Raw genomic sequence first — 288,358 nt, 5'->3', positions numbered from 1 at the left:
AATAGCTAGAAATGTGTGGCATATGTTTCCAAACACTGTCTGAAATTGTCTACCTACAGTAACGTTACCTTTGAGACCTGATGAAACACCTTTACAAATTACCGTACAGCAGAATTTGTGCAAAAAAAGAAAATTATCAAATTTCAAGAATGGAAAAGAGCTGTGAGCTTGCAGCTCTATAAGCATGCAAAGTATATATAAATCATACTTTAACAAACAGCATGCATTTTCGTTAAAAAATAAAATAAAATGGGTGATAAAAAATATCCAATATTAAGCATAAACTAACAAATGCAAAGAGTAAGGATCAAATATATGTTAAACCATATTGTAATAACAGCTGGTGAAAATGCAAGTTATGTGTAAAAAAAACAAAAACATGAAAAAAGTGATGGTGGCTTTTAGTGAAAAAGCTTAGTGTGCTAGAGTTACAGCAGAGGGAGCATTCCTCCTGTCCTCTCATGGGCTTCCCTTCTCTCCACGGTCCTTTACTCTTCCGGTGTTCGCCCTGGACCTGCCAGCAGCATCTCACAAATATCGCACTCACTTCCACAGCTTCCCGTCAAAGTCTGAACAAGGAGGTGACAGGAGACACCACATCAATAAAATGTAATGTTTTTCATCTGTAACTGTACGGATGTTACTGCTGGATGTTTATTGACTGAAATAAAACTCTTTTGCTCACCCCTATTGCAGTCTTTGGCCATATCTCTCTCTTTGAGTAGGTTGTTTTTGTAGTCTGTGGATTGTAATAGACATACAGGTTATGAGAATTGGGGTTTTCTTTTAAGATAGAAAATGTGTGTTTACCGCATGTGTGTGGATGAGGGTTACTGTACCTGAATTCAGAGGCTCTTGGTTATAAGTCCTCAGCTCTGTGGAGTCTAATGACATTTCCACTCCACTCATCACACTGCCCCTGCACAGAAAAAAATATTATTTTGCTTAGAATTTGATCTAATTTAAAGGGAAAATTGTGCATAATTTATTGCACAGTAATCTTACCGTTCAGATCTATGGAAGTCATACTCCAGCCCTGAAAAAAAAAAAAAAAAATTAACAAAAAATCTCAAACACCTTGTATCCATTCAACGTGTTCTCTATGAATATGTTTTCAATAATTATAAAGTGAAAGTGGGTTGTCAGATACAACAAGGGCCGAGTTTATGGGTTATGGGTTCTACATCTTAAGTTATAAGAGTAAAAAGATTTAACACATATGCAGGTGCTGGGCAAGCAGCCCCTCTCTGACATGCCAAACAGTGTAGGAGAAATGCTGATTTGTAACACGAAACTGCTTAATTCTGTATTTTTACTGGTTTTAATTGTCTGGTCTGTTTGTTCAGGAGAGGAAGGAACATCTGTGGATAATGTAGCTCCCGGTAAACATTTCCTGAACAATAAAAACTGAAAGAATTCTAACTTGGAGAAATTTCAGCTGGTTGCAATCTGCAATCCTCACCACTAGATGGCTCTAAATCCCCCTAAGACCAACACACTGCTTCTTTAAACAACACACACAGTACCTCTCTTTTTGCGCCGAGTCAGCACAATGACAGCGACAACGATGAGCGCCAGCAGTAAGAAAGTTGCCAGGAAGTAGCCCAGATGTTGCACAAAATAACCTCGATGCTCTGGGAGAATGACATTCACCACACGAGGACCTTCCACCTCGTCAGTCCCTAAAGGCAGAACGTAGACAAGATCAATTTTCTCACAAACAGACAGAGCTTACAGGAGGTGTAGTAAATACTCACATGGTAAACATCAAGAGAACAATGGGATATACTGTAGAGGATTTATTGTAATATTCTAAATGTAATATATTGGATTGTTATTGGATTCACGTAATGGCAATAAAAGCAGATTCAAATGTATTTTGACATAATTAAATATTTTTATTCCTCCCGCGAGACTTCTTCTTTCTCATTTGTTTCCGAAAAAGCCAGAGAGGGAGAGCAGGAGTTAAATGTCTGTTCGGCTGTAATGACTTCCAGACCTGATGTCATGCAGCTGTTATTTTTTTTTCCTCAGAAAAACACAGGCTGACCAGAAACGAGGAGAAGTGTGAGGGAAAGAGAGACAGATTCTGTTATGTGGTCTGTCTGCATGTCTCTATTAGTTTTCCATTTAGGCCTTTTTTCACGTCTTCTCACAAACACAGAAGTTTAGTTTCTGCATGGATGGAAAATAAATCTGTGACACCTTTGACAGAAGTAAACTTGACATCCTAAACACATATCTGACAACACTGCAGGGAGCTCCCACTTTCACTGTAACCCTGACAGTTTGTGTACACTCTGTAGATAGCCTAGTTGATAGTAATTACTTAAAATGTCAAGCACAGAAAATACTGGGCTTGGAGATGCAAGACCATAATAACAAATGTCTAATATAAACACTGATACAGTACAGTGTTCTGTACTATGGATACATTCACCAAATAACCCTTCAATGCATGTTTACAGAGCTTTTGTAGGGTAACAAGAACAAAACCTAGTATGTGGTAGGACTGTATGTGGTGCTAGGAAGCTTTTAGTTTGAAACTATGGCTTTTAATTTGAAACAGGAAGTGGCAGTATTCACTTAGTCATGGACTTCTGACAGGCTTTCACAGTGGTGAGAAAAAGATTATGGTAAATAAATGTTAAAATGAAGAACAGTACACAAAAACAATACTATGCTCTCACACAGCAGAGGGGACCTCTTCTCTGTGGAGCTGTACTTGATCAAAATGCTTTTTACTTAATGTAACATGACCCACGACATTTTACATTGTATAATTATGCTTGGCAACGTTAACGTTAACAGTCTTTTCCGCTGTTCATATGAAGCTTAGAACAATGCCAACATTTAGGCTAACAAAAGTTACATTTCAAATGCAGCTCCATTATAATTCACAAAGTTCACTGATAAAACAATTGTCTACAACTAGACAAGTTTTTCGCACTTATACAACCCGCTAACATTATTAGCATAATGCTATGACATTTCCCATTGCATAAATTAGCCAAGCTGCTAGCTGAGTTTTCCTCTACCCATATGAAGCCAGGATACACCACACACAAGACTCAAAATGCTACTTTGTTCGGGCTTTGCAATTAATTTTTTTCTTATCTGTGAAACAGAAGAAAATAAAAGCCTTGTTGCCTCTGAATTTCACATTTCTTTCTATGACATAAAATACATCAGTAGTAAATACCCCAGTGTGAATTTTTAAACTTTTATGTGTCCTTAAGCAACATTATGCAACTTTTAGTTGATTGCTGAGTCTCAATTCCAAGTCGTCAAATACCAACGTTTTTGGTTGGTGCTTCAGTCTGACCATCAACCAAACACAGTTTTTGACATCCTGGAAATGACAGTTAACAATCAACTAAAAGTTGTATAATGTTGCTTTAAAAAAGGCGAAGATGTTAAATCATGTGGCCATAGTTTGTTTATAGCCTGACGTTAGCTTTTTACCTCTTGTGATTGCATCTAGGCTCCTAAAGTCATAAAAGTGGTTTTCATTTGTGAAGATTTTTTTTTTGCTGAACAAAACATGCAAGTGTCATTAACATTTCTTTACCACAGAGCTTATTTTCTGTAATAATCAAAAAATCTGATCGAAAAATCCCACAAGCTTTTTGACAAGGGAACCAAGGCAACACTAAATTTCGTGTCGCCCTACAGAAATACATCATCCCTGGAGCACTTAATTCATTTTGAAAGAGCAACGGCCAATGGAGAAACACCCACATTCTGCAGTCCAGCCAAGAAATGCTTCTTATTGTTGTCTTTCAATTTCTAAATCTCGCCTAAATTCAAATGCAGCCCGATCACAGAAGCCAGATCACAGGAAAAACGGATCATGAAAGATATGAAATCTTTTCCTCTCAAGGATAGCATTACTCTATGGTCTCTCATTAAAGCAGCTATGTTGGATGCTTGTAAAAGGCCCAAATGAGGGAATGAGGAAAACATGCAAAGTACCATTCCTTGCTCATGCTTTCAAAACCAGCCAATCATGAAAAAAAAGCTTATTCTGACTTAATCACCCATCTCCTAAGTGGGAGCTTGGTTGGCAATTATCACCTGTCACTATTTAATTTAGCTAATCTGCATTAAACTGCAGAGAGATGTCCAAGGTCATTGTCTCTAGAGCTCCCCTGTCACACCCCGAGCTGCAGCCACGTCCCAGCAGCAGCAGCCCATTTCCATTTTCTAGACAGATCTGACAAGTGTGTACGTGTTAACGGCTATTTCACATATGCTGCACAGAGGTTAGCCTGTGTTTTTGTTCCTGTGGGATATGCGTCATTTGCAAGTCAATGAACTGAAGGAAAGCGTCTTCAATTTCAGAGATAGAGATTTCAGATGAGCTGCTGACAGTTCATGTAACGCCTCCTTATTTGTCATGAAGAAATAATGTTCTATTTACCGGAAATAATTACAGCATTAAAGTGAAAAGCTTTCGTGGCATTTGTAATCTAAGATGATTGCTGGCGCCTGCGTGAGCACAAACAGCTTACTTTTAATCTAACAGAGAAGAGCAGCAGTGTATAAAGAAGAATTCGTAGCTGAGGTTTACTCAAAGGCAGGATGTTGTCTATTCACGTGTGCATTTGTTCAACATGGAGCTTATACGGGATTTCTTTACAGGAGAGGATGATCTATAGTCCAACACATACCTACGTCCCCTCCCCTTACTGTGCTCTTTCATGTCACAGCTGGCCCAGATGTTGAGCAGATGTATCAGACTTCCTCTAACTGCTGGTAAACACGCCTCAACCAGAGGCCGATACACATCAGCATGATAAACAGAGCAGATCGGGAGCAAAGAAGAATAAACAAAACTGTAGATACAGAGTAACCAGTCTAGACATGTGGTTGGGACTTTTGGAAAATGGGGTCAAATGGAGGAAAAAACACAAGATAGACCCAATCCACGCCCAAAATTACTGGCTGTTGGAGCCTGCTCCTCTGCTCAGCCCAGTTAAAATGTCTCCAGCAGTAAATGAAAAAAGCTGTAAAAATGAGAAAAAGAGTCAGCACGGAAAATGAGACAACTTCCGTTGCAGCCAATTTAAAGCTGTTTACTGTAGCGAGCTTTTCAAGCCAGAACTGCATACAGTTGACTCAAAAAACCCACTTTTTTAATTTGGAGTGCTGAATTAACACAAGAAAAAAATAAAAGAAAGATTTCTGTCTTTCCACCTCTTTCTTTCTTGCTCAACTAGCTTCAACATTCCTTCGATTTCCTCCCTCCCTCTTAAGCTCAAACACAAAAACAGAGAGGTCAGAGAAGAGATTTGGCAGAGGAGGAGAGGAACTGACTTAACTGACCAACTATGTCTATAATTATAACAAAAAGTCCAGGAGCAGCGTTGTCACTGTATGCACAATTCAGCCGAGAAACCCTATGGGGAAAAACATTTACCATTCGTCTGGAAAAACACAGTTCTATTGACTAATCACTAATTTTGAGTGACTTACTTGGCTCTGGAGCATCGTTCTGGAAAATTTTTGGTGCTGTTGTGGGGGCGGACGGAAGTGGAGGTCCCACAGTGAGCCTGAAGATGCGTCTCTCGTGTAGGCCGCAGTAGTGGTGGTGCAGGTGGCAGGAGTACAAGCCTTTATCGACAGGCCTCAAATCAGAAATGGACAGTGAGAAGTCGCCTAACGTGAAAGCATCCTCCTCCACGCTCATCTTGTTCTGTCCAAAGCGTGGTCCATAATCCCGACGCTCTCCGGAGGCGTAGAGGTCCACCAGGCGGTCAGCCCGATCAGGACGCACACCAGGGGGCTGGAAGTCCCAGTGGGCCACCTGCTGCTGGTCCTCCTGGAGGCCCTCTCTCCACAGGGAGCGCCGGTTCACACAAGGCAAGACCACGGACTTGCCCAGCAAGACCACGAACACAGTCTTCTCTCCATCCCAGTAGCGTTTCTCTTTCCGAGCTGGAAACATAAAGGTGTGAAATACATTAGATCCATGCATCATAACTCATGGAATAACTTGGCTGTATGATTCGAAAGCCTTACCTGATTTCGTGACATTTAGCTGGATTTGAATGGACTGGTGAATCTGGCAGTAGTGATGGTGCAGATTACAAGTATAAAGTCCTTTGTCAGTTGTGACCACATCTGGAAAGAATTAGCATCCAAAGAACTGTAAATAAATTAAAAAACAAAGAGTGTGATGTTCATGGCGCTACTTAAAGAATATGGAAAGACTCACTGTTGATGATCAGGGAGAAGTTGCCATCATTGAAAGCAGAGTCTTGGATGGAAATGCGTCCCTTGTTGAAGCCGTTGTAGACCCTCTGCCGCGCCCCGGGGGACATGTCCAGGACTCGCTCCACAGAATACTCTGGGCTGCTGTGCTTTAGGTCCCAGTGTACCACCCTCTGACGGTCCTTCAGCGTGTCCTGGGTCCACACCATGCGGGGACTGTGGCACGGCAGGACGGCCTTAGACCCTTCAGGGAGGGTGATGTTCTTGGCCTCCACCACCACGCCAAGAGTGCTGCTGCTGCCGCCGCTCTGACCCCACGCTACAACAAAAAAGTAAATGCATGTTGAGAGGATCAATGTCAAAAAGAGAAGCACCAAACTTGAGCTACTATAGATTAACCCTTTGAAACCTGGATCAATATCACTTTTCTTGCGCTGCATTCAGACACCTGCACAGATATTTTAACCTTTGAACCCTGACAAAATTGGTTTGCCTTCTTTTGAAAACACATTATTTTTATTTTTTAAGTACCTTTTCCCAGGTCAATTCCTTCTTTTACTGTTGTTGTTTTTTGTTTGTTGTTGTTGTTTTGCTTTGTTCTTCTAATTTTCATGTAATTTTCTTGTACTTTTTACAATTATTTTCTGAATTTTAATAGAATTTCTTCTTCAGTTTCTAATTGACCTTACCCCATAATTTTGAAAGAAATCAAGCTCAGATTGCAAAGGGTTAAAGGGACACTTCACCCACAACATAATCACTTATACATCAAATATTCAATACGTTATGTTGAATTTATGAAAAACATTGTTTTTCTTGGATGGCTTCACCGTGAACAAAGAATCCAAAAACAGAAAAAATTCTCGATGAATTAAAGTTAATGGGGTCCATCTGTTTCCAAACTGTTGCAAAACATCCATTTACAGATTCTCGCACAACTCGAGCAGCATAATCTAGGTCTCATAACAAATACATTCTTGCTAAAACCTCACTATTTAAAACACGTCATCAGTCTCATGCATGGATGAATAGCGTGCCTGGGAAGCATGTGCTTTTGATCTCTGCTCACTTAAATACTGTAAAGAAGTATAATTACTTCTTGTCTTTACACCACTGGTGAAAATGCGTGTGTTTGGGGAGTACTGAGCATATGACTGGGTAAATGAGACTTGGATTATACTGCACGAGTTGTGTGAGAGTTTGTAAACGGCTGTTTTGATAAAGTTTTGCTGTTGCTAAATGTTGCCCACTTTTGCTTAAATTCATCAAAAATCTTTATTCATCGTGGAGGCATGCACGAAAAAGAACATTTTCTTCAGACATGCAGTGTAACACGGGTAATAAACTGATCAACAAATGGTCGTTCTGTGGTTGAAGTATTCCTTTAAGGTAGTGTGTGGAGAAAAAAATCTTACCTCCTGGCAGCAAGAGCACAGCAAGAACTGAAACAGAAACACAAGTGGTTAGAGTTGCATCCTACTGAGGTGCTTCATTTAAATTTGCAGCTAAATTACAGATTATCAGCCTGTTCACGAATGAACTCTTAAAAATGCTTCTAAGACTCAGCAAAATGTTGCAGTGGCTCGAGAGTTAAAGTTTGACCTGGGCTGACCGAACAGTGAAAGATCTCAGAGCTGGAACAGATGTGGGTTCAGTGAGAGGACTGTTTAAACTAACAGAGGAAAACTGAAGCAACAAGGACACGGTAAAAGGCAAGACTTTAAAAGCTCCACACGGGAATACAACAGCAGAAAAAATACACCAGATGTCAACAGTATTTTCGGTGAATATATTTTGCTGTTTGCATTTTCTCACTTTAGAGATAGGAAATTTTCCTACTGAGCACTTGCTATTTCTAATGTACTTTCCTCTACAGTGCTATTTCATCCTGTGTTTGCTGAAGGTCCAGCGGAGACGCTTGTGGCCAAATAATACAGAGCCTCTATTCATACTGGCTGCTGCTGGCTTGTTGCAGGGCCATGATCCTGAGGGGACGGAGAACCAGGCTGCTTTTCAGCTCACTTCAGTCACCCTGTCACACACCTGTGTATTTTCACTGTATCAGTATTGGGTACCGTGAACTGTAGAGGCTAGAGGTGCAGAGCCTTCAGCATGGTGTAATGCATGGATAAATTCCCAATGCTCATAAATATAGAGATGATTAATTAGCACTTTCAAAACACTTTGCTTCACAAATGGCAGAAAATTAAAAACAAATTGTAAAATACTTTAAAAGGAGTAACAAACTAATTTCAGTAGTGTAAGGTAAAATAAATAAAAACAAGTAAAATCAGCATTAGCACTCAGATAAAAATGTGATTTAAAACCTGGGCAAACATAAGCACAGTCACTAGGCTGTAGCTGCATTTAGAGACGAATCCTCAAGAAGGGATATACTTAACTATTTTGCACATTTATGGGGTGAAAGGGGCCTCAGAGAGCCTATTGATTTATACAAAGTTCAGTCTTTCAACCAATATTTATTCAGACAATTGTTATTTAGTTATGATACTAATATGTTCTAAAAAACAAAACAAAACTCTTCATTCCAGGCTTTTGGAGGGCCCCACTCTTATTGGGGCCCTGGGTAATCAGTCCCACTTTTCCCCCCTACTACGGTGGCCGTGCATTTTACTAGTAATCTTTCTATTTTTAATTGGGGGACATTTTCAGGACTTGCAGTAGAATATTTTTGTATTGTGTTAACTGCTGCCTTTCCTTAAGTTAAGGATAGACACGTGTTGAGATTTGAGGCTATTTTGCTTCCATAACAAGTCTTCTTTCAGACTAGTGAAAACGGAAATGTCCAACATACACGTTAATTTTGATCACGGATGGCCTAAAAGCAAGCTGCACAAAATCAGTTTGATACAGTTCGCAAGGCCTAAAATAATCTTCTCCATCCAGGTGTTTTGCTCATCATGGCTGCATGTGGTAATTCACTTCACATGTGAGCGCAGGCAACAGATTCATGAAGACGGTGTTCATTTCACCACAACCAAACAATACTTCATCGGGGCACTGCTACTGTGCTTTCATGCAGTGATTTGAGTCCAGCTCAGCATGCAGTAATTTTGTAAGTATAGACCAGTATAATAGTACTTCAAGCTGAGCGAAATGATTTGAGCACACACACTGGCATCAGAGGAGAGACCTCATGCTGGAAAACTTCTAATGAAGGCTATAAACTTTCCTGCAGAAGGTAAAACAAAGTGTCCCAACCCCTGTAATTTTCTCTCATCTCTCCTCCAGACACACGCAGGCTGATGACTCACGAGGCTGCTTTAACAGTTAAGACTTCACAATGCGCTATTGGCTCCACCAGCTTTAATAACAGGCATTATCCAAATGATCTGCCAAATCACTGTTGTCACTTGTAACCCCACGAATCACACTGAGAATCACTTAGCAGAATGTCGATCCAAATGTGAAACAAAAAAAGGTTTCGACTCAAACATAAAGCATGCGTTTACGCTGCAATATTTCTGTGATTCATGGCTGATGTGTGTGTGCGGAGTTTACTCACAGCCCCGTCACAGGTTGAGAATAAATCAAACAAATGTGTCCAGCTGCAGATTCAGCTAAACGGACAAAGATACATTCAGACATCTGGAGAAAGACACTGTTGACTCTACTGTGAGTACATCCAAGTGGACGTTAGATGGCAGCCAAGATTTTCTGGTATTTTTAGTTACGTTTATTTGCATATGATATGCAAATCTTTACAATTGGTTAGTATTTTCCTTTGTGTTGGCCTTCATATTATTTTTTTGCTGAATACATTGTTTTTTCTTATATGTACAGCTTTTTTTTATTATAGATTTATTTTTGATGTTTATGCATAACTTTACTGAGTCCATTATTGTAAATGTATATATATCTTCATATAACTGATGGTGGCACTAAATAGGAACAGAGCTGTGCAGGATCCTGTGTGTTACATATTCTTGGTAACGGTGTAAGAAGTACTCAGATCTATGTAAATAAGAGTAATATTACCAAAGTGTAGAAATATTCTGTTACAGGTAAAAAGTCTTGCATTTGAGATTTGGGGTAGATAAAAGTGCAGGTTGTTAGTCCGCCTACAGATAGTTCAGAGTATTTGTAATATTTCAACAGCTTATCAGTTGGCATTTATATTTTAATTGTTTTGTTTTTTTTCTATAGATATTTAACAGATTCACTATAAAATAGAAATGCAGCATAGGTTGAGTAAATACTTCCAGGTTTAACTAGATTATTCTGAGAATATGTAAGGAACTGTCACATATGCTCTATAGATAAACATCTTCAGACAAAGTGAAGCTTTATACATGCTGTACATGAAAATACATGAAAAGCAAAGTGAAGATTTATACATGGTTAATGTTAATGCATAACTTCACTAAGGACATTATTGTAAATGTATATTTATTTAACTGATGGCAGAGCTAAGTTTGGGGCCACACATGCAGAATGAGCTGATGTCTATATGTGCTTAACCCTTTTGGCAGTGTTGAAATAAGTACTTATATCAAAGTAAAAATAGCAATACCTCAGTGCAATAAACACTGTTACAAATAAGTCATGCATTTAGAAGTTTTTCCTAGGTTAAAGTACAAAGGTTTTAGCATAATAGTGTCAAAATAATGTACAAAAAGTAAAAGTACTTATTCTGCATAACAATAAGCATTACATTATGTTATTGAATAGTGATTATTGATGCATTCATGTGTTGATCACTTCAGTGTTGTAGCTTGTAAATATGTTTTTACTGCTGGGTAACTGTGAATTGCATCAATATGTTAAAAGGATCAATGGGGTCTTATATTTATCGATAATTGCACAACATACTTGATTTGTTGATTATATTTTGTATTATCTAAACTGCAAAGTAACTAGTAACCATAGATGGATTATGGCACAATGGGCCCCTTGGCCCCGACCCATAAAAAGGCCCCCTTACCCCGCCCCAGGTACAACATGCACATTTCTCCCAACAGAGATGAGGGGCCCATATTGCACAAAACTGAGAGGATAGAAATACTCACTTACAATGTATCATGGTGTTTTTTTTCTTTTGAATATTAAGGCTATTCCTCAAATTTTGCTTTGATTTTAGGAGTTTTGGGGCTCTGTTACTGACATGATGATAAGCCATTTGACAAGAAAAGCAAACTTAACAACAGTGATGCAGAGGCTCTGGCTCAGGGGCCCCTGATCAAAAATAAATATACTGGAGTAAAAAGTACAATATTTCAATCTGAAATGTAGTGGAGTAACAAATACAAAGCAACAGATAATGGAAATACTAAAGTAAAGCACATGTACCTTAAAAACTGTACCTGAGTTACTTTCTACCACCACTTCTTAGTTAGATAAAACCCAAATGTCTAAGCTGTGAAGGTAAAACATACTGCGAGCATCATCTGCGTGTGGGCACCTTTTACTATTGAACTCCCATTCTGCTGAACAAAATCTAGGTATTGCCTCCGCGAGCTGCACAACTCAGACAAGTAACCTCACTGTGACCTTGTCATTTTCTGCCTTGAATTAGTAGCTCCATGTTTATAATCTTATTTTGTTCAAAACAGCAGTTCTAATCTTTTCCATGCCCTGCTGTCTGTCGATGGCCGGTAATTAAGACAAAACTCATCATAAACATGCTGCAGTGGTAATCCCCCTCCTCCACGTCGTCCGGACTCAAAGCAGCCCACTCGTGGTGAAACACTCATTACTGACACATATAATGACTGGCTGCCGGATTGTGCTGACTCCTGCACTCACACCGCAGTTAACTAGAAACACATTGGGATCAAGCCACAAAAAACCCCACATACACACTATCAACAGGCCGATGCGAAGCCATGCAGCGTTACTGTTTAATGCAATGATCCGTTTCACCTTCAAGTCCACGAAGCTCCACGCACTCATTTGCAGAACTCGGAATATTTCAAAATAAAAACTGGGTAGAAAAATTATAATCTGTAATCGTGAGAAACATCTCTAATACAGGAATATATATCCCAGATATACAGATAAATAAGGGCAATAAAAATAGCCCAATAAAATATGGGTAGGCTATATGTACTTTAATAAAGTACACATATGCTACAAATAGCCTCAATAAATAAATAAATAAATAAACCTAAATAACGTAGAAAAAACTTTCTAGGTCTTCAAAACTATAGACATCCCGTCACTAAAACTGGTTTTAAAAGATCATCACACAGATTATTTTGTTTATAATATTAAATAGGAAACCAAACGAAAAAGTTGTTTTTAAAAATATAAAACGCAGCTAATATCAGTTTTTTTTTAAAAAAAAACTTGATAATGCAGGCTGTTATTGGGTCAATCTTGTAGTTCACATGGCAAAAACATTTTGGTTACTAAGATTTTTACGGTGCAGCTGCAGCAAAACAGACCTGAGAACTGACTGGCTTTTGGCTTTTGTTCCCGACGGGCAACTTCTAACCTGGATCCAATTATGGAACAAAGAAAGTTTCCCCAAGTTAGTTTTTTTCCCTCAAAAAGGCAAGAAAAGTGGAAAAACCTACTCTGAAGGAGAGTCATGTCGAGGTGCATCTCTTTCACGGTGCTGTCAGCGGAGGTAAAAGCCTGTCAGGAGTCTGTGTGCGCATCAATTGATAAGACACAAGAAAGCTTCAAGTTGCGCATCGAGCTGCGGCTCAGCTGGATTCTGTTGTATTCCTGCAGACTGGAGGCTTCACACGCTCCGCCTCCACCAGAGAGGAAACCAGACACTCTGCTGCTGCAAGCAAAACATGTTGTAGTGGGCCACAATAATACACTTTTAAAGGTTTTTTAGAAAACAAATAAATACTCGACAAATCAAAAATGCACTAAAGGTTAAGTCCTTTAAATGTGCATAAAAGGGTAGCAATAGCAACATATAACTATCTATCTATCTGGGGGGGTCTTATAATGTACTAGTACTACACAACTACCAAAACATTATGGGCTGATTTTTATAAATTTCTTGGGGTAGGAGTCACCTGAGGCCCACCATACAATACTTTAGAACAATACTTCAGTCACATTACAATATTATTGTAATTTTAACTGTTTTGCAATATGCTGAGTATTGCGATAACATATGTTGGAAAATATTGCCATTTATTACCGTCTTCCAACTGCAAAGTGTGTCCCCAATGGATAACTTTTTCAATATCTGTTTTATAAGTTTTCTATCTGTTTTTCTCAATTAAATCATTTTTGTTGCAGCCGAACATCTGCTGAAATGAAAAATCTATTAATTTCATCATTCTAGTAGGGTAAAAAAAAAAAGTATAATGTATAATCATTTATAGCAGTGGCTCCAAACTGGTTCAGGAACAGGGTCCAGATGTCTCATTAGTTTAAGGTCCACACCTAAGATGAATTACCACTTTTTTCCACAAAATGTGAACATGTGGACTTGGAACACAATGAAATGAAACATAATGCAAGAATAAAGTGTAAATAATAAAAACTTAGTACATAAACAGCACTGCAAAAAGTGCATATTGCTTCAAAATCAGTGACACTGCAAAGTGCATGTTAATAAGCCAAATAAGAGGAACAGAGCAATAAAAGAGTTGCTGTACTGGAAATAACAGGATGATATAATAAATGCCGCCTGTAACAATGTCTTCAAAAAAAAAAATGTGGCTTTTACAAACATGACACATTCATGAGTCACTTGCAAAAAATCTACACACTTTTGATCCACAACCACCAGTTGGGAAACACTGATTCATAGAATTTAAAAAAACAACAACAAAAAACAAACTATACTTGGTCTCAGTTTATCTACTCGATATTGCCACACAAAAATAGAGCAATTTTATGCTGTATCGATTCCCCACCAGCACCCCTAATATTTCTTTACCTTAGTTACACAGAAAAGACTTTTTCATCAGTAGAAAAACAAATGCTTTTTCGACATCAGTCTCCTCAGTTACACATGTGAGGATATCAGCAATTTATATGGTTGTTAAACAAGTCCTTGGGAGATCTTTCACATAAGGAAGGGATTAAACTAGATCCTCCCTCATTTCCCCTCTTTTTGATCTTAGAAACGCTGGTTTTGGAATTAAATCCCTCAAAGGAAGTAATTTTACTTCAAGGCCTATTAGTAAAGGTTTTAATGTACAAGCTAATTTCACTTAAATAATCACAGTCGACTGAGATATTGATGCTCTTATTTGTTGTGCTATAAAGATAAGTACATTTAAAGACCACTGAGATTGATAGTCCCATAGTGAATGCATTTTTTCACATTTTGCACAATACTGCCATCAACTGTAGGAAAAGGAAAAATGTAAGTGTTTCAATTATCTATTTAAGGCAATCTAGATTTTTTAAAAGAAAAGTTTTCTGTAAAAATCACCAAATATAACAGCATTTATCACAGCCAGAAACTGTAAAAAAAAAACAAAAAAAAAAAACAGAAATTATCACTGGATTAATTATCAAATTTCCAATGGTCCTTGAACACATCATGTGTTATTATACAGCTTTGTGGGGTAAAATTCAATGACTTTCCAAAACTTTCAGTCAGTCAGTCAGTCAGTCAGTCAGTCAGTCAGTCAGTCAAGTCATTTTCTGTAACTACTTGTCCTCGTAAGGGTCACGGGGGGCTGGAGCCAATCCCAGCTGTCATCGGGCGATAGGCGGGGTACAGACTACCGCAGGGCCGACACATATAGACAACCATACACACTCACAGTCACACCTAAGGGCAATTTGGAGTCACCAATCAACCTGAGCTGCATGTCTTTGGACTGTGGGACGAAGCCAGAGACCCCGGAGAGAACCAACGCAGACACGGGGAGAATATGCAAACTCTGCACAGAAGGGCCCTCGCCCAGACCGAACCCCATTCCAACCGGGATTTGAACCAGGGACCCTCTTGCTGTGAGGCAATAGTGCTAACCACAAAGCCGCCATGCCACCCCCAAAACTTTCAGAGTATATTTAATTTTCCAAAACTTTTCCATGCCTTGAAATGACTTTTTCAGGTTTTTCTTGACCGTATGAACGCTGATGAAGTAAATGGAGTCTCAAACGCATTGCCTTGGACCCGTTAAAGCCATACTACCAGCATCTAGGCTGGAAACAAAATATCTTGAATCGGATGATGGTCATGCAAGAGGCATTTGGTAATATTTTTTATATGATGTTACCAATCATTTTGTGACTTTAGAACGCAACATCAGAGAAAAAAAAATCCTACCTCAAATGCCTTAGCATTTTTAAGACTTTTGAAAGGCTGATTTAAGATATTTTAATATCAATAAAGGCCTATTTTTGGATTAATGAACTCAATGCCTTTCAAGACCTTTTTAAGGATCTGTGTGAACCCTTGTATAATTCTACTACCAGCCTAAAACGTGGCCTACAGAAAATGACAGCACGACATGCCTTTGGCTCAACAGAGAAAGATCTTTATTAGATTATGTACACTTTGTTAAAAATAATTGTACACATATCAGTATGGAGTACGTCCTCATCACTGAGACATGCCTGAGTAGGCTGATTGTTTTAACTGCAGTGTGTGAAGTGTGACGTGCAGAACCAGTGTCTAATGTGAGAGATCATGTGACACAAAATTTAATCACAATCGGTGTTTCTCAGTCTCATTTGTTTCCATACTGTTTAATGAAGATCTTAGGTGGGTGCCATCCCTCAGGAGCCTTCTTCAGTCCAGCTCGTGTCCAAATCCTCTTTAGATCCTCCTCGAATCGTTTCTGCAAACACACCGTTGGCAGTTGAGGAAAATTTGGTTGTATTGGAGCACATCAAGCACACAAAATTTACAACAATCCTACACAAAATAATTTTCTTTCAAGTTATGTTAAGACTTTATAATATATTTAACGATAAAATACACTGATTAAGACGATAACATTTCAAAAATAGCTTAAGTGTTCATTTTCTTAACAAGTTATTACACATCCTACTATTAATTTGCTAAAAGTTACGATAACATTTGTACCAAATATAAAAGTAAACAGTTCCATCTGTCTCATTAGTATGATAAGATCCTTATTTGAAAACAGAAACTTTTTTTTAATCACCAAAAAAAGTAGAGTCTCACCTGCTTCTTTTTCCCCCTGCTCTCCAGCACTCTCCTCCGCAAAAATTTAGTCCGTTTTCGCAGCTTCCTGTATTTATGCCGGTTCATCATCCGCCGTCGGATCTTCAGAACATTCTTACAACTAAGAGGTGTTGCTGCGCCCTCCCCATCCTCCAAAACGGGGACAGAGAAGGGAGGCAGCACCTTTTCCTCCAGCAGCCCTAAATCCTCCTGCGGCTGAGCAGTTTCCAGCAGGGGAGGAAGGGAGTAACGCAGGGAGAGCCAGCTCTCTAGAGGACTTACAGATAGTTTACGTGGCACCAGAGCCTCCTCCAGTTCAGGCTCCAGTTGTACCCATCGAGGAGGAGGTGTGTTGTCTGCAGCTGTTGAGTAGTTTCTTAGTTTTTCTTGTAGCGAAGAGCAGTAAGCAGGGAGAACCGGTCGTACAGATCCATTTAAAAATTCTCCATGGGCTTGAAGTGCACCTAGTAATTTAGGAACAACAAATTATGAGTGACATTAAACATAAAATATAGTTTGAGATGAGAGTGAATGGATAAATAGATGATTGATACTACTTACAAGTTGCTCTACGTAATAGACGAGGGACAATCTTTGAAGTAAACATTGTGAATGATCATCCAAGTCAAGTCATCAGGAACCGGTTGGCTGGTCACTGGTCCTGTGGGCATGAGCAAAGCACTGTGTGTTGGTCAAAGCTCTTCAATGGAGCTTTCAACTCAGTAATAAAACAATTAAGTGATAATGAGGATTAACTGAACAACAGAAAATAAATGTGCTGAGCTGGGTCATTTCTTTTTGCAGCAACATTTTGGGCTCGTAAATTGGGAAAAAAAAGATAGATTTTCTTGTTTTTAGTAGTTAATTATAATATTGACATGTTAAACTGTCAGAAAAAAATTCAGGCCACTCTCAGTCACTCAAAATCCTTATGGGAAGACTGTTTATACTGGTCTGTAGACCTAACAGGGCTAAAAATTTCAGCAAAGTTTTCTATAGCACACTGAGTAAACCAAGTTTAGCTTTTATGACTACAACTCTTTTTTGTTTATTTCAAATCACTCCAACTGTCCTCATAATTTAAGAATTTGTGACTTTAAGATTGCGACAAACAGATTAACATCATGAAACATGGAGGGAAAAAAAGGACAACTGAGAGTTTATGCTCACATATTTTCCTCCTTTGAGTTCTCGTCCTCCATGAGTTGTTCTTTTTTCTTTTTAACTAACTAACAAGGTGAAAAATAATTTCAAGGACACAGTAAATGATGAAAATAGTTTTTAACAATAATAATAATAAAATTAAAAAATATTATTTGCACTGGGTACATGGTTAAATCGAGCACATAAAAAACGTCAGTAAAGTAATATATGTATAAGTTTAAAATCTTTTTTGGTATAATTTAAACTACACACACACAAAACATACACACTGTGTGTGAGTGTGTGTGCAGTTTAATGTGTATTGTTATTTCTTTATGTATTAAAGAAGACCTATATCTGTGATTTAAAACATTTGTTATAAATATTTAACAGAGTTTATTGAAAATATGAAATAATAAAGAAGGACACAAATGTTGCTGCAAGACAGGAATGCCTCGGCTCCTTAACTATGATGGTTAAAGTAACATAATTGGGACAAAATGTGTGAATTTTGAGAAACTGTCCTCGTTACTTTTTACTAAACAATAAAATAATGAAAATAACGGCCAGATGCCGCTAACGTTACATCGTTATGACCGGATTAGCGTTAAACCGGCCGACAGGAAAGGGACGGACGCTCACTAATATCCTCAACGAAAATAAAAAAATCTGTGAATGCACTTACGTTACAGAGCTAATACAAAATAACTACATAAACACAAAAAAACAGAAATAAAATGATTTTCTGATTGCCGGGTGGCCCCTTCGCTGCGGGCTGTTGCTAATGCTAACTAGCACTGTAGGTCCGTTTTGGACGTGAAATCCGCGAAATAAACACAAAGAAAACGGCAGCTAAGACACTTTGGTCATACACCTTCTGGCAGCGTGAACAAATTATTTAACTTTTTTTAAAAAGCAGTTTTACATTACCTTAAAATCGTTTGACCGGGATTTCGTCTTCAATGTGACTCCAGAAGCCTACTTCCGGTTTAAGCAACAGAAATGTAAAGCGTTTCCTGTTTCTCATGCCGTACAAGGGTTCCGCCGGAACCATTAGCCGCTAAAGGCAGTCTGAGAATTATTATCATTATTATTATTATTATTATTATTATTATTATTATGATTATTATTATTGTTGTTGTTGTTGTTGTTGTTGTTGTTGTTGTTGTTGTTGTTGTTGTTGTTGTTAGTGTATAACTTGTTTTTTTTTTTGCCCTGATGCATAGAGCATTGCTAGAATTTTGCATGCACTTACTATTACTTAACATTTATGAAATTAAATAAATAAATCCTAATTATAGACCGTTTTTTTTTTTTTTTAAATCAAATACAATACCTTGTGGTGTGCACCTAAGCTTTGACACATACAGTAGATAAATTCAAGGGTTGAATGGATCCACTGGAGGGCACTAACAATCTAAGCACCAATGGTTGCTGCAACTGAGCCATTAACTCCTCAGTTTTCCTGAACAGTTTGCAGAGCAGTGATGGGCTAACTCATTGAGAACAATTGAAAGAAAATGAACTGTGCAAAAAGAAATCATGACTGAATGTTTGAGCCAAGTGATCAATGGATACAACACAGGTAAACATGTCCGTCGTCATTTAAGTCTGAGTTAGACTACTCTCTTTTCGTGACTCATAAGATACCTGTAATTTATTAATTTATCAATTTTGATATTTTCTGTTATCTTTTTAAGCTCACGTTGGAGACTGAATAACAAGCAATTTGAGCTTGACAGAGCTCTCTGTTATCTTTAATCATAATCATCGATCATTATTCCCAATTGGCCTCCATGTTTTGGTGTTTACAAAAGACCACATACCTGTAGAACAACAGGGGTCATCAGTATTTATCTAAGTAAACATTTGAAAATAAATATTTAAACCTGCAGCCGAGAGGAAATAAATGAGACAGAAAATTTGGCTTGTGGCAAGTGGTGTTCCTCCTAATGGGGTCACATGGTTTGTGTAAACACTGGATGAGTAAAGGAGGGTGTGGACTTTTAACAGTTTTATAGAAAATAGAAAAAAAAGGAAAGAAATGACAGCTCTGACATAGAGTTTGCACTGATGCTGTGTAGCACAAATAACTGCAGCTGTAAGAGCAAAAATTTTTATACTAATAAATTCTAAAATTATTGTTTTCATAAAGGGTACCACCAGTTTAACTTGCTTGGTATTTGCTGTTTTTTTTATTTATTTTTTCATTGTATTTCAAATATTTGCTGCAGGCTAAGAACCCTGCATGGTCCGGCGGGTCTCTCCTCGCACACAAAACTGACCTTTACTTTGCAGGCTGATCTTTTTTTTCCTTTACAGTATGAATGTTTTTGCAACAAAAGTCCAAAGTATTCAGAACACAGTAGAAAAAGAGAGTGTTTACTTCATCTTTTTCCCACTGTAAAATGGCATATTTTTCCAACTTATATAATTATATTAACATATTATGATCATCCCCTTCAGATACATCTGGAAAGCCCGTTTCAGCCATAATTCAGTTTTATTTCCTTTTGACTCATTAAAGGCACATGTCTCTTTCTTCCATGTGGTACTGTTGTATAAGAAGGGAAGCCTCCACTTTTAGATTGCTCTAGTTTTACATACTTGTGGGCAGCCACATCAAATCATTTATTCATGGGGCTTTCTCTCTCAGCTTTCATTAAGACAGTGGGAAATGAAACATCTACAGTTTGTAGTCATTTCACAGCAGGGATTTTGACTATGTGGCATTCAGAATATTGTGTGAGATATGAGATGCAGGGCAATATAATGCACAAGAGACTATAAAGTTCTTAGGGCATTTATTTACAATTAAAACAACAACAACAAAACATTCATTTCATTGTAAATCCTGCTGGCTGTTAACTGTTTGCTCCACTGTCTATACGCACACCGTCAGTTTGTGATGATAAGGCAACTGAAATGATCAGCAGGATATACTGTGAGATTTCCCTTTTACGGAACAGTCTGAAAAGCTTTTAAAATATTTATCTACTACAAAACGCTCCTCTCAAAATAATATTCAAAAGAAATAAAACAATTAATTGTTAACTTGGCAGTTTTTGAGATGTTCCTCAATCCCATTTTAAATCCATGGCCTCCCTCTACATTATACACTATGTACTCCAACTAAATATTTATTTACAAAATCAGTAGTTGTATTTATTTTTTGAACTTTAAAAGCAAATAAATATTCACTGTTTTATTATAATTGCATTGCAAATTCACTGCACTGAAAGAGATTCGACCCTTGTAATAGACAGAGCTTCACAGATGATGTTTTATAATTTACTCCAAAGCAATACTTACAGTAAAAGCACATGGCAGGATGCTGAATGTAGTCACCGTAGAGGTACATGTATGCTATAAATGCCACTTCAACAGGAACCAAATCAATAAATAAAAACGTATATTAGAGCCAAAAACCCCCCAAAACTGGCTGGTTTTCTCACAGACAGACAAGACAGACAAAGCAGTTAGATCAGTCATTGATGGATATGTCCATTACATTTGCAGACTATACAGACAGTGCTGGAGTATAACATTTTTTAACAAAATGTTTTAATAAAAATGATTCTGAATATATTAGTTCTATTAATCTGTTAATGCAATCCCAGTTTTGGGTGCAGAACATGTCAAAAAAGTGAGGTAAAGTAAATCTGAGGGACGAAGAAATTGCATGTTTAAAGGGACAGTTCACCTCAAAATACATATTTTTCCTCATACCTGTATTGCTATTCATCGATCTATATTATTTTGGTGTGAGCTGCCCAGTGTTTGAGATGTCCACTGTAGAGATGTCTACTTTCTCTCCAATATAATGGAACTAGATTGTATTCAACTTGTGGAGCTCAAAGAGACAAAGAAAACACACATTTGAAAAACTCAACAGCAATGTCTCTTTCCAAAAATCATGTCCTAATCACTCAAGATAATCCACAGACCTTTCTGTGAGCACTTTCATGTAGGAACTATTTTCTTTCTACCGAACTACACATGCAGACCGTATCATCACGCAGAATAATGAATAAGATGACAGGTAAGAGGACAATTTTTTTTTTTTTTTTTTTTAAGATGAGGTGAGCTGTCTCTTCAGGTTTTAAGGCCATTTCATGTTATCTATGATTCATTGCTGTCTTCACTGTGATCTGTGGTGTTAAATTCTAAGCTAACCATGTGGAGATTTAGGTAGTAAAGGAAAAAGTAATACAGTTGTTTTGCTGCAGCTATACAGTTCTCCTGTTTAGATCTGAACCAGAAAATAATCCCCTTTTAAGGCCCAGACACATCAAACCGACATCAAAGAACTAGTTGGAAGAAATGCAGATTGTTGCATTGCCTCATGTCGCCCGTGTTTTCGGCCAAAAAAGTCGCATTGAACACACCACAAAGACTACAGCCGACGGCCAACCGGCACGGAAGTTCTGCGCGTGCTTGAGAAAAATATCTCCATAGTGGTAGTCTGTTTTTGTCATTCAAAACGAGGACAGATTCAAGATGCTATTTCGCCAGTTAGCACATTAACAACACAACCCGATGTTGAGAGAACAAAAGATATTCACCGTGCACTAGTCAAAAAATAGTTAACAATTATGAATCGCTTCTGTTAAAGAGCTAAACGGCTAAAACAATATTCTTACCTAATATTACAAGTTTGTTTCAATCTCTCTTAAAATGAGCTGTTTGCTTACTTTACTCACTTTGTTTCTCCTCTCCTTGAACTCACAATCAGAGTGATTTCTTTCAATGACGGGCAACATCACCACTTCAACATGCTGAATTGGCTGAAAAAACAATAACAAACACTCATTGACAACAGCCTGACATTAACAGACTGTCAGCTTGGTGTGTCAGGGCGCTAACGGCGTCCAACGGAACATTTCTATATCATATTACATGGATTATTAGAAAATACCCACCTTTGATGCTTAAAATTTGGTATTACGTATACATTAGAGATCGTTATTGAGCCAAAACATTGGTTGAGTTGGTAAAAACCATCTAGGCAATTGTCTTCTCTCTGTTGCAGCATAAGTCCTTCTCACCATCTCTACAAAGAGCTTAATGGCACTATCTTCACCCTGTTAGCCAGCACACCTGGGCTTCAACAACACACTAAACCAAAGTGTCGTCTTTTACAAATAAAACTATTAAATTTGTTGATAAAAATGTGCACTTTAGAAACAAAAGGTGTGATAAAAAAACATACAATAGGCAACAGATGTGTGAACAGGCAAAGAAACGAGTGGAAGGAAACAACACTGTGCAAAAGCTGGCGACTCTTTGAGCGTCACTCTCTCTCCAGTGTCCTCCAGGTTTCTGGATTTGCTGCACGCTGCCCCTCACTGAGCAGCAGACTGGCCAGGCTCCACCTGCCTCATCTCTTCTTTCTCATCTTCCTCATCTTTGTCCTTCTCATGATTGGTCATGGCGAACACCTGCACTTGTCTCACCTCCCAGAGGGATTGTGACTTATGGGAATGCTTTGGGAATAAAAGAGACGTTTGGTCAAAATTTCTGGCACTAATTAAGAATGCACTCTAACCATACCATCATCTAAATGTCTTGGTTTTGTTTATTCCTCATAATCTTGACAAGCATCACAATTAAAAAAGTTAACACAGATAACACCTACAATATACAGTACAAAATAAATAATGCATATTGCGGTTCCTTTGTCCATAGTTTAAGTCCAAGTGATGGCGGACTGTGAGAGGGCACAGAGGAAACTCTAACCTGAAGATGGAGATCCAGGATACAACCAGGTGGGTGGAGCTAACAGTTCTGCACACAGAGACGCACAAACAGCAATAAAAACAAAGAATCACACATGAGCAACAACACATGAAAAATAAAATCCAAAGTAAAAAAAAAACATGCCAAGCAACAAAGGTGATTTAAAGGTGCTGTGCCAAGGGACTACAAATGAAAAATAGCCTCCTGGCTAATTCTGGCATGTTTATACTTTGTGTATTTTTCATTTGCACTGTCCATTTTAAATAAACTAGAAAAAAAGAAGTAAGGTTTCAGTTTAGTTCAGATTGGGTTTGACTCACCGATGAGGACTGATGATCGTGTGGTCGTTCCAGTTTGATACGGACGTCTGTCCCCTTCCCTCGCTCAGGTTTACTGGGCCCTGAGGAATAAGTCAACAGTGTATTAAACTGTATGTCCATTGCAGTTTGGGATATCTATAAATAGTAAGATGGAAAATTGAGCTGTTAGCATCATTTTGGGTATTGCTTTAGTTTCTGTTATAGTCTCTTGTTTGAGGTTGGGAGAGTGAGGGGAGAAAACATTATGAAAAAATTTGATTTGTATGCTTTATATTGTTCTTTCAAAGTTCTTAAGAAGTACTAATATACTGTTCATTCTATGATGATTGCTCAAGGGGGACTTGATGTATAGGATAACATTCATTCATTGTTTTTTTTTTAATCTCATACATTTAAAATGGCCTAATTATTTCTTCATAGTGAGCAACAGGAATTCACGATGCATCCTGCATTCATACATGCATGATGAACGATAATGAGTCACTGCTTTTAATAATGCTTTTTCTCCCCTTGAAATATTTATGTGAGTAATTAAATAAATTAACAAATATACAAATGAGCAAAAAAACTAACTAACTAATTAACTCTTATAAGCTCTACATTTTGAATATTTTTTCTAATATCTTGGACCTGCTTCTACAATTATTTCACCTCTCTCACCTGGAGAGCTGCCCCGACTGGTGGTACTGGTGCTGCTGGCGCTGTCCTCCAGCCAGGTGCTGTAGGTGAAGGAATCTCGCTTGTGTGGCGTCCCGGCAGATGACAGACTCTCCTGGAGAATGTGTGAAGGAGTCACGCAGCAAAACAAACATGCATATTAGACCTGCAGACAAACAGAACACTTATTTGCACTCGTCTTGTTTTTTACGGGCTGAATTCAGCACTCACCATGCCTGTGTCGTAGTCCTCCGTGGCCTCTGTCTCGTTCTCCTCCACCACACTGGCGAAGCTGCTAGCGTTGGAGGAGGAGCGGGAAAGGTCATGACCCTCAGGGATGGATGGGGCCCTGCCACCAAGATAAGAACTACACCCTGGGTTATCACCCTCCAGCACAGCCAAACCTGATTTTATCTTATGTATAGGACACATTCATTTAACGTGCTGCCCAGCTGAGGGCTGCCCAGCAGCTACACAAACACAACGTGTAAATTCTGTGATTTATAACCCATCTCTTATGGCTGTAATCTATTATACGCACCTGTTCTTGGTGGTTGTGAGCACCTCAGGAGAGCTCTGATTGGACGAGTTGTCAGATTTGGGGTCTTGAGAGACATGACCGCTGTCAGGGGTCTTCTGTGTATTTGGGGAACTCTCTCTACTACTGCAAGACACGTGGTACAAAGCATGAGGAAAAGTAAATGCGGTGTAACAGAGACAAAATCAGTAATTGTGGATACACAGATAACAAGTAGGAGATTGTTCTTTACTTACGAGAGAGAAGGAAGTATTAGTAGTGCTTTATGAGAAGTAAAATGGGGGAGCATGTCAGGTTACTTTTTTAAGCACTGAGGAGGGACTTTTTTTCTAAGCTTAAGGGTGGGACATGAAAAAAAAAAAAACAACCTCTAAAGCCCAAAACCTGCCAGGTATGAAAGGCATGTAGTTTTTTTTTTTTTTTACACCAAAATTACACCATTTATCATAGCCAGAAAATGTCAAATTTCTGATGGTTTTTAAACATGTGATGTGCAACCGAGTGTGCACCCCATAGAGGCTGAGTCCTTTGCAGTGGCCCTGGTATGAATTTGACCCCTGGTATTTTGCATACCACTCCCTCCCTCTCTGCCCCCTTTCCTGTCATTCTTCAGCTGCTCTTGCAGAAAGCCCCCAAATATATTTTTAAAATTAGTATTTCATCAAAATCTCTTTACTGTACATATCCAATTTAAAATTTTGCCAAAAATATACCCTTTGCACTAAGAATCCAACAAAAAAACATGAAATTCTGTGCTCCTGCATGTATGACAGTAGTGAAAATCATCTTTTCCACTCCAGGATTTCAACTTTTAACTATTGATCATCAAAAGGCAAACTTTAAAAGCTAATGGCTGCTGTGCTAAGTTAACAAAATACTGTGGCCACTGCTGCCCAGCTACAGTTTATGTGGAAAAACGGTCATTATATTGCTTTGTCTGACGATAATTGATATATGAATGGTTTTTGCATGGTAGGACGTGTGGCTGTCATGCATCCATATTCTGATGTGTGCAAACATGGCTTACACGATAATATGATTTGTAATGAGGATTTGCATTTTGCTAAAGAAATTAGTTGTTTGTTGTGGTGATAACTATCACTCTGTGCTGTTTGCTTGTTACGTTAGCTCTAATATCTACATTAGTTGTGAATATGTCAAAAGCATTGTTATTTAACCCCTCTTTTCTAATAAACAACAAACAGTCCCCAAACTGTAGTAAATTATGGACAATAGTGTGGCTTTAGATACATGAGAGCTAGAAAATACACAACTCAAGATGTGTACACACAAAAATAAATACAGCAAGAATGTGCAGGGTGTTTTTTCTCACCTCTTCTCGTGGACTTCTTGAATGTTTTCGATACCGATGGCACTGCTTCTCCTGGAGCTGAAAGGACCAGACTTTTTCCTTGTCGGGCTTTTCCCCGGGATTATCAAAGACTGCCAGTGAGAGAAGAAAGACAGTCAGAGTCAAAGTACTTCTAATATCTTAAATATCTTTGAGTAATTTTCAATCTGTGTATTTATCACTAAGGGAGTTTTTGACTATTCAAATGTCTCTCTTATTGAAATAATTTGGAAAAAAGGCTGATCAGTAACATCGCTCTCTTTTGAGATGTTACTGTGATGAAAAAAAGTAAAATATGCACTTAGAGGCTTAATGTCAAGCCCTGGTGCCAGTCTTTCAGCCAGCATGGGGCACACTAAGGCGGGAGATGAAAAGATGGATTTAGAGGCTCCAGGGCCTACCACAAAATATGCTTTCTCAGCGACTGCTTTGTTCGTTCAATCTCCCTTTTAAAGCTCTTCAAATAAGAAGCCTTTTAACTCAATGTGGCTTCAAAGAGTAGGAGGAGGATTCTTTTTTTTCATAATTTCTCTGCAAGGACGTCATTAAACCATTAATATTCATCATTTTAAACAAATAGCGAATGAAGCACGCTTGGATTAAAATACAGAATAGCCATATAAGTCTACAGAGGGCAAACATATATTGCAGTAGAGCAGATAGGACAGTGAGAATAGAAGAAAATCTACAATATTGTTAAGTAAAGAGCCAAAGGTGGCTTTTTACTGTCTATGTGCTACAGTCATATGACAGAGCTGCTTATCTCTAACTACTTTAAAGGTCCAGTGTGTAGGATATAGGGGGAATATTGGCAGAAACTGAATACAATATAGTAATATAGTACGTTTTCTTTAGTGTATAATCCCCTTAGCATAAGAATCCTTGTGTTGAATTCGTTACTTCAGAATGGGGTATCTACATAGGGAGCATGTCCTCGATTAAAGAAATTGCCATGTTGCAACGCCATGTTTCTGCAGTAGCTCAAAACTGACAAATGAAACACCAGCTGTAGATGAAGAAATTTGCATTTTTTCATCTGCCATCATAGTGAGCTGCCCCTCACTGCCAATAGAGGATCAGATTTTTTTGTTTATTCAGTGTTTTTACTGGTTTAAATCACAAGGTCAGTTCTCTACGCTCCTGGTAAAAACCTCTTGAATGCCATGTTCTTAAAATATCAGAGAAAATACACACACATATTAGCAGGTGCTGGGCTACCAGTCCCTCTCCATGAAACTTCTTTTTTCAGAGTTTTGGGCAGTTTAAATCACCGGGTCAGTTTGTTTTGGAGAGGAGGAAACCTCTGCAAATAATTTGACTCAAGGTAAAAACATCCAGAACGTGTGGATCAGAAAAAAAGGTGAGCTCACATTAAGTTATCAGAGAAAATAAGTGGGTACATCGACAGATTCTGGGCTATAGTGGCCTATCTGTGATGTGCCAAACAGCATAGGAAAAACACTAATTTGTAACTTGAGACAATTTGATTTCGTGTTTTTACTGGTTTTATCACCTGGTCTGTTTGTTTAGGAGAGGAAGACACCTCTGCGGACAATACAGCTCCCAGTAAAAACCTCCTGAACAATTAACACTGAAGGAATTCTAACTGGGAGAAGTTTCAGGTGGTTGCAATTCGCCATTCTTCCCACAAGATGCCACTAAATCTCCCTAAATCGTACACACTGTTTCTTTATATGATTTTCAGATGGTAGTCTATGTAAAATCACAAAGATTGGAAATGATTAACGGATCAATTAATGAGAAAATGTGGAGGAGAATATCTATATCTATGTTTGTTCTATCACAGATTGAGATTATGCTCTTTATGCAATTAAATCCTGTCTGTAACACACAATGCATACTATGCTGAATACAGAAATGTACAGAGAAAAGTGTTTGGCAATGATGCAGTGGAGCCATGCAGACAAAAAAAAGGAGCAAAGAGGAGAAACGAGTCGTTAGAGAGTAGTTAGAATTAGACATGAACCTCTTCTACTGTTCCTATCCCTATGGCACTGCCTCGGCGTCCATATTTACTGGGACTTTTGCCTGGGACAAGCAATGACTGAGCCACACAGGAAGAGGAGATACAGAGAAAGAGAGGGAGAGACAGAGAGAGATGTGATGAGGACAGATGACAAAAGAAGAGAGGAGGGTAAAAAGGGAGGGGAGGAAGAGAGAACATGAGATATATACAAATATATATGAGATTCCATGCAGTCAGTCATAAAGAAAATACAAAGCATGTGTTAACTGGAGAATACAAAGAGGGACATTTTTGGCTCCATGGATGCAACACAGGCAGCTGAATGGGAGAGAGAAGTGATGAGTCAGTTATGTGAGCCATATGCCTGCGAAAAAGAGGATGGAGAGGAGATAAAAACAGCAGAGGAGGACATACAGCATGTTATACATTAGGTTTCCACAACAAGACAGAGTTATGGGCAAAAAGCAAGCTTGTGTTATATTCATTAATATAGAGTGTTGGTTAATAAGAATGGTTAGTTATTTTGAAAGGCAATCTTAAATGTGATATGGAAATACAGTTTTAATGTTGGTGTCTGTTTAATTTTGATTTTTACTTTCCATACAAATGGGAGAAGTTCCATAAAAAATACCATACCCTCAGCCGCCCCAAATATACAGTATATATTAGACAAGCAACCATATGCATAGTCACTGTTAAAGGAATACTTCAACCCCCAAATAACTATTTGTATATCAGTTACTCAACTCGTGTTATGTTGAATTTATGAAGAAAAGTTTGCTTTTCTTGCATGCCTCCATGGTGAAAGGAGGGTCCAAATTCTTGTTTAATTCAAGTCATAGGGGTCTGTGTTTAACAATGGCAAAACAATATCAAAATATCCATACAACACATTTCCACTCCGAACTTGTCACATGGTGCCGCTCTGTCAAAGACCTTTAGCATCTACCTATGACATTTTAGGTATTCTTCTGCATCGACCAGGATGCCGTTATGATGATGTCAACAAATGCGTGTGGTTCAGCAGGATCCTTATGTTTATACAACAGGGCAGACTGTCATGGTGATTTGGATTAGGCAACAAAGTCACGGATGGTTAGGTTTAGGCAAAACAGGCACATGGTGAGGTGCAGAAAAAAAAACACACACACATCCACACAGGAAGCAAACTCTATACTCCTGCATGAAAATCGGTTGTTTGTGGGACCCACCCGCCTGCCCTATAAGCGCACTCCCACTCCTTATGTTACGTGGTTACCGGCAGTGTTATTACCTGACACTGTCCTTTGGCGTTTCATGCGTATGCAACCGGTTCCGTCGGTGGTGTTTGTCAAGTGATGCCACCCATGCACATTGCATGTGGATGCAGAAGGTGGCTTTTGGCATGACATCTGTACGCCAAGAGCGCTGACAGAGCAATGCTATTTTACGAGTTTAGAATAAGAATGGGCTAAACTCTTACACAACTCATCTCCTTATCCAGTCGTATGCTCAGTGCTTCCCAAACTTTCCCAAATTTTCGCTACAACCTTAAAACTGAACTGAAAATAAAATTCAATCTATGGTCTCTTCAAACCCATACTCAAAAACAATGATTTTACCTCACTGAACACAGGAGCTACTGCTCTACCGTTGCCTCGAGTTAGTTGTTTTTTTTTGTTACTTTGTGACTGTAGTGTTTTAAAGGGTTTAAGATTCACCAGAGTCACACAATAACACCAACAAACAACCAATCAAGACTGTTACAAACAGCAGCTTCGGTGTTAAGTGATGTAAAATTTCAGATTTTGTCAGTGGAGTCTGGCTTTGAAGATAGCATAGAAAATTCACTTTCAGTTTAGTTTAAGGGTTTTTAGCCAAAAAATGCATGTGTTAAGGAAATACTGCGCATGCAACTTGAAAAATTAAACTCTCAGTGGCTATCCTAGACTGTGGGGGGCCCCCAGGTAAAGAGGCCCAATGAGGCCCTGTCCTAACAGGGTCCAGCTGTCATATGGTAGCAAGAAGGGACCCCACTTAGGGGTCTTTTGGGACAGTGGCATTGCACTGTATGGTGCATTTATGGTAAGTTTAAGGGGTTTCTAGTTGTCAATTCAAAATGTGCTAATATGAGTGGCCATTGGGGGGCCCAAAACATTTGGGTATTGGTATCTGACTGGGTATTGGGTATATCTGAATGGTCATTTGGTGGTTGAAGTATTCCTTTAAGTGAAGACCTTGTAGCAACAATTTAAATGCATGTTGTTGTTTGGTAAGCATCTCTCTGAAGTAAAACATTGTTGTTTAATATTCAACTTTTTGCAGCGTTTACAGAGCCAATTAAATACTAGAATACTTAAGAACAAAATGCAGAGAGTTTCCCTTTGGAGATACAAGGTTTTCACCTGATGACACAAATATTTGTTCATAATCAACATTAAAAAATAAAATTCACACTCTTTCTCTGGCCCCAATGTGCACACATATACACATACACATACACACACACACACACAGGGCTCATCCCACATTCATTAGAATTCAAGTGAGCACTTGTGAACATTGCAGATGCACGGGGATTTAAACAATGAGAACACAGGTAAAACAGCAAGTATTAGAAGCAGCTTTAACCCCGGGGAGAAATTCACCATGTGTCCTTGAAGCATTCAAGTCTATGGGTGTCCAGTCAGTCCATTTTGTGTGCCAGACAAAGTGAAACCGATGCAATGTGAGAGTCAGGTTTAAGACCCGTGGCATAAATGCTTCACTCAAGTCTTCCTCTGTGAGAAATTAGTGCAGCAGGCAAGTGAGGGAGGAGGGCGCATGAACTCTAGTCGAACTGCTGGGGGGAGTTAAAGGGAGCGAGACTCGCCTCACCCGAGAGTGGGTCTGTACTTACTATCCCTGGGAATTTGGGGCTCTCTGCGGGCTCGTGGTTAAAGCTGCTGCTAGTGGAGAATGTGTGTGGCTTCTTGAGAGTAACACCCATGGCATCCATAGACTGGCTCCTGCTGCGGATCACCCGCTACAGAGAGAGACGAGGAGGAGGAGATACATTCAGATGGCGCTGACCCCCTTGACCCCCTCGGCATCGCTGTGCAGCGTTACAGGCTGAGAGGAGCCTCAGGGCTGTCTCTGAACACTGACCACTACAGGCAGAGCGCTGTCCTGATGCTAATCCTGACAGACAAGGAAGCGACAGAGAACACTGCTAAGCTTTAATGCCTGGAGGGGCGTTCAGATGAGTCATTATGCTAGATAGGTGGTAAGACAGGAGAGGGGAAGTAGAAGCACCAAGTGGCTCGCAGATGTCCGACCACACTCAGTTTAAACGCAGCCAGGAGAGGTTTAAGGCCCAGTACCACTCTTTGCAGGCAGAGTGGAGAAGCAAAGGCATCTGATGATGAAAGAAATCTACCCATTCGCTCTCCTGTCATGACTGGCAGGATCATATAAAAAAAGGGACTAGTGAGTGAACGCTGGAGCATGCAGAGAGCACAGCAGCACAAAACAGCAAGGAGGCATGAGGAAGAAAAGCTGGGAAGCCAAGAGTGGTGTGTTCCTGCAGGACAGAGCAGCAGAGCTTCCCTTCTTTCAAATTAACAGAGATTGAAGGAGACTGATAAACCATTACAGCCCCACAGCTTACATTTAGATAAGAATGATCCTGAGAGAGAAGACAGCCTCTTTTACATCCACACAAGGCACATCTGACAGCTGATACAAAAACTGGCTACTATAGATGCCAATTTTATACTGTTACTGTGCACTAACAATGATGCTATAGTCTAATAATAAGGCTTAAAGGTATAATTTGACATTTTGAGAAATTAGCTTGTTTGCTTTCCGGCTGAAAAATAGATGAGAAGATCAAAAGCGCGTTTTCAAATGTGTCTGCTGCAGGTTCTCTTAGCTTAGCATAAAGCTCAGGGGAGAAAGTAAGCCTAACTGTTTGAAAACAACAAAATTTAGGTAATGGGACCACTAATGGTCAATTATAGCCCTGCAGTGTGTGAAACATTTTTTTGCTTTTTTACTTCTTACTTTATCTTTGGTTCGGGACCTGCTCCAAGTTTGGATTGGATGTGCGTGCATATTTTTGCTTCTGAAGTGTGAAAATAAAATTTGTGGTTTTACCGGAAGTAATGTGCATTCTTCTTTCTGAGGAAATAGTCTGGCTCTGAGCTAGGCTAGCTGTTTTCCCCTGTTTTAAGTCTTTATGCTAAGCAAAGCTAACCGCTTCAACAAAGAAGCAAATTGACATACTTCACAAAGTGTCAAACTACTTCTGTAAAGGAAATAAGTCTAAGCTTGTGGCGTCTAAGTGTCTAATTTTCAACCTCAATTGTCTTGGTGTGAGTTGCTGAGTGTTAAAGATGTAAAGTTGTAGAGATGTCTGCCCTCTCCCCTGTATAATGGAACGACATGGCGCTCGACTTATGGTATGCCATGAAATTACACTGACAAACTCAAAAGAATCATGACCTGGTTCCTCAAAATAATCAAAAAACCTCGGTGTGACTAGTTTTCATTAAGGAACTATTTTCTTTCTACTGAACTCCACCTGCCAACCAGCTCCTGCTCATGACAGCCGGATATGTAACATTAAAAGCGTCCTCCTAAGCTGAGCTTTGACATTTTTTAGCTTGGTGAGCTAGCAGTTGATACACATGCTTTCATCTGCGCAGTGATACAGCTGGCGGATGAAGTTTTGTAGAAAGAAAATAGTTTCTACATGAAACTGCTCACAACAAGGTTTGTGGATTATCTTGAGTAACCGAGTCATGATTTCTAGAAAGAGACATTACTGTTGAGTTTTTCAAATGAATCATTGTGGTGCTTTGAGCACCGCAAGCTAAGTGCCATCTAGTTCCACTATATTGGTGAGAAGGAAGACACCTTATAAGCTGATATCTCCAACAGTCAGCAACTCACCAAAACAATGTTGATTATAAAATAGCACTACAGGTATGAGGAAAAATCTGTATTTTGATTTAGGGGCGAATGGTGCCTTTAAAACTGCTGTCAGTTTAAATAACAGCGTTCCTGTCTTAGTATTATAACTGAAATATAGAATTTATAAAATAACAAGTAAGACTTGACTTTGTTCATTTAAACCTGTTTTAGCTTATTGGGTATTTTTTCACTTTTTTTTTTTTTTGAAGCAGAGAGTTGCAGAAAGTGAAGCTGTCACTTTGAAGCTCCGACCTCTGCTGCTGCCTCTCCAGTTACCTTAAAGGACTCAAAGAAGCCCCCTCCTCCTGCACTCCCGTTTTCCAGTTTGTCGTCATCTCCTCCGACACCCATCATGGCCTGACTGTTCACATGGAGCTCCTCATAAAGGGTCTCTAACAAGGCCGACCTTGTTCGTTCCTTATACACACACATACATAGACAAAGAAGGACATGAAACAAAGGATATTTTCAACATGCCAGAAATGTTTTAATTGCTTTTCTACAACTCACCTCTAGTTTGGCAAATTTCTCAGCTTTGTAGCAGGCGTACTCTGCATTGATGAGTTTAGTAAAAAGGAATTCATGGAATTCAGGGCCCTGGGAAGAGAGGAGCAAAGAGAAAAGTCATCATGTTGGAAACTAACTGATGATAAACTGGCCAGAGCATTTGGTATTCCAAGTCTACAAATTGTCTCTTACTTTTTTAAAGACAGCAGGGTTTGGGAGGGCCGGGCCAAAGAAAGGTACATCATCCCGAGCCGTCACTGACACCTTAGAATTAGAAGTAAGATAAAGTTTAATAAAGTGTTAATCACAGAAGGCAAAGTCATCTTACACAGTGAGGGGGATAAATTACCTTGTAGAGAACATTGTCAGTGCAGGTGTTGACCACTTGGACCACAATGTAGGCATGGAGAAAGTTGGAGGCAATCATGTCCGGTACAAAGGGAGTGTTTTCCTCTTGAAATAAGATGGCCACAATGTCGTTTCCTATGTGCCTCTTTCTCTGCAACTGCAACACACCAGCCACATATATTGCAACATATAGGGTGACTTTGGTATTTTTCAGTCTGGACCTTATTTTCTCATGTTTTTGTGTCTAGGTGACCAATGGGAACAACAATTTTTGAAAGTGGCACAGTACTGAGCAAAAGTGCTGCAGCCAGCAGCGGCGAAACCTTTTTGTCACAAAGATCCTTTTTGTTTAACCACAGACAGCCACGAAATCAATTTTGTAAAACCCACCAAACTACATATAAATATCAGTAATTTAACACAGTAAAGCACACTGCACTCAAAGTCAACAGAAAGAAAATAAAACTCAATAAAATTGTCTTAGTTTAACTGTGCACTGTTTTAACTATCGCCAACTCTGGTTAAGTTTAAATACACCCTTAATTCACCCAGTTAGATATGCTGGAAATATACTCACTTTAATTAATGTTTCTTAGTGGGTTTGATTATTGTGTATTCAGGGCAGTTTCTGGTTAAAATCAGATGTTTGACCTTAGACCATCAAAATCTTATTAGTTCTTTATTGAGTCTGAGTGAACGTTTGTGCCAAAATTGAAGAAAATCCCTCAAGGAGTTCTGAAAACCTGAAAACATATTGCCTCCGGAGATTGCATCAAAAACAATTAAAAATGTACATCAAAAAAGGCATGTAAACGAACTAAATGACCAAGGAATCAACAAGAAAATGACATAAGGACTTTTTCGGTAATTTTTGCTAAACATTGTAATGTTCATGATTGTTCAAAATTAAGCTGTTCATAAGAATGAGCGCACCCTCCTAACCCACTATCTAACCCCTAACTAACCTATACTGGACAGTGTCTCACTTGGACACAAAAACCTGAGACAATAGGGTCCAGGTTGGAAAATACCAAAGTTTCTTTTAAATGACAAATTAATTGAGAGGTAAATTAATGCAAGCTATGCAAGACAATTATTTTAGGATGAAAGAATGCTGATGCCAGGCACTGGATGATGAGTAAATGCCATTTGTTATCTGCAGGTTTCAGGAGAGCCGAAATTATGAAGACACATTTATTGTATTGCTCCCTGGAATTGAATTTGGAAGACAATAAGTAACAAAAAACCCTTTGCTGTGGTTCCTACTAATTGTTGATAAAGCCCAGTCTGATTCAAAGAAGACTTCTTTTTTTTTTAACAATAATGACAACACAAAGCTGGCAAGTCCAGCATATTTCCAAATGAACAGCTAATAAATTATGTGAAACTACTGACTGGCAGTGTAGGAAAGGATTTGATTTTAATAAAGCCAATTAAATGACTATTAGTTTTCTTATTGAATAATTTAGCCCTTATTTGTGCAGTTAATAGACTGTAGAAAGCACACATAATTACAAATAAGCTCTCACTCTTAATTCTTCTTTCCCCATCTCACAACAGACTATATTTACGTTTGTGAACCACCACCAGGGACTGCTGTTTCTCCTCATGACAACCTGAACAAGCACCGATGCCCAACACCCACTACTGCTGGGGAGACTGAGCATATAGACCTCGCCTCATCTGTGTTTGTACAAACCACGACAGCAAATGGTGTGAGAACTTGTGCTAATTAATCAGTGTTTGTGTGAAATATGTGAGGCGTAGAGGGAGGCGGACTCAGCCGTGTGACCAATGTGCTTTAAATCACAGTGAGGGAGGAGTGCAGCTCACATATGCAGACGCTAAAGCATAAATTTAAAGTGATTCATGTTTACTAGCAGTGGGTTCTTGCAAATATATGCTGCGGGTGTTTGGCACAACAGTGAGGTACATGAAAAATATGGTACTACAATCACCAGAGGTAACCTGTCTGACTGCTTGCAGTGAATCATGGAAGGTGTGTTAGCCTGGTATTGGATTACAGTACCTGCTGGGTGTCCCCATCTGTGTAAGGCAGTTTTGTGGACACATGGAACATGACCTCTTTGTTGCGGTAGTTGCAGTAGACGGATTCAGTGCCAGTCTGCCCATGAGTCACGTCTAACCCTCCACGGAAACTGCGAGCACACAGAAGCATGTCTAACAAGATATTCACTGCAGTGCCATGACCATCATTTATGTAGCAAGCTTAATACACTGTAAATTGTGCTTGGACTGTAGAGTATATATATAAATATTGACTTCAAGCCAGAGTTAGATCCTTACCCTTTAAAGTTGTGCAGCTCAATTTTCTCTCCTAGAAATTCCAGGAATTCTACAAAGGCAGGACTCTCTTCACTGTTGCCAAACAGCTCTTCCTCTGAAGTCTGTACCCAATAAAAAAAACTCTCATAAACATCAAGGCTTGGAGGAAAAGCTGATTTCAGCAGCAGTACTGAGGATGATTTGTATTGTGGACTGTGTATTTTACACTACAACGTTAGTGTCCAGTAATAGCAGCACTTATGTCTGCATTAGAAAAAAAGGACAATTTCTGAGAAGCAAAATGAAAAATGATCACAAGAGGTAAGATTTGCATGGTTGAGTGCCTTTGAGTATTTCATATAAGGTGTTTTTACTGCAGCAACTCATTAGGGTCAATAACAGGATGTGGGGAAGTGAAGTGTATCCAGGAAGTGTTTGCATTTGCATTTCAGATCAATTGCAAGGGTTTTTATAACAAAAGGTTTATAGACAGGCTGGTGTGATAACGATCAGCTGTGACGGACAGTTGATTAACTACTGACAGCAAGTGGAGCAGTGATGTGAGCAAGCTTTTCTCAACTACACACTGAAACACACTTGACAAGAAGTTTTTGTTGTTCATTGAGTATTTATCTTTTGTTTCCTGCATGCAGTATGCCTACTTAAGCATTATGTCCTTCTCCACTTAGCACGCGGATAGTGTGTCCAGAGACTAAGAGGGCCTTCATTGCCTTTGTGTTACAATGTATTCAACAACATATTTAAACAGGCTGTTCTCATTCACTGTTTGTTCTTACACCTACAAAACATAATGCAGAATAATTCATATATAATCGTGAGCCAGGAGGCTGTGGTCATGTGACCTGTGCATTTGCAGGCTGCCCTCCCTCATATGAAGAGAGCAAAGGAAAACATAAGGTCATGCAGTACAAAGAGTGACAAAGAAGACATAGGGAGAACAAGAAGCTCAGCAATAGCTCTGGGCTTTGAAATCAACATAAGGGGCCAAATCATGGAATTACAACATCCATCATGTGATGTCATTGGGCAAAATGACCTATTTCTTAATTGGGATTTGATCTATACAGTCTGGTTACAATTCTAAAATCTACCAGAGCCACAAGATTAAAATCATTTCAAGTTAGTGAAGAGCTTTTGCATAAGTTTGACATTGGCAGGCGAAAGTCTCTCGCGTACTTGCTCTACGAGTCTAACGATGCCAAAACTTGTGGAAGGTTTACACAAAAAGTCAAACTTTTTTGGCTTCATGCACCACTGAGCATTTTTCATAGAAATGAGCGAGACCCCACCTCCAATGCTGTATAGAGTTCTCTTTATATATCCATGTGGGAGAAAGATAGCAGGGCAGATGGGTCAAACAAACACAGGATTTTGACCCAGGAGAGAGGGGTTTGTGCCCCGTGTGATACCAAAAGTTAACGTTATATTATTTTTAAGTTATCTATGTTTTATTATCATGTCATATCGTCAAATCACATCTTCACATCTAAATGTAATGTGAGGCAGTGAAGCATCACATAACATCATGCGGTGTAATGTCACACAGCGTAACATAATGTTGAGTCACATCATACAATGCAGCATAATGTAACGGAGCGTAACATAACATGGTGTAAAGTACCGTAACACAGCGTAATGTAACATATTGTGAAGCCTATACCCATGCTCAACTTTTTTCATATAGGCATTAATTCTCAAGATATCATGGCAGGTCTTTGTAAGATATTATACAAATGTTTGATATCTTATCTTGTATGAGGAAATGTTTGATTTTAACAACGGCAAGGCTTTAAGGAATCACCAATGCAGATCTCTACGTACTGAGGTCTCCACTCAAAGGTACAAGTGCCCTCAGCAGATCATTCAATAGCTCCTCTGCCCCCAACATAATAAACAAGAGGGCTGTGATTGCCTCAGACAATGAGAAGACAGCCACAGTAACTGGGCTGAAAGCCATAATCGGGACCGAGGAGGACCGAGCATAATCAGCATCCTTGAGGAAATCACAAATTACAATGTATTGTACATTCTCAATGTTCATGCACTGAATACAATGAATATAAATAATGCATGCAATTCCACACAACCACCTATAACTAAAAAAAGGCATTTTTCTTTAGTTAGTTTAAATTCAGACTTCACAACTCACCTGTCCAAACTTTTGATAAATGACCCCAAACTTGAAATTGTTGCTTATCACATGTTCATCGAAGGTGACAATAAGTCTTGAAGCCTGTTGAAAAATAAAAAACAGATAAGTTCAGGTCAGGTTTTGTTTGCTGTTATGAGCCCTCCTGTTTTTACTGGCTGGTAAGAGATCTCCTGTCAACAATGTCGGTGATGGGACACTAAATCCACAATCTCCCTCTTGTGCAACTAGAATTACCACCTCGTGGTTGTATGTTTACACTCACCAGTTAGTTTGCACTTACAGTTTACATCCATGTCTGTGAAAACATGGATGCTTCATGAAAATCTCAAAAAATTTCAAGTTGGGCCCCCACGATTAGTGTCACAAATTCTGTATATGACCAAATGTCTCCCCTTTTATTCCTGAGTTAAGCTGTATTTTTGCATAACATTAAGATCTCTCAATAAAGATGGCCTTTGACAATTTAAATAGAAAATGTCAGCACTTCATCATTTTGTCCTATGAGACATTGTGAGATGTTATAATTAACGTATGAATTCTTGTATTATGATCAAAAACATGTTTTGTTAGGGCACAGTGACCTTTGACCTTCATCCACTTAATTCTTATGAGTTCATTCTTGTGTCAGTGTGGACATTGTGCCAAATTTGAGGAAATTTTCTCAAAGTGTTATTGAGATGATGTGCTCACAAGAAAAGGATGGATGCAAAGACACAAACTCCTTGACTTTTGACCACCAAAATAAAATCAGGTTATCATTGAGTCTAAGTGGACATTTATGCCAAATCTGAAGAAATTCAAGTGTTCCTGAGCTATAGCATTCATAAGAATGGAAGGGATGAACAGAAGGACAAATTGAGAACATAATGCCTCCTGCCACAGCTGGTGCGGAGGCATACAAATGTAAAAGTTAATCTGAAGCTAATATGAAGCTTCAACAGTCTGAGTAAGACAAATTGCAGCCCAATCCTTTAATTCATCAAATGTCTGTGACTGGAAAAGACACATACAGCAGCTGCAACAAAACAAATCAAACCAGATCTTACTTTTGGATAAAGGACAGGAAAAAAACGATCCACGTTGACCTCTTCACAGACAAGCTTTAAATTAGGAAAAAAGAAAAAGGAAAAATGTTAGATCATAGTCGGGCAGTTTCACAGCAGATAATTCTCTGCACAAACAACTCTTCTTACTTTGGCCATTTGGACCACATTGGGAAACTCCGTCAGACAGGAAATGGGGATCACATCATGGTAGGTTTTCAGCTTGGTCCTGGTGATGTCAGAAAACAACCAGTAAAGCCATATACCATGATGCAACATTTCTCAGAAGAACCTATCAGATGGGAAAGAGATGATCCGGTATGGACTATCATCAAACTTGCTCACTCTCGCCTCTCTCTGCCGTCTCTCCCTCCCTCCATCCCCACCCACTCGCTGGCCTAAATAGTCCATCTGTTACTCTGCTGTGGAAATGACAGCACTGTTGACGCTCTCTCCGGCTTTATGACTCTAACGATAACACCCGTGCTGGTAGGATGTGTTTATCCCGTCAATACTGGACATTTAGGAATAAAAGAAAGTGGATTATTCAGCACAGACCTTTACTTGATCATGAAAGTGCAAATGCTATCATTGCTTCAGAAGTGCTGATTTATTCTCCTCTCTAAATAAACCAACATTGTACAGCACCATGTATGCATAATGAGCATTACCTGAGCATTAGACGGAGATGTTCCTGGTCACCAATCACATCGTACTTTAGCGAGAACACCAGATGTCCAAGAGCACTGTCCACTGAATAGTAATTAAAGTGTTCCTGAGGGCACAGAAAAAGGATACGGCCATTTGTATCTGTCATAATCACAAGCTCGTGCGTGACACGTGTATATGCACTCCAGCATTACCAACATCCCTCCAATCTGAGCACCTTTTCTCCTGCTGTTGTTCTTCTACTACAGGCTGATCGCATTTGCTCATATTATGCATGCATAAGAACAGGTGGCAAAGCCTAATGCATCTTCATTAGCAACAGTGTATGAGGTGTCAAACAGGGAGGCTGGTCGCTGTTAGTGGTTTATTCTACCGGGATACGCTTACTGCTTATTCATTTCATTACTGTAATGAGCAAGAAGTGAAATTGATTGTGAAATCTTCCATGAGAGTAATGAGGCTCATTTGAGATGGAAGGAAGCTGTTATGATAAAGGCCTTCATGAGGATGACTTGAATCTGAAGGCAGTCTCCGATCACGTCTTTTAAAGAATGTGTAAAACTGTCCTTACTGCTAAATAAATTAGACTCTCTGATGTTCCTTTCATTATGTTTAATTGCATGATTGCGAACACAGAAACTGAACAAGGGAAAAACTATCAGCTAACTAATCTGAAAAATCTAATTAAAAGGAGGAAAAAGATGAAGACGCACAGCCTCAGCTTAGATGGGAAAGAGATCTAATATGCTTAACTAATCAGCAATGGAGAGCGAACAACACACACGATGACTGCATGCAGATTCTGGGGAGAAAACACACATTTTTGCCAGTGTGATTAACCCTTTGAAATTTGGACATATTATTAAGATGCCTTTCACAAGCATTTAAATCTTTGAGCAAATTGGTCTGATTTCTTTCAAAAACATGAAAACATTTTTAAAAGAGAGAGAATTATTACGAAATATGAAAAAAAACAAAAAAACGCAGTTTTCTTGTAACTTTTCACCCTTTTTTTGGGGGGGGCAAATGCTGAGTTTCTCAGAATACTGACATAATATCTTGAAATGAAAATTCTACTAAGTTGTTACTCTCATAAAGTTTCAAATTATTTTGATTATGATTTACAGGATTATATTTTTATCACGATGGTGGTATATGGGCTTCCATATTTTCACTCCGATCTATCAAGCAGTGACATACATCATACACACACACACACACACACACACACACACACACACACACACACACACACATATATATATACATATATATGTATATATGTATATACACATATATATATATATATATATATATAATTTAAAAAGGATTTTTTTTGTTGTAGCTAACCTTGCCCAGGAAGTGTTTCCGGAAGAGCGTAGCTGTCGTGTTACATTCCAGCTTGGTGCGGGTGTTCGGGGACAGAGGTGGCGGCTGTTCTGTGTCCGCTGTGTCACCTAACTCATGGTTTGTCCCTTCAATCCAGTAACCCCCAAACTGCGGCAGGAGGATGAGAGGAAAAGGACTTTTTCTGCCCAACACCTGCCACAAAATGCGAAAGAACAAGGATTGAGAAACAGAACAGCACAACTATAAAAGCCATTTTAGGACAAGAATGAAACTGAGGTGACGTCTCAGTGATACACAAGCACTAATAGTGAGAAGTGCTTCTGTGGCATATCAATATCTCACCTCATGGACACTTGGGTAAGGAATGTAGTCCTCCTCAGTCTGAAAAATAAAGGGAAAAAAGGCTTTGTTTTCTCATCAAAGAATAAAAATAACCATGCTGTCCAACTCTGTAATCCAGAAGGACACTGATTCAGAGTAATTGCATAACTGTTATGCAATGAAAATCAGTTACATAGGAATCAATGCATTGCTTGATCAAAGCATTGTCATTATTTGGCACATTTATGATTTAAAGTACTTAATTACATATCCTGTTAGATTCTTTGTTGCTAACATTTCACAATTTCTTTCTGCAGGTCTGAGTATTAGAACTGAATATTATATGATTCTGAATCCAAACCAGCTCTGTTGGTATAAAAATGATGGCAAGGCTTGAGAGCATTTGACTGCATTATGAATAATATTGTGCTACCGTGTACTGAAGTGATCAGCCTGTCTGGCAGAGCAAGATATGGTGGAGGAAGTCGCTAGACAATGACCGCGTCATGTGAATAACACCGTGTCTCTACACTGAGAGTCATACCTTGAGTGGGGGAGGAAAGGTGCATCTCTGCTCATCCATCCTGTTGCCCTACAAAAGGAGAGAGTGCGATAAGAAAACCAGAGAGAGAAAACGCCCAGTCATCAACACACACAGGCTGCTTTTTAAAAAAGTCAACACAAATATCTACATTCAAACATTGTTGTTGCTTATACATACAGAACAGTTTACATAATAATCATGTCCTGAAAGAGCACAATAAAACAAACTAAGAGAATATCAACCCTGTTACATAATGGCACAGTTTTCCCAAGAGATATGCAGCAGGCAACCAAGCAAAGTCAGTGAGGGACAGATGGAAAGATACAGAAAGAGATACGTTACACACACACACACACATATACACACACTGACACACAAAGAGCAGATACCGAAACACAATTAAAGGATGCTAAAGAGCAGACATTTGGGAGTGACTGAAACGTCTGTTAGCACACAGAGGAAGTGTGGTAATAAGACCTCAGGGATTAAAAAGATGCAGAGCTGAGTGACACTTCTACACTTAAAAAACACCCACTGGACCTGAGGTGTGTGAAAGAGAGGACGCACAAACGCAGAGAAAGAGATGCAGTGATGCTAAATATGGGCTAGGTGATGGCGCCTGGAGTAACAGAAGACGATACATCACATCTATATATTGTCTGACTGTGGATAAAAAAGCACAGTTCTGCATCACAATACCTGCTAAAGAGGAATATTTAGTTTTAAAATATTCAGTTCTCCACAGACAAAGCCACTGAAAGCTATTATGACTGTAATTTATTTCATGATTTTGAAAACAGTGACCACACATACACAAAGACCTGATAAGCTCTATCATGAAACTCCTCGCCCATAATGTGCAGGATTGTATGATTAAAGTGTAACTTCTGTATTTTTAACCTGGAAGCTATTTTTTCATATTTTTGTTTTTAAGTGACTAATGGGAACAACAAATTTTACAAATGTGTCCAGTAATGAGTGAGAGTGAGTGATCTGCAGCTGCCGCTTGCAGCCCTGTTACTCAACACTGCAAAAATTGTTGTTCCCATAATTCATGCACACACAAAAACATGAGGTCCAGGATGAAAAATACTGAAGTTACCCTTTAAAATAAACATCCCCTCAAAGCTGTCAGAAACCAGGAGACATTTTTCAAGGTGAGATAATGAGCTTACAGAGCTGTCAGCCGGTGTTACAACCAGAATGTTAACAGCTGAGAAACACATATAATGCTCTGACAAATCTCCTCTCAAACCACCAGACTCAGTCCCCTTATCATGTACAGAAGTATTGTAGCCGAGGAGACGGCCAAAGTGCTGCAGTATTAGAAAGAGACACGCTCACTGGTTAGTTGCTTTGTGAGTAGAGTTTAGAAAGCCGAGACAGAACACGAAAATCGACGTGACGTCTTACCTGCATTTTTTCAAGCATTTCAAATAAATCTGGGGTCTGGAGAGAGGAGAGTGAGATGACATGTTTTAAGTTCATTTGTTGGCTGCTACTGAGGTTTAATTGGTTTTTACAGCAGTGAGTCTGACAGTTTGAATTCAGCTCAGTTTATTACTTATAATGTGGAGCTTGTTCGTCCAGTATAGAGGCTCTGAGAGGCAAGTAGGAAAAAAAATCTGGTGATCCATTCCCCTAAGCCTGATTCAAATTTTATTTTCTTTTGTTTATGGTTCAAAACAGATGAGAAAAAGGTTTGGCCAGGATAAGATTTTTGTTTGTTTGTTTGCTTTCATCTGCAAAACAGGAGAATAAACAAGTTCTGCAATGATCATTTTTCTAAGTTCCTTTTTTTTCATCTGTGAAAAAAAAAGGTTCTGGCAGTGTTTTTTGTTGTAATACTCATTTCGCCCACAAGAGGCTGAGGTCCACCTGTTCTGAACAGAGTTTAAAGTTAACTTCCAGGTGAGTTTTAATATCTATAAACACAAGATAGACGACATATATTGCATGTTAGCAAATTATGTAACATAACTGTCACCTGTCATGTAAATGTGATGCACATGTTCCTATGTGAAAATACATCTCTGTATTTGTATTTGAATATATAAGAATAGTAACCTACCTTTTCTCCTATATCACAGTGCTTGAAGTTTGTGCAAAGACACTTGCAAAGTGCAAATATTTTTATATATTTATTGATCTTTTTGTAATTTTTCCTTATTTCGGACAAACTGATTTGGAATTTGGAATTAATAGTGCAGCATTAAAAGTCAAACAAACCACAGATAAACAGCATAATTGAAATTGTCTGTATTCAATCAGGTTTTACAGCTGGGGGTCTCTATGATCTTTTGTAGTGCATCTCTGAAACAATTAATTCATCAGCAATTTGCATAAAATTAGGAACCTTCATGACATACTAAGGTGATAGACAGGATTAACTAAAGGTGTGTATTGGAAAGAATCTGGCAATATGACACATATAATGACACAGCGGTTATTATTCAAAATTTTGCTATATATATTGTGATTTTATAAATCTAATTTTAGGATAACTATCAATGCTAGCAGTGCACCCTTTATCACTCTGCCTTCTTTATAGGTCAGTGTTCCTTATGTTTATGCTAGTGATGTGTTGATGGACCGGAGGAGTCAAATGGCAGAAGATAAAATGCAACACTGAAGGATTCAGCAGTCTAGGCTTTAAACACAACATAAAATGAGCCACTACCATAAACCTGCATGTAAACTATCAATAAAAAAATTACAAAAAGTGTTTTTTGTCAGTGTGTTATCACAAATCACAATGTTTTCTCACACCTCTTGTAATAACTATTTTTAAGCTGTTAAAGAGTGCACGGGCCTCCAAGACCCCAAACAGAACATTATGGTTAATTGCTTGGAACATCTCTGAAATATTGAACATTCATTCACTGAAACTGGCCCATTACTCAGTGCTACAATGGGCGTTATAGAGTTAATAAAGCACAAATTTTCTATCAGCTGTTGCAGCACTGCCCGAGTTTAGGCTTATAATTATAATAATGATTATTATTAATTTACCTGATTGAAGCGTGTGATGTCTCGCCTCTCCCTTGTGGTTTCTCACACTATTACACAGCCATGAGTGACAAACCGGCTTTTCCACATTAAACACATGCCTAACTCTTTAGGTTCCAACCATAGCTGCTGGTATTGTTCTTTAAATCTTCACATAAGAAACACGAATCGGTTGAGCGTGATGACTGTAACTCCTGCAAAAAAACGCTGAATAACAACAGTCCATGGAAACGTCTGTGCGGAGTACTAAAGTGAAGGCTGAAAGGTTCAGCCAGTAAAGCCTGACATAGTCAACCCGTTTGTGTACAGAGCAATCCCATCTTAGCTTTCAGTGTGAGTATGAGTAAAGTCCTCCACCATGTGCAAACAATAGTCTGCCACAAACCCTGAAAGTAAATAACCCCAGCCTCTACAATGTTAACTAGAGATTAGAACAAGAGAAGCTGTAGTGGTGAGCTACATATCATCTTTGGACTTAAAAAAGTGAAATACAGCCCAAAAAAAAAAGCATGGTCATTTAATGCTATCTGCCCGTTTACACTAAGAGAAACACCTGATAAAAAAAAATAGAAACTTTCCCTTACAAATATGTTTTTTTAGCTCTTAACTTCAAAAAACACCCAACATAAACTGTCAAGCTTTTGTATTTGCAGCCTTAATCTCAGTTTGGAGATGCAATTGTCCAAGCCTCTGCTGAAAATCCTGGCAAACTCCCTCTACATGCCATTATGTTTCCAATCCAGCATGTTTCTAAAGTAAAGCTACTTACATGGCTGGGTTTCTTCCAGTGTGCCTTTGTCACCATTGAAGCACTGAAGTGGATGTTATTATTTTTAGCCATTTTTGACTTTCTTCAAACCAGAGTCCCGCAGCTTCAAAAGATGTTTCTCGACTGACTTCAACAGGTTCGGATTAAACTCGCTCTCTGGCTGCTGTGCCTTTGTCAAATCGTAGACAGCTGACTGAGTCCCACCGTGACACCCAAAGTAAAGCTGCATCCCTGCAGACCGCAGCCATGACTGACAGAGAGGTGGATCACACCAAGGTGAAGACGAGATCCATGGGCTCTCCCAACTGTGTGCTCTAAACATACAACATCATCGACCAGTGTGTGTCTAAGGTTGCATGCAAAGGCTGCTGCTCAAAGTTTAGAGCAGTAATCCTCTGACTGACACTAGAGGTGTCTTGTCCTCTGCTGATCCTTCTCTGTCACTGTGTGATGGTGCAGTGTTGGAAATATCATCCACCTCTTTCCTTATCACCCTTATCATGACTCAGAATGACAGGTGGCTTAAGGTGGAATCCATCTCTTCATGTCAGAAAAAAAACTATTCAAAGAGAAACCATTCCACTACACTCCCAAAAATATAAAATAATGTTACAAAAATAACAATAATAAATAACAGAATATAAAATAAAAAAATCATCAGCTGTGAATAAAATAATGTGTAAAATAAAATGTAAAGGAAACAAAAGTTTTAAAAGAATCTAAATGAACAAAGTGGAGACAAAAAGCAACCAGATATGTAATTTTAGCAGAAAAAAACATTTTGCAGAGATGACCAGAGCGGAGGAGGTGTTGGATCCACAGGGAGCCAGGCTGGCATACAGCGCAGGTGTTAGTGCCGAGATCCTTCATAATGAGAGCTAATAGGCTTGTCATTATGACAAGAGGCAAATTAAATGTGAAAAGACCTCCTCTCTGTTCCAGACTTTTCAGGTGCAACTTTTTCCACCTTTACTGAGCTCAATGTAACTTTGACCTGCTCCAAAATTGTAAAGAATATCAGAGTTATGTAGGGTCTTGTAACTGATGCACAATATGTCTGGTTCTAAATTCTAGTTAATTACAGTTGTTTAGGATCTTATTGTCATCACAAGTCGATGGAGGGTTGTAGGACTTTGGTCTCATTGGTATAACTTCTAAGTAAAATGCGTCGTATGGTTAAACAACAGAAAAAATATCTGCATTAAATTTACCATTAACAGTGTTGGGGAGATGTAAACGAAATGTAATTAAAGTAATAGTTTAACTACATATTGCAGGAGCTTGCTGGCAGTTGGACTACATTCATACAGTATTTGCATTGTAATTCATGTAGTTTAATAACTGTTTTGACCATTTTTTGTGTAGTTCACTACTGAAACCGCAACCAATTTTGGGCTGTAAAAGGAAAGAACTGCTTGCTTATTTATTTTTTATTTGTTGATTGATTTATTTAATGGTTTATGCATGCATGGGCACTTAGATGCAACAGACTCAGTTTGGTACCTTTTTTTTTGCCACTGCCTGTTACATTATTGTACATTTTTTAAATAATTTAGAATCACATTTACATTGTCAGTTTAATACATAAAAAAGGTTTTATCATTTTTTTTACATAGTAGATCTACTTTTCTACGTAGCTTTAGTTAACTAAACTAGGCTCCTCCCTGGGGCTGTTTTGCTGTTCAAATTCTTTACAATATACAAATAATCGGTAGCTTGCAAAGCTACACTGTCCAAGAGCATTGGACAGTATGGACATGTGTGTGTCCTGGAGCTGTTGTTTTAAGTGTGTTGTTTTAAACCTATTTGGTTAAGCTTGGGGAATATCTCAGGACTGTCTTGTTTTGATACTCTGTTACAAGTAAAAGTCTTTAACAGTACAAGGCACCCTTTAGCGGCAGTATGAGACATCCCAGGCAACGGCATTTGCTGATGTCCGGAGGAACTTCTGTAGTACTTTTACACGAGAGCCCGTTGTTTATTTCACATGTGAAACCAGAAGTCAGTCAGTTTAGTGATGCATTAATATGTAAGCTACTAACAACTATCCAGTAATAAGTAGTAAAAAGTGCAATATTGGCTTCCAAAATTTAATTGAGGTATAAAGTCACATAAAATGGAAACACTTAAGTAAAGTACAAGTGCCTTTTGGAATAAATGTACTTGGTCACATTCCACCTCTGAATATAGCAGTGTACTTTGAATTAGGCAGTGACCATAAGACCTGGTGGGGTTAATTGCAGATTGACCTGGTTTTCACAGGGCTCTGATTAAAGTGATACACTCCTCTGAGTCTTGCCCCACTAAGCCCTTATTATACTACAGTGCATCACACTACCATGCCATCCCTTAATGTCCTAAAAAATATACTTTCCTTCTCCTGAATACAAAATCAGAGATGGTTACAGAAAATGGGGTTACAGAGATCAAATATGAAATATAACTGCAGCAACTACAGCTGCCACCCTTTAGAGTGTATGAAAACAAGGTTATTCTTTCTATCCAGTTACAAACCCACATGTGATGCATTTCTTTGTCTGTTTTTCCTCCTAATATGAAGTAAAAATTGAGGAAATACTATAAGTCAGGTCTGGAATACCTTCACTGGTGCCTTCAGTGGCTGCATGCAAATCTATAGACACCCAAAGGCTCAAAAAATCCTCTCCTCATGTCTGACTAATTGTAACTAGTAAGTCTGCAGCACCTACAGATGGCGTGTGCTGCAGGGATCAGGAGTGACTGTTAAACACCAAACCTCCAAATTCTTCTTTAATCCCTTTCTCTTCCCACTCCCGCTGCTCTACTCAGATCAAGTCAGATTGCGAGAAGCGTAAGCCCCATCCAAAGTGTGAGAGACCTCATGAAACCAATCCGACGGGAGCGAGACTGTATCCACTTTTAATCACCACTGAGCTCAGCTTTGTTCACTTCCCAAAATATCCCTGGCAGGTTTATCACGTCAGTCAGTCGTGTCTAAGATGTGCCAAGAGGTGGGCATGAAGATTCTGACAGGAAGATGGATATGATAGGTACTGTGACGATCTAAATAGATATAGTGAGATGATTTCTTCACTTTCTGCCCTTTATACTCTGCTGTTGCAATCACAGAAATTTAGGCCCAATCTCAAAACAACTCTCGCCTCTACTCCTCTGTTTTGCACATTTATGTCTGGGGTAGGGTGACCCGATTCTTCTTGGGATAGAGGGGTAGAGAGAAGTCTCAGAGCTACATGTCTCTACAAACTGAGGTTTTTCAAAGGCTCACTTCAAACTGAGTGTAATGCAAAATTATCGGTAAGATGGCCACACAGGCAACAAAAAACCTATGGATGTATTTTCTCTGTTTATAAAGATTTAAAATTCTGATAACTATTCTGTAATCTTTGTTTAATGTTGTTGCAATGTGTTATGGTCTTTTTTATAAAAAGCATAACAAAAGAAATCACCAGCAGCCTCTGCCAATGTCTGAGTAGCTAATTAAGTAGCTATCAAGCATTATATTGTTATTGCTAATTTGTAGGCTACATGACAGCCCTGCATTTTTAAATAATTCTATGTCACATTTTCCCCCTTTGATGGCATATGATGCCTGAAATTTAACTACAGTCACACTACAGTGAAGTTGCTGCACCTCATCTGTGCACACTTGCAAGGTATGAGCTCAGGCTGCTAACATTATGTTAGCCTACAGAGTGCTGCTAGTGGCTTTGTATTAAAGCAGAATTCTTTGTCATTCTTGTTTGATCAATTCTTAAACTCAAGTTTAAGAATTGCAAAATTGTTCTCCAGGGGTGACATTTTTCTGTTGGCTTATGTGGAGGTTAGCATTGCCTTGGTTACCTTGTCAAAGACAACAGGATTTTTCCATTGCATTTTGCATTGCTGCAGGAAAATTAGCTCTGTGGCAAACAAATGTTTATGATATTTACACATTTTATTCAGCAAGATAATCTTTATTACTTTTATAATTTTTGAAGCGTAAATGCAATCGCCAGAGATAAAAACCTAAAGTTTTATAAACAAACTACACCATAGTCACATTACTTTATTGTCGCCACCACAACAAGGCTGTAAAGCCATGTTTGGCGTGATGACGTTCTGTTGTCTCATGTGCCACTTGTTAGCCACTGCCCATTATAGACACAGAAACGATTCAAAATTCAGGAGGGGCATATACTGATGTAGTTTATGTTGTAGAACAAAACATGAAAGTCTCTTGAGATTAAGTTAACCACAGACCTTATTTCAGGCATCTAACCAAAAACCCAATTCAAAAAACTCATTGTCTTTGAGATGAGGGAACCAGGAGTGGTAAAATGCTCACTCATTTTCCGGCTTTTAGGACTCATTCCTAAGGCAGTCTACAGCCAACTCAAGAAGAATCACCACAGCAGAGGTGGCATACTAACAATATCTGGCAATACTCATGGTGTTTGTTTGTGTAAACGCCCGCATCAACAACTACTAATAACATATCACGGTCGAAGGATTTTTCTATTTTATAAGGGAAGATTTCAACCCCTACATCTTATAATTTTGTTCCATAGGGAAGAGTGGCACTCGAAAACAACGGGTAGGGGTAAAAATAAGAAATGGGGTCAGGCCTTAGTCTTTTTTCCTCTGAATGGAAGAACATTCGGTCAACCTAAGATGATTCATAAATGCTAAACAATTGTTAAGTGAACCGGAGAGAAACTGAATGAGACCCTCTTGCAGTAAAGCTTGCAATGAATGTGGCAGACAATGTATTGCATGTTTCGAAAAAAAGAGCAGAAATCAGCACATTTTTAGCTTCCTGTTATAAAAAAAAAATCTATCAAAAATTGATGATTACTTTTAAATGATACTGAAGTAAAACTGGCCTTGCTTAGAATGGCATAAACACCACTGGATGACAATTGAACCTCACACGACACAACATTAAACATCAATAACTGTCCAATTCGGTGACACATCCCCCACGATGGTGGGGGCGAGGAGGTTTGACTTTTGATTTAAAAAATGACAATTGCTCAGACAGCTGTACTCTGTTTTCTTTGATGGCATCAGACTTGTTAGGCTTGGATTGAGAAATTGTCGTCATCGAGCTGACAAATTCCTTCTATAAATAGATTTGTATTAACTGAATGAGGCGAGGATATTCATCCCATACGCGGAGCTCTGTACTCTCTAATTACACAAGTTAAACAAAAGAAGACAAGAATAAAAAGCAAAGTGACACTGCAAGCAGAAAGTCTAATACAGTCCCGACAGATTTATTACAGACAGAAGCACCAAGCGAGTGTATCCAGACAGAAGCAGGTGTAGAGACAAGATGAGCAGAGACACCTAACAAAGATCATAGATAAAAAGGTCACCCAGAGGTCCACCAGATAAGGTCAGGGGTCAAAGTGTAAACTCAGCCCCGCCCCCTTTGTTTTCCTCCTACCTTGTGGAATGGCGAGCTGGTGTACGGGAGTGACGGCTGGAACAGCTGGGGCTCTAGTGTTGCAGAAATCCGGGGGTCACTCCCATCTTGCTTCCTACAATCAGACAGATGCATGAGTGCATTCAGTCAGAAAAGGTCACTCAGTTTGAGATCAAGAAAAGAGGACAACAAAAGGGAATGCCTCAGGAGATGTTGCTGGTTTAATTTAGCAGCAGATGTAGTTGGACTGGTGGTCTGAGGTGCTGCATTGGCCTTAAGCCCAGACTGATGTTTTCTTGTTATCAAGGTTAGGATTTATTAATCCTAATCATTTTCTGTGTTGCTGATCTGTTGTTTTTTTCTTTATATCTCTAGAAAGTGAATCACACAAAGTGGTAAATTTTGACGTGCTTTAAAGAAATTGCATCATTTTGAGACACACAAGATAGGACCGCAAATTTTTAACAACCAGTAGCACGTCTTCCAATCAGCGACATTGTTACATCCGGCACTGATAACAGTGTAAAAAGTAAAGAACATAATTGAGGTCAAGACTTCTATGAATTACTTCAAGAATTATAGCCATTCTTTATTTTCTCACTGGGAATCATCTGTTTTGTCGAATCTGCAGTGTCCTGGTCATCAAAGGTTGAATCTGGTGTCCAGATGCTTTCCTCAACCCTAAATTAATTTATTTCAAGTCTAAAATTTTACTCCATTAACTGTCTAAGACGCCATACTCATTTCCAAGTCATCAAATACCCTGGACTTGACATTCCCTTTGGTGTCTGATGCCTCACACAAGGCACCCTTTAGTGTCCGTTTGGCTTGGGCAATATCATGTTTTTAGTGTTGTACCAGGGTATTTGGCAGTCCGAAGGTATGATTTTCAATGCCGTCCCAAAAAAAAAAACCAACAAAAAAAAACAAACATTTGCTTCAATTCAGGATTGACTGTGACAGGAGTGACACCACTCAGGGGGGTGACTGCAATGTCTTTTCCCCATGAAACTCCAGCAGTCTTCTGTGGCTTTATAAAACTTCGCCTGACTTTCCATCAGTATGAGCATAAGTAGATAATGACTAAATTTTCACTTTTGAGTGATCTATCCCTTTAAATAGACATGAAGATGCTGTATTAAGGCAATGTATCGTAGTGCACAGCAGGCGCCACTAGAGTTCAGTATGTACTCATGGAGCAGACAGCTGCGCCAATGAAGATGCCGACTGCCATTGGTGGGAATACCGTTATAAGACAAATAAACAGTTAGCCAGCAGAGAGAGATCATGGGGAAAAAAACGTATTTTCATGTCTACGTTGGTGAATTAAGGGCACTCGCCGGTTGTCAGGGTGATGGCAGTTAGAAAATGTTCATATATTCCCCAACCCTACTTTACAGTGTCATACATGTTACAATAAATTCTATTAACAGCAGCTCAGCTTTTATGTTTTGTTTTTTTTTTCAAACAAATAGTCATATACCATTTATCATGGTGAAATATGAGGAAGGTAGGTATCTGTATTAGATGCACCAGGCTTCAGCTGGCTTTAAATAATCTGTCAGAAGTAATATTAGATTCTCAGAGCAACTGACATAGTAAGAAAAGGTCTGCAAAGGAGCCAATCGCACAGAGACGCATCGCTAGAGAGGCTTATTCTGGCAGTTTTTGGGCGCTTAAAAGTTCAAATATTTTCAGCAAGAGACGGTGTTTCACCACTCATCAGTGTCACTTTTGGCCATGCACACGCAGCCCTGCTCCTCAAGCACACCCAGCTGTTTTTTCAGATGCGCTTCCTGTGCGTTTCTGGAGCATTTTCATCTGGCATGATGCGTCTTAGTGTGATCGCCCCTAAGGGAGTATGTCAGGTGGATGAATGGGTCAAATAATCGCAGAACTTTCACCCAGGAGAACACTGTTTGTGTCCTGTGTGAAATTTAAAGTCAGCTATTTTAACCCAAACCATGATCGTTTTGTAAGCCAAGTAGTTTTGGTGATATACCTAAGTTTCTTGTGAATTTGTACGATTATTTAGAAATGGCACTGCATGCATTTGACACAAAACTGATGTCCAAAACTAATAATTGGGGGGGGTACAGAGAGCATCGTAGTTTGAAGCATAGCGCCGCTGACCAAGCTGCCGTATTTGATGAGTTGTGAGTAAGAACTTGTCAGTCTAGGATCTTACAAGTTATATCTGAAACTTGCTGTAAATCAATATATAATTTCATCTCTGTTCCTAAAGCATATTCCTCTGTGCAGGTTCTTCATTTGTTTTAGAGCCTCAGCTGCTATTCACAAACACTTCAGGGATCTTGGGACATGATACCCAGAGTTTCACAATAATTCAAACAGCGCCTCTTTGCTCAAACCCAGGAGAGAAACACACTGCAAAACCGACTACTATGTCACACATCCTGTGCTCTAAACTCAATATCTGTGCTAGGACGGCTTTATCCCCACAGGATCGCTGGTCGATACCCCAGCTGGTTCTGGTGCCCTATTGACACCGACAACTGGCCAGTTTGCACAGCAGGTATTCAATTTGTTTGATTAATTCAATCTATTTCAAACACACAGTGATCGATTGGTATGGAAGTGGAAGTAAAGTTCTCTTATAGCTTTGTAAAGTGAAAAATGTGTATCACCATCTGTGGTGATCACAGAAAGCTCCAGCAGCCACAATGAAATATGCATCATATCTGTATCTACACAAGGTGACGAGTTCTCCAGCAGCCGAAAGGCACCAACAGGCAGAGGAATATCATTCAGCAACTCAATAAGAAAACAGTATCTTGAACAAAAAAGCCTAATCATGTTTATAGTAGATAGTGTGGCTGTCTGTGCTGACACAATTATAAGTTATATATAAGTTAATGTAAGGAGCTGTGTTGGATATAGATAAGACAAACAGCTGCTCAAAAGGGACAGAAACCGAGATCAAAATCTGCTTTCACTTTAGAGTCAGAATCAAATATAGGTGAAGAAATTAGAGTGTAAATCATTAACACACACACTCTGCCTGCTATTACACAATTAGTCAAGTGACTCTTCAATCAAAGAAAGTCCTGCATAACCCAAATAAAATGTGCACAACTGTGAACCTTATTTCAGCAGAATCAAATAAACATGAAGAAGGCAAGGAGCCCCAGCAGCGGCTCTCCCAGGGGAGAACGGGAAACGATGGGGCATCAGCTGCCCTGAACTCTTAATTAGAGCTGATGCACAATAGATGGATGCAGGACACACACACACACACACACACAGAGAGAGAGACCTTGTGTGAAAGAAAATGCTTTCATTTCTAACAGTTGGTTTGAAATAATGCAAAAAATTGAGGTAATACTTGAATTTGTCTTTCTAAAGTGTGTTGTGTATACAAACACACACTACATAATAACTACAACCTGAAATTACCATCTATATTCCACTCTAACAGCACCAAAACACACATCAGAGTTAAAGTGATGGCTGAAATGTCCACTACAAACTCATCTTTCATCCCAAGCATGATCTGCTGCACAAATGACACCCTGCTGTTCACACACACACACACCTGCCCGTTCTGCGCGGCATTACCACGCAAGCCTTACTGTAGATCAGTTTGCATCACTAAGCCACAGCTTCATCCCAACAACAACACAACAAATTACATAACACACCCCAGCTGGTTAGCGACGCACCACAGAAATGAGCCGTGTGAAGAAGTCACAGCGTGTCATCCGGGCGAACCTGATGTCCTGCGTGGAGCCGAGCAGCAAACTTAACTCACACAGTGGCAGCCGGGCGCTCCCTGGGAAGTCCGGACAGTGACCAGCGCTCAGATGACTCACTGTCTACACTTTCTCCTCTAGTTAAGCTCCCCGCTCTCCCTCCCTCCCAGTTATCCTCTCTCTCTCTGTCTCTCTCTCTCTCTCTCTCCAGCTTCAGTCACTTGCTGCTTCCCATCAGTCGCTCACCTGCTGGCCTCACTCTCAGCTCTTAAGAGTGTTGCACGCTCCCAGCGAGCATCCTCATCTGCTGCTGATTCTCCTCCCTCACTCTCTCCTCCCACTCAGTCTCACACACACACACACATGTGCTTTCTAGTCACTTCCTCCATCTCCACCCTCTTTGTGTGCTCTCAAGCTCACACACGCATCATGTCCGAAATCCCATACTCCAAGCACCCACCCCCAACCACCACCACCACCCTCATCCCCTTCAAAGCAGACCCTCCCCCTCCTCATCCATGCAGGGGACGACTGAAGTCTGCCGCTCAGAAAGAGAAAGCAGGGCTGCTCAGGGTAACAGGGGTTGCCTTAAATCCCCACACTGCCTCACAGCGAGCCAGCTAGGGCTGTTGCTGTGGCAACCACATCAGCCACACATGATAAATAAATAAATAACACCCACATTCAAATTCATATTCATTATGTTATGACTTGAACAAGGTGATTATGTCCAACTCTGAGCTCCCAAAGGTGAGCAGGCACTGCAGCATCCATACTGCTCATTGTGCAGCATGAAAAAGCATGTGAGGGAAGGTTTTTAATTACTGTAATGAGACTCATTCAGTCCCAAGTGAACATGTGCATTTCCTCCGCTAAGCTACTACCCGCAGCTCCCAGCAGCCCTCTGACTAATGTCACCAATACCGCCTTTTCCTGCTCAATCCCTGCCACACAATATTCCACACAGCAGGAGTGCCAACTCATCTGTCCAGCCTCTCAGCAGTGGTGGAATATACATTTACTCAAGTACTGTACTTAACTACAAATTTGAGGTACTTCACTTTTCTTTTCACTTTATACTTCCACTTCACTACATTTCAGAGGGAAATATTGGACTTTTTACTTCACAACATTTATCTGAAAGCTTCAGTTACTAGCTGTTTTAAAAAAATTTGTTACAAATTAAAATACCCAATACTTCATGCAAGTACAACTGAAATGATTAGTTGATGTTGTTTTCTGTCTCTCTCTATCTATCTCTCTACCTCACTCTTTTTTCTTCTCTTTTTTTTATAATTTTGAGGGTTTTTTTCTGAATAGGGTACTTTTACTTTTACTTATTATACTTAATGTAGCTTATGCTCTCCTGATTAAACTTACTTTTACTAAATTAACATTTTTAACATTTAACACAGTTTTTTCCCGGTGTGTGTGTGTGTGTGTGTGTGTGTGTGTGTGTACATGCACGCACACGCGCATGTGCATGTGTCAGACATGAGGAGATAACAAGGGATTACAGTACAGTCCTCACACTGTGCACTATTGTGATAAACAAAAGAAATAATCCTCTCACTGTGTCCAAAGCTTGAAGAGAAAACATATAATATCATTGGAACAAATTTTAATATTGCTCAGATTAGCAGAAACTTGTGAAGATGTCCCACTGTAGTGGGACAATAATCTCTTTTAACCATGTGAAACCTGGAATGACATCACTTGCCTTGTGCTGCTTTCAGCCGCCTTTCACAAGTATTTGAACCTTTGAACCCTGAGAAAACGAGTGTGATTTCTTTCAAAAACATGGGAAAAAGGCTGTGAGCAAATTGGTAAGAAAATGTTTCACAAATTCCAAGAGATTAGTAGATTTAAAAAAAAAATGTAAAGCTAGGGGGGAAAAAATCCAGGAAAAAAACAATATTTATAATAATAATTTATAATTGAATATTTTGAAATATGTTGAAAAATTATTACATTTTTTCCAGATAATTTCTGTTTTGTTTTTTTCTTCTACTTTTTTATGGTAATTTTCTAGTATTTTGGACTAATTTCTTGCTAATTCTGGGTCAGTTCTTCTTTAATTGCTTATCACCTTTTCTCATATTTTTGAAAGACATAAAGCAAAATTGCTCAGGTTTCAAAGGATTAAATCCTTGAGCAAAGACTGCAGATGTTTTATATGATTCATTTTTTTCTGAATTGCTCAAGAGCAGTGGGTAAAAAAAGTGAAATATCTCTAGAGCTTTTGACAATATAGATAAAAACACATTATCGGATAAGAGCCGGCAGATTTGGTGTGTTGAGTGGTGTTTTAACACGGATCATTGCAGCTGGTTTCTATCAAATCAAAGCCACATGTGTTCAGACTGGCAGCCGCACTGAGGACTCAACACTCCTGTATGCTGACGAAATAATAATTACATCAGCGCAAGAAAATCCTGAGCCATGTGGAGTGTTATTTTTGATCTCCTATGAGGGAAGATAGTTGGTTTTAAATTGAGAGTATCCTCCCTGCAGAATCCCACAGTAAATCCCTGCCGTCCGGCCCCCGCTGCCAGGGATTCCCATCCCATTATCCTGGTGAAATGGCCTGTGGTCACTCCCCTCTCCCGCCCCCACACCTTATCCTTTGATCATTTCTGCTCCCCATTAAATCTCCTACCCTCACTTCACCTCTTCCATTTTCAGCTTTTTATTTCTCAACCAAGACAAGTTAGATAATAACAAAAGACAAAAGCTGAAATAATGGCTAAAGTAGCTGGGTCCTATAATTCCCAAAGGATTAGCCAGATCAAAAGTTAGCAACTGTGTGTTCATTGTTCATTAAGTTTATATTTAAATTCACACAATTAAAAAATTAAAGTTCTATCTGATTCAAACTCATGTTGTTATGCAGAACAAAATAAGCCCAGCGAGAAACCAGTCAGGTCAGTCTTTTTTCCCAACCTTAACATCATCAGCGCTTTCTTATCCCAAGTTGTCTCATATTGCAGCTTTGCAGTGGACTTCCACATCTACATACTATGCTCAAGGTATCATTTTGCATCTGCTGTTGATATTCTGGGATGCCGCTACCATGATGGCGCTACTGTGATGTAAACAAAAGCAGAAAGTGAGATCTCGCTATATGTGGTTAAATTTAGGCAACTACAGCACATGGCAACCAATGCTGGGATGTCAACAAATCCACATGCTGGCACCTATTGTTAGAATCAGGCAGCGAGACGGGAAGCAAACACCAGACTCCCACACGAAAGTCCCAGGTTTGTTGTTGAAAGTCCCACCCCTCCTCCCTGCCCTACAGGGACCTTGGTGCTTCTTATATTACTTTGTTACCGGCCGCATTTCAACCTGACACCGTCCAGCGCTGTATTCATGTTGAATATGTCAGACATGAGGAGATAACAAGGGATTACAGCACAGTCCTCACACTGTGCACTACTGTGATTAACAAAACAAATTATCCTCTCACTGTGTCCAAAGCTTGAAGAGAAAAACATATAATATCATTGGAAGAAATTTTAAATTTCAACCTGACACCGTCCAGCGCTGTATTCATGCTGCCGTGACATGCGTCCGCCCGTCCTGCCACATATAATAACACCATGAAAGGTTCTGTCCAGCCACGTTATCAGCTGACGACGTCCAGCGGTGTATCATGTCACCAAAGGTGGCTTTGGGCGTTGGGATTTTACGCCAAAAGCACTGAAAAAGCAGCGATCTTTGATGACTTTGGAATGTAAACAGGCTGGAATTATATCAGTTAACACCTTATTTTGAAAATCAGATGTATTCACATGTGTATCCTTCTGCTAACCTTTCCACGTCTGTTGCTACCTCTCTCCCTCAGCTCAGTCTGGGACATTTTAATGTATTTATAATGATTCTGAGGTGGGACCAAGTCATTGTTTTGCATGTCCTAAGTTAGTCTCAAGTCTTTGCACTCAAAGTCCCAAGTTAAGACTAACAAGTCAAATCCCATGTCCTACACTTTGAGTTTAAAGTCCTGAACAAATCATAATGTGCTTTTCACCAAATCTAGGCGTAATACCAGCATTGAATTGACAAAATTCACGAGTATTTTTTTTTTAATTTGCATATATTTGTTAAAACAACTTTGTCAAAAAGTTACTTACAGTAGCTGTTTAGCTAACATTAGCTAAGCGGTAGGCTACCTTGTTAACTATGTTAATGTCGGCCTTGACTTACTGTTCTTTGTGTAACTTTATTTGTAAAACAAAGTTGGAAGTTGTTGAGTCTTCGTCTTTAAATTTTCGATCTGCACATCATTTTCTGTTGACCACCGCATATTTTTTGTACATGAATGAAATTGATCTTTGGTATCACTTTTCCAACTGCCACTCAGTAACTAACGTTAGTTCCTTGTGGTTTTCTCCTGCAATATGATTGGATGTTTCAGATTGATTAAAACAAAGTGGATCTGGAGAATTAAGTGTCAGCTTGCTGGGAATCAATGGCATTAATGTTTGTTGATTTGGCTAGACCAAAGTTATTTTTAGAAAGTGCCCTGTGGGCGACTCATTATCTCCCTGCGGGTGACCAGGCGCTCGTGGGCGTCGTGTTGGCTACCACTACGGAATAATATTTTTGATAACCAGACCAGCAATATAAATGATTTGTTCAAGAGTCAGTGTAAATATAATGTGCTCCTGCGCATACAGTCTGGTGGTTCCAATTTAATTCTGTGTTTAAACATTTTTGACTGTTTTGCAATATTTTAAACAATTCTGAATTCTGAAGTCAATTTTGGTGTCAGGTGACCATTGCAGTATTTCAACTTTGAACTTCTGCTTTATGTACATACAATGTTTTACATTTTAATGCAAACAATACAAATTAACAGATTTTTTCCTTTAAATGAATAATTTGTTAATTGACAGTCATGTTGTGTCAGTTCAAATCTGGTGTATTAACTTGGGGCCACTTGACAGCAAGGTCCCCAGCTGGTTTTTGTCGCCACTCCACTTCTGAGAGCAGCTAATAATGGACTCTGTATGGTGTGTGTGTGACCAGCCAGTGACCTCGAAGGGCAGTTAAAGGTTTCGGACTCCAATCACAGACACGTTATACAGCAGCAACATGTCAGAGGTCTCAAGCAGACAAGATGGCCACTGTTGCTGAAATATGTATGAATGGTTATTTATGCATGACCATTGACTGTCTCCCACAGGTTGAGATGTAATTAGCAGTGGTCGACCTCTGGGGGGACAAAGGGGATGAAGCAGAGGGGAAATGCAAACAACACTGAGCTGCAGGAGCTACTATAAAACAGCACTGAATTTATGATGTAGAGATGACTGAACATGGATGTATCATTCCGGCAGAGTACAAAATATATAAGGTTTTTTCATTTTTACAAATGTCACAGACCATGCCATTCAATTTGTTTATGATGAAAATGTACCATGGTAAATCATTTTATCTTATCACATGCATGACCTAGATATAAATAATCTGTGAATGAACTCTGAGTCAATCAAAGCTTTCCATCGTTCCTGTAGCAACATGTTTGGTGTAGGAGGTCTCACGCTTCTCCTGCTGTTTCTGGATTTGTTAAAACCCGCCCCCAGTTGATCCTAAACAAATTCTCTGTGTTAATCAAGCCCATAGTGTGTTTGCAAGGCAAAGTAGGAGTGCCGACTGCTTCCTAACTTTTGAAGAAACTTTACATTCCCACCATGATTTCTCTGCAGAGCACCTGAACCCCACTGAGGCTGTGATTGTGACTTGTTTGATAATCATGCATAATCATGCTCCTGTTTAAACAGCCCAGCTGGGTCAGGTACTGACAACAGAGGCACAAAGTAAACATAAAATAATGTCAGTGCTTGTTAAACCAGCCCGGCGTATTTATTCTAGTTCTTCTTAAACTAATTAAAATAAAATTACCAATGTGTTGATATAGTGAAACCACAGCAGTTTCACATATACAATGAGAGCTGATTGTTTATGAAAAATAAATAAGTCTACAGCCGTGCAGCAACTCTGTGAGGCTGAAATTAGGCAGAGCAGTCCAATGGCTACATGCTAACTTTAGCATTAGTCCCTTTTGCCTCTTCCTAACGTTTGTACCATTTATACTGCAAAGTCGGAATTTCCAAATTTCAGAAAGTATCAGAAATTTCAACAGAAATTTCAAGCTTCAACTGATTTTTGCTTCTGAAAGACCAACACGTTCTAATCTCATTTTGTCAAATAACCCCGCTTTGCCAGAGGACACACACTATGAGCTGGGTACTGCCTGTTTTGGACGTTCATGGCTGGCGTGTCTAGTTTTGCTTGTTACATACACTATGTCTTTTCAATATGCACTTCCTTTTTTAGAGGAAATGTACAGTTTCTGCTCATTAAATGCAAAAAGTCATATTCAAAATAAACTATGAACATAGGTAAAATAGTTATAATAGTTGATTTTCTCATCCTGATACGTGACTCACAGCCATACGCCTCCACAGACCAATGCCAGCCACATAAAGCAACACCAAAACTCTCTAAATAGACTGAAGAGTATAAATTTAACCCAAATTTAGCCATGCTGATAAAGAGGCAACTGGAAATGTCTGCACCTTGCTAGAGTTTAGCAGGTATATATTATGTATATTTCTATGAAAAGTTCAGGGATAACTACTGCTATTTATTCATATGAATGTCCGTGCCAAATTTCATAGCAATTAGTGCAAAAATTGTGGACATATTTCACAAAATAAGCAAAAATGCCAACATGTTGGTGGAGTAAAAGTCAAGCGATAACCAAAGTCAGCAGGAACCATCTCAATTGATCAATCAATTGATCCACGATGCTAAAGCAATTAAAGAGAAGAGGTTAAATTCGGTATTGGAATACATTAAAATGGATATCATTCATACTCTCGGAGTAATATGACCCTAATCCCTCGTCTTTATGTCAGCATCCACCTACAGAACCCGTGGTCTGACCTCAATTACTTTATAAGCACTGTCGACAATCCCCCAACACAAATCATTTAATAAGCAAGCTGTTTATAATGTGTGTGAAAACGCACTTCAGAGGTCAGACATGTTCAGCTGTGCCGCTCAGTGATCTTGTTTCCCCTGTGTCATTATATATTACAGAGATGACAGTGAAGAGCTCCGATATTAGGCATCTACCTCCCAGTTAGATTCTTTTAAATTCGTCATAAAATAGCAACACCTGCTGCCTCGCCTACCATCAGTCCTCCAACAGCCAGCAATATGAGGAGCACATGTGCAATAAATTACCACACAGATAGACCCTGTGGAATTGCCCTGTTTCAGGGTCATCCTCCCAACCCCCTCAGGCTGACCTGAAGCACTCAAACAAATGGAGGGATGATTGTCTGTGGTGTGAAACCATTTCTCTGAGCGGTGCTTATACAAGTTACTTGTCTTGTTTGTATGTGGCAGCAATATGAGCCTCAAAGGCAATCTTTCCTCATGAAAAGATCAGATTTTCACTCAAAAAAAAAAGATATAAATAGATTGGCAGAAGTTCAGCTACATAAATACACTGTAAGTACTGTGTTGGGGAGTAGTGAACTGCCTGCAACTAATTAACAGGTTCAGCGATACTTTGCAGTAGTTTGCTGGTAGTTCAACTACATTAAAGGTCCAGTGTGTAGAATTTAGTGGGATACATTGGCAGCAATGGAATATTGTATCATAGGTATGTTTTCTTTTTTGTATAATCACCTGAAAATAAGAAATCGTCTTTTCATTACTTTTTAATGAGCCTTTTATATCTATATCCACCATGTTGAACCTCTATATTCCTACAGTCAAGAACAAACAAAACCAAGCACTGTAGAGTCACCATGGATAGCATCCCCTCCACTACAACCCAAACAGCACCAGAAAAACACAGATTTTTAACTTAAAACTGCTTGATTCCGTGTTTTTACTGGTTTAAATCACCTTGACCATTTGTTTTGGAGAGGAGGAGAAGTATGTGGATAATTCGGCTAATGGTAAAAACCTCCTGAACATCTGGATCTCAAGTTATTAGAAAAAAAAGTGAGCACACAATAGCAGAGACTAGGCTAGCGGCCTGTCTGCAACAATCCAAACAGCATTGCAGAAACACTGATTTGTAACATGAAAGCAGTTTATTTAGTGTTTTTACCAGGTTTCATGTTTCATCTGGTTGCGTATCTTAAAGCCATACTTGTAGTAAAAGTTAAAGTCTCCTATTAGAATATTACTTGAGTAAATGAGGTAGTCAGGAGTCCTGAGGCATCTGATATTTACCGTACTTACTTGTATCAAAAGTAATTTTCTGATATTAAATGTAATTGAATACTGAAAGTGAAAGTAAATGTTGTTAATAAACATCAAGCAGTCAGAATTTTGATTTTAAATTAATTTCTTTGTAACGTACGCCACCTCAAAAAGGGTAGCTTTGCTGTAGTTCAACTTTCAGTGTGACGTACCTGGTTGCTTTCAAAACAAGCTTTCCCACAGGTATTCTGTGTGTGTGACAGAGAGGTAACAAAAAAAACGAGTCCAGGAATTTCAGTCAGTCTGTTTTGGAAAATGCAAAAACACCCTGTGCCTTTTTGTCCGATAGCTATAGAAGTCACCGCTGCCACAATCAGAGGAAAGCAAATATTCGAAAAAAATCAAAAAGCAGATAAGTCTGAGAAGCTGTTTGTTCCCCTGGGAACTGCACCTCTAAAAGTCCTTTAAGACAAACAAGATATGGAAATCCTTTTCACTAGATCTTATCAAGACACCAGAACAAACTGTTTTTACTTAAAGGTATGGACACATTTTTCCGATACACCACTGTTTTCATGGGAAGAATAGAAAAATCCCCAAACAAGAAACTGTACAACTAAATGCTGCATTCTAGGAATAATGAATAATAAAACATCTGTGAGATCTGGTGTGTGAGGAGACTCCTTGATGGGTTCTCTTGAGCCCACACCTCCTCTGACAGCTGGCCATATTCAGTATGCATTAAAAGGCCAGGTACAGCAGGTGTTTCTGAATAAAGCATGCTCACTCCACCAATAGGTCCTGATTTCCAGCTTGCTTGTCTCTCTCAATGTCACTGTCCTGATTTCCTTGGAAACACGACCCCTGGGGAAATCACACCCATGCAGATGTGCCTTTTCAACAACAGAGGGGTCACTGTGTGCTCTTTTGTGCTACATATTAAAGTTGCTAGTGTAGCCAGTGGTTTTAAACTTCATACAGATTGATCCATGAAGTGTACATCGCTCCTGTCAATCAAGACAAGAACAACCACAATGAGATCATACAAGAGTCCCATGAGAGAAAAAAACAGAAGGAAAGTGGTGGATAAAAAGTCCTTTTCTTCCCATTGTTTTACCATACCACCCTCAGCAAGACATGTGTCAGTAAATATATATACATGCTCAAATGTATACTCACTGACATGGAAGGATTATTGAACAGGACTACCAGCCACAGGCCCAGGAGACCAGTGTCAGCCCCCTCTGGACCTTCACCTGCCAAATGTCATTTGAAGTGACATGTACCAATCAGGAAGAAACTAAAAATGGCCACAAAGATGGAAAGCAACTGCAAAGAGACTCAAAATGACTACAGAGAGAGGTAAAATGACTAGAAAGAGATGGAAACAGCAACAAAGAGATTCAAAAGGACCACAGACAGACACAAAATGGCTACAAAGAGATTGAAACCCACTGCAAAGAGACTCAAAATGACCAGAGAGACAAGAAACTAATACAAAGAGATGCAAAATGCAAAATAGCTGTAGAGTCCCAAAGTGACTACAGAGACTTAAATGACTACAAAGTGACTAAAAGTGACTACAAAAAGAAACAAAATAACTACAAAGACATACACATCAGCTGTAAGGGCACTCAAAAATACAAAAAGATGCACAAAGCAAATAGAGACTCAAAATGACACAGAAGAAACACAAAATTAATACAAAGACATTCAAAACTGCTGCATCAAAACTTAAAATGCACATAAAGAGACTTATAGTGACTAAAAGAGGCATAAATCAAATATAAAGTAATAAAAATGATGACAGAAGTACACAAAACCACAGAAAGGTGTGGAATGACTACAGAGATGCAAAACAAACAAACAAACAAACAAGCACTGAACAACTATGCCTATAAAGTCTGCATCCACAAACACACTGAATAAAGACCCTGGCCGCCTCTGCAGCACCTGAAGCCCTGTCCTCTGAAGACACTGCAGCTGTAAGAGACTGTCTGTGGGCAAATAAGTGAACTTTAAACAAGCTGGCACAACAATTCTGCTGCTGAAAAGCTTCAAGAATCAGATAAAGTAAAAGGGAATGTCCTGTCAAAGTTGCCTGGCGCTCGTCTCAGCCTTCAACAGCCTGCTGTCATCGGAGCTTTATGTTTTTTAAGACATCTTGAACTGGTGCTGGATGGTGCATGACATGTTAGGATTTGGATTATTGAGACGGATAGAACCAGGGGCGACCTTGTCACTTTGGTGCTATATTTGGTCAGACAGCAGGAGACTCACAGAGAGACAGTGTAGTCTGATCTGGCTTGACAGTTTGCTCTCCCACTATGTCCGCTCCTCCAGACAACTCAGCCTGACACACACAGATGAGCGTGCACAAGCAAACTGACACCCCGCTCCACGGTGCGGCGCATGTGCAGAGGAGACAGACAGATGATGATGCAGAGAGACATCTCATGGGAAATCAGTGAACACAAACAGAGGAGTGTGTACAGTGACACCTCTTAAGTGTTTATGGGCAGAAACGAGACACAGAGGATGAAATAGTCCCAGAATTTAGAAAGCATCATAAAAATAGAATGAAGTATTGCATCACACAATTCGGAATAAATAGAAAGGTGATTCAAAAGTATTAAAATAAACTATTTTCGGAAGGCAACTACACACTGAGCAAAACAATGCATATTTGATCACTCTTTTTTGACACTTTGTTCCCGTCAAAAGTGGCACTTGAGGAAAAGTCACTTTAGTTTAGCTAAATAGAGGTCTATATCATCTGCCATCATTTATCATTAATATAATTTTTATAATTTAAAATACACCTATTGCAGATTGCACCTGCACTATGCATGTTCTAAACTTTTTTACCACTAGAGGGCAGAGGTTAGGGCAACTAAAACCAACACATCCATCCAACACTACAGTACTCTGCTCAAATTTAAACATCTCCTCGAGACAGGTTTTTCAAAACGTGAAAATAAGCTGCTCTACTCTACCTCTTTAAATAATGAGTAATGTCTAATGTGGGTTTTCCCACAAAACAAGTTGTTACATGGTGAACAAAAATCCCAAACATGATTTCTGTTTCTTGTAATGATGCTCAGACAGAGCCAGACAGTATTTTGTAGTGGCTCATCGTTGCATAGCATCTACCCAGGAGTCCTTTTTCCATTAATGCCTCAAAACAACAAAAAAAGGAGGCTAAATAACAAGAAAGTCTGTGTGTTTTGTTATCACGGAGGAAAGGTGGTGGGGCCTTCTGCATATCTGTGCCCAGAGGCTCATTGTCTCATAATTCGCCCATGCAAGATGTTCACAAGAAAACTGTCCCCCTTCATTAGGTAAAGGTAAAATAGCCTTCTAGCATCAAACTCTGCACATAAATTATTCTTCACGGTAAAGCTCAAATATCCAAAAGAAGTAACAATAAAGCAAAATACTCTTTTGAGTGGAGAGGGATGTTTGCTGCAAGATAAAAATAAAAAATAAAAACTGGAAGAGGTTTGAGAAAAGATTCTTTTACTGCATTTAAAGCAAAAGCTTGTATCTCGGCTGAAAGTCTTTAACATTTATTCCGAATTCTTCTTTGCTAGCAAAAGTATTGCCTGCAGGTGGTTCAAAAGTGCAGACCTCCCCTGCATGAAGGGGATCTGAAGCATGAATAAGACAATGTGATTGGTGGTCAAGTTGTTTTAAAGAACAGACAGGAAGTTATACAATGGACAACCTGCCACAGTAATCCATCATGCTGCAGGGACGGAGAGGCAGAGTGCACTTTGATTCTGCATGTATGTTCATATGCATGTAGGAGAGAGAGGACGAGAGAGTGAGACTCTTATACAACATCTCACTACTGCCATTATCCACACTAACCCTGCTCTCCCATTTCCTCCCATCAGGGGAGCTTAGCAAGACAGGATTACAACCAATTACAGGCCTCCCCCGGAGAGCGCGGACTCGGGGCTCGAGGATCATCTGTTTATTGTGTATGACCAGATGGATGATGGTCATTTAACATTTAATCAACTGCGAGAGTCAACGGATCAAAACCAAACAATTCAGAACATTAGATACATGCATAAGATTAGGCGTCATTGCTCATTGAGTACACATACATTATTGTAAGGACTTATTGTGGACAGAATCAATGTCAGAATGAAATAATATAGGCTAAAACTAACATTTTAGATATATATAGGGAGAAATTGACCACAAAATGAAATTTGGAGGCAGCAGGTAAGAAATCTTGGTGTTGCCTTTAAGTGGGAATATAACTGAACTGGGGCCATTTCTCTTTCTGAGCAACATGTAGAGACTAATGCACACATTAAGATCCGGCAGTTTTGACTCTTGTAATGCGCTCCAGCCTGTAAGAAGTTATAAATCAGTTACAATTGATTCAGAAGGCTGCTGCGCAAGTGCTCAAAGTACACATCACATTGCCTTCAGTTTATGTATTGATTTTGAAATCAATTCTAAATCCCCTCATGGTTTTACACCAACTTACTTGTTGGACATGAACCACTTCATGAACCAGGAGGGCCCGTCAGGTTCTATGATAAGCACATTATAGCAAATGGACCTGCGCTTCTGTGGCGCTCTTCTAGTCCCCTAATGACTCAAAGCGCCTTTGCACTACATGTCACATTCACCCATTGACACACTGCTGGCCGAGGCTACCATACAAGGTGGCACCTGCATCTTGGAAACCATTGACGCACACACTCACACACCAACAGGGCAACCATCAGGAGCCTCTGAGGTTCGGTATTTTGTCGGAGGATAATTGGACTTTTGGATTGAAACCACCAATCTTCCAATGAGTGGAGGACCAGCTCTACCTCCCGAGCCACAGCCACCTCTGTACACCCAATGTCAGTACCCCAAGTGGAGTGGAGATGCATCATCCATCTTTATATACAGTCATTGTGCAGGACAAAGATTTTTGGTGAAGCCACCTTTAGTTTTTATGCTCCGGGCCGTGAGAGGATCTGAGAGCATCTACTGCTAGATCACCAAGCACCAGTGAGCTAGCCAGTGTTACAGTTCAGCAAAAGGGTGACGCCATTAATGTTTATATATCGCGCTGTCAAGAGCATGAGCCTGTTGTTGTGTGATATGGTTAGTGGGTGTAGTTTGGTAGACAGAAAATTGTTCCTAAATGAAACTGCTGTGTGGATAATCTTGAGTGACCAGGTCAAAAAAAAGCATTGCTGTTGAGTTTGTTTTTTGTTCTTTTTTTTTTTGTAATTTGAGCGCCACAAACTGAGTGCCATCTAGTTCCATTATTTTGGAGAGACGGCAGACATTTCTACGGCTGATACCTCCAACACTCGCCAACTCAGACCAAAACAATATGAGAAAAAGCACTACAGTTAAGAGGAAAAATATGTATTTTTGATTTTGGGGTGAACTGTCCAATTAACTGAAACTTAAAACCCACATCTCTAGCTTCTGGCTAGTACTTTGAATTGCATTTACCAGAAATGTTCGTCAGTGTTTGGATATTACAATTTTAGACATAAGCATGCATCAGGCAGATAAATTGAATTCTCGTGTAGCACTTAGTCAAGGAGTCATGCTGTTATCATCAGAACTACCGTCTGGCAGGTTAAAAACAAACTCACCAGAACTTTCTTGGCCTTCCAATTCTGAAAGGTGAGCAGGGCATTTTGCTCGGTTGTGTTGTTACAGTTTTGCTGTATGAGGATTTCAGCTCACTAGTCTAATGTCCACTCACATCTTGTCCAACATTCAGAACCTGGAGGAAGATTTGGACTTTTGCTCCTGCGGTTATTTTTCTTTTTAAATCTAACTTTTGTCCTCTGGCTCTACAGAGCGAAGAAATCTTTCTAAAAGCAGCTGTTTGCAAAAAAATCTGAAGCCACTGTCACTGATTCTTCATCCTAGCACCACAGGTTCTGTTGTTAGAAATTGGTCTGTCCTGCTGAGTATGAACACTGATGATTATTTAATATAATTCAAGTTCCATTAACACAGCGGGAAGGGATCCTCCAAATTCATTCAGCAGTGTTTGTCCTTCCTTGCTTTAAAGGACTCTGTTGAACTGTTTTGTTTTGCAGACGTCACACTGTTCTCTTCTTCCTCTTCCTGTCAAGTCACCTCATCCACTCTCTTCCTTTGTCCTTCTTGCTCCTCTTCACACCCACATTTCTTTTATCTCCTGTGTTGTTTTGTATCCTCTTTTAGACTCTCCAGTGCTCTCTCCTCTTCCTTTGTCCGTGAGGTGCAGTCGTTCTGTTACAGTCTGATGCAGCGTTTGCCTGACGGTCAGACTGCAGTCCCTGCAAACAAGCCACTGCTGAGTGATGCAGGCCTCGCTGAGAGAGATCCTCCCGTATCTGTATTCCAGAGGGAAGGAGTGATGACACTACGGAGAGGCACTGTTTAACCTACAGAAGGTTCAGGGCCAGACACTCGTGCCACCACACCTAAAGCATTCAGGCATGGAGTGGTGTATCCGCAGTGGCAAGAGGCGTGCATGCTCAGCTCCCTGCCTGCCTCCACGTGCCACTCACAGCAGCACTCAGACCTTGCCAGCACTGCAGAGATAGCAGCACGGGCTGGATATCTGTTTCCTTGTTTCCTCTCTGCTGCCCATCTGCTCTACCTTTCCCTGGCTCATTCATCTTACTTTCATTCGACTCGGAGGACTGATTCACGCATTTAAAACTTGCAAGGCCAGGCTGAGTCAGTGACATTGAAATCCACTCAAGAAAGCTACAAACTTCAAAAACACTGTAATCCATTCTCCGTTCTTTTATCAAAATGAAACTGATATTTTTAAGAGAAATGAAATTATAAACAGCAAATCATCAGTGTCTAAAAGTGCATGTCATAATTAACCACATTTATTGACAAAAATAAAAAACAGGAGGAACTCACCATAAGCTTCTGGCCTTGGAGAAGGTCTTGTCCACTCTAAAAAAAACCCCAAAAAAAACAAGATTCATTTCATGGTATTCTGGTTGTCTTTGTTTGGTATTAATCTGCATCAAAAACAACTAAAATTGACTCAAATTTGCTTGGCAAGTCTATAAAATAACAAGGTTCAACATTTAAAGCCAGATAAAAGCTTATATCTCCACAAAAAGACACAATAATTCAAATGTAGATACAAATCAGAATACTTCAGCACCAGGAGAAATATAACACTTATGATTTCCATGTTCTTATCTGTTTGCATCTAAATCTAAATCCTCTAGACTTAATTTAAATAAAGTTATTTTGTCATCATAAAACACACGTAATTTAAAGTCAACAGAAATTGAACTCACAAAAACACTGTTCAAACAATCACCAACTGAAATTTGGGTGAAATAAACCCTTGATGCTCTATACACTCTAAAATTACTGTTAATTTAAATGGAGTCTGGCGTGTTTGGCGGTAGTAATTTTGGGGCTGCTTGTAGTTAAACAAAAAGGATCTTAGTTGTTAACAAAAAGGTCTGTCTCTGTAGGGTCCTCTCCATCATGTTGGCAGACACTTAATAATAACAATCTAAGCCTGTCAGTGGCAAAAACTAAGCCCTTTTTGATAATAAATAAATGGTGCTAACATGCCCAGAATGGTTTTGCAGCCAGTTTCGCAGCTGACAGTGTTGCAAGAAATTCTGTGACACTTTAGCAAAAGGAGTCTTACCAGGGATATTTATTTTTGGGCAGCGGTAGTTAAGTCTACAGGGACTTTGTTGGGGAACTATAAGGTTCTGGTTCAAGTCCCTGTACAGATCAAGCATTGAGTGTGGACTGGTAGCAGAGGTGCCAGTTCACCTTCAGGGCACTGCCGAGGTGCCCCTGAGTAAGGCACTGAACCCCCAACTGCCTGGGGCGCTTGTCCATGGGCCCTCTCGCTCTGACATCTCTCCATTTAATGTGTGTAGGTCCTCTGTACATGTGTGTATTTCAGGCCTGTGTGTTTATAATGTAAATAACAGGGTGAAAAAAATTGAATTTCCCCTTGATTAACTAAGTATATGATTTTCTTCTGGTTCCCTCTTCTTATCAATCTTTATTTTTTAAATATTAATTGTTTTTAAACCATCAAAATATTGTGTAATATGTGTGCATTTGTCATGATGATGCAGATGGGCATGTGCAATTGTTTGTGCATTTATTGTTTCTATTGTTGTATTTTACTGTGTTTGGATGTATCTATTGTTGTCTGATAGTTTTCATACTGCAGACACCGAAGTCTGAGGAAAATTTCCTAATTGGACAATAATGTCTATCTCATCGAAAATTGTGCAAACCATAAGTCACAATTGACCACAGCCCAAAGAGAACATCTTCATACAAATTATTTTGTCCAACCAGACTGTCCAAACAAAAAGGATATAAAACAGAGCTAAATACTACATGTACCTAAAATAAAGTGTATGATTAAGCATGATGAAAAAATATAGCTGAAATTCATATTTGGGTCTCACAAGAGAACAGGAAAATAGGGTCTAACTGAAAAACAAAAGGTACTCTTAAGTGGAAAGCACAGTGGGAAAGTGGACCATGCTTTCAACATATAAGTCCAGTGAACTGAGAGAGGCTGGTTATGCAGTGTGCTGGGTTACCCTGAAATAACTCCTGCCATCTGTTGAAGCATCTCTGAGGATGAAAGGATGATTACTAGTCTGGTGTTTCTTGAGACAAAATGAGTCTTGTCCTGGTTTGAAATCGCACTATGATGCTCATTACTGTCTGAACAAACTATCGCCTGTCCTTAAGTCACTCTGGGTAAACAGATCTGAGCAGTAATCACTGGAAACAATAAGCAGACGATGCTGCGCGGGAAACTCAGAAAGATGCAGAGTACTGTTTCTGCCAACAGATGGCACTGTGTGTGCAGGAGAAAACCTGTGTCTGACAAGTGAAATTCATGAAAAACTAGGCTTTGCCTCTGCTCATCAGCCAGAAAGCCATTTATCATGATATCAAAGTCCATGAGGCATTTTAACAACCTGACACTCAAAAAGGGCCGAAAACATCACAATCATAAACACACACTATAACTTCTCCTGGGATGCAGCACTTAAATTTACTGGCAACAACAAAGAGGATATTTGATGCTGATAACTGTTGCACTACGGACCAGTGAATGACTCACGGCTGCAGGCCCGTCTCTTGTGATAGCTGGTGGTGGTGACACAGAGAAAAGGGAATGTTTAGTATGTGTCTCAGGGCTCCTGCAGCTGCCTCCGAGGCCGCATATCAACCCCTCAGAAATTCTCACGATGACACACCAAACAGCACAAAAGCAAAGCATAATACATATAAATTATGTTGTTTTCTCCCCTTGCTGTTGACCCTGTTTCCTATGACTCCTGTGTTTGGATTTATTCCTCAAGTCAAAGCTGCAGACAGCTGTCCACCCCGTACAGCCACCAGAGTTCAGACCTCTTACTCATCTTTCCCTGGACATGATTAGTTTGCATGACACAGCAGCACCCACAGGATCAAACAACCACTTCTGGAAAGAGAAGTGACTCTTGCTGTATCAGAAATTAGGGTAAAAACAGAACTTAAGAGTCTACAGGCATGCCTTAGCTCTGTGAGACTGCACTCAGGCTCAGTGGTGCCTCAAGCTAAATGCTGAAAATACACGTAATTTATGCTGGTTTGCTTGCAATCACATGACTCTTTTAATTCAAATTCACATGGAGGTCATGAGGTAATTAATCCATATATTGCAAGAAAAATATAGAAACGTGACTACATCAGGGTTGGATGAACCTGACAGCAACCATTTCATTTTCATCTCAAGTTGTCACATGTCAGTGGACCTCATCTTCTACATATTACGTTCTAGGATGCCGCTACCATGATGTCAACACAAGCACATGGTGGGATTACACTGCAGGTGGTTATGTTTAGGCTATAACAGCACATGGCAACCAACGCCGGGATATCAACAAATGCACACTGGCACGGATGGTTAGGATTAGAGAAAGGGTGCACGTGGTAAGGTGTAGAAAAAACCCATCCCTTTCAGACATGAACACCAGAGTCCTGCACGAAAGTCCAGGGTTTGTTGAACCAATCCAACACCCCTCCTGCTCATACCAGGTGCCCTTGCACTCCTTGTATTTCTTCATTACTGTCAATTTGGTCATCGAAGGTCACTGTGACCATATATTTTTTTGGCCATTACTCAAGAATTCAATTGCTAATTATGACAAAATTTCACACAAACGTCTAATAGGATAAGATGATGAAGCGATAACATTAAATACTCAAAAGGTCTGAGGTAAACTTTACTGTGACATCATAAGCTTCTGCAAAAACACTTTTTGGCCATTATGCCATAACTCAAGGCCAAGGTCATAACTCAGGAACAGAAAGGGAGACATTTGGAGACACATTTGGTCAGATATTGAATTGATGACACTAATCTTGAAACTGTGCTGATTGTAAAGATCCTCTGTGCTGTGAGGGGAAGATGTGTGTGAAGCATACTCATGATTAGAAACTGTGACTGAAACTTGACTGGTGGCGGTAATTCTAGTTTTTGTTTACCTCTACCCTTTATATCCTGCTATTTTCAGGACTTAAGTGGCCCCTGCTTTCTCCTAATTTGATCGATTTGAACAGCCATAAACAGCACAAATCATAGCCATTTGTGCAGTGTTGGTAGTCTTGCCTCTAGTTACCTGTCCTCCATCTGCACAACCAATGACATCATATGCAAAGCAGCAATTTCAAAAATGATAGAAGTTTTCAAAATGAATAAAGATTAATGATATAAAAATGTGAAGTCATATTTACACATTTGTGGATCATATTTACATGCAAAAAAAGTTTCTATCGCAGCATATCTGCAGAAATTTTTTTAAAAATGTGAAGTGCAGTTACGCAGCAGATCAGGCCACAAAGGGACTTCTTGTTTACATTCATAAAAATAAGGCCAATAAAAAAAAAATTCACTGATGGCAAGAAAAGAAGTAACTTTAGGACCAAAAGTAAAGGTTTGCACTTCTTCTTTTTGTGTGAGAAATTCTCAAAAGATAAATGAAAGCCCAAAGCTTCCTCCTTCTTGGAAAACAGTGTTAGTGAGGGGAAACAGGCCCTGGGAGGTTTGTTTGCTCACTGCGCTGCGGAGTCACGAATCAACAGACTTGTGTTGTTACAGTAGGACGTCGGCTGATTCCCCTCAGTGCAAAAGATGGCTCATCATTTTCAACCCCAGGTCTCCACGTGACACACACTGACACCCAGATGGATTTAGTGGTGCTGTCCTATCTCAAATCTACCACCAGTGTTGATTTCACTGCGCCTGACAGACACGTGTGTGCAGATAAATCAGAGCTCCATCTTAAGTGGAATGCATACTGGCCCTTGGGAGAGAGCCAACATACTTATGGGCTGTCGGCTCTGCTCTTGGGAAGTTGAGTGTGAGGAGAGAAAAGCTGTTTTCATATGTACTGCATCACTAAGAATAACATTTTCTAAACCTCATCCTGCGCTGCTCACCCATTCTCAGGTTTCATGGAATTCCCATAAAATGAAATCAACTAGGGTGTGTCGAGATTATTGGATAAAGGCTCCAAACTGAAAACCAATGCAGGAAATTTGCAATAAAACACGCCCTTAGCTACAAAACAGAACATGAAACCCAAGAGCTGAGACCTCACATAAACGTACTTGGGTAGATAAAGACACATTTGTCCAAGATGATGACATGAACATGCTCTCCTTTGTGTTTGAGTTAAGCTGATAAAACATTTTCCTGCTCACACATACAAATATTGTACTTGTCTAAAATGTGGCTACAAGCTAAACAGTTACATAAACTGTCTGAAGACAGAAAAAAAGGTGTTTGAAGTACAGAAATCGTCTAGTAATTATTACAATATTATTAGGGTAAATGTCAGGTAATTTGGGACACCATGTAAAATGAGACAAATAAGGTTTTACATCTTTAACCCCTTAACACCTAAACTGACATCAGGTTTCTTGCATATAAACCTCTGAAACCTGAGAAAAATCGACTTGATTTCTTGTGAAAAAACATTAAAAAAGGCTACAAGCAACTTGTCAAAAAGTCAAAAATTAAATGACCTGAAAGTTAGAAAGTATTTATTTATTATACTTATTGTTTATTATTATCTATATTATAGTCTTTATTATACATTATATTTATGTATATATTTTTTAATTATTATGTTTTTAACTACTTTAATCTTGTTTTTACCATATTTTCAGGTAATTTTCTTGTAACTTTTTACAGTTTTTTCCTAACATTTGGGCCATTTCTTTTGGTCATTGCCTTCTTTCGATGTTTTTAAAAATTAAGCCAATCTGTTCAGGATTAAAGGGTTAGATATTAGCAGCCAATCACCAAACATCTTATGTATGCACTTCCTCCCACTTCTTATCTGACATGTCTGTATGTGTGTATGTTTAAATTTCAATTTCAATTGCATTGTTGCAACAAATGTGCTTTATATGAAACAATCTTTTTTTATTGGTCTAAGATAACCAGTCTGGTCAGGGCAAAGAGTCAACACATCAAGTCATGTGGCATATTTTGAGTGCTGCAGCTAAAACAAGAGTATAACAACACCAATGGCTGTGAGGCATTGCTTTTTATCAGCTGTTTGACTTATAATCAAAATATTTTCACATTACACTTAATTTTTTATGGGAAAGGGATTTAAGGAAGTGTTTTACATTACGGTAAAATGAGATAAGAAATGAAGCTAAAATGGGATGTTTTACTGGAGTGACAACAGCACATTTTTAGGCCACCAGGTACCATGACACACTGTCATACAACAGACATATTTAGTGTTTTTGATACTTTAAATTATTAAAGATGATTTAGTGAGTCCACGGCAACAATAGCCGTGTTAGCCAACATTGTTTCGCAAACATAAGCACACACACACACACACGCTAAGTGTAGACAATACGGCACCAAGGAAACAGACAGCAAAGGAAAATGGCAGAAAAGTTGGATGAATGAATAAATAATGATGACTTTTATGAATAGTTAGGTTAAAACAAACGGGACTGTCCCATTTTAACTTGCTGTCACGTTACCTAAACATGTCCTCAGACTGAAGGGGTTCTTGATATGTCTGAATGTCCAAAGTTTCTTAAATAAATATGTTAATTGGCAACACATTTTCTTTAAAGAAACACAGCACAGATTTTTTAAAGGTAACACTTTAGGTAGTCCTCAGAATTTTAGGTGTTTTTTTTGTTTGTTTTGGTAATCTATTAAAAAGAGTCAAAAGAATTGTTGAATAAATCTGTCATACACCCAACAATCATTAAATAACAACTTTTCTTATCCAAAAAAAATTAACCAATTCCTAAAAGACATAAGAAAAAAAGCAATCCTGGACTGCAAAAGGCAGCTCACATAAAGAGGCAGCAGCAGACGCAAAAATAAACTCTCAGCGTGTCAGAAAAAAACAAAGAATACTGTGTCCCTCTGCGAGAGAACAACGGTTGGGGCGGACAAAAGTGGGCTATAACAAATTTGCCTGTGCTAATGCATTTGTGGGCTCTGAGTCATATTTGCACATTCAAATCTCAGAGTGAAAACAGTTTGTGGAGCTTAGTTTTTATTTAAAAGACCACAGGAAGCAGCGCATAAAAACGCACAGCAGAAATAGGAAGTAAACCTCAGGAGGTGGTAGCCATACACTGACAATTTAATTCTGACGCTTATTCTACGCTCTCAGCTAGGTATCAACCAACAGCTGGTTTCCATGGAAACACATATCACCGAGGGATAAGTAGGCTCAAGGCTGGTCCTTGAAATTTGTGGCCATCACCGTGTCAGCAGGCGTGACAATGAATTCATTTAACTTAATCTGACTTTAAGCGCAACTTTCCTAATTTCTTTCCTGCTAAACTTTTTAAACATTTTTCTCCACTTGAGGAATTAGCCGAGGCGTGCGGCATACATCAAGTCAGCAACACTGCTAGTGACAAGTAGGTCAGCAGACAGGGCTGAGGAGTCAGCCAGAGGAAATCCAGCTTAAAGCAAACAAGTTTGTTGTCCAGCTACTAAATCTGCTGCAGTAACAAGTCCTATTCTATATCTGAAATATAAGAAGCACTCGAAATGTAGAATAATTCAGATGGAGACAAACATGCGTCTAATTAAATGATCCTAAAAGGTCTGGAACTATAACTGAACAGTCACAGCTATTCAATACAGCCTTTCAGTATTTCACTTTTCAGATGCTCACTGTTTATTTAGCTGAATTTTGTCTCCAATAAGCAGTGACATTTGTCTGACGTAAACTGATGTTGTGATACTGAAGCTAAGAACATGATCCCAGTAAACTGAGCTCGCACAGAAATTGTTCCTCTTCCTTGCAGCTACAACAAATTCTGGTGGAGTCACGATCGGTGTTACACCCAGTTCACTCAGCACGAGCTCAGAGCATGCTGGCTGAATGCAATTGTAGGCGTCCAGTTTTGGGTTTAATACTCCGAAACAAAAACAGAAGGGAAAAGGTCACATACGATACCTTTGGCCAAACCCAAAATGAATACACCTCTGATTGCAAATGTCCCCACTGTGCGATTAATAAAGGCTTAACTGATCTTATTTCGTTTTTGCATACTGACATAGCAAAATAACCACTACAGAACCACTCGGGTTCTGCTAGACTATGAGATGCCTCAGCAGCTCTGTGAGGCTGCACTCATATTCAGCACTGCACTCATGCATGTTAACATGTTCACAACGACAATGTTAACATGTTGTTTTGTAATGTTTACCATGTTCACTATCTTAGTTTAGCATTAAGTAATAAGCATCAAACACGAAGTACAATACATGGAGATGTCATTAGTTTTGCAAGAATTTGGCCATAAACCAGAGTATTGCACAAATTGCAGTTTTGACCTGATGACTGTGCTGGCTGGAAGAGTTAAGGGACCACCAAAGTAATTACAATTTATCCTCCGGGGCCATAACTGTGTGTAAAAAATGTAGGATAAGATAAGATAAAACTTAATCCCACAATGGGGAATTTCACTTATTACAGCAGCTCAAGAGACAAAAGCAAAGCACAGAAAAAAATGGCGTGATTAATAAAAATGAAACAAGATAAAAGCATTAAAAAAATGCAAATGAGATTTTAAGAAATAATATAAAATGTCATAAAAGCTAAATAGGCTTAGACAAATTATTGTACCAGAGAATTGGAATATGCACATGTAGAAGTAGGAAAACTGCACATGATATTTGCATATTGTGAATATAAAGGATATTTATACGAATATGTAAACAAAGCAGTATATTATATTGCTATGCTATGCTATGCTACGTTACATTACATTATATATACATAAACATACTGTCCAACTATCCTTTATATCTATCATGATATAATTAAGCTATATCATTATATAGTCTTGCATACACATTGCACATACTATATGTGTAACATGTAAATAACAAAAACAATATAATAGGTAGGTATTAAATACATATTCCCTAGACATATACATCATAATGTTACAATATTATAATATAGTATGTATAAAATATATTATATGAATAAATTAGGTGATGTATAACCTCAGGTCAATAATGTAAAATAGCAGTCCATCCAATAGTTCTAGATATTTTACTAACGGCCAAAAATGGCAACCTGACTGTGGTGCTAAAAGAAAAGTCAGGGGGTCACTAAAGTCTGTAGGATTCATCCTGTGGGGATCATGAATGTCTGGACAAAATTTCATAATAGTCCTTAAAAGACTGATTGAGATAACTGACCAACTCTTTCTCACATTAACACCTATGATATATCTACTAAACACATAGCCTATTCTGTTATCTGACTCTGCAGTCAGTCATTTACTATGCTGCAAGGTACAGGAACTGGATCCTGTCAAAATACAGACAGAGCGAGAGCGAGCGCGAGAGAGAGAGAAGGCCCGGGGCAATGCTGAGCAATATCTTTAACACTCACGGCAGGAATAAGAAACATTGTCAAACATCACGCGACCAGATCAAGACTGTATACTGTATCTCCACTCAGCGTGGACTGAATGAGCCCATTGACAGAGAAATGAGTGTAAAGTGGTTCAATGTCCTCATTTAGCTACAGTACAGTAGGATACAGTGTGTATGAAAACACACACACACACACACTGGTACCACAGCTACGTTGACTGCCAGTAGGCACTGCCATATATACCCCATACAAAAACAAACAAAAATCATGTGTTTTGTTTTGTCAGTGTTTTGCTGAGTGTTCCTTTCTTTTGTAATGGAGATGTATTTTGATTTCAGTTTAGTTTCATTATAACGATATGTTCTTATGTTCACGCAATGGTGTAAGTTTCCATTCAACAGTAGGGTGGGGGCATATGAAATGGTAAATCTGGGCGTCCTCTGCCAGAAAAATCTGAGCATCAAACACTTGATTTCCTGCATTCTGGGGATTTTTATATGCACCAATTTATGGTGGAAATATCTTCAATGAAAAAGCAAACTATTCAGCTGCTTCATGTGACAAGCTTTTCATCAGTGAGCTCCTGGAGGGCTTTTACTGCAGCTAAAGGAATTGTTGACATACTTAGGTTGGTGTTACCGGCTTCTCTGATAGAAAGCAGTGTACATCAAGATAAAGAGATATTTTTTTGCCAAATTGTTTCTGAGGAGAGAATGAAACAAAAGAGACGCTGCCACAGATGCAACCAGTGAACTAGTTAGATGAGGAACAGCAGGTAAAAGGAATTTAATTCCATTTGAAAAACAAAACCTTCAGTTAAAACACACATGCATGCTGTAACGACTCCATTTACCGCTGGGGATATAATAGGATATCATAGGATATAGTTTGCTCTTTTGTTGGTTTTATTTTTCCAATCAGAACTACATCATTTGTTGAATTCTCACTGCGTCAAGAAGCATAAAGTTGTGGTAAAACCGTCTGACATGACTGCGGCAACACACCTGTTTGAAATGCGGTGGCACAAAGGGATTTACAAAGTACGAGATTACAATAAAAATCATTTTTCATTCTTATCAGAGCAAATATAATTAAATAATCGTCAGCCCTGTGAGCATTAGATAATTACCTGCAGCTCACCCAGTGCCCTCCCACCCCATTCTTCTCGGTTGATGGCTCGCCTTTGTGAATGTGAATGTCAAAGTACACATGCAAGGTGGACCGACTGAGTAGGCAATGAAGAGCACTCCGGTCGCCCTACATCTCCTGTTTGTTTTGCCTCCGCCTTTGAAAAGGTACTTGAGCAGCGCCCTGTTCTCAAGGAGCCCTGCCTCACGGACTAATCATCTTTTGTCATGTAAACATTTGCTTTTGTCAAGCAAAAAGCCCTCTCTGTGTTGTCTTCCTGTTGTCCACAGCACAATATTCAAAACAATATGTCTCAAACACAAGATAATCACAAAGCAAACAAGGATAGAAGCCTCTATTTTGTAAATACACAAAGGTTTTCATCCAATACAACCTTAAAGTTCTTGCCTTTTTACCTGCGCCACAAACATCTTATAACTGAGATGAATCTTAAACGTTCAAAAATGCTATCATGAATCAAGCACTCTGTTTAACACCAGGAAACACCTTTTCCCTGAAGAGCCTGTTGTCTTGTTTACTTGAAGAAATGGCATTTCTAATTCAGCTGACCAGACAATGTTGACTACAATTCAGGGCTGCTCAGGTTTCAAAACAATGTGGCTCTTTTTCTCTCAGTTGTATTTGAACAGGATTGATGTGCATTCCTCCAATGTTTCAGTGCAACACTACAACATACAGGATCATTGTTCATGTAGCCTGAATGTCCTGACACTGCGGTAAGCTCTCTACAGACACGAGCAATAGGTCTGTGTTTATTTCATAATTTAATAGTTCACGAGGAGACAGACACTGTGAGCTGCAGGATATATCATGTGACATACAAGCATGTAAGAGCAGATCCAAAGAAAAGAAAATAAAGGGATATGAAAGTGTTGCAACATCATGGTCACACTTGATTTAGGAACATTAGGAACAATGAAAAAAAACTATTTTGCTTGTAATAAAAAAAAAGGATCATAACCAGCACAAACTGAAACAATAATCTAACATAACTACTCAAATTAAGTGGCAGCTCCATTAAAACTTGATGCCAAAATTACAGAGCATGCTGCGTCAAAGAAAAACCGTTCTGCAGAGAACAGAGGGGCTGCGTTCCCTTCAGTGAATGCCAACGGGATGCAGGGGGCACCGTGTATTACAGATCATTCACTGATGTAAGCAATCACACTGACCTATCCAAATGCCAAGTGCAGTGGCATTCAAGGCCGGTGCTAAACAGAAAACAGAAAAGTAAGTATTTAGCTTTAATTTGTGCTCTGGCTGAAGGACTCTCAAGGGTGCACAAGCAAATGATTTGTGTTAATTGATTAGAAGTGTAACAATTGGGCTGCTAAGAGGCATTTAATGAAATAGATAAGTCTATCATGATGTCCTAACATTAAATGGTAAATCCAGTACAGTCCTAAAGTTTTATACCTTAATTGGAGTTATACTTGGGCTTTAAAGTCTTTTCTCTTGAAAAACCAGAAATACACTTGGAAAACACTTCAGGTTAAGCACAAATCTCAGCATTGGATCCGTTATTCAAAAAAGTTTTCGAGTGCTGCATCTTCTTTGTCTCATTGTGGTGCAGCAGCCATACTGCTGTAAAGCCCTCTAGGCAAACTGTGATTTGTGATAATGGGCTTTATAAATAAAATTGACTTGACTATTGCCCCTAAAGCCCTGTGGCAGTATCCGTTTGGTACTTTACAGTTACCTTTTATTGGATGTTTCAGGCGCCAATTGCCAAGGCCGTGTTCCCTTTTAAAAAAATCGGAGAAAATGGGGGACCATAGTGTAGATGTGAGTTTTCAATACACTATCCTCCAAAGTTTGGGAGAATATCTGTTCACCTTGAGCAGAAACCCGAGACTATAAAAGATCCAAATGTTTCCTCATCAAGACTCCTTGTCAACTCACGTCCATACGACCAGTGTGTTAGGATTTGAAGCCAATTTTCATAGTAACAAATAATGGAATTACAACGTCATGTAATGCAACTGGGCAAAAAAAGACTTTTTCCCATTCACTAAGATGGTGAAAGAGATGTCTATAAATCAGTTAATACGTTTTTTGATCAACACAACTTCACAATCAGAATTTGATCCATTTAGTCTGCTTGCATTTGGAAAGTCCAGAGGATTACATGATTATTGAATCATTTTATCCATAATAACGTTAGACTGGAGGTAGCCGCCTGTGGAAGTCTCTGGTGTTCTTGGGCCACACATTGCGGATGTAGTGCCGATCATCCGGGTAATTTTGTATGCGGCAGTCGAAGGTTTTTGGCTTCATGCACCACTGAGCAACCTCCACAGCAATGAATGTGCTACCACCAATGCTGTATCCAGTTCTCTGTATGCATTCATGCATCACACAGCCCTCTCCGACCAAACTGAAACTGAAACCTATCTGTGCTCACCCCAAAGCCAGACTCCATTGACAAAACCAGTAATTTTACCTCGCAGAACACAGGAGTTGGTGGTCAACTAGTTAGTTAGTTAGTTAGTAAGTTAGTTAGTGTTATTGTGTGAATTTAGTTTTTTGAAGACTGGTCCAAATTCACCCAAGTGAGGCAGCAAACTATTCCTTCAACAAGCTGAAAGACATCCACAAAATTGTAACGAGCACAGCTGGTAATCACAGTGGTCACATGTAGACAGCTCAGAGCTCTTAAGCCGTTCAAGTTAACTCTTTGAAAGCTGCTGCACTCAGCTAGCTAGAGACAATTGCTAATAAAGTGCATCAACTAAACATCATAAGATTAGTATCAACTTATTAAGCTGTTTCCAGGAAACTTCATATAAAATAATTACAAAACTATGAACTAGTCAAATGTTCCCTACTGTCACTACCCATAATGCATGTGTATTAGTGTCTTCTTGGCCAACAGCCCACACACACTGTCAGCAATTATGACTGATCACTATGCCAGAATCACCATACAAAGAGCCCAGCCCTACTGTCGCCACTATTTGTCAGCAAATGCTATATTTTTACTTCAACACACAAAAATATAGATATACACAAAACTTAACTAAAGGCAGTCAGGCATGCAGTTGCGGTGGGGCACCTGTTCACCTCTGACTCTGCGTCTACCCTTCAGGACCCTGTAAAGTCTGAAGTGGGCTTTATAAAAACACTGGGACATGAGTGTCTCCTCCCGACAGCACTGATCTGCTGTAGCACATGTTTACTATTATAAGAATACATGTATATGTGTGTAGTCATACCTTCAGCTGTCAGGGCCTCAGTGAGACTTTTACAGTAACCTGAATCGTACATATTTGTTGTTTTTGTCACCTTATCTTGTTTATGCTTCTATATCTGACACCTCACCAAAACTGTAAAAAAAAATCAACCTTTAATGACTGATTACCAAGCAGAAACCACTGTACTATCAAGTCTGATTTAGGATAAAAAAAAGGCAAAAAAAATGACAACAGAGACGTTTAAAACCAAAGCTGTCATCATAAATATGATGGCATCCCAGTGCAAACACGCAGACACAAATCCAGACACAGAATCTGCCCAGTCATCAAACAGGGAGACAGACACAGATACACACATAAACACACATTCGCACAATCACACAAATGAGAACTGTGTGTTGTGAAGAGGATTAGTTATTCTACAAATTATTAGGATATCAATTCTTACCCTCCGTAGGCTCCAAAAGTGAAACTCCTCTTTCTCTGCGGCATGCCGGCTAATGGATAGCAGTGAGTCAGTCAACTCAGTGCTGAATGGCACCAGCACTTGTGTCACTTACGCTGACTGAGCATGTGTGTGTGTGAATGTGTGTGTTTGTATGCTTTGCCTGCCGTCTGAGTTCCACTCCCGCAGCCTCGGCTAACGTGCCCTGCCTCTTCTTTGCTCACACGCCTCCTTCACAAGCAGAGGGGGAGAAACGGCAAGAGGGTGAGGGAGGAGAAGAGGGGGAGGGGGGGCTGCTGACCATGCCAGTCTCCCAGGGAACCAGGAGCGTAGTGGCTACATCCTCTCTCTTTTATGCAGCAGAAAACACAATGGCAGGTGTTTTTTTGTTGTTGTTGTTGCAATTCAAAATAAACTGCAACACCTGAAATGACATGACGCTGACACAAGTCGTAAGACGACTCGTTACTTGATCATTTGGAAATGGCTACAGGCAAAACAGGGGAGTTCTTGGCATCACTTAGAACAAGTCTTGCAACAGTCCTTATCTGTCACTGGAAGACAACTGGTTAACCCTTTGAAACCTGAGCAAATTGATTTCCTTCAAAAACATGGGAAGAAGACAATGAGCAGCAAAAAAAGAAATGACATGAAATGGCAAGGAATTTGTTAAAAAATAAATTAAAAAGTACAGGCAAATGACCTTAAAAACAATACAAAAAAAGGAGAAACAAGACTTTGAAGAAGTACTTAAAAATTATGATAATACTGTAAAATAATTTTAAAATGTAATTTAACAATTGTTAGTATAGTTTTTGCCTAGCGTTTTTCTTTTTTTCACTAGCTTTTTTAAAAATATATTCTGAATGTACTCATGTCTTGCAGTTTGTGAAACATTTCTTACCAAGTTGCTGATTGCATCTTTCCCATGTTTTTGAAAGAAATCACACCAATTTGCTTAGATTTTTTTAAGGTTTAAATACTTATGAAAGGCATATGAGCGCAGTACAAGAAAAGTGATGTCCCTTCAGGTTTCAAAGGGTTAAACAAGCTAGAGACAGTCAGACAAACAGCAATCATTCTTCACAAACCGTCCTAATCACAGGGCTGTGCCCCAGCTTCACTGCGGCACAATGTAGGTGATGATCTCTGAACAAGTTTTTAATCGGTGCATTCATCTCCCTCCTAATTCTTTCTTTTGTAAGCCCATCACCTCTGGTATGCACATAAAAGGAGAGTTAATGTAGCGCAGAGTTATCCCACATTAGTCTTAGCCGCATTGATCAAACTGAGTCTGGACACAGAGTCTCTCTTTTTAGCAGGCTGTTGAATTTGATAAACTGGCAGCGGTGGCAACGTTAATGCCTCCATGGATTATTGTATAAAGAGGGATTGCAGTCTAGCGCATCAGCCAGCTATCTGATAGACATTCACCTCCAAAGCATTTGCAGTATGTCGGCTGAAACATGCTCAGTGTTATCCAGCACAGAGTCAGCTGAGTCCCATGGGAAAATGGAAGTATTGAGTTAATTTGACTCTAAATCATGAATAAATAAAAAAGCTCACCAATAAAGGACCTTAATCTCCCTGCAGACGAATGATGTATTCATTGCATTAACTGCACTCGTAGTAACTGGCAACTTAATTAATCAATGTGGCCACCAAACAAGCACAATAACGCTGATAGACAATTACATCATCTCGCCAACATTACATCACCGCTTTGCCCTGAGACTGCAATTTTCTAAAAACATTTCACCACAGCATCGCAGTCCTTGGCTGACTTTGTTGATAATGGACTTCACTTTGTCTCACGGCCATGTGATCATTTATCTGACCGGACAGATCTTTGGCTGAAAGAGGCCTCATTGATTATAGCCATTATTGATTTGACATCCTCAATGATTTGTTATCAGTCATGCAAGAAGCTCAGCTCCGGGCCTGTCTGTCTGTCTGTTAATCAGTCAATACACCATTTTTTTATAGACCTCAGGCACTACTGAGTGGATCAGGTTTTGTGTAGATGTTCACGGTCCTCAGAGGATGAAGCCCTCTAATTTTGGTGATCCCCGACTTTTCGTCAATTGATGCTTTGAAGTCGACATTTGTAGAGTTTTGAGGTAAATGTCTCAGCAACTCCTGCCAACATCCGTTGCCCGCTTGGGATGAATTATAACAACTTTAATGGTCCCTTAACCCTTTAAACCGGAATAAACAAGCTTGATTTCTTTCAAAAACATGGGAAGAAGGCAAAGATTGACAAAAGAACAAATTACAAAAAAAACCCAACAATAAATTAGTAAAAAAAAAAAAACAACAGGAAAATTAACTAAAAAATAAGTTTTTAATGAAAAAAGAAAATTACGAAACAAACAAGGACATTACCTGAAATAGTATTAATAATTAAATTAGTTTTGAAACATCATTTCGTTAGTATGATAATTATATAGTTTTTCCCTCACCTTTTTACCCTAGACATTTTACATAGATCATTTTAGATTATTTTTTAAATAATTAATTAAAAAACGAATTTATTGCAATCTCTGGAGCATTTTTTACCAAGTTACTACTTGCCTTTTTTCCCATGTTTTTGAAAGAATTTCCACCAATTTGTTCAGGTTTCAAAGGTTTATACACTTTTTAAAGGCACCTGAAAGCAGCACAAGAAAAGTGATGTCAGGTTAAAAGGGTTAACCCTCCTAAGGTCAGAATTCTAATTTGTTCAGTCTGCATTTTGGGCTCAAAGCTAAATAGCAAATGTTAGTGCTCTTACATGCTAAACTAAGGATGGAAACTACAGTATCACCAGAGACCCCTAATAAACAAGACAGCTCACTTTGAAGTCTTGTTTCTGTTTTACATGGGTTTCACCACAGCCCCGCACCTTCAGCAGCTAGCAGCGATCCTGAGTCTATTCACTCTATTAGGAGAGGTGAACGTCATGCAGATTATTACCGTTTCTTTCCCCCTAAAGTCACTAAAGTAAATATTACACCCATTTTTCACAAGCCACGCATATTTCAAACATTCTGACATTAAAATTGCATTTTTCAGACAAACAAATCAGCAGGTCTCTGTCTCAGCAACACACAGATCCGGCAACAACTCCTATAATCATGTTCTGAGTTCAATATCAGATTGACACAGATGACACTAAGGGGAAATTAAGACATTATTTCAATGTTCACAATACTTCAAAAGAAAGACCTTCGTGCTAAAATGCCTGACTTCACAGCAGAAATAAACATGTTTACAGCCTGGTACAAAAGACAGTTTTGGTCTCTATAGCTTATTTCAACCTCCATGTACTGGGTTGGATTTTTTTTTTTTTTTTTTTTTGTAACTCACTCGTTAACATTTCATAAGGTCCAAAGTTATGCCGTTTTAAGGGCGGGGCAGCTTGAGTGACAGGCTGTCTGTGAGTCGTACAGCATGCGAGCCAGATCCACCCATCACTCTTTTACAGCTTCAACCTCTCATCCAAATATGCTCACTTCTGTCTCCCCAAAAAAATTATTAAAACATCATAGTGAAGTGTGTCGTCAAAAAAGTTTATAAAAACGTCACAGTATATTATGTCTTTATAAAAACCATAATTTCATCCAAAAGAAACATTAAAATGTGATAGTACAGTATGTCAACCCAAAAATATAATGAAAACATCATTATATGGTATGTCTTTAAAATAATTATAAAACACCATAATACAGAGTAAAAAAAAAATCATAAAAATGTGATAAAATAGTATGTCATCAAAAAAATCATAAAAACATGGTATATTATATCGGCTCAAGGCTCACTGATTCTCCTCATGTGCTTTTCTTGATAATGACAAAAATAACTGATCAGCAGGAAAAATGCCAAATGAGGTAGCCATCATCCTGACTCTAAAAATAGAGTGAAACAACATATCTTTTAAAATCAATATAAACAACATAAGTATAAAGATAGCACTGCACATATCCAACAATAGAATATATACATATAAAGTATAAAGCTAGTCAGGTAAAACCCAGTAGGCTGAAATAAATGCATGCAAAGGAGCTGCGGCTGACCGATTAAGAATCTGAACACAACTGTTGTTTGCAATGGTGAACATTTTTTAAATAGTACAAATCTAATCCAACATGAAAAGATGGTTTTATCCAAAGCGCCTCTCTTTAATCAGCCGAAACGATAAACCACTTTCTTGATTCCTACAAACAGCCAGCTGTTCATTTCATCCTTAGCACAACTGCTGCCCAACTTTATTTAAGTGCCACTCTATTGATTCGGTGCTTCGGTGGTGTTACCTTCAGTCCTGTCTGCTTTCCTGACAATTCAATTAACTAAAGCAGCTGCTGTGTGTGCGGGGCATCTGAATGGCTGCAGCCCAGACAGAGAGAGGCCTTTAATCACATCACCTCTGAAACAAAGCCCAGTCCTCCGAGCTCGCAGCTCTGGCTCCTCTTTTGTCTTAGAGGAAGTGGACGGACAGGAAGACTCTCAAGAGGACAAAAGAAATGGAGATATCCATGTTGTCAGCCTCACAGAAACTACTGTTACTGCAACAACAGCAAAACATTGGACCACATGCAGCAACATTCTCTTAAATTTCTCTTACATTTTCCCTTAATTTAGAGAAAATATAGGAGAAGTCAACTCCAGATGCACCAAACATTCTTAAGCATCCAAATCCACTCATACTCAGGTGTGCACAATGATGAATCCCACTTGATCATAAGTCACCTTTATGCATGCAACTCCACCTAAACACTATATAAGAGCAGGTTTTGTGCCATGTGCAGAGACTCTGGCACATTCCCAAGACTGGAGACATGACGTCAAAAAGCTTGTAAGAGGAAGAAGAACTTCTGCAGTAGTGAATCTAATGTACTGTTAAATAAACTTAAAAAAAAAAAAAGTAAAAGTGATTTTTGGAAAATGCACTGAAGTATGAAAGGTGAAAGTATGCAAAAAAAAAAATTTCGTAAATCAAAATAATTAAATAATTAAAAGGAAAAGCAGCAAGTTTTCATACATACAGTATATATGAGAATCTGGAAAAATGACAATTATAACAATAGTTGCCAATAAATTTATGAATTTTAATCGACTAATTGTTTTAGCTGCACTTGTATGCTTTCATATGGTTTGTGCATAAAATCTTAATTTGTAACGTAGTTATCTTATAATAGTAATGGAGTAAAAAGTTCAATATTTCCCTCTGAAGTGTAGAGAAGTAGAAATAGGAAGTGGTATGAGCTTCAAATACTCATGGAAAGTAAAAGTACCTCTAATTTGTACTTAAATACAGTACTAAGGGAAACGTACTTAGTTACATTCCAGCTCTGGTCAGCAGAGGGATACACAGGGACTGAAATAACAGTAATTGGAATAAATGCACCAGGTATAGTAGTGTAGTGTTCATTTAGTTGTGAAATTTAATAACCCAGTCATTATAATCACTCTGAACATGATATTCATGTATTTTTTTAAAATGTTCCTCAAATATAAAACTTATATTTCCTCACACATGGGCAACAATTTGTGGCCTGTGAAAACACACGTTTTTACTTTTATCTTGCTACGAGTGCTCTGAACCACTCGTGAAAATTGAAGAGCAAAAATAAGAAAACACAGGTGAATCCTAACAAAGTAAGGACAAATCGTGGATACAAGTAAAAATTAGAGAACATGTGTTCGTATATAGTTTCTTGCATGAGGCCCATTGACCCAGACAAAACCAAAACACACTACATTGTTATTCCCATCATTTATACATGCTATCATTTCTACAGGTGTAAACAGACGTGGGATATCTGCTCTACTTGAATCTGTGAATGGAAGCTACTGAAGCTATGAGATCAATAATTTATTTCCAGGACAGCAGCAGCAGCAGAGGGGCAGATGTGGAGGCAGAGTTGGTGCCTGATATACGAGGAGTGAGGAGTGGACAGAGCAGAGGCAAAGATCATTCATTCACCCTCAGCTCTGCTTTCACGGGACAGGAAATTTGCTCCTGTGGAATAAATGGCTGTTGTGCCTGTCTGAGGAGAAGCTGATTAAACAGGCAACTTGTGCAGAGGCCTTTGTTAGGGAGCTGCATCGTAATTCATCATTTGGTCGTTTTAAGAAGACTTCTCTGTGTGGAGGAGGTTTAATGTGTTTGAGGCTGGGCAAACATCATGAATCAATCCTGATACAAAGCAAAGTGAGGCTGAGGGCAAAGTATGCTGCCTCAACAAAAGCATTATTCCAATAGAGCAGAATAAAACAATTCAGCTCTATGTTTATTCTCATTAATATTTAATTTTTCACAGTAATGTAGGAGCGGTTTATTCTCCTGGCCTTTCTCTGGTTTCAAAGCAGGGAAAGTCATTTTAATACGGTTTTATTTATTTAGCACTTTTCAAGGAGGTGTGCAAAGTGCTTTCCAGAGGAAAGAAAAAAATCACTAAGCTATAATTTGTAGTTTTTAAACAACCTGGAGGCTGGAGCTGACCTCAAATCATATTTATAAAAAAGCAACAGTTCACCCTTAAGAAGGGCAAAGACCTTTGTTTGGGGGGTGCACCGAAATTTATCATTCAGTTCTTTTAAGAAGAATTGTGTGTGTGGGAGGTTTAATGTGTTTGAGGCTTGGCAAAAATCAGGACTCATCAGTGAGGTTCAGGGCAAAAAACACCAAATACACATTTTTCTTGTGACCTGTAATGCTATTTATCAATTTAGATTGTTTTGGTGTGAGATGCAGAGTTTCCAGAGACATCGACCGAAGAGATGTCTGCCTTCTTTCCAGTTTGGTCCGATATAATGGAAGTAGATGTCAACTAGTTTGTGGTGCCAAAAATCAACATAGCTGTTGGCAGCGATGTTGATTTTTGGCACTTTCCAACCATATCACAGTGCAGAAGGAGACGTGTGTCTTGCAATGGACGAGAAGCTTGTGCTTATAACAGCATGAGATGTAAACATTAATGACGTCCCTCTTGGCTGAGCTGTGATTTTAGGTAGCTCGGCGGTGCAAGGTGAGCTAACAATAGATGCATGCTTCCTTTTGTACGATGATACAATCGGCACGTGTAGTTCAGAAAATACAAGAAACTGCTCACAAAAAGGTCTGTGGATTATCTTGAGTAAACGGGTCATGATTTCTGGAGAGATACATTTTTATTGTGTTTTTTAATATATTTTTTGGCACTTTGAGCACTAAAAGCCAAGTGCCATTTATTTGAGTTATACTGGAGAGGAGGCAGACATCTACAGCTGATATCTCCAACACATCACTGCATCACTGCAACTCACACCAAAACAATCTAGATTAATAGATGGTACAGGTAAGAGGGAAAATATGGATTTTGGAGGAAATCTGTCCTTTTAAAGGCCCTTAAAAAACATTTGTGCTTGCTAGCATTTGAGGGAAATCACAACATCGCTTTACATAAGTTCGTCACATTTTGTTGAGAATATTTCCCTTGAATCAAAATATTGTTTTCATCCTGATTCGTGTATATCTGAAGATTCTGAGCTTCGTCTCAGATAAGAAGGGCTTCACTAACATTTAAGAGAAATTGCAATTTAGGGCTTGTTTATGAGACAACAAAAACATTTCAAAAAACAGTGGAACAGAGTCGGTAATACGTCCATGGGTAATATGGTAAAAATAATTCTTTGTTCACATGTTGTGATGTATTTAACTGCCGTCTACAACAGACACATCTAATTTTGTAAGTAAAGGGAGTATAAATGAGACCTTAATTCTGCAAGGTTTCAGGATGGTGAATCATAGTGGTTCTGTTTTTTGGGGGTCTTAATGTGCTCCCTGCTGATACTTATTAAGCAGGGAGAAATAACTTAGTTTCGGGGGGATTTGCTCTCTCAGCGGAGGCCTCGTTGGATTCACTGAGAGCTTCCCAAAACAGCAGAGTCAGATCTGATGTGTAACAATTTGCTATAAATGGTCAATTTTATCGACGAAAAGCGTCTCTGGCTGAACTAATTTCTTTGTAAGTGCCTCCAGGCTTAAAAAGCTATCAGAAATAATGTCTTAAAGGCACACTTGCTTTAAATGACCATTTCTTTTGACGCAGAGCAATGATATTCAACTTGCAGCCCACAGGCCAGATTTGGCCCCTGATAGGCTGCTGGGTGGCCCCCAACCATTTTCTAATTCACAATAAAAATAAAGTGATTTACACTGGGAATGGTTTATGTACTTCTAGTAAACATAAGGTGCCAGAGTGCACAAAACAGCATCAACATCGAGCCTGTTTATCAAAAAAGTGCCAATGGGAGATCCCCCGCACCCCCCGACAGAGGTCCTAGCTAAGCCCCTAATGTCCTAAAATCCTAGAAACATCCTAAAATCCTATGTCCCTAAATCCTGAAAATATCCCCAAATCACAGAAATGTCCTAAAATCTTAGAACTATCCAAAAATCCAAGAAATGTCCTAAAAGCATAGAAACATCCTAAAATCACAGACAAGTCTTAAAATAGCAGTTATGACCTAAAATCTGAGAAAAGTCCTTAAATCCAAAAAATTTCCAAAAATCCTAGAAACTTCCTAAAATCTTAGAAATGTCCAAAAAATTTGACAAAATGTCCTAAAATCCTAGAGCCGTCCTTTAAAGCCAGAAATGTCAAAATTAAATCCTAGAAACATCCTAAATCCTAGAAACATGTATGGGGCTGCTGCGACTGGCCCCTGACCTCCTGTCTTTTGCAAAAGTGGCCCCTGGCAAACGTTGAGGTTGATTATCCCTGAGGTCGAGGTAATTATTAATATTCGGGGTCAGGGGGCCGGTCAGTCGATGTTTTTATTTGTAGAGAGCCTCTACTATGAAAAGGTAGACGCTGCGCTAGTGAACAGCCCCTTAAGGAACGACGTTAATCATTGCACAATATTTATTCTGTAGCGTCATGAACACACTGCCTATAGCCAGTATATGTACTCTAAATATTTTCCAGATACTCAGTTGAACAAGGACTGCACATACACTTGGATATTTGGAGAGGGTGAGTTTGCGGAAGAAGGGGTGCCATACAAATATTTGAAGGGGGGGGTATTCAAAGGGCAATTGTGCTTTGAAGCATGAGGAAATAAGCTGAGCCTTATCTCTGCGAGCATTTTATTTTCATTACACTTTCAAAATTTCAGTAGCCGGCTGAGCGTAAGAGACTGAAGCCACGGCAGATGTAATTATTTAAAGCTGGAGCTGTTTGTTTGTTTTGGATGGTTCAAATTGCCTGTCAACTCACAGTGAACAGAGGAAGGTCTATTACTTCACATGACTTCACTTTATTGTCACTTCAAAGGAAGTGAAGGGACATGTAATATTAGATGTGCTTGTAATTCAGCCATCTTTTTCACTGCTTCTTTAATTTATGTAAAACTCACATCAGTTTTTCATCCTCTGCTGGATTTGTACGCAGACTTGGGGAGTAGTTGCTCGAGCAGACGGCTGAAAATAACACAGCTGAAAAGAAGGTACAGTGCGGGTTGTTGACTGTCTGACTGGGAGGAGTGGAGCGAGCCCACTGAACCATCCTCTCCCCAATGACGTCACGTGCCCCTCAGGCCCCTGGGAGCCGCTACAAACAGCCTAACACACACACTGCCGCCTTTCATAGCCTCTCATTAAAGAGCTGGGGCCATTATGGCGGACACGGCTGAAGAAAAGAGGTGTTGTTGCACTGTCTTTGAGTTGAATGAGCCCCATCCCAATTTACGCTCCACTCTGTTGAGATTTGAATGCAATTATCAATTCCCTATATTGTTCCCATTCTTCTCATTTAATTGGTGAGAGATGGGCTTTAATGTATGGAAGTCCATATTCATCCACTGTGATGAAAAACAAGATACTGGAAGTCCTTATAATGAGAGACTTTCTCAGAGCAATGAGTCAGTATCTCAAAATAATAAAAAACTTTCCGAAAACAAATGGTTATTTCAAAATAATGGGAAGATTTCTTAAAATAATGACTTTGTATAATGACAAACTTTCTCAAAATAGTGATTTAATATCTAAAACAATGAGAAACAATGCTAAGTCAGTATTTTGAGATACTTACTGTAATTTTGAGACACTTTCTCATTATTTTGAAAAAGTTCCTCATTACTAAAGTATTGAATCATATTTTAAGACACTTGGCTATTATTTTGACATCAGTCATTGCTTTGAGATACTAAGTCATTACTGTAAGATACTAAGTCATAATTTTGAGATACTAAGTCATAATTTTGGGATACTAAGTCATTATTTCGAAATAGGTAAGTGAGGTAAGTCATCATTATTATTTTGAGATACTAAGTCATTATTTAAGTCATTATTCTGTGTTAAGTCATGATTTTAAGATACTAACTCAGTATTTTTGACATACTAAGCCATTAATTATCATTATGAGCTGTCAATATTTTTGAATTACTAACTCACTAACTCAGATACTCAGTAAATAATTACTTTGAGATTCTAAGTCATTATTCTGAAATACTAACTCACTATTTTGAGATACCAAGTCATTATTTAAGAAATTATTTTGAGTTAAGTGAGTCGGAAAGCCATCATTATTACAAAAGAAGTCATTATTTTTCAATGAAAAGTCAATATTTGGAAATAAATTAGTCACTCTGAGAACATTATTTTGAGATACTAAGATATTATTTTGAGAGACTTAGTCATTATTTCAAAATAGTCCATTATTAAATAGAGAAATAGAAAGTTCCTCTTAATTTTGAGATTGTAATTATTTTAAGAAGGTTTTGCATTATAATGATGAACAAGATCTTTATTTTCATCACACTGACAGTAATGGGCTAAATATTGGCTGACCTGAGAGTGATAATGTGTGTTTTTGTTTTCATAAATCCACCTCATTTCCAAATTACAAATCATTTTGAATTCATTTTACCAATGACTTAATAACGGAGGAGCTTCTTTAAAGTGTCAGAATCAATGACTCATCACTGTTCATCTTTTTCAGACAATAATGATCTGATGCAGGATGAGGGGAACGGCCACAGGGACATGTTGTTCATTGATCTTTGTTGCAGTAAAATATCTATTTCAGTTATAATGGATCCTCAGTGATGTGCTATCTCTCCACTGAATCTGCGGCAGCTCCCTGATGGATGTTTCTCTGCTACTGAGAGGGACTTTGTCTTCATGCCAGGTGATCAATAGATGACTCGCCACAGCACAGACGGACTCAACTTTAAAACCTCTCGGCTGGTGGAGAAATGCCAAAAAGCTAAAGGGCAAGTTTTAATCCCTTTGCTTTCAACTCAAGGTGGGAATAATAAATCTGATAGCTTTTCATTTCCTCTGCCACTACTTCAGTATTGACCTATCCAATGTTAGCAGCTTGTGGATTCCAGAGATGTTTGCACTGGAAATGTCAATAAGAAAGTTGGAGAAGAAAGTGGGATTTTTTTGTTGTAAAGAGGTCTGCATGAGAGTGCATTTATGACTGAATTGGAAGTGATGCTTATAACAATGAAGAGTAACGGTGCCCTCTCCTGGACACTGAAGTAAATCATGTTATACTGACATCAGGTACAAATTTCTACTGTCTTAAAATTAGCTGAACAACTAAAGATCAACTTCTACATAAATGAGAAAAGTGAGGAAAATCTGAAATTCACGTCAAGATAGTATTTGTAAACTTTTGGTATATTTTTCAGATGTTTTCCTTCCAAAAAAAAGACAAACAATTAGTAGGGATTTGAGAACAAAATGATAAATTTGGTACATTATTCTTTGCAATAAGCCTCTGCTGCAAATGTTTCAAAGTAGTACTTTTTTAAAATATTGTATTGTTAAAATTTGATAATATTTCATCAGTGAGTTCATCTGGCTCCTGGACTGCATAAGGGGTATTTTTTAACTTACTGTTTATTGTTTGTTTGTTTTTTACTCTTTTTATTTACTGATTTTTCACTTCTTAAATTTCCCTCAGGATTGATAAAGTAGATCTATCTATCTATCTATCTTTATATTTTTTATTCTAAATGATACTGCTCATAGCGGCTCCTGGCAGATGAAATGCGTCTATGTCTTCGAACATAGTAATTTAAATTATTTAACATGCATTTTTGCTCTTTCCATGCATGATTCAATTGCGGTTTGTAGGTTAGGGCCCATCTGAGGGTTCTCAGAGACCAGGAGGCGATTGCAAGATTGTGGATAATCTTTAAAAAGACATAATGTAAGTGCATTAAAAGGCCTTCAGAGAAGATCATAAAACTTCTTCTAATGCATTAGACAGGCTGAATAAAACTATGTTATCTAAACTCTAGCAGTGGGCTCGTGTCTGCTGTCAGGTTTAACATCTTCTTTTTCTGCTCAGCTAGATATAGACCTAATGGAGAGAAGTGTGTGAGAGGTCAGAGGCTCTGCATGGAAACAGCAGGTCTGTCTCAAAATAGAGAGGAAGTTCGGCATGTGTTAGTTACCTAGAGAACAGTAGAGTGTGGAGACGGAGAGGACATGCTTAGTGTCCTGTAATAGAGACGATCTATGAGTCATACAAGCTAATGCTTATCTGCAGTATAGAATATTACAAGTCACCTTGCATCATGGAAGTTTCAAAGCCATCTTTTTACAGAAAACTCATCCTAACTGAGACCAGATTGTGTGTGGTCTCCTCCCTAGTATCTGTCTCCATCTATCTGTCACACAGCTCAGTGGTGCACAGAAGAAACGATATGAAATCATTATGAAGAGGAAGAGCGCATAGTGGTTGCAATTTATATTGGCTTCATGCTTTATTGAGAATAACCTTTTCGTCTTATCTGTCGGAAGCATTTGTTCCAGATGATACCTGCATGTTAAAGACAAACTAGGCAGAAGTTTTATAAAAAGACAAATGTATTGCCTCATACAGAAGTATTATCATGTAAAAGTGTGTTGTGTTGTGTTTTTTGGCAAAGAATCTGCCCTCTGCCTGTATTTTCTGTGTTTGGGACATTTAAGGGCTCGTACCCCCACAGCTCGCACATGAGGTCAGGGTTTTATAAAAAGGTAGCTACCAGGTGCCAGACCGGTGAGCATCAGGCATCCAAATACCGAAAAACTCAAATATAGTGAGGTGAAACACCAAATGAGCGGAAATCTAGGGCTGACTTTTACTTTTACTGGCGAGTGTGTTTACAAACAGTAGGTCAGTTGTAAAACTCCCAACATATCATGCCTCAAAAGAACAGTGTGTACAATTTAGGGGGATTTAGTGGCACCTAGTGGTGAGGATTGCTCAATGCAACCAGCTAAAACTTCCTCTGTTAAGAATTCCTTCAGTGCTCATTGTTCGTAGGTTTTCACCAGAAGCCAAACTGTCGGCAGAGGTCTCTTTCTCGCCAAAATAAATGGTGATAAAAAAAAATACCAAATAAAGCCATTTAACGCAACAAATCAGTGCTTCTCCAACACTATTCGGCTTGTCGGAAATTGGCCACTAGCCCAGCACCTGCTACTGTGCCCTCATGTTTTTTCTCTTAAACTTAAGATCCAAATGTCCAAACCAAAAGTTTTTAACGGGAGCTAAATTATCCACAGAGGTCTCTTCTTCTCCTAAACAAATGTACCAAGTGATTTAACAGGTAAAAACACTGAATCTGTTATGGCACCTCAAGGCATCCAGACCTCTCATACTGCATGCCTAAGCTGCCGAACAGGACAGGTTAATAAAAAAAAATTAAATAAATAAATAAATTTTAAAAATTAAAAAAATAAAACTTTTTTTTTTTTTTTATTTAAAAAAAAAAAATTAAAAAATAAATAAAAAATAAAAACTCTGAATAAAGCAGTTTCCATACTCTCGGACCGAGCACTGAGTGTACTGTTGTCACCGGCGTGCTGTCACTGCAAAACACCAGTGAAAGTGAAAGTTATCCATTGTTTGTGCTGGGTCTGAAAGTTTGCATTCACTCCCTCTGCACTCTGCTTCTCCTCTCATCCATCGAGCTGATCAGTTTTGACAGGACCAATTAATCAGTTATCCACACTGTGACTCAAACTACTGCTGACAGATATAAATGACTCATGATGAGTTTCACCTGTGCTGCTTTCACAGCTCTACAAAAACACCCAAATTTAGAGAGGGGACACAAAATGATAATAAAAGAAGGGGGGACAAACATGCACATCAAAATATGGGATGTGATTGTGGTTTTGGAAATCCACTTTAGTTTGCAACCGTAAATTATGTCCTGTGTTTAAAAGAGATGGCGATATTCATAGTTTGGTGCCTGATGAAAGGCTGAAACCTAATACCTTTCATTCCAGCAAAAAGATTAAAAAAAGGTAATCCAATCTAATATTTTCTTTGAAACCAGGGAGCACAGACAAAGACTCACGGAGCCAGTGGGGAGCATAAATCGATGGTCGGATATCATGTCAGCCCTGTTCATACAAACCCTGTACTGCAGCAACACTGCAGCCCCGTATGCCTAATTTCACAATATTCAGCTACATGCTCTGCATTTTAAAATTTGGCCTTTATGAATGTTAATAAGGTTGACATCAAAGAGTGCGGATGAGAGGTATAGCACTGAGTAAATTCAAATAAAACTCTGTATTTAAGCCTGTACACTCTGGTAGGTAATGAAACTACTGAATGGGCGCCGGTACAAAGGCAGCTTGTGATGAAATCAAGAATAAATATAGAAGCCTCGCAGATACAGAGGCAGAGAGTGGGTGACTCATTCAAAGCCCATCAAAGAGACAGTACACTTTCGCTCTAATAAGCTGTTTGCAGCGGTCGAGCTGGCATCCTCTGAGCGGAGAATGCACACAAATGCAGTTTGCAGATGAATAATTCAACAGGGAGGAAAATGATGCATCCAATTTCTAAAAAAAGACTTTTAAATAGCAATGTTAGGCTTTAAATTTTGTTTGTTTGCTTGTACCCGGGACAGCTTGACAATTAAGTTGTCAACTAAGAAAAAAAAACACAGTGACTTTTAATATCAAACAAGGGGAGAAATCTATGATTAAAATATCACAGCTGTCCAATCACATTAACCATTCTCTCTCCATGTCTGCAGCTTCACAATGACACGCCTTCATTGAACGCAGCTTCTCATCCCTTGCCCACTGACTATACTAATTACAGCACAGTCTTGTATTTCAGACATCGCAGACAGGGCTGTAATTTACAAAAGGGTTCGATAACATATTATATATCAAAGTACAGCACGAGAGGGCAAGAGCTCAGGAGAGAGGAAAGTGCACAAGCGAAAGAGTGCATCTTTACAGACTTGCATGTTTGATACGGTGCCAAAGGGGCATCCTACATGTATGATGATGAAAGAGCGGCTGAGTGCCTCTGGAGGAGCGAATGGCCTCACATAAACCAGAATATAAATAATCCATGTGAAATCTGGCAAAAGTTGTGTGGAAACTGGCTGCGTGAAGCTCTGAGGCTTCCCTTGGTTTCTTTAATATACAGCAGAGGCTCATAAGTGGAGAAACTGCACCGTACTTCACACCTTTAAGAGGCTATTCAGGGACATAAGACAGATAAAAGTCAGCTAGAGGTCTGAGACATAAAACAAGTGGAAGAAACAGTGGTAGAAATATGACTATGACTATTGAAGACAAAGACTATACAAATAAAGTGACATTAAACAGGGATATTGTCTTGTCTGTTAAATCACCAGCCTTGTTGCAGCATTTCAGCAAAGTGAAACCATCATAATAACTGGAGGATAACAGCAGCAGTGAAGGTGAGAAAAGGTTTTACTAAATGAATACGCCACAGCGCTGAAGCTCTAGTCAACCATGATTGGTTTTTGTTTGTTTTGAACTGGCTTGAAGGGGAACTGTACCGATTTTACACGTTAATGTCTGTTTACAGGTTTTAAGAAGTTACTGCATATTTGTAAAAAGTTGCATAAAGACTTTTGTAGCTCCAGAGGGAATTGTGAGAAGCCTTAAGCGGACAAACAGATTTATTTGAAGTTGGGTTGTATGAGGTACTTAACCATAGTGTATTAGGCTACTTACAGTAGATGTCAGTTGGCATGCCCCCAGGAGTACCACCACAGACGCTGAGCGATGTACCGCTGTGGAGGGAGTTAGCAACAAAATGTTATTTCAAACACCTGAAGAAATCAGTTCAAGTGTACACTATATTTAAAGTATTAGCACTGCTTTACCTTATCATCAGACAGGGATTTCCTACAGGGAACTGTGTCGCTCTCTTCATAGCCAGACTCCACTGAGAAAAACAGTGATTTAACGTTGCTGAGTACAGGAGCTGCTGGTCTGCTGCTGCCTTGAAAAGTTGGTTTGTTTGTGTCGTTGTGTGACTTTGGAGCTCAAAAGGGTGAAACAGATTCACCAAAGACAGAAAATAACACCAACTAACTAACTGCCTGAAGCAGTGTTAAACCAGCAGCTCCTGTGTTCAGTAAGTTTAAATTACTGTTTTTGTCAATGGAGTCTGGTGGCATTAATGAGAGCACAGAGGCCCCAACTAACAGGGCTGTCTGACATTAAGGTAAGCAGTGAAAACATCCTCAACACTGCATTCATCTACACTGTTGTTTTTTGACTGTTTTTTAGGTGGCTAAAACACATTGTGCGTTCTGCAGCCTCTGCAGCAGTACACTGCTTAGCTTCCTTGGAAAAACTCTTGCCTGCTTCTCCAAACTAAGTGCATGCCAACTGCAACATGCTGTAGACCATTATCCTGACTATGGAAAAGTACCTCATACAACCTCACTTTAAAGGATCCAGACTCTTTAAGTTCCTCAGTTGGTGCTGAATACTACAAGTCTGAAATGAAATCAATCAAAGAGTGAGCAGTTGCAAAGAAGTGAGCTCACCAGATCTCTGCAGCTTGTTCCTCATGACTGCTTGAAGCAGGCAGTTCAAGGCTACTAGCTACTAGCATAAAACACTTGAATGACTGATCTGTCAGGGGCCAAGTGGCATTGTGGGTAATGTAGGCACTGGGTTTTGACAAGAAGGACAAAATGCATGGAATAAGGAAAGGTGATATCTCTGGTTCTACTGCGGCATTTTTTGTGAGTCTATCAATGTAACAGGTGTGTGATGCTAAATGTTTACTCTGAAATAATTTTATATGCACATTAGGAGAGTTTTTTGTGTTTGTTTTTTACCAGTTGTCATCACACACTTAATTAAGAAAGCCAAAGGTATTCACTTGAAAAGTAAAATTGCCGTGTTTTTTTTTTAATTAATGAAATCATTGTCTCAGGATTTTGAGAAAGGTTTTCATGGAGACAAATGTTGCATGTTTTTCTGAATCAACTAAATAATAATCTTGACAGTCTTGACATTTTTTCCCCTATGAAAACTTTTCTCAGAATTCTGAGATATTATCAATAATTTAGAAACGGGGCTTTTTTTCTCAGGTGAATGCATTTGGCTTCCATACTTTATTAATATTATATTAGTAAAACCATTTAGTGCAGTGTTTCCCAACTGGTCCAGCCACAGGGTTCAGATTTTGTCCTTAGTCATTAGTTGAAGGTCCACACATAAGAAAAATGTATCACATTTCATTTCACAAAATGTATACAGCATGTGAGCTATGAACATAATAAAAAACAGCATATTACACAGAAAAAGTGCAATTACTTGAAACATAGTCAATATATAATCCTGCAACCCAAGCACAGCGCTTCAAAATAAAATCCCAGTGCCAGAAATTTGAATTTTTTTTTTTTTTTAATGAATTTATTTATTTTTTACAAACTTGACATGTTCGGGAGTTTCTTGTGGTCCTTTCAGAATGGACCCACTTTTGGGCTGCGACCCACCAGTTAGGAACCACTGACTTAGGTTTTTTTGTTTTTGCTCATGTGCTTTAAGTCTTTACATAAACAATAGATGGAAAGTTTGGGATATGGTGCAAATATAATCTAAAATGTACAGATAAGATTTTCTTGCAGTTTTCGTTGTTGCAATATTTAACCTTCCAATGTGAAATTCATACTGTATATATTATAACTCTACATTCAGCTGTGACAACCGCATTCACTACCAGTCTTGTCAATCAGTTATCAGTTATCCTTGCAGGTATGACAAATTATTAATTTAACTTTACCCTGAAGACATAATGGCAACAAAAACAATTTGGGCTTATGGTGATTTATCCTTTTTCATTACAGACTAATTGCTTATCGTGTGAGATCTGATTAATGATTACACAACAGTGAATTCAAACGTCCCCACTCCAGGGCATCGGCAAGGGCCAATTAGCTTGTACCTTGAGGCCCTCCTATCCCTCTCCACTGCTCTGCGTGTTACAGCCGAAACTAAAATCTCCAATCCTGCCAAGCTGAGCCCATCTGTTTTTTCTCTGTTGCTTTGGCCAAAAGGAATACAAACCTAATGAATTAAAAAAGATGTTGTTTTATCATAACTTAGCAGAAGAGCAGGAATGATAATACATTAAAACAAACCATGTAAGTCTGTGTTTTATCTGTGGGGCTTGTATTGTTTTTGTTTCAAGGCTGGTGAAGGATCGACGGCAGGAAAATCTTGCAACACGGAGCAGAGAACGTCGCTCAGCTGTAAAAGTAAAGGTCCCGTTACATTAAATAATGGAAGAGGCTGCCGTGTGGAGGGACTGGCTGCCAGAGCAGAGCTGTGAGTGCAGCGCAGCCTCCCACAGCAGCACAGTGACAGACATGGAGGCACTCAACTGGAAGCTGGAAGATATGAAGGAAGGGAGGGTCGTACATGCAGAGGAGCTGAGAGATTTAGAGGTGAGGGAATGAGGGAGTGAGGATGAAAAGGGGAGAAGTGGAGGGATGGAGAGATAACACAAAAAGGATGAAGGAGTGGAACTGTGAATGGACAGAGAGCTGCAGAGAGAATCCAGGGCGGAGGCACTGAAGGATGAAGGGTTACCAGGACAAGCTGGGTGAAGCTCATTGGAAAAGACGGGACTGATTGTAGAAAACTAAAATCTGTGTCATTTTGGGACCATCCTTTCCCTTTCAAAGTCGTCACCAAGAAAAAAAAAGCAATGGAAATTTTTTTTCTTTGTTTTTTTCATGTCCATGGGGTTATAATAACAAAAATCAGTGTTCATGTTCATGTTCAATGTTTGGGATGGCTATTCATTCAGAAAAAAATTGTGCCTGTATTGAAGGTTTTATGTGTCTTTCAAAAGGTGGTTTTTAACAATTGGCTAAATGAAACTACAGAACGTTACTACACCAAACACAGCTTTGCAGCCTCGCTGTGGTCGCAACATGAGTCATGCGACTGCGATGTAGTTTGTTTAAAGCCGAACATTAGCTTTTTACTTGTCATTTCATTTAAGCTTCAAACATCTTAAAAGTGGCAGTCATTTGTGGAGATTACCTTGCTAAACAAAACATGTAAGTAACATAAGCATTTGCTTGCTACAGAGCTTTTTTTTTCAATGATCCTAAGTCAAATGGAAAAATCCATTGTATTTTTATGGATAACCAGGGCGAAGAAAAACATTATGCCTGGGACACTCTATATGACAGCTGCCTCAAGTGTTGGCCTCTGTTTGGGTGCAATGCACTGAAAATCACCTTATCATTAAAAAAAAAAAACTTCTCAATATCTAGAAAAATGCAGATATTTAATTAAAACAAAGCCAAGTCCCTTCGAGTCATCTCTCCTTGATCTAAGTCAAGTCTCAAGTCATGAATATCAAGTAACAAGTCAAGTCATTTATCAGTGTTAGTCGAGCAAGTCTGAGTCCTTGCATTTTTTGACTGGAGTCTGGCTCCAGCCAAGGCATGTGACTCAAGTCATCCACCTCAGCACAGATGCTCCACTAAAATAAAATAGGAAAAGCAGCTCTCTTAGCACTTGTCTTTAAGTTGTTTTCAAATTCAAAACCATGTTCAATGATCACCAGCCATCAGAGATGAAAACAGCCTGAAACCAGTACTGGCACCGGGTACCAAAGAGTTGAGGATGCTGCTGTCAGAGCGAAACATATTCATCCAGAACTAAAAATAAATTCAAAGAGATAAACAGCACTGAGCTAATGCCGTCTCTCTCTCTCTCTGTTTCGGACTTCAGAATGACATTATCTCACTCGTAAACACAATGAATCATCTACATCAACTACCTCAAACAAATATTCAGTATGGTCAGTAAATAAGATATATAAGATACTCCAAGTTTAGGAAAGAAAACTGGTATCAGATCATCACTTAGAGACATAAATCTTCTTTTTTTCATTTTGTACAACCTAAAATACTCTTTCTTGTTTCATGCCTTTGTGGGCCTGTTATTGCAACCCAATGCTTTTTAGAAACTTTTCTCATTGTCTTTTTTTTGTTAGTCCACAATGGAACAAAAATAATAATAAAATAAAATAAAAAAACTGCATTGTCAGATCTACTGAAGAGGGAAATTAAAAATACAAACTCTGTGAGGATTGAGTTTCATCCAAAAAAAAAATATATCCAAAGAGATTTTGACCCTGGATGCAAAATGCCGCCAACAAGCAGTGTGCCAAAGGAGGTTTTGATGTGCAAAAAGAGTCTAAGAGAATCAAACTAAACACACTCAGAGCTCTGCTGAGAAAACAGGAAGTCTTGCAGCTCCTCACTGGACAATGTGGTCTCATTTAATGACAGATGGATCAATAGCCTTCATGACTGAGATTGAGAGAAAATGTCAATCTGTCATCAGATGTCATGTTAATCTATGAACCTTGAACGGGGATGTTGAGGTGCAATTAATCACTGAATGTCAAACGGTGACATAAGGTGTTAAAATGTTTTTAAATCAATCTAAATAAAATAAAAAATGAAAATAATGAAATTAGATTTAATGTAACATTTTCTTATTTCAATATTAACATTTTGGGTAAATAATATAATTTTCAGATAATAGAGCAGACCTATTTAAAATTTTGAGTTCGGTCATTTGGACATATCTGAATGAGAACTATGGCTGCAGCTGAATATATTTTTGATTAATTGAGATTTAAATAAAGGTTGAATGAGTTAATGAATATTTTGGATCGACAAAGTTATAAATAGCCACATGTGACAGCAAGGCCAAAGGTTTCATTTCATCAGTGGAGGGGACACACATGAAACTGAGGGGTTTTGGGGGTCCGTCACCACATCATTTTGAGCATCAAACACTTAATTTCCTGCATTTTGGGTGATTTTTTTTTGCACCAAATTGTGGCCTTTCTGCATCAAATTATGATGTAAATGTTTTTTGTTAAAAAAAAAAGGACCTTTCATGTTTTTATAACAAATACACATCCCCCTGAAATCTACACCCATGTGTGACACATCAGAAAGCACAAGCTGAGTATTTTGCTTTCAGACCACCAAATAAATCAAGTTATTACAGCAAACTGAAAATGTTTTACTCATACATGTTAGAAAATGTCCTATAAAAAGTAAAATAAAATAAAATAAAACGACGAGGCTAAAGCCAACTTCACATGCAACGATGATGTCAGCGTGCAAACAATGCGCGAGAAGTCTATGTCTTTTCTGTTTTTTTAACCAAACTTTGGGCTCATACAGTCTGCTACTCGGGCAAAAAAAGTCATAAAACAGAAAATGCAACAAAGACTTCTGCCACGTAACAACCAACACAAATTACCGAGCAGCGATATTGCCCCGTACAGCAACGCTTCGTTACCAACCGGCCACACCAATAACTCCTGCTCGGGACAGCTCTGCAAAACTTAACCATGACCGTTTTACTTTCTCCCCCAGACATCTGAATTCAGCTCCAGCTCTCCTGCACACTCAGCACCACTTAAACATCCGTCAAAGCCCCGTGTGATCACAGCATGCAGAGAGTACAGTACCTTTGCTGTCTTCGCGCCTGTAAGTGAATGAGTTTGAGATGCTGAGTACAGTGAGGATGAATGGAGGCTGCGCTGCCTGGCAACCAGACAACCAATCAAATAATAGAAGACAAGAGATTTGACAACATGCACAACTCACCTGATGTAGGATCATTAATTTAGTCCCAGTGGTAAGCTGGGAGGTCTACAAGTATCGCCTAAATTTAATGCTTTTTAAAAATTTTAATTTTTATTTCTAAACAAAAACAATATTTCTAACTACTGTAGGTACTGCAGTGTAGTGGTTAGTAGGCTCATATATATGTGGCCCAGTGCAGAGTTTTTGTTTTTTGTAAGCTTGAGTTAGGTTAGTCTACATTTTTGCCAAAATGTTAAGTGCAATTCTAAAGTAAAAAAGAAAGTATTAAGATATCGTCAAGATCTGTAACATCAAAAATGTGGACTTCATGCAAAAACGCATGAAGCGTGACTCATTGTTACAAAAAGAGATTAAAACATAAAATGAAATTAAATAAAATATTTGTGGTTAAGACCTCACAAATTCAATATTAAGACCATACATAAGACTTTTAAGGCCTAATATGTATGAAATCGCAGGTTCTAAAAATGTCTTAAATTCAGACACCCTGTGCTAGGGTTGTACTCATTCTGTTCATAATAATTTTGTGGCAACTTTCTCCTCTTCAATTTTCCAAGTATTATATTAAAATGTGAAGAGTACAGTATAAGATGGTTAATAAGAAAATAAACACATAATTATGTTGCATTTTATTTATTTATTTGTTGTAATTGTGCGTTGGTAGCTCTATATTGACCTGTATTTTCAAATCCCTTTGATTCAGGCATCAACCAAAGTGTCTGTCAGTCTTTGATGGCATGCATTGTGAACAGCAGCTACATCTACAGCACCCTCTAGTGAATTCATTTAGGAAGTGGGTCACTGTGTAGAACAGGAATGCTTCGCCCCGTGGACGAAGTTGTGCGGCATCTTCTTGACTAAAAAGAATCCTTAGCTATTAAAAAAAATGTTTTCAAGGTCTAAAACATTACACAGTCACTGAGGAGAGCCCAGATCTCATCGTATGTGAGACATCTCCTCCAGAAAAGGAGTCTTCATGCAGCCTGTGCAGAGCTGGTCCATCCATAGAGGAGCCTCGTGCTGCAGAGGGGTACGGCGCGGGTAGAAAGTGTACGAGAGGTCGTAGTTTAAAAGACAGCTGAGGGAGGCCATGTAGATGTCTGAGAAACGAGACAGACGTCTGGAGAAGTAAGTGGGGTTGTGACACGTTCTGAAGATGCTGCCGAACTGAGGGTTGAACAAGTTCTTTGTCATCACCCTGCGACATGAAAGGATAAAGTATATGATGGTATGATTTTCAGCATGTAAGGATTCATATGTGTAGCAGTGGAAGTGGAGAATTTGAATTTATTAGCACACAAGATGTGATAAAAACAAGTAGATAATAACTAACATAGCAGGAATTGTGCAAAGACACCAACGACAACATAACAAACAAGCAAGTGGTTATAAAAATCATAAGTGGAACAGACACATACATATAAACACAGCTAATACATTAACTACACACATGTTTTTCATGTTAGACCTACATGAAAATAATGATGGAAAAGTTTTAATAAAGTGCATTTTAAAGCATTTTGTCCGTAATTATTCAGATAATTACCCGAGTAAAAGTCTTTATGCAACAAAGATAGCCAATTTCAAGTGAAAGTCTTACACAAATGTCCTTTAAGTTATATTAAATAAAAGTAATCATCATGTAGGCAGTTATGGTCTTTGTTAGTCTGATATTGTCATATTAGTTCTACACATTCATGAACATGTACGCAGCATTTTGTTGTGTACATGTTAATGTGGGGATGGGCAGCTTAATTATGGCATCATTCGGAAAAAATCTGATAATAAACTTTTAGTATATTATAATTTGATTGGACTGAGGGAACATTAGACTTCTGCATCTCCTCTTTGCTCTGTTTATCCAAAAGAGAACAAAAAAGAAAGTCTGACAATAAACAAAATATAACATCTACCAAAATCTGTTATTTTTTCCAGGTTTATGCCGACCCCAGATTTAATTATGTAGCTGCTCAATTTTAACTTCTAATATACAGTTAGGGAGTTTAATTTATAGTATAAAAGCATTATATGTTATATGCTCATTACGGGCTCTTAAAATCTTAACCTACAAAGTGACTATAGCTGTAAAGTAAATCTAGAGGAGCACAAGCATCGTATACTTGTACCACAAATCTAAAACACTCCAGTACAACAGTCTCAGAACTGTACTTGAGTTTGTTGCTTTTCATAAATATACCTAATATCAGCAGGGTCATTGGGTTCATTGGAGGTGCATGAGCTCGAGTAATGGACTGAGATAACAACACCCACCTGAGCTCTTCTCTCTCCTTCTGCCATTCCTGAAAAACCAGTTTACACTCTGGTTCCCGGTGTGTCTAAGATAATGACAAAACATAATTAGGAGATCAAGGTCTAAAAACTTGCCGAAGAAAGATCTGATTCTCTATTAAAACGTGAGAACAGAAACAGTTGGTATTCTTTGGTCTGAGCCACAGTGATAAAGTTGTTTTTACTTCTTTCAGTTTCCCACTGCTTAATTACAAGACAATCGTACCAGTTCAATTTAGAACCAATACGACAAACAGCTGGAAATAAATGTCAGTGCAGATTGTGGTTTGCTATCAGTTAATTCAGCAATTTGAGGCGCACCAAACACGAGTAACTGCTGGCTGTGAAATGTCAACATCTGTCTCTTTTACCCCTTAACACATTTTGGATTTAAATTGAGAAAGACTGAGATGTGTCAATGCTGTTATGTTGCGATCCCCTGCGTAAAAATGAAAGCTGCAATCCACCCCTGGAATTCATTTCTCACCTGCAGGCGTTCCATCAGGCCGGTCAAAGCTTGCAGCCAGGTGAGGCTCAGAGCATACCGGTCTGTGCTCACCACTTTGGTTTCCTGCTCCAGCTCAGGCACGATGGCGGCTGTACGCCAGCCGTGTCGTAACATCAGATCCTGCCACAAGTGAGATTGCTTTGGTCAAACTCCAGCTTGTACAGTGATGAATTGTAATATCCTGCACAGACCCATCGAGAATCTGTATCTCGAGCATTATGTGGTGTTTCTCCGTCAGTCTTTCAGAGCAGAAACACCAAATATACTCAACGGGAACATTTTTAGTCTCCAGGCGTCTTTAGTTTCACCCGTCCTACATGTCTTCATTTTATGAGAGAATCAGTGGCTTTTAGCTGGTTACAGCTGGGATGCTGCTGGTTTATAAATCACTTAATGACTTTGGGCCATCTGTTTGAAGAATATAAACCCAGCAGACTCCTTAGATCTGTAGGAAGTAGTCAGGTGATGGTGCCTGAAGTTAAAAGTAAATGGTTTTAGATGCTGCACACAGATGGAACCAAATAGCTCCCGAACATAAGCCATTTCAAAATCTAATTCAACAATTCGCTGCTTTCCTGTTCCTTTGACGGATCGGTTTTTCTATTGCACTTTTATTTCCCTTTACTGAATTTGGGGCATCACATATTCTTACCACACTGTATTTGTATTTCTACTCTATAAAATATATGAATTTGTCTGTTTGTTTTTTTAAATCTCACTTTATTCTGTTACATTTGATTTTATTTTGCTTTTGTTGTGTTTTAAATGCATCTTTAATGCATTTCTTCCCCTTGTGTAAAGCACTTTGAATTGTCTGTTAAAAGTGCAACAAAAATAAAATAAAATAAAAATTAGATTGTGTCTCATCGGCAAGTACTTCAAAATGATACATTAACAATAAACATGGAATACCTTCTGCACAGTAATCCATGCCATATCAGGAAGTCCACACTGACATCTAGTGATTGAAGTTTGCACTGTGCAGCCCCCTTTTAGTCCCACCCAAATTATTCACTGGAAATTTCAGAATTGTGCAATACAAGGAGAAAGTGGACATCTTGCTGTGTGGGAATCTCTGTCTGTGTTTCTTTGTGTTTGACAGGATCTGGACAATAATGATTACTGCTTAAAAATTATTATTATTATTATAAGAATTACTTCAAATCAAATTTACAGTTTAAAACTTTTAAGTTAATGTCATATAATCGTAATAATAATATAATAGATGAGGTGCATTAAATACAAATAAAAATCAACCCAATCACAGTACCAAGAGTTAGTCACAATGTGAATACTTAAAGTAATACTTCACCAAGAAAATCACCATTTTATGATGAAAAACTTTTTTCTTGCATGTTTCCATGGAATACGTTGAACATATTGATTGATTAGGGAAACAACAGCAAAACTATATCAAAACATGTTTACAAACTCTCACACTCATGCAGTACAACCCGAGTCTCATTTATGTCATGTATTTAGTACTTCCCAAAAACACGCATTTTCACTACAAAAGGTGTTAAATGTGGTCCCCCCCAATCTATCAATAAATTGATATGTTTGCTGTTTAATGTGGAGGAATGCAAGAAAATAGTTTTCTTTACAAATTCAAGGTAACATGGCATGACTAACTGATAAATAAATGGTCATTTTGTGGGTGAAGTATTCCTTTAACACAATAATTATCAGCGCTGGCATCGCAATGCTCTGACACTCACAGCCAAGTCACTGTAAAGATGGTCTCCGAAGTAAAGAACCTTTGAGCCTCTCCAGCCTGTCAGTCGGAGAAAGTCAAATAAGTTTCCCTGAAACAAAGAACACCACAAAAGGCCAGTCTGTTTATTTCATAGAGTCGCACAGACTTTAACAAGCAACAACGTGTCACATTTACAACGTGTAAGATCGAAGATGAAGTAGAGAAATAAACGTGTGGGGCAGTTCAAACACAAGGAAACATTTCTGAAAACTCAGACAGTAGCCTGAAGTAACACAGACCTGTTTGTAGATCTGTCCTTTATCCAAACTCTTTATCTTTTCCCAACGAAGATCCCCGTTACCATCCAAGCGCCTGAAGGGTCTGTAAAGCACCACACTTTTTATGACACTTCTGAACCAGATGATCAATGCTCTGTTCACCACTTTCTAAAAAACATTTACTTACTTGATACAATCAGTGAAGAAGTGAGGTTTGTCTGCCTGCACAATGACAACATCAAAGAAATCCCTCCAGTTTTTTCCCACCATGTGTGTCATTCCTTTATCCCTGCACACAAGAGAGAAAAAAATTGGAATAACAGACTGCAACAGAGCAGTTTACCGTCACTATGAGTCAGAGTGGCCTCATAGCGGACAGAGCCAACACTTACACGAAGCTGAAGGGACTGTTGGTAATGAGGAATAGTTTTTTCCCATCACTGACCAATCGATGCAAAACAGCATCAGTCTCTTCTCCTCTCAGAATGAACTTATCTGTGAAGAGAAGGGAGACAGCTCAGTGGCACAGACTGTAATCTTAGTGTTATTTTATGTGCTGTAATGTGCTGACTTTATGCAAAAATAGGGAAAGGATCTCTTACCAAGATCTTCCATGACCCATTTGTACATGAAGCCTTTGAGGTGGACCATGCCAATGGCCTCCTGTGGATTAAACAAGTGTTACACAGGATACGTTCACATCACAAGCAAATATGGCCCAAATCTTTGCTCTCATTTGGCATAAAGCTGATTTTTTCAGAGTACAGTGGGCACAAAAGTCAGATTTTTTTTTCAATCAGATGTGGGCCACTTCCATATATGGGCCTAAACATTCATATCAGATTAATGTGAGTTTTTTCATTAAGTTCATGGGTGTTTTTGGATCATACTTAAAAATGGTTCCAACAAATTTTTATGGACAAAATTTTCAAACCTTTCCATGACTTTTGAAGGACCCATAATAAAATATCCATGACCATTCACAGTGTGTAAAACGAGCATTGCTCCACCTCAGAAAAGCAGTTCCATATAAAGGAGTAGGGGGCCACGGCATAGGTTTGGAAACTTTAGGATTCATGACTGTACATGTTAATCGTATTATTTCAACATTATTTTTTTCTTATTCAAACACATCAGTTTCAAACACTATTGAAACATAATTATCGGTAGCTGGCATACATTGAGGCAGAGAGGAAACATGGGGAGAGAATGAAGAAATGCATGTCACTTAAGGCTACGTTACATCAACAACTAGCCTGCAGAAAATACATTTGTTGTTGTTACATTAAATGGAAAATTACATACAAATGATTACCATAGCAATTAATTTCATTACGCATTTAAAAAAAACCCTTCCCAAGGCATGGAGAACAATATTGTGAAATTCCATCACTTATCCAAGCTTTCCATGACTGTGGGAGCCCTGTGTCCTGTGCCGAAGCTGTTTGTGGGCACTACAGAAGGCTGCCATAGCTGCACCACTGCTGCGGTGGGCTGCCCCAGTTTCCAGACGCTTTCTTATGAGGATAACTTGCCAACATGCCTAACCGCCTTGTTGTGAGGCACCGACAGAAATATTGGAATGGAGCTCTGGAACAAAAACAGTTTTGGAGCAACTGTACTGCTGTGAAATCTTTCAAACTGTGGCCTCTCAACTGCTGACTACTCCTGCACCCACTGCACAGAACTACCAATAAGCTGCTAATAGAGCTTTAACTATGGCTGTGCCTTCTCACCTTCATGCCACTGTTCTAACGCAGGCATGTCCGACGTTTGGCTGGAGGCCAATCATGGCAAACAGACCGATTTTATCCCACAGCTTGTCTTTGAAAATGTACTCTGTGACCCATAATACAATATTGGTTAATCAAGCAACTTCACTTGGAATTTGTTGTTATTTACCTCACAACAGCAGTTCGATCATACAGTTTGGAGACATGCAGCAAGCAGGAACTACACAGACAGAGCTAATCTGTTTTTTTGGAAAGAGACTGTAAACAAGTAAACAGTTATCTAGTAGCAGACATTTCCTGTTAGGTAGCAGACAAGGCCACAGGAAAGAGGCCTAAAGTCGACAGTAAGGGCTGCCACTTTTAGGAGCGGTAGAAAAATAAATACTTTTCACTGAAAAAGTATTTGTAATTTGTATTATTACTTTTTTTAATGACTCATATGATGTGAGAACCAGCTGGCCGCCAAATATTTCCACATTATCTAATCTGGCGCCCATTCAAAAAAGATTGGACACGCTCGTTCTAACGGCTCATAATCTCGAAGCCTGAACAGTCTACAGCCTGTTATCCCAAAAACAAAGGCGCATTGCTCCGAAAATAGCTGCACACTCTCCCCAACAGAAGCACATGGTTAATCATTATGCAAATGAAGTAGCTCTGATGAAGTAATTCTGCATAATAACTGGCCACGTGCTTCTGTTTGGGAGAATGCTGGGCCCATCTGAACAATGGGCCGTCGCTGCCTCGACACATGATGAACTGTCACCCAACTTCCACCGCAAATCATTTGGAAGATGAACATTTGTGCTGCTGGGTCATTCATTTTTCCCCCCAAATGCCTGTGTCTCACAAAAGTGACATTTTTTGTTATTGTTCTAACGTGCATGTGTGTGATGTTATTGGTTGCATGTGAGGCATTTCAGGGTTGAGATCTTTTCCCGTTGATGTCATTTCAAACATAAATGTGAAAAAATCTCAATTGAGCATTAAGCTGTGCAATGTGAACGTAGAAATTTACACCAGATCTACAGATTTCATGGTAGGATCCAGCTAACTAACTGCTGAGGAATAGCTGTGAACTTGGGTATTTTTTTATTGTGTTTTGTAAGTGATGTTTTTTTGTGTAGTTTTGTGTTGTATTGTCTGTCTTGTGTCTTCCTTGTAACACTTTATATGATGTGCTACTGTGTGTATTATTCTGTCTTGTGTGTGTCTTTTCTTTTTCTCTTCTTCTTGTACAACTTTGTATTACGATGTCATTGTGCTGTGTATTTGTTCTGAGCTGCCGAGGGACTGCAAATTCGAATTAGCTCACAACTATAAATCTGGTAGGGTGCATTAAATGGTGACATTTATGTTTTAAACTGTACATGGTCCCCTTTCAATTTGATTAAATAAATAGAATAAATAGAAATGACCTGTTATATGTCATTGCTTAAGAATGTCATATGATTTTTTTATTATTATTTTTAATCCAAGCTGATATTGTACAGCAACCCTCTGTAACTGGAAACCCTGGCATCTCAGGACCAACAGGAAAAGCTGCCATTGTTCTTTGTTCTACCCATGAGAGACTATTGCAAACTTCTGCTGAGCTCAGCAGATTCCTGACGCTCCAGCTGAAGAACCGCAGTGAGTGAAAACAGTCAAACACACTGGGTCAGTATGCTTCTCAGTGTGAGCTGCAGGGTTAGGCTTCAGCTCTAAACAGAGAGTTATACTTAATACCGCAAAAGCCAGGGGCCGTACTCACCGAGACGTCCTTGAAAAGGTGAACTGGATCGTATTCAATGTCGTTGGTGATGAAGAAATCATTTGCAGCAGCCAAGAGAGTCATCTCAGGGATGGAGAAGATGTCCATGAACTGCTTCACCCTGGGTCCCTGTGAAAGAAAACACACTTAAAAGTGGTCAACAGATTATCAGCCTGGACGATTATAGGGTCCAATATTTGGCATTTCGTTGATTATCTGTATCAGCGTTTTTTTTTAATGATCAATGATAAAATTAGTTCACTAAAAAGTGCAAAGAAAGTGAACTTTTACTTTGCAAAACCTCAGGGAGATATTTTTATTTATTCATTTTTATTTTAATTTTTACTTGACTTTCTAAAAAACCTTGCTGGGAACTTTCTGTGCATGATGCTGGAAGTTTCAGTTTTGATTAAAGATTTGCTAAAGGCATTTGAATAAAGTTTTGTGTTGGAGTTTTCTTTATTCCAAGTTCTAAATATTGACAGAAAGGTCTTTATTGTAAATGCATATTGGTTACACATATTGGCAGTCAGTCTCACTAACTACTAATAATCAGTATCGGTATCGGCCCTGAAAAACCAATATCAGTCGACCCCTAATACTTAATGCTTGTAGTTTGGATGCAGTAAATGTAAATTTAACACTTCCTAATCACATTAGAAACTTTTTTTCCAACAACCACTGTGGTCACCCTGAAAACAAGAGTCCCCAAATGAGATTAGGCCCAACTATTTTGGAAAGGACTGTTTCAAGGAGATTTACAAGATGGAGAGGCATACTTTCTGCTGCAGGAAGCACTTAAAAGACCCGATGGACCGAAAACTATTTGAGCCTGATTCAAAACATCAAGAGTCCAAATTGCTCCTAATTAGCACACAAGTCAGGTTAAACTGTGTGACTGTCAGACTCAATAGAGATTTCTACTTTTCATGCTGGTTGAGTGCAGCTTCGAAAACTAAAAACAAATTATTTTGTTGGACACAAAGTTCTTGTGGTCAGCTTTTCAGGGACTGGAACACAGCCTTCCAGCTGATGCATGACGACAATGGAACAAATGAGATTACAAAATTCAGCATCAGAGACTTATGTAATGGTAAAGCCATGCAAAGCCAGACACTTGGAATATCTGCTCAGAATAACAGATGTAATCCTGGACTACATCCCTGTCTGAGAGTGGCCGGATGAGATTATACCAGATGTGTTGAGCCCACAAAGTTAAGAGGAGCTTTCACATCTGTACCAAACCAAACACGTGTTTCACAGAGAGCGAAATATCTGAACACGAAATGCAAAAACTGTTATATATGTGAGGTAGCTCTGTCCACACAACTGTTTCAAGTTAAAACATTTATCCAATGACTGGGCCTTGGTCACGAGATGTATCTGCATTGTTTAGTAACTCTGGGTTTGATGAGGTATTTCTTAATAATGAAAAAACATTTGTATGTTCAGAGATTCTGTACTTATTCAGTATAAAGAGCAGTGGGCTGGTGATATATGGACTAAACCAAAACTGGGAACATTTAGGATGACAGAATATGAATATGGTAATGAGAAATATGTTTTATACAATTCAACTAAAAAAACAAAGATCCTTATGTGTTTAGCTGAAATCTGGTATTTTACCATTGATGGTAAAAGAGATATTGATTTAGTATATATGAATGATGCACAAAGATTGAGGTGGTTATTGACCTATGAAACATATAGATTAGCTCATTATCTGGAGAAAGTATGAACAATGAGAAAATAAGGTCTTTATCAAGATAAATTGTATATTTGTAAAAAAAAAAAAAAAAAAATTCAATTATATACAATTCATTTATTGCAAGAGTATTGGTCATATGCTATTTTGTAACTTAATTTATTTTATGTACCTACTTTTCTTTTTTTGCTGATATCTGTAAAACCGGAAAATGAGACATGCTTTGAATTGTGATGATGTCTTGTAATCCCAAAATCTAACTAATTTACTACTGTACTATAACTAAAAGAAGAAATAAATCCTCTTACTTTTCCATAGAAGCCACTGTCCTGCTGCAGAGGGACATGGTAAGTCCCCCCATACAGCTGAAGGACCTCCTCATCTGGCACTGGGCTCAGTCCCCTGGGAACATCAAACATAAATAATTACACTAGAGTTAAAACACACAAACAACATTATCGGACAAAACAAACAGATGATGTTGCCTTCAGCAGCACGGATGTGAAAAAATAAACTAAAAGAAACAAATTGCTACTAGAAGGGTAAGTTCTGTGTTTTTCAAACTCGACCCTATTTTCCCATGTTTTTGTGTCTAAGTGGTTAATGGGATCGACACTTTCTGCAGTTTTAGTATTGAGCGAGAGGGCTTCTGGTTAACCAGACTGCAATGTTACCAGGCAGGGATTATTTGCATAGTCAGTTTATGTCCCCTAAAAGTGCTTATTTTTGTCACCAACAGGCTCAGATTGTTATTCAAAGTGTCTGACAATTTATGGAAAATATCCCAACAGATCTTTTTTTTCTTTTTTAAAGAGTAAGATCATTTTTTGTTAAACCAGACACAGTGTAGAAATCACCAATCACTCCATTGAAATTACCTATAATTTTAGCATGTATAGAGTCAGCATAGTTTCACATCTAACTCAGGCTCAGATTATTATTCTAGGCATTTGACAGTATTATGGAAAATATCCCTGCAGAGATACCCTTTTTTGTTAAAGAGTAAGATCATTTTCTATTTAATTAAAAACAGCCCTAAAACGCCACCACTAAACGCGCCAGACTCCATTTAAACTCCATTTAAGCAGAGCTATCAGTTTTTCACATCTAACTGGATAAATTAAGTGTTTATTTTAACAGAACCAGAGTTGGTAATTGATGGAAAAGTGGAGAGACAAACCAAAAGGTTTTTTGTGTGGTTTCTTTTGTTTTTAACTGTCTTTGGATGAGGTGTGTTTCATGATGATAAAATTACATTCTATTTAAATATAGTGTGGTGTGTTTGGTGATAGTGATTTCCAGGCTGTTTCTGGTTAAACGATAATGATTGTTCTACTTCTATCTCTGTAGGGATCTTTTCTTTAATATTGTCTGACACTTTAACTAATTATCTGAGCCTGGCAGTGGCCAAAAAAAAAAAAACTTTTACTTGATGTAAATTGATGATGCAAACATGCCCCGAATGGACACACTGCAGCCATTTCCTTTTTCAACACTGGACCAAAATATTTGTTCCCATTAGCTAAGAAGAAAAAAACATGAGAAAAATGGGGTCCAGGCTGAAAAATACAGAGCTTATTCTTTAAGAATCACTCAAAACAGCATCATCCTCTCACCGATACACTGTTCCCGGCTGAATGTAATGGAAGGCATCTATCTTCATCAGAAGACCCTACAGAGGAGGGAAAGAGTTTCAAATAATTATCTGTATGGGAAAATATAAATATTCTGCAATGGGAAATTTGTGATTTAAAAGAGTTTACCTTTTGAATGTCATAGTGTAGACCCCGAGCAGCGAAGTTGGGGATGTAATCATATTTGTGGATGCCTTCAGGGTACTGTAAAGCAGGAAGTAAAAAATGAATAAATGGAGCTGATTCTAAAAGCAGAAGTAATACCAATATACTGATGCAACAGCGGAAAAACACACTTTAAAGTGTTCTATTAGGAAGTCTCGCGCTGTGTTGTAGATCATTGTGTTGAGCGCATCTGAGTACAGAGCCAGCGTGTAGTCATAGTCAAAGCCGTAAATGTCCACTTCGGCCAGGTTGACCTCGTTGTTGGCGTAGATGGTGGAGGAGTTGAGGAGGTTACACGCACCAGGTGGGATCAGGTCTGAGAGCAGACGGGAAAGATTTCGTTCTGATTAAATGGGTCAAATGCAGTTTAAATCAGACAGAAATCAATGACTGAGCGAGATAAGATAACAAAATGCAGGTCACTGTTTTTATTTGAAATGGGGTGGGATTAGACCAAAACATAAAAACAAAATGCGTGGTATTCTCTTGGATTATACAACCTGCTGATTACACACTTCTGCAGAGAGAGAAGCAGTAATTCCACCGCTGATTTCAATCTAGTGATGTTGGCAAGCTCATCGGACATTGCGTAATGTGTGCTTCAAGGATGTCAACTGACTCTTCACAGAGCTAAGTCCATCCCAAAAAAGAAAACATTTAACCCTTATAAAATAAAGAGTATTTCGTTTAATTTATCGCTGAATTGGTCTATAACATTTATTCATTAAAGTTTAAAGTAAAGGTTCATTTCTATATCAGTTTCGTTTTGTTATCCACTCACTGTTGCTTACTTTGATAACAGTCACGCTGCTAACACATGGGCACAGATTAAACAAACAGTTTACAATCTGAGACAGCCTCTCATGCCCTGGCAGGAAAATGAGCACAGCACTATAAGAGAAAGTGGGCCATGACCTTATGTCCTGGGATAGTTCAATAAGGGCTGCAGCTGTGCAGCAAAAGATGTATACAACTACCCAGGAGCTACTTTGCCTCCAGCCATCTTGCTCAGCCACATTAAAAAAAAATAGACCTAAGAAAGTACTGAAGAAATGTACATTGATAATATAAAAAAAAATGTTACATGCAGGATTCCTGCAGCTTAATGCAAGGTAGATTTAAGATTTTTTAAGATTGTTTTAATGCCACTCAGAATTAAATTTAAGACCAATTTTCCAATAACGAAAATTGAAGACGGATAATTCTATTTTGCCCAAATTTTATTGTAACATAAAACATAACTTTTTTTGTCAGTGAAAACTTTAGACTATCTACATCAAATGTTGGGAAAACAGTCCTTTTTGAGAGTGAATAGTGGGGCCAAAAAAGTTTTTTAAGTGCACTAACTGACTTTAAAAAATATCAGTAATGTCTGTCAAATACTGTCATCTATATATTTATGTATTTTTTAAATATTTTTTATATAAAGAAATAAAATTAGTAAACAAAGCCAGACAAAATGTGGTCAATTTTTTCTTTTGACTGTCCTGTGATGTTGGTCAGTGGTCACTAAAGCCCCTCTGGTTCTAACACAGAAAAATTGCATCTTATTCTGTACATACAGAATCATCTTACAGCTAGATTTTATCAAAAATACTGATCAGTTTATAAATTAAGATGCATTATTATAAATCAAACAACCCAACAGCATAAACTGAAGTGTTGTTTGCATGTTGATGCAACAGTAATAAAAAAATCATTATAGCAAATAAACAAATGAAACTTGACTGCTTTTACTGTTAATATATTAAGTACATTTTGCTTGTTCAATTTTACTTAAGTAAGCCTTTAAAGGCAGTACATTTAGTTGTAATTGAATGTTTTTACAAAGTTTTGTTACTTTTCTTTGCATTTGCTTGAATGATATCAATATATATCTTAATATGTTTTTCCAACTGTAATAACACACTATAAGTAGGACTGGGACACTCAGACAGAATAACAAACACAATGAAAAGTACAATATTTTGATAAGTTTGCAATAGTATGGAAAATAAACAAACAATTTAGCACAGAGTTTGATCACATTTTAGCATTTTATATTTAGCATGCTACATTTTGCTCTATTTTGATCAACATTACTGGACTCTAATAGTTAGTTGTTATGCAAATAAAGCTGTCCTCAAATAAAGGTCAAATGTAGATTACATAATACTAAATTAGTGGTCTCCCATACCCTACAAAAAACAGTAGAGCTGGGACACTTGGACGGAATAACAAACACTATGAAAAGTTAAATATTTTGATAATTTTTAAATAATATATGGAAAATAAACAAAGCAAATAAACAAAAGATCTACAAATCATAAATTTATATGTTTTAAAGCTCAAAATATTCTACTACATCAAAATAACACCAAAAGTAGTGCTGGGACACTTGGACAGAATCACAAGCACAATGAAAAGTACAATATTTTGATAATTTTGCAATAGTATATGAAAAAACAAACAAACTGAAATTAAACAAATGGTCTGCCATACCATAAATAAGAATTTGACTGTTTAAAATCCTCTACTACATCAAAATAACATGACATTTTAAGCTAGTTAGCTTTTCTTTTTCTTTTTCTTTTTTTGTTGTTATTAGGACCAAAAAGAGGAACTTTGGAAGCCTGTTTGGAAACTTTTGTTTGTTTGTTTGTTTTATTTAAAGCAGCATACAGTTATTTAAACGGTTTCCTAAAATGTTTGGCATTATTAAGCAGCATTATCGTGCCATCTGTCTACTTTGACAGAGGATGAAAAACAATCCCCGAGTGAACAAACTGTCCTAACGGCTGACCGCTGGGGGTTAACCGCTGATATTTTAGGGTTAAACTGAGGACAAATTTGGGGAAACCTGTGCATACTTACCGTGGACCAGCCGCTTGGTGTCATTGTACCGAGCCCACAGGTAGGACGTCTGGTTTACCGGAGCTGCCGTGGAGGTGTAAGACCGTCTCCTGACACCGGTCACACCGGGAGCACCCACGGGCTCCTTGGGTCGCTTCTTCTCCCCGGTGGCGCATCTGTGAGGGGGGTCGTCGGCTGATGGTTGCACGTACGACACGTCTCCATTAGCGTCAGAGCTGCAACTTTGTTTTTCTGTGTTTTCGCTGCCCCGCTTTGTTCCTGCAGACAGCCTGCATGTTGTAGAAAGTCTGTTCACTTTCGGGGATCGTGCAAGAGGAGGAATCCCTTGTCCCCTTGTCCACAGTGTGCGTGTCAATGCTGTACCTGCCGCCTTGAAAGACATTGTTTACTGTGCAAATGTAAACGCGTCTAAAAATACAAAACTGCTACCGATGCAAGCTGGCACAAGCAGGCAGATGAAAACAATCCCTTTGCCCTCAGTGCAGCGCCATGCCCCGGAAACACGCCTCTGTTTAAAGGGGAGGAGCGGGAGTCCCTGCAGCAGATCTGTCTGATCATAGCAAACAAATTCACATGGGACAACATCTTTTTATGTAACTTTTGAAAAGAGGGCATTCCTTTGTGCACAGAGGAATAATATCTTATCCCATATTAGTTTTATTTTATTTAGTAGAGCTAAAGAAGAGGAAGTATTGTGATCCTCAAGTAAAAGTAAAGTGTTGAAATAATTACAAGCAAAATTTTAAAAATGTAATTTAATAGTGTGTAAGGGACTTTCTAATTTTCCTTGAGCCTTCCTGAGTGACTGGGGAAAAATGCACAACCCTTCCTCCACCATGAATAACAATATTTCACAGTTGATATTTAAAATAAATACAAAACACAATTATTTAAAGTCGAAAATCTCTCCCCAAACCTAATAAAAAACATAATGCCCTCCCCAGTGACTAAAAAATAGAAAGGACTTTAACACCAGTGACATGTTTAGGACTTGAAACTTAAAGTTTAGGACTTTGGACTTGACTCAGGACTTGTCTTGATTTGACATGGGACTTGAATGCAGAGTTTACTTACTTGTGACTTACATGACAATGACTTGGTTCCACATCTGGTATTAGTCTCTGAAAGTTAAGTAAAATGTGGCATGAAATAAAGTAGAAATACTCAAGTAAAAATGAAAGTACTTAAATTCAGTATTTGAGTAAATGCACTTAATTACCTTCCATGACTGTGAAAGACGACTATAGGTGAACTAGATTAAAAAAATGGCCTTAGACCGAGGCTCCAACAGTTAAGAGTCTGCTGTAAATTGAATATGTTGCTCCATGTTCACAGAAATAATCCACCACAGATTAAGGATTTTGATGGTCTGTCTCCAAATCGTTTTGAAGAACTCAGAACTCATTATGGGCTTTAATCTGTGTTGTACACGTCCTAGATTAGAGGTTCAGTATCTACGTAAAACAGTTGGTAAATTTTTTTGAATTTTGAATTTTTTTGTTTCGATTAGCACTGGTGCCTGTGTTTTTCAACAGATTAGATCATCTACAGTGGATTTTTTTTAATTTCTCAAGTCACAAAGGAACATTTACGCAAGGTTGATCATGTCTGGACAACCCCAGGTTGTTGGGTCAATCAAGGGCTGTCTTTGCACGTTACAGTCGGCCTGAGACGGAAACTCTGATATTAGTCAAGCTGCTCAGCTGAGTCACCTCTTTGACTCCTGACTCAACGGAAGTTTATTTAAAATGTAGAGCAAAACTGATTATGCAGCTTGGATGACTGGTGATGTTGACTTTCTCTCATTTCATTCCCTGATAGTTTAAAAAAAAATCTTTTAAACGAGTGCTTTTACCGTCACAGACCATATGCTCTATTTAGCAGAAACTTTACCAGAAAACAATAGTAACCTGCTGTATAACCCCAGAAAATAAACTATAAGCATGTCAATATTCCAAAAGTGTTGAACTGAAAAGGCCACAATTCACATACAGTGTTGGCTTGTTTTTATTCTTCATGACAAAAGTGGTTCACAGGTCATTTAAAGGAAACTGCATACACAAAAAAAAGTTGAGGACCATCAAATGTGTTATGCAGAGTGTCGTCCTCAATTTACACAGAACGCAGACCACATAAATACAGTTAAAATATTATACAACAATGGTAATTAAATTATACACACATCTGCGGAGTGAATTAAATAGATTAAGAAATCCATTTACAACCTTCGAAGCAACTGGACACAATGGCAAAGAATTTTCACTTTTTAGCTAACGAATTCAACCTTCTATCTATGATGTTTTTGACATTATGCCCTTGATTTTCTGCATTCATTATTCATTAGTATTACTAATGTGTTCATACAAGGCATGCCGGCTAAAAAGTGAAAATATTTTGACCAAAATGAGACATAGCTTTATTCAGTGCGAACACTGCTCGATGAGTTTCCTCAAAAGTAAATAAAACATACCTTCAAAAAAAAAAAAAAAAAAATCACAACTACAGTGTTGAGTAGTAGCCTCTATTTAGAAAATGTGATGTAGTCTAAAAACAACATACAAGATCAAAACCAAGGCACTAAAAATAAAATCAGCAGGACGTGGCCTCTTCTACTAAACCACAGGACAGTTGAGTTTAAAAAAAAAAGAAAGATGTCAACATTTTGTTTGCATTCAGTTCTCATTTTTTCAAACAGCCGTTTCCAAATGTGGTCTTAGAGATCATGATTGGTCTCATCGGGTCGATTCAATTTAAATTTAAACTGCATTCAGTGAGACAAGTGTTGTTTCAGTGCCAGTGTTTACATACAGTATGTGCTGCTGTCGTCAGATCACAGCTCTGGCCTCAAACTAATCTAAAAGCAGCCTGTGTTGGGTAATAAGCAGATACATGTACATTTACATGTTTTTCTCACTTTGCATTTTTGCAAGAAAAAGGAGCTCCGCTTAGCAAAGCGATGTCACATTGGAGTTAAGTCTCTCTTTGAAATATTTTTGCTTTTCAAAATGTATTTATTCTTTGTTTTTAGTCACAAACTAGATTTAAAGCACAGTGATGTGCTTTTAAAATTAAGGGACGATGTTATTATTTAACTTTTCTACAAGCAGCGACTCTAACAGCAGCCTGCTAGCACTATCAGCATTCCTAAGTGAAAACGATGGCTGCTGCAGCCACAGGAGACGAAAACCAGCTTCTTGTGGGTAATACTAGCTCGTAACAACATGCTTATTTTGGAAGCAGACAAAAGCATGGTGACACTGAATGATGGAAACATGAGCATTGTTGCTTAGCTTTTTGAAGCAGTGAGAAAAAGCAGAAGCTGGATGGAAACTGTTATTATGATTATGTAATCAATAGAAATGTGCATGGCCCATGTTAGTATTAATTTTAGGTAAACCAAGCCACTTTAAGTGATGTGAAACAGTGAGTTTTAAAGCCTACAGGCAAACAAGCAGGAAATTACATTATCAGCCAATAGGATGCTTGCATCTCTGCCGCTTAGCACCCCCGCATGACCTCCAAAAGCTGCTTATTAAGAGCCACCCTGACCCTAAAGAACAGCGGGAAATGTACAGGCACTGTCCTGACTTGGTCTGCATAGTTTGCAAAGTAAGATGCACGTTAAAAGTTGCCCAAATCATGTGTTTGATTACTCTTTTTGACCTGAGGTGGTGAACTTATGGCTGATTTGTTTCCATTAATGAAATGTTTACTGACCTCGAGTTAAAGGGTGTGGCTGAAGCCAAAGAGCCAGACATGTAACAGGATTAAAAAAAAGGGGCTTTTACTGTAACCGTACCACCGGTCGAAGGGGGGAAATTCAAGACAATAGCAAGCTCTCTACACGTGGGATAGCAGTTATGTTAAGGCTGCTTGTTCTACAAAAACATCTACCTGGGAGAGCTATCACAGATGATCTAATGGCTTACAGACACTAAAAGACGCCAGACAGGCCTGACCGGGACGCCAGACTAAAGGCAAGAGTGTAAAGACTTAAAACAGATCGTAGCCTTGATTCAGAGTCTGAGGACAGTAAATACTGCACACCAAAAGTCTCTCGTTCTGGGATAAATACTGTCAATGGTTCACCACAACACACAGCAGCCTTGAACAAGACCAGATGGAAGTTGGATCCACTCAGGGACAAAGACAGTCAATGACTTCACAGAGCAATGAGCAGCACATTTTGTCTCTTCATCCTTCTCCAGGCTGCATGCAGGTTTCTCCGCTCCGAGCAGAGAAAACCAAGAGGGCGGGATGAGAGATTTTTTTTTTTTTAATTTTTTTTTTAAATCCATGGTTCTGGTGGGTAGATTGGGGAATGTTGCATCATATCTGGGATGGACAGGATGTCTTGAGTCAGGAAAGGAGGAGGGAGCCTGGGGAGTCAACATGGAGACAGGTCCTTATGGAGAAGAAGGGGTTTGGAGTAATGGAAGGAGTGTTTCAGCGCTACAGAGACAGGGTGAGACAGAGACAAAAAAACATGTTTAGTTCAAAATAAATAAAATAAATTATGTGGAAAAAGTGAGGGTAATCAATAAGGATAAATGGATTGATAAACATATAAAGGATCAGCAAATAAGGGTGTTTAACAGCTACATGAGATGTATAAAACCAATTCTTTACCCCGATAAATTCTAAACAAATTCTATGCAAAAACACACAAATATTAACAACAGCTTATTTCATGTTTTGTAGGATTAACATTAGAATTATAAAATTCTATCTGTCTGCAGTTTTGAGATATTATGCTTCAAAGTTTTTGCATTCCAAATATCAACAAAAATATGTGAACCTTTTTGTTTTCTCAATAAAAAATTATAAGAATATATGAATAACTCAGATTCAACAAGAACTGCAGGTAGAGCATTATAATTCTAATTGCTATGGCTAAAGTAGTTTAGTTTAGAGTATTAATCTGCAGGCTGCTTATCTCATCGCCTGCGAGATGATTTGGAGTGTGCGCTGCGGGGCCTGGCAGGTGTGCCCTGAGCTTTATTACCGGAGCTCTTACTAACATTAATGAGCGATTCCTCGGTGGTTCTGCTCGTGGAGGTGGATAATCTACGCCTCGACTCTCTGCAGATCCCTGCCATCCTGTTCCTAACAGGTGGATTGTGAACCGGTTGGGCTGCGGCTGTCAGCGCCGCTGAAGATTTAGCGCTGGACTGAGAAGAGGCTGCGTCTGACTGGTACGTGTTTCGGCATGCAGCTGCTGCTTGCACAGAATTAGACCTATAACTCAGCTGTTTTCTTCTCACAGAAGGATCTACGCTGGGCTTTAGATCAGGCTTTTGTTTACTTTCACCACATGCTTCAGATGTGTTAGGATACACACGCAAAGTTTTAGTAGAGGTTAGATTCTCTGTGGAGGAGGAAAACAAGGAAGACTTTAGCCTGGAGGACGAGGCGGGTACAACACGAGTTGTAATGAAGGTGTCCTGACGTACAGGGACCGAAGCTCTCCGACCTTTTCTTGTATCACTAACTTGTGTTTTTTTAACCATTAACTCGCTGTTCACAGAGCTGGTGGAGCTTTTACGTGTTGGAGAGGAGCCGGGACTCAAATCTGTGTTAAAAACATCACTGACACTATGACTTCTAACGAAGGTGGCGTCCCGTGGGAGACCTTTGCCTCTGGAAGATCGGCTGCTTGTCTGGATTTGGTTGTCGGGACAAAGAGAGAGAGAGGTTCTTACAGGGCTTGTGTGGAGGCTTCGGGTTAAGCTTCGCAGGTGGTGTGTGGCCATAGCAGAAACGCTGCCGCCGAGAACAGGGCTAGCTCGTGGACTGCTTCTCAGTGGAGGGCGAGCAGGACTGCTCCGGGGGCTCCGTGGAGCCCGGCCTGACTTGGTGGCGAGCTCTTTGGCCCGGGAGCGGCGGGGGCTGCTGTTCAAGCTGTGGGGAGACAGAGGGGCTTCCAGGTCCTCCAGACGCTGAGTGAGAGCCAGCTTCTGCTGGATGGCCATACGCAGCAGAGAATTCAGTGTCTTCTTCTCGTCTTCGGCTGCTGCCAGCTGCCTCTGCATCTCATCCAACTGGGTGACATACTGGTCACACCTGAGAGATCGTGCACAATGAGAAGATGCAACATGCACAAGCAGGCAAAAACACATTAAAGCGTAAATCCGAAAACACACGACACACATGCTAAACATGACTTATAGTGTTGTAGACACACATTTTGAATACCAGCTGTGATCTTTCTGTTTTTATACACCCAAATTACTGAATTTACAATGATATAAAACAAACAAACAAAACAAATCTGCAAATCCTTAACATTAACTAAGATGGTGTAAAAGCAAATCTTCTTAGAAACAGTTGTATGAGCACTTCATTAGTTTTATGTTGATTGCCTACAAAATATAACTTTAAGAGAAAGAAAAGAGGGGTGCATGTGAAAATGACAACTCTAAGAAAATACTTTAGCTGGATTAAGAGGACACTTCCTCTTCCTAAACTACTGTAGAAATGCAGTCACTCGAGTCATCCACATGATGGCACCACAAAACTTGATTATAAATAAGAGGATCTTTGAAGCTGTAATCTTTAGCTTGTTACACAGAGTAGTCCTTGACCACTGTCTGTTCTCCAATCCTTCTTAGGGATAATCAAATACCAGCTCATAACTGTCTGGAGCGACCCAGACAGGTAATGCATGACTAAGAGGCTTCTCTGGCAATTAACAACAAAAGTTTTATTGTCAATTATAAAAACAATGACAAGGCAAGGGGGGAGAGAAAAGAACAATTAGTTCACTCAAACCAACACAGAAACACTCCTCCAAACAATTACCCATGCCAACTGATTCATGGAAGAGGTTAGTGATTAGTGAATGTAAGTTTTAGGGCTGTACCAAATGTTTGTTTTTTGCATCTATCAATGATTGCATCTATCTTATATTCAATAATTTTGGGCTTTTGGACTTTACAACACTCTCTGGAGTTATTTATAGGAAATGTTTGGATCACACAAGTTGCAGACAATCCTACAACGCTACCACTGAAATCTTTTATACAAATACTGATAATTATAGTGTATCCTAATCTGTATCTCCAACTGTGCAGAGATACTGGGTTTAAACAGAATAAACAGACAGAAAAAAAGGAAAAAAACTGCACAGCATTCAAATCTTGATTTAGAATGTGAATGGCAATGTCGTGAGTGAAGCTTCAAATTATTCGGTACAGCCCAAGTAAGTTTAGCCCTTGACAGCACCTTCCCACCCTATCTAATGCCCCACCCATATGCAGCCAACATAAGGCCTCTCCTTTCCTAAGGTGACCTGGCTTGATGGGACAAATCTGTCCTCGCCTCCTCCCCCATCGGCACAGGGCTGAGCATGTGGTTCATAATCTTCATGTGAACCAGTGGATTGTCCACAGGCGTAATAAGCATGGTAAGCTTATTACATGAGTGGTAGCAGAAGCTGTACCACAACAAGAGCACCGTTACTAAGCATGAAAAACACTAGCAAAGAGCGCAAAATCAGAACTAATTAACATGTTTCATCTTAAAAAAATTATAAAGGAATTAAAGATCTACTCTCTCAGTGTACAAACTAAATACAGGGATTTTTATTTTGTATCTGCTGAATAAATGTTTATTTTCTTCTTGTGCATAAAAAGGCAAACTTACCGACTGGCAAACATGACTCGCAGTGAAGAGAAGGTGGCGGCGTCCTCCTTCAAGGCTTTGAGCTCGTTCCGCAGTTTCATCATGGTCTCTGACACCATGCTCTTCTCTGTCTCGTACTTGGTTTTCAAATTGGACAGGGCCAACTCTGCAGTCTGCATCGACGAGAAAGACAATCACACCATCACATGCTATTGTAGCACCATCATTCCGCTTAACCACGATTATGAGTAACCAAGGAGACTGATAGCTAGCATTTGACGCCAAAATTATTTGCAGTAAATATTAAAATCTTAAGCGTCAAAAAAAATAGAAAACCACACACTCCATCACTACACTTTATTTCAGTGCCTTTATTTATTTGCTTAAGTAAATGCTGCAAAAGAGGACTTTTAAACGTTATCTTGAAAAGAGATATTGCTTGTGTTAGTTGAGAGCAATACTCCAATACTGCAATTTTAGGCCTTTACTTTAGTCTGTGTGTTTTTATATATATATGTATCTTGTGTCTGAAATGTCTGTATCCTCACAGTGCTGCATTTTTATATTAACTACTAAATCTAGTCATGGGTCACATCTCCCTCTCGTGTTGTCTTGGAAAAGTCCAGGCGCCGTCTCACTCCTTCTTCTTCTCCTTGCAGTTTTTGTACTCTCAGAACAGGAGTTAACACACATCCAGTAGCTACCATTTTTCTCTTAATATTTTTTCTGCCCTGGCAGATTGTCACCAAAGAAACCACTGCGTGTTTTTGCAACTTCAGTAAACAGGACTGTGTTTATCGCAACTTCAGTAATATCTGTTGCTTAATGTTTGACCCACAGCTCTGCTCGCTCACCGGAGCAGCTCCAGTCTGCGTTCAACTTTGCCCGTCTGTGACTCAGTAATGTATGTAACAAATCAGTTGGTGCCGTGGGCGGGACTCTTAGTAAAACTACTGAGTGGTGACTACAGAAAGAGAGAGTGGTGGCTGCATCAGAGCCAGAGAATTGAATTGTTTAATTGTATTAGCAATCAGATTAAAAACAAAAACCCCAATATGATTCTGATAATTTCAAAAAAGAAGAATACAGCAGCCGCTGATGATAATCTGTTGAACCCTTGTCAAAATCCATATTATCATGAATGATTTACAATAGACTCATATGTTAATGATGCACTTACTTCAAACTGATGGTACCATCAAACCCAAGAATTCTACGGAAACCATAGTCCTCGTTTGTGCTTCTCATGTATGTATAAGCATCAACTTGGGTCACGGAAGTAACTATCAAGTTAGAAGAGTCTTTCATATGTCTGGAAATACCTTCAGAACAATAGTGAGTGTTTTTAAACAACCTCTTGTGTTTCTTTAACATTGCTGGATAATTATCTTTTTAAGAAACTGAGGATTACTTCTCCTACCCAGATATTAACTGATACATGTATACACTAGAGACGAAACGGTGCAAAATTTTTTTTAGATCATGATTATGGTGACAGAAATTAATAAAGTTGTCAGAACTATCACTGTTTTTAAAATAAGCAGAAATTGTCCAAAAAACACTGATACACACCGAGTTTTATATTAACAATCAAAAATAAAATTAGCAGCACTTTTTGTTTGCATTAATTAAAAATAATAACATAGCCAATACATTGTGTAAACATGACAACCACATCAAAAATGCAACATGACAAATGCTTGCTTTAGTGTCTGTGTCTCTGTAGACGAGGACAAAGGACAAGTAGCATCACTGGGTTTGCCTGCTTCACACCCGCTCTGTAAACAATGGAACAGCAAAGCAAACCCACACCTACATTTGGGAGACGGTTGCTAACTTGTTGGTTGATGCTGGACATTACCTGCCATGAGTTTTTCAAAGTGTGATGGGTAATCAAGCATGGTTTTAATGATAATTTGAAAAGGGTATTTATCTCTTGTATGCATGTACTGAGGCAAGGGAGGCCTCTACTGCAGGGTGGGGAACACCGTTCAAAAATAAAGATTTAAATTTGTAGTTTTTTATTAAATGTAATCAGACATCAAAGTTATAATGGTCACCGTGTCACAGCATAACCTCTGTTAAAGAGCAGTTTGTATCAGCGTTAGGAAAGTAAACAAAAACATCTGATAATGGAGACGGACAGAAAACAGTACCTCTTGAGTGATCATCTTATGTCTTGTATACCTAACGCAGCATATCACCAGGTCTATGACTTAAATCCAAAAAACAATGCAAAAAATGCGTTAAAACCTTGATTACATCAGAAGAAGAAATGGATGGCCATCATTGTCCTGTAAATGGCTTCTAAGAAGCCTCAGTGTACAAAGGACAAACACTGAATGTAACAGGAGTGATTCATTTTTTCCACTGCATTCAGCGTTTGTAGTCTCATGTGATTGGTAGTGCTTGTTGTAGGGGTTTCTCTTTTTGGGAAATGCTTGTTTTGTATTTTTGCATTCATGTGTATTTATGTGAAACATTTAATGTCCTGAGACACAAGACAAATTTCAGATTCTTTCCTGACAGTGAAGTTAAATCAAATCAGACTTGAGAAGGTAAACTGCTGTATGCGAGCACGGATCAGCCAAACCGATTACCTCGAGTGTTTGTGTGCGTGTGTGTGTGTGTGTGTGTGTGTGTGAGAAAGGGAGAGTGACAGCTAAGGAACGACAGAAGCAGGTCACGCAGTGCTTGAGCCACAGGAAAGGGGACGAGGAGGAGCAGAGTTCAATCTCTGAGGAGTGCAACATCACACTGTAGTCCAGGTGCAGCACCATGTGAGCACAATAGACTGTCTAGACAAGACACTGATAATACAGATCATCCATACTGCTTATGACAAGATTACGTGTGGATGATCATTAAGACCTGGTTTCTTTGCTCTGGTCCTTATCCAGAGAGGGTAATGAATATTTACAACAAAAGTAAGACTACATTTCATGAAAATCCCTCTGTACCAAAGAGCCTGTCTTCTTATGTACAAACAAAGAAAAAGATGAGGCATCGAAAGCCAAAACAGACAAATGTCAGATAGCTTATGTTTGATGACTGGATTCCAATATTGGCCTTGGACATTAGAGAATTTGGGTTTTAGGGAATGTCCCTGACAGGTTGAGTGGATTTAAAGCAATACCCCAAAATGAGACATTTTCCTGCTACTAGACTAAAGCTGGGCATACACTGTATGATTTTAGATATGTTGTCAATTCCAACTCATACTGTATGAGTAAATGTCTGCGATTAGTGTGCTCACACTGTGCGATCAGTGTATACTGGGCTTTAAAAGGTTCTAAAACAGTGCAAAGATATCGAAAGGGAACACCGAGGTGTAATCGGTGTTTTCTGCGACCTACCTGTTTGTTAGCCTTCAGGACAGTCCTGAGGGTTGCAATCTGTTCTCTCTTGGTGCTGAGAAGTGACTTGAGTTTGAGTACTTCTTCCATGAGGCTCTCAGCATCCCGCTCCGACTCTCCGCTGCTGAACCCTGAGTAAGGCATCGCGCCCCTCTGACGACAGAGGTCCACCGCCACCTGAGAGAGCACAAAATGAGTTCAATGTGTTTGTTTCAGTGAACATTTTGTGAAAATCTTTGTACGGAAAAACTCTATATTATGGTATTGATTTTTAAAAAAATACATAATATATCCATATATCAGATTATCAACAATGGCTCAAACCAAACAATCCGTTTAAAATGTGTAAAATTAATCTTAGTTTTCTTAACAATACTATACTAGAGATGTTCCCAACAAATAATAACCCTGATGTTTCAACCAAAGTTAAACTTAAGAGTAGTTTACTGACCTAAAAGTATGGAAATACTCAAAAACAGTTAAAAGAGCACAATTTTGCACATCATAAGAGCTATTTAAAATAATTAATCACATTTTTCGAAAACCTGATAGTATTGAAAATGACGCTGAAATGTGTAGCTTTGCAACATGCATAGAAAAATTGCTCATTATCCTACAAAAGAAACTCTGTCATAGTGAGCATGCACGCAAAGTGACACGTGTCCAGGCATCTTAGGATCCTCCGTACATTAAGCACCTCTCTTGTTGTTCAGCCTAGCAAGAAGACATTCATCCCGCACAAATGCGTGAGGCACTGACATCACTTCTGCCTTGAATGTGCGTGGACAGCACATGCTGCTCTATCCATGAGAAAGCACATGTGTGTGTGTTTGTGCATGTGTGAAAGAAAGAGAGAGGGAGAGCCATTGATAATCAGAGCCGCTGGTTAGTCTCGCATACCGATCCAAACCCCGCCCATTTTCCTCTATTTATTAAAGTCTAACTGACAAGTATTTCTTGTGCCGATTAGCAAGGTGGCAATATTTAGCCTCATCAATTAGTTGACCAATCACGTATATACATGTATTATAAACCTGTGAAATATATTTTCAGAAATAAAAGAAGTAAAAGACCAACAGCATGTGTTTCAAACTGTGTTTCACAAGTTCCCCGTGTTGCAGACGCTGCTGTTTTCTGAAAGGATTCTCTGTAGAGAAAGCCACAATTCAACTTTGACCCCTGATAATCCAATCCATTCAAACCCACACACACAAGCACACGTGTCAACAAGTCCCACACCAGGCGTTGGATTTAAACTGACATGGGAACTACTCAACTACATCCAACAGTCTGAGCTGAGCTTTAGGCTCAGTGAGAAATTTGTGAAGGAGGGAAGGCCTCACTCAGAACAAAAGCCTCACTTTCAGTGATCGACCCAAAATGAAGGAGACAGAGATTTAACAGTTTCAGTTAAAAAAATAATCAAAAATGAAGGAGACAGAGATTTAACAGTTTCAGTTAAAAAAATAATCAAGTTCTAGTCGAGTTATCACTCCCTTGACTGACATTCTGCGTGTGAAGTGCTGTCTTACCCGAAGGTGTTTGATCTGGCAACGGATGACCGCTACCAAGTTGCGGACGTTTGAAGGGTCCCTAAAATCCAGGGTGGGGGATCCAGGGCAGGTAGGGGACTCTGTGCTGGTTCCTGCACTGTCCACCTCCCCCATAAACTGCAGTGCAGAAGCTTTGGAGCTGAACATGTCATTACCTCGTGGCTTCTTCTGGGCATTGTGCTGGGGGTAGACGTAGTGTGATCGTCGTGCACCACCTCCAGCACTTGACCTCGCACCATCACGGTAATAGTCCAGAGTGACTCGTTTGGGTGTCAAGTTGTTGCACACGCAGATGTGGTGATAGAGGTTGGAGAGCTCCTCAGAGAAAGCCAGTAGCTCTTCCTGGGCGACGCTCAAGTGCCCTTCCGAATCAATGGCCACTTTCCGTGTGGCTCCGATCTCCTTCTCCAGCTCACTGATGCGCTCCTGGTCCTGCTTGCTGGACTTGATGCATTGACGGATCTTGTCAGCCAGCTCCTGGGCCTCTGCCCTCCAACGATCCTTCTCCTGCTTGTACCTGTGCTCCAGCGTGTTATATCGAGCACCTGCCTGAGACAGTTCATCTCGTAGCTTCAGAAGCTCTTCGCTGGCTGAACGCATGCGCGCCTCCAGCACTTCCTTGCTCTTGGTGTCTACTTCATAGTCAAAGACTGCATTTCCGTCGCCTCCGTTCTCCGTCTCATCATCTCCCCTGTCGTCTGCATCCTGGTTGTGCTGCTGGCTGTTCTGCACAGCATCCAGCTGCTGGGTGAGAGATCCGACTTTGTCCTCTTGCTGACTGAGTGCCTGTTTGGTCATCATCAGCTGCATCTGGAGTTCCTCCACTTTGCTTGTCAGACCGGATTTCTCTCGTTCTGCCTGGGTACACAAACACAAAAGATTAAAATCTTGAGAGGAATGAACACATGCATCTTGAAATGGACAGATAATGCTCATTTTCAGAGTGACACTTGTATTTAAGGTTTCTAGTAGAATGTGTTTACATGCTTTCATGGTCAAAAAACGTTATTTTACTCATACCTCCTGTGGTGGTACACCTGCATTCACCCTCTGTCTGAAACGCTCCATTTAGCATCTGTCTCTTTTATACCTCTTTTCTGCGAAAATTACCAAGTATACGCAGATTTTTTTAACACGGAAAAACCCAATAAAAAAGGCGACAGATCCCTTTCCCATTATCAGTAGACTAGAGCCGTGTACGAAGCTCTGCAGCAGACGAGAGTGCCTTTCTGCAGTTTTTTCTGGTGTGTCATATTCGATGTTATGGACAGGCTGGAGAACAGGTTAGTCAACATTTAGAAGCAGCTTGGAGGCCAGTGAAAATTTTATGGAGGCTACTTATTTTTTACATCTCTGACTTTTTCAGTGTCTCTTTCTAACTCTGCAGACCAATTTGGAACCATGATTGAGTGTTTCTTGGATGGAGATGGATGGTCTTTTGTGAAGGCGCCTCACTGACTCAACGCTCAAGGGGGTAAACAGAGTGTCCACCAAGTTGTTGTTTTTCCATCAATGCCAATCATGAGACTACTGCAGAGTCATTTGAATTGGGCGTGAATGCTGATTGTAACCTTTTACATTAAAATAAAATAGCCAGATGATAACATGTTTTAGTTAATTTTTTTGTTCAGTAGAAACGGGGTTAAACCTCCCTCCCAAAAAAGCCCAGTCTGCTCTGGACAGACCTTCCAGCATTTCCAGGTCATCTGTATCTTGTCGTCTCTGTACTGTCTTTTTAGTTGACTGTAAATGAATAGTGTCACTTTCTACAGAGAAAATACACCAATAAAAGCTTCTTAACACAACCACACATGTTCTAGCAGGAATTTGATCTGAAATCAGGTATACATTTTTGGCATCGACAAGTATGTTTACATGTTTTCCTGGTGTTCGTTAATAACTTCATGTAGCAGCATAGGCTTCGTAATATGAACACTAGCGTGCCTGAGCACATAAAAAAAAAAACGGCACCCGATGATGTTATACTGTAGCCAGAGTAGAAAAAGCTGTAACAGAGTATTCAGAATGGTCGGATGCCTGAGGTTTTTGCTCACAGGGATTTATTTTACATACATTTACCTCATTTACCTAAATATATGACAGAAAATACAGAAAAGCATAATAGGTCCCCTTTAAATGCATGAAAATGTTCATAAGCATCCACTTCTGTTCAAAGACCAACACTGATTGCTGATAAGACAAAAAGACAGTTCTCATGAAGAACAAATTTCTCCCCCCACTACCTTTAACTCTTCTTAATGCATTTTTCATGTAGAACAGTGGCTGACCCCATTCGGCACCACACCCAACATCTGGTAGGTCGTAGCTTGCTAACCCAACCCTCGACTTAAGTGCATCATGAATAATATATGTCCTTCAGACAGAGAGGGATCACAATTCAAGGCATTCTTGATTTTCTAAAGTACATTTTATTTGTGAGGCGTAAGTGTATGAGGTGTGAATTGAAATGAAACAGATCAGTGGTTCTCAACCTTTTTCGTGTCAACTACCCCTAAATTTATACACATCAAGTCATAGACCACCGATTTGATAAGATGTCACTTCAGGGACCTTCATCTGAAAAGATTTTGCTTGTCAGAAAGGATTAAAACCAAAATACTACAGCTGTCACCTACAGATGAGGAAATCACCATGGAGGAAGTGAAACCTGTGATCAGAATTTTCACTCTCTTGCTCACATTGGATTCGACTCTACAGAGAATTTAACGGTGAAATAAACTATTCCCCATTTCTTGGGATTCTCTTGAATTTCTTCTAGGACCCTTTGATTTAGAACTACTTTATTAAATTATGCACTGCGGTGCCAGGTGGTTTTATTGATATAGAGCGGCACACTCTTTCACCAATGTACAAGGGATGTGGTCTAAAGCAGGAAGTGGCAGAAATCCCCGTCAACAGCTTAGACAGACAAACAAACCAGCCAACCAGTATGACATCCTCACTATTCAGCCTGATTAGAACAGATCATTTAATCTAAAAACGAATGCAGCTCTGTGAGTCACAGAAGAATTTCAATATTCACTTTATAAATGAGTGCATTGTGTTACAGTGATGCAAAAGCTATTATTGAGATCTCAAACGACAGGACCGTATTTCTTTTTGATTTAAATAATAAAATATATTATAATAAAACAATAATATAACATGTAAACACTGCTCTTATATTTTATTGAGGCAATCTTTTTTTTCCTTTGGTGCTCTACTATCAAAACACATATGAATACATTTAAAAGAGGGGCACAGATATACGCATTTTGTGTGTGAAAATGTAAGCATGTTTATGTTTGTATATGCAGTACAATTTTTGTAATAGGTAAACTATTTTGTGGTCTGAACTTTGATTACAAATCAATGGCCCTTCTTTGTCATATAATTTATTCTTATTAATATATTGTTTTGTTTGTCAACCATCACTGTTGTTAGCACTATTATATTTTTGTATTCTCAATGTTTCGATTAATTAATTAATTTTTATCTATTCGTGTATTTATTCCCCAATTTATATACTTTTTGGGTGTCCGGGAGGGTGAGTTATGTGTGCTTGAATGGTTGTGTGTATATTTACTGAAAAACCTATTATTAATATTTGGAAAAAAAGAGGATTGTGCTGTGCCTACCTGTAGAAGTTGCTGTTTTAGTTTCTGACTGTCTGAAAAGTGCAGCTCGCTCAGCAGGTCCGACACCAGCCCAGACGCTGGAGCACGCAGGAACACGTCACTGGTGCGTGGAGTGGAGTAGCGATGGATGAGGCCGTTACTTTTGGAGCCCCCCAAGTGAGGAGGGTGAGCAGAACCGGGAGCAGACCCAGGACCGTTATTAATGCCGCTGTCCTGTTCTTCTCCCTCGCCCTCTCCCTCTCCCCCCTGGCCCTCCTCCTGGCTGTCATCCAGCTGCTCCAAGTGGAGCTCCAGGTTCCCCACAGAATCAAAGGGGTTAAGGGTCAGGGCGGAGAGCTCTCGCCGCAGACAGTTCTTCTGCTCCCTCTCCTCCTTCAAGGCTTCCAGGGCCTCATCCAGCTGCCTCTCTGCTATCTCCCTCAGCCTCGCAGCCTCCTCCATCTGAGCTCGCAGCTCCTCCTGCTCCTCGTTCTTCTGGGTCAGCTCCAACTTTATTGATTCAAACTCAACCTGAAATGTCAAGAAGAGCAAAATCAGAGGGCTGTTTTTAAATAGGTGTTTCTTTGCTGTTTTATGCTACACATGTGAATGCACATTCTAGTCCAAATACACAAACATAACTATCATTGCATTTAGCACAATAGTGTTATAGTCACACACCCACTTTGTCTTAAAAATATAGTCATACACCCACTTTCTCTTTGTAATGGACAAGTACAGTTCCTTCCACTGCTTTAGAGTCTAAATCCTATACATTTTCTTTATATAATCTTTCCATCCACTTTGCTTATTTGCTGCCAAGCTTATATTTACATGCAGCATTCATAAAATAACAATATTTGCTTTTAAAAAATTAAGAAATAAAATCAAATTTAGTATTGAAGCTGCTGCTGTATGACTGAGAAATCACTTACAGCTTTCATTTAAATAACAAAAATGGATTTCTGAGACTGTGGAGGCAAAACGCTGCGCTATCTAAAAGCCCACTGAAGGATCATGGACACACTAACAGGCCTCGGCTACATTTAGAACCAGTCATGGACAGTTTGTCTTGGCAGAGCGACAACATACACAGAAGGCACATCTGAATTCGGAGGCACTTGTTTCACACCCTTACCAATCTAAACAATGACAGGTTACATAAAATCCTTAATATAACAACCGACAAGAATACTGAACCTGACCTTTTCAACGTTTTTGCAGAGCATTTTGAGCACACAGAGTAAGATTTGCTGACTGTAGAAAATGTCAAGGGCATTTGGAAGGTATGCTCATGTTTAGTAAATGTTCTTCGCTAACATGTTCTGTATTTTTTTACTGATGCAATGACATAACATTACAGTAAACACATAAACATCCTTCAGAAAGTAAAACAATACATCAAGAGCTTTTAACTTGGTTCTGTTTTGAATGTAAGTAAATAATAAAACTGCATGTGTGTATGAAAACATTATGTGTATATGTATTTTTTTCCCATAAAATTTTGTTTTAAATTAAATTTCATGATTTTAGTGAAAATTTAACTGTGTTGTTAATTCAGTCCTTTAATGTTTGACAGTTAGTTCTCAGCTAAAAGTTCAAAATGCAATAATACATTTCCAGGACAACATATAATTTCTCCAAGCATTCAAAGTCATCCAGGACTTGAAAAGTGTTTTAAAATGCCCTGCAATCACTTGTACACAGTAGGATTGCTACACTGAGGCCTGGTTGCCATAGTGTTACTTACAACTATATTTATCTCCTTATTTCCTGCCACTTATTGCCAGCAAAATGTTTCATTGGATGTGATGTTTAGCTCTCAGGGGATGCAGCCAAATTGGGAATTCACTGATAAATGTGAACAAATGTTTGTGCTCAGCTCTGGAAGGTACTTAATTATCTGTAATTAACAGCATTAATCACCCAGCAACTGGTCTGTCTTGTCTTTTAACACTGGCCACTGGTGAAGTTATGTCAACAAACATGTGACTGAGATTACAAGTTTGTTGCATGCAAAGCAGTTTCGTTCTCATGCAGGAAAGGTAAAAGCAAACAGACAGTGCACTACAATGACCACATCACAGTGTACTGACAACCAAAAAGTTAAAAACAAAGTAAGGAAAAAAAATAGAGCAAACTAGAATTACCGCCTAACAGCTGTATGCCTCAGAGAATCAGTCAAGTTGCAGTCACAGTTTGTATCCATGTCGGTTCAGACTCATATATAGCCATGACAGATGACGATTTAAATGTTGCTGCAAAGAAGCTACAAATCCTGAAACATGGATGCTTCACACACATCTTCCACCCGGCAGCATGAAAGAGCTTCAAATCAGCAGTTTCAAGATGGACACCCAAGATTAGAGTCACCGATTCAGTATCTTATTAAATGTTTCCCCTTCTGTTTCTGAGTAATAATGTTGAAAAATGTCATCAATTCATCATTTAACTCTCTTTGGCATTTGAGTGAAAATTCGTCATAATTAGCGATGAATTCTTGAGTTATGGCCAAAAAAATGTTTTGTGAGGTCACACTGACCTTTAAACACCAAATTCTAATCAGTTTATCTCGAGTCCAAGTGGATATTTGCACAAAATTTGAGAAAATTCCCTCGAGGCAAGATGTCATGTTCACGAAAATGAGACAGACGAGGTCACAGTGACCTTCACCTTTGACCACTAAAATCTAATCAGTTCATCCTTGATTCAAAAGTTGATATTTGTGCCAAATTTGAAGAAATTCCATAAAGGCCCTCGAGATATAGCTTTCACTGGAATGGGACGGACAAATTACCCTGAGACGTAACTCTTCTGGTCACGGCTATCACCGCCATGGAGGCATAAAAACAATAGTATGGCACAATGTTCATGTAAATGCTTTTCCACCCACATAGACATGTTCAATAGTACAATGCTGTATATCTACTTTTTATTTTCTATCTATCCATCCATTTTAAATTACAGTCTGTAGGTAGAAGCATTTGGTAACGTTTTAGCTTAAGTGATAACTGACCTGGTTTTCCTTGAGCACAGACACTTGTTTTTGCAGAGATATGTTCTCTTCTTCCAGTTCGCCATTGTCCTGCAACTGGCGAAGCTCACGAACTTTATATTCCTTCATCTCATCCCTCTGATGGCCCTTTTCTGCCTCCAGACACTCACACTCCTGTAAAACACAAACCACTATCAAGCTGGTGCAAAGCACAAAATTTGAACTGCACAATTACCAATTTCATGTCATGCACAGTTAATCTTACTTTGGGAATGAGGCTACTGAGGGTGTCATTGTATGAATCATGACAAAACAGGAACTAATAGTATACAGAATAAAACCCGTGTGCAGGTGTATGAGTGAGTTGCCACACCTTCTTAAGCTGGGAGGAGACCACCGCCAGTCTATCGATCTCTGCATGTGCATTGCTCAGAGCAAGGCGTGATTGCTTGAGCTCTGCCTGGAGTTCCTCCATGCGGGTTGCCATGGCAGCCTCCTTCGTGGCAGTTTCCTGCAGCAGGTTCTCCTCCCGGCACTCTCCATCCGCAGCTGCACGCTTCTGGCTGCTCACAGAATCTGCAAATGCCTTTACGAAAAACAAAAAAAAGGGTCAAGGATAGGGCAAAATCTGCAGCAATTTTTGTGGTGCTAAAAGACAAACACATTCAGGCTGCACTCATATCCAGGCAATAAATGCCTATGCATCTTACACAAATTAAGTAATAATCATATTGTTAAACCAATTAACAGTGAGGAAATGTTTTTTATGATTTGTGAACAAGACACCTCAGAGGTTCACAGCAGATTTCATGCTTTTTCTACTGTGTTTCTATCCACCCAATGTGCTAAAATTAGCCTACTACATTACAATTAGCCCTGTTATAGCAGGCATTTCTTCATAGCTATAATCAGTAACCTTGACACATTATGCATCAATGCCTGCACATGAAAGATCTATTAAACAAGGTGTTAAATGAAATGAACATTCTGCTAAACACGCTCAACTGATCATCGTGATGTGGTTATATAATGATGCCAATTCACAACACATGAGTCTGCTCTGCTTTGCTAAAACCTTGCCAAAGCCGAGGTAGGTAAACAGCCAAGACATGAGGTTCACGCAGATTATGAAAAAATAGCTGAAATTCTGTACCACTACGTCCCTCAAGACATAAAGAGCTTTGCTTGATACGTGGTTATAAAACATCAGGACGGCCCACTTTTAGTGTTATTCTGGCTCAAATTTATTGCTAAATATCCAACTGCTTGTAAGCAGGATTTTTAAATGTCTCAATTTTTAAATAGGTGGATGAAACAACTGCTAAACCAAAAATGCACCCACATGATGGGATTGAATTTTATAGGATTACCTTCTTACATAAACCTGTTTTTTTCAGCAATACTAATAACTTCAAGTTCAATCTGGTGCATTTGTGAAAAAGTCAGTAATTATAAAGTAATATTAACCCCTCACACATCAGTCAGTCAGCTTTATGTCAGCATAAGCATGATCAAAATAATCTCACAAATAGTTCCACAAAACGCACCTTTAAAAGCGGAACTGTAACTGTCAGATGGAGCGCAGCTGTACAAACTGACTTGTTCAAACACGGGTAATGGAAAGGTTGTTTATTTTACTGTGCAATGATGAACAGTTTTTGTTTTTTTTTAAAAGAAGAAGATTAACTCAAAATACTACAAAGCACACTGTTTCTTTAGAACATAGCAGCATTGAGAAGCATATGCCACAATTTCAATAAATCTGTGAAAGACATGGATTACATGCTAATCTGAGCATTGACATGTTGGTCTAATCTTTTTATCTCGACTATCCGGCAAAAACCTAATTTAATCCTTAATGCTGTGCGGTTAAGCATCAAAATCAGTTTAAGATAAACAGAGAAAATGTTATGCTCTAAAAGAACCGGATGTCCTAATCAGTTGACAGTGTTCTCCCTCTGACGCCATCAGCGTCAGATGACATATGAGGGCACAACTGACTCAGCATACGATCACAAGCCTCCTCACTGAATATCTCATACGAGGTCGCAGCTGTAACAGAATGGTTATTGTGGCAGCAGATCGACGGAGTCACCAAAATGTAATTTAGAGATGAGCAATCAAATCCGTGTCATCGGTCACTGGTGCATATGAAAAAGACAACAATGGTATCTTTGTAAGACTACTTAGGGACACTGCAAGACAGCCTCAATGGTTAAATTAAAATGAGCAGCATCAATAGATGGCATTTAAATTTAGACTGCATTTAGATTTGCTAACAGTGTCATGTGACAGCAGGTAAGTCAAAACCATTTTTGTACAGTGCAGGCAAAACAATAAAAATGTTTGATTTTACTGTTCCATTACATCTTGTTTAAACCCGGAGCAACATCACTTGATTTGTGTTGCTTTCAGATGCCTTTAACAAATATTCAAACCTAATGTCTCTTTTAACGTGAGCTATAAAAATGACATCCCAGAGCATTCTGTGAAAATAGATTTCATATGAATTCAGGAAATGCTTGTTTCAATTTGAAACAGCATCTTATCAAACAAAATCTAGTTAGATTTAAAGATAAACTGAGTATTTATGAAAGGCAAAAAAATCTACTTTCACTGTGCAAAAACAGTGTGGTAAAACAAGGTCACAAAGCAGTTGTATGTTATTGGAAACAACATTTGGAAAGCTAGGGGTTTGAGAACTTCACAAGGCTGATGCTGTCTAAATATAACTACAAGGCCCTGGGTGTTCCTACCTCTCTAAGCTGCTGCAGCTCCCCTTTGAGCACTTCATGCTCCTCTTCCAGCTGCCTATGTTTCGTCTTCAGGGCAGCACTTTCCTCCAGCACCACCAGGCCATAGCGGGCTGCCTGCAGTTTCTCCTCTGTGGCCTCCTGGAGCTCCAGAGTCAGCCGCACCACCTCAGCCCTCAAGTCCCCGCTCCCCATCTCTGCTTCCCCTTCTCTCTCTGCAGCTGCACCTGCTGTGTCTGCATCCGCCTCCAGCATCCTTGCCTGGCCTCCAACTTGTCTGCCAATGTTCTTCTGGGACACCTGCCTCCTTCACTCCCCCACACTCATTACTCCACACTGCAGAAGCAAAACACAAAGAGTTATGTAAACAACTTAGAACAATAACCAGTATGACAAAGAGGTTTTGTGTAAATCATAATGTTACACAAACTGAGCAAAGGGCAAGATTAACTTTGGGGATTGATTGAATGGGATAACTCTTTCAGCTCAAAAGGTCACAAGACAAAGCCAAGCTGTAAATTACCTAACTGCTGCAGTCTGCAAGTATTTAGTTAGCAGTTATAACTAGCATGTTGCTGCTGTTCACCAAGTGATGTAACAAAGTCATTATACTTCTTTACAGTACTTAAGTATTTTGGGAGTATCTGTACTTTACTTGAATTGTTAAATTTCTTCCAAGTTTTACTTTTACTCCACAACATTTCCCAAATAAATGCATAGTTCTACTCCATTACATTTCCCATAAGCAGTTTAGTTACATCCTACAAAAAAAGGAAGGAAGGAACGGCCAGACGAATGAAAGAATCGGAGGGAAGGAAAAACTAGATTTTGTTCTTTAAGTCCTTTAAGCTGTACTTACTTTCCTTTCCCTTAATGGTACATGATTACATTTAATATCATAAACGTACTTTTTATTCTATAGTAAATATCAGATAGTTGTACTTAAGTCATATTCTAATGAGGATATCTTACTTACCATTGTGTCTTATACTCAATAGTGCATTGGCCTGCTTTCTGCACTTATTTACAAAGCCATTCCTGGTTTATCTGTGTCGATATTTAATCTTAATGATCACCGATAAAATTTAATAATTAAAAAGTGTCAAGAAAGTAACAGCAAGGGAGGGAACTTTTCCTTTGTGAAACCACAGGGAACTATTTTTTATTTACTCCTTTTTTATTCAAATTTTCACTTGACATTATTTTTTTTAAAAACGTTGCTGGGAACTTGCTGTATTTTATGTTCAAATTTTAGCTTTGATTAAACATTTGCTACAGGTATTTAATTAAAGTTTTGTGTTGGAATTTGTTATATTCCAAATTTTAACTACTGACTGCAGAATTTTCATTTTTATTGTGTTGCCAATATTGTCTCATCAACTAATAATAATTAGTATCAGCCCTTAAAAAACATTATCAGTCGACCTCTAATCTCAACGGAACAAACCTGGTTAATTAAAGACTAAATAATTTAATAGGTGACTTTAATGCCTCTTATATACCTGTACCTCAAGTGTGGCTTTCAGGTACTTTATCCACCACTGTGTTCACCTTAAATAAAAACCAACAAGCACAGTATATTAAAGATCATCGCTGATGGTTCCTCGTGTCCTCACCATCACTATTAAACTGGGATGCAAGGCTGGCCTGTGCACATCACTGACCACGTTATTACTATTCAACATCATCAGCTCCACAGAATAAGCTGATAGCTACAGCTAATGTTAGCTACACAGTTGTGACAGCTGGTTTAAGTCTCGTATCCCCTGGGGTACTCCACAAAATATCCGTGGACAGTATATGGATTAAGGTTACTTCGACCACCCGTATTAACTAACTGGGTGGGGCGGACTTCCCCCATTTCCTCGTGTCCTCTCTTTTGACCGAAGATGGAAACACCAGCCGGGTTGTCCGGTGCCAAATGATGCATCCCATGAGCATCTGTTCATCCAGCCCCGTAAACTACTTCTTTATAGCATCGACTACGAGTAAATTAAAGAAGGCAGATATGTTGGCATCATATATGTGATAATAAATCCAAAGTAGGATCTGACAGCGTGGAAAATATTCTGACAGGGATACAAAAACCCAAGACGACACCGGACTAAGAACAAGACACGGCCGGACAGCTAGCAGGAGTAGTTTTAGCCGTTAACGACACCGTAATGCTAACAGCTACGACGAGGTGAACAATGTAGCCGGTTAGCTTCTTAGCTTTGCAATTAACTACATCCACACAGGCTTAACGGCATAGACGACATCACATTACCCGGCTCACGGAGTTGTTCCCCGGCGATAACGTCAGTCGTGTCCTAACAGACAAGCTAATTAGCCACACAGCTACCTTTAGCCAAACTAGCCACTCACCCTCTGGGTTTATTTCAAAGATGGAGCTCGCGGGTCAAACGTTGACTGTGTACTTCCTCGTGGAGCTGTCAGCGGCAACGGTTGCTAATCGCGACAGTAGCCGGGGACACCGACAGCCAGCCCAGGTTACTGAACAACCGCCTCCCGTCCTCCCACCCGGTTCTCTGGTTTCAGATACAGTGAGGTCTCTGGTGTCAAAAGCGCGCCGAAAACGTGAAAGCACGAGTACCCCCTCTAGCTAGACAACGGAGAAATGCAATCATATTATTTTTATTTTATGCAACAGCTTGACATTTTCTGTGCATCCAGATATTAAAATTAAACACTAATGCTAAAAAAAGCAACAATTTTGTTCTAGCGACAAACACAAAATAGGAGATAAATATTGGAAAAATTAAATACACTTCCGCTCGTGCCCTTTCTTTACTTCCTTTTTACTTCCGGATTTGCACGTTTTTTCAGTGTTTTCAGTCAAACAACGGTAGTTTTAAACAATGAAGCTCGTTACCTGGAATATAAATGGCATAAGGACGTTTAAAGGCAGCATTAAAAATGCTCTTGATTCACTGGATGCTGATATTATCTGTGTTCAAGAGACAAAAGTGACAAGTAAGTGGTGTTTGGAAGACGCGAGGCTGTCATGCAACGTTATCACATGCATTAGTCTGTTATTATAAAAGTTAAATCCTAAATGTTTCCCCTCACAGGAGACTTGCTTGATGAAAGAACTGCCATTGTTGACGGCTACAACTCCTATTTCAGCTTCAGTCGAGGACGCAGCGGCTATTCAGGTTCATTACATTGTCATATCACTTTGTGTCTTTGAATCATGGAAATACGTTTTTTTCTTTCCAGTTATATCTGGTTCACCCAGGCAAGAAGACGCAAAGTTTTAGGGAGTGTTTGTTATTTATAAGTGGAAGAGAGTGATGCAAAATGAAGGAGGCATGTAAAGTATTTTTTTAAGTTCTGGGGAGGGAGTGTGATTTTCATTTTGGTTTTGAGAAGTGACACGTGATTTCTTATTCTACACCATAAAAACTACATAGTTATCATAGCCACACACTGCAAAAACAGAAATTAGCGTCAGATTTGAAGACACATTACTGTATGTGCAAGGCTTGCATCTTCAAAATTACTTTATTCTACATGTCATTTAAAATTTTGCTTAATGTTCACATCCATATCCAATCACATAATGCTAACTGCATGACAATAATGAAAAAAACAAGGCTTTTTTTTTCCTATTCCAGGATTTCGTATTCAGTTTTTAATTTACAAACATCAAAGAGTGCATTTTTAAAATATAATAAAGTCTACTGTGGATTACTGATATTGTGACTGTTATGTACAGTTTTCACTCCTGTGATGTTTCTTTGTTGTATTGGCTCCATACCTACATTTTGTATGAATATTTTTTAAGAACTATTATTCATGGGGAAGGGAGAGTCATGCATTTTCCCCATATCAGTCACGGAGGCTCAAAGGAAAATATCTGTAGCTTTAGGAATGTTTTAAAAAATAATAATACAAATCACACCTGAGACACCTCCCTCCTATGATAAATAAGGGACAGTCTCTAAGAATGAAATATTGCCTCACTGAATGTCACTGAATGGTTAAAAAAAACCCTTGTAATGCCATTGCCCAGTGTTACACACGTGTTATAGCTGCTGTAGAAAAACTACACTCTACAAGCTGATTAACCTCATATTCCTGACATGCACAGGGGTTGCCACTTACTGTAAAGACAGTGCCACTCCATTCGCTGCTGAGGAGGGTCTCACGGGTCTGCTCACCAACCATGAAGGGGCTGTTGGATGTTACGGGGACCAGGCTGAGTTCTCCAGTGAGGAGCTGCAGCTTCTGGACAATGAAGGACGAGCCGTTATCACACAGCACAGGATCATGTGAGGAAAAAAATGTTTCACTTGGAGGTTTTCTTACATTTGTATGTGTTGTATTGAGTATTTATCTCTGTTTATGTACTCTCATCATTTTAAAAATAAATAGCAACCATCTGTAAATAAATCCATCTTCACGAGCAGCCAGATTTTGATTAATTTAGAGTTTCTTTTTGCAAGACATTAATAAAAACATTACTGTCAAGGACCGCATGGGATATTCCACTGTGTGTACAAAGTATTTGTAAACTGTTGTCTGTTTTTGACTCTTTTTTTACCCCCACAGGTGTCAGGACAAAGAGAAAACTCTTACTGTAATCAACGTATACTGTCCACGGGCTGACCCTGAGAAGCCAGAGCGAAAACGGTTCAAACTTCAGTTCTACGAGTTGCTTCAGTGTCGGGCTGAGGCTTTACTGATAAATGGCAGGTGAGAGTTTATAAAAAGTTTGCACAGACTAAAAACAAAGATTGTAGGTACATGAGGCACAGCTGTATCCTGCTTTTACCACAAACAGCGTCACACAATGCCTTTTACGGCTGTTGCAAATTGGAGCTTGAGCAGTGGCACACATGTACCTTCCTGTTTTTGCACTTAGATGCATGTTTCATGTCATGGGTCAATAATATTCATTGAAACTTAAAGCAGTTTATAATTTGCTAAAAGAAGCAGTATATGGTCAGACCTTACTTAGAACAATGTGCCATAAGAGTCTTTGCAGCTTTTTTGTGATCCCCTTTCTTCTTTAAAAATTCTGACTCAATGTTTTTTTCTGTTGTTTTTCAGCCATGTGATTGTTTTAGGAGATGTTAACACATCTCACCGGCAAATAGACCACTGCGACCCCAGTGATATTGTAAGTAAATGTTTCGAAAACTGTCACATAAGTGTTTTGCTTGTTTCTTCTGCTCATTCGATGTCTTGCAGAGATTTAAATGAAAAGACTGATACAACTTTCATGTCTGAATAGTAAATATGAAGTTCTAGCTAACAGCCAGTTAGCTTAGCAAACCAGTTAAACCTGGAAATGGGGGCAAACAACCAGGGCTGCAACTAAGTTATTTTCATTGTTGATTATTTTCTCAATTTGTTTTTTGGGTCTAAAAAACAATGACAGTTTACTGTCACAGAGAGTAAAAAAACACAAAGTATTCACATTTAAGAGGCTGGAATCAGAAAGTTTTAACTATTTTCCCCCAAACCCATTTGCATACAGTGCTGGCAAAACATCCTTAACTTTGTTTTTTCTCATTGAATTCTTTTCCGTGTCAAAAAATATGAATGTAACATGTACAAAACATGGGAAGCCAAACTGCTTCATTTCATTTCATGTTTCATTATGGCTCTTTTTTCATAGCCATTCGTTGAAAAAAGAAAGAAACACAGCTTGTTTATCCATTCGTAGGGACTGTGGACGTGATGACAAGCATCTTCAAATAAAAAATAACAAAAAAAAAATTCAGACTCAATAATTAATTAGGTGGCAACTAATCGATTAATTGCTGCAGCCTTGTTAAGCAGTTAGCATGGCTCTGTCCAAAGTCAATAAACTCTGGCCACCAGCGCCTCTAAATTTCAAATTTTCTGTGTGTGATCAATAAGTCTGAACAAAAACGGAAGTGAAAAGACAAAGTTTCAGTATTGGCCAGCTGTGGCAAACTGCCAGTGTTATGTTTCTGCCACGTGCGCACAGAGGATGCATATTCATAATAATTAAACCACCAGCTTTGTTTTTCTCATCACTTAGGATGATTTTGGGGAAAACCCCGGGAGGAAATGGCTGAATAGCTTTTTGCACAGCGGAGGACAAGAAGAGGGAATGACTGATGAGGATCATGTTGAAGAATCGGAAGTAACCTCAGCAGATCCAGTCCACGGTGGGAAATTTGTGGACACCTTTCGCTATTTCCACCCAACTCGCACCAACGCCTTCACATGCTGGTCCACTCTGACCGGAGCGCGGCAGACCAACTATGGCACACGCATCGACTACATATTCGCTGACTGCCAGCTCGCCAAGGAGCAGTTTGTGGCAGCGGACATCATGCCGGAGGTGGAGGGGTCAGACCACTGCCCCGTGTGGGGGAAACTGAGCTGCCCTCTCCTGCCGAGTTCAAAGCCTCCTCCGCTCTGCACGCGCTACCTGCCAGAGTTTGCTGGCAAGCAGCAGAAACTTTCCCGCTTCCTCGTGAGGGTGGACCAAAAATCAGCTCAGTCTGAGCAGCGGGATGCATTACCTGGATCTCAAGAAGAGGAGGAAAGGAGGGAGAATTTAAATCCATCCGGAGCTGGAAACATCTCCGGTAAAAAACGGTTGTTAACATCAGACTCTGTTGTCCCAAAAGGGAAAAAGACGAAGACAGTAAAGACTTCTTCAAAGCCACAGGGCAACCTCCTTTCCTTTTTCAAAGCTAAACTTACAAATGTTGTTCCCTCTACTGACGCCACTGTAAGGCAGTGTGAAAAAACCAACGGCGAGGACAAAGTTACCTCATCACAGAACTCCCAAAAAGAGTTCACAAGCGAGGACGCATCCTCAGTCACAAGCAGCGTACCTGCAGATACTGAGCTTGAGTTTGATGGTTCACCACAGCTGCTGAAACAAAATGACAAACAGATGAAAACAACACATTCACACCCACAGCCGACTGTGGGATGCTCAAATGCCAAAAAAGGGGCCTCGTCAGTGTTTTGGAAGTCAGTGCTTCATGGACCTCCGCCGCCCCCCTCTTGTAAGGTCCACAGGGAGCCCTGCGTGCTTCGTACTGTGAAAAAAGAGGGGCCAAACATGGGCAAACAGTTCTTTGTATGTGCTCGTCCTCAGGGACATTCCTCCAACCCCGAGGCTCGCTGTAACTTCTTTTTGTGGGTTGATAAGGGGAAGTGACGCGTTTACTGTTCTGAACAAAAGTTGTTTTTCCAGAATCATCACTAAAACTTTTATCTTAACCAAAAAGCTTAAACTTTTACACAGACGTTTCATAATTTCACTCATTTTAATTGTTGACTGTGTTGTTTTTTCTTTGTTAAATAATAAAAGACGGTGGTTTTCTATTACTTTGAGTTTGGTTTTCTTTGTTCTTGGTGCTTGATGATGAAGTAGTCAATTATGGGGAATTGCAGTATGCATTTTCTGACATTTTAAAGGCAACATCAGGGTTCCTGCAGCTGAAGGCAAGACATTTTTTTTTTCTTCCCAGTGAGTCGGAGTGAAATTTAGGACCAGTTTAACATTTGCCAAAATTGCAGAAAAATAATATGAATGGAACAATTTTGCCAAATGTATACTTTGCTATAAAACATGCCTTTTTTGGTGAAGTTTAAAAGTTAGATGACAGACTTCAAATGCTGAACATTTTTTAAATTTCCTAAACAGGACACACACAATGAACATATTATTATACTGTAAATTATTTCAAAAATAGATTTGTACTAATCATTTTGAGATTTTACAAAAAGAAATAATTAAATCTTTATTTTCATGTCTTGGCATTTTTCAAGATGTTTTAAAGATTAATTTAAAACATGTTTATACCAGTGAAGGCCTTATTTTTAGATTAACTAATTAGGTGCCTTTTTAAACTTTTTGAGGATATGTGGGTCCCTGTTACCAATTAATCTGTTCATTGCGAAATTAATCTTTGAATAAATAAATTATGAGAATACTTGCAGTCCTACCTCTTATTGTTAACTGATACTATATATAAAACATAAGCCTTGTCTATGTGGGAATTAATGAGTTTCGATCCGACGGTTTAAGATGTTATTTTAATGACAGTGATATTTAATTGTCACGTCTGGATGCCAACTTTGGTCATTGTATTTGTATAATAACTATAGAGATCCTTTATTTAACCTTGCTAAAGTCTCATTGAGATAAAAAAAAAAAAATTCAAGAGGGAAGCATAAATATTGTTTCAGTAAACACAAGCTGAGAAATGTCACGCACCACAAATATGCAAGCACGACATCCACTTCAAAATGCAATGCAAAAAAAAAATCAGTATTTAAACAACTTACACTTTTCTTAAACAATTTCAGTTTAAATTGTGTGCTATTTTCTTGAGCCTTTCAAATGGACTTAAATTCTCTCTCAGTAATCAGCTCAGACAATTTCAGCTCCCTTTGTTCTTTATTTCAAGAAGAAGCAGCAGCAGAATTTAAAAGTTTTTTTGTCTATTTTTGTTCAAATGTTGGAGACTAACACATGTGGAATATACTGAGTGTGCAGGCCATGATTTTGGTTTTTCCACATGTATGTACACAGATAAAAAGAAAGTGGACCATATAGAGAATTTCTATATAAAAACCAACCGATGTGAAAGTCTGCAGACGTACGGAGACATTTCCTGCCATCTATCTTGAATGTACTGACTAGTGATTTTCTTTGGTCCGTCAGTGTTTGTGCCCACTAGATGGCAACGGTGGTGGTGAGCCGATGACACAAAGCTGAGGCTCAGAGAAGACATGAAAACTGACTTTCCATGGTGACACATTTTTCTGACCCCACCAGCTGCATGGCCACATTATGACTAATGTAATATAGGCCAGTAAGCTGAGTATTTTTTATCAGAATATATCTTTGTAAGTCAGCTTTAGGCATTTACATGTCACTGGAAGCACTACTTGAATATTCAAAAATGCTCCTCGGGTAAAACAGTAAGATAAATACTGACAGTGTACAGATATATACACCTAAAGTACTCTCTTAAAGGGTTTAATACAGTAACACAGCACCACATGTGGCCTGAGCAGGAACAAGGAGGGGCTTGGTTTGTGACATGGCAGGAAATATCTAAACGCGCGCAATTACTACCTCCCTCCTTCCCCCATTTTTTCCTCTCCTCTTACAGCTGCGGGGAACTTCACGGCTCTGTGGAACAGCAGATTTTGGACGTCCACCAGCTGACAAGTTTTAACTTCTACCCTGTTACTTCTGTCTAGACTGAAGACACCCAGCTGTCTGACTGTTACTACAGAGGTGAGTACTAGAGGAAGGCCCGCGGACCAGCATGCTCCAACTGCGCCCTCCACGACAGCCACGACACAGTTTCCCATTCATACATGTGTAGAGACATTTGTGAACATTTTTACTATTAACTCCACTGATAACAGCCTGTATATTGACTTTAGATATACAGATAATGTTCTTTTCAGCTGGTTTCTGCTTCAGCTGAGAATACTGTCTGTTAATGCTGTCCCTTTTATGACATGCTGGCAGTTTGCTCGGCACAGAGGTGGGATTTTAAATGACTCACTGAAATAAGAGATCATCTTGGCTGCAAATGCTGGCATCACCGTTTAGTACAAAAATAACATTAAACGTTGGATGCATGGTTTTATCCAGACAAAATGTCTCCTCATGAACTATATTTTACGTCACTTGTGTAATTTTATACTCTGCTTACTTCGTCCTGGATTTTTCCAAATCACTTCCACTGACTTCAAGTCACTGTAAGGTCATTTAAGGTGACAGGGGCAGCCATGCTCTTTTCATTATCTAGACTCGATCTGTGCAGTTCTTAATGCCAATATATTGCTTCCAAATGGCTCCAAATAGCCTAAACTTAACAAAATGGATGAAATATGAAAGAGATGTTTTGTTTTTCTTTCATCGTGATGTCCAGGCTTCTAAAAATTTTAGTAATAATTCTTTTAAAGGTATTTAAAAAATGTCCATCTATGTACAGTGACACAGAGCACAGATTAGATCTCAGTGACCAGAGCAGAAAAACACACTTTCCAGAGAAGTATGTGTCAGGCCGAGATAATGTGGAGAGAATGTGGGTGTTCCTTGGGTGTGCAGACGAAGTCAGTTAAGCTCAACTTTATCAGCCAACTGAAACATTGACCCTGGGAAATGGATGACATTTTAGTCTTGATGATCAAGCAACAGGTTGAGCACGTGTTTTTGTTGCTGGGTTCAGGAAGTATGCTATGCAGCACAGCATCTCCTTATACGATGTAGAAATACAGAGATGCTCTCTGTTGCTTTTGTCAGTGACAAAATGATGTAAACTTTAGTTTTAGAGATGCTTAGAGATACATTTTTTAACCTTTGTTAACTGGTTTTATGGGATTATAAAATATTTGTGTTACCTGTTATTGTGTGCCAGAAAGGAACAAAGACAGGTTTTTTTACAGAAGTGGGCCCCTCTAGACCAGAACTGTAATGCACGTACATAATGAGGATGTTCAACAGCACTTAATGTTGTACCTCTACTCATTAGAAGAAGACAAATAAAAAACATAACAAACCAAATAACTCAGGCAGCCACACTCTCTCCTTAATTATGACTTAGTGTTCAAATACATTTTTTTTCTTCACAATACTGATTGCTTAACCTATATATTGGCTGATACTTTAAGCACATCCAATACAAATGCAATTAAAAAAATGTAACCTCCGTACACTACTCTCACTGTCTGGCTGTGAATTGATTGCTGTGGTTGTTTGACACTGATCAGGTTATTCTCTTTGTAAAACACAAATACTCTGGCCCAAAAATAGCAAGAAATTATTAAAAAGTTTCAAGAAAATTACCCCCAAAAAAGCACAAAAAATGTACAAAACAGGTGCAGAAAATTAAACAACACGTCTGTTTTTTTTCCTGTAACATTAGAATTAGAACATTAGAATGATTATAAACTTACTTTTTCCAGTCAATTTTTGCATTACCTTTTACTCATTTATTGCAGTTTGTGGGACAACACTTACCAAATTAATCATTGCCTTTTTCCCCCATGTGTTTGAAAAAAATCAAACCATTTTGCTCAGATTTCAAAGGGCTAAATAGGTTGTGAGAGGCTTCTGAACACAGCACAAAAAAACTGATGTCTAACCACGTTTTAAAGTGTTAATACCATTTCCTGTGGCAGATGAGCACAATTTGCTGTGTAGGCTAATGTTTTAGAGCAATAACGAACTGATTTCTGGGAAACCTGCCATTTTATGTGTGTGTGATATAACTAAATTTATCTATAAATGATGTGGTATAAGACCAACTCTATTACATAGGGTGGGATATCTGAAAACGTAACAAATGTGAGAAAAGGGGCTCCAGACCTTGATAATTTCATTAGATCTTAGACAAGATTAGAGTTTTATTTTCTCAAACTTAAGAAAATATAGAACTTCCCAAATCCAGTGGGTATGAGACAGGGGTATGGGGGATATCCACTTAGTCAGGATCAATTTCTGGCCAGTAAAGTGGTAGTGGTGACTACAATATTTTGGGGTAAATAAGAAGAGGTTAAAGAAGTTGAAACCGAAATACCCTTTTTCCATTAACTTGGAACAGGTTCCAGTTCCTGCACCTAATGTTGAACCATTAAGAGCTTTCTGACCGAAAAACAAAGTGGTTCAGAACCTGAAAATTTGGTTCCTGGCTGGAACTGACTGCCATCTGCTACTACTATAACTACTTTCACTGTGCATTGTGTAACGCCCTCTGCCGAAGACACATCCAAGAAAACAATGGTTTCGCTCAAAAGTGGTGGAAACGCAAGCTGATTTGCTGGATGGCACCAAGGTTCAAAGAGCCCTGAACAACCCTAATTTGGTGGAAAAGGGGCAAAAGGGAGCACTAAAAGGATTTGGGACAAGCTTTTGGCCCAGTAATTTAGGTCAGTGATTCCCAACTAGTCAACCCATGGGGTCCAAATTTCTCCTTAGTCATTAGTTTAAATCACCACATACTCAATTTTATTTCACAAAATATAAACAACACATGAGTCTGGAATACAATTAAATAAAACGTATTTGCAAGAATGAAGTGCAATTACCTAATTCTTAGTAACCAAAAAAATGCATATAATAGTCTCAGAACCCATGACAAAAATGCTGTAAATGCACAGCATGTTAGTAGACCAAATAATACAGAGAACAGTGTAAAAAAATAGTTGCTATGCTCAAAAAAAATCTCACTCTGCAGCAAGAAATGGTACTTTAAAATAATGTGTGTTTTTACAAACTTGATATGTTTGTCAGTCTTTTGCGATCCATTCAGAATGGACCCGCAACCCACTTTTGGATCATGACCCACCAGTTGGGAACCACTGATTTAGACAAGATATCAAAAATCATTGCCCCGAAGTTAAATATGAATGCCTAAGCAAATGTATAAGGTTGGCATGGGCCTGATTACATCTGTTACAGTTCAGGTAGACAGCCTTGTAAATCTTAGCTAGACGAGCCTCGTGTCAAACTATGCGTCACACAAATAGCTGCACTATTGTGTACCCTTCCCAGAATCTCATCCTGTGCTGGAACATTTTAGGAATCTTTTTATGTGTCATGTCCATTTCTTCTGTTTCGTGTCGGCTCAGGTCTTGCGGTTTGTTTTGGATCAAGCGCACGATAAGTTGTAAGCATGCACAATGTTTCCACGCTTAAGCACATTCACATGTGGGCAATCTTAAAAAAGCACTTATCTCCTAAGCTAATTACCATCACTGTGACTTCCAGCAGGATGCTAAGTGTCAGCGAGTATCCGCCCGTATTGGAACAAAGCCCCCCTTGGTTGAAACCCATTTCTCCCCTGATTTCTCCTTGCAGAGTCTCTAATGACATGGTAATAAGTATGAACACCAGCAGCTCTGTTGGCTTGATGGGTTCCTGGGATTGCTTGTGGCCTTGAAGTCCAGACTGAAAACTACAGCCGATGCACTTCCTTTGTTTAGATACTAGTGTTGACACTTTCCAGCGTAGACACCTGGCGAGTGGCCGGTCTCTGTGCAACTCTACCTGTAACTGGTTTAACAAAGGGTTAATAAATGGGTGTTCCCTCTTCCCACTCACTCCTCCCAGCCTGTAATCTCTCTCACTCTCTCCTCTCTTCACAACCAAGGAGCTTTGGAGAGACTCCTAAGAACAAAGCTATATATAAACATTGGAGGAGTCTGAAAATTGTGCGAACTTGAACTGGGATTTATCCTCTTAATAATCTGGAAAGAAAACTAGCCTTGTTCTTGACCACTGGGGTAAGTTGCTGAGAAATGTGTATGTGTGAGTCCCTTCTGTTTTAGATGTTGAGGAAGACAAGGGAAGGGCTAACTGTCAATAGTGAGCTGGTCTTGCGTCAGACAAGAGCCATGTGGTACACACGGCTGGATAGTGAGGCTAAAGTAATATCCACTGTGTTTTATTTAAAATGTCATTGATAAGGTTATATCGACTGTTTAGTTTTATTTATAAATATGTTCTAATTACTATAATGTGTTAAGAGAATGAGGTTTGTTTGGGGGGAAAAATTGTAGGTAAAAAGGTAGGTAGTAAACGGTAGGTAGTAAACGCAGGAAAACATTTTCTTTTATTTTTATTTTTTAAACTGTTTGACTGTTTCAACTCTTTAACTGATTCCACTGTCTGAGAGCTGAAATATTTATCATGCAACAGTTTTCGAGTTAACCAGGTTTGTCTAGTTTCTCCATCTTCCCCACATTAAAATGCAAAGCATTGCCCAATTCTTTTCCCTTTTGCAATGTGAGGGTGGTGACTGATCCAGCTAAAGTGGCTTTTTTGTGGAAGTTAAACTACAGACTCCTCCTGACCTTTAGTCTATACTTTGTTGGTGGTGTGAATTGGCCATAGACCATGGGAAAGTTGTCGGGAATGCAGCTAAAGAAAGTTACTCAACCCAAACTTGACCCAAGGCCAGTATGCAAGGAAAAGGCTACTCTGTATTTAGACTAAATATACAGGAACCTTTGTTTATCTTCATGGCTCACTATCAACCACTAAGCTGTATGAATTATTGTACATCCACAGGCCGCCTCAGTGATCAGCATTGAATATAAAAAGTATTCTGTTTTTGTGTGAAACTCTTAAGGAATGGCACATTGTAGTGTGAGTGTGCCCTTCGGGGTCAGATGTGAAAATCCTGAGGGCAGTTTGACCCGCAGAGAAGTGAAGTATCCCATGACCCCGTGGCAGCAGCGCAGACCTACGCTCATTCCCAGAGTCCATCCATGCCAGCTTTGTGTGGCCCACAACAGATTAGAGCAACATAAGTCCTCTGACAACATTTGTTATTTAAAGCCTTTCATGTCACACAAGCTTTAAGTGGACTTATTTCCAAAGTGTCCCTTTTTGTTGGGATTTTATTCTGTGAACTACCACGCTGATCTGGAAGTATTTCATCCACATATCTGAAGTGGGGAGCAAAACTCCAAAAATAAAGCAAGATTTTTGCATTGCCAAAAGAAAAAAAGGAATAAAAAGCAACAGTCTTGTTGTCCTTGGCAAGCAGGAAAAATTACAGTGGTGTGTGTCTCAAGACTTTATAAATAGGTTTGCCCTTTTGAAGCCACACAGCATTTTGTGTTTGCATTTCATTAGTCATATTCAGTGTTTCTTTAGTGCTGCGGCTTCCTGCTGTTCAATACAAATAACTTGTATGTTTACCTTTAAAAGGCTGTAGTTATTTAAACGCCTTCGCCAGTCTGCTACTGTGACATTAATCTATAATAGGCTGCATTAAAATGCAACGTGTGAGCCCATGTTTACGACATGGGTAGTCGTATACATGGAGAACTCTTGAGCGCTCAGAAAATTTCCCCTTGCGCTGCTGTCAGTACCACAACTGGGGGACATTTATGTGGTCTATTCTCGTGAACGTGGTAAACACATCCAAGCACTGATAGACCAAATCACAGTTTTTGTGTACAATAACTTCTGGCCCAGTAGAACAACCAGTGTCACACACGCAAAAAAATAAAATGGCGCAGAGCAAATGCTGCCACAGTTGGTTAATTTTTAGCCACCCAAAAAATCAATATCAGTTTATGTGTACACTCTATTTGGTATTATTTGCCACTTTAAATTGCACTTATACCACACTTTCTGATGGGAAACTGAAGCAGTTATCTCAAAACCACCAGACTCCACGGACAAAAACAGTCATTTTACTTTGCAGAACACAGCAGTTGCTGGTCTGCCACTGCTTTAACTGGTTAATGAGTAGCGTAAAGCAGAAAAATTATTCCAAATGTAGTGTGCACTTGATATTTTGAGGTACTGTTGCTTTAACCCCATCCACAGCAGTGCATTGCTTTGCTTCTGTACTGATAGACGCTAAGACGCTAAGAAAGCAACACAGTACATAAAATGTCAGATAGAACGGACCACGGTATTTAACGCTATATATTTATATGTTACATTTATGGCTGAAAATTGCAACAGAAATAAAAAAGAAATTGTTGACTTTACGTATCTCCACATTTAAAAATCAATTGTGCTGTTTATGGCAATAATCTGGCCAAACGATACGTATGATGTTACAATTCACTATATTGGGACACTGTAAGCAAGGTGATAAACTGCAATTTTTAAAAAAATCTAATTTTGTGAAAACTGATATAGTATAAATAACATATCATATACATAAAATCTGGTTAAAAAGTTTACTTTTTACTATAAACAAAGAGTAGGATCTGTATTTGCATTTACCACCGTGCTCAGGATACGTTGTAACTTCTGAGTGATGCGTTAAAAGATTGAAACTAGATGAAAACACTGATCAAGCAGTCAGCGCTTTGAACACAACAAAAAATAAACCACAAATATTTGCATGTAAGTCACTAGGATAGAGCAAAAATTAATGAAGCATAACATTACAACATTTTGCATGGCGATACTGTATCGATACATAGATGCAAAGTATCAGTTGTTTAAATTATAGAAATTATTATTTAAATGCAAATAAAACTTTCTGTGGCCGACTAGAATAATAAATTCAATTTCTTTTTCAGTCCACTCGGTACATTTTGCTGCAATAAAAATGACTGAAGTGTTTAGTGTTTGAACAGTTTAGAAAAGCTAATCAATCGCAATACATCACAATATATGTTATGGCAATACTCGGCATATTGCTAAAAAAAAATCAAAATAATATTGTATCATGTCTAATGTATCGTGATAATATCATATCGCAGGGTCTCCTGTTATTCCTATCCATATATACCACTAATTAAAAATCAAAAGTGCCTTTGAGAACTGATACAGTATCACCAAACATAATATCAGGATCCTCCAGTGTATTGATATTTTCTTATAATATTTGACGTTCTATAGACCAGAGCCAATGTCTTTACATCTATTACAGGTAGCCTAACTTGCATTTTGTATACATCATACTGCTCCTTTGGCTTCCTTAAAGACTAATTCTGTGATCCTATTTAAACTTGTTAAAATGAAGGTGATAACATACAGATGTAATTTAAGATAAAGACACATGTTGAGGTCGTGCTGCCTGCAGTTTTCTTCCCAAATGACGGAAAGTTGGCAAGATGATGGGAGTATCTGAGGTGTGTCGGAATGTTATGACTGTTGTGTAAAAGTACTACCAGCTGACTTTAAACCCTCTCCTTCTCTCTGCATAAACAAAAGCAAATTTGTTGGGGATTTTTGTTGAGCATATCCTTAATTAAACAAAGATTTTCTCTTTACCTCCAGCCAGGTGACAGTCTTAGGAGAATCCTTTAAGTCCAGCAAACGTAGCTCTCCAAAGTCTCTCAAGCCGCAGCCACCAGAATGGAGCTTCAAAAGATGAATGGACACAGCAGGGACGACGGGTAAGACTCACAGATGAACAGCGATTACTCAAACAGGTGCAGCATGTCACAGCAAAGGTGCTGAAAGTTCAACCTGAGTTGATACAGGGTTTTAAATGTGACTTTAAACATGTCTTTTATAAAGCTACAGCATTTTTGTGGCTCCCTAAAACCAATATTTTTTTCCATTCTAGGTTTGATGGGCTGGATGCCTTGGCCGAACATGAGGAGTTTCTACCACATAAAACCAGCGTCAAGAAAGCAACCCACTTTACAGATGTGAGTGCTTTTGCTGAGCCACACATTAGAAATGTAGACTAGATTTGTTGTTTAATCAGATTTAGTGAATAATATTGATGCTGCTGATGTGATTCTTGTTCCTGAATTGATTTGCCTGTCAAACGTCCTCTGCTGTCCTCTTCCTGCAGTTCGAGGGAAAGACTTCATTTGGCATGTCCATCTTTAACCTCAGTAACGCCATAATGGGCAGTGGAATTCTGGGATTGGCTTTCGCAATGTCCAACACCGGAATCATTCTTTTTCTGTGAGTATACATGCCAAACATGTAGTCTTTATTTTGGCTATGCTTTGTGCCCGGCTGTATTCGTCTGTGTGTGTGTGTGTGTGTGTGTGTGTGTGTGTGTGTGTGTGTGTGTGTGTGTGTGTGTGTGTGTGTGTGTGTGTGTGTGTGTGTGTGTGTGTGTGTGTGTGTGTGTGTGTTTTCTGCCATTGTAGGTGCAAGTATTTGCTCACATCAAAGTGTCTTTGGCATATTTTCTATTGTAATATTTTCCCCTCTCATGCAAGAGGACAACAGTATATCAATTTCACTATCTTGTGATCTATGTTATGTATTTAAGTAAAGCCACATATTTACACTCTTTGAGCAGGCTGTTTGTCGTGTGTGTGTGTGTGTGTGTGTGTATGTGTATGCTTGAGTTTGTGAGCTGCAGACTGACACAGTGACAATTGATTTTGGCTGTCCTCACTTTTTAAAGGGCTATTTCTTGATGTTTTTCTTAAAAACTGATACTTTGACGGTTTCGTGTGTAAAAGTTAGGGTGATTTAGTGGCATCTAGTGTTGAGGATAGCAGACTGCAGCCAGTTGAAACGTTTCCAGGTAAGAATCGAGGAAACTGGAAAGAGGAAAAGGTCATGAGTCAGTGCCAGTGTCTAAGGAGCCAGACTTTGGTGTCAGTTCAATTAGAGTCAATGGGGCGAGCATGGTAAATTTCACTATAACCCACCATATCTTTGTTGTTTCAACTCTAATGGAAAAATCCTTTCACCAGGTAAAAAAGGGATAAAAACACATTATGTGATGCTTACAAAAGTTTTCTTTTTTTAATAATCTAAATATGCATTTTTGTTTAATTTATGTATCATGATGTAACGTTATCATGGCCAGAACAGTGGCTTGAGATGCTGCTGCTGGACAGAGCCATAATACATTTACCAATAACAAGAAAATACAATGTGCATGGATAAATAACATCAGTAAGCATCACGTAATGTGTGTTTTTAATCTGGTGGAAGGATTTATGAGTCAAAACTGAAAAAACAAAGATATGATGTAATATAGTGTGATTTGCTGTGCTATTGAAAATCCCAGAATAAAGCAGGTCTTCTTTAAAATTCAGTGTTTTTCTGACGCTACTCTTCATTGAGGCACCGCTAATTACGGTGGCTGACTTGAAAATGAGAATGGCTCTATCTAGTGTTCAGTTAATCCATTCTGGGCTACTGTAGAAACATGGTGATGCAACATTACGTACTACATGGACAAGGACCTGCTCCCTATTTAGATATACAAGACTCATTCTAAGGTAACCAAAACACAACAATTCTTATTTTCAGGCAATTATACACTAAAGAAAACATACTTATTATGTTATATTCCATTTCTGCCAAAATACCCCCCTAAATCCTACACACTGGACCTTTATTTTATTTAAGACAGTGTTGACACAGCCAATATCTATATTTTTGAATGTTTTTTACTCATTTTATATCTTTAACTGTGTTTATATTTAAGCTTCATAATGCTGTAAAGTTCTGTGTCTCTTGTTTAAAAGATGCTTATAAATAAATCATAAATATTTATGATTTCTGGTCAACATTAGGATCAGGATAAGGCTGAAGTTTGTGTTAGTGGATACAGTTTGGATCTAGTCAATAGAGGGTCCTTATAAGGCTGAAAGTGGAGCCCCGGGGGTGTGTGTGTATCATCTGACTGAGTGTGTATTTGTGTTTGGACAGGTATGTGTGAAGGCAGGGGGATGGGCTCGGTGCTTTAGTGTGTGTGTGTGTGTGTGTGTTTCTGTTTGTCTACCTGTGTGAGTTGCAGGTATAACACTGTATATACACCGGCAGCACTACGAAGCCTTATCAGTCAGAATGTGCATTAGAGCTCATACACACGCAGCTTCCCTAAATCAGATTTGAGTGGTTAAAAATAGCCCGTAGTGATCAGATCCAAGACACGCCTGCCTGGATCAGTCCTGTGCTATGTGGCAGGAGGGGGAGGTGGAAGACGGCTGGAGAGCCGGCCTCTGAAAGCCAAACTCTTTGTGCGGGTGGAGAAAAAAAAGACAATTACAAGAATTGCTTTTCAAGAGTTTAGTTTCAGGAGAAGTTTTTGTTTTAATTCTGTTTCTCTCTGTTTAATCTATTCTTGATTACTGGACCAGTTTTAAATTTAAAGGAACACTACCCATAAAACAATAATTTGTGTATTAGTTACTCATCCTGTGTTACGCTGAATTTGTGAAGAAAACATTGTCTTTCTCCTCCATGACAAACAAAAAACACATAAACTGAGAATTTTTTTTTGACTAATTGACGTAAAAGTGGACCACAAAACCATATCAGACATCAGTTTGCAAACTCTCACACTCTCTAAAACCACATGATTTAAAAGATTTCTAAGCGCCCCCGGGCAAGTGCATGTGTTTGAACTCTGCTCAGTGGAATTTCATTGACACTCGACTCGTCCGAGCGTGAGACTATTGGTCCGGAAGTGTTTTGAATATTCAGGTTTAAAAGAAAATGCACGTGTTTAGGACCTCCTGAGCATAAAACTGGATAAACGAGATTGCTAATTCTGCACAAGTTGTGAGAGAGCTTGTGAACAGATGTTGTTGTTGATGGAGTTATGCTGTTGTTTAACGTGGAACCCTAAGATTTCAATTCATCAAGAACATCAAGAGCTTTTGTTTACAAATTCAGCACAAAATGGGTGAATCAGGCTTTTGGGAAATTCATTTTGTGGATGAAGTATGACTTTTAAGGTCCAGTGTGTAGGATTTACGGGGATATATTAGCCTAAACAGATAAAATAAGTCTATTTACTTTGTGTGTAATCACCTGAAAATAAGAATCATATTTTTTTGGAATGAGACGTTATTATTAACACACATTTACAAAGATCGCCATGTTTCACTGCAATGTTTCTACAGTACCCCAACAGACAAACCCAGCACAGGCTCTAGATGAGACCATTTGCGTTTTTCACGTGACACCGTAGTTAGCAGCTCCTTTGCGACAAGAGCTTCAGTAAAACACCGATTTTTTAATGTGAAACTGCTTTATTCAGTGATTTTACTGGTTTAAATCACCAGTTCTGTTTGTTTTGGAGAGGAAGAGACCTCTGCAGATAATTTGGCTTCTGGTAAAAACCTCAGGAACATTTAAATGTTAACCGTTAACCAGAAAAAAGGTGAGCAAACATCTGCAGCTGCCAAACAGCGTCGCAAAGACAATGATTTGTTATAACTGTCTTTTACCTGTATTTATCACCGGATCCATTTGTTTTGGAGAGGAAGACAACTCTGTGGATAATTTGGCTCCCTGTAAAAACTTCCTGAATGATAAAAACTAAAGGAATTATAACCAGGAAAAGTTTCAGCTGGTTGCAGTATGAAATTCTCACCACAACATGCCACTAAATCCCCCTAAATTTCCCATACTGTTCATTTCAGTTTCAGACATGAATTACATTTCATATCTCTGTTCTTGTGTGTTTCAGAATCCTGTTGGTGTCCATTGCCATTCTGTCTGCGTATTCAATTCACCTCCTACTGAAAAGTGCTGGAGTTGTCGGTAAATCAAAAGGAGACTTTCACATTACTAAACATATGCAGTCACAGAGTCGATACTGCATTCATAACTTATCTCATTACTCATGTATGGGAAATGTTTTTTTCAGGCATCCGTGCGTATGAGCAGCTGGGAAATCGGGCTTTCGGTGCCCCGGGAAAAATGCTGGCAGCATGCATCATTACAATGCATAACATAGGAGGTAGTGTCTTGCATTTTTTTCACGTTGATGTTAATGTCTGTAAGTGAAAGCATGTGTATTTAATCAAATAATGTTTTCACTTTCTTTTAGCAATGTCCAGCTACCTCTTCATCGTCAAGTCTGAGCTCCCACTGGTTATTCAAGCTTTCCTGGGTAGACACGAAAACACAGGGTGTGTATCAAAGTCTTATTCTGTTAGTGATTCATTTCAAAAATGTATTTTGGTGATTACTGATGTTTTTTTCCATCTGTTTGTCTGGCTGTCTCTTAGAGAATGGTTCTTGAATGGAAACTACTTGATCATCATTGTTAGTGCTTGTATCATCCTTCCTCTTGCACTCATGAAACAACTTGGTATGTTTTTCATTCTGTCGTCACACTTGTTTTTATTCCCTGTACTCCCCCATGTCTCCACATCATGTCTCCACTACCTGTTTTTAGTTGTTTACTTTCATATCTTGTATTGAAATTAAAACATCACTTTCAGAATCTGCATTTTACCATAAATCATTCTGCAAAATCTTTTTATTATTGCAACACAGGTTACTTGGGCTATACAAGCGGCTTCTCCCTCTCCTGCATGGTGTTTTTCCTAATTTCGGTGAGTCTCAAATGTCACGCAAAGAAAGACACACACAACACCAGCATGATACTCTGTCAAAGTTAAAGTGTGTAAGATTTAGGGAGATTTAGTGACATGAAGTGATGAAGACTGCAGATTGCAACCAGGTGAAATTGATCCCAGTTATAATTCACTGTTCATTGTTTGAGATATTTCTACTGGGAGCCGAATTATCCGCAGTGGGTAAAAACACTAAATGTAGCATTTACATGTGCTCACATTTTTTCTTTACAAACTTAAGATCCAGACATTTAGGAGGTTTTTAGCTAAACCAAAATATCCACAGAGGTCACCTCCCCGTTTAACAAAAGGACCCATGATTAAAACCGGTGAAAAGTCTGAATAATGCCGAATAAAGCAGTTTCACTTCAAAAATCAGGCTCCAAAACATGGTGGCTGAAGTAAAAATGCAAACAGCCCTCTATAGAGCCAGTGTTTAGTTTGTCTATTTTGAGCTGCTGTAGAAACATAGCTGTGAACATGGCGATCTCCGCAGATGAGGACCCACTCTCTCTGTAGATATAAACGGCTCTCTCTTATTTTCAGGAGATTATACACTAACGAATACAAACTTATTATATCATTTTCTGCCAACATCTCCCTCTAAATCCTACACACTGAAACTTTAAATATTTATCTTTGATTAACCAGTGGTTGTGTCTCCCCAGGTGATCTACAAGAGATTCAACATCCCATGTCCTCTGGATGATGAACATTATAACGTAACTCCTATTGCTGATGACCACTTTGTCAGTAATGAAACGGATGCCTTCTGTGACGCCAAACTCTTCACCGTCAACTCACAGGTCAGAGAAAAAAATGTTCACGTGTGCGTCCAGTTTTCTGAATCGTCAGCTGTGTATTTATTTCTTGGTTTGCACAGCAGATTCACTGCCACGTGTTCTGCTCTAGTGCCTGTTATGTCAACAGCATTAAGACTTGTTATGTCAACATTGGTGTCGGGGATAAAACAAGCATTTGATTGTGTTCTTAATGCCATGTTTGGGGGGGTTACTGACTGACCTTTGGCGTGTTTGGATTTTAGACAGCGTACACCATCCCAATTCTGGCCTTCGCTTTCGTCTGCCACCCAGAGGTGCTGCCAATCTACACTGAGCTCAGAGAGTAAGTTTCACAAAATCGAAACGTGGTGCCTTTTTTGGCTGTGGTTTAAAGTTTTAGTCAAATTAATATGTTTTTTCCGCTTGGCTTCACCCCAGTGCCACCAAGAAGCGGATGCAGAAAGTTGCTAACATCTCCATCCTGGCCATGTTCATCATGTACCTGCTAACAGCTCTCTTTGGTTACCTCACCTTTTATGGTAAGACAATCCTAACTTAAGGGAGTCAAAGGTCACCCTGTTCTGATGGAAAGATTTTCAAATGAATGACCCACTTGTACCCAGAACCTACATGCACTTTGGTGTGAGATATGTGAAGAGGTGTGTGGGTTTCTGTGTGGGCAGGTGCTGTGGAGTCAGAGCTGTTACACACCTACAGTCGAGTGGACCCGCTGGACGTCCTGATTCTCTGTGTGCGTCTGGCTGTGCTGGTGGCCGTCACTCTGACCGTCCCCGTGGTTCTTTTCCCAGTAAGACATCTATCAACAAGAAAAATCATTTGTTGTGATTTACATTAAAATTCAAAAGCAGATTCAGGTAAAATGAACAAAAAAAAGAGACACAAAATAGGAGATTAAAATAATACTGAGCTAAAGCTTTTAGTTAAATAATTTGTTAATATACAGAAACTACAACAGCTATCTTCATCATTAGTTATTCATTTAAGATTTTTTTTAAAAAGCCAAAACGGTTCTCAAATGTGAATATTTCTTGGTTATCTATAATTGTAAACTGAATGTCTTTGGGTCTTGTGCTGTTGGTCAGACAAAATATTTGAAAAAAACCTCTGACTTTGTAAACGTTCCATTTATCTTATTAATATAATAATTAATTAATTAATCCTGAAATTTGAAATGTAAAGCCTCAAAAGAATATGTAAAGACTGACATTTTTAACACAAAAAACATAAGTGTCTAAAAAATATAAATACATATTGTATATAAATCTAAATTCTGTACATGAATTAAACTTACTACCTAACAGCGAGGTCTTATGACAAATATGACAAATTTCAAATATGACAAAGGAAATGTCCTACCTAAATAAAAGTCGTAAGGATATGTAGTCATTTTACTTTTTAAAAATGAGATAACCATACATAAATTTCAATGAGTATGCCATTTTGCAACATATTATATGTATTAACATAGAGGCAAAAACTATGTGGACCCAATATTGAGCCTTGTGGTACTCCACACTTCATTATGAGACAAAAAACTCTTAAGGGGTGTTAAGCCTGTGACAAATTCATAACTTTTGACTTGTTTTTTATCCTCCATAAAATCCCAAAAGCCAAAATACTCCAGATGTAGCCTCCACACCACATATATGATGCTGCCAAAGGATCCAAGGGGGTTATTTACTTTGCCAGAGGCAGGCTGGCTGTTTCCAGTCTTAATGCTAAGCTAAGCGAACCAGCTCCAGCCCCATACTGAACTGAACAGATAACAGTGTGGTATCCATCTTCTCATCTAACTGTCACCAAGAAAGCAAACAAGCATAAATCCCATGATGTTAATCTTTTAATACTGAATACAGCACAGAGAGCAGGAAGCTGCTGATGAATGTCTCTCTGTAGGCCAAAACTTTCAAGTATGTTGCACTTCTGGTCTCACTTCTCAGTATATCAAAGCAGGTGTTTTGCCTTGAACAGCTGACGGAAAATACCTGCCAAATTGACTGCTATTATCCAGTTCCAGTGACGCAAATAGGAGCTTATCTTACATAACAGCTTCTCGACAGCAGTTCTATGATAATTTCATGTTACCTGTGGTGATAAAACAAGATTAACATATAATTTTCATAGCTTTGTTTAACAATCTCGATGCTGTTTCTTTTTGTAAAGAAAAGCATAACGTTTCCTTCCTTCCCTCTGTAGATCCGAAGAGCCGTGCTCCAGATCTTGTTCCCTCAGAAGCCGTTCAGCTGGCCCATACACATCAGCATCGCATTTTGTCTCATTTTTGTGGTCAACCTGCTGGTTATCTTCGTGCCCTCCATCCGTGACATCTTTGGCCTCATCGGTATGTTTACACAGAAAGAATAGCCATGTGGTCACCTGCACAGATCTGTAAACTGTACTCTGACTGCACAGCCTTAAATGGATATGGATTTTCAACCAGCTCTGCATCATAAGAGTGTAGGTAGTATAAGTAAATGAACTATGATTAAACTTCCCTCCATCTTACCACACAGTCGTTTTTCTTCCCATTTTCTCTGGTCATGTAGCACCAATTTCAAAAGTATTTGCATCTTCTATGGACAGCCCAGTTTTATGAAAGGAACATTTTTGCAGCAGTGAAATACCTCTTTAAGTGAACTCTCTTCTTCTCCATCTTCAGGAGCCACATCTGCCCCCAGCCTCATCTTCATCCTACCAGGAATCTTCTACATCCGGATTGTTCCTGACGACCAGGAGCCTCTTCTGTCCAGACCCAAGATTCAGGTACAACTTCAGCTATCAGTGACACTATGATTTAATTTAAATGTCTATGTATTTTGAGCGTGTTTTCGATACAGATGTTTTCTTTCCTTCCACTCTTGTAGGCCGCATGCTTTGCTGCAATGGGATTCATCTTCATGGTCATGAGTTTGTCGTTTATCATCATTGACTGGGTGTCTGGGGAGTCTAGAAGCGGAGGCGGGCATTAGCCGCGGTGACTGAACAGAGATACAACAAAAACAATGCCAACCAAAGCTCTCCCTGTCATTAAAAATTACCCCTCATCTGCAGTTTTCAACTGAAGCCAAACAGAAAAGTTTGGCCGCACAAGACGAAGGATATGTGAAGAACCTTCGTATGCAACAAAAAAAAAAAGAAAAAGAAAGCGTTTTGACATGTGATGGGGCAGGCGAAAGGCGCGGTAACGGAGGAGAAGCATGAGAATACACAGATATGTGTTCTGACTGAATAAGATCTATGTCACGCCCCGCAGTACGGATGTTGTTTGGAGGCATGTGTAAAGACAGAAAAGGGATGAATGGCAACAGCATGACTCAAATGGAAGTCCCGTTTTAGAGTTTGGATGTGAACAGTTCTGTGGAATAGCTCAGTCACTGCCAAAATCCCTCTAGTCTACTTCCCTATAATCTCAGATTTTACAGGACAGAATTATGTGTCGTAAGGCAATCATTTAACCAGGACGTTTTTTTTTTTTACAAAAAACAATTTCAGCTTATTCAACCATCAGTTCTTAACATTATACATCCAGGACTGTAAAATCTGCTGGTGTAGTGTTGTCCAAGGCCCTGTCTACACAGAAACAGATATTTTTTATATTTTCCTCTACGTTTTGGCCTCATTCACACGCAGATGGAGATTTAAATCACTAAAACAGAATTTTCTGCAGATTTTTCAAAACTTGCACGTGCAAACTGTTGCTTTGTTTAATGAGCATACAATAGAAACAACAATGACAAACCACAAGTTTGCTAACGTTTTGTTAGCAATGCTTGGTCTAATAAACACTTGCTGCACCACTTCAAGGACAAACAGAGGCATCTGGGCGCCTAATGTTTTTGCTCCACCTCAGCGTCTGCAGTTTAAAGTCCACCAGAAACAAGGGTTTTGATGAGCCCTGATATAACGCAGCAAATCTTGTATTTAATATAAAACAGTGTTTTTTTGTAGGGCTGCCCCTTGAAAGAAAAAAGATTCATCTGTACACTTTGTGACTGTTGTAGACCGCTGAAGACAAGCGTTTGCATTTTGCGTTGTAATGTGGATGCAGATCTTTAGGGGAAAAAAATTGTGTAGATATAATTTTCTTTATTTTAAAAGGGGAAAAATATCTGTATACATATAAACAGGGCCTAAATCTCCACAAACTTGAAATATTCAGCTAAATATAACCAGTCTGCAGTTTCACACTAACCGTTTCAGTCTACCAAAATACAAAAACGTGGTGTTAAAATAATGTTCTTGATGTGATATTTGTGTTAAACTATTCTGACACTCGACATGTGTGTTGTAAAGATGATCGCCTTCAAACCTGAGCCTGAGGTGATCGCTTAACCAAAAAAACAACAGAGACAGTTTTGGTGGTGTTCGGCTGCTATCCATGAAGGTGAAACAGTTACTGACAATCAGGGGAATAAACAGACAAAAAAAGAGGTGGTTTGTAACATTTTTGAGTTTTATGTATTACTGAAAAAACATCCTTTATTGCAAACCAAAGAATATAAATTTGTGTCGCCCTAAAATAGGGTGTAACACACTATTTTTTAAAAATATTCGGCAAAGGCCCAAAAAATTCAGTGTTAAAAATGCTGTGTCTGTTTCAGCAGTCCCAGAAACTGTTCAGTATGGTGAATAATGATAATTTTGTTTTTTAAGTTAAAAATCCATTTTGTCTATAAATTTTGACTAAAAGATATTCTGACTTTGTTATTCATCCTGTACATTTTAAATTAATTTCAATGTCGTTATCTGTCAATAAAGTATGTCTTTCATTTGTACACAGTTTTTGAGTCGTTTTTTAATCTCAGTAAAAACGCCGATGTGTCAAAAGTCATCCGTGTGGCTGTAAAATGAGTGCACTCACAGCAGGAGAAGAGCGGCAGCACTGCACTGCCTCCCTCTGAAAATGGAAGTGACACATTCGTTTGTGCTCTGCGTCTGAGAGAAAGAAGAAAAGTGGGGGTTAGAGAAGTGTGGTTGTCCGTTTCCTGCTTTCAGTTGATGTGTGCGCAGAACAGAGAAGAGAAACTTCCTTGACTGTCGGGCTCAGTGTCCTGACAGCGCAGAGAGGACGCCTTTTTCAAACACTGTACACATGAATTTGAGATAAACTGGGACATTAACAGAGCACCATGAGCCGTGGATCTAAAACTAAAGCAGTGAGCGTCGGCAGCTCTCTGCTGAGCCTGCAGGAGAATGAGAAGCTGGAGGAGCTGCTGGGCAGAAGGTGTGCTGTAAGTTCAGATCTGGTCGGGGAGGGGATTGCCCACCATGGGGGTGATAACCTGCTCTATTTCTCTTGTGTCTTTTCTCTTGGCAGTTTGTTGTAAAAGTGACATGAGAAGTAATCAAAGAAAATACAGGTTAATGTGGTTGCTACGTATACATTTTTTTCTCCTTTCCTACTTTCATCTTTACCTTATTGCTTGTCATGCTGCTCTGTGTGCCTTGAATTGCCCCCTGGGGACAAATAAAGTTTTTTGAATTGAATTGAATTGAATTGAATTGAATGTAAATCGTCCAGCCTCAAGACTTCTCTCTCTTGACTTTGGTGATTAAACATCACATCCTGAACTTGAACAAGCACGGTTGATTGTTGAAACCGGAGGCGAGGACTATTACGTTAACTTTCCCACCAAACAATATTTTAATTTGAGTCTTTTTCTGAGCTGCTTTTTTTGCTTTCTTATTTATATTCAGGATAATCTGACATTTTCTTCAAAGAAACCCATTGTGCATTCATGCGAATGCAGCTTAAAATGACTCGCTGACATTAGGTCATCACAAAAAGGAGGTAGCTGTAACAGGAAATGGTGGCTGAACTATTTCCTCTTCTGGTGTCAGAATTAGACTGTATCTTTGAGTTTAGTCTTACAGTAGAGCAGAAGTTGCTTTGTTCCGTACTTTCTTTAAGACACCGAGCTAAACCCTCACTGTGTCAACAACAAACCACCATCAGCTGCACACTTTGATGACTTATACATCCCTGCCAGCAAACTGAGAGCAATAAAGTGCTTAAATGTGTTATCTGAAAGCAGATAAGGAAGTGAATCACCACAAAACTGTTAATTTACAAATGAACTGCAATAAAATGCTCCCGAGTGTCCTATCAGCTCTCAGTGTGTGTTTTGTCTCTGTGTGTTCAGTCCATGGCCACCGCAGTAGCTCAGCTGTTCATGGCTCTGCCTCACAGTCCCTCCATGTGGAGCCTGCAGCACACCGGGGTGGTTTGTCTCATCAAAGACAACCCTCAGCGCTCCTACTTCATACGGATGTATGATTTGAAGGTAACCAATTCTGCAATTTTACCAAGAGTCGAATTACAAGGATGCATCAGAATATGAAAGCCCTCTTTAGACTGATGATGTAAAGTTAGGGGGAGACCGGGTGTGGTTGTAACACTTTTTGTCTCAGCACCAATAACCAGAGTTGGTACCAAAGCCTGCTGCCAAAATGACACCGATTCCTGCACAGCCTGTATCTACCGGAGCCAATAATAACACAGATTTTGGAGTCTCGTTCAATGCCAGACTGTTAGCAAGAAAGAGAGAGCAAGACTTTAAGGCCAGACTTTAGCACAGACTTTGGCTCCAAATGACGTCACAAGCTCAAGATGGTAGCAGCTTTATCCCCGATATCACAACCTCACTGAAGCATAGAGGGGGTCAGCGGGGGCGCGTCATCCATCTTTATACACAGTCTAAGCCTACAACCCATCTGTGCGTCCCTGTGTTCGTAACAAGCAGCGTACACTTACTATCTGAATAATGCGCTTTTTTAATAGCAGGAAAATACTGTGCCATTCGGTCTTCAGGTCAGGTGTGTTGGTAATGGCGCAGTCCCTTCTTGTTCCCTTAAAAACAGCAATGTGCCAACAATGTGCCTGAGCACACTTGGTTTTATGACCTACGCAGCCATGGATGCAGAGTGACGCAAGTACTTAGACAACAAGGACATTGGCCATTAAATTGACATCTGTGACGTCTGAAATTAGCGATGACAGTTGTACTGCGCTATGTGACGCTTTGCAACAGGTGCAAGATAGGGCACAATATTTGTATTTGCCCTGGACGGTGGTGTTGATACCTTTGAAACTTTGGGAGAACCCACCTCTTGAATATATGCACTATATATTCAATATTCATAAATCTGTATGCATACAGTATCCCAGCTAGCAGGGAACGTTCCCACAACATTGGCTGTTACCTACTAGTTGCAATAATGTTCTAAAGAAAACATTTCAATCTAACGTTCAAAAAATGTCTTTCACATTTAAAATAATGTTTGTTTTAAGGTTAAATGCTGACTGAGATTGTAACATTTTGAGGATGTTTTGGTGATGTTGAGAGGTGACAGATCGGAGAATTTTAAAAACGTTCCCACAATGTTTTCAAAGCAACATTCAGATAATGTTATTGAGGACTGAGATTACAGAACATTTTTATGAAAATACAATGTAATGTGATATACTGACAAAAAAAATAAATTTTTTGATGTTGAAAGACTGTTACTCTAACATACCACTGAAAACATTACTAAAACATTGCATTGGTTGCAATGTACCATACTCAGAACATTTTTAGAACCAAAACATGTCTGCTGGGTATGCAGCATTGGGGGTTTTCTGAAAAAGTGCTACAACCAAAAAATGAGCATAGATTAAATAATTCACATTTTACCCCAAAAAACACTCTCTAATCAAATACAGGTTACATAATTCAAACGTCAGCAGCATCAGAACATAGACTTGGTCCGAAAAATTACATCCAGATCTGTAAAGTAATATTTTGGCTTTAAAATTTGCACACTTGTTCACACAGCTGTGATATTTCACATACAAGGGCATGAAGGAATAAGTCATTCATATAACTGATCACATTATTCTCAGGTCATCCTTTCTTGGTGAAAAGTAGTGCTGTTACAACCATGCCCAGTCTCCCCTACTTCACTTTGGCACATTATTCACATCTTAGGTGACTTATTATTGTTCTTGTTGAGACTTAAATATTAACCATAATTTTCTCCACAGGCGGGGCGGCAGGTTTGGGACCAGGAGCTCTACAACCAAATTGTTTACTCGTCGCCACTGCCGTACTTTCATACCTTTGCTGCGGATGTAAGCACACCCTCGTCTGACCTCTTCCTCCAGCTTCAGTAACTTTGGCGTTATGATGTGGTGCACTGCAGTCATTTCCGCTAAAACTGTCAGCAGGAAGTCAACTGTTTCTGAAACACTTTAAATGTGATATATTGTTCATTTCTTGTTCGCACGACGCAGGACTGTCAGGTCGGCCTGAACTTCGCCGAGCAACAGGAAGCAGAAGTTTTCCAAAATGCTGTCGAGGAGAAAATCAGCCAGAGACAAAACCGTGCAGGTCAGTGACGTCATAGCCAGCGCGTGGACGTGTATGTGTGTATTTCTACCGTTAAATTAATGCACTTAATTTAGAGCCGTATTTATATGCATTTTGGCTAATATTTTGTTTACAGTATGTTCCTGAAAAAATTTAAATCAATTTTAAAAAAACTTTTTTTTTTTTTTTGATTATTCATTTATTTACAAAATTAGAAATATTTTACAAGCGAGTCCTGATCAAGAAGCCTCCTCCAAAGGCACCCATTAAATTAAATTAAATTCATGCAATAAATTCATAACTATAACGTTATGCCCCTGGGCTAATGTTTTGTTGACATTATGGTCCCGTAAAGGTTTTTTTTAAAAACATTTTTATTTTATTTTATTTTTTACAAAATCTGAAATAATTTACAGGCAAGTCCTGATCCAGAAGCCTCATGCAAAGACATCAATTAAATTAAATTAATACCATAAACTCAAGACTATACTTGTATGCTCTTGGGCTAATATTTTGTTTACAATATGGTCCCGAAAAAAATGTACTTAAATTACATTTAATTTATCTTAATTTATTTTTCATAAAATCTTAATTATTTTACAAGTCCTTATCATAAGCCTTGTGCAAATACATCATTTAAATGAAATTAATGCAATAAATTCATATCTATATTTGCATGCTACTGGACTGATGTTTTGTTTACAATATGGTCCTAAGAAAAAATAGAATCAGCTTAAATTAGGTTTATTTTCATTTCATTTCATTTTATCATATAAATGTAATAATTTATTTTTACATCATCTGAAACATTTTACAAATGATTACTTATTGAGAAGCCTTTTGGAGAGACTGCTATTAAAATATATAGGCGTTATACATGATGAACTCTCAGGGTATTTTTTTAAGAATATAGAGAATGCTAATGGTTGAGTTAATGATAAATAGTTTTTTAAATCCTCCTGGTATTTTAGCTGAATATAAATAGTTTTATGGTGTCTCAAAATGGTTTCTCCTACTTCCTTCTCATTGACAGATAAGAAACAGCGCCCCCTGCCGCCCAGTGGTAAGATTGCAATGCACTTCATAGCTGCATAATTGCATTTTCACATGCATCAAACTATGAATAAAAATCTTTTTTTCCCTGTCTCCTGTCCTGCAGATAGAGGTTCCCTGCCTCGTCCACCTGAAAAAGGTGCATAACATGTCACTACTGTAACTTTTACTACCACCCACCAGTGATGCATGAAATTAAATAATAACCCTACCTGCACTCTGTTATCTCCTGCAAAAGCGTCATCTGGCAGCCCTGGTTCTTTCCACATGGCCACAGTGGACATCCAAAACCCAGATATCCACACTTCACGGTACCGCTCGATGCCTTCACCTGCTGTTTCCTCAGCTCTGATGGGCAAAGGAAAGAAGGATAAGAAGAAAGGAAAAAAGGGGCCCAAACTTTCCAAAGCAGACATAGGTGCACCCAGTGGATTTAAGTGAGTGTTTGAGGAGATGGATGTGTTTCCAGGATGTCGTGCAGTGACGTTTGGTTAATTTCCAGAGAGGATGTGATGTTACACCATTTGTAAAACTGCGTCATCTTTTGTTTCCTTCCTGTCAGGCATGTTAGTCATGTCGGCTGGGATCCAAACAACCTTGACCCTGATCTGTGGAAGCTGCTCTCTCAAGCTGGGATCAGTGAAGATGAAATGAGGGATGAAAAGACCTCCCAGCTCATCTATAATGTCATCGAGCAGTCTGGAGGCATGGAGGCGGTCAAAAGGGAGGTGAACAGAGGTTAGACTCGTTTTTTAATAATCTCACTACGTTCTCCTGATTTTTTACAGATTGGGCTGAACTGTTGTGCATATCTTGTTTTGTTGCGTTAAAGCTGGTGGACCTCCAGCAGACAGAGGCAGACAAGGACCTCTGCCTCCTGTGCCGGGCTCCCACGCTCCAACCCCTCCTCCTTCCCGAGGCCGATCTGGCCCCCTGCCTCCTCTCCCAGGTCAGTCACCTCGAGGGACGCCGCCCCCTCATCCGCCTCACCCTCGTGGAGGCTTGCCACCGCCACCTCCTGCAACAAGCAGAGGCGGCCCTCCACCTCCACCGCCACCAGCTCACTCTCCATCCTCTCACTTCTCCTCATCGCCATCATCAAAGCCCTCTCACAACTTGCCTCCTCCCCTGCCGCCTTCTAGCCAACAGCGCTCCATGGGGTTCCCACCTCCACCTGTACCATCTACACCCAGCAGAGGAGGTGGTGGGGGAGGAGGAGCCCCCCCACCTCCTCCTCCGCCACCTCCTCCACCTTCCCTACCTGCTATGTCTTCAAATTTCCCACCTCCTCCTCCTCCTCTTTCTGGAGGCCCACCACCACCACCTGCTCCTGTATCTGGAGGCGGAGACAGTAGAGGAGCTCTGCTGGATCAGATCCGACTGGGGAAGAAACTCAGAAATGTAAAGCAAACTTATTTCTCTCAAAAAACATATTGATTGACATCCTGCAGTGCGTCATAATTAAATGTTTGTTTTGTAGCAGCATGGTCAAAATCTTTGCTCCTGTTCTGCTGCACGTTACAGGTGACAGACAGTCCTGATGCAGCTCCACCACCATCACCAGAGACGGGTGAAGGCATCGTTGGTGCTCTCATGATGGTCATGCAGAAGAGGAGTAAAGTTATCCATTCCTCTGGTAAATACAAGCACATTTAAGAGTTTTTTCACTGCTGGAAAAATGGCCTTTTATTAAAAAAATAGGGTGTCTATGCAGCAGAGAGAAGAAAATACTTTTGAAATTGGATTATTTTGCTCAAGAGGTAGAAAACCTACAACTACCAGAATGCACTGCGCCGCACCAGTCCAATAAATGCTCCTGCCGGTGGGGGATGTAATGTGGACTTACAAACCTTGAACCTTGAAACCTGGATCAACTTTTGAAATCTGAGCAAACTGGTTTGATTTCTTTGGTGGAAAACATGGAGAAAAAGGCAATGACCAACTTGGCCAGAAATGTCCCACAAATTGCAAATTATTAGTAAAATGTAACCTGAAAAAAAAGACCTGATAATTAGTTTTGATTAGTTTTGGGAGGTTATAAGAAAATTATTTTTTTAAAAAAAGTTAAATGTATAATTATGTTACAGGAAAAAAAAGAATACGTAGATTTTTTAAAAATTTTATAACTTTTTAGTCGTTTTTTTAAAATATATATACTTTTTTGGGCTTATCTTCAGGTACTTTTCTCATAATTTTTTAAAAACTAATTTCTTGCAAATTTTTGGGTCATGTCTTGTTAAGTTTCTCATTGCCGTCTCACCATGTTTCTAAAAGAAATCAAATCAATTTAGTGATAAACAGTAAATGTGTTTCTGAAAACATTTGAGGTGAAAACTATGCAGCTTAGTTTTTCTGTTTGATGTCTGTTTTTTCAGCCTTTGTTTTCACTGTGCAGGAAGCAGTATGGCACCAACTTCCTCTTTGCATACTCTCACTATTACAGTTAAACACGGCACTGAAATGTATTTCTAAGAACATTTTAGGTAAGAAATAGGGATTGGTCATAGAGAGATAGAGATAGAGAGAAGTTTACCACAGTTCATCTACACGTGCTACACATTGATAAAATGCGGGATGAAAATCGGTAAAGTATCTCTTTAATTACACAGTATACAGTTGAAGATTAACCTAAAGGGCTCATGTCTTTATATTTCTCTTGTCTTTCAGATGAAAGTGAAGATGACGGTGGAGATGAAGACGATGACGACGATGAATGGGACGACTGATGTTGAAGTTCTTGTTTGTGTGAATTTTAAATCTCGATTTAACTGTGATTTCGGTCACAAACCTCTGAATTACTATACTGGTACATGTTGGATTTCAGGTTCAACAATTGATAATAAAACTGGAATATGACTTGAGGTGATTAACCCTTTGAAACCTGGAGCGACATCACTTTTCTTATGCTGCTTTCAGACACTTTTCGGAAGTATTTAAAACTTCGAACCCTGTGCAAATTGATGCGATTTCTTTCAAAAACTTGGTAAAAAGCTATGGAAAACTGTCTAAAGAAAAAAAGCTGAGGAAAAACTATATTTACTATTACTAGAATTACATATTAAATATTATAAGGAATTATCATAAGGTTTTTAAAGTTTCTTTTGTTGTTTTGGTTTGGGGTTTTTTGCTGTGTTTTGTTGTTGTTTTACAAATTTTCAGGTCACTTTCTGGTACGTTTGACCAATTTCTTGCTAATTTGGGGATTATTTCTTCATTTCTCATTGTCTTCTTCCCGTGTTTTTGAACCAATTTGCTCATGTTTCAAAGGGTTAAATAAAAAATAATTCAATATAAATGACTTGAAAGTAAAAGAAAACAAGTTAAAGAGAATTCTGAAATGTTTATATATTTGTTCGAACATTTCCAGTGTAGGATTCATCAGCATGACAGCATAGCACTGTGTCACTCACAATGACGGTGAATGGTGGCTCTGACTGGAAAAAAAAAAAAAAAATCTTGCTCCTTGTACTAAAAAGAGCCACTTTAAAAATCTGTAAATACAGCATATGACAGGACACCAACAATCAATGCTAAATCCGAGCCAGTTCCATTCCCATTTTTATAATAACATACTGTACATTAAAAAAAAAAAAATTAAGTTCCCGTTTAATTTTCTCCTACATCTGTGCAAAGATCCCCAAAACCCCTCTCGAATACCACCACCGACAAAGTGCATAACTGGAAGAACACTGTATGCTATGCATATCTTCAACACTCACATACTGAAGGTCACTAGAGCACAGGACAGTAACAGAGTCATTATATGACAACATCCAATGGAATTAGCTTAACAGAATACATTACACCGTACAAACATCAGTACACTCCAAGTAAAATGTACAACTTGCAACAAACAACAACAGATATGCATGCAACATTATGCATATATCATCATATTATCTTCATACAATACAAGAGTAATCCAATGACCATATATATTATATTCACAATCAATATATTACATTTCTGTTTCAAGATACTTGGCAGTACTCTACCTGTGGTTTTGCATGTTGAAGCCTGTTAGCCACATGCTGTGTATACTTTACATCACAGTTTACTGCTTCCTACGGAGCCCCTCAAGTGCCAAAAGGTGATATTTTTTATGTTGCGAGCACAAGTTAATTATCTTGTGGGAACAAGTTAATTATCTTAATGATCTTGTTCCCACAAGATAATTAACTTAATTTTCCAAAACAACAACAAGCAAAAAAGCGAGAACTATACGATCCATCACAATGAGGAGTCTTGTTTGGAAAACTCATCTTTGTTGGTGCGTTCAAGAACAATTAAATATTTCGAAATCAGCTGCCAAAAATCTTGCCTTTACAAGCTATATTAGTGGAAAAACAAACCTAGGAGACACACGATGAGCAAACAGTCTTTGTGAAAAAGATTGCTTTCTCTTTTTAGTTATTTTTACACTAAAACTGTTGATCTTTCGCAGGGATTCTCAAGTCAAAGATGCTCAGGTTTCTCACAAGCACCTGAACACACCAAGGACAAAAGGTTTCAATTAATCCCTATGAAAGGTGATGAATCTTCAGCAAATATCACGTCTGTAAGTCGATTTAAATGTCAGATTAAAGGAGCAGTTTGTTGGATTTAGTGCCATCTTGGGGATGAAATTGCAAGTTGCAACCAACTGAAACCCCGTCTGCTCAACCTGGCCTTTCCAAACTTGTATAGCCCCTTTCACACACGCACTGCAAACCTAAAAATTATGAGGACATTACCCAGAGACGCTGTATGTGAGAACGCAAACATCCAAATCAGTTTGACTGACTTTATCCTGCAAGCCCCCTCGTACAAAATACATGCAAGTCGAGCAAGAGTTTCTTTCATGCAGCTCGTATAAAACCAGAAGAAAACAAACATCCGAGGGTGAAGATGAAGCATCATGAAGACAGCAACGAAAATATTTAACTGAAGCGACAACGAGATCCTGGAACTTCTGTCAGTAAGGGCCGAAGCCAAAGTTGTTAAAAAAATTCAAGAAACAGCAAGAGACTCCATTGTTTGTGACCAAATTACGAGCTGGCTACATGACCGCGGTGTAAGCTGCATCATGTCCTGCCTCCTGCGTGCTCTACCCGGGTGTGCAGGAAGGCAAACCAAACAACACATTTCCGAACTGATGGACAATGCCCTGTTGTGTGCTACGTGTGTAAAAGAAAAACTTCCCCCGGACCTGATTCTCGAGACATTGTCTGGAGTTCGCCTGAGAAAATGGATTACGAGGCCTTCAAGTAACGTAAAAACCCGAAAGGGTCTAACCTCTTTAGAGCCAATGTTTCGTTTGTCCGTTCTAGGCTACTTTAAAAACATGGCGGTGCAACATGCCGATCTCCGTAGACAAGGACCAGCTCCTCATGTAGATATAAACAGCTCATTCTAAGGAAACAAAAACAGAGCCGTTGTTAGTCTCAGGTGGTTATTCACTAAAGAAAACATGGCTATGAATTTATATATCTATTTTGTCTAAGAGATCCCCTTTAAAGACAAGCCAATGGTCCTTTAAAACAGGTGATGTACAATATACACAATTGTATTTTTTAGGCTGACACTCGCAAAACCACAAATAAAGTACTTTAACGACAGCATGGCAGCATCACCTGACCCATGAATGGAGGTGACACACAAACATGCATGTCAAAAATAAAAGTCCACCAAAAAAGTCCACACAGACCAGTGTTGGACAGCGTCGGTCCCGTCTTCTAGCCGAGCCCTTGGTCCTGGCTCTCTGTGTGTCTGCGGCTGGTGCGCTTGCGCTGCTGCTGCTGTTTGGGGCTGAGTTGTTCCCAGTAGGACTGACAGTACTGGTTGATCAGTCTAATCTCAGGCGGGAAGGGTGTGGACACGAGGGACGACTGCGGGTAATGTCCCGAGTGGCGAGTTTTTGGCTCTTCATCCTCGTCCTGTGCAGTGAGAGCTAGAACGATGTCTCGGTCCAGGATGCGCAGCGCCACACGGGCCACTGTGTGTTTAAAGTTGTTTTCGGTGGCGAGGCAGTGGTAGAGCCCCGCGTCTGATTGGTTGAGGGACTTCAGGAGGATACCATGGTTGGTCTTCAGAATACCTCCCACACGATTGAGCTGCAGAAACAGAAATGACCCAGTATAAACGAGTATAAAAGAGGGAACGTGTTTGAATTTTCGTAGAGATTACAAATGAGCACGTGGACTTAAAGCTGCAGTTGATAACTTTTATGATTTTTTTTCCATTTTTGCTGAAACTGTCACTGTATCTACATAGTACTAAATGAGACAGATAATCTGTGACGTCACGTCCTTACAGGGACGCCCAACTGGAGGGCAAAACAACGCCTTCTGCTGCTGCCCGCCGGGACGTTTTAGCCAGGTTTGTGGTTAGCTTTGCTAAAACGTCATAAAGTTGCTTTTAAAATCGGTGGCACAAACTGATGAAGAGACGAGCCTGGGTAGTGCGTTAACAGAATCCCGTCTGAGAATTAAAAAAGAGGATTGTGGATTTGTGCTATTACATGCTTCTGTCCCCGGGGAGAGTCCAGAATGGCAACCATCAAAGCGCACACGTCTTTGCAGAGAACATTTTGTCAAAGGCAAGCTGAAGTGACAATGAAGAGTTTCTGGTCTTTCGCCTCCCAAATGGCAGCATTACTGACCCATCCAGGTTGAAAATAAATAAAACTGTCTGTATGCTTTCATCCTGTTAACACCACTGAAGTGGAGCTCTGGCAGGAAGCTGTTTTTAGTGATAGAAACGTTGCAGCAGGTGCTGTAACTGGATTCCAACTAGTGCCCAAAATTTGCAGTTTGTTCACGTCCTTGTTTTTCTTTTTTGGAGGTGTGATTCAAATATTCATGGCATAAAAAAATGGAAATTTTGGAGTTTTCACTGTGAGCCACTGTATCTAATCAGATTTGAGAAACCTCTAACACAGCTGTCAGTCGTGTCAATTACTGCGTGTGAACTGTGATAATATACATCACATTTAACACTGATTAAATATGACTGCATTTTCCAACACAAACACTTTTTTTACGTGCCATCTGTCTTATGCGTGTCTTTTAGAATATGGTGACAGTTTCAGCACAGTTATTTTCATTAAAGTTACCAACAGTGGCTTTAAAAATAGTTTTTTTTAAATTTTATTTATTTTTTTTTATTTTATTTTTTTATTTGCCGTCTTGCTGAGAATCAGATGAGAACACTGATACGACTTTCATTTATGTCCTGTAGCTACAGCCAGCGAAACCAGTTAGCTTTGCTTAGCACAATGACTGGAATCAGGGGGACACCAGCTCCCGTTAAACTCACTTATAAGCCTGTATACAAAAGTGTAAAAACTATATATTGGGGTTTTACAGGAAGAGCCTGAGTGACTGACTAACTATACATAAGTTTTCCAATATGTCAAATTATTCCTTTAAAGACATATTCTGCAGGATTTTCCCAAAAACAATGTATATACTCATACAAAAGTAATCCTTCTCAATCATCACTTATGACCCAGTAGAAGCGAGTATTTATCTGCCTGTATATTCCCATTGTCATGGTACTTTGTTGTGATTGGGACGTTCATGGGCGTGTAGCTAAAAACAGTGTAAAGATGAGGCTGTACGCTGAAAGGTATCAACCAGATAATAGTTTCTACATAAATCACAGATGAGGTGATACAAAAATTAAAATTTAACAAATATATGTGTTTTTCTTTTGGATGTGGAGGTTCTGCCACTTAGCTTATTAGCTTGCTAAAGTATTGGCTCCTTCATTACAGTAAATGTATTATTTCTACAAAAGTTGCTTGCAGCGTACGTCCCAGCAGTGTAGAGAGGAGGAGGCAAGTTTAAATGTTTTGCTTACAGCCAAGAAATCCTGCATAATCTACTTAAAACATATCCTAAAATGTGACTGTTCTTCCTCACCACTTTCCTCTTTCCTTCCCTCTGGAAAAGCCACTTGACGGTGGCCTGCGGAGAGCGAGGCTGACACTCCAGGAAAGTACTGCTGCCCTCCACCCCGAACTGCACTGTTTCTCTCAGACGTTTCTCCACTGCAGACACAGACAGAAGAAATGGTAAACTGCTCAAAACAAACAAAAGTGTGTATGATCTTTAAACACGCAAATAAGTTGCCACACCTTTGGCATTGAAGCCTCTGCACTGCCTCAGCGGGTCACCATGTTTAACGTCCTGTCTCCTGCTCCTCCTGAGACACACACCAGAATTAAGAATCAGGTCGACACACACACATTTATATTCTCGAAGCAGTGCGCTGTGGAGAAATGAGACGCCCCTGACCTCTTGGTGGACGGGGTGAAGGCTGAACAGCTCTCTCCGTCCCACGCGCAGTAGGGGTCTCGAGCCAGACAGCAGTCAGAGCAGGCCCGGCCGTACACGCCGCAGCGGTGCAGCGACACCTGGGTCAGCCCCGCGTCTGAGGACACGTACAGCTGTTGCTATGGGGACACAAGTAAAATAAATTAAACTCAGTGTGGTTGTGTGGGTTTTTTTATGTGCACTGAAATGTGTTTCAAAACTTCATATTTGTGCTTACTCTTTTAGAGGATATCTTCATTGTTTTGACTGGAGCTCTGGACTGGAAATTCATGAACAGCAAAAAGAAAAATCATTGAGACTTTACATTTGAGATTAGAGATTTTTTTGTCATTTCAGGAATACATATTTAACCCTTTAGAACCTGAGAAAATTGGCTTGATTTCTTTCAAAGACATGCAAAGAAGGCAATACGCAACAAAAGAAGAAATTACCCCAAAATTAGCAAGAAATTATTGAAAAGTTCAAGAAAATTAACTGAAAATAATTTTTAAAATGACAAAAAAGAAAGTAAAAAAAAAAAGATGGAAATGGCCTGGCAGAGTTGCTTAAAAATTATAATAATTCTGTAACATAATTTTAGATATGTAATTTTAATCATTAGAAATATAGTTTTTCCCTTGCTACCCCCCCCCCCCGACATTTTTCCCTAGCTTTTGAAAAATCATTCACTAAATCTCCTAATTTATTGCAATATGTGGATCCTTTCTTTCCAAAGTTGCTAATTGTTTGTTTTTTTTAAGACATCGCACCAATTTGCTCAAAGCTTTAAATACCAGTGGAAAAAGGTCTGAAAGCAGCACAAGAAAAGTGATGTCGCTCCAGATTTCAAAGGGTTAAACATACCCGGAAAACCTCCACTTCCTCTAATGTCAGTTCTTCCATGCTCGTTGGGTCCTTGGGCAACACTATAACTTTTTGGACAGTGCCTCGATCTGGAAGTGAGAGCCGTAATATTTAATGTTTTCTTTTCCAAACTAATCCTTCACACACAAAATGCCATCAGCCCTGCAGCTGTCTCACCTGTCCCCAGGAAGAGCACCTCGTATCGTCCATCCACGGCGTCCACTTGGTCCACCACCAGGGCAGTGAAACGGTAGTCCACGCCGGTCCTAACCACCAGGGGGCGGCGGTGGATTGGATAAACTGGGTGGATCATGAGGGGATGTGAACGGATGAAATTCACAGCCTCGTCTGAGAAGTTCTTGGAGGAGCGTATACCGGGAGTGAAGGTTCCTCCTGGACACTGGATGGGAAGAAAAAATACTTTCTTCATTTAAAGAATTCACTTGAGAGGGGTCAATTTGAACAAACTGTTCCCAAATATACACAAATACAGAAATCATTAATAATTATACAAATGCAGCATGAATGTAATGAGATCATTTACATAACTAGCACAGACATCGCTCATTTCTTTGATTTTTAAAATTAAAAATAAATAAATAAAAATGAGACAATAGAAAAATGTAAACCAACAAGCAAATAATAAAAAGCAACAGCAAAACAAACAAAAAAACACAACCTACTCAACCTTTAAACCTAATCCTAAAACAAAGGATCCTACATTTAGCTGATAGCAGAAATCATCAAATGACATTACAGTGTTGGTTTCTCCAAATACTGAATAAACGGTTACCAGACGGAAAATCTTTTCTTTAAGTCAACTTTGTTTTAGATGCGTGTTGTTTACATGATTGGAGATAACATGACTGAGACGTACCGTCCCGGGCCGTGGGTAGGGAATCTTGCCAGTGTACTCTGTCCATTGGTAGTTATGGCCATGTTTGTGGGCGAACGGTCCATTGAAGACATTGCGGATATCAGCCATAGAGTACACGCAGACTGCTGAGCCCTTGAACACAGAGCTTGAACAGAAACAGACAATTAAGATAAGAGGGAGAAGACAGCCCGCACCCTGTCCCTGAAATTAAAGCACGAATTGCCCACAAAAATGTGCAGGGAAGAAAAAAATTCTGTGAAGTTGGTTGAGGTGTGAATGTGCAACGTATCCTCTAGGTCAGAGGTGGCAAGGTGGTATCAAGGTATTACAGTACATCATGGTATTTAGAAATCCCGACAGTATGATTTTTAGTACCGTCCAAAATACAGATGCTCCTTTTTCTCATATGCTGAGGATGTGTTTGTTATATTACAGGGGTCTTCAGTGTTTTTCAGGGCACGGACTCCTCAACTGAGAGAGGGATAGAGTAGGGACCCCTTTTTACATATATGTATATATACAGTATTTAAGATGAATTTAAACTGGGCCTACTTTAATGTAACCTAAAATACCATGTATAAACATACCTTTAAATGGTACATACAATTCTCAGCTATTAAAATAATACTTGACAGATTCATATATTCATACATCATAGATTCATGGGTAATAGCTGGTTAGTCAGCCTTTTTTTAATGAATATATCAATCTTTTATCTTTGCTTATAACATGTTGGATTAATGTTAACATGTATTAACCTACATGTTTGAAAAAACAGTAAGAAAAAATATTTTATTTTTTATTTATCTGACAATAATTTCCCCCCTCCCCCCAACTCTGAGGACCCCCTCTTGAAGACCTGTGATATACTGGATATGTACTGCACATAAAGCGCCACCAGAGGTCAGTTTCTCCTGGTGGAAAAGGCTGCTGAGCTCAGAAGCATGACGCAACTGCAAGTGGTGACGAAAACGTTGCAGACTGTAATGACCGGCCGGCAGCGGCACAGACTGTGAGGAAAACAGCATATTTTTACATCTAACTCTGTGAATTAAGGGTTTTATTTCTACAAAACCAGAGTTGGTGATTTTTGGAAAAGTAGACTAACTAGACCAGTGCATCCGATTTCCTAAACTCTTCAACTGTTTTTAAGCTTCTACTAAAAACCCATCTTTATAGGAAAGCCTTTCTAAAGTCACTGATGCATTGACATGTTTTGTTTTGGGTTTTTTTTTGTCTTGACTGTCTCACTGTGTTGTGCTCTATATTTAACTTGGGGTAGGGTTAGGGAAAGTCCTGTGTTGGTTTGACCTCCCTAACCTGCCTCATTACGTGAACTTTTGCTCTTCATCCCAATTACTTCTTTACTCGGTCTTTACTCATATCAGCGAATATGGCTGTAACAAATTACTGGCTCATGATTACGTGAGCTGTATACAAATTTTGTTGCATTCGTTTTTGCAGGTACATGTGCAAACAGTGCATGAGAACAGCCTTGAATTGATCAAACAAGCCTCCATAACCAACTCACCCCGCTGTAGTGAAGAGAGCGTACACCGTAGGGTTTCGCTCATCCTGAGTGGGCTGAATAAACACATCCCCTGGAAGGAGATACAAAAATCAATAAAACCACATTAAAAGCAGCTGCAATTAAAGTGCAATCCGTTTAAACGCAGCACTTATTTCATTGTGGCCTCACGTAGTTCATCAAAACGCGTCTCCACTCCATCGTCTCCGATCACTGAGCAGATAAGGCGAGCCTTCAGGAACGTCGTCCAGCGGTTCACCAGGGACTTCTGGCCTCCTTCATCATTCTAGACAGGAAGGGAATTAGGTCACAGCTCAATAAGTACAGTGCGTTTTATATCAGAAGTTATATTCTTTCACCATGTATACGATGCGATTTGGCTCACCAGACACACTCTTCCCACCCTGGCCAAAACGCTTGGGCTCGCCCCGCTGCTCGAGTCTAGACTCTTCTCGCGGAAAAAGAAGTAGAGCTTGTCGTCGTTTCTTTCTGCACTGTCAGGGATCTGCTGGATCTGAACAAACACCGGCTCTGGGGGATAAAAACAGATAAGCCGAGAGAGGGATTGAGGCAAGTGGTTGTCAAATAAAATGAGGGGAACCATAACCTGTAATCAGCGACATTTACCTCCTCACACCCACACTTACTCACCGTTGAGCCACCTGGAGTCATACTGCTCTGTCCTGATTGCTGTTCTCCCACCCATGGTCCTAAACAGAGCAGCATCTGTACTCATGAAGTCAATATGGACCCCTGCGTACAGGTTACCATCTGCAGAGGTGAAGAGAGAAGAGCAAGGTGAGACTTTTTGATTCAGCAGTGCAATGAATTTTGATAAGATATTGTATTTTTTCTCTATAAATGAAGCTTATCTTACTGATCAGAACTGCAATGCTCTCCTGTTTGGGATCGTACGAACATTTTCCCTTCCCTGAATCCACATACCCAGGGACCAGCCTAAACAGGTAGTCCTGCAGAGGCAGATTAGACAGTATGCATAAAAATAGGCCGCTAAAACGTCACATGGGAGCACGGGGAAAAAACACAAACAAATCAGTGTCCCAGTTTGTACTCCTGAAATATTTAGCAGGACAACGCTTTCCAGGCCTACAGCTGAGGGAGTTTTGCTGTATATCCCACTCAGGGGGGAAACTGTAATCGTCTTTGCGCTCACCTCTGCCCTCCAGCCTCTGTTGATGAATGTGCAGATCGGTTGGTACGCCCCTGTTCCACAGGTGTAGAGGTGGGTGCGGTTCCACGGTTCAATCAGGCGCACAAAGTTGGCACATTCACCCTGGACAAAGAGGAGTAAGACAAATGGAATTCAAACATTGTACCATCCTGAAATTTCTTTGGAAAGACAGGATATAAATACAAGATCTCACCTGTTTTCCTTTTCCTGTCATCTGACATTCGCCCTTCCTCTTCGCAGACGCCGGCCAGTGGATCTGTGTTTTCAAAAACAACAAGAATCATTGCATTTGGACTTAATGCCACATACCAAACAGTAGACTGGTTTTAGTCGCCGTTCGTACTCACTATTAAAGGCTCCTTGTTGACGTTGTGCATGTCCAGAGCCACCAGGTACTCCCGGCTGCCCAGGTACAGGCGGCCCTGATCCTGGTCCATCAGGAGGATGCGGTAGTCGCTGGTGTTGAAGGAGAAACTGAAGGGTCGAGCCGCCCTGGTGTCCATCAGCTCTGTGGGAAAAGTGTTGCAGATTTGTTAAAGGGATCGTTCACCCCAAAGTCAAAAATATACAGTATATTTTGCCTGTGACCTCTATTAGTGTTGATTGCTTTGGTGTGAGTTGCAGGTGTTGGGAATATTGTCCGTAGTGATGTCTAACCATCTCTCGAATATAAAAGGAACTAGATGGCACTCTGCTTGTGGAGCTCAAAGCCACGTTTAAAGCTACCTTATGTAGAAATTGGCATTTTGTGTGATTTGGCGCCCCCCATAGTTTCTAAATGCAACACCAATGTTGCAAAAACAAATCCCATGTCTGGAACAATTTGTCAGATGTAATGTAGGTGCAACGTACAAGCGAAACTCATTAAGTCACAACAATGTTATGTGTTAAAAACTTGTATCTTGAAGTAAAACATGTATGTAAAGCTGTGGCTGTACCCTCTCACTAAAGTTACATGGTGCAAAAGCAAGAGATAGGGAGGCAAAGTGACGAAAGAGCCACCATCCACCCTATTATAAGACACTGTACCATCAAATAAATAAAAAGGTTGTATAATGTTGCTTTAAATAAAAGTGACAGACAAAATTGAGCACTTTATAATCTACAAGAAACATCTGTCTTTTTCCAAACATCATGCGTGACCTTGTTGTGAGAAGTTCAACGTAGGAACTATTTTCTTTGTACCAAACTACACCTGTTAATTGTATAACTGCGCAGAAGGAAGCCTGCTTCTTCTCATGAACAGCAAGCACATGTTTGTGCCGAAAAGAGATGTAAACATGAATGGTATCCTCCTGACTGAGCTGTAACGTTAGTTAGCTTAGTGGTGATAGTTAAGGTAGCAGTAGATGCACGTTTCCCTCTGCAGTTATACAGCTGGCAGTGTAGTTTTCAAATTTATTCTTTTGTCACTTTGAGGACAAAAAACAGAGTGCCATCTAGTTCCATTATATTGGAGAGAAAGCAGACATCTCTATGGCCAATATCTTCAACACTCGGCAACTCACACTAAAACAGTCAGATTGATAAATAGCACTACAGGTAAAAGGAAAAATATGTATTTTTGGGTGAACTGTCCCTTTAAAAACACATCTTCACCATTTAGGAAGCCAGCAGCGGCAGGGGGAACAAAGGTTACCTCTCAAAATCTAGTCCCATTATCCCCTTTATGCCTTTAACATGTTTCATTAGTGACTTGGATGAACTTACAGCCCCTTTAACAACACCCTTCTCACTACTTTTCTGGAAAATGTGTGTCACTGATTAAATATAACTCAACTTGGAGCATTTTGAGAAACATATTCGCTTTTAAGATCTCAATATTTTATGTGTCCTGACCGGCTGATTGAGTTTAAGGCGCCACATGCCCAGTGGAGTTAGGCGAAAAAGCAGGTCCCTTAGGAAACACGGTCAGTGGAACTCGCAGCTAATTCTTGAGATCAGGATTGTGTTCAGCAGAGCGTAACCTGTTAAGACACGCTGCAGCGGAAAATGTTGCTCCTTTTCTTTTTTCTTTTTTGTTCTCCTGAAAGCTTTGATTGAACAATTTTCATCTGCTGCGAGACAAATGCGCGACCTCCAAGCGTGATTTCTTTCCATTCTTCCATCCAACAATTCATTTCGAACACATAAAAAGCAACACATCTGTCATGTGCAAGACATTGGCCAACATATGTGCACGCTGGGCCACAGCGGAGGTATGTTAAAGACAGCAGGCTTACGCATTGACAAATGTTCCCACAGACCCTCAGAAGCCAGCTTACAGGGATTCAGGAGGAAGCACAATCTTTATTTACATCAAAGCGCCCTGCCATCTTCCTTTTTGAGGTCAATGTTAACAGGATGCAGTCAAGGTGTCGAACTAAAATAACCCACGCAATCGGATCTCCGTCTGGACGACACGAGATGGAGCCTCTGAGGTGGGGAAGAGGTCCGGTTCTGTTCCTGAGAGGTAAACACAGGATAACAAGCCTCTGGCCGGGCTCCACTGGGCCATAGTGGATTCACTGACCGGGCTAAATGTAGAAACACCACACCCCTATACATGTCTCCATTCTCCAAAAATAGCAAACAATGTACTGCCATCATCTGGTAAACATTCAGCAAACTCTTATCCCCTGACAACATTCTGACACTGGTGGGGAAACACTGGGAAGGACACACGATTCGAGTGTGGAGCTACTATGAGCTCTCACGTTACAACTTGACAACATTTTGTCGCTAATGACCACTGTCGTTTAGTGCCGGGCAAATCTCAAGTATGAGCAAACTGGTGACAGCGCCGCGAGGGCATGAGATTCTAAAACATGGCTTCAATTACACTGCATATTTTGCTCTCTAACAATGCTGACTAATTCTGTCAAACAAACCTCCCTTTGAAGAGGCACAACCTCCAGAGGAAACTGTACAACATCTCTATCCTCTGCAGGCCCTCCTGCACCCCAGAGTGCCACTCAGGCCGGCTCATTCGTTCACAAGAGTCACATGTCCTCCAGCCGCCCCGAAACCTCCTCCACAGGCGCCTCGGGGAACAAAGAGACTCGGTGTCACGAACAATGAACAATAAATCCTTGGAGTGGCAGAAAATAGTTGGGGAGTAAATCCAACTTTTTTCCCGTTTTGTTTGGTATTAGGGGGAGGGACGGCCAAGGTCTGTGAATGTGGCTGCTCTATCTTAACAATCTAACAATCAGCACCTCTCAGCTGCTCCCGACAACTACATGATTTTGTCATGAAGAGCTCGGTACAGATGTGAATTCCTGCATCTTGCACGGGGGAGGGAAGCTATCAAGTTCAAGACCAAACTTGTGGGATTGGTCAGACTTCTGCTTTGTGCACCCTGCTGCTGCAGCGAAAAAGAAAAAACCCACGCTGGTGTGTATAAGCTGTTTACTGCAAAGGGGATTAGTGTTAAAGGTCTTATAAAAATGCACTGCAATCTCTCTCTCAATCCTCAAATGGGACACGTATATGACAAACAGCACGTAAACAGCTGTTTTCAGTCACACAAAATCAGATTCAAAACAGCACCGCATGTCGACTCCAACTCCCAATTATCAATCCCAGATCTCATGATTAGCTCACCTCTAATCTGCGTCAGATGTCTCTTGTTGACATCGTACAAAAATCATAAATGTTTCTCACTGAATCACTGCAGTCTAACAAGATAAGACACCAAACACGCTGCCTGGACCTGATCTGGGGGCAGAACATTTTTGCCTCACAACCACATGAAAGCACTAAAGAATGCTATAAATCCGATTCGCACCTCTAATTCTTACTTACAGGTAGTTCAGGTGTGATGCGTGCGTGTTTGTGAGCGTGCAGGTGCATTTGAAGTGACAACATGATAGGGACGTGGAGATAACTGTAATCATGCCGCATTGTTTTGATCAAAGGTGTCATCCACGTGTTTGCAACATGAATCTCTGTCTTGAGAGTTAATGAAGATGAGGAGACAGCATGGGAAAATCCCTTGAAAAAAAGGTTTTCAAACCACCATCCACCCCCATTTTAAGCTTACACCTCGCGGCCAAAACATTACAGCTCTAAAGTATCATTTTGTGATCAAATTTCAGGTGTTTCCTTCTCGTGTCATCGTGTCAGACATCAAAAACAAAGCAGGAATGACAGGTCAGACTACACTGTGTGAAGGTTTTAGGGTGTGGGGAGAAACTTTTGTCGAAGGGCACCACCAGTAACCAACCTCACGTAATATCCACCTTTTGTTTTCAGTGTTGCAGTGTTTGACGTGTGGCAGGAAATACGTTCTCTACATATGTTTAAAGAGGAAACATTACCACCGGTGTGTGCATGAGTGTGTGTGAGCGCTGAGTGACTTAGTGGGAGAAACCGTAAAGTAAAAAGCATAGATGGATTACTGAAGGGACCCAATGGGCACAGGCCCCCAAGGGCCCAACGTGTCAGGGGGCCTCCTGATCTTCACCAGCAAAATGTCACTCAAATAAACACGTATCGACCAGGAAGAGGCTCAGAATGACTACAAAGAGACACAAAAAGAACACAGAGAGATGCAAAGGAACTGCTAAAAACAGGTGAAACAAACACTGCAATACACAAAATGTAAAGAAAATAACAAATCAACCAAAAAAGACACAACATTTCCTCAAAGACAGAAAAAAATTATTTCAAAGATCAAGAAAATTATCTCAAAGAGACAAAAAACAACTACACAAAATACAAAACAACTAGAAAAAGACCCAAAAAATGACCAAATAATACACAAAATTAGCCCAAAGATAAACACAATTACCTGAAAAACAAACAAAATTACTTTAAAGACAAGCAAAATGACCTCAAAGAGACACAAAAAACTTATAACCAGAAGACACAAATCCCCTAAAAGACCAATAAAATCAATAACTCAAACAGACACAAAACAACAAAAAGGTGCAAAACAACAACAAAAAGGTACAAAACAACCACAAAAAAACACAAAACAACCAGAGAAGATGAACAATTACCTCAAAGAACAACAAAATTACCTCAAGACACACAAAGCAACTACAAAAGTATACAAAGGTGCTACAAAATGACACAAAACTACATCAAAGACATATAATTACCTCCAACAACAACCAGGCAGAAAACAACCACAATAACAAAAAAGGACTACAAAACTACACAAAATTACCAAACAAGTTACACAATTACCTCAGAGACACAAAAGTACCTTTAAGCCAAACACTATTACCTCAAAGAGACACAAAGCAACCACAAAGAGACACACAATGACTAAAATATGACACAAATGAACCAAAGAAACACAAAATGACCTCAGAGAAAAGCAATATTACCTCAAAGACATAAAAACAACCACAAAGAGATAGCAAAGGCTAAAGAACAACAAAAAACAACCTAAGAGACACAAAATTACCTCAAGACACACAGCAACTACAAACAGGTATGAAGTGGCTACAAAGATACACAAAATGACCAAAAGACACAAAATGACCTTAAAGATATAAAATTACCCCAGAGACACAGAGCAACAATGAGGCACAGACAATCACCTACAAAAACTCACAAAATGACAACAAAATGACACAAAATTACTAAAAAAGAAATACAATTACCTCAAATAAACACAAAATTACCTTCACGACAAACAATATTACCTCAAAGAGACACAAAATTACCTCATAGACACAAACCAACCACAAAGAATAGACTAAAAAGCAACAAAACAAATAACCTAAAAGACACATAACTACCTCAAAGACAAATATTACCTCAAAGAATCACAAAACAGCCCCAAAAAGGTACAAAACAACCACATATTGACTGAAAACGACCATAAAAAAACACAATTACCTCATAGACAAACACAATTACCTCATAGACAAACAATCTACGAGACCCCAGTGACTACAAAAAGGCACAAAACAACCAGACGGAGACACAAAATGACCACAAAGAGACAGAAAACAACAAAAAGATGAATTTTGGCTACAAAGAGACGCAAAACCACCACTAAGTGCATCTTGCTCATTTGGAGAGGTGGTGGGGCCTTTTGCAAACCTTTGCCCAGGTTCCCATTGTCTCATAATCCACCCAGGAGTTAAAGAAACTATTAAGACAATCCCTGCTGTCAGAGGAGTTTTTAGTTAATCTGTAGGAGCTCACCTTTGAAGGAGAGGCGAACCCGCGGAGCAGACTGCTGCAGGCCCGAGCCTCTGTAAACACATAAGGCCAACAGGAGGAGTTGGGCTCCAGATGCTGTCATGGTAACAGTCATGCAGGTAGCCCGCAGAGATCTAAATCTGGACGAAAAAAGAAAAGAGGAATGAACTATTATTATAGAGTGCCCCATGAGAAATAGGAGACAGAAAAAGAAGGAAGGACAGACAAGACACTCTTTCTTTCTCTCTTTTTCTCTGATCTCTCTGATCAGAAGTTTGGCCTGCAGCCTTCCAAGGCGAGACGTATAGTTTGGCAGGAGAGAACAACGTCCAAATCTTCACACCTGCTCTGGAAAATATGACAGCCCCATTATTTATTTAAAGTGTAAATGTAGTGAGGTATGTGTTAAGACTGTATAATGGCACTTGCAGGCACAACCACATGGAAAAAGTCTGCAAGAGGGCGAGATAAATGTCTTCATCTTGTACATTTTCTTAAACATGTATTTTCTTTAACATGTATTTAATACACATTTTCCTAGAAAACTAGATAAAACAAGAGTCTGATGCCCATCAGTGATTCCCTCTGCCTCCATCTCAGCCTTTTCAACAAAGCACGTCCACGTCCTTCCTGGAGCTGACGAGCGAAACACATGACAGTTCAAAGAAACAGGTAGTCCGCGCTGAAACAATTTCTGACAGTTTAGGGGTGTTGAGACGTAGTCGAACTGTTAGACCTTAACTCAAGCATTCATTATGCATCTGCACTTTGCTGGAGAGGATCCCATATAAATTATGAATACTAAAAGCTGAGTCCACAACATCCATTAAATTGTCTCCCAGAAGGTGTGCTTTGCTCGGGCTATAAGCCATCCCGCGGGCTTTTCTTTCTCTCATGGCATCCATGTAGCCCAGGGCCCCCTGTGGCACACGCTACCAGCCTCGAAAAAAAGGGCTTTTAGGGAGAGAGCGAGATATTCGCGGTGGAAGATATTTCACATCAATGTTTCACAATGAGACATTAATTAAGTTGCGACACATTATGTGAAATTACGTCCCCATCTAAATGAAAAACAGAGTTCTGAAAATGATTGGCATGCCGAACATTTAGAAATGAAAAACAGAAGCCACTGGGAACGCCTCGCAGGCTTCCTTGGCATAATCACACAGTTGCCATAAATCTGCTCACCAGGGAAGCTTGATCTCTATCTGTACTATCAAACACTGTATGTTCAGTGTTAATAATACATATGCAGCATGAGAGGGTGACACATTTTATGTCATGTCACAAGAGTTTTGCCACCTAAAGAAATTATCAGCCATCGCTGGATCACTTGGACTTCATAAGGAGCATAAATAATAACAAAAACTTACTTTCAAAATGTTAGCCAACAAATTATAATAAAATGATCATTTAGACATTTCAAAGTGAAAATGTTTATATTATTTTAAAGAAAAATGGTTAGACAACAGGGGAAAAAGGCTTGTTGAGTATCACAATACATTTCCAACCCTTAAAATTGAATCTTATATTATTTAAATTAAGACATGAAAAAAAATAAGGAGAAGTATTCCTTTTGAAATACCTTTAAAATATTTAAATTCAGCAATCAGGAGCGTCCAATGTGCCTGTGGGGCTCCATGTTCCATAAAACATTGCTACTAAAAATGATAGTAAACTAACCATTAGAAAATAAGCAAATTGACATTTTAAATTGTAAATTTGAAGATTATTTTAAAAGAAAAATGGTTTGGTAACAGAGTAAATGGCTCATTGAGTATCAAAATACATGTCTAACCCTTCAAATTTAATCAAAATGAGGATATAGGAAGAATTTAATGGGAAGTATTGCCTTTAAATACCTTAAAAATATATAAAATCAGCAATCAGGAGCTAATAATGTGCCTGTGAGGCTCCATGTTCCATAAAACATTGCCACCAAAAATGTTAGTCAACTAATCATTATAATATAAGCAGATGGGCATTTTAAAGTGTACAATCGAATATAATTTTAAAGAAAAATGGTTAGATAACAGGATAAAATGACTTGTTGAGTATCAAAATGCACGTCCAACCCTTTTAATTTAATCTACTATTATTTAAATAAGGGAAGAAAAATAATTCAAGGTAAGGCAACTCGTTTAAAAACACCTTAAAATGTAAAAAAAAATCACTAATGAGGAGCTTCCAATGTGCCTGTGTGGCTCCATGTCCTGATTATACTTCGAGGTATGTGTATGAATGACGGCTGGTTTTCTGCGCAGGGTGGGAACGACAGTGCAGATTAAAGTTCAGCTGTAATAACATACAGTTTCTCTTTAAATAAAAATAATTACAGGATTTCAATAACCTCGTTCCCTTTCCGCGGAGGAGTGCGCACTTACCTGTGAACTCAACATCCAGAAATAGGAACCGAACAAATGTGAGCACTTCATTCGCTACAGAGTAACCCAACAGGAGTTAAAAGTTAAACCAGAGAAGTTAAACGTCCTACCTTCTTTCTCAAGCTTTCTGACTTTGTCGGTGGCCACTAGAGATCCAGAAAACTTGCGGGATGTTACCGCTGCATTCCCCGCGTTTTGTGCCTCGGAGTGCGGATTGGAAAATGTTCTCTCAGCAGCGCTGCGTAAAACAATCCGATAGGTTTGCAAATTCCCCCTTGAGAGAGAAAGAGAGAGAGAAAAAGCTGCCTGATCAGTCGCTGTTAACTGACGGTATTTCTTCCATGCAACGTGAAAAAAAGAAAAACCCACAGCTGATCCACTCTTTAAAAAAAAAAAAAAGTTTAAGCGTGGATGGCAGCGTCCATCACCGTCATGTGGACGCGACGTTGCTCCATTGATCCTTTAAAGTGTGAATCAAGTGACCAGGTGCAGGTGTTGGGAGAGTGTCTGCCCTGCTGTCCTCTCCCTTCTGTTCTGCCCCCACCCAGCCTTCCCTCTCCTGTTGGCCCACAGCAGCATTGGACCAAACCTCTTGGTACACCATATGGGTATGATTAACCCTCTCACTGCTGGTGCACACTCTACTGTAAACTGCTATCCATCTATGTCTAAATAGTTCTCTCCTGGCAAAGTTTATCTAAGCTGAATAATTCAGTTACATGGTGATGGGCGCGCAGCCACTGTTTTATATAAATGTTTTTCTCATGCACCAGGAGGGCCCCGCAGACTATTCTTATACATGATTCAGGGGGTGAAATCCACTATTAAAGAGGAGCCGCTGCTCGGACAATGTCACCATTACTCTTCAGCTCTACATGAGAGCCAGGTCAGCCGAAAAAAGATTCTTGGGATTCCTTTCCGGCTGGCTCTGGAGCTCATGACAACAGTGACAAAGCAAGCAGAAGGGGGGTGGGACTGGACGCAAAGGACATCCATCCTGTTAACGGAGCTGTGAGCTTTGAAATTAAAACAGCTTTCAGAGCGCCTCTCGTTGTTACTGGCTTTGTGGTGAGCTGTGACGCAGTATGGCGCACTGAAGGCACAAAGCAGAGGGTGAATGTATTCTGAGCTACGGCCCTGTAAGGCAGTAAAATAGAATAAACACATGAGGCAATGTGGTGTGTCAGTGTGTAAAAGGTCACAGAGGAGGGCAGGTCCTGGCAACTGTCAGAAAGCTTTAATTCTGACTATTTTTGATTTGTTTTTAACGTGCGGAGGCGGGAACACGTCATTGTTTGGCAAGTTACAAGTTAAGTGTCATGTCTTTGTGCTCAAGTCCAGAGTCAACACCAAGCGGCAACCTTCGGGGCTGAAGAATAAACAACATGAAAGTGCCAAAAACTGCAGTTCCTCTAATGGCCACTTGATGCTGGTTCCAAAAGTGAGTCAGTCCCACAGACTATAAAATAATGGAAGAAGCTAGTCCATAAAGCATTGGGACATCTCAGCAAATTTGTCCATTACTTTTAGAGTCTATGGTCCAGAGTCCTAAACTTTGACCAAGAGTAATAGCGTTACCTAAGCATTAGCTGGCTATGTTAATATTAGCTTTCTATTACCGTTCTTTGTGCAACCTCAAAAGTCGAACAAAGTCAGAGGTTTATGCATCTCTGTTATTGTAAACCTGTCTTTTTTAACTACCACATAGTTTTTGTACATTAACAAAATTATCTTTTATTTTATTTATTTATTTGTTTTTAAAAGGTGCTCAGTAAGTTAATATGATCTCTTTATGGTTCTTTCCTGCAACTTGATTGGATGCTGTTGGATTGGTTTTGAACAAAGTGGATCTGGGGAATTAAGAGCTGACTTGCCAGGAATGAACACGATTAATTCTGTCTGAATCAGGAAATGAGCTGATTTATGGCACAATTTTTAAATAAATTACTTTGAATCTTTGGGGGAAGATATCAAGTATTTTCAAGTCTAAAGGCTCAAGTCAAAGTGAAGCCAGGAGTCACTGGTGTTGGTCCAAATTAAGCTAAAGTCCTTTTTGATTTTGTCAAGTTGAGTGTGAAGTTATCAAAAATTTATGACTCCAGTTTGACTCTGGTCCAAGTCATGTGATTGAACCCTCTCCTCTGTTAATGCACATTCTCAGGTTTTATTCATCATACCGCAGACATATTAAGCAGTAACCTTATCTCATGTTGGGTATCAGCCAGATGATCTACAGGCAGTGGTGTGTCAGTGTCCAGGAGGGAGTCTTTGTTTCCTGCTTCAGAGGAGGTATCCCTCTGTTCCAGCTAAGGAAATGAGTCACGAGTGTGTGCCAAGGTTCAGGTTTCCGCGTGCTCTCAACTTTGGCACCATCCGGTACACTGACCAGCTCCCACAGCTTCATAAGTACCTCTCAACGTCATCCATATCTCTTACTTAACCCTATTGCGGTCTTATCTGACCGGCATGCGCCCACTGCTGCCTCAGCTCGCTAAAGTGATAGCAACAGCTCTCCACACACCAGTGGAACGTGTATTTTTACTCCGTGTACGTGAGGACAAGGAGCAGGAAATAATGGCCATACAGGCCTCCAGCATGATGGATTCTGGAGACAGACAGCATGGATAAGAAAACAAACACTGTTTCTTTCTGGTCCACAAAAAGCTCTGTCAGGAGGATCTTCTCATCTAATGGATAGAAGGTCGACATTTATCCCTTTGGGCCAACCAAAGGCTCTGGATAAATCCCTGGCCCTCAGACACATCAATCATGAGAATACTACAAGCAGAGTATTGTCCCCTCGAGCAAAAACAACCCATTATTTGACCTACTGATGGTCTTTCCTACAAGTATATTGATGAATCGAGGAGTGTTTCAACATGCCCACTGCAGAGAGGCACGTCCAGGGCGTCGCCAACGCATGCTGGGATAGACAGCCGTGACCCTGAGAGGAAATTATAGAGTAGAGAAAATAAAGGTGCAATATTCCTCAGGATTATTTGCTCTATTTTCAACCATAACACACTTCTCACATGGCTTTACTCGTCCTCTAATTATTATCTTACAGGTCAGTAAAAAATGTAAACATCGAAACGCCAGATAAAGAGAACAGGTGCTGTGTGACGCCCGTGAACTTCACACACCGATGATTATCAAAGGAGAGCAACTTCGGAAAACATCTTTGACATGAAGGGTGCATACGTGGCGTGCATTCCAGTCGCAGCCTGCTCGCCTCTCGTATTGAAAGTGAGGTGATTGCAGGTTTTTGTGCTGTACAGACATAATGTAGCTGCAGCTTCCCTGAGATGGAGCGCAGTCGTCCAACTTGCCACGTGTCCACCGGGCCAGCCAGCCACCATCTGCCTTGAAGACAAGACTGGCACTCTCGCTCGCTATAAAATGCAGCTGGGAGAATCAACAGCTGTTGAAGAAGAGCTCTTTCCAAATAACAAGGGGTGTGTGTTAAGGAGGGAGGGAGGGTTACTGTACATGAAAAGGAGGATAGTGGGGATGTGAGGCGGATGAGTGAAAGCACTGTGTCTTCAAAGATAAATCTGTCAGCACTCATGCAAAAGCCTTTGGTAATAGCCGGTTAACAGTTAAGTGTCAGAGTGCAAAAACAATCTAAAATGTTTTTTTGTTTTGAGTATGTGTGACTTCAGCTCCATCTTAACCTCTAAGACAGACATTGTTTGTGCTCATCAGTGAAAAAATCTGTCATGCTGGAAAAAAAGTGAGAAAAGAGTGCATGTGGCTCTCTTTGGCAGACAAATTTGCACGCCAACATACATGTATACAGTGTGTGCATGCAGACATAGGATGCACAAACGCATACACGCGCACATTTGCTCGGCTGCTTCAGTTTCAATTAAAATAAAAACGATTTCTCTTATCTCTCTGAACACCCTTCCTCTCTCCCCTCTTTGCACGCATCCTGGAGACACCGGACTCCAGGTGAATTTCAATGTCAAAGACATGAAGGTAACGCAAGCGCTGCAATCTGTTCATTCTGTCAAGTGGTTGTGTGTGTAGGTGTGCGCGTGCACTTGTGTGTACTGTATGTGCAATGTGATTGGTGGGGGGCAGGCCTATTCATCTGTCTGGTGTGATCGTGGCTCTCTGTAACTGGGCCCAGGCGTGAGTATGCACTCTGTGATCTCCCAGATAAGAGTCATCCATCTGCTGTGTGTATCTGTCAGGGCCCAGGCAGCACCGCTTATCGCTGCACTCATCCATTTCCCTCAATCATACTCACCCTATTCCCCTTTTCTCATCCCTCTGTTTTCCCCCCTTCTGCACAGTTCAAATGCTGCGCTTAATCTTGATTAGCTGACAAGCGGACAATCACGCGTACGTGCACCGCAGTGTTGAAAACCTGCAGGTAAGTGTGTAACATGCAGCTTCTGTAGACATGCACACATGCATCGAGGTGCATAAAGGAATTCAAGCTTTCACAAACAAGCACGCAAGCATGTAGTGCAGAAACAAACCGGCGGGGCCCCCAGAAATTTTTCATATGGGTGGTCAGATTGGGCCACTGAAAAAGGCCGGAATACACCCATGATCCATCTTTTTTGACCAGCCACCAGGAGGCGACCGAGATGTTTTGGCTTCATTTCTGTCATGATGTCCATCTTTATTATAAAGTCAATGATCAATACATGAGGCAATTCATTGTTCTTTAAATAGCCATGTTGTCCTTTTCCATAGCCATGTTGTCCTTTTCCATAAAAAGGAAAACATACCATTTTTAATATGAACAAGTAGGCCTCCACTGATTGTAAGGTAAAAGAACATTTAATGCGAACAAGCCTTTCAAAATTTAGGGCAGGGTCGTGTGTACCCATGGATTCCATTTTCATTTACATATACCCTTTTGAAAAGGGCCATTCCAGTTTTTCCCTCACCAAAATTTAACTTTGTGGTTAGTTAGCCCCTTTCCCAACAAGCTATGCTGACAGTCTTGCCACAAATGGATGCCTTCGGTTGTCTAGATTCACAAAATACCACGACCTTCGCGGTAGCTAAATGAATGAGTGTGCCACAGCCTCTTTAGGCCCAGACACACCAAACCAACATCAAAGACCTAATGGCAGCCACGGTCTGCACTGACCACACTGCGAAGTCTGCAATCAATGGCTAACAAGCACATATGCTCTGCACCTGTTTAAGAGGAAATAACTCCAAACTAGCAGGTGACGCCAGTCTGTATTTGTCATTAAAAAAAGGAAACTGGGAGACCAACAGCACAATTCAAGACGCTGATCAGCCAGTTAGCACATTAACAATACAACCTGATGTCAAAGGAACGAAGGATATTTACCGTATGCAACACAATACATACAAACTGCTTCTGCTAAAGAGCTCAATGGCTAAAAAAATAATCTTGCCTAATATAACAGGTTTTCCTCAATCTAATACCCTCACTTTTTTATCTCTTCTGTGTGCTGAGCTGAACTGCCAATCAGAGTGATTTCATTCACCCATGAGCTCTGACGATGATTCAGAATCATCCAAAAATAAGCTCACAAGGGCCCATGTGAGCCAATAGGGGCCAAAGGTGCGGGACACGCAGCAAAAAAAAGAGTGCCAAACGCTCACTGCCAGCCCGACATTGACTAATGGCTGACTGTTGGCTTGGTGTGTCAGGGCCCTTAGGTTGTCCAGTTTCACAAGACACCACAACCTTCACACTAGCTTAAAAAAATAGTGCACCACACTTAAGCCTCATTCCCACTGCACAAAAAAACAGCTATCATCTGGCTTTTTTATGCAAGCGTACAATCAGCATTCACACCTGGGTCAAATGACTCTGCAGTAGTCGCGTATTTATCCCCTCTGACTCCGATCGGCATTGATGGGAACACAACCCCCGGTGAGATGCAATGATGCGCTGCAACTAATTATCACCCGTCTCCACCTACGCAGCGCTAAACTTCGATCCAAATTAGTCCGAGCTTGAAAGAGAAACTGAATAAGTAAGAGATATATGAAGAGAAGAAACCACTGTAAAGTATAGACCTCATGCTGCTGTCTGCTGTTTACCTGTTAATGATGTCAAACGGACACCAAAACAACCCCCACACACATACTCGTCCACTGAAGAGTGTGTACACAGCTCTGCTCTACTGGCAATGGAAAAGCTGTCTATAGCCTATTTTTAGTGCTTCTGCCCGTGTTTAAAAACCGGTATAAACACACTAATTTTGGTGGAAAACGGGTATTGAAAGGCAATTAGCCTCAAGTGATTTTTGCCAGGGAGGGCAGCAATGGCAGCAGGGGGGGGCTTGGCCCCTATTTGGAGGTGCCACTGAAGCACACACACAGGTATTTAGTATTCAGGGGCCCTACCTCAACCTATCAGACTACAGATGTGCCTCGGAGAGCAGCACCAGACCCTTTCGTTTTACAGGAGAAAATTTTCTTCCTTCCCAACATCAATCACACAGGTGAAGAATGAGCTCCTGTGTGTTATCTTTTCATTTTTCAGTCCAAAGTGAATCCGTCCGAGTAGCAGATTCCTAGGAACTACTTTGTGAAACGTGAGAGCGTGAAGCAGCTTGACAAGATGATTTGTGTACAGTAGCAACACCAGCTCAACCCAGGGGAGTGTAGTTTACACTGGGGAATCCATTTAGGCTTTTGCCACCCTATACATAACAAAGGCTTCACAGGCAACCCTCAGACCACAAAGCAGCCCCGAGGATGGCTTTGTTGTCCCAGCAATCTGTACTTAGTTTGTCACGATCAATATTGTAGGAACCAACCCCATTATTAATTCATAGTCATAAAAACATGGTGTGCTCCGTGGTGGGCTGAATAAAGCTGCTTCAAAGAGGAGACAAACACTGTGTTTCACATGGGATCATTACATGGGGTATAACGTGTTTCCATCATCAGTATTAATAGTATATGCCCATCCGAGACTGCATACCCTGGGTGCTGCTGGGCCTACAGCAGGACAGGTTTTTGCTAGTGGAATATTTATAGCTGTGCATTAAAAGTGGAATCAAGGGTTTAAGTGTACCATTGCAACACCGCTGCTGTTCCTTTGTCTGGGCCTGTCCAAAAATGTCTTGCCCGGGGCTATTTGCAGTGCTACATTGGAAATGTCAGATATCACACACTGCTGTCATATCAAAGCTGGAATACATTAAAGAACAGCTGTATCTCAGTGGGTTTCGTTTGATTCTTCTCTTCAAGAAGAACGTGTTGCAGCCAAGGATATCAAAGAGGTGACGTTTAGGTAAATAAATCCCACATGTACGCTTTGCTATTTAGGAGTTCCCGGGACTTCAGACAGTTGTGTACAGGCAGGATTTAATTATTTCCCATTAAAGCACATCAGAGAGCTTCAATGTTGGCATCAAAGTGTTATATGATATACTGTATTCCCCCATAACTAAAATTAACACCTCAGCCAACAGATGTGACTATAACCTGAACTACACTGCCATCTTGTGGTTCTGTTGTGCACAGATTAAAGGACATTACTTTAAGTTGAAAAGTGACGGGGACATAAAAGCTCAGATGAAGAAACATTATTTAAATGGTCTCCAACATATGCAATTTGAGACAGTGAAATGTAGGAATCTGTCAGGGTAAACTATTATGGCAGCTCAGGGGGAAAAATGCATACAGGCAAAGAGGGATTACTAGATGGGCCTACCAGGCACAAACCCAGGGGCCCAAAGTGTCCGAGGGGCCCCTGGGCTTCACTTGCAACAATACAAAATAACTACGAAATGGGGAAAACAATCACAGACACGAAACAACTACAAAGAAACACAAAACCATAAGACTGATACAAAATTACCTGACAGAACAAAAGGACTACAAAAGTCAAAAACAAGACAATAAGGCAAATCAATCACACAAATGTGTCACAAATGACTACAAAGTGACAGAAAACATGCAAAACAAGCAAAATTACCCCAAACAGATCCCACTGAGTACAACAAGACATGACCAGAGAGACACACAATTCTGTTTTTTTACACAAAACCACTAAAAATAATTCATAATTCACCCATGCATACAGGTGTACTAGAATAAAAAATAACATTATGACAAAAAAGATTACGATGAAACATAAGGCATTAAACGTTTCTTATACAACACTTGTTAAAGTTATTGCATGTTTTTGGGTCACTCTAGAATCAGACAGCCAGAGGAAGGATTATTTTGGCTTACATTACTTTTCGGATAATGCACATTTGTTTCTTCTATATTATATTACATTGTGTTGTATCTTTTCTTACATTGAATATAAACCTTTCCCAAAGCATTTTATTTTGTTGGTTAACACTTCTTGGTGCAATATAATTTTTACAACATTTTTGGCAAATTTTCTTTTTAAAAGTAACAGGGGCCATCGCATAACTTGGTGAGGAAATGTACGTAGCGTTCACAGCTTAAATGACAACTATGCACAAATTCGAGTTCAATGGCAGACAAGCTCATTGTGCAGAAAATACAATCACAAACGAGGTCAAACAACTGCCTATTTTATTAGGTCTGAGTCAAAAGGTGGACATTTATCTTTAAGCAAACAAAATTAACCAAAGCAACAAACAAGTAGGTATCTTTAAACTACAGTGTTCTATAAAACACAGCACACAAAATATAACTTTCTGATCATGTTTATGAAAAAACTCCAGATTAATTGATAAATTCATCCATGGATTAAACACGTGTACTTGTCTTATCCAAAAGACAATGCTGAAATATTATTTACAGGTCATTACTAAGAAAAGTAAGCGAATACAAATACTAATTTGTTACAGTGCACCCCATAATGTTGCTGTGAAGTTTTTAACGACATTTACCGACACTGTGCACAGAAAAAGCCTTAATGTTTTCATTCTGTCTTACAGTTCATGCTCACAGGCATGCCTTAATGTGGACGTGTAGAAAAACATAATATCAACTTTTTAAAAAGATAACACAAACCTTAAAACACATTACATGAAAACAAATCTTAAATGTTTTAGAAAGTAAAGTCAAATTAAGTTAAAATTCTAAAAGGGTAGAAAAAAAATCCACAAAAACGTTGGTAAAACTACGCCATGATTTTAAACATCAGAGACGGTTTACAGGTTGTGACGGGGGGATGGAGGTTGTGTTTAACAAGACTGAACATATAGGTGAAGAAGGAAAAACACAGGTATCATATTAAAACAATATTTGTTCCTATTTACTACAGTAGAGTACACGTTTCCCTATACACAACCAACAACCACCAGAGTGTGTAAATGTCTGAAAATGTCAAAATCAGTAAGATTCTTTCCATAAAACTACCACCATGATCATCCCTGAGAATAAATTTTGGTTCAGTACTCAGTGCATCTGAAACGTACTGTCATTATTGTCAATTTATCTAGTGATGTCAATACTAAAAACAGCCAAACTTTGCCTTGAAATAACCACTACATAATGCCACTGAAGGTTTCTGCATTATTATTTTTTCTTTTTAAATAATTTTCAATGCAACATTTAATGCTGACAAGTAGCGGCACACAAGACCTCGCCGACGTGTGTGCAGGCTGTTTTACGATGCTCCTCATTAAATAGAAGGACACTACGTGTATGAACTGACTGGCATAATATGCCTGAGAACCAGTTTAAAAAAGAATATTTTTGCAAAAAGTGAATCAGAATGCACAGTACCGAGTGTATAAAATAGAGGGGAAACCATGCTGCCTTGGCTTTATTATTGTTAACCCTGATTTAAAATGCTTCTATGTTTTTTTTAGGTAGAAAAAAAACAAAAACTGATATTCTGTGCATAAAAATGACATTGCTCTGGTATTCTATGTCAACCTGGGCGTCCTCTTCCTGGTCTCTGGTCCCTCGATGACTCGCCTTCTTCACTGACACACACCACCTCTTCCTATCGGCGCCTTTTCAGGCCTCCTCCTCTTCCTGCTCACTGTCGTCAGAGCCTGCAGAACAAAAGGAACATTTATGATTTCCTGATATAAAAAATGATTACACCCCAAACTCTTTATTTAGTGTCAAAGCAAAGCATGTTGAGATTGTAGGATAAAAATCAGCTTAATCAAACTATATGAACTACTATCCCACAGGATTACAACCCCTCTACTGATTGATTGTTGTGATAGTTGTCTTACCGTCAATCACAATTTCTCCACCACCATCATCCTTCTCCTCTGGACTCTCATCTGAGGAGGAAATATTTCCTGTCTATTCAGTTCAGCCTGCATTACCCAGACATTTATATAGTGGCTTTTCACACTGTGCTTTCCGAGAGCAGAAGTAGGCAAAGGCAGCGGAGACTTAGATCTGTCTACTGGCCGATCGTTAAAAACACACAGTCGAAGGTAAAAATTTATTTGACAACGAAGACCTGACGTCAGGCTACGTAACGGGGCTAACAATTAGGCAAGCTAACAGTTTTACGCATTGAGTAACAGTCTTATGTTGAATTTATGGAGAATGAGTTACTTCCATCATGTAGTTATTCACAGCTTAGTTTTATAGTTTTAAAAAGCAGTTGAACTTCTAATATTCTCTCTTTTGCCTGGATATATGCAGCGTCAGAGGTGGTAAATGGAGCTAAGTTGGCACACAGTCAAGCTTTTATATTTCGATCTAAGTGTAATGTCGGGAGGCACTTAAACTTACCAGGTGGAGGCTGTAAGGCACAGTGATGGCGAGGGCGAGGGCGAGGGCGAGGGCGAGGGCGAGGGCGAGGGGCGGGAGCTGCACTTGCTGAGGCAACATCCTCCTGACATCAACACCAAGACACTGACCGGCCTTGTTATACGCCAACTGTCGTGTCTGGCTTCCTCCGCATCCGTTCAGACAAATCTCGACGGAAGAGCCCCTTTTTTAAAGACGTCTGAAGTCTGAGTAGATGTTAAAATGAAGACTGCAGACACAGGCGCTCCCATTGAGAATTTTAAATGTGGCGCCCTTGTAACCGACCACGCTCACAATCCATCATGCGCTGGAAAGTCATGAAGACTTGTGTAAGGATGCATTGGCTAGAACAACACAGGACACTGCAGTGACTTTTGCAACGTAATAGCACCATGGTTTAGCTCAATTTCTCAATGGGAGCAGTAAAGAAGTAAGGCCGAATCCCGTCTTAATTTTACCGCTTCCCCTCGTTTTCCCGTGGCATCTAGCCCTTCAGAACCGAGTTACAAGGTGTTGTGTCTGAAATCTTCCCGTATGATACAGGGCGACATTAAAACCCTGATATACATCATTGGTTGTCGTCAGTGCTGGGGACTGTCGTGCACAAATCAGCCACAACGTCAGCTCGCTAACTGGCTAGTTAACTACCGAGACACTGGCATACTTGCAGTTTCTTTTTGGTATATTTGTTATAAAGAACTGTGATAAAATAAAACACTTAACTTCCGTCTTGCTATATCACTATCTTCTTCCAAATACTTATTTTTATCAAAAGACCTTCCTATAATCTCTTTATAATAGATTGTTTTATTAATATAATACCTGCAATTCTACTTAAGTCTTGAATTGTTGCACTGTTTTGATTTTGTTCTTAACCTCTGATTCTAAATTTTTCTTTAGTAGTATAGTAGTAGTAAGTATTTTATTTATTAATTAAAATTATTAATTTAAAAATCAACAATTTTTCCTGTGTACTGTTCTTATGTTTTTTTCTTTTGTGTTGTGTTTTTAATTTTTTTGTCTTGTGTTTGTTTTGTGATTTTTAAGTTTGCATCACTTTGTAACATTGGTTTTGATAAGTGCTATATAAATAATCTCTATTATTATTATTATCATTAACTTAGATAATATGATGATTTTCACCGTTTTTAAATCATTATTAACAAAGAAAATAGATTTTTGGGTTTCTTTTGTTGGTTGTGCAGTAATCTTGCTGATGGATTCTCAAAACACTGGTTACACTGACACACTAGTTTGGAGTGTGTTTTTTTAGGGCCATGTAGCCCAAACAGTTTGCCTAACCGTCTATCCCAACAAGACTTGGGACAGCCTACGCCTTGGCGTGAATGAAAGGGATAAGGGCTGCTAAGTGATAGGGGGGAAGAGTGTATTGAGAGTGGGCCTAAGTTGTCGTTGCCTTTGTATACTTTTGCTCTCGGAAAGCAAAGCGTAAAAAAACACCTATCACAGCTACAACACAAGCCAGTGAACTTGATACTAACAAGCCCTTATAGCCTCTCATTCACAACCGACACAATTTCAAATACTGTGAATTTAAAACACTGAATTATTCAACAACGGCTATCTACCATTTTCAAAACATGTTAAAATAAGTTTAAAATACAAGCAGGTGTATTTAAAATCAAATCAAATGTGAAAGGCGTATCTGTGTGATTATTTATAAATAACTAGTCACTCTTCCCTGATTAGCCTTGTGGACTAGTGAGATTTTAGCTGCCTTAATATGTTCTACATTAGCACTGACCAGCACTTGGCCCCCTCTCCTCCATTTCTTCTTCTTCTTCTTCGTCTTCTTCCTCCTCCTCTTCGTCATCCTCCTCTTCCTCCTCCCTACTGTGACCTTGTTCAGCTTCACCAGCTTCCTCACCGGGCTCATCGTCTGAGTCAGAGATCACCACACACTCATCTCCATTTCCGTTGTCAGCTGCTCTGGCCCCGCTAGAGCCACCGCTGTAAAAAAAAACCCAACAAACACACACACACACACACATTCATGTCAATAAGACACACTCATTGTGATGGTATGCATCCCACCTGGTCTCACCGGCCGGAAGAAAAAGGGGGGAATCAGGAAACTGTAAAAATTTTACACATGAACTATAACTTTAAGGCCCTGGGGCTGAGAATATTTCAAGAATTTATAGCTTAATAAGTGGTTTGTCCACTCACTACACATCACACTGTATATGTCTGTGACTTGAGCACAAATTTGAGAATCTCTTTGATTTACCTGCCGTTCTCTCTCGGCTCCCACAGAGGAGTGAGGTAGTATCTCAGAGGGTCTCTGTACAGGTCGTCCTTAAGTATCTAAACAGCAGCACAGAGGGCATTTCAAATCACTTAAGTTCAGTATGTTTGGATACATATTCACTCTGAAGTGTTTAATACTGTAGAGCAGTATTAGGGACAAAAACCCACACTCTATCCTTGCTGAAGCTAGTTACTAACCCGTCCCTGGTGACCGAGTGTGCAGCGGTGGGAAATGAGAAGCCGACTTTGCATTTGTTAATGTGGAAACTGATGTGTGTAATGTTGCAACCTCAACCCAACAGGGATTTCAGTGCATTTATGTGCAGCTCATAAACTCTGAAATCTGTACTTGAACGGCCACATTCTTATTTTCATTTGTTGAAAAACATACCTGTCATTACTTTCTTGTTCTTCTTCAGCATTTTTAATGATTATCTGCCAAAACCGTAACAATATCCAATTCAGTTCCAAATAGGACAATTTTTACAATTCCATTAAAAAATAGTGCAGCATTATTTTTTCCATAGTTATTACACTGAAAAAATTATTATTAAGTTATTAAACTGACTTTTTGGTGAATGGGATAATGTTATGATTTTAGCATATAATCATTATCATGTGTTGAAAAACAGGAAAATAGGAAAGTAATGACCATTGTATAATTTTCAACAAAGGAAAAAAGTTTAAAAAGCACCCTGTGGTCCCTGTCGGGTTGATAATGGCCAAGCCAATTGTTGATCCAGTAGCTGGCTTTGGCAAAGATATAAACCCGCCAACTTTTTAGTAGTCTTAATTTTGTCCCTTATACTGTGCCAGATAATACATTAAACACAGTCCTACTAATCTTAGTGTAATGTAGCACTTGCACACACAGGAAAACAGTCATGATTGTGTTGCTTCAAAATCTTGCTACTTACTATTGCTTCATTACCCTGCTAATCTGAATGGGTGCATAGCCCTGAACAATACTGGTCTATCATAAACTGGCAAGAAAGCTGAATAAATGGAGAAAAACATTATTCAGACTTTAACCCTGTTCCAGCAGACAGCTGTCATAAAATGGTTGCAGATAATGGTTGTCAAGTAAAGTCCTGTTTATTTAGAGCATTTTGTGTTACAGTTTTGCTTGTAGGAAAAGTGCTACACAAATGAAGTCTGATTCATTTATTCATTTTAACACTCGGTGACCCTTGTGTGGCGTGTATATTAATGCATCGCTCATCTCGCTGAACTCCGTGTGCTATAATCGTGAACGTGTGTCAGTGTGAGAGTGCAGTCAGCCATACCAGTGCTACATCGTCTTGTCCTGGGTTGCTATGGTCACTGAACCAGCTGAAGAAGGTCTGATAGACGCCACGCGACGACTTCCGGGGTTCACTGTGGGCCGTCAGGTTCTGTCCACGGTGCCACAGGATGGGGTTGGAGAATGACATAGGAGATCCTGAAACAGGAGAAGCTGGAATTACAAGGTGAGCCAGAATTTAATGGCTGTGTAGATTTTCTCAAAACAAGGACAATACTCATCTTTATTACTTTTATACTATTATATATTTACTCATCACACCTCAGGATTTTTTGGCAGTTGTTCCTGAGAATGTGTTGTTCCTTTTATTCAAAAATATGACTGAATGTACCCTGCCGAAATGAAATGTTTAGGATGATCTTGTACCAAATGGAAAACAAAATTTACTCATCAAATGTGCATATATTGCTGATACATTATACATATTATAACCTGGCTCTATATAATAAAACGACCTTTACAGTGTCATGATGACAAGTGTGACTTAACACTGCACATTCATTATGTATGACAACTTTGCCTTGACTTAATTACCATGATTATATTTACCTCCCATGCCGAGGTGCAGCTCCTTCATTATGATGTTGTTCTGGAAGTATGGGTTCCGTCTGAAGTGGAAGCGGATCCTGTAACCCAGTTTATTATTCTTGAAGGACTCGATCTGAAAACAACACGAGGAAACATCTGAATGTTGCTACCAGGCATATTAAACAGCTGAACCTTGTAAGAGAACACCAACACTTCCTACCTCGAGATCAGTCATGTAACTGAGAGCGTCTTCATCCGTCTCATCAATGTGAGCCGAGAGATGAGGATGGTTCAACAGCTGGTAAATTAAAGTTAAGGAAAACACAACATATGTTTATTTAGATAACTCAAACACAAGATAGGGATGGAAAAGGGAGGACTTCTTTTAAATTCAAGGATACAGCTGTCACCCAGAAGCCAGGGATTGATTTTGTGATGGAGCTGCGCTGATCCAGATGTGGGCGGCGCTGACGACTTATCTTCAGCTCCAGCCGCTGGTGAAGCCGAGCGCTCTTCTTCTCAAGAGCTTCCAGTCTCATCTGCACCTGCGCCAGGAGAGCCACCGACTGTCTCATCTCTGGGGCCATCTTAACTGACACAATGGCACACTCCCCATCGTCATTGTCCTCATTGTCTGATGGGAAAGAGGAGCTCGGAGTGGAGGAAGACCCAGATATGGATTCATCACCTTCATCTGCTTCTGGCATCTCATCTGCATCTTCTCTGTCAGTGCTGTGCACAGATGTGGAGCTATCTGCAGCAGCTGCCTGCGTTCTAGAGCCTGTTCTTGAGGACTGGTGGCCCCCACGTTGTTTAAATTTGCTCCCCTGTTTCACCTGTTTGGCCTTTTCGGATGAGCAAGGAGTCTCTTGGCTGTCTTCCCCGTCTCCTCCTGTGAGACTGGCAAGAGCTTCAGCAGCTGCTATGGCTGCTGAGTCGCTTTGGACCAGAGAAGCTGAGGGACCCTGTTTTGTCCCTGTTGTCTTCTCTGTGTCTGCCTTTGCCTCTGCAGACCCATGTGCGTCTGAGGACTGTGGCTTTTCTGTATTGTTGGCATTGTGACCATCAGCACTGGAGTTGTTGACAGGCAGTGCACTGGTGCCATCTGTGCGGTCTGAACCCTGATCTGCTTGCACAGCAGCTGCTGTTCCTTCCCTGTCTCTTCCCTCGCTCCCGGCTATTTCTTTACTCTCAGCTTCACTGTTTTTGCAACTTTCTGTAGCGACCCCCGCTTCATTTGATGCGTCACTCACTTTTGCGGACTTGCAGGGGATAGTTTTGCTTTCATCTTGGTCTGGTGATGGACACCGTTTCCTCGATGCAGAGTCAGCGGACTGTTTGCAGCCCGTCACTTCACTCATGCTAGCTAGCTAGCAAAATAGCTAACAAGCTAGGTAGCCCGCGAGCACAACTAAAACAAACTTAAACGCAATTGACTACACCACTGAGCTAGCTACTTAGATACAAAGCAATTATTTTATAACGCTGTTTGTGATGCAACCTACATTCTCAATGGAGCTTGAACAGGAAGCAGCTCGTGTTTCTCCGCGGCCTTGTTAGAAATTAGCAGGCTAATGCTAACGCTACTTAGCTCACGTTACTCAATGTGTGTGTCCTCGCAGCGATGGCCGCTCCACATTCTCCAGAATAAAAGTCCAAACATGAAATACTCCAAACGGGCAAACCTCACCGTGCTGTACGGCCCCTGGAAACAACCCACGTTCTTTATATTAGTTTATGTTTGCAATATCCGTTAGCTTACTATCCGTGCATCGACGTGACAGAAAAACAATGCTCTGATTGGCTACGGCACGCCGCGCTAAAACCTCTCCACCAATCAAAGACAAGGGTGTGTTTACACGGCAATCTGTCTGTAACGGTGGTTTAACTGCGCAGCGAGCAAGTGCAGCAGCTGACGGCTGTCGCGAGACAAACATAACGAGAATTTGTGCAAAATATCCTGATATTTATTTAATATCCAAAAAGACTGTTTCATTAATGAATGCATCATAGCTCATTACGTCCTATCTGTCGGGTCATTTCCTGAACAGGCGATTATAAATGAAGGAAATTTGTAAATTAATCGCACACATAGTTCTAGACCTAAAAATGACAGGCCACATGTAAACAAGGATTTGGCTCTGTGAATTATGTGGGGGCAGTGGGTGTAAACTAAGAGTATTCAAATGGCTTTGCATGGGGACCACTTTTGCAAACTGACCAGAGGCCAGATGCAGCAGCTCCACGTTTCTAGGATTTTATAGTATTTTCTATGATTTTATGGTATTTCTAGGATTTTAGGATGATTTTAGAATCTTATGACGTTTCTTGGATTTAAGGACATTTCTCAGATTTTAGGACATTTCTAGGATTCTACAACATTTTTAGGATTTTAGGGCATTTCGAGAATTTTAGGATGTAGGGACTTTAGGATATTTCTAGGATTCAAGCACGTTTTTAGGATTTTTGGATATTAGTATTTTAGTAGTATTTTAGAATGTTTTTAAGGGTTTTAGGATATTTCCAGGATTTTAGGACATTTTTTAGGATTTAGGAATTTTCTAAAATCTTAGGATGTTTCTTGGATTTTAGGAAACTTCTAGGATTTTAGGACATTTCTAGGGGTTTTTTAGGGGTTTAGCTACAACCTCTGTCAGGGTGCGGGGGATCCTCGACTTGCACTTTTTTGATTAAAAAAAAAAGCTCTATTTTGATGCTCTTTTATGCACTCTGGCTCCTTAAAAGTACAAAACAATTCCTGGTGTGAATCACTTTTTTTAGAATTTCGAATAAGAAAATGGCTGGGGGGGCACCCAGCAGCCTATCTAGGGGGCCAGATTTGGCCCGCAGGCCATAAGGAGACTATCACTAGCGTAAACATTTGCCTGTATTGTGTGATGGTTTAGATAACAGCAGGGATGTGTTCATTCTCAGAAACAATTTGCACGCAGAAGCTTCCTTATCAGGCTCATACAGTTTGTTTGTTTTTTATTTCCTTTCTGGCAACAAAACCAGGCGCTATAAAATAATCTTTGTGTCAATAAATGTCCAGGCCTAGGACTCTGTGTTTCTTTCGGGTTTAATTTAGGGACTGTTCCTTATTTATCAGAGGGAACGCAAAATGGGGAAGGCCCTTTGGATATTTTTAAGCACTGGAGAGGGAGCTACATATTTAAAGACATTTGACTTTAAATGGTTGTATCTTGTATTTACTTTAAATACTCCCAGAACCACTAAACCCCTAATATGTTTTAATGGGGTGTTAAATAAATAAATAAATCTTCAAAATCATACTATTTATCATAGCCAGAGATTGTAGAAAATTGTGAAATTAGGATATTTATGGTGTTGGGAGGGTCATGCATTTTCCCACGGTCACTCAGGGAGGCTCATGGAAAATATTCATAGCTATAGGAGGGTCAAGTCACATCCCAGCCACACCCCTACTCTGATAAATAAAGTACAGTCCTTTAGTGTTTTTTTGACCCCACGAAAAGAGGCATATTTTAGTAGACTACATGAGTGGTGTTGCATAACAATCACAGCATCCAAAGTAGGCTATTCCTGTCCATGCTCAGATCATCTGTTATATATTGGATGACAAAACTGTCATCAGTGAGGTCCATTAAATTTGCACAGACATAAAAACAAACATGATTTATTATAGCTTACACTTGTGAATAATTTAGGATTGCAGCAGGTGCACGTTGTAACCAGTGGTGGGAAGGTTACTTTTGAAATGTAGACATATGAGGTCTGAGTAGGGTTTTTTTTTATAACTGAACACAGACTATTTTACATGTGCTTTTATTAGAAATTTATTGACCAGAGTTGGAAAAAAATATTAGATGCATGGCTTAAAAAAAAACAACAAACATTAGGCTGATTCTTATTTTTTAATGATATAAATAGCTTATATATTTCGATCTGGTGCTATTTATATAACAATGTGGGCTGAAGCGTTGGACAACCAGGCCTAACAACGCTGCTGCTGGGCAATAAAGCTGAAAAATGTCTGAAAATATGCCAGAAGAAGGTATTCCTGCAAAACGAAAGCATGCACAGCAAGAGAATGAATGTTATATTGCATATAAGCTTTTTATCAAAAGGAATATATTTGTGTGTAACCCCTTTGTAAACATTTCAATGAGTGACTGAAATTGAATTCAATTTTTGTTTTGTTATTCAGGAACTGTAATGGATTACAATTACATTTATGTTTAGTTCATTTTAATTTCATTGCATGAAACTGGTTACTCCCCAACACTGTTTGTAACACATACATATAAATATGCCCAAATTATGCAATATTAACCCTTTGAAACCTGGAGTGACATCACTTGGTACATCCTGGGACTGCTTTCAGATGCCTGTCATAGATTATTTTGAACACTGAGCAGATTTGTGTGATTTCTTCTAAAACCACAGACAAAAGGCAATGAACAACTTGGTCAGAAATGTTTCACAAATTGCAAGAAATTAGTAGATTTAGAAAAATATTTTTGAAGAAGCCAGGGGAAAATGTCTTGAGAAAAAAAAACAAAAAAGCTACAGGGAAAAACTATATTTATAATAATTTATATAATAATTACATATTTAAAATGATGTTACAGAAATTACTATATTTTTAAGCACCTTTTCTAGGTTATTTCAGTTTACTTTTTTTTAAAACTTTCGTTGTAATTTTTTAAATGTTTTAATTATTTATTTAAACTAATTTTCAGGTAATTTTCTTTTCTTTTTAATTTTTTTAATTAATCTATTTTTACAGATTTCTTGCTAATTTTGGGTAATGTCTTTGTTCATTGCTAATTGCCCCCTTCTTATGTTTTTGACAGAAATCAAGTCAATTTTTGCTCCCTGTTATATGGATTATGAAGGTATTATGGCCTGTGTGTTATTGTGGCTCCAGTGGTGTCTTCGTAGATTTTTTATTATAGTCCACAGATGGTCTCTCAGTTTAAATGTATCATATCTTAGAAAGACTGGCTGATATATTACATCTCCCATTTCTAATAGTGGGCGTTTAGCCAGCCCGAACCAAAACAGAACAGGGGGGGAGTCGCAGGATTATACCAACTTAAAAGACGCATTTGGGCCATGGAGAACCCTGTAGGTCAGAGCTAAAATTAGAGGCTGCTCCTTCCGCGACAGCAGCCAAACTGCGATGCATAAAGTCATGTAAACCAGGGGGATACACTATCTCAAGGGCTGGCAGTAAAAGCCATGTAGTCCATGAGTGACATTTAACGCCACACGTTGACTGTGGAGGCTCTGTGCGTAACGCAGGGACAGCGCTGGATCTACACTGGGCACTGCTGCGCAAATCATGAGTGTTTGGTAGTGCTTTTTTTGGAGACGCCATATGTACTCTCTGGAGCGCACAGCTTCCGTGAGTGCACGCTTCTACAGAAATGTCTTTTTTATCCATACCGAGCCAAGAGGGCCTCTTTACCACGATCAAAACCGGCAAATCGGTCGCGGAAGCGGAGGGCAGATCCCTCGGTGACAACGAGGAGAATAATGACGATGATGATGAAGACGATGACACCGAGAACGTCCGCCTCATCCCGAGATGCTCCCCGGTGCCCAGAAAGCGAGGCCACTCCATCCACGACGAGACCGCTGAGTACATGCGCATCCATTTGGCGCTGTCCGCCGGAAAGAAAGTGTCATTCGCCGATACAACAGGTGGGGATTTGGTGGATGTGAAGGAATTTGTAGCCTTGAATTCGGATGATGAGGAGGATAGCGCGAGGTGGGAGGAAGAGGAAGCAAAGTATCGACAGCCAGAGCGCGAGCCGACCTATCATGTGCATCCAGAGTTCCACGCGCCCAGCGGCAGTGCCCTGCTGCAGGCTGTGCAAACTAACAAAGTGGAGGTTGAGCAGATGTCTCCAGCAGAGGATGAGCCACTTGCCTTCACTGGGCTAATACGAGTCCTGAACATCTCCTTCAACAAAGCAGTGTACATCAGATCCACCATGGACAACTGGTCCTCTTACTTTGACCACCCGGCAGAGTATGTCCAGGGGTCTCATGATGGGAGCACTGATCAGTTCTCCTTCAAGCTGTCTTTTGCACCACCTTACATCACACACGGCTCTCGCATAGAGTTTGTTGTCCGCTATGAAACCTCTGATGGTGATTACTGGGCCAATAACTCCTCTATGAATTATGTGGTCACTCTGCTCCTGTCCTACGAAGATAATTCAGCTCAGTCAAACAGCAACACGCAGCAAGTAAGAGGTATCCTGAAACCTCCGAAAGCTTACAGGTAAATCTGCCGTCACAAGTGTGCTTTGTTTTGTCAGACAAAGAGCAAAGGATGTTTAAAAGGTCACTGTGCAATATGTTGGCCACTATCTGCTTAAGATTCCCTTGACCTCTGACTCCTACAGACTGATCTGCAGGCTATTTATTATTGTTGGTAAAACCTTAATTTCTAAGTTGCGAGGTGCAGTGATGCCCCCAGAATTATTTCATAGGGGTGCCACAGATCATTTTGGGGTGGCACACCAAAACCATAAGCTGTAACTGAATTTTAAGGATTTGAATCAGTGTTTGTTTACAGTAACTAACCCAGTAGAAAACCCACACATCGTGTACATAAAATCAAACTGCACAGTGTAAACACTGCCTCAATTGGTTAGTTTTTGTCCAGCTAAAAAAAGACCACCTAAAAATATCAATATCAGTTTAAGTGGAGGCTATATTTGGATTTTTTTTTTCACAGCTTTACCTTGCTGTCAGACAGCTCTTTACAAACTGAACTCAGGAAATTATACCGTTTTCTCAGTCACCAAAACTCCACTGACAAAAAAAATCATTTTAGAAACAGACGATGCTTGTCTACCACTGCTTCAATGTGTTAGTGCATAAGGTAAAGCAGTGGAAATATTACAAAATAGCATACACCTAAACTGATATCGACTTCTTAGTTTGGGCAGTTTTTAGGAGGCTAAAATATGTTTTGATGCAACTACCATCCACAGCAGTACATTGTAGGACTTGTGTATGTGTATATATATATATACACATACACACACACACACACACACATATACATATACATATATATATTATCAGAGGAGCCAGAAAAAGCAACAAAGTAGGCTGCATAAAATAAGCACAGCAGAAATATAAGACAGGTTGGACCATCATGTTTAACTATATATCTTCAAATGTCACACAGAAATAGTCAAGTTTGTGGATTTTACATATCTCTGCAAATGAAATCAATTGCCAGTTGTCTACCCCAGTAGAAATTGTTGTCATTAGTGTGATGTCACTGTTATTTGGTCTATGGAGTAATTTTTGTGTTCATCAAATTGGCTACTTTTCCTTTTACCTACAAAGACAAATTTCTTTAGTGTTCATTGTTCAGGAGGTTTTTACCAGTAGCCTAATTATGCGCAGAAGTCTCCTCCTCTCCAAAACAGACCAGGTGATTTAAACCAGTAAAAACACTGAATAAAGCATTTATCTTGAGGTTAGAGTTTGAAATTTGTCATGCCAGTTTTTCAAAATTTAGTCTAACTTTGGAGGGTTATTTAGCTGCCTTCTCAGCACGTTAACATGAAATGTACTGATGGAGTCTTTGGGTTGTCTGGTTTCACAAGATACCACTATTAGCTTCGAAAATGAGCTCGTCAAAGCCTCTTAAAGACAATAATGTCGTCCTCCGAGGGAGCTATTTCATCTGGTGGGCAACAGCCCCCATTGGCCTCCCCTTTGGAGCACCACTGGCAAGGTGTCCAAAGGGAAAATAAAGACATTCAAGGCAAAATTATGTCTGAATGATAATACTTTTAAAACCACATATCTAACAAATAGCCCTGACTTTGGCTTAGCTTCCATATTAGCCATCAAATCATAGAAAGATAAGTCACAAAAGCACTTGACTTTGGAGTTGTGCAACAGCTGCAGAGCTCCAGTTGCCTACTAATTCCCTGCGAGGTTTTGTGGCTGAAACGAGCATTCAGCTTTATTCAGTACTTCTGCCTGGAGACTGCATTTAGCATAGTGAAACAAGCAGGATCTCTGTAAACATTGTTACACAAGCAGTTGCATAAAGAGTGCGCAAGGGTGAGTATCAAAGAAGTTAAGTTTGCCCACTGTTGTCTTCAGCGTCTGCAGCCGGGGATAGAGAGAGTTTCGGAGAGAGCACACTCCCCCTCAGAATGCCAATCATCCAGTGGTGTGTGAGGGTGATCAAAATAGGCAAAGAGCAGGTGTCGTTTTCAGGCCTGACGTTTCCCTGCATTAAATTTACCTCTGACCTTCTCTATCAGAGTCATAGGGGAGCAGGGCAATTTCAATGGAACGGAACAGATTGGCCTCTTTCCCTCGAGTGGTTGGAGACTCGAACCACCTTTCTCTTCCTTCTTTACTCCACTTAAATCAGCTAATCCCTGAGAGGGAGAACTAAACGCCTGGTTTATTGTTGCATCAACATGAAAGTGCGTGGTGAATCTCACAATGCGCAGTGACGGAAACAGAAGACAGCAGGAAAAGTCCTCCGAGCTTATGAGCACCCATAAAAGGAGCAAACAGGGTGTACACTGATGTAGTTGTCATGTCAGCCTGTTTGGAGGTTGGATGGGGCCAGATGGGTTGGTAGGGATGGATGAGTCACTGATTGAAAAGGGGGGAGAATGGGGAGCAGAAACTGCACCGCCGTCCCCAGCATAGCAGCCATTATAGATTCATTAGGTGCTTTGAAGTTCACTGATAATTAGATTTTAACACATTAACGAGGCAGCCAGTGGGAGGAAAGGTTACTATGGGTGAGACAAGAGTGCTACAGTGTTTTACTTACCCGTATGGTAATATGAAATACATGTACAATAGGTTCTGTTTGTTTTAGTTTCTATTTACCTCAGGTAAATATAGATATTACACATAATGGAATATAGGTACATGCTTAGACCAGAGTAGGAACTATGCAGTTTTTCTTTTTCAATAGTATCTGAGTTGATTGCCATGCAATATATATTTTTTTAAATTTTGGATTAAAGGAGGGACATACAGCTTTAGATGTTTGCATGTTGTACTTAATTTATATAAAATATATGTTTTCTTTAAAAATTGCAGAAATTACACATTTTTCAACAATTCTGACGGTACTTGAGTACATGTGCTTTCACTCCCTTTGTGCACAACTTGTGTATATATATATATATATATATATATATATGTGTGTGTGTGTGTTGAAGCCAAATTCTGAGATTTCTGAGTGTGAGTAAGTCGCTTAATCTTTTTTGCATCAACTTGCTGCTGACTCAAGTGAGGCTTGACAACAGTAGCTGATATTTTTTCTGTCAGTATCCTATTTTTCCATGTTTCTGTGTCTAAGTGACTAATGGAGATAACTATTTTTGAAACTGGTCCAGTTTGAAGGGAGAGGCAAAACAAGCTGCAGTACATCAGGCTAATGCCTATGTTCCCAGGATCCCCAGCTCTGTATACATTTTATTTTGACATGGGCTACAGAGCTAGTCTAAGGGACTTTCATTATGACTATGATAGTCATGAAATTGCAGTGGACTCGACCTTAACGGTGCATGCTCTACCTGGTGAACTATCGGGGCACCCCAATAATGCTCTTTTTGTATGGAGAACAATTCCCAAACATATTTCTGCCTTGAATTTAAAATAAAAAGAATTAGTAGTCAATCACCCAATGAACCAACTAAAAGAAAATGAAGAAAAAAGGAGAAACAATTATTACTGAAAGGTTTAGGTCTAGGAAATAAATATTATTTGACCATTGCCATTTTTCAAACAGGGTAAGATTAAAAAAGTGGTCTAGGGTTAGAAATATGCAACCCCAAGAGTGCGCCTCTGCGGTATATGGCGCTTTAAATATGCGCAGTAGGGTTTTTTCCTGCTTGGCTCATAGGCTTCATATTATGATTGTTAAGTCGCTTTTCCTGGCTCGAGAAAAGTTTTACAAATATAAAACCTCCATAGATCATAAATTCATAATAGAAAGGGTCATAATTGACCTTGTTTGAATTTTGAGGTATACTGTTTCACAGACATTTTTTAAAATATATACATATATAAAACAGTTTTCTATAGGGAAAATGCTTTTTTTCTGCTGCAGGGAATTTTTTTGCTGCAATATGGCAAGTGGAAAAAAATGGAAGCAAGGCTGAGAAGTGTCCGTGAACATTATGGAAATGACCCTACAGTAAAACAAAAACTAAATAATTCTTCTTAACCTTTCACTTGATTCAGTCTGCTTGTTACTGTGTGTAACTAGGTCTCACTCAACAAGAAGTCCTTTTTAGAGGACGTAAATTTATGGTGCCAAATGCATTAGAGCCTGTTTGGCTGTTGCTGGCTGCAGCATGACCAGACCAATTTCAAAAATAGCTTTCTCCATTTATTAGTTAGACATAAAAACAATGGAAAATAGCAACCAGATTGAAAAGTAAACAAGTTTCTATATATGCAAACCCATGTTTAGATCTCCCGTACTGGACAAAGACCTACGCGCACACCAGCCCACACAATCACAGCAAACCCTGTTTGTTTCTGCAATACCAGACTCAGGTCGCACAAGGGATCTGAGTTGTGTTTTTTTCGGAGTTTGGACACCACAACCTGACACTTCAAATATAACTTTGTGTAATTCAGTTGATTTTTCCAAAAAATGACACTCTTCTTCTTTTGTAATTACTGTTGCAGATACTGTGCCTGCAACAGCAGAGCTTGAAAACTTTAAAACCTCGTTGACAGGGTGTTCAGAGCTTAGCATTTGATAACTTCACAACACCAGGCACATATAATGCATAGGTCTTTGTCAGATCTCTATCAGATTTTAGATCTACCCTGCTGATATAAAAGTTCAAAAAGCACAAGGAGCACAAGGAACAGCTCGTCAGGTTATTTCCACTCTATTTGTGCAGCTCCTGTCACATGCTTATCACACTTCCCGACCTTAAGTTCATTTGGCATCCTTTGCAGGGCTCTTGGCAACGTTGCACCTCAAGTCTCTCAACAGCGGTGCCGTCTTACAGAAAACATTCCTGCGATATTATTTTGCAAAATATTTTAAACTGAATCAAAGCTATATTTAATTAACTCCAATGAATTAGAAATATTTCAGATCTGATGTAGCAACACGTGAAAACGCCCGTCATGGTGTATAGAACGACATGGATTATATATCATCAAAGACGTTTTGCTGAAATGTACTGTCACCACAATTACATTTGATACATCAACTTCAATATAGAAATATGACTTCTACTGGCTAATATCATGCTTGCACTTCTCAGTGACCCTTTACCCTCTGTCCACAATACCTGGCTCAGTCATTTCCCACCATGCCATCTATTTTAAAAAACACTCTAATGAGATGTGTCATCACTGAGGCGCTTAGCGTTAAAAGACTCTGCTCAGCCGCTGCAGCAGTTCAGAGACAAATTGTAAAAGACAGTACAAAGAGATACAGAGCCATATTCTAATAAAACGGCTAATTCAGCACATTAACACCCCAACTGCATCAGCAAATATTAAGCCTAATTATCCATAACAGGTGTTGGCGATGGTGTATGACCACCTTCCTCTGCCTTTTACAATGCACCTTCTTTATACATCAAATACTATTTTCAATCTCAGCCTAAATTGGGGGTCTTTCATTTCAGCCATGGCCTCTGTGTTTATCAGCTGATTCAGATGCTGCTTTTAGAGCCAAAGATAAGTCTTAATTAAAAACTGCATGGATAATATTGTGGAGGATTTGGCTACAGAGCCGTAGTACACAAACAGACATTTTGTTGTCTCATTGTAGATTCAAATCTTTTTATTTTTAAAAGGTCTCACCTACTGTGTCTGCCCACATTTCAACCAATATAATGCTGCATGAAGATGACTATATACACTGTGTATTTTGAAAGCATAATTATTTCCAGCCTCATGTCTTGTGTTGAAACAATGTTGTTTTCTAGGCACTAGATCTGCGTGTTAAGTGTAAAATCAACTAGACTTTTAAAGAGTGAACTGTTGCATTTTTGGGTTGTTTCTTTATATCGTTTGATAACCCAAATGTCTCTTTTCTTTCAGTATGCACAATGATTTCGATTCAGAGGATGAGCAGGAAAAGGACGAAGGTACAGTATGAATGCTGTCTTCCAAAATCATTTCTGACTTATTGATTCGCTGTCTAAGAAAAAGGTTTAACTGACTGAAAATAAATATAATGCATGGTTATATGATTGCATTGCCAGCTCAGTCCCCAGAAAAAAATGTTGCCATTGTACATTTCTGCAAACCACAAATATGTTACATATGGACATTTTATATGTATCATAACAACGTTTCTGAAGTGACAATACATGAGCTGACTTTGTCATCAGGGGGTTTTCCAGGAGCTTTTTAGCCACAACGCTGTTTTTACAGGAGTTTTTTTTAGGCAAAAACATGGGTGTTTTGTAGCGGTCAGTCACTGTTTTTACAGCAGCTTTTTTAGGGACCCGTCACAGTTTTTCTAACAGGTTTTTTTTTTTTTTTTTTAACCGAGACATTGCTGCTTTTTCTGCTGGGATACTGGCATGAAAAGCTAATGTATTTTACGAGGACATCATTGTTTTTCCAGTGGGGATTGTGCCTGCAAAACCAGGTGTTTCAAGCCCAAACATGATCTTTTCCGAACCATAACCAACCAACTAAACCTAACCACACATTAACCAAAGTGTTGGTGAAACATTAAGTACCAATGTATGTAGGACATAATAACTTGCAAATGTAACTCATTAGTGGTTTACTGTTTAAAAATGTTTAATGCCAACATTTTTTTCCTTGCAAATGGGTTGGGTATTGATGTAGAAGTGATCAGTTTACCTAAACTGGTAATCTGCAAGCATTACACTTAAAGTTGGGGATTAAAAAAAGTTTGAAATTGATGCATTGTATTCCAAGATGGCCTGACTTTAAGACTGACATGAGTAGGATTTCAAAAATGCTAAATTCTACATTTCATAGTGCCACTCTATGGTGTTTTTCATCAGACTCTCCCTTCCTCCTGCTGTAAATGGCCAGTATGTCATGCAGCACAGATGACATGATGTAAATGTTTTCATCTGTAGATTGCCCCTTATACTGCAGATGAAAAATGCTGCTGATAATAACAATTGTGTTCTGTTAAAAAGATAATTGCTTTTTCTCCATTTAGACTAATCAGGCTTTTACAGCGTAATTATGTATTTTACATCAGCAGAAGAAGCAGCGACCTCCAGATCAGGACTTATCAAACCCATAGCTGTCTGCCCAGTCATCGTACAGCCGGAGATTGACATAGAGGTAAGAAGAATGGTAGAGAATAAAGTAGATTTTAACAAAATAAACTGTTAACCAACAGGATGATTATATTGTTGATGAAGTGTTTATGACCTGCAAAAGTCAAAATAGTCCATCACATTGACTCACTTGCAAACAGAGGACGCACATTTAGTAAATTACCTGTTGAATTATATTCAAATGATCTTGATTTGCATGCAGTTGTTGACACATTCCCATTTAACAGGTAAGCAGGGCTAAGTGCTTTATGCGAGTCTAATAAAACATAACAAACACTTCTGTTCAACTTTCGAAGCTCATCATCACAGGCTTGGTTGTTTATATTGTTCACAGCTCATTGAAGCTTCAGCAACAACTTAGGTAATGTCCTGCTTCTCACTGCTGTAGCACGAATACTGTATGACTGTATCCTCCATGTCGGCTTCTTATTGTAGTTATATCGTGATGCATGCTGTTCATGTTTCTGCACCTTCAGATTTTGTCTACGTTCAGTTTTAATTCATGTCGTTTTCAGTTTTAAGTAAATCAGAACACTAATATTCATTCACACCCTCTGTAATCATGTGTATATGTTTGATTATTTGGATTATGACTGAATCCGACTATTAATGTGTTTTTGTCAAGGAGTTTGTATTGAATTATCTGTATTGAAATGTTACTGACTTCACATTAGCCCTTTTAACACAGAGATTGCGCCATAGTGTCAGCAAGAGGTCTCTTTTTTATGCCACCTTTGCATTTTTACACAGAACTAAACAATGGCAGCATCATGTGATTTTAGATAGTGTGCCGGCATTGCGGAAGCAAAAGAGGTGCCACGGGTGTGATGTTTAACACAACAGTATCTGCCTCTAGTGTTACATATAACATACACATAAACAATGCTTTCTAAACATTAACAATAGTACAACATGGCAGAAACAATCATTTACTGTCCCTGTTAAATGTTGGTTGATGTCTTTCTCTGCTCGCAGGGTAAGGACCTGCTTGGACATCATTGTTTTTCCAATTTGCCAACAATTTTGGCCGCTGTTCTTTTTCTTTTAGTTAGCCACTAACTGCTATCAGCTGCATTTTAAATCTCCCACCAGTGGGTCACAGTCACAACATGCCATTAAAACATCACACCTGTCAAGCCCATTATACCATCCTGCCGGCTTCCCCTTTTGAATAAACCTTGATTCGATGCTGTTACTACTTTACATGACAACTCTGTTCTGCCATTCTGTGGTCGTACCTTATATACAGAACTGTGAGGTGGCATAACAGCATGATATTCCCGCTTTCAGCAAGCAGTGTAAAAGGGGCTTGTGTTGCACAACCACCGTGCTATTTTAAAGGAAAAAGTTATAGGAATATAAAACTGAAAATGGAATAGACATTTTGGGGAACACTGTTATTTGCTTAATTTATGAGATGAGAAGTTTGATACCACTCTTATATCTGTCCATTAAATATAAAGCAGGAAACAGGAGATCGTTAACTTTGAATTAAGACGAAAAGCAGGAGGAACAGCTTAGCTTGCTGCTACCAAAGAGAGTAAAATGCACCAACACTCACTATTTAACACACACACACACACACACACACACACACACACATATATATATATAAATATATACACACACACATTTTTGATTTTTGTCTTTAGTACTTTCCTGAGGTCATTTTATCTCTTTTCTTTCTTTCTTATTTTTTTGGAGGGTTGATTTCAGGTAAATTTATTGTAACTTTTCATTAATTTCTTGCTATTTTGGCTATTTCTTGGTAAGGTGTGCATCACCATCCCATTGGCTTGAAATCAAGTCAGTTTGCTAAGGTATCAAAGGGTTAATCTGTTAAGAAAAAAATGTTTTTATACTTCTATGGGGGGGGGTATTGCTCGGCTGATTTCTTGGTGCCTTGGTGTCAGTGTTTACGTTAAGCCAGGCTAACTGTCTCTTTGCTGCAGCCTCATATTTATTGAGCAGACATGAGAGTGGTATGAATCTTCTTATCTAACTCTTGGCAATGAAGCAAAAAAGCATGTTTCCCCAGATGTCAAACTATTCCTTTAAATCTAGAGTTGCCACATGTGCATAAATTAGTTTCACAGCATTCCTCAATATGGTGGATGAGAGAACTGTTGAGCTGCTTAAAACCGGGATTACCTGGGGGCTAACATTAGCATTTTGGCAAAACAAAAGTTGATTTTGGAACACTTCCATACATAAAACATACCAGACTGGAGGAAATTTGTTTTTCTGAAGAAAAGGAAGTTACAGACGGTCTGCATAGCACTGATTTAACTCAGTCAGCCCTGAGTCAGTCCAAAAAGTATGTTAAGTATTGTATGTAAGTATTCCACCTCCTAACATGTTATCTGGTACTGATGCTTCACGGATTAGGCATGTGTGCATCCAGTTTACGTTACTGTTGTTTTACATCAGTATTCCCACGTGTTGTCTCCCTTTGGTAGAGCATTAAACTGAAAGATGAACCAGTCAACTACTGCATGAACATTAGCTTCTTCCAAATGGCAAACGTTTTCTTTACTCCGAATATAATCCAGTATTTTTTTAAAGGAATACTTCAACCATCTCTATGCCATTTCTATATCAGTTACTCACCCTGTGTTATGTTAAATTTGCGAAGACAATTTTTTTCTTCCATACCTCCAAGGTGAACGAAGAACTTAACTTAATCTCTCTGCTCTCTTAAGAGCCAAACTTTTTTGACAAAAGCAGTAATTTTACCTCGCTGAACATGGAAGCTGCTGCTCTACCGCTGCCTCAATTGTTAGTTTGTGTTATTTTGTAACTTTGGCAAATCTGAACTAACCCTTTAAGACACCAAAGTCACATAATAACACAAACATAAAACACGTGGCAGAACAGCAGTTCCCGTGTTCAGTGAGGTAAATTACTGTTTTTGACAAAGGTGTCTGGTTTTGAAGGGAACATAGATAAATTTCACTTTCAGTTCGGATAGAGCTGTCTCTTTGGAAAGTACTGAGAGTACGACTGGATAAATAATTGATCATACTGCACGAGTTGTTTGAAAGTGGATGTTTTGATATAGATTACTTTCATTTACCTTAATTCACCAAGAATTTTGTCTTTTTTTGGATTCTTTGTTCCCAGGAGGCATGCTAGAAAAGCCAAGTTTTCATCACAGAGTGTGTAAATGTTCATTTGAGGGGTGAAGCATTCCTTTAAGAATCTATTTCAGGGGGTAAACATCCAAACGTAATAATTCCTGACAAATGAATTCTCCAAATTTTGTGCAATAATTCTCAAGTAAAATTGTTCTCAGTATCGTTGCCAGGATCCGCTGTTTTAATGGGGCACCCGCTGAGCATTCAGTCATTTGCAAACATTTGGATTTCCTGTCACTTTTCACTCATTTTGTGGTGCAATTAAATGATTTCTTAATATATTTCCTTCAGAGAATTACACAAAGTGCTCTTGAGACAAACTTTAGAGGTGTAACTTGAATTTATGAAGCACAGAATTCAAATGATTCTATAAAACATATATATATGTATCTTTTACTCAGTTTTTAAAAATGCTGTAACCCTAACCCTGTATTGAATAACATGATATTAAGTCTTAACATATCAATTTCTTCTGTTATTTGTGTTTAAATGTGCCTTGTTCCTGCACTTGTTTTTCTCAGTGTTGCTGTTGTTGTCTGTCTTTTGTGATTTCAACTTGATTTGATCTTGGATGTTTGTCACAGCAGCATCGCAGCAGATAAATGTCTTTATTGTTTGCTATTTTCCTTTTTAATCAAATCAAGTGAAAATGAAAACAAGATCTTTTAGGGATGTCACTAGTTGTAGTTCCTGATGTTCAAAGGAAAAAACAAACACCTCCCAGTTAAATATGTGAAAATATGTACAATGGGTAATGTTTAGGATAACATAATGAGGATTTTTTTTGGAGCTCATTTACTTCTCTTCTGCTGTACGGACTTCGGTTAAAAGGAAACAATCTTTGGATTATCTTTTCACGCCGTTTGTACTCATGGCAAGGGACCATAAAGGTCCAGTGTGCAGGATTTTGGGGGATTTAGTGGCATCTAGCAGTGAGCATTGCAGATTGTAATCAGTTGAAACTTCTCCTGGTTAGGATTCATTTATTGTTCATCAGTCAGGAGCCAAATTATCTACAGAGGTCTCCTCTCGCCTCTTCTAACCATTTGATTTTGTTGCCTAAACTCGAGGAAATAAACGTGAAAATTAAGCGTTCTTCCTATGTTGTATTTATTTTGAAAAAAACTGCACGTAACAAGCAGAAACTGTAAAAGCAAGTTTATTTTAAAAAGACACAATGCATATAAAAAGCATAAATTGACACACTGTCCTGGAATGTCCAAAAAAGATGCAGGATGGTATTTTGCATGTCAAATTTAGACATGTTGGTCCACTGACAATGAGGCAGTATATGACAAGTTGGGGTGCTGCCTCTCCAAAACAAATGGACCTAGTGATTTAAACTGGTAAAAACACTAAATAAAGTAGTCTGACAATAAAAAAAAATCAGTATGTTTCAAATGCCTCCGTCACAGTCGGGCTGCAAAGTTTAGTGGCCAATGCAAACATTTTTAATAGTCCTATATGGAACCGGTGTTTTGTTTCTTTTTTGGGCTACTGGAGAATCATGGCAGTGAAACATGACAGCTCACTCTGCAGAAACAAAAACACAATTCTTATTTTCAGGTAAGAATTGTTTTTTACACAAGGAAAAAAAATTAATTTCATTTCTGCCAATATATCCCCCTAAATCCTAAACACTTGACCTTTAAAGCATTCAAATGAACATCTTTGCCTGTCATTTTAAAAAGTAAGATGCCAGTCAAGCCCATCATGCTGCACCTTTTTTTTTTTTTTTGCATTGCCTCACAATTACATTGTCAGCATGGGATCCATTTCACAGAAAAGCATTAGTATGCAGCAAAATGCTTTTCCTCTCTCTCTGTGTGCAATGTTAATGTGGAATACAAATCCTTCCCCTTTGTCTTTATTCTCTCCTCGCTGTCACTGTTGTCTCGCTGTTTTACTTTAACAGATTGCGGTTCACCCATCTGGTCCCTGTGTCCCACCAAACCAAGAGCTTCCATCTGTTGATGGCGCACTGTCCGCTCACACTGTATCCCCAGGTGAACAATTCCCATGTATGTCTTCCGAAACCACGCTTCAAACTAATTCGTCCTTTGTACTGTGTGCCAGCGAATCGGCCGAGCCAAATAAGTCACAGCCTTTACCCAGACTCCACTGTGAATTAGACAACCAGACGTCAGAACAGCCAGTAGACAGTAGTCCCCATGAACTGCTGCCTGCCTCAACTCCCTCTCAACAGCAAGAGTCAAGGCAGAGATCACAAAGCTTCCAGGCTGACGGAGAGGAAATCCGTCCCTCAGAGGCCTCATGCATGCATCTTCCTACCCGAGAGATGAATCTGTGGCCAACAACAGGAGAGGAGGGATCGGCCGAGAGCCCAGCCGGCAGTCCTCGTCTTGAACTGCCCGCTGAGTGCATCTCTGCTCCCACTGTGACTCGGTGCTTTGAGCAAGAGGTTGCAGTGGGATTGAGTGAACTCGTTGCAGGATTATCAGAAGGTTCCACCAGGTCTGCAGCAAATCAGAAAGGCAGTGCGACTGCGCTTTTGCAGCCTGAGAGTGAGAGATCATCTCTGGGAGCAGAAGGTGAATCTCCACCTGAACTCACAGAGCACCAAAACTCAGCTCTTCAGCCTGCCTCAGCCCGAAAAGAGAACGAAGATGCTCCCCAGATTTCCCCTGACACATTATTAGAGAATCTACCCAACATGTCGTCCGAGCTGCAGACGGAGCATGACGCAAACAGGAATCTGATGCCATCCGTCATCTTTCTGAGCGGAGTCGTCTCCCTCTCGATAGTGTTGCACGAACCTACTGCCCTATTCTACATCGGACTGCTTTTGGTCTTGCACCGTTTGTGATTATGCTACAAAAGCTTATTCTGCTCTCAAGTGAAGTGCCTTTTCATGATTCCAAAATAAGCCAACAAGTTAAAAAAATGAACAACACATGAATCTCCTGTTGAAGTTGTGTATCACCGTGTGAGTTTTTAAATGAAAGGGTACAATTTACAAGTGTTTCCATGCAAAGTCTAATGCAAGGAGAAAGTAATTACACAAATATGGGCGATAGCTTCATGCAGTTTGTCAAACAAGTGTTAAGTATTAGAATAGTTATCAATTTTTGCCCCATTTCTACAAAAACATTGTGATCGCGCTAAAGCACAGTGTATTGTTAGAGATTTTATAAGTGGTCTGTAATTACTTTTTTCTTGTCATGTGGAGATTGTGTTTGTGGTGTTATATTCTGATTTATACGATCAGTCCTATAATGCACCTCATTTTTAACTGTTGTAAACCCAACGGCCAGAAAAAAAAGTTGGTATTGTATGTTTCAGCAAATCACGGATACATTACATTTGCAAGTCATTAAGCAGAGGATATGAAGATACATTAGTTCTTCAACAATGCTGTGGTTAATGTGTAGTTAGGTTCAGGCACAAAAAAATGCTTGCTTATTTATGAAAAAGATAATGTTTTGGGTTGAAGTATCCATTTTGAGGGACACAATTCCTGCTGAAAAAACAACAATGGCTTGGTAAAAAAAAAAAACTATATCCCCGCAGGAAAAGAAACAATGTCTCAGTAAAAGACAGAAGGAAAAAAAGTGCTTTTCATGCCTTAAAAGCTGCTGGAAACACAGCTACGGGTCACTACAAAACACCAATGTTTGCTACCTAAACACTGCTGGAAACATAGCAATGACTCACCAAAATAACAACTTGTTATTTTGGTTTTGCTGTTTGTTGATCTCGGAAAGCGGTCTGAAGCTTGGTAGGCGTGACACCATCCACCACCCTCACCATTTCTTGCCGACAAAATCAGCTCATATACTAGAAATATGAGCTTTAGAAATGTATAAAACGCGCAAATTGTATCCATGGTTTGCAGAAATGTACGGCACTTTAATCTGGAAATGGGTCTGTTGTTGTTGTGAGCGTGACTAAGATTGTTGTCAAACCCCACTGCCATGAATTTATCTTTTGTGAATTCAATGTGTTATTATGTCTCCCATGAAGGTGAGAAAACATTACTGTGGTGGGACACTAGAGAGACTTGTTATATAAATGAAATTTTGTTTACAAAATGCAAAAGCAAGACTTAATTTTGTGAAGTAATTTTGCCTTAATACCAAAAAAACAACCCAGAGTAAACATCAGTTTGAAATGGATGCTGCTTAACGGACAAAAGTTGTTGTTTTTTTTTTTTAAAAAAAAAAGTCCAGTGTAACATCACTAGTGGCATACCCAGAAATTTTACATAGGGGTTGTCAGATGGGGCCACTAATAATCTTGCCATAAGCCATAGCTGAATTTCAGGAATTTGATTATGTTGTTGAAGTACATAGGCTTGACAAAAATTACGCCATCATGGACAGTTACCGTGTTGCATAGTGATATGCTTTGATTTATTACTTTAAATCATGAAAGTTGTTCCTTCGCCAAAATTTAGGCCGAATTTGGAGTGGTATTTAGCCCCCTTACCAAACTACAAGCTATGCTGACATAGTTGGTACCAGAGGATGCCCTTAGGTCAACCCAGCCTCACTCCCAACTTGTCAAGTACTTTTGCTCGGTTAGTACCCCTCAGCATCAAATACTAGCGCATGGAGGCACCCTTTAGTGGCGGTATGTGATGCATCTGGAATTTTTTGACGCTCCAACCAACAGCTGTAGTGGAAAGAGTTAGGAAGTGCGCATAGGATAGGTGGGTCAATCAAACTCTGGACTTTCACCCAAGAGCCAACTGTTCATGTCCCTGTGAAAGTCAGATGAGTTATTTTAATAACAACGTGCAGTGTGTTAGTATGTGCAAGCTAGTGAAATATGTGATGTGACAGTACATTAATAAGAAATATACATATTTTAAGCCAAAGTATTATGTTTTTCTAAACCTAAGTACATACTTGTGTTGCCTAAATCTAAATAGGTAAACATTATATATATTTTTTTACCCATGTTGTAAGTTAATTTTAAAATCAGACTGTATGCATTAAACAAGAGGAAAATTTCCTGTGAAAACAGAAGATTTTGCAAAGATACTATACATTATTGAGCATAAACCGACGCTTGACCAAGCATCAGTATTTGACATGTTGATTTAAGAATGTGTTGCTTAGGTTGTCTAGTTTTACAAGATACCACCACCTTTGCACTAGCTTAAAAAATGAGTGCACCACAGTCTCTTAAAAACAGAAATGTCAGCCCCCAATTATTTTGCCCCCCAATACAGTTGCTGACTCCCCCACTGGCCTGCTTGGTATTAGAGGCACGACTGGACATGTGAAAGTGATATTTATCATTAGATGTGAAAGCGATATTTTTCATTAGAGATCACCAGCCTCTTCACTATTGCACATTTCGTTTGATACGTCTTCCTGTTGAATCTTAGTAGGAAAACCATATTGTTGTTGTTGCACAACACAAAATTTTATAGCATTACTGTGGCAATTTCACAGATAGACCGAGGCACTGAATGACATGTTTGAAGTGATGAAAGTTTTTGCAGTGTATTGCCATTAAACGTGGTCATATATCCTGTACCGCTCCGCGCCTCTGTTTATTTCTTTGTCTTTTCATCCGCTCTGCAAAATTAATGTGTGCATGACAGTTTCATGCACAGTAATGACACTGCAGTGCAGAGAGACTGACACGCCACAAAAATAACATCAGAGCCTTTAGCGCCTCTGTCTCGCGCACTCAGCCTTGCTTGAAGTGGAAATACAGACGGCAACATGAGCTGCAGATAGAAGCCAAAGGTCATGCATTGCACTGAAGTCATAGTGTCTTGCGATAGAGCACGTTGGCTATTGTACTGTAAGCTGAGATCAGTGTTTTAAAGCCATCAGTTCTCAGGAAACCTCCTCAGATGCCCCAAGAAGAGATGTCACACACTATTTCTGATTATAGTCCTGATATCCTAAGGACATCATCTTTAATTTTTGATCATGGGAGCCTTTAAGAGTTATATAAACTACTTCGGTGTTTTCCTGCTGAGTCAGTGTAGTGGTTTACTTTATGAACTTCAAACCCACAAACGTCCTTGGATGTCAGGTATCTCTGGATTATGTGGATTATGAATTTGGCTTTAAAACAAAATTATTAATCAGAGCACACATTCCACAGACTTGTGCAGGGGGAAGGGTGGGAGTGATTAATTTGTGTGATGGTTACATAGCTCGAGTGTGGAATGTATTAAAAATTTAAGCAGACTTAAAACTGACCCAAGGAGGATAATCAGTGTGAATTTTACAACAGACATTCACTTTGAAATAATTAATATCCTCTTAAGCAACACACCACCGAAAGCCGTGTTAAGCAGCGATTTCAAAAGAGGTTCCGTTAGTGTTGCGACATTTTTACCAAACAGCAGTTTAAGAGGTGAAGTTGGTTTTAATGGAGTCATTTCATCACAAGACACTGTTGAAACATTGAGGAGTATTAGCTTTCACTTAAAGGAACAGTTGACCAAAAAAACAATACATATTTATATTTTGGTTTAAGTGTTTGAGATATTGCCCATATGGATGTCTGCCTTCTCTCCAATATAATGGAACTAGATGGCACATGGTTTGTGGTGTTCAAAGAGAGTAAGAAACCTATTTGAAAAACTCAAAGGAAATGTCTCATCAAATGTCTCATGTCTCAAATCATGACCTGGTTACTCAAGATAATCCACAGACCTTGTTGTGAGCAGTTTTATGTAGGGACTATTTTCTTTCTGCCAAACTAGACCCACCAACCGTATTACTGCGCAGAAGGAAGCGTGCATCTACTGCTAGATCACCAAGCACCACCATTAATGTTTATATCTCTTGCTTTCACAAGCACAAACCTCTCATCCATGAATAGATGCACACCTGCTTCTGCACAGTGGTATGATTGGTGGGTGTAGTTCAGAAAAAAGAAAACAGTTCCTATATGAGACTGCTCACAACAAGGTCTGTGGATTATCTTTAGTAACCAGGTCATGATTGCTGAAAATAGACATTGCTTTTGAGTTTTTCAAAAGGATTTTTTCTGCACTTTTAACAGCACAAGCTGAGTGCCATCTAGTACCATTAAATTAAGTAACATTAAGATGGGCAGATGGAAGAACCAGACACTTTAACTACAATTAAGCAATTACCCTCTTATAACTATCACAGAAATAGAAGGCATAAAAATAACAACAAGGCAAAACAGCAGTCAGCATAGACAAAACTCTTATATGGTTATTAAAGGAGTGTTTCATAGGTTTCACCTTAAAACAGCCACAAAGTGGGTTAAATCAGTGCTCACTTAGGGCAGGAACAGACATTCACCTCTTTATCAGCACTCACCACAACCACAGGAGTGTGCTGGCAGTCAAGAGAAATTCTGGCCTACAACATCAAAACAATCAGTCAAACCTCTAAGCCACAAACAGGGCCCTGATGCATACAAATAAAAGAAATCAAAAAAGGAGCTTGAATAAATACTTTCAACAGGAACGAGAGGCAGTGTCTTTGCAGCCTGGGGATTTGCTTGGTATATATAGAGAGAGGAACATAATTGAGCCACACCTTGTGCTCACTGGAACCCGATCAAGCTCACTTAAGGTGGACTGATCTTTAAAGTGGACCAGACACTTCATATATAATGAATATACCCTATGCATACATATGAAAAACAAGTGCCAGCAGCCTTCAGCACAAAGGTGCATTGAGTTAAACATCAGCATGCTATTGGGTATAATGTTTACCATAATAATAGTACTTATCCCTATACTGCCGGGGAGGTGGTGCAAGGTAGAAATGAACAACAAGCAAGTCACACTGTTAGAATTTACCAGAAATGAATTCTACAGTACATACAGAAAGGTGTGTCTATGTTACAAATTACAAACATGAAAAAATAAAGCTGAAATAGAAAATAGAAATGTACTCACTGAGATAAGATAAGCCATTGTTGATTACAAGACGGGAAATTCAGGTGTTGCAGCAGCACAAAGACAGAATTAAGTACAGATAAATAAAGAAATGAACAAGAGAAACATTATAAATAAAATAAGAGGTATATAGTATAAGAATAGAAATAAAATATGAATTATACAAGAGCAATTAAAGACAAAGGTAGGGGGTAAAGTTTCATGGTGTGGTTAATAGCAGTGAGTCAGCAAGTCTAGTATTATGTAAAATAGCACACACCAGAACAATATATTATGTGATTAAGTAATGATACCCGTGTTGTCTGTATTAATATAGCAACATAATAGCAGGGATACTCAACTTGCTTTGCCCAGTGGGGCACTTCTGCAAAATGACAGGAGGCCAGGGGCCAGTAAATAAGCTAACATTAATATTAATCACTATATATAATAAATGAATTGCCTGTTTTCAACTATCCGACATCTAATGTTTTCACTCATTCATTTTTGCCAAGAAATAAATCCAGTCACGGCAGCCTCACACGGATCAGGTGTATACAGGAGTGCTTCTAGAATTTAGGGATGCTTGGGGCTCAGTTTGAACCACTGATGGGGGGGGGTGTCAAGGGAACAAGCTCAATTTTAATGCTTTTGTATGCACTCTAGCCCCTTTTTTACATTCAGTGTACAATTAAAATTAAAAAAACAATTGCTTTATCAGGCTTTGAAGCCAAATTTACAGTGTTCCCACCTACCAACCAAAAAGCTGTTTGGATATATTTGAGATTATATCCACTTCCTCTTTGGTAACCGATGTGTCAATGTACTAGTGCACCAACCTCATCAACTTCCACTTCACTACTGGTTGGTGGGCCATCTGGCACCTGCTTGCAGGCTGTATGATGAGTATCACTGTAGTGGAGTACAGTATTGGATGTAAAATATAGTGGCGCATTAAATAACAATAACAACAACAACACTACTACTACTAATACTACAAATAATAATAATAATAATAATAATAATAATAATATAGTCAAACCCCTGGGTCTTCAACAGAGAGTCCAGGAGGGTGTAGGGAACATTTTTCTAATTAATTTTTCTTGTCAAATATGAAAATGTCTTAAAACAAACAATATGTATCCTTTGCATTTTGCTACGTATCTTTGTGAAAGTAGAGTTTCCTCCCCCGCCTACCTAAAAAGCAAATACAGGTCAACACTGCAGCCCGCAAATCATATAGCCTTCTGCCTGACTGCCTCCATCTGCCCAGTTTAAAATACAATGCAATTCACACACATCTCTCTCTCTCTCTCTCTATATATATATATATATGACAGATAGACAGATAGATAGATAGATGTGGGATCCTCAGCCTAAAAATAATAAAGACCTCTGGTTTAACACAGCATAGTATAGTATATGGAATAGTACAATACTTGATATATTTATTAAATACAATAATTAATGTATTGCCTACAGCTTAACGTTCCCATGGAAATTTGCTTTAATCATTTTATGTACTTATTTTAATTTTTTTTTTTTAAAGAGGCCCAAATATCCCACCAGAGGACCCAGAATTCCTTGCTGCTGCCCTGTTGGGCCTGTGTGTGTCTGTGTCATTTTTGGGTCCCAGTCTGTCACCAAGGGTAGCACGAGACCAATGAAAGACACAGTTTGTTTACAGATTTGAGCTGCTCGCGCTGTCCATCCACACAGGGCAAAGACACGCGCAGCGTCATACATGATGCCGGAGAGAGACGGTCAGAATAAAACATCACTCTCAAGTTAAATGTGCCCATAATACTGCACAGGTCCGCCTCTCCACCCCCCCACCCCCTCCCTCTCTCTCCTCTCCGAATAAAACCGACGGTTTCCGCGAATGTGCGAGCTGCCTCCTTGCAAGCAGCCATAATTGGGATTATTCAGGAATAATTCGCCTAATCCAGCCGCGTTGTTTTCCTTTTTCTTTTTCCTCGTTTTTTATATCCCAAATCGTGATCTCGACAGCGCATGGCGACGTGAATCCCCCTGTGACATCGCTGGATTTGTCAGAAATGTATCTGTTCTGTCACGAAGGAGGTTTTTTTTTATTGTGGACTATTAAGATGTAGTCCACCTTCGCTGGACAGCAAAACAAAGACTGCATATGAACACTTCAGGGTAAATACATCGCCTTTTTTTGACTGAAAGATGGGAATAAGAGACGTATCGAGGCTGTTGTCTGTGTGGACTAATTGTTCTGGTGCCACTAGCCAATATACATGCCAAGACGATTCATTTAGGGGATGCGCGATCTTTTTTTTCCTCTCTAACGTTTGTGGGTGGGTTATTATAAGCATTGAAAATCTGACATCATTTGGATATATGTGATATGTTTTTTATCGCGTCTGGTTCGAGCCTCCTGGATCTTCGACGTGATGCAACATAAAATCTGTTTTTCTCGGATGATATTCAGACACAAATGAACACATCGCCTCAGTGTGAGGCTGTAAAAGGGTGGCGGTGGATGTTTTTTTCCACATACATATCTCTTAAATGTGGCACGAGCCCTTCTCACCCCGGATTGTTTGATCAGCTGTTGATTATTATTATTATCAGATCCGCCGTCTTATGTTTCTTATATGTTGCTCTATTCGATTTTTTTTCTCTCCCCTCGCGATGGATTTATGCATAACAGGTGTTGTTTGAGCTCGAGAGCACAGCACGAGCATGAGGCTTTATTATGTGTTTTTCTCTCGATTTGACAAACGGTGAAACAAAGCGACTGGGATTTTGTTTTTGCCTTGAGAGAGATCCAAAAAAAGATGAGGGGATGAAAGGTAGGTTATCATCATCTCTCGCTCTCTCTCTCTTCCTCACACACACACACATACGCGCACACACACACACACACACACACACACACACACACACACACACACACACACACACACACACACACACACACACAGCAGAGGTGATTTTGACACCTGTTCATCTGTTTTTTTCGTTACTCCAGTCTGTTTCAGGCCTAGCTGACATGGCAGCCATCTAATCAGGTGAAATGATATTTGTCAAGGTGGCAGAGGGGAAAAATAAGCCCACAGTTACAGCATTTCATATTGTGTTTCATGGCCTACATAGACAAGGCCCACCCAGACGAGCACAGCTATGTATTATTATCACCTCACGCCTGTAAATGGGTTTTTAGAGGCATTTTGGATTTTTTAATTCAATTTTCATCATGTCTCCTGTAACTGAGGCCTGTATGATAATCATTTTGATTATCATACAATCCTACTGGGTAAATTCACACACGTAGGCCTTAAAAATACAAATGGCTGCCATTATATTCCCATATTTGTTATGTGCTATGAATGTTACAGATTACACCCTTTGACTGGCTGTCATGCACAGCCACACGTACACAGCAGCAGCAGCAGCACAGAAAGCATAAAATGTTCTTTGCTCATTTACAACATCTCTGTTTGTTGGACATGCCCAGTGTTACTGTGTCTGCTCCATCCCCCTGCACACCCCCATGCATTCACTCAAACACCCACACTTGCACAAAGTATGTGAGCTGTTGTATCTTAGCAACGGGCAAGGTAATTACTGAGAGAGCCAAGGAGCTGGCATGCTGTAGAGCTGCTGATCTGATCCCAGCCTTAGAGAAACAGGAAGGCAAAGATTTCCACTGTGTTGCCCGACACAGCACTTCTGTATCCACCGCTGTTAAATGTAAGTTTCCGTTTGACTCCTTTAACGAGCAGACATCTTGTTTTCTCAAAGAAAAAAAAAATGTGTCTCTGTTTCGCAGGTGGTGAGGTTGTGGACAAAGAGGAAAGATGAGTCTGTCATGTAGAAAAGATCCTCACGGCCTCTCCTTGTAAAGACGAGAGAGAGCCGCGGGAGACGACGGCTGTAGGAGGATCTGTAGTGTTTATTAAAGGGCCCCGAACCAGGTGGGCTGTCGCGGAAGGTGATAGAATGGCTAACCAGAGCTTTGCCATCGACGGCCCCGGCAGTTTGCTGGCTGTGCTGGCTTCGCAGAGCGGAATGGCGAGAGGCGGCAGCAGCAGCAGCAGCAGCAGTGACGGCAGCAGCAACAGTGGAGGAATCTCTGCCACAGATGTGTCCGCCTACTTTAAGCTGGTCTTCTTGGGTTTGATCATCTGTGTCAGCCTCGTGGGCAACCTCTTGGTCTCCCTGCTGGTCCTAAGAGACAGGACACTTCACAAGGCCCCCTACTTCTTTCTCCTGGACCTGTGCCTGGCTGATGCAGTCCGCTCCGCCGCCTGCTTCCCCTTCGTGCTAGTTTCCGTCCACAACAGCTCGGCCTGGACTTACAGCGCCTTGAGTTGTAAAGTTGTGGCGTTCATGGCCGTGCTGTTTTGTTTTCATGCTGCCTTCATGCTGTTTTGCGTGGCCGTCACCCGCTACCTTGCCATCGCCCACCACCGATTCTACGCCAAGCGCATGACCATCTGGACCTGCGCCGCCATCATCTGCATGGTGTGGACTTTGGCTGTTGCAATGGCGTTCCCGCCCGTCTTCGATGTGGGGACGTACAAGTTCATCCGTGATGAGGATCAGTGCATTTTTGAACACCGCTACCTGAAGACCAACGACACCCTGGGCTTCATGCTCATGCTCGCCGTGGTGGTCCTCGCCACCCACGGGTTCTACGCCAAGCTGCTGCTGTTCGAGTACAGGCACCGCAAGATGAAACCCGTCCAGCTGGTGCCAGCCATCAGCCAGAACTGGACCTTCCACGGTCCCGGGGCCACAGGTCAAGCCGCAGCCAACTGGATCGCGGGGTTCGGTCGGGGCCCCATGCCACCCACTCTGTTGGGCATCAGGCAAAATTTACACAATCAACACCGGCGGCTGCTCGGGATGGAGGAGGTGAGGTCGGAGAGGAGGCTGGGCAGGATGTTCTACACCATCACCCTGCTCTTCCTGGTGCTCTGGGCTCCGTACATCGTGGCGTGCTTCTGGAGGGTGTTCGTCAAGTCCTGCATCATCCCTCACCGGTACCTCTCCATTACGGTGTGGATGAGCTTTGCCCAAGCCGGAGTCAACCCAATCTTCTGTCTCCTGCTTAACGAGGACCTGAGAAAAGTGCTGAGAGCTCACCTGCCCACCTACTGGAGGACTAAACAACACCTGCCGCAGGACGAGGCCTACTGCATCATGTGATAAGATATGAGATCGATGAGGGGAATGTTTCAGGTTTTCAAGAGAGAATTGGAGACTAGAAGTGATGTAACGCACCTTGGTTGTGTCTGTTTTGTTGTTTTGCACAACAAAATCAAATATTCGCCAACAAATGCAGGCACAACGCCATTTTATTGAAGAATGTTGATGATATTTGAATGGTGCAGAGGTGATAGAAAAGCGGGGCGACAGAAAAGCCCCGCACCGTTTTTCTGATGTATGATTAATAGGTAGGAAAGATCACAACAATCACCGCTCCAACTAAGTGTGACAGATGCCATTTTAAAAATAATGTTGCCTTATTTCAGTGGGACACGCCCCAGAGCTTTCAGCGGAGTTTGTGTGTCACACGAGGCACAGACAGACACACGGAGGGTTGAAATCCTTGAAGAAATGTGCTGCGGACTGTGAATAGAGAGTGTTGATCAGAGCGTTACTAACTCTGAAACACATCAAGGAACTCAAAAGGGGTCTGAATGGATTGATAGACCACCCCGGACGCCTTTTCATGTAATTCAAAAGGAGGACTGCAGAAATATCGAATGGACCCAATAACCTTGGATACATTTAAATAGCTGTTGTGAACCCAAGAAGCCCCCAACATGCTTGATTTTTTGGACTTGATTTAGGGCGTGTCAGGTTTCTTTGTATCATAAAAAAAGAAATTGCCTGTTTTTCCTTTATTTGTAAACTATACATGTTAAGCAGATGACACTATTTTGAAATATGACTTGATTTCATATTGTACAGACTGTACAGGAATGTATATTCCTGCTTGTGTGTTTTTATATAGCATTTGTGTGTATGTGTGTGTGCAAGAGGTAGACAGAAGAGGAGAGGGAGGAAGATGAGAGAAATAATGATGATAGAATAGGTTCCAGTAATATTGAGTCAAATATGAAAGCAGCCTCATCTTTGGTGTCTCAGAGTCATGCAAAATTGAGCAGTCGTCATATGGAAATGTATCCTTTAAATGGATTTCCGTAAAATGTAGTCGGATTTTTTCAATGTACAAGCAAATGTGAAGTGTGGATGGATTATGAAAAAGGGGGACAGAATAATTAGAAAACAACACTTGTGCATTGCAAACAGGCCGGAGGATTTTAATGACTTGAATGATGATGTAAATTACGTCGTTTAAAAAAAAAAAATCATTAGCAAATGAACATTTATTTGCAAATGATGATCTTGGGAATGTTTTAAAAGTACTGTTATGCTCTCTCCAGAATACAAAAAAAAAGAAGAAATGAAGTGGCACTTAATATGAAGGAAACTTGAATGTTACCAGGCCCTCTTATATTCCCCACCCTGACATAAATGTCACCATTTGGGAGTCTTGAATCACACAAAATCAAAGGCTGACTCCTGAGATGTTTTTGGTGTGTGGAAACCGGCTTAGACTACATGAAGTTGTCTCTCCAAATTAAGATTCATGTAATACAAATGTCAGACCTACAGTATGTTAGGAATAGATATATTTGTGCAGTCAATTTTTCTAAATGTGGACACTTGCACAGCATACTGTATTAGCATGCATTCCACTGCATTTCATAGATTCAAGACTGGGGATTACAACTTGTACAGATGTTGATATGAGAAGACGAACGGGAACTGAGGTCCATAATTTTTACGTCTGGCATTCCTTCGCGAGATGATATTCTGTAACTGTACAGTTTAACTGAGGTGGTTCTTTTGCCCACTCATCAATAAAGACTCTACTTTTGATGCATTTTGAGTTCTGGCCTGCCTGGATGTTGACACGGCTGGACCCCTGTGGAGAACACCTAACAGGATATAGACCACTTTACAGTACATGTAGCGCAAATTACATCCTCTGTGCATTTAAGTTCCAGTGGAAAAAAATGGGTACAATTTGTGACAAATCAGTCGAGCTTTGTACACTTGACTGCATGAAATGAAAAAGTCAACTTGACACTTTCCTCTCCACTGAACACTGACCAACAACCGCGGTAAAGTCAAAAGGATCTGTGATTTCTTACCAACCAAGTGCCAACCTTTCAAATCTGTGGAGACAGGTGTATAAATACACACACACAAAAATGGAGTGGTCAGAGCGATTTAGAGTTGTTATACAAGGCTTAAAGTGAACATCTATGTTGGAACAAAACATAGAGGTTGGATATACTTAAAGGGGCAGTTCATCCTAAAATCAAAAATACATATTTTTCCTCTTACTTGTAGTGTTATTTATCAGTCTAGATCTGTAGATCGGAACTACAGTATGTCTCTTTGGCAACATTATCACAATTAATGTACAAATTTAATATATATGTTGTTTGCCTAAATGTACAATGCCAAAATTTTCGTCAGCGACTGGGCTTGAGAGAAGGCAGACATCTCTAAAGCCAATATCTCCAAGACTCGGAAACTTGAAAATAAATAGCACTACAGGTAGCTGGAAAAATGTGTATTTTTGATTTTTTAGTGAGGTGTTCCATTAATTTCTGGCAATAAAACTTAAAGACTATTGGTATGTAACGTCTGCTAACCAGCAGCCGCAGGATGGCTATAAATGAAAATAATAGGATAATATAAAATGTAGCACAAACAGAGAAGAGCCATAAACTCAAGAACATGACTGAGCGGTATTACAATATGTTACACAGCAATACATCTAAATTTAGCAAGCATTAGCCACCATAAGCTACTGGTCATACCAGACCAAGTGAGGCTGTAGCAGCAAAACGTGTGGCTGTACTGAACTTAGCCAGTTTGCATTATATTTCTCATGAATTCAAATTTTAATTTGCAAGAGGACGAATGCATTTCTACTTCCAAAAGTCTTGCTTTACAAAAATGAAGCCTAAAACAAATGTATTTGTCTGATATGAAAACAGACAAAGGGATGTGTGGACTAAAGAAAAAACATTAATACTCAAACCTAAAGCTCTAGCATTTAATGTTGATGCTCCAAAGCAGGACCATGAAATGTATTTTTACCACGTCACACTACATAGCAAAGGCGATTTGATACAACACAAAAATGGTGACTGTAAAATAATGTCAATAAAAATAGCAGTTTCTCTGTGCCAGGCTTTTTCAAGAGGCAGCTGTGGAATCGTTTGTGTAAACCGAGAAATGGGTTTAAGGCAGTATCCAATCGCTCAACAGACCAGAAAAACAAATTTTAGTCTGTAAAACTCACATATGCTTGTGGAATGATGTCTGGATGAAAAAAAAAGTTAATTTTACAAGTAGCTGGATCCCACTCTAGCAGAAGAATAAACACATCTTAAGACATAACGCTGCTGATAATGTGTTTTAAATGTTGTTAATGGTTAACTCCTCTGCATGATAAGAAACATTAATACTTCATGTACTTTATCTCAAACAGATTGTACAGATGTACAGCAAAACCTTTATGCAACCAACCTAATACATAATTCTGACATTTTAAAAACAAATGAAAAGGGTGGGGCAAAAATATTATTTTTGATTCATAATTAGGGCCTAATAAAAACCCAACCATTGTATGATAGTGTGTTCTCTGGGTAAACAATGAGCTTATATTTTGAATTTGAATGAGAGATAATTTCCATTGTCTTCATTTGTGCACTCAGACTGTAGCTGATGAAAGAGATGTTTCCATAGTGATCAGCATTAACTGTGAGAACAACCCCTAAATAGTCCCAGGTTTAACAGGTTGTATCCGACTGTGTCTCACCAAAACTGATGTTAAAGATTCATCTGAAGCGCTTATTTTTAGTTCTCTTCCCACTTCTCTCCAAGATACACCACAACAAAGGCTGTCTTACTCATTTGTGAAAACTTATCCTCGCCCACTGTATGTTCTGAGGATGCAGAGTTCTCCTATCAGAGCGCTCGGGTTCACGCAAGAGGAGAAGTTTTGTGTTGCTCTCTGGGATAGAAATCCTTGGGTTTTTTTTATCAGCACCTTTCCTGCCTGTTACAAACAAAGCCTCGCCCTGACCTTCCCTGACAGTAACCATTCATTGTGCTTTCGCACCCACACAGCCACATTTATACGTCACAATACCCTCACCAACCTTGAAAGGAAAACAATTTGAAGTCGGAAGATGCTGCATTTATGCATTAATCATACATAATGTGTTTGAAATACAGATTCCTGGACACACTGTGGCTTAAAGTGCATTTTCCAACCTCTTTCCACAATTTTTTGTTAATTATTTGTCTTTCTTCTACATTAAGTTGATGCAAATGGTGTGAGATCGTCACAATTCATTAGTCTGACAAGGCAATTTTATTGTATCATTTTTATAGCATCTCTAGGCCTAGAAAATAGACATTTCTCCAACGGTGATCTGTCTTTGTGGTTCTCAAACTGGGGGTCAGGACCCATCAAAGGGTTTCAATAAATATCTGAGGGGTCACCAGACGTCTGCTAAACAAAATTATATACACACATATATATACACACACACAATATTTGAAAAGTTAATATTACCCTATGGTTAAACTGCTCACAACTGATATCCACTCTATGAGCAAGAGGGGTAACAAACTGACGTTACTTTAAGGGATCACAATCTGAAAAGGTCGAAAAAGCTCAGCTAGTCTGCACAGTGTACCTGCAACTGGCTACACCTTGGTAATGTCAACAAAATCAAGTATTATCATATATTTGACCAAATACCTCAGCATTGATCTTAACAAACTAACACCCTCACCACAAGCCTCACAGTGACCTAACATGCTGATGTTTATCAGGAATGTTTACCATGTTCACCATCTTAGTTCAGCATTTAAGTATTGTAATTAACACTAAACACAAAGTACAATTGAGGTTAATGTGAACATCATTGATTTTGCAAGTATTAATTCATAAATTAAAGTATTGGACAAACTGAAAATTGGACCTGATGTTTGACTAAGATGTTCCGTGCAAAACCATAAATGTGAACCTTGAGGTAGTACTGGATGAAAAGTGAGGGTTTCACTAAAATGAGAGAGATTCATCCTTTGGGGACCACGCATGTGTTTTTTTTTTTTTTGCAAAACCTCAGTGACACAGTGAAAAAACTTTTCCCTAATTAAAGACGCTCAAGGGTATTTTTATGAGTGTGATGCCTTAGTTAACTGGAGACGCAAACCTGATAATTTAAACACTGACAAGCCTTAAATGAAATGAACTGTTGATGTCAGGAATTAAAAAGTGAGGACAGTCAAATAAGGTAAACCTCTGAGGTACAGCGAGGTGAATATTACTCACACAAACAACATGCTGTAGAACTTCAGCTACAAAAATCAAAGTAAAGAGATCAGTCAATCAATGATTATAACCATTTGGTAGAGAAACACTGAAAAGCCAATAAAATTCACTAGATGGAAAGTCAGAATGATCACCAAAGTCAGTGGGACTCATCTTCAGAAGAACATGCATGTCTGTAAAAGATTCATGCCAATACATCCAACAGTCCCAAAATATTTCAGACTGGACCAAAGTGGTGAACCATCAGACAGACGACATTGCCGTCCATTAGGGGTGGGCCCAACAGGAGCGATCGTACTCAATACCTTTATCCACAGAATTAACTCAGTATCGAAACTTCTCCAGTCAAATGATTCCTGCTTTCTATTGATTTTGTACCAAGACCCCAAGATGTACCAAGATGGTTTTCTTGCAGCCAATCACAGCAAGCATCCAATGGTTTATTGAGATGTGCAGGGGTGTCATAGTGGAGTGAAAAGTGGGATTGATGGGATGAGGGGGTGTCTTTGAGCCTTGAATAAAAGGTTTGGTTTTACTTTCCATTTTTTATTTCTAGGTAGTTTGTGCCAAATTAATTAAATTAAAATTGGCTGAATAAATGGTTTCAAAGACTAAAGTTTGTATTAAAACATAGTGGAAGCTCTCCTAGGTCCCTCTCACCTGTTAAAGTCAAAAAATGGTTTCTAAATACAGCTAAAGTCCAGTGAGTGACACTTAAGCTGCCAAAGCTCAACACTGTTATGTCTTTCGCCCTAAAAAAGGGAAATCAGGGTCCAAAAAAATAAAGAAAGGAAAGGAAGCAAACAAGCTAAAAAAAAATCTAAAGGTGTGTAAGCAGTGGCGTTTTTATGTGTACAATACTCTCACTACTGTTTTTTCTTTCTCAATCATTTCATTTTTAACATGCATGGCTCAACTAAACACTTCTAAGGAGAGAGTGCAGAGTGGCACATACCTTTAAGGAGGGAGAGAGAGAGAAAGCGACGGAAATTACACAAGTTACTACTGCAACACACCTTAATTAAGAATGCAATATTCCATCGTCATTAACCAACACAAATGAGCTCAACACAAATAACCTTACATGGCTATAAAAGCAAACAGCAAAAAGCTCAACACCACTGAGGGCCAGAACCAGACATACAGAAATCTGTCTATTGAGAACCTCTTTAAGATAAGCACAAAGTGAAACTGGTCACCATCAATCAATCAAGTAAAAAAGCCATTGTGAAATGAAATATGCTTTTACTCACCAAAGCAGTTGTTTCATTTGCCTGTATGGTGACAAATGACGTCTCCTCCACTTGGTTGGCAATGTCCTCCCTGTACACTTTGTACACAGTTCATTTTGTATACTGCTGGATGTCCCTTTAAAGATGGCCTGAGCGTCAAAGTGCTATTGCCTTCACATATTGTCGCAAAAATGCATCTGAATAATCCTTTCCAGAGTCCGCAGACTCATCGCAGCGCTGTTTCACATTTTCCACGCAGTGTTATGATCCGCACGTACCTGTTCTCCACCTGTCTGTTATGTATTGCACTGTCAATTTGGGCTGCGACATTCACGGCGTTGTCCAGGGGACTCCCGCTGCTTTCATGTTTCTAAATCCCCTCAGAAAGACGTTTAAAATCTTCGAAACTCGTCCTGGACCAGATGCCATCTCCACGGAAAACATCCCTTCGAAGCTAACAGTTAGCCACCTTTTCTCCGAAAACCACTCCGCGTTAAATCCACGATTTGTTTTACCAGCAGTTTGAGTAAGGACAATATCCCTTAGGTGGCCCCCCAGGTGCTAAAAGTCCGACTCTTTCTGTAAATAAAGAGTTTCAAACCTGTGCTCCGGTAAGAAACCCGCTTCATTCATTTTTACCGGTTAACGAATCTCGCTTCTTGAGCTAAAGTTCACAGCTACCGGCAACAGCGCGAGACAACAGACAGACAACCAATCACCGTTTCCGCTCTGAAATATTAGCCAATCAACTCTGAAATCTCAGATGACGCCATACACTCCGAGCATGCGTATTGCTACCCCCACATTTACCCCACGGCCGCCGTAGCTCTACTGCGGACGCAAAGATGAACAGGGACCAATAAACACGAACGAAAATTGACTCTGAATCGTATTTTGAGTATTTAAAACATACGAACAGGAATGACACGCAAATTGGGATGATGTTTTGTAATCATAGCTGATAAATTATGGTAAATAATAATATTTGAGCATTAATAATAATATGATTTGTTTGCATGGACCCCTAATGACCAGTCGCCACTGTGTGTAAGAAAGACATGGATCAAGAGAGGAAGGCTGGGGGCCCACAGAAACTGTACATGCATTGGACCCAAAATCTGGTGCAACACCTCTCCCGATGTGTAAATGAACCTCTACTAGAGCAGCTACAGCCCAAAGAGTCTGTTATTTGGTAACATCTAGCACAGTGTATTCAACAGAGTTGGTAGTTCAACATGCCAAGATGTAACCAGCCTGAACATATGGCTATATCACATGCTTGTGGCACCTGGTGGCGTCTCATGCAACCGAGAGCTTCCATTCATAAGATAGGTATCGAATGAAGTAGGAAAAAAAAGATATCAAATTAAGTATTCTGTTGCAGTTGTTTCCAACTGGTTGGTTGCAGGTCTACTCTGAATGTACTGCAAGTGACTCTTTATTTTGAAACAGAGTGAATTTGTGGCACAGATTTTTTATTCTGAAGTACCACTTATGTGTATTCTCTACTGTTACTGTTACTTTACTGTTATTGTTTACTGTTTTGTTTCTTTGCATTCTATGCCAACACGTTGTTTACATTTTATGAAATAAAATTATGGCAATTTATAATGTGTGAATCTTCAACTAATGACTAAGGAGAAATCTGGGCCCCATGACTGGACCATTTGGGAACCACTGCTCTATTGGTATTGTTATCACTTTAAAGGTTATGGTATTTATACTGGTATGTTTGTTTTTTGAGCAATACCCAATATGAGCAATATTATTTGAAGTTTTGGACCAAAAGGCTAGAGCACAACAAGATATTATTATCTTATTATATTATTGAATCTTAAATCCTTTAAGACCATAAGAAGACATTTAAGCTCTTTTACAACGTTAAAACCAAAATCCCCAAACAATATCTTACGCCATAACACAATATAGATGGATCCAAATGCAACAGCAGTCACTGATGTAGGGGGGACCCTGTGTAGATCTTGCAGACCCACACAGTGACTAACACTCTCCTACACTGTAATTCTGGCCACCATACTTCATTATTAAGCTGTTGTTATTTCCATTTGTTAAAATCTATTGTTTAAAATATATTTCGTGAAAAAAAAGGCAAAGACTTCTGACAGTTACAGTAGTTTATTCTGTATGTGCGTTAAATAAATTATATGAATCTGCAACCAGCATGAACTGAGTACACACACACACGCACGCACACACACACACACACACACACACACACACACACACACTGACACAGACACACAGATAAGTACAAACACATACTTAAAAACACACTTGTTTGTTTTTGTGAAGATCAATTGAATATGCCCACAGACTGATTCGGAGTTGAATGCCATGCACATGGTCTCAAATGCAAACAGGCAATTGCGGAACTGAAAGCAAATAAAGGCGTTATTTTACTACACTTGATTACACCGCTTGAGTAACAGTTACATAAATAGTGTACTAGATCTAAGCCAGAGGGGCTGTCAGTGTGATACAAAGTGTTGGACCTGTTCTCTCTGGAAGATTACGCTGTATCCTCTTTACATGAATTCAGTCATATCCGTACGAGTCAGAGGTAAGCCATGACACATGCATGGGAGTAGTGCTCTTTCTTTCTTTCTTTGTTGAAAAGCAATTTCTCAGCCGCAGCTGTAGGAGTACTGAAACACACACACACACACACACACACACACACACACACACACAACCCAACCCCCAATCTCTTGAATTTCTAAGACATCCCTACCACCTACACAGCACGGTGTTCTATCTGATTGCACTTGAGTTATCATTTAACGTTTAATGCAGCCTGTTACATTCCAGTGAAAATCTACAGACTCGTTATTGGACGGTTAAAGAGCGGCAGCTGGATGGAAGCATTTTAATTGGTGAATTAGTCACTTTTGCTCCCGCCTCCAGATGATGACCATGCCGGTGGAATCTGCGGATGCCAGTAAACTCTCGTCACAGTTGAAGCTGACGTCCAGCACTGGTCCCCCGTGACCCTGTAGCTTGTTCACTATCGCCTTGGTGTTGCGTTCGACGTCGAAGAAGTAGACGCAGGCATCCTCGCTGCCAGTCACTGTGCCAGAGGAAAAATTGGAAGATCACGGATTTAGATAAATAAATGATGGATGGCTTATTCTTACAACTCATTCTGGATTGCAAACAGGCATCTTAATACCTAACACTGCCTACAAACAATATTGGGATATACTACCACTGTACCCGACTCAGAATTATGTCAGTAAATACGGATTTGGCTTTTAAATACAAATAATCAACTATTAATTTTTTTTTTCTTTTAGATTTTGAAAGTTTGAATGGGGTTCAGCAGGATTCTTAAGGCTGTCAACAACATTCACCTAATATAGTTAAAAAGCCAATTTAGCTCTCCAAGCCAATACTTGCTAACAATGCTAACAACAGATCAGAAATGTGCAGCACTTTTTTACCCACGCTACATATAAATCAAACACCAGATAATGTTTCATATTAAGCTGCTGTGAGCTGTAAATTCACTTTCTAATCACAAGGCAAAATATCTCAGAATCTGAGCGTGCATCTGCCTCCGTCTCACTCAGGCTCACCTTGGGTCTGACTCTGCAGGCGCTGTATAGAAGAGCAGCTCAAAAGCTAAGAGCGCTCACTCCGCAGCTAAATCTGGCGACCAAACTAGAAGTGCATTGAACACTGACATAAAAAAAGCCTGTCGACTGTCGAAGGAATCTCCAAAGAAGTCTATGACCGATGATAAGTGTCACACTTCCAGAGGGCAGCACCCCTCGTATACTTAAGACAGCCTTTATGTTTCAAGCAGGAGATTACCTTCAACTCTCAGACAACTAAAGTGCTATCCTCTTCTTGTTTTGGTTGTGAAATGGTTGAAAGCCTTGTTTTGTGCCATAAATCACGGCTTCATTTTCACAGGAGATCGTATTTGAGCTCCAATAACAACTGTGCAATCTTTGGCAGAACCTCGGTCACCTTCTCCTTTCCTGATGTACTTAAATATGCTATGAGCTAGTGAAAATCTTGAAAAGAAAACCGAATTTTGAAGATGTGGCTTTGGGGGTGTCACAGTCTTCACAGACATAAAACATTATAGTCACATCTTAAATAAGCTAATGATAGCAAAACGTTAGCTAGCTAATGTATAGCTTATCTACATCAATAGGAATTACTCTAATGTCAGATCAACAAGGTCAAACAGGTTTACTTCCTCCTTAATACTGTTTCAATGTTGAAAAGATTTGGAAAAGGTTAGGTAGTGATATTTTTTTAATATCACATTAATTACTGTTAGCCAGAATAGATCAAGGCTAACGTTCTTTTGTTGATATTATCTCTGTAAGACTGTGTGTCGCCCAAAACTAAAGCGAGATTAGGTCAGCACCACGGTCTGAAGTCAGTAATAATCACATTGAGTACTGATCCCCTGATGGGGGGAAAAGGGGACACACACCCGGTTGACTGATTGCCGAGTCTTCCTTGGTCTCTACTGCTCCCTTTTTCGTTGAAACTGGAGGCCTTAATTCAACTTGTTTAGTCTTATTCATGTGTGGCTTTTTTTCTGGGTATTTTGGCTTCCTCCCAAAACCCAATGACATGGATTTTGCAAATTTAAAGAAATGTTTAAAAAATATGAAGGTAGACATGGAAATACATAATAAAATATTAATATATAAGTATATATAATATATATTTTGTATGAAATATTTGGGAATTTTGTTATTGTTTCTGTTTTTGGGCTCTCTGTTTTTAATAGTTGTTTTATTTTATTTGTATAACTTGAACTTAGTAGTAAATAATGAAAAAATGCTAAGTAAAATGGGTAGGTATGATAATCTTAAACTTAAGCCTACACTTTCTCTATTTTTTTCCTTTTAATTTAACACCTTGATGATATTTATTCTTGGAAAATTGTTAAAAAGAACTGAAATACATTACCACACACCAAAAAGGTTAGATTATTTGGAGATTCTAAATAGTTCTATAGCCAATACATTGTGCAATCAATGTTTATGTCATAATGATTTATGTTTAAGCAAAAAACTTAAAAGCACTTTAAAAGAAGTCTCTGGAGGGCATTTCTATGAGTGAGAGGCTTCTGTTAATTGGAGACACAAACCTGATAATTTAAACACTGACAAGCCTCAAAAGAACTGTTGATTGTTAGGAAATTAAAGGTGCGGAGAGTCAGCTCAGGTGACGCTCTGAGGGAAAGCAGGGTCAACTATTACTCACGCAAACAACAGGCTGTGTCACTTCAGTTCATTATATCCTCCTGAGATACTATACTGGCAGATGAACTTTACTAAGACAATACATACAAGCTAAAACTGAGGTTATTAATTGCTATTTTAGAATTTTCTCCTAATCCAAAGGCAGCTCTATGCTATTTTTTGCATATGTATTTTTAAACACGATAAAGCTCGATGCAAACACTGAACTGTGGTCAGATTTTCTATATAAATATCAGAGCAGGAATACTGAGAGACTTCTTACCCACACAGGCCCCCTGTCTGAAAGACATGAGGGGGCAGAAGATGCTGTGAACGTGCTGCGAGCCGTGCTGGATGGGGAAGCTTCTCTTCAGCTGTAGTGTGCCATCATTGTCAACCACCCTGCCAACATAAAGGCGGCAAATACTAATCAGATTCAATGTAAATACGTCTTCACATACATGCTACACCAATGAAGAATGCTTTGAATTGTATCTAGGCACAGCGGAGACAAAACTGCTCATTAATAAACAGTGATTTGCCCTTACAGACTGACCTGTACAGCAGCAGCTTATTGACACAGGCGTTGACCAGCAGGGAGGGGTCTCTGGCCTCTCGGCTAATCCAGGACCGAGCAGATATGCTGCAGATGGAGCTGCCTTCACTCACCACCAGACGCTTGGCTTTGGTCAGCTTCCCTGCAGGGGGGGCAGGCAGAAACAGCAGAGACCGGCAGAGACACATCAATCCTCTCAACCAGAGACAACATTCAGTGCATGATTCAAAAAGTCATTAGAATTTGGGACTCAGTCATGGCACACTTTGCCCTCTCTCTCTCTGCCAAAATGGAAATTTGTGAGCGTACCTGTGGCCATGTCAAACAGGAAGGAGAAGATGCTCCCCCTGTCATCACCCGCCCAAAGGATCCTCCCTGGAGCATCAAAGGAGAGAGACAGCACGCGGCCTGTCAGCTTACTGGAGCCCCCCTTCACCTTCTTCCCAGTGGAGATGTTCACCACCTGCAGGTGGTGCTTGCTGTTTCCCACCTGCAACACAGAAGCCGGAGCGAGGACCTTCATTATTTCCGCAAGGCAGCACCAATAAACTGACAGGGAATAGCACAAGCTGCAGCGATTCTGCTGGTACAGTCAGGGTTCATGCAGTTTAAGGCAAGGCAGATTTAAGGTTTTTTAAGACAAGGGGACAATTTTATTTTGCCCAAATGTCTACTGTCACATAAAACATCACTTTTGAAAAGGAAATGTTAAATTATCTACATCAGAAAAATAACCCTTTTTTAGAGTGGACCACATGGAAGACAATGAACAAATTATATTATCATAAAAGTATCTTTTTAGTTTTTACCAACAGAAGAGGAAAATATCTGGCATTTCAGGACAGTGTTATGTGTTTCTCATTCTGCATGTGAGAATCCACTATTTGGATTCCCTTCATGACAGGTTTAAAAAAAGCAGTTTATTTAATTATTTAAAAAATCAATATTATCAATTATTTTGAGACTTTACAATGCAACATCAGCAAAAAAAAACAATCCATAAAATCTTAATTTCCATGTCTGAGCATTTTAAAGACTTTTGAAAGAATAAGTCAATTTAAAAAGGCCTTATTTTGAGATTATTAAATTCAATGCCTTTAAGTCTTTTTAAGGATCCGTGAGAACCCCGGGCACAGTTAGACGAGTGAAAACCAGCAACGGTAAAAATATGTATATTTTTTTAGGTCTAATTCGACACACAGTGTAATCCAACAGAAAATATCTACTGTCATCTTGTATTCAGGCAGATGAGACCAATACATGTCTGCTCTGGCAGACAGTCCGGACCAAAAAATAAATTAAAAAATCCACATTTCTTCCTCTCATAATGTTGCTGCTTGTTGATGGTACAGACTGTCGGTTAAAAACAAATATCCATCTCACTCATGTTACATTTAATGAGGCGGAAATGGACACTGCTGTGCACGACTCTGCTTTCATTTTACATTCTGCTCATCACTTAAAGTATTTGCCACTGAGTAAAAACAAAATGATCCAGGACATTAAGCACTTTTGTTTTTAACAAAATATGACAATCAAGTCTAAAATTTTAATCACTGTATGCCCGATGTAAATATTCATGCAGTTATTAGGAATGAGATGAAAAAATATTACAGAGAGTTTTTTCCTCTGCATACTTAATAGTTCACTCACAATAAAGGACAATGTATTGAGTAAAATAACATGCAAGGGAATGAACTAATTTACAGTTATTTGAATACAATTTAAAGAGGAAATATAAGCTGCAAAAGTTGACTTATGGATTTGGTGTTGATTCATGGGTATATTGAGACTAGAGAAGAGCAAAATTGACATAACATGAATATCTTTCCAAATTTCTGAAAACCACATGTCAAAAAATTGGACTGTGTCTTCAAGTATCAAGCAAACAGTGAAATTGTTGCAGTAAAACAGCTGTCAAATGCATGACAAGAGAGATATTTTGGATATTTTATTAAGTTCTTTCTTGGTTGGTTTTCAATGTTATTAGCAATAACTGAGTACTGTTCCCTTGCTCAGGTTTTTATGGCACCAATGAATTGGTATTAGAAAATGTAAAAATGATAAAATGTCTCATATGGGGTCAGGTGGCCCATGTACAAATGCCACATCCTTCCTGCAGCGGCTGCAGGTTTGATCCCAACCCATGGCCCTTTGCTGTATGTCATCCCCTCTCTCTATCCCTTTTACGCTATACCTGTCCTTTCACAATAAAGGCAAAAAAGCCCAGAAAGTAATCTTAAAAAAAAAAGTGTCAAATGTGACTCACCACAGTCAGGTTGTTATTCATGGGCTGGAAGGTGCAGCAGAGCAACTCGCTGGATTCTGGATCTCTGACTTCGCGGATGCACCGACCATCCTCCGTGTTCCAGATACGCAGAGTCCCATCCAGTGACGTCGACACGATGATGTCATTGCTCAGGGACCAAGCAAAGTCTGTGACGGGACCTCCGTGACCTTTCAGGGTCACCTTCACACTGGGAGGAGACGGGGACAAAGTCATGATGGACAGGGTGCCGTCCAGGGAGCAGCAAGCAAGGAGGTGCTTGTCATCATTGGCAAACTGCAACCGTGGGACTAAAGAACAAGGAGACAAAGACATAGTGAAATAAATGATGAAGCTGAATGTATATAAAAAGATATATACATATATTAAAAACGATGTACTCACCGGCAGAGTCTACATGTTGGTCAAATATGTGGTGCATGCCAGCAAAAGCATAATTTTCACTCAGCGTTGTGTCTCCTGCCATAGCACGACTGGCCTCTGCCACTGAGGTGGGCACCAAACTGCCCGGAGGCCTGCCGCCAGAAATAAAAACCACCATGTAAGCATATAATCAATACAACACACCTCACAACCCCTGCCCACAGCTGACAACTCAATATGAGAGATCTGATCATTACTCAGTGCAACCAAACCAGAAATTACAGCCAGCAAATCCAACAAAACACAGCAGCTCAAAGGGAAAATAAATCAAAGAGAATTCAATTGCTCAAGGCGATGAGACAAGAAGCTGAAAGCAAGTTGAGGATCTTTGTGTGTGGCGTTCTTCTGAATACCTCTCATCATAGACGGCTCTGTTCATCTGGGCCTGTAGCTGGTAGGAGCCTCTGCTGACGGACCGGCGGTGACCACGAGCCCCTTGGGCGCGGGGGTCCTCCTCAAAGTCCTGTCCGAGAGCAGAGGAGAGGGAGGGGAGCCGTAGGGAGAGACAGAACCTCATAGGAGTGAGTGTAAAGACCACAGCTAACCATAAAAAGATCAATAATTCATGAAAACATAATCACATTACCATGCATTTTTAAGTTAATGATATTGCCAATAAGCATGGGCGATGCCAGCCATTTCAACCAAGCTGCTCAGTTTAATATGTATGGGCAACCAAAGTGTTGCTTGGCTATGCTGCTGACTGATGAAAACCAAGGTCTAACCCTCCAGATGGCTCTCATATGTTGCATCCTATATTTTCATTCCAACTCTCAGATATTTTTATATCTCACTTTCCAAATTAGTACAAACACGCCCCTCATATTCTTTCTTTTCAACTTCCCCTGCCCTTCCTGTTTCTTTGGGTCTGACCTCCATGCGGTCCAGTGTGGTGCGGGAGCTGCGCACACTGCTGGCCCTGAAGCTGCTCTGCTCAGACAGGGGCCCGTAGCGCAGGGCCAGCAGCTGACTGCGCAGCCTCAGGTACTGCCTGCGCAGCCCCGGTTCAAAGCCACACTTGGCGTTCTCTCTGAGCAGCTGGCTGCGTCTGCGGATGTACTGAGTTCGGAACTGTGGGAACGTAGGCGTGCGGTAAGCATTGTACCTGGGGAGGGAGAGAAGTCACACAGCACACATAATAACTCACAAGTGATCCATAAGCAATTACACGTCTGAATAGCTTCTTCATCAGTCTGGACTATTAAAGGCCTGCGGCATTATTGAGTCTCACCTTGCGTCCACTGCCAAAACCTGCTGCCAAACTGCTGCCATTCCACAAGCACTCTGGGTAAAGAATCCACTGCCAGGGCAGATTCCTGTCAAAACACACAACACCCAATTCACATTTTTAGCTATTTTAACTAGATAATCCTTGTGACTTTTTGGCATGTGGATTAATGTAATTTTTCATGTTGATCTGTTCTGTACACTTGACATCTATTGCACATCTGCCAGTGCTAGAAAGGGGATCACTCCTCAGTTGCTCTTCCTGAGGTTTCTACCATTTTCCCCCTGTTTAAGGTTTTTTTTTGGGGGGGGGGGTGTTTTTCTCATTCGCGATGAGGGTCCAAGGACAGAGGGATGTTGTATGTTATAACGCCCTCTGAGGACTGGACTTTAGAAATCCTTTTTGTAAAGGTCTTTGGGACATTGTTTGTTATTGGGCTACAATGAATTTTGACTTGATTAATCTGTAAAGCACTCTGGGCTGCCTCTGGGTATAAAATGTGCTATACAAATAAATCTGCCTCGCCTTGCGTGGTAAATTTTACATGTTATGTCACTATATGAGAGAGTAGCTTTGCTAAAATGAGTGTTACATTAACATAAATTAGGTATCCCCTCAACCCTGCCATCCACAGCATTGAATCAGGTGATGATGCAGAAACTAATGGCACCACAGCTATATTGAAGTATGTACTGCTACGTCGCGTTTAACAACTGACAATAATTATTGGAAGTGCATTGAAATAGTCAAATGGAGAGCGGGAAAGAATAGATATGGACATTTTTCCTCTGCAGACAGAAAGCAGCATCAAAAGCAGACGAGTGATTCCTGACAGCTAACGACGCAAAGCTAACTGCCGTTAGCTAGCAATTAGCAAGTTAGCGACAACATCATTTCGCATAAAAATATCCGTTTTTCATTTATTCGTCAGTGTGCATATAGGGTTTATCAGTTCGCAGGTTTATGTAGAGTTTGGGGTACTGCATTGTGATAATATAGCACAGAAACAGGGAGAAATAGATGTGAAAACGGCTCACCTTCCTTAGCTTTTCTCCATCGCTGCTCTTACAGTCAGGTCACGTGACCCGGTGTGACCAGCCCACTGACTGATGAGGAGCTGCACGAGGACGGATGATGCTTCAGGTCATGTCGTTACATGATACATCCATGGTTTGACCCAATGTGTTGAGATTTACTACTATTTTCTGAAACTGGACACTAATCCCGTTTAAATCGGATAATGAACAGAAAACACACTGCTTAACTCACAGCAGCCTGGTTTCACAGGACAGGCCATTATTGACATTTTAACCCTGTAAAATGTTGACACATTATGAATTTATTCTTTTTACCACCCCCACGCCACAAATAGTCAATAGTCCTGTAAAATAAATAAATAAATACATAAATGTGTGTATATATATTCAGATTCACATTCGGCTGACCCTTAATCTAAAGTCACAGTACATGTTATTGTCATCAAAATAGGCTACTCTGTCAGTATATGATTGGATTATAACCTGGCTGGTGATGCAATTATGAGAAATAATCACTAATATGGCATAAATGAGCTAACTGCACTCACTTATTATAGGCCTACTACTTGGGAGATTACTGTAATCTGTAGGCCTACTAACTATTTATTATAATTATTTTGTATTTCTAAAATGCATGATGAGAAAGTTACTTTTGAAATGTAACTTTGCTGACCCACATTATCTGAAAAATATGCCAAAAGAAATTATTCCTGCACAACAAAAAGACGCAAAGCATCAAAAATGATTTTTTCTTCATTCATTTATTTATTTATTTTGCCAGAAAGAATATATTTGGATGTAACCCCTTTGTAATGATCATCGCTCTGATTAGTAATTTTTTTTCAGTAAGTGAAAAACAGGCTACATTTATTTATTTATCTTATAATTTAATTAAATCAGTTTCTTCCCAACACTGCTAATATGCATCTGCAAATTACTTTGTCTCTAATGTTGTCAAATAAAGGCAATGCAATAAAAAAATATCCAAAATGATGAGGAGTAAAAGTAGTATAAAATGTAAACACTTAAGTTGTACTTGTAAATGTACTTGGACTGAAAAATCCACATGATGAAAAAAAAAAAAGCAAAGGATGGCAAATGCTTAACTCACTAAATGAATCTTCTCCATTCTTCTGGAGGACTAATTTAGTGTAATCATACACAACAACAAAATCCTCTCATTTGGGTTCCTGAGGACAAAGTCTTAATCTGCTATCCAGTGTTTAATGTGACTGATCAACATGGGAAAAAAGTAATCCCTGACCGAGTAGATTTTTTTTTTTTAAAGATAAACTACAGTATCACGTCGCTGGTTCCATGATGAGAATGCTTTCTTGTCGTGGACAATAGGTGAGCACACAGTTCCAGTGGGTTCACAATGGCAGTATGACAAGGTCAGCTCGGAGGTTTCGCCTGGCTCAGCAAAGACCTGCAGAGCTGTGGGGCATGCTGCTCAGCTGACAGGGCTCTTTGCTTGTTCATGGCGCTCTTTCTCGAAGGGGCCCCAGTGACAGAGCCATTCACATGCACGGGCCATAAATGACCGAGTTGAACACCACATTAAGCACTGCATTCTCAGACATCTGAACTGACTGGAGCACAGCCAAAATGCCCGGCACAAAAGGTAAGCAATGTGAGACAAAAATGTACGAATACAAAATATTTATGTTTAATTTATCAGGATACTATGAGAGGTTTAATAAAATTTAAAAGTTAGATACCTCATCTTTAAAAAAGTGGCAAAAATGACATTATTCTCAAATGTTTGACATATATCTGAATGTTTCCACTATTTTCAGGTAATAAGTCGGACAAGAAGTCAGCTACCAAGGTATGAAAATCATCACTATACTCCAGGGCATAGGTTTGGTTTCAACATTGGGAGTCATCCACCAGAAAAAAATGAGAATTAAATATTTAAAGAGATAGTCCAGATTTTTTAAAGTGGGGTTGTATGGGGTACTTATCCGTAGACAGTATGTTTCAAACAGTATGTGTGAGACGACACGCTCAGAGTTTGGAGACACAGGCTGGAGACCAACATGAAAGCTACATAATATACTGCTGTGGAGGGGTAGGCAACAAAATGTATTTTAGCCACCTAAAAAAGTCCTACCTAAAAAAAATCAATATTAGTTTAAATGTAAATACTGAGAGTATTTTCACTGCTTAACCTTAATGTCAGACAGTGATTTCCAACTGGAAAATGAATCAGTTATATCACTCTCTTCAAAGCCAGACTCCATTGGAAAAAACAGTGATTTAAGTATCCTGAACACTGGAGCTGCTGATCTACGTCTGCCTTACACAGTTACTTTTTTCCCTTTTATTGTGTGACTTTGGTGTTTTAAAAGTCTAGTTCAGGTTCACCAAAGTCACAAATGGTACAAACTAACTAACTAATCGAGGCAGCGGTAGACCAGCAGCTCCTGTGTTAGGCAAACTAAAATTACTGTTTTTCTCAATTGAGATTGGTGGCTTTGACAAGAGCATAAATAGATATCTTAGCTTTCATGACTCCAGCCTGTTTCTCCAAACAGCTGACTGACAACCACTGTATGTAATACATTGACAATGATATGTACCCCATACACCCCACTTTAAAAAAAATCCAAAACATCCCTTTCATTTCTTGCATCCTGGTAATTTTTTATGCACCAAAATAATTTTATCAAAATAAAAGTCCTGTGTTCCTTTTAGGTTTTTACTGGGGGCAGACAAATGCATATGTTTGAAACACTGACTTATTGATTTTGTGTTCAATTGGCAGCAACCTCAGAGTCCTAAAGAGCAGCCGAAGAAAGGTGATCAGAAAGGAGATGATAACAAGAAGCAAGGAGGTAAGCATTTATATGATTTTATCAGCATGTTACTTCAACCCGGTGAATCTAATCTGTGCACAGACTACATGATGTCCAAGTAGAAAAACAAAAAGACTGATATCAGCCCTCAGTGGTTTGGGACACTAGATATTCCCTGTCTGGCTCATAGTGTGGAAATGAGATGCTGTGTCCCCAGTGAAGGTATCTGTCTGTGTTTCATCCCTTAGCAGGACAGCCGAAGGGAGAGAAGCAATAACTTCCAGGCATTTGTGAAGATGGCTTTGGAGACACTGCTGGGGTCCTGCCGTCGTAAACACGGGAGCCCCCGGGGCAAACAGGGCTGAATGAGCCTCCCCTCCGCACTTTCCCCCCTGAGCCCGCAGACTGGGCTGTTCTACGGCCTTCCAATAAAGCATCTGCTCACCTCTCGCAGAGGCAGAAAGTGAACCTGATCTCCATCCATCACCATCTGTTGTTCAACCCCAGTCCCCATCCCCCAAAAAACCTCTTCTGTCCCATTCCCCACACTGTCCACTCTGGCTTATTAAATGCTCAGAAACAGACTTCAGGTTAAACCGGACGATTCTTTTGAGCAAAAAAAAACCAAAACATTTTGTCACCCCTTTGCAATCCTTCCCAGACTCACCCTCATTTCATAATTGACTGTCTAACAGTCTATTCATTCTTCTTGTAAATAAAAATTCAAATAAACAACTATTTATTACAGGAGTTTGTGTGTATTTGTATTTCTTGACCCCCACCATGGGTCTCAAAAGCTTCACAGGGGGCCAAGATTCCTCCTTTATATATTTTTTGGGAAGAAAAAAAGAAAAAGAAGAAACAGTATGCCTATTTCAGAATTTCATTCATTTCTGTGGAGGGGGATTAACCCTCAATTAAAAACAATCAGTCCCTATATATAACAGTATAATATGCACTATATAAAGTTTTGTTTATTCATGGCACTTTAGGCATCTCTAAACGTTAACATAGGCCCGATTTAATGTGCAACTTGTTTTTATGTAGTTGTGGGTCCCTGCTCCATCTGTGTTTCAGCTGAGGGGTCCTTAGCCTCAAAAATATCAAAATCTCCTGTTTTAGCATTTCACATCTTCTCAGACACTGAATTAAACAGACGGCAAGCCAGGTTTGATGTAAAATTTTATAAAAATATCACAGGTGTGTCAGTGCCTTCACATTTACAGGGAGAAAAGTTAAAGCAAATATCTGAATAAAAGTTAATACTTGTCGGATCGAGTGGCATTAGGCCAGAAGAGACTGAGCGCTTGTTCTCAGGCATGAACAAACATTCAGGCTCTAATCTAAAACACTACGTCTGAGCCAAGAAGCAAATCCTCTGACGCTCTAGATTTAAGAAAGATAAAGAGAGAACACAATCTGATCGATGCTCATTTGAAACTTTCATCTGAACCACTTAAATACATGTAAATGCTTCATTTAAAGCAGCAGTGTAATAAAAATCTGTAGGATACATGTTTAATATCATGTATTTTATAATTTAATCTAATATGAAATTAAATTTTTTTCCCTTACAGTAACACGTGTGAAATACCCTGATTCTAAACTTTTATTTTTTAATACTGAAGAGGTTTTTTTTCTTCAAATGTTCACAAATACTTATAAGACCTTCTCTAAGCAAAGGCAAATGATTAAATTTAAAGGAAATTATCAAAATAACACAAAATAAATTACAAACACCATTAGGAAATTTCACCACAAAAATTAGTTCATAGATTCATTTTTCTTTATCTAAAATTCACAAAAGGGAAAATCATTTTACATTATAATTGCTGCCTCGTCATAACCATAACCTGTGCTCTTTTCATTCAAAAGTTAACTCTTTGTTGTCTAACATGCTCAAGAGACAAGCTTTGTCAAAGGATAACGGCTGGTGATCTCCACGGTTTGTCTTATTGACAACAAATCCCATAAAAAAAAGTCCAAAAACCATCAATGTATTCTGCTAACAAGTGTTATCTCTGTAGCCAAAGGTTTATGACACATTTATGTGTCATAAACCTCCGCCGTTGTCCAAAATGCATCAGTGAGCCACAGCGATGCACTGAGTGACATGTTCTTTCATTGCAATGAACGTGGGCACTGTAGTTTATTTTGAGTCAAACCCACATTCACTGTCCTGATGCTGTATATACTCACTAGAGCACGACACAACAGAGTATTTATCCACCGTTACCTACAGATTTGCTGAAAACGACGTGCTCAGATGTTTAGAAAAAATCATTCAGCCTTTTTAAAATTGTAAGCGTATAGAACGGGCTCAGGGCTGAGAGTCACGGACAGGCTGCAGAGGTCACAAAGTACGGAGAGACGAGCACATGTGGAAGCCCGTAGAGGACTGTTTTAAAGCAATAATGTTAACTTGAAAATTAATTATTATAATAGCATTTTAAATTTTCACAAATGTATGCTATTTGAGTAAAAATTAAAATGAAAAGGCATTAATCCCATTTTAATTTTCACACTAGCCTTTGAAAATGAAATATCAAATGCCGTGTTCATTTTTAAATTGTTAGAAACGACCAAGTTTGACCATTTGTTTTGCTTTATGTTTTTCATTGCCTGTAAATATTATTTGTTTTGTCTGGCTGCTTGTTCGTATAATCATTTCATTATTTTTTTTATGTTCAAAATAAAGCAAATCGAATCAAACTTGCATTTTAATTGTGTCCTAAAATTAGACAATATTATTATCATTATTTATTAGAACATTTAGATATTTTCCAATGTACAGATTAAGATTTTGCAAATGACATGTTGAATGCCATTTTCTTTTCTTTTTTTTTAGTTAGAAAATTTAATTTCAATTGTGCTATTTTTCACATTCAACATTTAAATATTGTCCACTTTACTTGGTTAAATCTTCGAAAATAAAATGTTTAATGCTGTTTTCATCTCCAAATAGTTAGAAAATGGCATTTTCATTTTCAATTTGGCTTAGATATTGCTTGCATAAATGAAAAATCCAGTTACATAGTTTATATTGCATTTCAATTTTTAAATTTGAATACTGTACAGTACTGTACAGTGAGTACAACTGAAAATTAAATGTCAACAGTTTTTCTATTAAATGCAAAATAGGTTATTGTATTTTAATACTGATTCTTACTAAATTACTGTGGAATATAATTTTCATTTTTAATTTTAGATGATCATTTTAGTAAAGTCCCCTATGGACTTCCATTCACTAAAATACTGTTTTTTCCTTTTCATGGGTTTTGTTGAAATAAGAAACCCAGACTATCACCAGCCTTATCCTTCAGATCTAAAAAAATATGATTGTAAAACACTTGAGGTGGGGGGGGGGGGCACATCTGGAGGACATCTGCCGCAGTCGACGCTGAAACCTAGATAATGGGCTCTATCATGTGTCCACAGAAAGGAGCAGCCGATCTGCACCATGCTGATAGGTATTGATTGCGACTCACAGTGAGACATCGGTAACTGCTGTCACAACATGAGGGCTCGACAACTGCGGCTCCGATAAAAAGGAATGAGATACGGGGGAAAAAGGGGGGGGGCGAGCGGGTTATCATTTCATGGATATCAAAACTAAGTCCCCAGCAGGTTAGACTAATAGATTACCCAGCCAACATGCGGCGCAACCTGAACACTGCGCGTTGGTTTATTGTTGTATACAGGTTGATTCGGATCTCTTCGGTCTGAATAAAGTCACAGTGCAGAAGTGGAGAACCGACCTTACATCTCTTGTTATTGCTTCACTTTCTCTGCTTTTCTTGTCATTAGAGAATGAGACGGTACAAAATCCAGCATCCAAATGTGACCCAGTGGCTCGTCCAGCTCAGCTCTGACCACTTCTGAATGGTATGATGGGTAATATCGTCCTGCAGGGGGCAGCACATACTACGTGAGCTCAATGCACACTGACAAACCTTTGCTTATTCATACCTATCATAAATCATTTTTTAAAAAAAGGGGAAAATAAAAAAATGAATCATCAATTCCTTCTTACTTTCAAAATCTAAAACCCTTCCTGCACAGAGGTAATTTTAACGGCAGCACACTTGTCTCCTTTGAACTATAAATACTGTGGCTATGGTCGCATTCCTAAATAACATGTTCACAAGTCACATAGCGTACTGTACATTTTATGAGAACAGGGTGTGTAAATATAGTTGCATCTGTGACCTCACCTCATCATCCTCCATGTAGTCCACGCTGGAGTTGAACACAGAGCCCAGGTACGTCAGGTGGAGTAATGCCAATGCGCTGAATGCTATGTTGATCAAATACACCCAAATCTCCTGCAGAGACAGAGACGAGCCATCATGTAAAAAGCTGACATTGATAATTCAGACACTTTTATTCATATCCGTTTTTATAGACTTGCTTTTATGTGATGTCATCTATTTTAAAATGTCTTTTATGTTTATTCTTTTATTGTCTTGATCATGTTAAATTCTTTTATTAGTACTATTTTTTCTGTGTTTACTGCTTATATTCTTGGAACTGTATTTACTCTTACTGGTATGTTAATGTCATTTTTGTTTTTTAATTGTTTCTCTCGCTACTTCTCGTTATCATCTATCTTCCCTCTAATATGTTTTTACCTCAGACCTCTTGTTTAATTCCCCCTTAAATGTTTTCTGGCCTCAGTTCAGCATCGTTTGGCTCTTATAGTTGTATTGCCTCCGCAAGAAACCTGTCTTGCTTCTGCTGTGCCTTGTTTGTTAAAGCACTGTAAACTCTGTTTTTAAAGTTGCTATATAAATAAAGTCAAATATATATAGTATAACTACCGCCTTCCATTGGTGTAAGATAAATTAAAAAGGCAAAAGCCATCGGGGCTGTAGTATCACCAAAAAAATTAATAAATAAATAAATGAAAAAGAATATGATTAGAAAAAGAGGGTCACACACACTGTATTCTTTTTTTTGTTTGTTATTTGTTATTATTATTATTATTATTATACTTTCACTGTAAAATATTTTGGAAAACCTATTTCCTCGGGCAGCACGGTGGCTTTGTGGTTAGCACTGTTGCCTCACAGCAAGAGGGTCCCTGGTTCGAATCCCGGTTGGTGCGGGGTTCGGTCCGGGCGGGGGCCCTTCTGTGTGGAGTTTGCATGTTCTCCCCGTGTCCGCGTGGGTTCTCTCCGGGGTCTCCGGCTTCCTCCCACAGTCCAAAGACATGCAGCTCAGGTTAATTGATGACTCTAAAATTGCCCTTAGGTGTGACTGTGAGTGTGTCTGGTTGTTCGTCTATGTGTCGGCCCTGCGATAGTCTGGCGAACTGTCCAGGGTGTACCCCGCCTTCCGCCCGATGACAGCTGGGATTGGCTCCAGCCCCCCCGCGACCCTTACGAGGACAAGCGGTTACAGAAAATGACTGACTGACTGACCTATTTCCTCATTCTTCAGTCTTGATGAAGCAGATTAGCCTGCTAAATTAGTGTTGCACTGTCAAACTCTTAAAAGCAATAACTTCTTCTACCAAATGTTTACTTTGATTCTTGCTGATGATTTAAGTTATAATTTTAAGTTATTTAAGTTATGATTTAAAACCACAGTTTCAGAGACTTTAAAATATCATTGCAATCATCAGCACTGTACTGCAGTCCATGCAGGCTGCTTTTTCCTTGGCATAAATCATTATTCCCCCTCCCCGCTGCTCTTGATGTGTGTAACCAATATAACATAAGGGATTTTTGCTGGGCATTATGCCAGTAAATTCCCAAAATATATCAACTGACAGCGCATGAAAGACCATGGGGGTTGCTGTATTTTAACTGCCGCAGTTGTTTTTTTATTTTGGCATTAAAACCTCAAGTACACACAACTTCAGTAATACATGTATCTTTTTCATGATTAGACTCTTACTTTTTTTTAATATGATAGTCGCTTTATCTGCTGATGAAGTTTGTCATTATTCTTATTACAGGCTAAATCAAAGGGAAAAAAATATAAGGGGTTCATATTTTAAATATATGCAGAGTAAAAATAGAGAACACATCTTTTCTGAATGCTAACTAGGCCAGAGGATCTACTAGGTAGTCCCCCTTTGAGCACCTCCTGCTCTGAAAGGAAGTGCCAACAATTGCAGTGCAATGGCCATTTGCACAGATAAAATAGTTGGAAGAAAACCAAGATATGCACAAAACATGTCCAAAGCACCAAAGGCCTGTGGCTGGAATAGAGATTTCTATTTGTATTAAAAATAAAAACAGAATAAAACTACTATATACTATAAATAAACAGAAATTTAAAAAAGTAAATAATAAACATTTCACAAATGAATGAAAAACTTTAAAAACAATGTGAGTATATCCGTAGATACATTTAGAGCTGTTTTATTTTTCTATTTTCAAAGAATAGTTTGACATTTTATCACCTTAAAATTATGAGGTTCTATACGACATTTTTGTCATTACATTTTAATTGTCAAATTTGATTTACATAACATTTCATTATTTGCCTCTACACAGAAGGTTAAGTTGGTGAAAGTAAAATTCTGAATGCCATTTTTTTCTTTTTTAGAGTCACAAAATTTAATTTTAACTGTGCCCTCAATAGTGCAAATTTTACAATTTAATTTAACATTTAAATATTGTCTATTTTACAGCAAGTTAAGTCTTTGAAAATACAATGCTTGCTGCCGTTTTTATTATTTTTCAATTGTTAGAAAATGGTGTTTTTATTTTCACTGGAATGCATTTTGTTCAGAATTATTCGACTTCTGATTTGCAATGAACGCAGCATTATTTATGGGGTTTTCCGACTCGTTGTACTGCAAAGTGGTCAACTTGGGTGTGACATTATCCCCAGATATGACCTCTGACTCACAAGGTAAATGGACCGCCGCATAAGCCCCATAAAACCACTAATTCTAGCTGTTTCCCTGTCCCTCCAGTCTTTAAGCTAAGCTCGACAAGAAAGAAAATAATACTTTTGTAAATGTCTAACTATTACTTAAATAAAACCCACTGCAGAGCCCTCTGCTGATCTTAAATGACTGTGAACATCAGGACATCTCTGAAAAGAAAGACAAAGGAGAGCATTACCTTTTTGTTCCGGTGAGTGCAGTTTGGCTGACATTTCCTCGACAGTATACAGGCATTAAAAATGTCTGCAAGCCTCTTCCGCAACACTGAAGCACAAAAAAAAAAACCCAAAGCATTAAAATAAAGCCAGAGGAAGAGCTCTTTTTCCAGCCATCAGAGGAAAATTACAAGCACTGCAGTGAACAGAAACAGTGTGTAATAGCGGGTGCAATTAACCATTACTGCAGAGCTAAGCACCTTTTTTAAATGGAAAGGTTCTAATGTGGAAAAGAGACGACATTAGGCAGACGCTCACCGTGCTCAATGTACGTGATGAACCCGAGAGATATTAGCACTGCACCCAGATGAAAACTCAGACCCTGCCAGACACAACAGTTAAAATCTAAACAATCCACTTGTTGAAACAAACACACAACAGAATAAAGTAAAGTATATAACTGCTCATGTGAGACGTCCACACAGTACTCACATGCAGCAGGGCGCTGGCTGTATACGTCACCATGATGGCAGAGAATGTCCCAAATTTGAGAGCACTCTTAAAAACATCTGTGGGGACGAGAGCATCAGCTTAAGAGTGTCTGTTTAAATGAGCCATTAGCATGTCGTTCATAATGAGAGCGAACGGCTCAAAAACAGCTGCTGCCATCAAGCAATCGCTGTTAACATTATAACTCACAGGTGTGCAGAAAGCGAGACATGGGCAGATTCCATGACGTTACCACCTCCACCATCGATCGGGGAAACTCGATATTCAGTGGCTTGGATACAGTCAAGTCCCTACAAAATAAAAGTTCAAGAGAAGACGAGGGCATTTAATAATGTGGATAAAGACAAACACTTTATGTTGATGTTGCACATGCAACTCTGACCATTTGAGGTTTTCTTTCTCCTCTGTGAAGCCTGATCCTGCCAGAGTCGTCGTAGTCTCGCTCAAATAACCAACAAAATAATTGCTGAAGTGGAAAGACATTGTGTTCTCATACGCCAGCAACCACCTAATGCAGTGACATTTAAAGACGAAGAAACACAGATGTTACATTCCAGTCTCAGGTTAAAACAAACTTAATACCTGAATCATTACACAACTCTAAAATACTTACTTTGCTGTTGTACCTCTGAGAAGCAAAAGAAACGAAAGAAAGTGTAGAAGTTTATGTTATTGATGAATCCATAGAAATGCTTATTGATTTTCTATATGATGATCTACGTCTCACCACCTTTTTCAAGATGGTGACACAGTTGTGGTAAGTTGTGGCTCCACAGAGGGGGGGGACGATGTGGATACATGTGTGCAGGTCAACAGACAAAAACAGCATGCTTTAAAGGTCCAGTGTGTAGGATTTTGGGAAAGTGTTGGCAGAAATGGAATATTATATAATAATGTGTCTTTAGTGCATAATCACCTGAAAATAAGGATTGTTGCGTTTTCATTACCTTAAACTGAGCCATATATATATATATACATAGGGAACGGGTCATTGGCGACAGAGTTCGCCATGTCACACAGTTTCTGCAGCAGCCCAGAATGGATAAACTAAAGACTGGCTCTAAACAGGGCCACAATTTCGCATTAGCATCCGTGGTTAGCAGCAACGAGTCAAACAGTATGAGAAAACACTGATTTTTAACAGGTAACTGTTCTGCAGATAATTCAGCTCCAGGTAAAAAACACTCCCTGACGTCTGGATCTAAGGTTATCAGAGACAAAAGGTAAGCACACATTAGCAGGTGCTGGGCTAGTGGCCTGTTTGTGATGAGCTGAACAGTGTCGCAGAAACATTTATTTGTAACGTGAAACTATTTTTTTTCAGTGTTTTATTCACCTTATCCGCTGTAGAGAATAAAATAACTCTAACCAGGAATTCATGGTTGGCAAATATGAGAAATTTCAGCTGGTTGCGACCTGCAGTCCTCACTGCAAGATGCGACTAAGACCGTGTTTAGAGGAGAATGGCCACACTAAAAACGTAAAGGTCTGTCCTTTTAAAACAGAAATCTGCGTTCATATGATAACATTGTGAGAACTATCCTCACGTACACAAATCCGAAAAAACAAACGAAAATGCTGTAGTATTTCAGCCAAGGCCAGTAGTTGGCACTATAACTTTGTAATGACAAACCCCAGAAGAACACCACATGCTTGCCTGAAGTGCGTCCGTGACGTCACCGTTCAGGTTACACAGCGACAGAGGAGGTTGTGTTTTCAAAGATTACACTCTAGAATTAGACTTCAAAAGTTTGCCTTTTCAAGCTAACGAAATGTTGTTGCTGCGTGAATGAAAGGCCAAACCGCAACAAAACGTTCAATGTTTCATGCAAGAACCGTTGCCGTGCAAATGGCTGCTAAATCCTACACACTGCTTCTTCAAAGAAAAGACCTATTTCACTGCAGACTGTTGGTCATGTCATAGTAAGCGAAGCACAGATGTATTCAATAACATAATTGATTGGTGCATCTTATTTAGGGGAGGCCCTGGTATTGTGCATGCCGGCTCCCTGGAGGATCTTATAAGGGCTCGTGGAACTGAGCCATCGATAATGTTATCACTTTCACCTGTGCTTTTCCTACTACGACAAGTCAAAATGTCTGCTGTGAAAAGGCTCATACAAAACATGTGGCGGGCATGCCTTTAATGTTGAGTATGAGAATCACTGAGGTGGACAGTTAATTACCTGATCTTCCTCCTCTTTTTGCTGTAAATAAAGCATAAAAAGAATGAAGTCATGAGTGATCCGAGCGAGAAAATAAACAGGCATTTCGTTTGTTTATCTCTATGTTCCACTCACCCCCGTAGAAGCTTGTCTCCATAGACCGGTATGAAATAAGGGAAGAGGTAGGGTGCAACGCAGTTGGAAATAACAAGGCAGACCTGGCTCTTCACCCAGCTAACAGAGACTTTTAAAAGCCACGAAAAGCTCTGAGCAGAAGAAAAAAAACAAAGATTTGAACAGTTAACGGCTCGTCTCGGGATAAATCTTTTTAAATAATCCTCACCCCCACCACCCTCTTCAAGATACTGTATCACACTTACCAGCTTACGTCCCTCCAAAGCGTCTTTGTAGCTGTTGAAGCTGATCCAGGGACCAAAGATGACTGTGCCCACAAAGTAAATATAGCCCATGAATTCAATAGGTGAGGGCACGCTGGTCACGACACCTCTGTCCAGGTCGAAGGCCAGAGAGATGGCTTTCATGGCGACCACCATCTGTGAACCTAGACGACAGCAACGGCTCTTAAATAATCACTGGATTCCAACATCAGACCATTATCACTGTGATTAGAAAAGTAAACCCAGAACAAACACATTTATTGCTTCTCAAATGTGTCAAACACTGCTGAAAAGATGCCCGGCTTACCTCTCATCTTGTGCCAGTTGGTGGTGTCCATCATGTGCAGCTCTCTGATAAAATTGGACAAGAATAGCTTCAGTTTTGATGCAGTTCTCGCCACGAATTAAACTTCACTGCAACACTGACTTTGCAAAACGTTCACTTCAAACACAGGCTTGATGTGCGCTGCTGCTGAGCTGTCAGGCATCAGAGGTGAACTCTCTTACCCCAGCAGCAGGTAGATGAGTACAGTGATGGAGAGGAAGGTGCCTCTGATGGTGGAGTGGCGGCACAGGAAGAGGAAGAGGTAGCAGAGAAGGCTGAGAAGCACCACCCAGATCATGTGAAGCTCAAAGAAAAGGTAGAGAGTGTAGAAACCTCCCGCCACTGTGCCCAGGTGTTTCACGAAGGAGGGGAGGCCTGACGTAGCAAGATGAAGAGATATAGTAAAGGGGATTGTGATGATGCAAGCTGTATTGTACGAAGGGTGAATAACACTGAGTGGGCACAAAATAACTGGACTCTCACCTAACATCCAGAGGAGCCGACACAGCAGGCAGATAACCAGCAGCTGCCATACTTGCTCCAGGCCCTGCTGAGCTGTAGGCAGCAGGCAGCCGTGAGCAAGCTCCTGGAAAAACTTCTGGCGGCTGAACGCTCCCATCACTAGACTTTAAAAAGCAGAGGGAAGTCATTTTGACAGCAACAAATAAATATCTGTATTGCAAGTTTCAGCATAAAGTAAATATTGTATCTATGGACTTAATGTAGTAATTCATTACACTGCTTGTGTACTGCACTTAAAGGTACAGCTCACCCCAAAAATCAAAAATGTGTATTTTACATCTTACCTGTAGCGCTGTTTATTTATTAAGCTATTTTGTTTTGAGTTGTTGGGCATATCAGCCGTAGAGATGTCTGCCTTCTCGCCAAAATAATGGAACTAGATGGCACTCGGCCTGTGGTGCTCAAAGCGCCAAAAAAAATAAATTGGAAATTAATTTGGAAAAAACAAAATTTAAGTCTTTTTTTTTCCAGAAATCATGACCCACTCACTCAAGATAATCCATAGATCTTGTCAGCACTTTAAAGGAGGAACTTTTTTCTTTCTACCAAACTACAAACCCCACAGAGGGAAGAGTACATCTACTCATAGACAGGAGTATCTACTAAGCTAAGCTTCCTGGACAGTAACAACAAAAAAATATTGCGGTTTCACTGTATCATGGTATTTATTTTTTTCATACTTGTAGAAAAGCAAATGTACACGGTACGATAACCATCAAATTTCATACCACAGTATACCTTGAGAGCAGTATACCACTGCAACCCAAGCTGTAATATTAGCTTGATCAGTGGTGCTGGGTGAGCTAGCAGTAGATGCACAACTCCTTTCATGTAGGAACTATTTTCTTGCCACCGATCTCCATCCGACCAACCGAATCACCCTGCAGAAGGAAGCATGCAACTATTGCAAGCTCACCTTGCACCACTTCGCTAGTGAATGTTACATATCACCCTTGAGGATGCCATTAATGTTTACATCTTATGCTGTCATGAACCTCTAAGCTATGAGTAGACGCACTATATTCCTTCTGCACAGTGACACAGTTGGTAAGTGTAATTCAGTAGAAAGAAAATAGTCCCTACATGAAACTGCTCACAACCAGGTCTGTGGATTATCTTCATTGTATCTTGGTCATAGTATTTGAAAAGAGACATTGCTGTTGACTTTTTCAAATGTGATAATTTGGTGCACTTAGCACCACAAGCCAAGTGCCACATAGTTACAACTCACACCAAAAAACTACATTGATAAACATGACCACAGGTAAGAGGGAAAATATGCATTTTTGATTTTAAAGTGAATTGTCCCTTTAAGCACACATATGCAAACTTGCAAGCAAGCATGGACTGCCCACTAAAACTCACTGTCAACAGACACACACATACCACCCGAAACTTCAAATCCCAGCATGCACAGCATCTCAACACAAATCTGAGCAAATCCATGCAATATAAGTCAAAGTTCAACATATCTTTATGCTATTTTTTGGCATCTAAATTTATATTAATTCACATTTAATTTCGTGAGAAATGCATCAAACTGGAGCTGTGAGAGAGAAATCTCAGCATGCACAATGCAGCACAATGATATGTAAATTATTTAACACTGTATTTGTGCATTGAAGACTTATTTACAGAGCAGTGTAAAGAAGAGGAGACATATTCTGCAAGGCATGCTCCCTCCGCAATGCAGTCGACCAAAGGGATGAGTTGACTCACAGCTGCATTCCTACAACCGCTGCATCAACTGCACAGACTGCACAGCTCTGTGCGACTTGCCAGAAAGCAAAGCATCTTGTGAGCTGGTAAAGACTGCTAACCTTGCTTCACCTAGCCAGCGGGGTTTACAGTCTTCCTACCGACGTACTTGAGAGCGGCTCCCCAGCCCCCCACCGTCAGGAGCAGCTAACTGGACGCCCCAGGCATGTCAGTTTGTTTTGCAGGGGCAAACTTACCCTTTTGGAGCAGCAGCTGGAGCTTCCTCCCCGCGTTTCTACCCAGCTGCTTTCCCGTCCCTTTGCACTGAGTTACGCGTGTGCGTTGCCGCTGTGTTTTAAGCACACTCGGTCCAGATGATGCTTATCTGGATGACTCCCATTGTCACAGCATCAGCACCACTCGGCTGTCATCTAGGCAGCCAGGCGGAGACGCATCCACCAATCGGCTGCATAGGTCCGGGCACGTCAGCCAATCACTGCTGTCTTGAGCATTGAGTGACAGCAGAGGCGACCAATCAGAGTCATCGCCCACCATTACCGGTGCCTTCTGGCCAATGGGATGTGTACAGCGTGCAGATGGACTCAGACGGGAGACAGGGAGCTCGCATCTGGCTCTGAGATGTGGTACAAGAGGTTTTGGAGGGATGAACTGTGGGTATGACTAATAAAGTCAACCTACTTTTTTGGGGGAACATTCTTCAGACAGATACTTCAGAGCAGAAACAGATTTGTGTTTCGATAAATACCGAAAATTAACAAATATGTCCTCATAATGCTGCAGAAAAAACAACCACAAAGGCAAATTGTTTCCTAACAATGTGACTGCATGAAAATGTATTTAGCTTGAAGATTTGTGTTTAGTGAGCTTGCAATGGGAGCAATAAGTTATCCTTTCAAAGGGCTTTTTAAGTTTTAAGAAGGCTAAATAATGTCTTTATTCTTGGTTTAATTTTTGATTTGTGAAGTAACATGTTTCATTGTCAGTTTAAAGTGCATAATACTAAATAGATGAGTAATAATTAACCCATTAATCAGGAAAATTTGAGTTGCCAGGTTGTGAAAAATCCCTTTAGCTGTTGTTTCTTTTCCTCGTTAATGGATGTTAATGGATTTTGCTTTTTAATTATTTATCAATTCTGCAGTAAGAAATGTTCAGGTCGCTGATAAATGGTGATGAGTCCTCCACTATTTTATAAGCCATCAGGGCTGCAGTTACACATGTTTGTGAAGGGCTACAGCAGGGCTCAGCAACTTTATGGGAAAAAAGAAAGAAATTCTGGAGCCACAAATCATATTTGAACCTTATAATGAAGGTTATACATCCTATTAAGTCTAAATTAGACCTTCGGTATTAGTTAAGATCATTCATTAATATGTTTAACCACAAGGTGGCTATTCTGCAGGAGGCAATTTATGATTTTTTTGGTACTTTAACTTTGCAGCGTTGGCAGTAAAAACAAACAAATCTGTCCATGCACGATTAAATTCTCTATTTTCCTATGAGACTTTTCCTTTATTGGATTTGGAAACTATAGTAAGCCTTGCAAGAGAGAATCAAGATTTGCCACCATTACTGAGGTACAGCCAAATTGAGGAAAAGGCACCAGGCCATAAACATAAGATGCAATTTTAGCTGACAAAATGTTAAAACTTTTTTTTTTTTTTTTTACTAGAGCATGTGAGGTTTGCTTTAGGCCTACGACAATGATGACATGATTAATTTTTCTTTAATTTTTTTGTCAAAGCCACAGGGAGCCACTGGGAGGGGGCTAAAGAGCCACATGTGTCTCCACAGGTTTCTGGCCCTGGGCTAGTGTCTAATAAGCCACCAATTCTGCACCTTAAAAATTGCGTTAAGGTTTTGTTTGTTTTTGTTTTTTTGCAACAAACCATCAAGTCTGCTGTTGTAAATATAGATAAATTATTTCGTCCCAGATGCTGAAAAGGTAAAAACACCTGCCAGAGAAATGTATCACAACCTGGCAACCAACATGTTGTCATAAAGGCTATCAAGAATTTAGACATTTTTTTTTCAAAGTCAAATACACATAAGAAAAAAGAAAAAAATAACTAACAATAATAAGTGATTACTTTCGAAGCAGTGTCAAACCAAAGCAGGTTTATGTGGAACGAAAAGGTGTAGACTGAAGCCTTAGCTTATTGCACCAACCTTTGTTAACCATTAAAAAGCTTATTCAATCCACAATAACCAATATGACCTCTGCAAACAAACATTTTACAAGACAGATTGATTTTACTGTAAATGGGCTGTTGTAAAATTGAGCTTCAGCCTCATTTTGTTACTTCTAGACCAAAACCATGCTGCAATAGTAGCAGTTTGAGAGCCCTTCAGGACCTACAAACGGATACAGTGACAAAGAGGCTCAACGAATGAAGGCGTGAAGGCACCTTATTGTTATTGTACTGAGGGCTTTTTTCGGCAATGGGATTGTATCGCAGCTCACAGAACAAGCCAGCCGTTCTAATGCAATATGACATCCTGATAAAGAGGTCGGTCCGAGACAAGCAGGCAGACAGTTTTGGGTCAATTTAACAATCTCTCTAGTGCCACCATCAGGATAAATCTGAGCAGACTTCTGGCCACAGAATCACCTCTGCAAATTCCTCAGGTAAAAAAGAAGTCCAGCAAATATAGTACGGTCACTTTATTTATGCAGATATAGTTATGTACAGATCTTTTAGGTTAGACACATCGTACAGTTTATTTCTTCCAGTTATTGTGTGTCTGAGTAAGAATCAGACTGATATGGACACAATGTGGATTTGTTATTTTTTTGTAGATGTTACATCTATACAACAGTACTTATAATTTGGAATTATGATTGGTTTTAATTGAGTTTTAATGTTACTGGTTGAAATGCTACAACAGTGCACAAGGCAAAGGAAAAAAAGATAAAAGAAAAACGCACAAAAACAAGATAACCAGCAAGCTGATATAAAAACTATTTTAAAACCTGTAGCTTCAGTGTTTTGCATCCAAAGTAATGTGAAAATGATGCAATACGTTTAACTTGTCTCCCTTAACAGAGTCTTGGGAGTCAGTGTGAGCTACAGAACAGCAGCCCTGCAGCAGGCGGGGAAATAGTGTCTCTCACTTTCAGTTTAACAGGTTCGGTGCTTGTTCTTACAGGAAAAACAAGTCTCTGAAAGGTAGTTCCCTCTTTGAATACGCCACCCTGCTTTCTGCCACTTCCAGATTTCAGTCTACACAATGCATCTCAAAAATGCAGTACTTTTGTACCACAAATACTGGCATCGCTACAGTTTATTTGAAGATGCATGGGGAAAAATGTTTGTTCTGTGCAAATATATTTCTTTACTTATAAAGCAACAAACTGTCTGTGGATCCTGGTCACTGAGGTAGATAAGAAAACTGAATTTACTGACAAATCTAATAAAGATAATGATACTCATGATGTGCATTTGCTCACAGACTTAACTGGTTATTTACCCACAAACGGCTAAATACAGAACATAGCCTGCAGTCCAGATGCCACCTGGTGCACAGTTTAAAAATCCAGGTCAGTAACAGACTCTGCGAACTTATCGAACAGTGTTATTTACCAAACAACAGTGGAAAAAATTAATTTCACCTCATCAGGGATTAAGAAGGAACCGTATCCAAAATACAGAACTCTTCAATATAAAAACAGCAGCTTTGTGAGGTCAGACATTCCAAAATATATATATATATATATATATCTGTGTGCTGAATCAGATTGGGCCGAACCCAAGTGAGCAGCAACACATTCACAGTGTATGTATAATCAAAGGAACCCAAAATGTGACCACTTTATGCCATACGGAGAGCATACATGTGGTTTACTGGCAACAGAATGAGCCCAAATGAGCTTTTAGCTGTAGTGTCTACTGAACACACTCGTTTTTTGATAGAATGAACTTTTAGCTTTTATGATACAAATCTTTGTATTAGTGGTCGTGAAATGTCAAACATTACGACTGACGGCAGTTTGACAGCTGAGGTTGGATTGTCGTGAAACAAATTACAGGACTCGTTCACGGCCTACATTTACATGCACAAAATATTCATATTTTTGCTCTTATTCTGAAAAGGACAATATTCCAGTCGAGCTGTTTAAGTGGCCAATGGAAATGAGTATTCCACTAACACTCCCATTTCACGCAGCTGTGCACGTTTATCACGTTAAAATATGTAATAGTGGAACGGCTGGAGCTGCTTGTGGCATTTTGTTTTTTTTTGCATCAAGACAGAATTTTTTCATTTTCGTTGGCAGACTTGTTTGACCGTGTGAACACAGCCTCTCTTTCAGCCTCCATATACTGAAAAACCTGTTAATAGCCAAGTCTTTCATAATGTTTAAAAGTAGGTGTGTTTCTCCTTCCAAACTGAAATTTGGACTTTGCTTTTGGGAATGCATCTCTTCTACACAGCCTTGCAAACTATTGGTTTGTGTACAACGCATTCATGACAATGCACATCACTGACCGTAAACAGGCAAGAGGCTTTGTTTTGCAAGTTGCTGTAAAAGCCCCAATTAAGAAGCTCCTGGATGCTCCAAACACATGTCCAAATAATGCTTTTAAAACCCAAATAATACCAGCATATCCCAAGGCCTCATCTGAATTTGCTCCATTCCATAAAAGGCATATTTTGAAATATCCATATGGAATACACTGTTCACATGACCGTTTTAAATTTGAGATAATAGTGGACCATTATTGTGCATGTGAACATAGTCACTGTTTGGTTTTAAGGGTGATATATTCCCCTTCACTGTTTCAATCAAAGCACAATCTCCAGATCATAAGCAGTCCTTTCCTTTTTGACGTGCTCAATGCTTTGCTCAGCTGGAGAAATCACGGGCAGCTCGCAATGTTCCACTTTCACAATATTCTTCTTATTCTTGACAACTCCCGGTTTGCTTAAAATATATTCATAATTTCTTTGAACCTGAAGTAACGCTGAGGTGAGGTACTGTGGTGAAAACATCTTCAGTGAGGGTGGGAGTTGTATATCTTGGGGGAGGGGCTGAATGGAGGCCACAGGATAGTCATAATGAGGAGAGGTGTCCGGCTGCTGTGGGATCCTGGGGACCGGCGGAGGTACACTTGACAGAGAGGGAGGTATTAAAAACACTGGTGGAAGGATTTCTGTGTGTGAGGCTGGAGACGGCGCCTTATAGTTTTGGGGGACAGGCGAAACAGTCATGGTGCTCTGAGCATTGTCATCAAGGTCAGCAGTCTGGCTCGGCTCCGGCTTCTCCGGCAGATGGTTTTCTGGCGTCAAATCGCTGTCTAAGTTCTGAGGCTCAGTCATGTTGGTGACCTCTTCATAGTCGGGTACAGACTCAGTCCGCGGCACATACAAAATGTGTTTATGCCGTCGACAGAACAGTACACCACACTGACGGCACTTCCTGCCATCTTTGACATGCTGCAGTTTATGGCGCTTTAGGTTATGGCTTGAAGCGAAAGATCGATCGCAAATGTTGCACGGAAAGGACGGCTCCTGGACACACCGGTGCTCAGTGAAATCTGCCTGACTTGAGAAAATCTTTCCACACATTTCACACATAAGGACGCTTTCTTCTTCGTGCAGATGTTTGTGTTTTATAAGCTGTGATGCATTGGTGAATTTCTGATTGCACTGATCACACTGATACCCACCTGCTGGTGCATAGACATGTTTTAGGAGCACAATGGGACTCCCTTTGTCTAACACTGGGAAGCCTGCTGGTGCTTCAAATGATGGTGTTGTTCGGGTTTTTATCGGTGTGGTTTCACTTTCAGTCACAGCCTTTTTGGTCAATGTTTCTCCATTCTAAAAAACAAAACACACAGGAGACCCCCGTCAATTAACATTAATGCCATCCATACATAATAACAACACAAAATGAAATACTTAATTTCTAAAAGCATTAAATAAATAAAGAATAACAAATAATGGCTGCTGCCTTAGGCACCGATGGAGTTGATGGTGTCAGTATGTCCTCCGTCAAAGCAGAGGACCGGAGCTCCACGGGAGAATCACAGCGGGATGGAGCCGTTTGTTCTCCTGTTCCGTCTGTTTTGGCTGTGCGACGTCGCCTTTTTCTACGACCAAAAAACCTTTGAAAACAATTGGGGAAAAAAATAATTGTGAAATCTATATACTTGTCAAGTTAGAATAGGAAAACTTTGCTTTTTTAAAAATGCAATAAAGATGGTGAACATCGGCAGCTTGCGATGAGAGAAACAAGACTCAATGCAACAAAAAGTTGAAGCACTTAGTTACTGCCCTGCATGATTATCGATAAACAGCTGAGTTTATTGACCAGTCGTTTACAGCGGCACAAATGTAATGTCATATGCAGTGATGACTTGTTTGATATGAACAAAAACCTCAAATCATGTCATGTTATTTCCAGGACTGTGCAAGACATCAAATACCATGAGAATTGGGCTACAACTACTCAAAATCAATTGATCTACCTTTTTTTCTTGACCTGTTGTGAAATATTGCCTACAGTACCATTTTAAAAAACACTTGATTTGCCGCACTTACAGTTCAAAATATGCAAAAGTATTCATTTTATAATTATAAATAAGAAAAAAATCTTCTTCTTACTCAAAAATAACTGAAAACTGATGATCAGAATGGTTAATGTCTGTCAGTCTACTCATCAGTTTATTAACTTATTGTTTTAATTTTAGATTAAAAAAAAAACCTGCATTATTTCTCTTAAGGTCAAATGACCTCCCTAACAAAAAACAGTTAGACTTAGCTAACACATGAACGAGGACTTTTTAACATGCAATTACGTGTGTGTGTGATAGCTTCATGTAAAGCTTTGCTGTTGTTGTTTTGCAGTAGTAGAAGTACTCTGGTCTTTTACTTAAGCTAATATGGCAGTACCACAGTGTAGAAATACTCCTCATGTATTCAAGTCTTTGCTCTTAACTGTTTTTAAATCAATTAGTAATTCATTTTGCTTTTTATATATTATCTTTATACTCTTTTTTTTTGCAAATCTGTATCCGTGTTTTCATATTTTATTGTTCTGTAAAACACTTTGAATTGCCCTTATGTATAAAATGTGCCATACAAGTAAAGCTGCCTTGCCTTTGCAGTAGTATGTGAGTATAAACATTAAAATATACTTTAAATAGCAAATGTATAAGAACTAATTACTGATGCATTCATGTCCACACCAATTTAATGTTGCAGCTGGTAAAGGTAGGGCTATTTTTAACAACATCTACTGCTGAGTAACTTGTGAATTTCACCAAGAAATCAATAAAGTGTTATCTCTTTCCATAAAACAGTTTTAGTTTTATTTGTTGTTTATGTCTTATGATATAAGTCTGACTGCCAAGCTATTTAGTAAGTAAATAAGTGTAGTGAAGTGAAAAAAATCAAGGTTTACCTCGGGATTACAGTGGAACAGAAGAATAAAGAAATCACAGAAATACTCAAGTACCTAAAAAACTACGATTAAGTACAGTACCCGAGTAAATGTTTTGTTATCAGCTAACGTTAGCACAGTAGCACGTTACTCCAGTTTGTTTGAAATACTACGAAACAGCAAACAAACTAAAGTGACACAAAACAACTCCTCACAATGTGTCCTTGCAAATACTACATACCAAACGAAATTAACACATAGGTCTTACCATTTCACTTTTCTCTTGTGGGTCTGTTCAGCGTATGTAAACACAGAAGGCACAAAATCCGGACTGTCGTGGTCCATGGACGCTTCCCCTACAAAACACACAAAAAAACGCGACTTTTAGACAACTTTAGAGCTCGCTACACTTTATCTCCCACCAAATAATACGCTGTTAAAGCATGCAGTACACTGAAAGCATGGTTTCCTTACTCGACTTGAAATGAGCGCCACAAATGCGGGCGTTTCTGCTGAGCTCCTCGGTGCTGCCGTTCACTTTCTGGATCGCCTGAAGCCACAAACGTCTCCGGTTGGCCTGAAACGGTCGAGATCCGGACGGTACTCTGAAAAATTTCAGCTTACTAGAAGAAGAATACCGATTTTTACAGCCAGACACGCAACACGCCATAATGTTGCCTCAAAACTGTTTGTCTTCGGTTGTTTAGCTTTCGGTTGAGGAAGTTATCTGCAGCAACTATGGTCAACTTCCGTTGCCAAGACGCGCGCGCACCCTCATGAATACAGTGGTTTCAGATTACAGGAGGGTTTATTTCTAACGCTGAATAACAGCTATAAACGACTATTTATGACAGTGGATCTTTCGTAATTCACGTTTTAGGTAAAAATATAGGCCTTGGAGGATTCTTGGTTATTCATTTAAGCGAAATAAGAGTGTAGAAGAGAGTTTTGTTGTGCCTCTGTGTCTCTTTTAGTAGTGACCACAGCCACGCGGTGCACTGAGGACCCCTGCTGGAAAAACACCCAAATACAAAGACATGGGTTCATATTTTACTTTAGTAAATGTTCAAATGCAGTCCCGCTACCATCAAAATACACTTTAAGTACCTAAAGCGAAATTAGTCATTATTCAGAATTGCCCGTTTCAGAATAATGTCTGTATCATATATTTTAATGATTGGAAATAACTGTGATCACTCCTTTTATTGACATTTCTATATTTTAATTGCTTTTTTTAAATGGTTGACCAAGCTCACTCCTTTTATTGACGCTTTTAGATTACCTTCATTAATTCTTTTACTTTAACTTTTACTAATCAAGTTTGCTTGTGTGCTGCGTTGATGTCCTATGTGTCTGTTTATTGTATTTTTAAATTGTTTTGTTCCACCAACTGCAGATAAAATTTTCCCCTTAAGAGACAGTAAAAGCTCTGAACTGAACTGAACTGAACTGAAATGAAATGAACTATTGTAGCACTGAATTATTTATTTATTTATTTTGATGCACTAATGTTTTCATCACTTTAATGTTGCAGCTGGTAAAGGTTGAGATAGTCTAACTTGAATGACCTTATATAGCTACTGCTGGGTAGCTTATTTTAACCTATAACATTTATTTGTTGATTATATTTGGGTTATTGATCAAAATCTGCCATCTATCTATCTATCTATCTATCTATCTATCTATCTATCTATCTATCTTTGCAAATGTCTTATAAACATCTATGGCTCAGTATTAAAAGACAGGCAGTTTTAATTGGTTATTGCATTACCCATACACATTATCTTATGCCTCACTGATATGGATTTTATGTTTGATGCAGGGAAATACTGACAAAATCAAACAAATAAGCACACTTTTGTGTGACAATTTGTAGACTAAAACTGCTTTGAAGGACTTCAGAGCGCACGTTGTACTTACAACTGTAAATTTCATTCTCTCAGAAGTAGTTAAAAACAATATTTCCAGTTAAAATGGAAAAGTAGTGTCTTGAAGTGTGTGTTATAAAATTAGTACCGTATTAATTTGTGTTTCAAGAAGAAGTGGAGTGTCCTTGGTCTTTTCAGCAAAGGTTTTTACCGACATAATTTCTAATAATCAGCGAACCTCATGTATCTTCACAAATAAAGTCTCGGGGGCACTTTAAACCATGAAGCATTTCAACATTAAAAGGTTTTTTTCTGCAGAGCCACACCTGTAATGCTTCTCTAATACTCCCAAAGCTGCAATGCCCCGGTTTTGTGACCATTAACAAATCACACAGAGGTGACGGTAATTAGGACAGAGGCTCAGACTGTGTGAGGTGCACTGTTGTCTGTTCCAGCTTGTAATACCTTGAAATGTTAATAATTCCTCTGCTGTCTCGAGTGTATTTGTGCAGCCCATTATGCCTTGACTGCTGCTTCATCTCTGCAGGAATCTCTTATTGTTCTATCTTCATATTCAGCAGCTTAATTCCAGTTGTCACTCAAAAACAAATCAAAAATCAAATTGCCCTTGAGTTTAATGCAGTTTAAAACACGGTTACAATTTAAAATAAAACCTTTTTCCACCAAATCATGAATGTCCCCTTCTTGGTAATTGCTGGTACACATTGACTTTCTAATACTGGCATTACCCTTCCATTATAACAATAACCAGAAATTAATTAGCAAAAATCTAACAATTACTCAGGACGGAGGATCACAGTAATGCAGTGACAACTAATGAAGCTCTAATCATAAAATAATGATGCAATCTTGGTAAAATTTCAGTGTAACGCACCATTTAAATTTATGGAGCGACAAACAGAAGCTGACTGAGAATTAATCGAGAATGATAAATTAACCTTTTAAAGTCCACACCCAGAAAAAAAAGCAATGTTATTTGTTTTTCTTTTAATTTTTTAAGTCTTTAGGGCTATAATACAAAAATGAATGTTTATTTTTTGTACAGACCCCATAGTTTTTTTTTAAAGAAAAGCCTCTACCAGATGGTTGAAATGGCTGTTCATGGTAATGGTAACCCCCCACCCCCACCCCCCAAAAAATTAAAATTTAAAAATAATTTACTGTTATAATTCTTGTAGTAAGTAAGTAAGTATACCCACATATATCAGTTTGTAACAATGGGATTAGTAGTATTACCAGTTTATTTCCATGCATATTTATCATTTACGTAATCTGAAAATGTCTCAGGCATGGTGAAAAAAATCCCACTGATATAATCTCTTATCAATATGAACTGATCTTTAATAGCAGATGTGATTCCTTCCTCATTCCCCACTGCTCAGGATTTTGTCAATCTTATTAAGTGCTGCTCTGTCCATTTCTACAGCCCTGTTCCCATTCTCATGCTTTGTGTGACATTGATTGATACAAGGTAGGCTTTACCATTCAATGCATGAGCAATTTTGCACGGAAGAAATTTGATTTGTCACAGCAGTGAGAGCGTAAAACTGTAAATAATAAAATTAATGCCGCTTACAGGGATCCTGTGATAGAACAGAGCCATCATTAATGTTATTAGTAACGCCTGTGCTTTTACCGCTGTGACGAGTTCAAATGTCTGCTGTGAGGAAGGTCTATGGTGACTGGAAAAGGTTATATTATAGCATCTCAGCTCTTCAGTTTCCACCATCTGCTGTTGTTCTCCCAATTTTTAAAAATATTTTATTTTTTATTTTTTGCATGGCATTTCCAAAAATACACGATTTTAAAAATCATACACAAGTAAGATTGTTACTTTAATTCTTCCTTAGATTAAATTAAGTTAAAGGATCAAGCCAAAGATATTGTATATTTCTATTAGTATTGTCCCAAAACCAAAAGTGCATTAGTCTGTCTGTCAGTATGTTATGACTTGAAGCTGTACAATGGCCCACATATTTAGGCTATATAAATATGTATTTCTATTTATTTTAAATGGCTCAGTAATTTACTAAAAAAAAAAACCAAGCACTTTTAGCAACAGTTACTTAAATGATAATCAATTGTGTATTTGATTTTTTAAAATTTATTAGACACTTTTTTCATCTGTGGTTTTGGCCCTCTTGTGAGTATTTATGACGGCAGGACTGTGTATGTGTGTGACTGACTGAAAATAAACTACAGTGATCATGATCATTGTAATTAATGAACAAGCCACCCACTGCGGCTCACTGACAGTTTTGGGGAAGCTACTTTGAAAGCATAGTTTTGCAAGCTACCCATTATTTCACAATAGAAGAAGCTGAACCACAACAAAGCTACTCGAGGGAGAAATATAGTTTGGTTTACTAAAGCGAGTCAGTTAAAGAGTAGTTCTTTTTTATTAGTGCAAATGGCATTTCTAAATGACTAACTAACAAACTAACTAAATAAAAAAATACATAAATAAATAAGGGTATTGAAATGCAAATGCATACATAGGGACATTGAGATGCAAATATAGACAAAATGGGACAAAACAAAACAAACACTATCCCGGCAGGAAAAGCAATGATGTCTTTGTAAAAACAGTCCCAGAAACTGAAGGTGGAGGTTTTGCACCAAGCAGGTATTACTCAGTAAGCCAGGTAACTTCTACAATAGCATGCAACAACTTCTCTGAACATTTGTCAGAAAACAGGTATAATAAATACTTATGAGTAATTTGGATAAAACAGGGTTAAATTAAAGCAGAGAAGAAATGGTAAAATAAAAATTTACAAAATTCCACTCTTTTTATGGCCCCATTTCTTCAGTAGTTAACAGCACAAAATGTAAAACAAACAAACAAACAAACAAAAAGACATGTAACTTAAAATCACTTTGCAAATATGAGTTTAAATGCAAATAAGCTACTACAAAATGTAGTCAAACTACTGGTATAATTACATGTAGATCACTTATCCCCAAAACTGCTCACTAATGTGTTTTAAGTTGTTTTGTGATGGGGAGGTCTATGGCACAGAGGAAAAAGATGAATCAGATTAATAAGAATATTATAGAATATTACTGTATTTGTACTTTGAGTCTGTGTCAGTGCTCCACCAACAGATGTCACTGTTGTTTAATGAGGTCAGGTACTTTCCTCTTGGGTGTTTAGGATTTTAAAATAACAGTAAAATAACACAGCATTTACAAAGAACCATTTGAGACAAACTCTGTTAGTTAGTGTCCAAAATTATATTAGCATATTTGACTTTTTAACACTGATCGATCCTCCACACTCATTTTGCCTGTAGGAGTCTTTCTGAAATGTCTCACAGAGCTAACACCCAAATTTGTAGCTGTGATAAACAGTAACCAGGTGAGATTAAGGAGGGCGATGTTGTGGATAAACGCCTCTGCGAAGTCTCATGGAGTGTAAACATATTCTGCTTTGAAAATCAATCTATAAAGCTGCGTCTGAGACTTAAATCAATATTATTTCCTTTCCTCTCAGTGAGAGAAAAACCAGAGTCACACTGACTGCTGTGTTTAGTCACCACTGAGCACACTGACTGTTTTTTGTACATCAAACAGACACGAATGCAAACAGTGGCTGACACCTGTGAAGCTTTTCTCAGGATTACAGGCTTTTCTACTGTCATTATAACCTTTTTGTACAACCGCGAATCCCGTGCTCCACTTCAGAGCACGCTTTAATTCCTCATCAAGTGTGTTTCCTAATATCTACAAGCTTATGACCTGAAAAGGAATAAATTGGCATTGCTACTCTTTCCCTTCCCCTCCCTCCTCTCCCTCAAGGTGACTCCTCCATCTGCACCCTCCCTGGTCTTGCCAATCCTTCTCTCCGCAGTCACCATGCTACAGTCACTGGGATCTGAATCCCCTTTTCTTTCTGGGAGTTGTCACTATCTCATCTCTTTCGTTAGTTGTCCTGGAGCTATGCACATCAATCTCTGTGCCGCTGCTTTGTTCCTCCTGTGTGTGTGTGTGTGTGTGTGTGTGAGCGAGAGAGGTGCAGGCGGGTCATCAAAGTCGCCTTTTTCCAGTCTAATTTTTGTGAAAATAACATTTGAAACGTTGTATTGTTTACCTATTTCTGCAGCACATGCTCAGGTGGTTTTTATTCCATTCATATTTTCATCTCTCAGGGATGAGGTGTGGCTTTGTACCGGCTTCATTTCACTGCACAGCATCCCCATTTTAATTACCCTCTTCTTCACCCCTTCTCGCCTCGTTCTAAGTGCAGAGAGAGAGGAGGGGGGAGGAAAATAAAGAAGAGATTGAAGACAGAGAGTATAAAAAAACTGTAATAAGGGTGGGGTGGGCTGTGAGTGAATGGGTGGCCTGTTTTGGGAGCAGGCGGAAGAGAGAGAAGACAGTGAGGGAGAGATACAAGCCAACACTTCACTGTTTTTGTTCACAAGTGGGCCAATTGTACAATCCCTGTTTTTAACAGCTGAAATGTACAGTGCAGTTTAAAAAAACCTTTTTCTTTTTCCAGCAATCAAAATGACCAGTAGCCAATACATGCCCAGAGTTGGATCCTCCAATTATCCTCCATAATGGGAAAACGTGAAAATAAGTGGAAATTCTCCTAAAATCCAACACTAATGGTAGAAGTAACGGTAGTCTGAAGTGTTTTTCTAGGTGGGTGTGGTGGAGTGGGTCTTATTTGGAGAGCATTCGAGCAAGGCTGTAGGTTTTGGTTACAAATGAAACTGGGAGTTTGGGATCCTCCCCCACAAAATCTTGAGCACCAAACCCTTAATTTCCTGCATTCTGGTGCATTTTCATGCACCAATTCATGTCTTTTCTACATCAATTTATGGTGAAAATAAAAATTATATTCACAATAATATAAATAATAAAATTAATAATCATAATATGTATGGGGTGGTGGTATGGTAGTACAGTATAACCACTGCTTTCCATTAATTACATCATTAAATAAACAAGCAGATGAATTACTGTATTCTGTTATTGTTATTATTTATTATTATTATTATTGTTATTTATTGTTTGATAGCTAAGTCATTTATTTATGTAGATTTCTCATTATTTCTCATTGCTCTTTGTAATAAATACCTAAGCATAGAAGATAATAATACTCTCTGGCTGGCTGGAGGTTTGGGGTCAGGGGAAGCTTGCCTGAGGCACCGACTGTGCTGTCCGGCCCAGATAATGCTGGACCCAACCATTACTTGCCACGTTTGACACTTAACGCAGCAGGTTTTGGGCGTGTTGCTTCCCAGTGGTGTTGGTGCCTGTACACTGATATTGACAATTTTTTCTGTTTACCCAACATGCACAGCAACCCAAAGGCTCAGCCACTTTCACTGGGGAGTGTTGTGGCTGTTGCTGCTGCCATCACTCAGTTGTCTGGTGAAGGGTTGAGCCACGACAACGCAATTACACATTCATTTCACCCACAGAGCCAGCCAGCCAGCCACTGAGGCTCCCCTCCCCCCTTCATGCTCTGCTCCTTCTCCACCCTCTTTCATATTTCTGCCCTCACCCACCATCTCCATCTCTACCTGCTACAGCTAAAATTCCTCCCTTACACCTTTAACCCCACTGCGCTCTTTCATTTTTACCCCTCTTTCACACTTTCTTCCACATCAGCGGTGAGGTTCAGGGAAACACACAAAGGACCAAAGCAGAGCTGGAGCGAGAGCGGGGAGGTGGAGGCCAAAGGGGTGAAGATGAGAGACGAGGTGAAGGGAGAAAAACAGCATGAAATAGTGTGAAATAACAGGCGAGGATAGAGTAAGAGTGGAGTGAGGGAGGTAAGGTTTTCTGGATGGAGAACATGGGGGGTGAGCGGAGAGAGAATGGCTAATGATATATTGATTTGACTGAGCCCGGGGCAAATAAGTGGGAGTACGTGGGAGGAGGAGAACCACAGCTTGCAGATGCCTGAAAACACCTGGGTGGGATAAGTTTTGTGATTGTATGCTTATACTGATGGAAAGAGAGGTCCATTTTGTAAACACCTCCAAGTGTCTGAGTAAGGCTTATGTCTGTTTGCACACACACACAAAAATTATATTTCAATGCTGTATTGCAGTGCTTGCATCTAAAGAGCAATTAAAAAGGAATTTTAATTGGTTTTTATATTGGAAATATGATAGCTCAGCTGTCCACCAGAGCTCTAAGCTGGACTGGAATAAATATCAAAGCTTCTGGCTATAAAAGCAGGCATTTAGACAGATCCATTGGGATCACATTAGGTGAGATCACTAAAAGGGGGGAGAGTGAGGGATGGAGAGGAATTAATGGGATTTTGTACATTTTCTCCTCATAAGGTGCCGGCATGTGTCCTTGCACATGCATCCTTGTGGGCAAATAGGTGAAAGAT

General features: G+C 39.4%; 15 protein-coding genes and 1 long non-coding RNA gene across 53 annotated transcripts in view; 6 read left to right on the top strand and 10 right to left on the bottom strand.

Moving 5' to 3' along the window:
* The window catches only part of LOC121947520 (matrix remodeling-associated protein 8-like), a 13,493-nt gene extending 581 nt beyond the window's left edge, over positions 1-12,912 (bottom strand). Inside the window, exons 1-10 of the mRNA XM_042492600.2 lie at positions 12,756-12,912; positions 7,632-7,658; positions 6,221-6,535; positions 6,025-6,126; positions 5,479-5,940; positions 1,527-1,682; positions 1,006-1,036; positions 840-919; positions 686-739; positions 1-569 (exon numbers count right to left, since the gene is read on the bottom strand). The exon at positions 1-569 is cut by the window's left edge and continues 581 nt beyond it. Of these exons, the coding sequence (XP_042348534.1) occupies positions 544-569; positions 686-739; positions 840-919; positions 1,006-1,036; positions 1,527-1,682; positions 5,479-5,940; positions 6,025-6,126; positions 6,221-6,535; positions 7,632-7,658; positions 12,756-12,783 (1,281 nt within the window). The 5' untranslated portion in view covers positions 12,784-12,912 and the 3' untranslated portion in view covers positions 1-543. The remainder of the gene's footprint in view (positions 570-685; positions 740-839; positions 920-1,005; positions 1,037-1,526; positions 1,683-5,478; positions 5,941-6,024; positions 6,127-6,220; positions 6,536-7,631; positions 7,659-12,755) is intronic.
* Positions 12,913-15,625: 2,713 nt separating this feature from the next.
* On the bottom strand, positions 15,626-18,500 carry aurkaip1 (aurora kinase A interacting protein 1). The gene is made up of 4 exons (XM_088081924.1): positions 18,374-18,500; positions 16,862-16,961; positions 16,301-16,764; positions 15,626-15,950 (listed from the first exon to the last, which is right to left on the bottom strand). The coding sequence occupies exons 2-4, from the start codon at positions 16,905-16,907 to the stop codon at positions 15,840-15,842; spliced, it is 621 nt and encodes a 206-aa protein (XP_087938050.1). The 5' UTR covers positions 16,908-16,961; positions 18,374-18,500; the 3' UTR covers positions 15,626-15,839.
* Positions 18,501-20,232: 1,732 nt separating this feature from the next.
* On the bottom strand, positions 20,233-100,903 carry LOC121946484 (rap1 GTPase-activating protein 1). 26 transcript variants are annotated; one of them, XM_088081915.1, is made up of 27 exons: positions 100,880-100,903; positions 100,056-100,114; positions 70,248-70,283; positions 51,418-51,511; positions 43,625-43,660; positions 42,212-42,259; positions 41,689-41,727; positions 41,347-41,538; positions 39,999-40,102; positions 39,478-39,556; positions 39,331-39,384; positions 38,282-38,365; positions 36,133-36,233; positions 35,855-35,984; positions 33,827-33,982; positions 33,670-33,741; positions 33,481-33,567; positions 33,247-33,387; positions 30,914-31,039; positions 28,036-28,113; positions 26,031-26,140; positions 24,701-24,823; positions 24,391-24,526; positions 24,163-24,274; positions 23,503-23,582; positions 23,183-23,230; positions 20,233-22,929 (listed from the first exon to the last, which is right to left on the bottom strand). In XM_088081915.1, the coding sequence occupies exons 5-26, from the start codon at positions 43,640-43,642 to the stop codon at positions 23,222-23,224; spliced, it is 2,079 nt and encodes a 692-aa protein (XP_087938041.1). In that variant the 5' UTR covers positions 43,643-43,660; positions 51,418-51,511; positions 70,248-70,283; positions 100,056-100,114; positions 100,880-100,903; the 3' UTR covers positions 20,233-22,929; positions 23,183-23,221. The 26 variants fall into 26 exon arrangements, with proteins under 26 accessions (XP_087938041.1, XP_042346990.1, XP_087938034.1 ...); XM_042491056.2 differs by lacking the exons at positions 100,056-100,114; positions 100,880-100,903 and adding an exon at positions 84,074-84,268 and having other exon boundaries at positions 24,391-24,508; XM_088081908.1 differs by lacking the exons at positions 100,056-100,114; positions 100,880-100,903 and adding an exon at positions 84,074-84,267 and having other exon boundaries at positions 24,701-24,820.
* A 5,711-nt stretch (positions 100,904-106,614) lies between these two features.
* On the bottom strand, positions 106,615-121,102 carry nt5dc2 (5'-nucleotidase domain containing 2). Its single transcript, XM_042492269.2, has 14 exons — positions 120,612-121,102; positions 117,890-118,074; positions 117,723-117,797; positions 117,576-117,631; positions 116,268-116,361; positions 114,255-114,383; positions 111,371-111,431; positions 111,161-111,263; positions 110,956-111,057; positions 110,790-110,871; positions 110,513-110,599; positions 108,774-108,914; positions 108,269-108,333; positions 106,615-107,195 (listed from the first exon to the last, which is right to left on the bottom strand). The coding sequence occupies exons 1-14, from the start codon at positions 120,991-120,993 to the stop codon at positions 106,934-106,936; spliced, it is 1,824 nt and encodes a 607-aa protein (XP_042348203.2). The 5' UTR covers positions 120,994-121,102; the 3' UTR covers positions 106,615-106,933.
* Positions 121,103-125,069: 3,967 nt separating this feature from the next.
* Positions 125,070-147,229, bottom strand: LOC121946591 (protein bicaudal D homolog 2). Of its 4 annotated transcripts, XM_088081902.1 has the most exons (10): positions 147,093-147,229; positions 146,619-146,741; positions 142,512-142,844; positions 140,129-140,341; positions 139,777-139,929; positions 136,782-137,291; positions 133,123-134,001; positions 131,591-131,767; positions 128,256-128,407; positions 125,070-126,674 (listed from the first exon to the last, which is right to left on the bottom strand). In XM_088081902.1, the coding sequence occupies exons 3-10, from the start codon at positions 142,761-142,763 to the stop codon at positions 125,549-125,551; spliced, it is 3,462 nt and encodes a 1,153-aa protein (XP_087938028.1). In that variant the 5' UTR covers positions 142,764-142,844; positions 146,619-146,741; positions 147,093-147,229; the 3' UTR covers positions 125,070-125,548. The 4 variants fall into 4 exon arrangements, with proteins under 4 accessions (XP_087938028.1, XP_087938029.1, XP_087938027.1 ...); XM_088081903.1 differs by lacking the exon at positions 147,093-147,229 and having other exon boundaries at positions 146,619-146,754; XM_088081901.1 differs by lacking the exons at positions 146,619-146,741; positions 147,093-147,229 and adding an exon at positions 144,876-145,089.
* Positions 145,291-149,837, top strand: apex2 (apurinic/apyrimidinic endodeoxyribonuclease 2). Its single transcript, XM_042491233.2, has 6 exons — positions 145,291-145,484; positions 145,583-145,666; positions 146,605-146,785; positions 147,066-147,209; positions 147,567-147,636; positions 148,528-149,837. The coding sequence occupies exons 1-6, from the start codon at positions 145,370-145,372 to the stop codon at positions 149,665-149,667; spliced, it is 1,734 nt and encodes a 577-aa protein (XP_042347167.2). The 5' UTR covers positions 145,291-145,369; the 3' UTR covers positions 149,668-149,837.
* Positions 149,838-151,567: 1,730 nt separating this feature from the next.
* On the top strand, positions 151,568-169,833 carry LOC121946562 (sodium-coupled neutral amino acid transporter 3-like). Of its 2 annotated transcripts, none has more exons than XM_042491180.2 (16): positions 151,568-151,761; positions 159,235-159,353; positions 159,527-159,611; positions 159,761-159,876; positions 163,361-163,434; positions 163,541-163,633; positions 163,724-163,805; positions 163,905-163,987; positions 164,176-164,234; positions 164,924-165,061; positions 165,301-165,380; positions 165,476-165,576; positions 165,721-165,845; positions 167,255-167,399; positions 167,718-167,821; positions 167,923-169,833. In XM_042491180.2, the coding sequence occupies exons 2-16, from the start codon at positions 159,313-159,315 to the stop codon at positions 168,025-168,027; spliced, it is 1,431 nt and encodes a 476-aa protein (XP_042347114.1). In that variant the 5' UTR covers positions 151,568-151,761; positions 159,235-159,312; the 3' UTR covers positions 168,028-169,833. The 2 variants fall into 2 exon arrangements, with proteins under 2 accessions (XP_042347114.1, XP_042347113.1); XM_042491179.2 differs by lacking the exon at positions 151,568-151,761 and adding an exon at positions 155,602-155,762.
* Positions 169,834-170,045: 212 nt separating this feature from the next.
* On the top strand, positions 170,046-177,546 carry LOC121946561 (actin nucleation-promoting factor WAS). Of its 2 annotated transcripts, none has more exons than XM_042491178.2 (11): positions 170,046-170,289; positions 171,202-171,342; positions 173,085-173,171; positions 173,334-173,430; positions 174,443-174,472; positions 174,569-174,601; positions 174,701-174,899; positions 175,025-175,200; positions 175,295-175,863; positions 175,987-176,098; positions 177,130-177,546. In XM_042491178.2, exons 1-11 carry the CDS (start codon positions 170,188-170,190, stop codon positions 177,186-177,188), a joined length of 1,605 nt encoding a protein of 534 aa, XP_042347112.2. In that variant the 5' UTR covers positions 170,046-170,187; the 3' UTR covers positions 177,189-177,546. The 2 variants fall into 2 exon arrangements, with proteins under 2 accessions (XP_042347112.2, XP_087938033.1); XM_088081907.1 differs by having other exon boundaries at positions 170,082-170,282.
* A 236-nt stretch (positions 177,547-177,782) lies between these two features.
* On the bottom strand, positions 177,783-196,306 carry sema3ga (sema domain, immunoglobulin domain (Ig), short basic domain, secreted, (semaphorin) 3Ga). 3 transcript variants are annotated; one of them, XM_042491255.2, is made up of 19 exons: positions 196,118-196,306; positions 195,859-196,022; positions 193,368-193,504; positions 187,568-187,728; positions 187,414-187,476; positions 187,203-187,322; positions 186,906-186,999; positions 186,680-186,799; positions 186,414-186,559; positions 186,200-186,314; positions 186,032-186,101; positions 184,501-184,645; positions 183,801-184,023; positions 183,624-183,712; positions 182,998-183,039; positions 182,742-182,899; positions 182,582-182,649; positions 182,367-182,494; positions 177,783-180,554 (listed from the first exon to the last, which is right to left on the bottom strand). In XM_042491255.2, exons 3-19 carry the CDS (start codon positions 193,477-193,479, stop codon positions 180,177-180,179), a joined length of 2,232 nt encoding a protein of 743 aa, XP_042347189.1. In that variant the 5' UTR covers positions 193,480-193,504; positions 195,859-196,022; positions 196,118-196,306; the 3' UTR covers positions 177,783-180,176. The 3 variants fall into 3 exon arrangements, with proteins under 3 accessions (XP_042347189.1, XP_087938032.1, XP_087938031.1); XM_088081906.1 differs by having other exon boundaries at positions 196,177-196,193; XM_088081905.1 differs by having other exon boundaries at positions 195,859-196,306.
* A 7,933-nt stretch (positions 196,307-204,239) lies between these two features.
* Positions 204,240-212,323, bottom strand: tspy (testis specific protein Y-linked). Of its 3 annotated transcripts, none has more exons than XM_042492223.2 (8): positions 210,917-212,323; positions 210,736-210,813; positions 210,537-210,648; positions 209,971-210,140; positions 208,665-208,741; positions 208,179-208,384; positions 205,882-205,932; positions 204,240-205,692 (listed from the first exon to the last, which is right to left on the bottom strand). In XM_042492223.2, exons 1-8 carry the CDS (start codon positions 211,874-211,876, stop codon positions 205,655-205,657), a joined length of 1,692 nt encoding a protein of 563 aa, XP_042348157.1. In that variant the 5' UTR covers positions 211,877-212,323; the 3' UTR covers positions 204,240-205,654. The 3 variants fall into 3 exon arrangements, with proteins under 3 accessions (XP_042348157.1, XP_042348158.1, XP_042348159.1); XM_042492224.2 differs by having other exon boundaries at positions 209,971-210,125; positions 210,917-212,322; XM_042492225.2 differs by lacking the exon at positions 205,882-205,932.
* A 3,275-nt stretch (positions 212,324-215,598) lies between these two features.
* On the top strand, positions 215,599-232,469 carry LOC121947428 (protein phosphatase 1 regulatory subunit 3A). 4 transcript variants are annotated; one of them, XM_088081899.1, is made up of 5 exons: positions 215,599-216,792; positions 222,594-222,640; positions 223,744-223,829; positions 224,160-224,186; positions 228,878-229,101. In XM_088081899.1, the coding sequence occupies exons 1-4, from the start codon at positions 215,930-215,932 to the stop codon at positions 224,184-224,186; spliced, it is 1,023 nt and encodes a 340-aa protein (XP_087938025.1). In that variant the 5' UTR covers positions 215,599-215,929; the 3' UTR covers positions 228,878-229,101. The 4 variants fall into 4 exon arrangements, with proteins under 4 accessions (XP_087938025.1, XP_042348421.2, XP_042348423.2 ...); XM_088081900.1 differs by having other exon boundaries at positions 215,603-216,792; positions 223,747-223,829; XM_042492487.2 differs by lacking the exon at positions 224,160-224,186 and having other exon boundaries at positions 215,600-216,792; positions 228,878-232,469.
* A 4,223-nt stretch (positions 232,470-236,692) lies between these two features.
* On the top strand, positions 236,693-241,745 carry LOC121946471 (putative G protein-coupled receptor 173). The gene is made up of 2 exons (XM_088081898.1): positions 236,693-237,636; positions 238,617-241,745. The coding sequence occupies exon 2, from the start codon at positions 238,787-238,789 to the stop codon at positions 239,996-239,998; it is 1,212 nt and encodes a 403-aa protein (XP_087938024.1). The 5' UTR covers positions 236,693-237,636; positions 238,617-238,786; the 3' UTR covers positions 239,999-241,745.
* Positions 241,746-248,577: 6,832 nt separating this feature from the next.
* wdr13 (WD repeat domain 13) lies at positions 248,578-257,315 on the bottom strand. Its single transcript, XM_042491714.2, has 10 exons — positions 257,223-257,315; positions 256,189-256,273; positions 255,831-256,062; positions 255,311-255,420; positions 254,919-255,049; positions 254,517-254,824; positions 252,557-252,737; positions 252,248-252,389; positions 251,975-252,093; positions 248,578-249,548 (listed from the first exon to the last, which is right to left on the bottom strand). Exons 2-10 carry the CDS (start codon positions 256,227-256,229, stop codon positions 249,364-249,366), a joined length of 1,449 nt encoding a protein of 482 aa, XP_042347648.1. The 5' UTR covers positions 256,230-256,273; positions 257,223-257,315; the 3' UTR covers positions 248,578-249,363.
* A 1,426-nt stretch (positions 257,316-258,741) lies between these two features.
* On the top strand, positions 258,742-260,773 carry LOC148188681 (uncharacterized). The gene is made up of 4 exons (XR_015777428.1): positions 258,742-258,846; positions 259,022-259,053; positions 259,993-260,062; positions 260,272-260,773. It is a non-coding gene; the product is annotated as an uncharacterized LOC148188681 (long non-coding RNA).
* LOC121947330 (protein-serine O-palmitoleoyltransferase porcupine-like) lies at positions 260,691-275,231 on the bottom strand. The gene is made up of 15 exons (XM_088081897.1): positions 272,958-275,231; positions 270,964-271,106; positions 270,663-270,855; positions 270,463-270,506; positions 270,138-270,319; positions 269,893-270,023; positions 269,779-269,799; positions 268,206-268,220; positions 267,975-268,100; positions 267,782-267,882; positions 267,575-267,651; positions 267,401-267,464; positions 267,106-267,191; positions 264,238-264,348; positions 260,691-263,928 (listed from the first exon to the last, which is right to left on the bottom strand). Exons 2-15 carry the CDS (start codon positions 271,097-271,099, stop codon positions 263,827-263,829), a joined length of 1,389 nt encoding a protein of 462 aa, XP_087938023.1. The 5' UTR covers positions 271,100-271,106; positions 272,958-275,231; the 3' UTR covers positions 260,691-263,826.
* A 140-nt stretch (positions 275,232-275,371) lies between these two features.
* On the bottom strand, positions 275,372-280,844 carry LOC121947065 (uncharacterized). The gene is made up of 4 exons (XM_042491949.2): positions 280,583-280,844; positions 280,377-280,464; positions 278,687-278,831; positions 275,372-278,544 (listed from the first exon to the last, which is right to left on the bottom strand). The coding sequence occupies exons 1-4, from the start codon at positions 280,776-280,778 to the stop codon at positions 277,507-277,509; spliced, it is 1,467 nt and encodes a 488-aa protein (XP_042347883.2). The 5' UTR covers positions 280,779-280,844; the 3' UTR covers positions 275,372-277,506.
* Positions 280,845-288,358: the final 7,514 nt, after the last annotated feature.

This window comes from Plectropomus leopardus, chromosome 9, assembly GCF_026936395.1.
Source record: "Plectropomus leopardus strain MGB_pleo_1.0 chromosome 9, ASM2693639v1, whole genome shotgun sequence".
Lineage (NCBI taxonomy): Eukaryota > Metazoa > Chordata > Actinopteri > Perciformes > Serranidae > Plectropomus > Plectropomus leopardus.
The sequence above is the reverse complement of the archived record's forward strand: the minus strand, read 5'-3'. Positions and strand labels throughout refer to the sequence as shown.

Bases quoted from the DNA above. Each gene is read 5' to 3' on its own strand.
- LOC121946484 (XM_042491055.2), bottom strand. From the start codon at position 84,117: ATGCCGCAGAGAAAGAGGAGTTTCACTTTTGGAGCCTACGGAGG. The intron at 43,661-51,417 runs GTAGGAGGAAAA...TCCTCTCTCCAG, and splicing joins CCAGCTCGCCATTCCACAAG to ACCCCAGATTTATTTGAAAT. The intron at 33,742-33,826 runs GTAATTTATCCC...TCTAATTCTAAG, and splicing joins CTGACAATGTTCTCTACAAG to GTGTCAGTGACGGCTCGGGA.
- LOC121946561 (XM_042491178.2), top strand. From the start codon at position 170,188: ATGAGCCGTGGATCTAAAACTAAAGCAGTGAGCGTCGGCAGCTCTCTG. The intron at 170,290-171,201 runs GTAAGTTCAGAT...CTGTGTGTTCAG, and splicing joins TGCTGGGCAGAAGGTGTGCT to TCCATGGCCACCGCAGTAGC. The intron at 174,602-174,700 runs GTGCATAACATG...CTCCTGCAAAAG, and splicing joins GCCTCGTCCACCTGAAAAAG to CGTCATCTGGCAGCCCTGGT.
- LOC121947428 (XM_042492487.2), top strand. From the start codon at position 215,930: ATGTCTTTTTTATCCATACCGAGCCAAGAGGGCCTCTTTACCACGATC. The intron at 216,793-222,593 runs GTAAATCTGCCG...CTTTTCTTTCAG, and splicing joins AAACCTCCGAAAGCTTACAG to TATGCACAATGATTTCGATT. The intron at 223,830-228,877 runs GTAAGAAGAATG...TTACTTTAACAG, and splicing joins AGCCGGAGATTGACATAGAG to ATTGCGGTTCACCCATCTGG.
- LOC121946562 (XM_042491180.2), top strand. From the start codon at position 159,313: ATGGAGCTTCAAAAGATGAATGGACACAGCAGGGACGACGG. The intron at 163,634-163,723 runs GTAGTGTCTTGC...ACTTTCTTTTAG, and splicing joins TACAATGCATAACATAGGAG to CAATGTCCAGCTACCTCTTC. The intron at 164,235-164,923 runs GTGAGTCTCAAA...GTGTCTCCCCAG, and splicing joins TGGTGTTTTTCCTAATTTCG to GTGATCTACAAGAGATTCAA.
- LOC121946471 (XM_088081898.1), top strand. From the start codon at position 238,787: ATGGCTAACCAGAGCTTTGCCATCGACGGCCCCGGCAGTTTGCTGGCT.
- LOC121946591 (XM_088081902.1), bottom strand. From the start codon at position 142,763: ATGCTGGAGGCGGATGCAGACACAGCAGGTGCAGCTGCAGAGAGAGAA. The intron at 131,768-133,122 runs GTAAGACAGCAC...GTGCTCTCTCAG, and splicing joins GCCAGATCAAACACCTTCGG to GTGGCGGTGGACCTCTGTCG. The intron at 126,675-128,255 runs GTAAGTTTGCCT...ACGATCTCTCAG, and splicing joins CGAGTCATGTTTGCCAGTCG to GTGTGACCAGTATGTCACCC.
- nt5dc2 (XM_042492269.2), bottom strand. From the start codon at position 120,993: ATGTCTTTCAAGGCGGCAGGTACAGCATTGACACGCACACTGTGGACA. The intron at 118,075-120,611 runs GTAAGTATGCAC...GTCTGCTCTCAG, and splicing joins CACCAAGCGGCTGGTCCACG to ACCTGATCCCACCTGGTGCG. The intron at 110,600-110,789 runs GTCTGTGTTACT...TCTTTGTTTCAG, and splicing joins AAGGACAGATCTACAAACAG to GGAAACTTATTTGACTTTCT.
- tspy (XM_042492223.2), bottom strand. From the start codon at position 211,876: ATGAGTGAAGTGACGGGCTGCAAACAGTCCGCTGACTCTGCATCGAGG. The intron at 210,141-210,536 runs GTAAATATAATC...TTGTAATTCCAG, and splicing joins GCTGCACCTCGGCATGGGAG to CTTCTCCTGTTTCAGGATCT. The intron at 208,385-208,664 runs GTAAATCAAAGA...TTTTTTTTACAG, and splicing joins GAGCCGAGAGAGAACGGCAG to CGGTGGCTCTAGCGGGGCCA.
- wdr13 (XM_042491714.2), bottom strand. From the start codon at position 256,229: ATGGCAGCAGTTTGGCAGCAGGTTTTGGCAGTGGACGCAAG. The intron at 255,050-255,310 runs GTATTCAGAAGA...TTCTGGCGGCAG, and splicing joins AGAGCCGTCTATGATGAGAG to GCCTCCGGGCAGTTTGGTGC. The intron at 252,390-252,556 runs GTACGCTCACAA...CCCCCCCTGCAG, and splicing joins CCTGTTTGACATGGCCACAG to GGAAGCTGACCAAAGCCAAG.
- LOC121947065 (XM_042491949.2), bottom strand. From the start codon at position 280,778: ATGGCGTGTTGCGTGTCTGGCTGTAAAAATCGGTATTCTTCTTCTAGT. The intron at 278,832-280,376 runs GTAAGACCTATG...TTGTTTTCAAAG, and splicing joins CACAAGAGAAAAGTGAAATG to GTTTTTTGGTCGTAGAAAAA. The intron at 278,545-278,686 runs GTGCCTAAGGCA...TTTGTTTTTTAG, and splicing joins TGACACCATCAACTCCATCG to AATGGAGAAACATTGACCAA.
- LOC121947330 (XM_088081897.1), bottom strand. From the start codon at position 271,099: ATGGGAGCGTTCAGCCGCCAGAAGTTTTTCCAGGAGCTTGCTCACGGC. The intron at 267,883-267,974 runs GTCAGAGTTGCA...TTTATTTTGTAG, and splicing joins GAGAAAGAAAACCTCAAATG to GGACTTGACTGTATCCAAGC. The intron at 267,465-267,574 runs GTGAGTACTGTG...TGTGTCTGGCAG, and splicing joins CAGCCAGCGCCCTGCTGCAT to GGTCTGAGTTTTCATCTGGG.
- sema3ga (XM_088081905.1), bottom strand. From the start codon at position 193,479: ATGACTGTTACCATGACAGCATCTGGAGCCCAACTCCTCCTGTTGGCC. The intron at 187,729-193,367 runs GTGAGCTCCTAC...CTTTTCCCACAG, and splicing joins GGTTCGCCTCTCCTTCAAAG to AGCTGATGGACACCAGGGCG. The intron at 183,713-183,800 runs GTGAGACAGCTG...TCTCACTTCCAG, and splicing joins GGTGCTCTTCCTGGGGACAG to ATCGAGGCACTGTCCAAAAA.
- aurkaip1 (XM_088081924.1), bottom strand. From the start codon at position 16,907: ATGTTTACTTCAAAGATTGTCCCTCGTCTATTACGTAGAGCAACTT. The intron at 16,765-16,861 runs GTAAGTAGTATC...CTAAATTACTAG, and splicing joins TCTATTACGTAGAGCAACTT to GTGCACTTCAAGCCCATGGA. The intron at 15,951-16,300 runs GTGAGACTCTAC...GTGTGTTTGCAG, and splicing joins GCAGGGGGAAAAAGAAGCAG to AAACGATTCGAGGAGGATCT.
- apex2 (XM_042491233.2), top strand. From the start codon at position 145,370: ATGAAGCTCGTTACCTGGAATATAAATGGCATAAGGACGTTTAAAGGC. The intron at 145,667-146,604 runs GTTCATTACATT...TGACATGCACAG, and splicing joins AGGACGCAGCGGCTATTCAG to GGGTTGCCACTTACTGTAAA. The intron at 147,637-148,527 runs GTAAGTAAATGT...CTCATCACTTAG, and splicing joins ACTGCGACCCCAGTGATATT to GATGATTTTGGGGAAAACCC.